We start from the raw sequence: 259,021 nt of genomic DNA on the forward strand, positions 1-259,021 counted from the left end.
TGGCAGCAGTTGTATCAGACTCCAGACCACACTAAGGTCTCCAAAGTTAGAGTGCTGTCTGATCTTTCTGGCTGGGTGATCTGGGCCCACACTGAAGCCTTGTCCGGCTCCTCCACCATTTCCATGGGCATCCCGGACTGGCCAGACTCAATATCACAGGGCAAGACAAGATCATGAACAGTGAAGTTCTGTTACATCACCAGTCTCCTAGCATCAGAATCTGTGTTCATGTTACAACAGCTCCCCTGGGTGGGATGGATGCAGAGAATGGGCAATAGCCAGAAACCCAAACAGCAGCTGTTTGGAGAGCTGAGATTGGGAAGCTGAAAAACAGGATAGAAGAGGAAGGACCCAGGAAAACAAAACCTCAAACAATGGTAGGTCCCCAAATGAAAAATGAGAGCCAGTTGCTGAGAACAGACCAGCCTGTCTGTCTTACTCGTGTGTGTGTGTGTGTGTGTGTGTGTGTGTGTGTGTGTGTGTGTGTGTGTCCAGGTAGAAGCACGGCACCCGACTCTCACCTGTCTCACGGGGCTTGTACACAGGCTTTTCCAGCTGGATGAAGGTTCCTGTCGGAGCTCGTCGGATCAGCACCTGTTGGCTTTGCTCATGAGAGTATGTGGCACCCAGATGCTTGACCCAAACTTGGGCGACTTCCTCCCGGCCATCGGCTGGAGCTGGAACCTGGGAAGAGTCAAATGCTGATGTGACCCCCAAGGTGTTGGAGGAGGGGATGGGTGGGGAGAGGACCAGTCTGCCGGATCATCTCGGAGTCCAGGGGTGTATGCTAGCAGCTCTGGCCCCCCCAGGCCTGACCATGGTTTGGGCTCTTATAATAATAATAATAATAATAATAATAATAATAATAATAATAATAATGGTATTTATTAAGCACTCACTCTGTGACAGACACTGTCATAAGTGCATAAGTGCTGGGGTAGGTACAAGGTAATCAGGTTGGACATAGTTCCTGTCCCACACAGGACTCACAGTCTAAATTGGAGGAAGTAGGATTTAATTCCCATTTTACAGATGAGATAACTGAGGCACAGAGAAGTTAAGTGACTTGTCCAGGGTCACATGGCAGACAGCAGTGGTGGAGCTGGGATTAGAATCCAGGCCTGTGCTCCTTCCACTAGGTCATGCTGCTTCTCACTGCTTCCTCTTGTGTTCCTGGGCATTTTGGCATGTCCCAGCTCACTGGCTTTCTGGTCTGAGAGAGGAGGTGACTCTGGGCTGCTCCTCCTCCTCTGTGCCCAGGAACACCATTCTGCCATGGCCCAGTTTGCCAGCCCTCCAGCCTGCGAAAGGAATGAAAGGGAGACTTGGGCAGACAGTCCTCTTCCTTAGTGGCTCTGCTCAGGCTCCTGGAAGAGAAGGGTGAAAGGATGGCCTAAAATAATGATTTTAGGTAATCTGTGGCGCTAACTATCCACTCATCTTTATCCCTCCTAAGCAGGGATAATTGCCAGTGGGATGCTTGCAATCAGCGGTCGCTGCCTGGTGAGCCACAGGTAAGGAGTTCAATTCTTGGGGTTGCCCACGTGGCAGCCTGTGTAGTGTCTGAACCAGGAGTGCCTCGGAGTTACTCAGTGCACTGTGCCTAGCCAGGATTCCCCTAGGTGAGGGCATCAGTGGACACATCAAGGTTTGCTCCTTTCCCCATTGGCCCAGGCCCCTGCCCAGCCAATCAGGCTCTTATCGGGACTGTGACAAGCTGTTGGGGCAGGCTGGGACAGGCTGGGTGCAATTTGGCACCAAGCAGAAGCAAAGTGGGGGTAGTTTGGGACAGAGCAGGGCTAAGCTAGGAACAGGCTGAGGGTAGGGCAGGGGCAGGCTGAGAGTGGGATGGGTGGCAGGATGGGACAAGTTAGGAAGGATGGAGATAGAGGACCTCAGGCTTGGTGCTAAGGACACCCAGTCCATTATTCCTTCTGGAAAGGAAGGAGTTAACTTTCTCAACAAAACCAAGGTTATTCCAGGAATAAGAAGAGAAAATCCCCTTAGGCCCAAGAACCACCATTGGGCCAAGGAACAACAACCACACGTGGGAATGACAATTGGCAACTGGGAATGACTACTGGGTCTGAAACATCAACTGGACCTGGGAATGACAACTGGGTCTGGGAATGACTACCAGAAACTGGGAACAACGATTTTGACACCTGTCTACATGTTTTGTTTTGTTGTCTGTCTCCCCCTTCTAGACTGTGAGCCCATTGTTGGGTAGGGACCATCTCTATATGTTGCCGACTTGTACTTCCCAAGCGCTTAGTACAGTGCTCTGCACACTGTAAGCACTCAATAAATACAATTGAATGAATGAATGAATGAATGAATGAATGAATGAATGAATGACAAAAACATTGACAGTGACAACAAGAAGCAGCACAGTTTAGTGGAAAGATCCCAGGCCTGGGAGTAAGAAGGTTGTGGGTTCTAATCCCAGCTCCACCACTTGTCTGCTGTATGACCTTGGGTGACCCATTTAACTTCTCTGTGCTTGTTACCTCACCTGTAAAATGAGGATTGCTGCATGGCTCAGTGGAAAGAGCCTGGGCTTGGGAGTCAGAGGTCATGGGTTCTAATCCCAGCTCCGCCACTTATCAGCTATGTGACTTTGGGCAAGTCACTTAACTTCTCTGAGCCTGTTACCTCATCTGTAAAATGGGGATTAAGACTGTGAGCCCCACATGAGACAACCTGATTACCTTGTATCCCCCAGCACTTGGAACAGTGCATCACACATAGTAAGCACTTAAATGCCATCATTATCATTATTATTATTATCTATGAGCCCCTTGTGGGACATGAGCTGTGTCTAACTTGATTAGCTTGTATGTAGCATTTAGTACAGTGCCTGGCACATAGAACGCGCTTAACAAATGCCAAAAAGACCCCAAAAACAGAAGTCAGGAATGACAACTGGGAACTGGGAATAACAAATGGGAACTGGAAGTGACAACAAAGAATTGGGAATGACTATCCAGAACTGTGAACTTCTACCAAGTTGAGAATAACAACCAGACCCAGGAACAACAACCAGGCTTGAGTAATGACAATCGGGAATCGGGAATGACAACAGGGAACTGGGAATGACTACCGAAGTTGGGAATGACAACTGGGCCCAGGAAGGATACTAGGCTTGGGAAAGACAACTGGGAACTGGGAATGACAAACGGGACTAGGAATGACTACAAGGCTCGGGAACAACAACCAGGAACTGCGAATGACTTCCTGCCCTGGGAATAAGCACCTTCAGGAGGATGAGTTGTTGAAACCCCTTCCAGGCAGTAGGCAAGAGGGCAGGTGGAGGAGGAGGATTTGTCCCTCAGCACCAGGAAATGTGGTGACCCGTCAGGTCAGTGTCTCTGGTGGAGAAGCAGAACTGAGTCTGTCCTGTCAGAACTATTTCCAGGGAATCTGTGAGATCCTGGTCCTCTCCTCCTGCATGGCCTTGGATAGGTTTTGGGACAAAAGAAGGGGGATGGTCTGGAGCCTGTACCCTGTCCCATTCATGTAATCACAGCAAGTGAATTAGAACCCAATATGTGCTCCTGCCCATGAGGGCTTCCACCGGGACATCTGAATCAGGGCCTGGGGAGCAGAAGACCCGTGAGAGTTGGGTCTGGGAGTTGGAGGCAAGGGAGAGTGAGGCCATGGAGTGGGGGGTCTGGGAAGAATGAGGTCAGGAAGTGGGGGACAGGGGGGCAGGGGGCCAGGGAGCAGGGGGCCAAGGAGCAGAAGACCAGAGAGAGTGAGACCTGGGAGGGGGAGGCTGAGGAGAATGGGGTTGGAGACTGGGGGACCAGGAAGAAGGGAGCCAAGCAGTGGGGCACTGGGGAGCACACCAGAAGGCCACTGGATCAACCTCCACAGCTGACCACAGGCTGTGTGCCACAGCTGATCAGCTCCTCAGGGAACAAGCTATGAGGAAAGGATCCTTCAGCCCTTAGGGAAAGTCTGCCCAGAGAGCCCCATTGTGGACTCAGAAGGTCTTGGGGGGAAGCAAGGTAAGGGGCACAGGGGGTGGAAGAGGACAGGTGGCCCAGGGGAGAGGTTGGAGAAGGGAAGAAGGGAGGAAGATGGGGTGTCTGAGGGACCTGGGGAATGGGCAGTAGTCATGGGAAGGGAGAGAAAATATGTTTCTTCGCCCTTGATTCCGCTACTCTACATGTGCCCACTTCTGAGTGACAGCATGCATCTCTCTCCCTGGGTCTCTGTGTTTCTGGGGGATCTGAGTCTCTGGGTCTCTTGAAGTGTGCCTCTCTCAGTGTCTCTGTGTTTCTGGGGTCTGCTTCCCCATGTCCCTGGAGGTCTGCCTCTCTCTGAGTCTCTAGGGGTCTGCCTCTCTCTTGGTATCTGGAGATCTGGGTCTCTGTCTCTGGAGGGAGGTCTGCCTCTCTCTTGGTGGTTTTGGTCTCTGGGGATCTGACTCTCTCTGTGTATTTCTGGGGGTCTGTGTCTCTATGCCTCTGGAAGTCTGCCTCTTTCTGTGTCTCTGGGTCTCTGTGTCTCCGGGGTCTGTGTCTCCATGTCTCTGTGTCCGGTATAAAAAATCAATCTCACTGAGTACACCACCCATGTCCAGGCCTTGCTCTCTTCTATCCTTCCCCTGACTCCTCCCTCACACCTTAACCCTACCCAGAAATCCCTCCCACTTCCTGTCCTACAGACCACTGCTCTTCCCTTCCTCAAGGCCCCTCTGATATCCCATCTCTTCCAGAAAGCCTTCATTGATTCTTTTCGTTTATTCAGTTCAGTAGTATTTATTGAGCACTTACTGTGTGCAGAGCACTGCACTAAGTGCTTGGAAAGTACAATTCAACAATAAAGAGAGACAATAATAATATGATGATGATGGTATTTGTTAAATGCTTACTACGTGCAAAGCACTGTCCTAAACGCAGGGGGGATACAAGGTAATCAGGTTGCCCCATGGGGGCCTCACAGTCTTAATCCCCATTTTACAGATGAGGTAACTGAAGCACAGAGAAGTTAAGTGAGTTGCCCACAATCACACAGCTGACAAGTGGCAGAGCCGGGATTAGAACCCATGATCTCTGACTCCCAAGCCCAGGCTCTTTCCACTGAGCCACGCTGCTTCCATCCATGCCCACCACAGACTTACCATCTTGTTTGGATGAAGAGTTGGGGGAAGGGCCTTTAAGGGTTGAAGAGGTGAGAGTTGGAGGGATGAGGGGGAATGGAGGGTCAGAAGAGTAGAGGGAATCAGGGGGATAGGGGATCAAACTGTCAGAGATATGGAATGATTGGGTCCAAGGGGTGGAGGTCAGGGAATCAGAGGTTTGTGGGCTGGGAATCAGAGGGTCAGCGGTGTGTGATGGTTGGGGGTGGGAGGGCCGGAGGAGTGCAGGGCTGAGGGGCAGACTGTCAGAGGCATGAAGGTCAGAGGGTCAGAGGTTGTGAGGGGTTGTGGGTCAGAAGTTGGAAGATGTGTGGGGCTGCAGGGTCAGAGATGTGGAGTCAGAGGGTTGAAGGAGGGGCTGGGGATCAGAGGGTCAGAGGTGTGAAGGCTGGGGGGTCAGAAGGTTGGAGTTGTGAGGGGGTGAGGGTCAGAGGTGTGAGGAGCTGAGGGTCTGAGGTTGGGGGTGTGAGGGGCTGGAGGTCAGAGGGTGAGAGATGTGGAGATCAGATGGTCAGAGGTGTGTGGGGCTGGGGGCATCAGAGGGTCAAAGGTGTGAGGGACTGGGGGCCTGAGGGTTAGAAATGTGAAGGGCTGGGGTTCAGAGGGTCAGAGATGTGATGATCAGAAGATTGGAGGTGTGAAGGGCTGGGGATTAGCAGGATTGGAGGCTTGAGTGGTGGAATGGGGGAAGGGTGGGGGGGTCAGGGGGTTGTGGCAGATGGATCAGAGGGGTGGGAGGGTTAGAGAGAGGGAGTGGAGGGATGGGGTTGCATGGCTGGAACTTTGGGGTGCTTGGAGGGGAGCAGGGCTAGACAGGAGTTCTGGGCTGAAAGGATCGAGGCGGGTATTCACCAGACCTGCTGACTACAAGTGCTGACACAGCAGAGCTGTGGCGGGGGTGGCGGGAAGCCCTGAAGTGGGGTGAAGGATGGAGGGCGCAGAAGATGGATCAGTGGCTGGAGGGAGGGAGGGCTGGGGCACCTGCACCCCCTCACCCTGCTCCCCGTGACTCACTCACCCAGAAAGCCTGGCAGTGGAAGAAGCTGTCGGAGTTGGAGAAGGCTTTCTCCCAGAGCCTGAGGCTCCCATTGCTGGCCTGCAGGGTGATGCTCAGCTGCCAGGGCCGGTCCAGCCCTCGGGCCTGCACACAGAAGGTCTCAGCCGAGGGGTATGACAGCTGGGCCGGCATCAGCACCGTGAAGTGTCTGCGAACGGAGTGGGGAGCTGAGGTAGGGGGCAGGGTTGTGGGGGTGGCTCTGGTGTCTGAAGCCCAGGGGAAGGCTAGGGTTGTCAGCAGAAGACCGCGGAGCAGGGGAACTGGAAGGGATGTCTCGCCCCTCGCTACTGTCAGCTGATGAGCTGTCACAGCGAGACCCCAGGGGGCCTGAGCTTTTCTCTTCCTCCAGCAGGGAGCCTGGGTCTGTGACCTAAGGGGCTCTCCCAGCCGCCACCGTCCACCCCAAAACCCACCTCTGAGGATGGTACTGGGGAGGGAGGCATGAGAGGAAAGATCTGTGAAGGTCTCACTCCTTGCTCCCCTCACTGCCACACCACTCCTTGGGCTCCCTGCCCCCTTCCTGACACCTCAAACATCCCCAGCCCCACACATTGAAACCCTCTGACTCTACACCTCAGACCCTCACCACCTCCAGGCTCCCTACCTCCCCCATAAGAATACTAATAATGATGATGACATAGATTATAACATTAGTGTAACAAATATGAAGCTAAGCACAGGGGTAATAATAATAATGATGGCATTTGCTAAGCGCTTACTATGTGCAGAGCACTGTTCTAAGTGCTGGGGGGGGGGGATAGAAGGTGATCAAATTGTCCCACTTGGGTCTCACAGTCTTAATCCCCATTTTACAGATGAGGGAACTGAGGCTCAGAGAAGTTAAGTGACTTGCCCAAGGTCAGACAGCATACATGTGGTGGAGCCAGGATTCGAACCCATGACCTTTGACTCCAAAGCCCGTGCTCTTTCCACTGAGCCATGTACAAGATGGTCAGATTGGACACAGATCCAGTTACCACACAGTCTAAGAGGAGGGGAGAATAGTTATTTTATGTCCATTTTCAGGTGAGGAGACTGAGGCCCAGGGGTTGAGATGGCTAGGCCGTGATGACCTGGCAGGACATTTGTAGAGCGGGGACCAAACCCCTTTGTGTGGACTCCCAGTGGGGCCTCCACCTCTCACTTCCGCCTCCCCTCCGGTCCCTCTCATTTCCCTTTCCCAACCTCCCCTCGCACCTCTCCAGTTACCTCAACCCCATCTGCTGCTCCATGCTCCCTGGCCCCCAGTCCAAGGGGCAGGGGCTCTATCCAGCACCCACCCAGCAGTCAGCACGGTGCTTGGCACACTGTTGGTGCTGCCTCCGTCTCACAGCCCCCACAACTGTCATCATCACCACCTCCCAGTCTCCCCACCTCTATCACCCAGTCCTTATCTCCCAGTCCTTAACGTTCAGGACATGTTTCCCCACTTCTCAAGAATCTCCAGTGGCTGCCCATCCACCTCTGCATAAAACAGAAACTCCTCACCATTGACTTTAAAGCACTCAGACATCTTATCCCTACTAGCTCACCTTGTTATTCTCCCGCACAATTCACTCCTCTAAAGCCAACCTACTCACCGTACCTTAATCTTGTCTATCTCACCACCAACCTCTAGCCCACATCCTGTCTCTGTCCTGGAATGCTTTCCCTCCTCAGAGCCAACAAACAATTACTTTCCCCAACTTCAAAGCCTTATTGAGGACACAACTCCTCCAAGAGGCCTTCCCTGATTAAGTCCTCTTTTCCTTTTCTTCAACTCCCTTCTGCATCACCTTAACTTGCTCTCTTTAGTCATTCCTTTCTTCTGGCCCCACAACACTAATGTACATATCCATAATTTATTTATATGAATGTCCGTCTCCCCCTCCAGACTGTACGCTCACTGCGAGCAGGGAACTTGCCTGTTATATTATTATATTGTATCCTAGCTCTTACTAGAGTGCTCTACACATGGTAAGCGCTCAATAAAAAGGATGGATTGACTGACTTATCTGCCCTCTTCCTCCTCCTGCTCCTCCGCAGCACCTGATGCCACACTGGCCAGCTTGACCCTCCCGGCTGCCAGTAGCCCCCGCTTTGGCCAGGGTGGGTAGGCCCAGAAGGGCCTCTCTGGGTTTCCCAAGGAAAATCTCTTACGGTTCTAAGGATCTTCCGGCAGCCACCGCCACGGTCACAACCAGCAATGCCATGGCTGTCCACAATGCCATGGCCGGCCACCGATTTTGGGCTTCCCAGCTGCTTGCAGTCCTGTGAAGGGTGGGGGGCGTTCCTGTGGGGTCCGGTGTGAAGGTGGGGCGTGTGGCTGACCACTGGCAGCAGTTGTCCGGTCCCACAGCTGGCCCTCTGACTCCTTGCTCCCCTTCCACAGCGTGGTCCGCTCCTGTCCGGCGAGTGTCTCCGGGCCGCCCCGGATATCATCCCTAGTGACGGAGCAGACACTCCCTCTGACCCGCCCACTGAGCTGTGAGTTGTCAGCTGGCCCATTACCCCATGCTGAATGAACTTTCCATTTAACTATATTTAATTTAATGATTTTCCTCCTGGGATATGGCACGTCAGAGCTTCAGACCGCACACCTGTGCCAAGGCCCTTCCCCCTGCTGTGTGCCCAGCTCCAGCCATTGGCCAACTGGGCCTCCACAGAGTGGGCACCTCTGTCTACTCTGTGGCCACGGGGCGGCATGCCCACCTCACTGGGCTTTGGCCTGACCCCCAGCAATCCTAATCACAATAGCAGTATTTGTTAAGCATTTACTATGTGTCAAGCACTGTACTAATTGCTTGTGGAGATACAAGATAATCATATCAGATACAGTCCCTTTCCCACAAGAGGCTCACAATCTGAGTAGGAGGATGAATAATAATGCCCATTTAACAGATGAGGCCCAGAGAAGATAAGTGAGTTGCTCACACAGCAGGCAAGTGGTGGAGTGGATTAGAACCCAGATCCTCTGACCTCCAGGACTGGGCTCTTTCCATTAGGCCATACTGCTGCTCAGCAGGGAGGGGGGCCTTTGTGGTTCTGATGGGACAGAGGCCTGCTTGTGGGTATTTCATGCTCTAAACTTCTTTACTTGCCATGTACGTCCGTGAATCCATGTACGCCTGTGGGCTTATCCTGGCTCCAATGATAATAATAATAATAATAATAATAATAATAATAATAATAATAAAAGGCCATGTACGTCCGTGAGTCCATGTACGTCTGTGGGCTTATCCTGGCTCCAATGATAATAATAATAATAATAATAATAATAATAATAATAAAAGTAATAATAATAATAATAATAAAAGTGGCATTTGTTAAGCACTGACTACGTGCCAGACGCTGTACTTAGCGCTGGGGTGGATGCAAGCAGGATTGCCAGGTCCTGGAGAAGAGGGACTGGGGTTCTCTCCTGCCTTGATGCACCCAATTTGAGTCGTGCCCTTGGTGGGGTGCAGAGACTCTTCTGAATGGGCCTGCGGTAATAACCAGGCATTCTTCTCCATGCTCGTTGCTTTGCACAGCGTAAGCACTTAGTAAATGTGACTGATTGTTGACTCTGGAATTGGTTAGGTTTGGAACCCAGTGAATCCAAGTCATCTAATTAGCCTTTTTTCCTGAAATTTTAAACAGTCTTTCCCATCTGGAGCAGGCCCTGGGGCACAAATTTGGCTAACCAAGCTAGCCAAACTGCACAGGGCATGCAGCAAAAGGTTGGTGGGGAGCAGGACTGGGCCTGAGTCACAGCCACAGCACAGTTGACAAAAAGACCATTATCGGGGCTCTCTAGACCCGCCTACCCACCCTCCCCTGCCGGGCACCGGGCACAGCCCAAACGGCTGGTAATTAGAAGGGGAGAGGGAAGAGGGGCCATCAGAGGGAGAAAAGTCCTCAGCTTCTGGAAGGGAAGCATTCCCCACTCCCCTTCTAGCTTTCCGCACCCATTCTCACAGCTCCCTTCCCCCCCATCCCATTCCCCCTAACTTCTCCCCATTCTCCCTACCTCCCTCCATGCCCACTTTTCTTTATTTCCCCCATTTCTCCCCATTCCCCTGTTCCCTGTTTCCCTCTTCTTCTCCCCTTTGCCCCTTCCCCTTCATTCCCTCCCAGTTCCCCTCTCCACACTCTCAACCACCCTCTTCATTCCCCATCTCCACTGGCCCCCACCCGCCCTACCTGCCTTGTTCAGGGCTGAACCTTGTGGGTTCCTGGGCCTCAAGCTGCATTATCCCCCTCCACATCCAGAGAGACCACTGGTATGGACTCATGCCCCTCAGTCAGTCCAGAGAAGGCCCCAGGCTCAGGCTGGTGTCAGTAATTCTGTCCCTCCCTCAGCCAGTCCAGATAAGGCTCTGGGTAATCACCGGTCTGTGTGGTACTCTGATGGCCAGAGCCCAGTCTCGGTCCTAGCCCGGAGTCTCGGAAGCGGTGCCTGCGTGACAGCACTGTAGTGTGACAACTGTGGAGTGTGTCAGCCCTGGAGTGTGATGACAGCCCTGGAGCATGACAAGAGCCTCAGGGCGAGCCGGGGGTCTGGCTCTGCATTCTGTGGATTTCCCCGAAGGGTCTGAGTGTTCTCCTTCAGCTTGGAGATGGTACTGCCACTGGTGAGACTGCACCTGTGATGTGAGTGTCTCTGACGGATGACCCCTTGCAACCCTGTCCCCTTCTCCCTGCCCCCAGAGATACAGCTGGGCACCTTTCCAGACCCCTTGTTGTTCGGGGAAGCCATTCGGGGCACCAGTGGTGAAGAGGAGAAAGGTCTGCCTCCTGCCATGAGGACCTGGGCAGAGTCATTCTGCGGGAGTGGTGATGGTCTGTACTGAGCCATCCACACTCTCTGGCCTGTCTGACCCCACCCACCGCTGACCCCCAGGGACAGGGCCATTCGGGAGATTGGCCCAGACACTTGGCAACCCCAGAAATGCTGATGGAGTCAAGGCAGAGTTGAGGCAGACTTTACTTCTTCCTCCTGAGTTCCATGAGGTCTAAGTAGGTCATAGGCTTGGATGATTTTGGCGAAACACTTGGGGAAGCCTTGGGGCTTCCTTCTCAGTTCCAGTGGAGCCTGGTGGAAAGGGCATAGAGCTGGAAGGCAGGACACTTGTGTATCCTCTGGCTCAGAGAAGCAGCGTGGCTCAGTGGAAAAGAGCGCAGGCTTTGGAGTCAGAGGTCATGGGTTCAAATCCCAGCTCCGCCACTTGTCAGCTGTGTGACTTTGGGCAAGCCACTTGACTTCTCTGTGCCTCAGTTCCCTCATCTGTAAAATTGGGGATGAAGACTGTGAGCCCCCCACGGGACAACCTGATCACCTTGTAACCTCCCCAGTGCTTAGAACAGTGCTTTGCACATAGTAAGTGCTTAATAAATGCCATCATTATTATTATTATCATCTCCACCAAAGGAAACCAGGGCAGAGGTGGTAGGTGGGGAGGGGAAGGGGAGAGGGCCAGGCCTGTGCTCTGAGGGAGAGATCTGGATCCACACTGCTTCTCACTGCAGCTATGGCTAAGCCACATCTAATCTCGGGGCCTCAATTTTCCTGTCTGGAAAATGGGACCAATGATTCCTCCCAGCAGCCCCTCCTCGTTCCCCCACCACCTAATTCCCTGCCAGGAATGTTGAAGAAGTATAAAAAGGGGGGACAGCAAAATCATATTGAAAAACACAAGAGCCACAGTATAGGTGACAAAAAAGAGCAAAATACTTGAGAAAGTGTGGCTTAGTAGACACGGGACCTGGAGTCAAGAGACTACATCCTAATCCCAGCTCTGCTACCAGACTGCTGTGTGACCTTGGGCAAACCCCATAACCTCTCTGAGCATCTGTTTCCTTAACTGTAAAGTGGAAATAAAGTGCCTCCTCTCCCTCTTGGGTTGTGAGCTCTAAATGGGACACGCAGGCAGGAACTGCACCCCCAGTGCTGGCCCCAAGAGCAGTCTCAACCCGACCCCCCCAGGCTTGATCCCACCACAGGTTGGCCTGGCCTTCCCCTTCCCATGGGCATACCAGTTGCCTGTTTTGGGAGGTGAGAGATATGATGCCCCAGGCAGCAGGGGACTCAAGACCTGATGCAAAGTGCAAAGTCCACTGGGTGGGAGGGGTCATCCCAGCCGACTCTCCTGATCCAGGCTCTACCTGGGGCAGCTATAGGAGTGGGCCTCTCCCCATGGCCAGGGTGATCCTGCGAGGGGTGCTGAAATATCAGGAGCCTCTCCTGAGGCGGACCCAAGCCCAGCCCGAGCCCCGGAATGGGCCCTGTCTGTGTGTCCGTGGTTGCTGGGGCGGTGTTCCCTGCATCGAGGCCCCAGGTCCTGCCCAGTCCACGTGGACAGGCTAGCCACTCCTGGGGGACAGGAGGGGGTGCCTGAGTCCTGGGCGAGTGTGCCTGAGGCCAGATTTTCTCAGGACCAGGTCCACTCTGGGTGAATTGAGCCCCCAACCCCAGCGGATCCCGTGCAGTGGGGGCCAGTGCCCCCTAGGCGAGCGAAGACAGACCTGTCTCAGAAATCTCCCCTGGACTCCGCTGATGGGCCCATCTGTCTGGCCAATGAGCAGCACCCGGTGGCTCAGGGCCACCCCAGGCTCGGCCAGGCCCAGTGACGGAGCTGCTTGGAGCTGCTTGGAGTCTCTGGCATTCATAGGCAGGAGCTGGCAGAACCCGGAGGAGCCACAAGCAATCAATCAATCAATCAATCGTATTTATTGAGCGCTTACTGTGTGCAGAGCACTGTACTAAGCACTTGGGAAGTACAAGTTGGCAACATATAGAGACGGTCCCTACCCAACAGTGGGCTTACAGTCTAGAAGGGGGAGACAGAGAACAAAACCAAACATATTAACAAAATAAAATAAATAGAATAGATATGTACAAGTAAAATAAATAGAGTAATAAATATGTACAAACATATATAGATATATACAGGTGCTGTGGGGAAGGGAAGGAGGTAAGGCGGGGGAGATGGAGAGGGGGAGGAGGGGGAGATGAAGTAGAGGGCTCAGTCTGGGAAGGCCTCCTGGAGGAGGTGAGCTCTCAGTAGGGCCTTGAAGGGAGGAAAAGAGCTAGCTTGGCGGATGTGGGGAGGGATGGCATTCCAGGCCAGGGGGATGACGTGGGCTGGGGGTAGATGGTGGGACAGGCGAGAACGAGGCATGGTGAGGAGATTAGCAGAAGAGGAGCGGAGGGTGCGGGCTGGGCTGTAGAAGGAGAGAAGGGAGGTGAGGTAGGAGGGGGCGAAGTGATGGAGAGCCTTGAAGCCAAAGGTGAGGAGTTTCTGCCTGATGCGTAGGTTGATTGGTAGCCACTGGAGATTTTTGAGGAGGGGAGTAACATGCCCAGAGCTTTTCTGGACAAAGACAATTCGGGCAGCTGTGTGAAGTATGGATTGAAGTGGGGAGAGACAAGAGGTTGGGAGATCGGAGAGGAAGCTGATACAGTAGTCCAGATGGGATATGATGAGAGCTTGAACGAGCAGGTTAGCGGTTTGGATGGAGAGGAAAGGGCGGATCTTGGCAATGTTGCTGAGCTGAGACCAGCAGGTTTTGGTGACGGTTTGGATGTGAAGAGTGAACGAGAGAGCAGAGTCGAGGATGACAGCAAGGTTGCGGGCTTGAGAGACGGGAAGGATGGTAGTGCCGTCAACAGTGATGGAAAGTCAGAGAGAGGGCAGGGTTTGGGAGGGAAGACAAGGAGTTCAGTCTTGGACATGTTGCGTTTTAGGTGGCAGGCAGACATCCAGATGGAGATGTCCTGAAGGCAGGAGGAGATGCGAGCCTGGAGGGAGGGGGAGAGAGCAGGGGCAGAGATGTAGATCTGGGTGTCATCAGTGTAGAGATGATAGTTGAAGCCGTGGGAGTGAATGAGGTCACCAAGGGAGTGAGTGTAGATTGAGAACAGAAGGGGACCAAGAACTGAACCTTGGGGAACCCCCACCGTAAGGGGATGGGAGGGGAAGGAGGAGCCTGCAAAAGAGACTGCGAATGAACGACCGGAGAGATAAAAGGAGAACCAGGAGGGGACGGAGTCTGTGAAGCCAAGGTTGGATAGTGTGTTGAGGAGAAGGGGGTAGTCCACAGTGTGGAAGGCAGCAGGGGCCTATGGGACTAGTTCCCTAGGGTGCTTCCTGTTACACTGATAAAATTAGAATTGTGGTATTGGTTAAGCGCTTACTGGATGCCACGCATTATGCTAAGTGCTAGCACAGAAACAAGATAATCAGACCGGTCACATTCCCTATCTCACATGGGGTTCACAGTTTAATGGGGAGGGACAACAGGTATTTAATCCTCATTTAAAGATGAGGAAACTGAAGCAGAAGGATATGAAGTGACTTGCCAAAGGTCACAGAGCACTCAAGTGGCATTCCCCCGGGCCTGGAATGCCCTCCCTCTGCCCATCCGCCAAGCTAGCTCTCTTCCTCCCTTCAAGGCCCTACTGAGAGCTCACCTCCTCCAGGAGGCCTTCCCAGACTGAGCCCCTTCCTTCCTCTCCCCCTCGTCCCACTCTCCATCCCCCGCACCTTACCTCCTTCCCTTCCCCACAGCACCTGTATATATGTATATATGTTTGTACATATTTATTACTCTATTTATTTATTTTCCTTGTACCTATCTATTCTATATATTTTATTTTGTTAGTATATTTGGTTTTGTTCTCTGTCTCCCCCTTCTAGACTGTGAGCCCACTGTTGGGTAGGGACTGTCTCTATATGTTGACAGCTTGTACCTCCCAAGCGCTTAGTACAGTGCTCTGCACACAGTAAGCGCTCAATAAATACGATTGATTGATTGAAGTGGCCGATCCAGATCTCCTGCCTCCCAGTCCTTCACTCTCTCCACTAGCCCACACTGCCTCTCCCATTGATTGATTAGGGTACTGACCCCACGATCCCTGAGAAATGGTGATAACCTAGGGAGAAGCAGGAAGGACACATTGACGGGAAGCCCCTGGGTAGGAGGGGTCTACGTTTGGTAGGGGGGAACCTGCCCCTGGGGGCAATGGCAGCACTGTTGGGGTTACATAGACTAGGCAAGGGACCAAATGGCTGGGCCACTGCCTTTCTCTCCTCTAGACTGTAAGCTCTTTTTGGGCAGGGAACATGTCTACCAACTTGTCATCTTTTATTTTCCCAAGCACTTAGTACAGTGCTCTGTGCACAGTAAGCACTCAATGAATAAGATTGACTGATCTCGTGAAAATCCCCTTCCTGGGTCCCCCATCTTTTGCCCCTATTGACCTGGCCACATACTTTATTGGGAAAATTGAAACCATCGGGCATGATCTCCCAAAAGTCTCCCCTGCTCCTCTCCAGTGCATCCCTCAGGGTGCCTAGTGGATAGAACATGGCCTGAGAGTCAAAAGGACTCGAATTCTAATCTCAGCTCCACCACTTGTCAGCTGTGTGAACTTGGGCATATTACTTAACTGCTTTGTGCCTTAGTTCCCTCATCTATAAATTGGGAATTAAGACAGTGAGCCCTCTGTGGGACAGGGGCTATGTCCAACCCAATTATCTTGCATCTACACCAGTGCTTAGAACAGTGCCTGACACATAGTAAGTGCTTAACAAATACCATTACTATTATTATTATTATCCCTTCTCCTGCCCCTTCTTCAATTCTCCCATCTTTCCCAACAGTATCTCAAGAAGAGATCTCTTACCTTCTCTCAAATTCCACCACCTCCACTGAATCTCTGACTATATCCCTTATCAAAGTACTTGCCCCCTCCCTTTTACAGATGAGGTAACTGGCACAGAGAATTGAGGTGACTTTCCCAAGGTCACACAGCAGGAAAGTGGTAGAGCTGGGATTAGAACCCAAGTCCTTCTGGTCCCCCAGCCCATGCTCTACCTACTAGCCCAAATCACTTCTCAAGATCTCCAGTTTCTCTCCTCTAGTTCTCTCCTTGACCTTGACCTCCAATCCAGTTTCTCTCCTCTAGTTCTCTCCTTGACCTTGACCTCCAATCCAGAGAAGCAGCTCAGTTGAAAGAGCACGGGCTTTGGAGTCAGAGGTCATGGGTTCAAACCCCGGCCCTGCCAATTGTCAGCTGTGTGACTTTGGGCAAGTCACTTAACTTCTCTGTGCCTCAGTTACCTCATCTGTAAAGTGGGGATTAAGACTGTGAGCCCCCGTGGGACAACCTGATCACCTTGTAACCTCCCCAGCGCTTAGAACAGTGCTTTGCACATAGTAAGCGCTTAATAAATGCCATTATTATTATTATTATTATTATTTATCTGTATTTTGCCCCTTCACTCCACAGAAATTGCCCCCTCAAAGGTCACAGATTGCCTTCTTGCCAAATCCAGTGACCTCTACTCCATCCTAATCTCCCTCAGCCTCTCAGCTACCTTTGACACTGTCAACCACCACCTTCTCCTGGAAACATATTCCAACCTCTGCTTCATTGGCACTGTCCTCTCATGATTCTCCTCCTACTTCTCTGGCCTCTCCTTCTCAGTCTCTTTCGAGTGCTTCTCCTCTGCTTCCCACCCTCTAACTGTGGGAGTCCCTCAAATTCAGTTCTGGTTCCATCCACACCCACGCCCTTGGAGAACTCATTTGATCCCTTGGCTTCAACTACCATCTCTATGCTAATTATTCTCAAATCTACCTCTCCAGCCCTGATCTCTCTCCTTTCCTGCAGTCTCACATTTCCTCTTGCCTTGAGGATATCTCTACTTGGTGGATGTCCAGCTGATACTTCAAATTTGACATGTTCAAAATGGAGCTCCTCATGTTCCCACCCAAGCCCTGTCCTCCCCAAGACTTTCTTGTCACTGTAGACAGCAACGCTATCATTTCTGTCTCACAAACCCGTAATCTTGGGGCTCATCGCATCTCTCTCATTCAACCCACATATTCAGTCTATCACCACATCCTGTCAGTTCAACTTTCACAACATCCCTGAAATCCACCCTTTCCTCTCCATCCAAACTGCTACCACGCTAATCCTAGCACTTATCCTATCGCGCCTTGATTACTGCATCAGCCTCCTTGCTGACCTCCCTGCCTCCTGTTTCTCCCCACTCAAGGCCATACTTCACTCTGCTGCCTGGAGCCTTATTGAAGGTACATCTCCTCCAGGAAGCCTTCCCTGACTAGACCCTCATTTCCTCCTCTCCCACTCCTTTCTGCATCATCCCTGCACTTGGATTTGCACCCTTTATTCATCCGTCCCTCAGTCCCATGGCACTCGTGTACATATCCATAATCTATTTATATTAATGTATGTCTCCCCTTCTAGACTGTAAGCTTGTTGTAGACAGGGAACATGTCTAACTACTTTTTTTAATGGTATTTGTTAAGTGCTTTCTATGGGCCAGGCTCTGTACTAAATGCTAGGGGAAATACAAGGTAAGCACGTTGGAGACAGTCCAGGTCCCAAATTTAGCTCACAGTCTTACTCCCTACATTAGAGATGAGGTAACTAAGGGACACAGAAGTTAAGTGCCTAAGATCACTCAGCAGGTAAGTGGCGGAGCCAGGATTAGAACCCTGGTCTTCTGTTCTTTGCACTAGGCCACGCTACTTCCCAAGAGCCTCCAATGTTGCCCATCTATCTCTGCAAACAGAAACTCCGCACTCACTGATTTTAAAGCGCTCTATCAGCTCTTTCTCTCCCACTTATTCTCATTCTTCCCCCACTACAACCCAGCCTACCACTTGACTGTTCTAATGCCAACCTACTCACTGTGCCTTAATCTCTTCTCCCTTGTTGTTGTCCCCTTGCCCACATCCTCCCTTCTGTCTAGGACACCCTCCCTGCTTTATATCCAACAGACTACCACTCTCCTCATTTTCAAAGCCCTATTAAAATCACACCTACTCCTAGAAGCCTTCCTTTTCTAACCTCTCACTTCTTCAGTCTCACTTAGGTACCCTAAGCACTTTGATGCTCATCCCCATAGCACTTATGTACAGAACCTTATTCTCAGTTCCTTCTCCTACCTGTAGTTAATTTTCCAGCCTGTCTCTCTGGCAAGACAGTAAGCTACTTGAGGCCAGGGGTTGTGTCTACAAACTCTTTAGTACTTTCCCAATCACTTAGTACAGTGCTATGCACAGAGTAGTGCTCCATAAAAAGTAATGACTGACAGGGAAGCAGTCAAGCGCTCCAGCCCTCGTCTTCCTCGGACAGTCTGACCTCTCCTTTTACTACTACTAATAATAATGGTATTTGTTAAGTGCTGGAGTAGATACAAGATAATCAGATAGTACACAGTCCCACACGGTCCCTTTCCACATGGGGCTCACAATTTTATTCCCCATTTTACAGATGAGGCAGCTGAGGAACAGAGAAGTTACATGATTTGCCCAAGGTCACACAACAGACAAGTGGTGGAGCTGGAATTAGAATCCATGGCCTCTGACTCCTAGACCTGTGGTCTCGCCAATTGGCCATGCTGCTTCTCTGCTGCCTAGCCTGTAGGAAGGATGATTACTACAGTGCTCTGCACACAGTAAATACTCAAGAAGTTCATTCATTCATTCAGTCAGTCAATCGTATTTATTGAGCATTTACTTTGTGCAGAGCACTGTACTAAGTGCTAAGTTCCATTGATTGATGGAGAAAGGCAAATGGAGGCTGTCCCCAGGGGCCAACCATGTGCAGGGAGGGGAGCTGAAGGTAAGGTGATTCTTGTCAGGGGGCAGGCGGGCGAGCATGGGCAGGCCCTGCATGCAGTCCAAGCCCTCTCCGCCCCTCCCCACCCCCAGGCCTGGCAGCTGCAGTCACAGGACTTTATTCACCTGGAACTTTCTGGCTCTTGTGTGACTAAACATTCCTTAATGGCTGTCTGTCATGCAACTCTGGGACAGCACCCAGCCAGGCCCAGCTCAGCCCAGCCCGACCCTACCCAGACAGTGGCCTTACCACCCCCCAGCATTAGCTGTGGCCTCAGTCTGGCCCTGGGCCTGGACCTGGACTGGCCCTGGGCCCGGACCTGGACTGGCCCTGGGCCCAGGGCTTGGGGAGCGGGAGGGGCCTGGGAAGGGAGTCTGAAGGCCCTGGGTCTTGGAGGGTGGAGGGAGGAAGTCGGTACCCAGGGCTAAGGCGGTGCTGCCCACATCTTCGCCCTAATCCCTAAATGTATGCTTACCCCAAATGGCGTCATTGAGGAGCGCTCCCAAAACCATTAGGTGACAGAGCTACCTGGCCCAACTCCCCGCCCTGGGGACTGCCCTGCCAGCCTCCACACACTCGGCCTGTACGGGCGGGTCCTGAACCGCCCAACCAGACATTCCAAAGTATCAATCAATCAATTGCATTTATTTAGCACTTACTATGTGCAGAAAAATATACTAAGCCAGTCAGCAGCGTGGTGTAATGAAAAGAGCCCGGGCTTGGGAGTCAGAGGTTGTGGGTTCTAATCCCGGCTCTACCACTTGTCTGCTGGGTGACTTTGGGCAAGTCAATTCTCTATGCCTCTATTGTCTCATCTGTAAAATGGGGATTAAGACTGTGAGCCCCACGTGGGATAACCTGCTTACTTGTATCTCCCCCAGTGCTTAGAACTGTGAGTGGCACATAGTAAGCGCTTAACAAATACCATTATTATTATTATTATTATCATTAATTACATTTATTGAGCGCTTACTGTGTGCAGAGTACGGCCCTAAGTGCTTGGGAAAGTATAATATTACAGACACAGTCACTGACAGCAATGAGCTTACAGTCTAGAGAGGGAGTCAGATATGGATATATAGAATTAATTTACAGATTTGTACATAATTAATTAATTCAATTGTATTTATTGAGCACTTACTGAGTGCGAAGCACTGTACTAAGCACTCACGAGAGTACAGTAAAACAACAGACACATTTCCTGCCCAAAGCGAGCTCACAGTCTAGAGGGAGAGACAGACATTAATATACATTACAGATATGGACATAAGTGCTGTGAGGCTGGGGAAGGAGGGTGAATAAAGGTAGCAAGTCAGGGTTACACAGAAGGGAGTGGGAGAAAAGAAAAGGAGGGCTTAGCCAGGGAGAAGGCCTCTTGGAAGAGATGTGCCTTCAGTAAGGCTTAGAAGGTGGGGAGAGCAATTGTTTGTCAGATATGAAGAGGGAGGGTATTCCAGGCCAGAGGCAGGATGAGGGGGAGAGGTAGGCAGCGAGTTAGATAAGATCGAGACACAGTGAGGAGGTTAACATTAGAGGAGCGAAGTTTGTGAGCTGAGTTGTAGTAGGAGAGTAGCGAGGTGAGGTAGGAGGGGACAGGGTGATTGAATGCTTTAAAATGGATGGTAAGGAGTTTCTGTTTGATGCTGACGTGAATGGGCAACCACTGGAGGTTCTTGAGGAGTAGGGAAACATGGTCTGATCATTTTTATAGAAGAATGATCCAGGCAGCAGGGTTGAAGTATGGATTAGAGTAGGTTGAGACAGAGGCAGGGAGTTCAACAAGAAGGTTGGTGCAGGAACCAAGGTGGGATAGGATAAATCATTGGATTAACATGGTAGCAGTTTGGATGGAGAGGACAGGGTGGATTTTAGCAATGTTATGGAGGTCAAACCAACAAGATTTAGTGTGCAGGCTGTGTTTATTCAATAGTATTTATTGAGTGCTTACTGTGTGCAGAGCACTGTACAAAGCGCTTGTTGTAGTCGGTGAGGTAGGAGAGGGCAAGGAGGCTGTTAACAGAAACTAAGATAGGATAGGATGAGCACTAGAAAGGAGAGGCATGGCATATTCCAGTTCCTTTAGCCTGCCACCTGGTTTCATCGAAGACCTGAGCCAGGGTGTGTGCTTACTTACTCTCATCAATCATCAGCTGTATTTATCAAGTGCTTACTGTGCGCAAAGCATTGTACTAAACTCTTGGGAGAGTACAATACTACAGTGTTCGTAGACACATTCCTTGCCCACAAAGAGCTAAGAGTCCACAGGGGGAAACAGGCATTAATATAAATAAATTATGGATATAGACCGAAGTGTCATGGGGCTGAGGGGGTGGTGAGTCCAAGTGCAAGGGCGATGCAGAAGGAAGTGGGACGCAGACTGAAGTGAGAGCAGAGGAAATGAGGGCCTAGTTGGGGAAGGCCTCTAGGTCGTGCTCTGCTTTCTGCAAAAGGTCATGGTGTTTCCGGGGCCCATTGTCTGCAGGCCCTGCCCTCCCTCCTTCCTCCTTCTTCCTCCACTCCTCCCTCCCCCGCCCTCACCCCCACCTCCACCCAGCACAGCTTGTCCTCTCCTGAGGAGGGGGCTGGCAGGGTCCGGGGATTGCGTGTCCCTCTTTGGGATCCCATCACTCACTCATTCATTCATTCAATCGTATTTATTGAGTGCTTTCTGTGTGCAGAGCACTTGTACTAAGCCCTTGGAAAGTGGAATACAGTAATAAAGAGAGACAATCCCTACCCACAATGGGCTCAAAGTCTAGATGAGGTGAGACAGACATGTAACAATAATAATAATAATAATAATTATGGTATTTGTTAAGTGCTTACTATGTGCCACACACTGTTCTATGCATTGGGGTAGATACTAGATAATCAGGTTGTCCCATGTGGGGCTCACAGTCTTAAACCCCATTTTACAGATGAGGTCACTGAGGCCCAAGAAGTTAAGCGGCTTACCCAAGGTCACACAGCAGACAAGCACATCACTCCCCTCCTCAAAAATCTCCAGTGGTTTTCAATCAACCTTCGCATGAAGCAAAAACTCCTCACTATTGGCTTCAAAGCTCTCCAACACGTTCCCCCCTCCAAACTCACCTTCCTTCTCTCCTTCTACAGCCCAGCCCACACACTCCAATCCTCTGCCACTAACCTCACTGTGCCTTGTTCTCACCTGCCCTGCCATCAATCCCTGGCCCAGGTCCTACCTCTGGCCTGGAATGCCCTCCCTCCACAGATCTGCCAAACTAGCTCTCTTCCTCCCTTCAAAGCCCTACTGAGAGCTCACCTCCTCCAGGAGGCCTTCCCAGACTAAGCCCCCCCCTTATCCTCTGCTCCTCCTCCCTCTGCCCTACCCCCTTCCCCTCCCCACAGCATTTGTGTATATTTGCACATATTTATTACTCTATTTTATTAAAGATATGTATATGTCTAGAATTGTATTTATTTTGATGGTATTGACACCTGTCTACTTGTTATGTTTAGCTATCAGTTAGCTATCAGTCTCCCCCTTCTATAATAATAATAATGGCATTTGTTAAGCACTTACTTTGTGCAAAGCACTGTTCTAAGCGCCGGGGGGGCGGGGGGGGGGGGAAATACAAGGTGATCAGGTTGTCCCATGTGGGGCTCACAGTCTTAATCCCCATTTTACAGATGAGGTAACTGAGGCTCAGAGAAGTTAAGTGACTTGCCCAATGTCACACAGCAGACATGTGAAGGAGCCAGAATTAGAATCCATGACCCCTGACTCCCAAGGCCGGGCTCTTTCCACTGACCCACGCTGCTTCTCACTGTCTGCCGCTAACCTCCTCAATGTGCCTCGCTCTCGCTTGTCCCACCGTCGACCCCCTGCCCACGTCCTCCCCGTGGCCTGGAATACCCTCCCTCCACACATCTGCCAAGCTAGCTCTCATCGTCCCTTCAAAGCCCTACTGAGAGCTCACCTCCTCCAGGAGGCCTTCTCAGACTGAGCCCCCTCCTTCGTCTTCCCCCGCTACCCCTCCCCATCCCCCGCCTTACCTCCTTCCCCTCCCCACAGCACCTGTATATATGTATATGTGTTTGTACATATTTATTATTCTATTTATTTATTTATTTATTTTACCTGTACACATTTATTCTATTTATTTTATTTTGTTAATATGCTTTGTTTTGTCGTCTGTCTCCCCCTTCTAGACTGTGAACCCGCTGTTGGGTAGGGACTGTCTCTATATGTTGCCAACTTGTACTTCCCAAGGGCTTAGTACAGTGCTCTGCACACAGTAAGCGCTCAATAAATACGATTGAATGAATGAATGTGACCCTGTTGTTGGATAGGGATTTTCTCTATATTGTGCCGAATTGTTCTTTCCAAGCACTTAGTACAGTGCTCTGCACACAGTAAGCGCTCAATAAATATGATTGAATGAATGAATAAGTGGCAGAGCCGGGATGAGAACCCATGTCGTCTGACTCCCAAACCCGTGCTCTTTCCACTAAACCCGCACCCTCCGCTCCTCTGCCGCTAATCTCCTCCCTGTGCCTCGTTCTTGCCTGTCCCGCCATCGACCCCTGGCCCACGTCATCCCCCGGGCCTGGAATGCCCTCCCTCTGCCCATCCGTCAAGCTAGCTCTCTTCCTCCCTTCAAGGCCCTACTGAGAGCTCACCTCCTCCAGGAGGCCTTCCCAGACTGAGCCCCTTCCTTCCTCTCCCCCTCGTTCCCCTCTCCATCCCCCCATCTTATCTCCTTCCCTTCCCCACAGCACCTGTATATATGTATATATATTTGTACATATTTATTACTCTATTTATTTATTTTACTTGTACATATCTATTCTACTTATTTTATTTTGTTAGTATGTTTGGTTTTGTTCTCTGTCTCCCCCTTTTAGACTGTGAGCCCACTGTTGGGTAGGGACTGTCTCTATATGTTGCCAACTTGTACTTCCCAAGCGCTTAGTACAGTGCTCTGCACCCAGTAAGCACTCAATAAATACAATTGATTGATTGATTAGTACAGTGTTCTGCACACAGTAAGCGCTCAATAAATACGATTGGATGAATGAATGAATAAGTGGCAGAGCCGGGATGAGAACCCACGTCGTCTGACTCCCAAACCCGTGCTCTTTCCACTAAGCCACCCTGCTTCATACTAACAGGCATCAATCTAAATAGGTAGAATTATAGTATGTTTGGTTTTATTCTCTGTCTCCCCCTTTTAGACTGAGCCCACTGTTGGGTAGGGACTGTCTCTATATGTTGCCAACTTGTACTTCCCAAGCGCTTAGTAGTAATAATAATAATAATAATAATAATAATGGCATTATTAAGCACTTACTATGTGCAAAGCACTGTTCTAAGCGCTGGGGAGGTTACAAGGTGATCAGGTTGTCCCTCATGGGGCTCACAGTCTCAATCCCCATTTTACAGATGAGGTAACTGAGGCCCAGAGAGGTGAAGTGATTTGCCCAAAGGCACACGGCTGACAATTGTCGGAGCCGGGATTTGAACCCATGGCCTCTGACTCCAAAGCCCGGGCTCCTTCCTACTGAGCCACGCTGCTCTGCACACAGTAAGTGCTCAATAAATACAATTGATTGATTGATTGATTGATTAAGCCACCCTGCTTCATACTAACAGGCATCAATCTAAATAAATAGAATTATAGATATATACTTAAAGGCTGCGGGGGAGAGCAAAGGGAGCAAGTCGCGGTGAGGCGGAAGGGAGGGGGAGCTGAGGAAAATTGGGGCTTAGTGTGGGAAGGCCTCCTGGAGGAGGCCTGTGAGCCCCCTGTTGGGTAGGGACCGTCTCTCTATGTTGCCAACTTGTACTTCCCAAGCGCTTAGTACAGTGCTCTGCACATAGTAAGCGCTCAATAAATACGATTGATTGATTGATTGGAGGACGCCTGTGAGCCCACTGTTGGGTAGGGACTGTCTCTCTATGTTGCCAACTTGTACTTCCCAAGCGCTCAGTACAGTGCTCTGCACACAGTAAGCGCTCAATAAATACGATTGATTGATTGATTAAGCCACCCTGCTTCATACTAACAGACATCAATCTAAATGAATAGAATTATAGATATATACATATATACTTAAAGGCTGCGGGGGAGAGCAAAGGGAGCAAGTCGCGGTGAGGCGGAAGGGAGGGGGAGCCGAGGAAGAGCGGGGCTTAGGGTGGGAAGGCCTCCTGGAGGAGGCCTGTGAGCCCACTGTTGGGTAGGGACCGTCTCTCTATGTTGCCAACTTGTACTTCCCAAGCGCTTAGTACAGTGCTCTGCACACAGTAAGCGCTCAATAAATACGATTGATTGATTGATTAAGCCACCCTGCTTCATACTAACAGGCATCAATCTAAGTAAATAGAATTCTAGATATATACTTAAAGGCTGCGGGGGAGAGCAAAGGGAGCAAGTCGCGGAGAGGCGGAAGGGAGGGGGAGCTGAGGAAGAGCGGGGCTTCGTGCGGGAAGGCCTCCTGGAGGAGGGGCGCCGCTCCTCCCTCTCCCCCCTCCCCGCCCCCGCGCGGCGGGCCCGCGGCGGGACCGAAACCCCATCTGCGCGCGTGGGCCCTCTCCGCGGCCAATCAGAAGGGGGGAAGGGGGGCCGGGCCGAGGGGGCCGTCCAATCGGGGCGCAATCGGGGCGCGCCGGGCCGGGCCGGGCCGGGCCGGGCCGGACCGGGGCGGACGGGCGGCCGGCCGGCCGGCGGACCCAGCAGGAGGCGGCCCAGCCCCGGACCCCGATGGAGCGTCCGGAGGAGGCGGTCCGGGGGCCGGCGGAGGAGGAGGAGGGAGCGGCGGCGGAGGGGCCGGCGGAGGGGCCCCCGCAGCCCCCCGTCCAGCTCCCGGCGCCCGGCCCTCCGCGGCCCCCTTTCCTCCGGGTGCCCCCGCCCAGCCTGGGCTACGGCTCGTTCCGCGGGCGCGGCTCCCCCAGCCCGGACCCGGCCCCGGCCCCGGCCCCGGCGTCCGAGCTGTCCCGGCGGGAGGGGCCCGCCCCCGCCCCGGGCGGGGAGCTGATCCTGCCCCTGTCCCCCGGGCTGGTGAGGGAGCTGTCCGAGCCGGGGCCCGGGGCCCGGGGCCCCCTGGAGCTGCGGGTGGACGTGCGGGTCAGGCCGGCGGCCGGGCCCCCGTCCCCGGCCCCTTCCCCGTCCCCGTCCCCCACCCCCACCACCCGCTTCTTCTCCGTGCCGGTCCCGGTCCCGGGGCCGGACTCGCCCACCTTCTCCTCCCGGGGCGCGTCGACGCCCACGCCTTCCCCGGGCAGCACGTGGGGCCGCGGCCCGCACCCCCTGGCCGGGCTCGAGGGGCGGGGGGCCGCCCGGGAGGGCCCGGGGGGCTGCCGGTGCCGGGAGCTGGGCCCGGAGGACAAGGACGGGGCCAAGGCGCTACCCCCCGCCTGGGCCCACGAGGAGAAACTGAGCAAAGCCATTGCGCTCATAGGTGAGGCCGGGAGCGGGGCAAGGCCACAGGGGCACGGCCCGTGCGGGGGGACGGGGATGAGGATAGTAAGGGCCCCCGTGGTCTCTGTTAAAGTCTTAGGCACTCATTCATTCAATCGTATTTACCGAGCCCTTTCTTTGTGCAGAGCATAGGGAAGCAGCGTGGCTCAGTAAGAAAGAGCCCGGGCTTTGGAGTCAGCAGTCATCATCAATCGTATTTATTGAGTGCTGACCGTGTGCAGAGCACTGCACTAAGCGCTTGGGAAGTACAAGTTGGCAACATATAGAGGCGGTCCCTACCCAACAGTGGGCTCACAGTCTAAAAGAGTCAGAGATCGTGGGTTCAAATCCCGGCTCCACCAGTTATCAGCTGGGCGACTTTGGGCAAGTCACTTAACTTCTCTGTGTCTCAGTTACCTCATCTGTAAAATGGGGATTGAGACTGTGAGCCCCATGAGGGACAACCCGATAATCTTGTAACCTCCCCAGCGCTTAGAACAGTGCTCTGCACATAGTAAGCGCTTAATAAATGACATTATTTATTTATTTTATTTATTTACCAAGCGCTTGGGAAGTGCAAGTTGGCAACGTATAGAGACGGTCCCTACCCAACAACGGGCTCACGGTCTAGAAGAGAGATAGGGGGCCGGGGGGCCGGAAGAAAGATAGACGGGATGGAGAGCAGGAAAAAAGGGGGGGGGGGGGAAGGGGCACGAAGAAACTGATAGGGGGTGGGGTCAGGAATAAACAGAGAGGGGATGGGGGCCAGAAGGGGGGGGGGGCGGTGGGAAGAGATAGAGGGGATGGGGGCCAGAAGGGGGGGGCGGTGGGAAGAGATAGAGGGGATGGGGGCACAAAGAGGTGGGAGGGGAGCACTAAGAAAAAGATGGGATGGGGCAAAGAAGAAAGAGAGGGGGTGGAGGGCAGGAAAAAAGAGAGAAAGGTAGGGGGGCAGGAAGAAACAGAGATGGGGAGGTGGGGAAAGAAGCGACAGAGAGGGGATGGGGGCAGGAAGCAAGAGAGAGGGAGGGGGGACAGGAAGAAACAGAGGAGGTGGGGGAAGAAGAAACAGACGGGAAGGGTGGGCTGGAATAAACAGATGGGGAGGGGGGCAAGAAAAACATTCAATCATTCATTCATTCGTACTTATTGAACACCTACTGGGTGCAGAGCGCTGTACTAAGCACTTGGTAAGTACCAATCAGCAACATAGAGAGACGCTCCTTTATTCCATGCCTTGCGAGTCTCGGAAGGAGCAGAGGTATTGATTACCCATTTTACAGATGAGGAAGCACAGAGAAATGGTGTGACTTGCCCAAAGTCATATAGCAGACAAGTAGAGGAGTCAGGATGTGAACTCAAGTCCTCCCAGTTCCGTGCTCTTTCCACTAAACTATGCTGATTCCAATGGGCGAGGCCTTCCCTTCCCCCATAGGCACTACTGATGTGAAACTTCCTGCACCCGGAACTTCAGAGCTGGTGGAAGCAACAGGGCATAGTGGAAAGAGAAGCAGCGTGACTCAGTGGAAAGAGCCCGGGCTTTGGAGTCAGAGGTCATGGATTCAAATCCCCACTCCGCCGCTTGTCAGCTGTGTGACTTTGGGCAAGTCACTTAACTTCTCTGGGCCTCAGTTCCCTCATCTGTAAAATGGGGATGAAGACTGTGAGCCCCCCGTGGGAGAACCTGATCACCTTGTAACTTCCCCAGTGCTTAGAACAGTGCTTTGCACATAGCAAGTGCTTAATAAGTGCCATCATTATTAAAGAGCCCGGGCTTCGGACTCAGAGGTCATGGGTTCAAATTCCTGCTCTGCCATTTGTCAGCTATTATTATATTATTATTATTATTATCATCACCTGGCCCTAGCCCTTCTGGAGGCTGGCAGGTACTACATGATCTCTCAAGGTCAGTCTAAGATTCTCTGAGTTTGGTTCTCTCCATGGGGCCTCCCATCCACAGGAAGCCACCCAGGGGGGTGTCTGCTGAGGCCTGTGGGGGCCTCAGTTTACCCCTCTTCCTTCTTTGCACCTGAATGGCATTAGGATCGGGGTCTGGTTAGCGAAGGTCAGATTGGCTGGGAGTTATAATAATAATAATTATGGTATCTGTTGGGTGCTTGTGGCTGTTCATTTTCTCAATGCCATGAGCGCAGTAAGCGCTCAATAAATACAATTGAATGAATGAATGAATCTGGGACTCCTGCGGGGAGGGGCCTGGGGTTTGAAGAACAAAGTTTCCAGGCGTCTTGGGGTTGTGGGGTGGGATGGGGGTGGGATCTGGGGACCTCGCTTCCAGTGATGTGATTACCCAAACTGTTGGGTTCAGCCATCGTGGGGCAGGTTGAGATGGGCTGGGGCTCTGGAGGGGGGCTCACCCTGCCCTACCCCTCCCCTGAAGGCCCCACTCTCCGCCACCTCACTCTGGCCTCTCCCATTAGGGCTGCCCATGTACATGAAGTCCCTCCGCTGGGCTCTGGCCCTCATGGCCCTGCTTTTTGCTGTGGCTGTGATCACCATCACTGCCCTGGCTTCCCGAGCCCCCCAATCAGGTAGATGCCTCCTCCCTCCCTCTCTTCCTTCTCGTCCCTTCCCCCATCCCACGCCTACTCCCTTCCCCCATCCCTCTCCTACTCCCTTCCCCCATCCCTCTCCTACTCCCTTCCCTCATCCCTCTCCTCCCTTCCCCCATCCCTCTCCTTCTCCTTTCCCCGACTCTCCGCGCCCTTCCAACCCCCCCACCCTTGGAGTTTCCTCTGGGTGGCCCCTGAACCGAGCTGACGGGCTTACATCTCTGTGCCCTGCAGGGAAGGGCTGCAGGCCATGCTCGGCCGGCTGGCTGTGGGCAGAGGACCGGTGCTACTTCTACTCCAGCGATGCCCAGGATTGGGCAGCCAGCCACGAATTTTGCTCTGCCCATGGTGCAGCCCTGGCAGTGCTCACCCGGCCTAAGGTGAGCGGGTGGCAAGGGGTGGGGCTTTCCCTGTCTACACCTGCTCCCTTCACTTCTAGGTCCTCGCCCGGCCCTCTGCGCTCTTTCTGAGCGTCAGAGTTGGGGCAACCAGAATGCCCAGGCTGCCCTTCCCAGACTGCCAGGGTGCAGAGGATGTAGGTTCCACCGCTGATTCCCCACCCAGCCCTTTGCTTTCCCTCGTCCCCAGGTCTGGGGCGACCAGTCCCCCCAAGCTGCCCCCTAGACTTCAAGGGGTGTAGAGAGGGATTTTGGCTCCTCTGCTGGGTCCTCATCCAGTCATTCATTCATTCAATTGTATTTATTGAGCGCTTACTGTGTGCAGAGCACTGTACTAAGCGCTTGGGAAGTACAAGTTGGCAAGTTGACGGTCCCTACCCAACAGTGGGCTCACAGTCTAGAAGGGGGAGACAGAGAACAAAACAAAACATATTAACAAAATAAAATAAATAGAATAAATATGTACAAATAAAATAAATAAATGCAGTAGTAAATATGTACAAATATATATACAGGTGCTGTGGGGAGGGGAAGGCGGTAAGGCGGGGGGGATGGGGAGGAGGGGGAGAGGAAGGATGGGGCTTAGTCTGGGAAGGCCTCCTGGAGAAGTTGAGCTCTCAGTAGGGCTTTGAAGGGAGGAAGAGAGCTAGCTTGGCGGATGTGTGGAGGGAGGGCATTCCAGGCCAAGGGGATGACGTGGGCCAGGGGTCGACAGCGGTACAGGCGAGAACGAGGCACAGTGAGGAGATTAGCGGCAGAGGAGCGGAGGGTGCGGGCTGGGCTGGAGAAGGAGAGAAGGGAGGTGAGGTAGGAGGGGGCGAGGTGATGGAGAGCCTTGAAGCCCAGGGTGAGGAGTTTTAGCCTGATGCGTAGGTTGATTGGTAGCCACTGGAGATTTCTGAGGAGGGGAGTAACATGCCCAGAGCGTTTCTGGACAGAGACAATCCGGGCAGCTGTGTGAAGTATGGATTGAAGTGGGGAGAGACAGGAGGATGGGAGATCGGAGAGGAGGCAGATGCAGTAATCCAGGCGGGATAGGATGAGAGCTTGAATGAGCAGGGTAGCGGTTTGGATGGAGAGGAAAGGGCGGATCTTGGCAATGTTGCGGAGGTGAGACCGGCAGGTTTTGGTGACGGATAGGATATGAGGGGTGAACGAGAGAGCGGAGTCGAGGATGACACCAAGGTTGTGGGCTTGTGAGATGGGAAGGATGGTAGTGCCGTCAACAGAGATGGGAAAGTCAGGGAGAGGGCAGGGTTTGGGAGGGAAGACAAGCAGTTCGGTCTTGGACATGTTGAGTTTTAGGTGGCGGGCAGACATCCAGATGGAGATGTCCTGAAGGCAGGAGGAGATGCGAGCCTGGAGGGAGGGAGAGAGAGCAGGGGCAGAGATGTAGATTTGGGTGTTATCAGCGTAGAGATGATAGTTGAAGCTGTGGGAGTGAATGAGGTCACCAAGGGAGTGAGTGTATATCCTCTACTTGCCCCGGAGCTGGGGTGACCAGTCCTCCCAGTGGTGAGCCCACATGCACCTCTGCACCGCTGGGCCCCGAGGCTGGGATGAACAGCCCCCCAAGACTGCCTCCCTTGCCTACCAGGGGAGTTGGGGTATGGGGGAGAGGTGCTTCACTGCTGCCAGCTGGGGACCAGCGTCCAAACCTAGCATCCACTTTTATATACGCCCCAGCTAGACCCCCTCACCCGGCCCTGGCCCCCTTCACCCTACAATCCCATCCCACTGTGACAGCCCCGACCCAATCTCCTGTTCTTGCTGCTATGGGAGTGGGAGCTTCCCAGAGCCACAGAATGAGGTCATGAATGGAGGCTGTGGGTTTGAGCGGAGAGAGAAGAAAAGCGCCTGGGACCACAGCTGGCAGTGCCGGTGCCCAGTTCTCAGCCCCAGGGGAAGCGGGAGGCTCAGAAAGCCACATCGGGTGCTCGGATTGACAAACAGATAGACGAACTAGTTCAGATGCAGGGGCAAGGAGGTCAGGTGACTGGTTGGGTGGGGGGGCCTTTCTCCCCACATTCAGTCTCATCCCCCTCACATCTAGCACACACACGTGCAGCACAAACCCAAGGGACAATTTTAGGCTAGCTACCTGGCTGCTGCTGCTGCCCATGATCCTCTCTCCATTACCTGGAGAGTTCAGGCCACCAGGTGACATGCAGGGTGTGGTGGGCAGATAGATGAGACGGAATGGGCAGCAGAACTCCCAGGCAGACCTGAGCAGGGGTGCCCAGTGGCGGCCAGGCCCAGGACCACTGGAGAGAAAGGGAATGACTGTCTGGCATGGGTGGGGCTGGTGGCTGGGGACCAGGCAAGTCGACGGCTGGCAAGTAGGCTGTGCCTGCAGTTGGTCCAGAAGGTAGAATTGGCAAGGGAGGCCTGGGGACTGAAGGAGAGGTGGGTCACCGGGCCAACAGCTTCTTTTCCCAAGAAACTCAGGACCCAGACAGAGCTGCCGACTGCCTCAGTGTCCGGTCTCTTGAGCCCTTTCCTTCCTGAATCCAGGCTGCCTTCACACCTGAGAGGCAGGGACAGGACACACAATCTACCTCATGTTGAGAAGCATAGAGAGATCAGACCCAGCTGCCTCTTGAAGAAGATGGCTGGGCAGGGGGAAGGGAGGAGTGAGGGTGGGGTGGTTGGGGGAGAGGCATCCCCAGTTAATAATAATAATTGTAGTATTTAAGCACTTACTCTGTGCCAAACACTTTAGTGGGTACAAAATAATAATCACATTGGATACAGTCCCTGTCCTGGGTGGAGCTCCCAGTCTAGCAGCGTGGGTGAGAAGTACTGTGGTTTAGTGGAAAGAGCACGGGCTTGGGAGTCAGAGGTCGTGGGTTCTAATCCCAGCTTCACTACTTGTCAGCTGTGTGACTTTGGGCGAGTTACTTAGCTTCTCTTTGCCTCAGTTACCTCATCTGTAAAATGGGGGTTAAGGCTGTGAGCCCTACGTGGGACAACCTGCTTACCTTGTATCTACCCCAGTGCTTAGAACAGTGCTTGGCACACAGTAAGCGCTTAACAAATACCATTATTATTATTAGAAGGGAAAACCCCATTTTACATGAAAAGCAGCGTAGCTTAGTGGAAAGAGCATGGGCTTGGGAGTCAGAGGTTGTGGGTTCTAATCCTGGCTCTGCCACTGATCAGCTGTATGACTTGGGGCAAGTCACTTAACTTCTCTGCCTCAGTTCCCTTATAGGTAAAATGGGGATTATGACTGTGAGCCTCATGTGGGACACCCTGATTACCTTGTATCTACCCCAGTGCTTAGAACAGTGCTTGGCACATAGTAAGTGCTTAATAAATACCATACTTATTATTATTATTATTATTGCTATTTTACAGATGAGCAAACTGAGACCCAGATAAATTAAGTAACTTGCCCAAGGTCACAAGCGTACAAGTGATGGTGGGGATTAATATCCAGGTCCTTTCACTCCCAAGCACATCTTTTTTTTTTTAACGGTATTGAACGTTCTCTGTGTGCCGGGCACTTATTAAACTCTGGAGTGGATACAAGCTAATCAGGTTGGACACAGTCCGTGTTCCACAGGAGGTTTTACCTGATGAGGTAACTGAGCCACAGTAAAGTGAAGTGATTTGCCAAGGTTACATAGCAGATACGTGGCAAAGCTGGGATTAGAACATAGAACTCAGGTCCTTCTGACTCCTGGGCCTGTATCTGATGAACAATGACTCTTCCCCACTTTCAAAGCCCTATTGAAGGCACATCTCTTTCAAGAGGCCTTCCCTGACAGCCCTTCATTTCCAGTTCATTCTTTCATTCATTCATTCAGTCTTATTTATTGAGCACTTACTGTGTGCAGAGCACTGTACTAAGCACTTGGGAAGTACAAATCGGCAACATGTAGAGACGGTCCCTACCCAACAACGGGCTCACAGTCTAGAAAGGGGAGACAGACAACAAAACAAGTAGACAGGTGTCAATACCATCAGAATAAATAGAATTATAGCTATATGCACATCATTAATAAAATAGAGTAATAAATATGTACAAATATATACATGTGCAGTGGACAGGGGAAGGGTAGGGCAGAGGGATGGAGGGGGGTGATGAGGAGGAGAGGAAAAGGGCTCAGTCTGGGAAGGTGTCCTGGAGGAGGTGAGCTCTCAAAAGGGCTTTGAAGGGAGGAAGAGAGCTAGTTTGGCAGATGTGTGGAGGGAGGACATTCCAAGCCAGAGGTAGGACATAGGGCCAGGGGTTGACGGCAGGACAGGCGAGAACGAGGCACATTGAGGAGGTTAGCATCAGAGGAGCAGAGTGCGGGCTGGGCTATAGAAGGAGAGAAGGGAGGTGAGGTAGGAGGTGCCGAGGTGATGGACAGCCTTAAAGCCGACAGGAGTTTTTGCTTGATTCGTAGGTTGACAGACCTGCATTTCTGTACAAAGATAATTCGGGCAGCAGAGTGAAGTATAGACCGAACCGGGAAGAGAAAGGAGGATGGGAGATCAGAAAGGAGGCTGATGCAGTAATCCAGTCGGGATACGATGACAGATTGAACCATCAAGGTAGTGGTTAGGATGGAGAGGAAAGGGTGGATCTTGGCAATGTTGTGGAGGTGAGATGGGCAGGTTTTGGTGACGGATTGGATGTGTGGGGTGAATGAGAGAGCGGAGTCAAGGATGACACCAAGGTTGCGGGCTTGTGAGACAGGAAGGATGGTAGTGCTGTCTACAGTGAAAGGAAAGTCAGGGAGAGGGCAGGGTTTGGGAGGGAAGATAAGGAGCTCAGTCTTGGACATGTTGAGTTTTAGATGGCGGATAGACATCCAGATGGAGATGTCCTGAAGGTGGGAGGAGATACGAGCCTGGAGGGAGAGAGAGAGAACTGGAGTGGAGATGTAGATTTGGGTGTCATAATAATAATAATAATGGCATTTATTAAGCGCTTACTATGTGCAAAGCACTGTTTTAAGCGCTGCGGAGGTTACAAGGTGATCGGGTTGTCCCACGTGAGGCTCACAGTCTTAAGCGCCATTTTACAGATGAGGTAACTGAGGCCCAGAGAAGTTAAGTGACTTGCCCAAAATCACACAGCTGACAATCGGCGGAGTCAGGATTTGAACTCATGACCACTGACTCCAAAGCCTGTTCTCTTTCCACTGGGCTGCGTAGAGATGATAGTTGATGCCGTGGGAATGAATGAGTTCTCCAAGGGAGTGAGTATAGATGGAAAACCCTCCTTTCTGTGTTACCCTGACTCACTCCCTTTATTCATTCATTCATTCAATCGTATATATTGAGCGCTTACTGTGTGCAGAGCACTGTACTAAATACTTGGAAAGTACAGTTCGGCAACAGAAGGAGACAATCCCTACCCAACAATGGGTCACAGTCTAGAAGTGGGAGACAGACAACAAAACAAAACAAGTAGACAGGCATCAATACCATCAAAATAGATAAATAGAATTATAGATATATACACATATTCACAACTACCCTAAGCCCCACAGCACTTACAACATATCTGTAATTTATTCATTTTAACGTTTGTTTCCCCCTCTAGACTGTAAGCATGTTGTGGGCAGGGAATGTGTCTGTTATTGTGTTGTGTTGTCCTCAAGTGTTTAGTAATAATAATAATAATAATAATGATAATGACATTTATTAAGCTCTTACTATGTGCAAAGCACTGTTCTAAGCGCTGGGGAATTTACAAAGTGATCAGGTTGTCCCACGAGGGGCTCACAGTCTTCATCCCCATTTTAGTACAGGATCTTGCACACAGTAAGTGCTCAATAAATACAATTGATTAATTGAATGAGTAGCAGGATGTGTGGTGTGTCTGGTTGGGGGTGGAGGGAATGGGCTCAGTCAATCGATCAATAGCTTTTTTTTGTTTGTAGAGCACCATAATAAGTGCATGGGAGAGAACAATACAGCCGAGTTAATAATAATTATGGTATTTGTTAAGCGTTTAACATGTGCCCAGCACTGTTCAAAGCACTGGGGTAGATATGAGGTCAGCAGGTTGTCCCACATGGGAGTTTACCATTAACCAGTTTTAATCCCCATTTTACAGAAGAAGTAACTGAGACACAGGGAAGCTAAGTGACTTGCCCAAAGTCACACAGCTGACAAGTGGCAGAGCTGGGTTTAGAACCCACGACCTCTGACTCCTAGGCCTGTGCTCTTTCCGCTAAGCCATGTTGATATATTCCCTGCCCATGACAAATTTACAGCCTAGAGGGGGAGACAAATGAAACAAATTACGGTTGTGGACATGAGTTCTCTGGGGCTGAGGGTGGGGTCAGCACCAAATGCTTAAAGGGTTCAGATCCATGTGCAGTCTCGAGCCTGTAGTCCCAGCCCCATCCTGACCCTGCTGGAGGGGAGAGCAGCAGGTGGGGGAGGGCAGGGTCAAGGATTTCATTCATTCTTTTATTCAATCATATTTTTGAGCACTTACTATGAGCAGAGCACTGTACTAAGCACTTGGGAGAGTACAATACAACAATAAACAGACACATTCCCTGCCCACAGAGAGCTTACTGTCTAGAGTGGGGGAGACAGACATTAATACAAATGAGTAAATTACAGATATGTATATAAGTGCTGTGGGGCTGGGATGGGATAAGAGCAAAGGGAGCAAGTCTGATTGACGCAGAAGGGAGTGGGAGAAGAGGAAAGGGGGGGCCTTAGCCTGGGAAGGCCTCTTGGAGGATATGTGCTTTCAATAAGGCTGTGAGTGTGGGGTGGGAGGGGAGAGTAAATGTCAGATTTGAGGAGGAAGGGCACTCCAGTCCAGAGACAGGATGTGGGCTAGGGATCAGTGGCAAAACTGAGGTACAGTGAGAAGGTTAGCACTAGAAGAGCGAAATGTGCAGGCTAGGTTGTAGAAGGAGAGCAGCAAGGGGAAGCGACGGGGCAAGGTGATGGAATGTTTTAAAACCAATGATGAGTTTTTGTTTGATGTGGAGGTGGTTGGCAACTGTTGGAGGTTTTTGAGGAGCAGGGTGACGTCCTGAATGATTTTGTAGTAAAATGATCTGGACAATAGAGTGAAGAAAACCTACGCATCAGGCAAAAACTCCTCACTCTAAGCTTCAAGGCTCTCCATCACCTCACCCCTTCCTACCTCACCTCCCTTCTTTCCTTCTACAGCCCAGCCCACACACTCCACTCCTCTGCCGCTAACCTCCTCACTGTGCTTCGTTCTCGCCTGTCCCGCCGTCGACCCCTGGCTCACGTCCTCCCCCTGGCCCGGAATGCCCTCCCTCCACACATCCGCCATGCTAGCTCTCTTCCTCCCTTCAAAGCCCTACTGAGAGCTCACCTCCTGCAGGAGGCCTTCCCAAACTGAGCCCCCTCCTTCCTCTCCCCCTCCTCCCCCTCCCCATCCCCTGCCTTACCTCCTTCCCCTCCCCACAGCACCTGTATATATATTTGTACATATTTATTACTCTATTTTACTTGTACGTATTTATTCTATTTCTTTTATTTTGTTAATATGTTTTGTTTTGTTGTCTGTCGTCTCCCCTTTCTAGACTGTGAGCCCGCTGTTGGGTAGGGACCGTCTTCATATGTTGCCAACTTGTACTTCCCAAGCGCTTAGTACAGTGCTGTGCACACAGTAAGCGCTCAATAAATATGATTGAATGAATGAAAGTATGGACTGTAGTGGGGAGAGACAGGTGGCTGGGAGGTTAGCAAGGTGACTGCTAAAGTAATCCGAACAGGGTAGGATGAGTGATTGTATTAATTGTCGTAGAGAGGAAAAGGCAGACTTTAACTATATTGTGAAGGTAGGACTGACAGGATTTAGTGATGGATTGAATATGTGGGTTGAATGAGAGAGAGGAGTCAAGGATAATGCCAAGGTTATGGGCTCATGAGACAGGAAGGATGGTGGTACAGTCTACAGTAGCATGGCTCAGTGGAAAGAGCATGGGCTTTGGAGTCAGAGGTCAGGGGTTCAAATCCTGGCTCCACCAATTGTCAGCTGTGTGACTTTGAGTAAGTCACTTAACTTCTCTATGCCTCAGTTACCTCATCTGTAAAATGGGGATTAAGACTGTGAGCCCCCCATGGGGCAATCTGATAACCTTGTAACCTCCCCAGCGCTTAGAACAGTGCTTGGCACATAGTAAGCACTTAATAAATGCCATTATTATTATTATTATTATTATTATTATTATTATTACAGTGATGGTAAAGTCAGGGGGAGGACAGGGTTTAGGTGGGAAGATTAAGGAGTTCCGTTTTGGACATGCTAAGTTTGAGGTAACAGGAGGACATCCAAATAGAGATGTCTCAAAGGCAGGAGGGAAAGCGAGACTGGAGTGAAGGGAGATAGATGAGGTCTGGAGATGTAGTTTGGGGTATAATCTACCCAAGGGAGTGGGTGTACATGAAGAATAGGAGGGAACCCAGAACTGAATCTTGAGGGACCCCCACAGTTAGGGGGTGGGAGGAGGAGGAGGAGCCAGCAAAGAAGATTGAAAATTCCCAGCTACCTTGAGTTGGCTTCCGCAAAAGGGCCTCGGGGGTACCCTGGTGATAAGCAGGGGGGCTCTGTAAGGCCAGTTTTCCCTCCATGGCTTGCCTGATCAATCAATCAATCAATCGTATTTATTGAGCACTTACTGTGTGCAGAGCACTGTACTAAGCGCTTGGGAAGTACAAGTTGGCAACGTATAGAGACAGTCCCTACCCAACAGTGGGCTCACAGTCTAAAAGCGTGTCACACAGCCTGATCCCGGGCTGGGGACCCTTTGGAAGCAGCAGGGGATGCTGTGCTGCCAGCTTCCCCTCTTTGACCTGGGGGTGCTCTGGGTTTGTAGGGGAAGCTGTGTGGCCAACTTCCCCTCCTTGGCCTGCCTGTTCCCTGGGCCTCCATACTCTCCCTATGTCACTGGGGAGGAAGAGCTAGGAACAGGGGGGCCCAGGTCTTGCTTCTCTGCCCCCTCCTTTCACCATTCCCCTCTCCTGCATGGGACAGAGAAGCCAATTCCCCAGCCCCGGGATGCTGCAGAGTATGCATTTCCTCTCTCAGGACTTCCTCGGGCAGTTCCAAGCCTTTGGGGGGCCCTACTGGTTGGGGCTCCGACGCAGCCCGACCGGGTGGCGATGGGAGGATGGTTCTCCGCTTCCTCCTGACCTGTGAGTAAACTGATGGTTCCTGCTCTGCTTCAACATAGTCCATGGGGGAGCGAGCTGGGCATTTGCTGTGTGCAGAGTTCTGTGCCAAGAGTCTGTCGTGTGAAGAGTGAGGTACATATAATGATATAGATACTCTTCATATTAGAAGACAGCACGAACAGTGAACTAAGTGCTTGGGAAAGGTGGGTTTTCACTTGTGACCTTTAATTTCCATGGGCACCATCACCTCCCCAGAGCCCCAGTCAGCCTCCCCCTGTCCAGCCATCCCCCTGTCTGTCCTCTGCCCTGCCCACAGTAGCATCCCCCAGGTGGTGGCCATCCTCAGACCTGCCCCCAACAGAGATGGGGAAAGAAGGAGCGGGCCAGCTCAGGCGTAGGTGTGGGATAGGGGGGAGAGGTCCTCCCTATCAGTCTGTCTTCCTCCATCCTTCCTTGTCTCTCTCCTTTCCTCTCTGCCCCCCTCCCTCATCATTGTCTCCCTCCCTCCTAGCCTCCCAGAGATGGGTGGAGATGATGAGCCTCAAGGGCTAGGCTGTGGCGGCCTGGAGGATGGGAAGATTGTGGCGCTGGACTGCGCATCCCCCACACGCTGGATCTGTGTCAGGACTTCTCAGTGACCCTGACTCAGGGCCCGGGCTAAAGTCCGAGTGAGTCATGTCCAGGCTGCGGTATGGGCCGGGGTCCGGGCTGAGATCCAGGCTCGGTGGGGTGGGGGGGTTGCGGGGGAGAGGCCAGGGTTCCGGGCTGGGGACCTGGCAGGGGTGAACCTCCAGCTCCAGGGCTGTTCTGAGGCTTGAAGGAGGGAAGAAAGGAAGGCTGTAGTATGACAGCAGCAGCCGTTCCCCAGAAACCCATCTGACCTCAACCCCTGAGACTGAGACACCCCCTCCTCCAGGTTCCCTGAGCAGCCGAGCAGCCAGCATCAGCACTTGTGGACTGTTGACTTTAGCCTTGCTTCTACCCCCAGTGTACATAAGCGTCATCAGTGAGACACTCCATTATTCAGTCCCATGCCACTACTTGTAAGTATCTCTATGTCTTCCTTGTGGGCAGGGAATGTGCCTCTGTGCTTCTGGTGTACTTTTCCAAGTGCGTACTACAGTGCATTGCACCCGGTGGGTGCTCAATAAATTACTGCTACTGCTACTGTATGGTGTAGTGGATAGAACACAGGCCTGGGAGTCAGAAGGTCAAGGGTTCTAATCCTGGTTCTGTCACTGTCTGCCGTGTGACTCTAGGCAAGTCATTTAACTTCTCTGGTCTTCAATTTCAAGTGGGACCGGGACTGCATCCAACCTGATTCACTTGTGTACAATGCCTGGCATATAGTAACCACGTAATAAATCCTTTTTTTTTTCTTAACTGCTGCTGCTCCTATTTCCCGGAGGAGCATAGGATACAAAACACCCGAACAGCAGCTCATTCCAGTCGAAGCATCTTAATTCCCAACTCTCCCAGGAGGTCCAAGCACATGTCCCTGGTTTCAGGTGCTTACCACTTGTTGCGTACAAAACTGTTCTTTTGTGGCTCTTGTCCATTTACTCAATCCCTCCCCCAGCCAGTCGTGCTGGCCCAAATCCTCCTGTTCTTCCACTGGTTGCTGGGTTATGCCAATCAGTGATCATCGCATCAGTGTTTGTTCACTCCTCCTGGTAGGGCATGCTGGGACCTGCCAGCCTGGGTTCCCTGCTACTGTGTGGTCAGGGTCTGGGACTTGAGCTCTGGCCATCGAGGAGGCACTGAGTTTGGATCCCTGACGGATTCTAGAGTATGGGGGCGGAGCCTGGGTCCCCTCACCACAGGGCTTAATGCTGAGGAGCAAGAGGGGAAGGAGGTGCCAAGGAAGGTCAGACCCCTGCCAGATTCCAGAGTGCAGGGGACAGAGCCCGGGTCCCCCTGTTTTGGGGACTGAGCGCTGGGGGTTGGGAAAGGAAGGAGGCTCCACAGAGGGTAGGACCCCGCTTGACTCTAGAGGTCAGGGGGCAGTTAGTCATCCGTCATCATCATCAATCGTATTTATTGAGCGCTTACTGTGTGCAGAGCACTGTACTAAGCGCTCGGGAAGTACAAATTGGCAACATATAGAGACAGTCCCTACCCAACAGTGGGCTCACAGTCTAAAAGGGGGAGACAGAGATCAAAACCAACCATACAAAATAAAATAAATAGAATAGATATGTACAAGTAAAATAAATAAAGAGTAATAAATATGTACAACCATATATACATATATACAGGTGCTGTGGGGAAGGGAAGGAGGTAAGATGAGGGGGATGGAGAGGGGAACGAGGGGGAGAGGAAGGAAGGGGCTCAGTCTGGGAAGGCCTCCTGGAGGAGGTGAGCTCTCAGTAGGGCCTTGAAGGGAGGAGGAGAGCTAGCTTGGCGGATGGGCAGAGGGAGGGCATTCCAGGCCCGGGGGATGACTTGGGCCGGGGGTCAATGGCGGGACAGGCGAGAACGAGGTACGGTGAGGAGATTAGCGGCGGAGGAGCGGAGGGTGCGGGGTGGGCTGTAGAAGGAGAGAAGGGAGGTGAGGTAGGAGGGGGCGAGGTGATGGACAGCCTTGAAGCCCAGGGTGAGGAGTTTCTGCCTGATACTTGAGCCTTACTGTGTGCAGAACATTGTACTAAGTGCTTGGGAGAGTACAATATAACAATAAACAGACACATTCCCTGCCCACAATGAGCTTACAGTCTAGGGTCGAGCTCACAGTCTAGAGCCTGGGTCCCCCCCACTGTGGGACTGAATGCTGGGAGCGGGAGGGGAAGGAGGCATTGGGGAGGGTCAGAACCCCGCCGGATTCCAGAGCTCAGGAGGCAGAGCCTGGGTTCTCCTGTTGTGGAGTTGGAGCACTGGGGTATGGGAGGGGAAGGAGGCTCCAGGAAGGGTTGAACTCTGCTGGACTCCAGAGTGCAGTGGGAAAAGACCCACAGCAGCTTGAGCGCTCAGCACAGTGCATGCACCTGTCCTTGCTCCTGCCCACGCACAAGCCCCAAGGTCACCTCCCCAGGGTCACCTCCCCCACTGCGTTCCTGCCTGCGCCCCAGTGTCACCTCCCCCACTCTCTCCTGCCCATGCCCCAGGCCCACCTCCCTAACCCCATTCCAGTCTGCGCCCCAGTCCCACGCTGGTCACCGACCCAGCTTGCCCGCATCCCAGGAATGCCAAAACACCCCACTCCACAAACTGCAGGCACGCTCCCAGTTGGGATCCTGGGCTCTGCCCAGCAGTGAGACCAGCACGGCTCAGGTAGGCGGCCCCCACCACCCTCAATATCAGACAAGGGGGTCACCCAGGCAGAAACTCCTTGCCTGGCTAACATTCTCTCACCTTTTATTCTGATAAATAGTGGGGCGAATATGGTCAGTTTAATTTCCTCCTATGGTTCCCTTTTTAATTGTGATAAACTTGCAAGGCTGGTTTTCTGCTCAGCTCCCTGGGACCCACTGACTCTGGGGCTGGGCAGCCCAGCACATAACCAGGTGGGAGCCCTCCCTAAGCGGGTGGACCAGGAAACCCCCCTCTAACAGGTCCCGAATACCTTAACTTATGCACTGTTTAAGTCAAGGCTGTCATGGTGCTGCTGTCGAGGGTCACCTTGTATTTCGCCGGGCCTCTGTCCTCCGCATTTCCTGATTTCCAGAGCAAGCGGTCTGTTCCTGAGAAGGGTAGGTCCAGGCCGCAGCAAGTTCTTCCCGCTTTAGGTCTGGTGAGAGCAGAAGCAACCATTCCCATCTGACCCCCCGCTGTCCAATGGCACAGGAAAAGTCTGGTACTTCCAGGGGCCCTCATCGCTCTGGGTCTGGTTTACGGCACGCCTTTGCCAGTTGTGCCCCAGGCCAATTCCTTCAAGCCCCAACTGGTCGTGTTGTGTGCTGGGATCTCAGCTGTAGCTTCGTGCCATCCTTGGCCCAAGTTCACAGTGCACTTCTGCCGGGAGGCATGAGCCAGAGACTTCCTGTCTGGTTCCATCCAAGCATGGATCGTCCACCACCCCGGTCACCTGCTCAGCCCCAAGTAGACAGAGTCAGAAGGCCAACTCGATGGGGAAGAGGTTGCATTGAGATAGCTGCTTTGGCCTTCACAGCTTCCTGTGTCCAAGTCCAAAGGTCAGCGTATGTCTGTTTCTGCACTAGGCCCATAATACTGACCTCAACTCCATTTTGACCCCATGATCCTTCAGAGAGCCACAGCAGGGCTCCAACTGCCCAGACTTCTGCCCTTCTAGCCTCCACCAAGAGGGGCCACTCCACACACCGACCATACTAGGTTCCCACTGTGGACAATCATCATAAAGGTCACACAGTGTGCACACATGTACCGGGACAATTATCCTCAACCTTAATTTGGGAAGCTGCCACCCCTAGTGTATCCTCCTCCTCTCCATGCTACAGATTCTCTCTAAAATCTCCAGTCGGCCCCTCTTGCTTCCCCTTCTTTGAGGCTCCCATCTGTCCAAGCAGTATCTCAAGAGGAGATCTCCATCCTCCTCTCAAAATCCACCCATTCACCTGCCACTTTGACCCATACCATTAATCTTATAATCAAACCATTTGCCCCCTGCCTTATTTTCTCCCTGAATACCATCTTCAACTGCTCACTTTACAATGGCTTCTTTCACAGTGTTTCCAAACATGCTCATGTCTTTCCACCCCACAAAAAAACCCTCCCTTGACAACACAGCTAACTTATCACCCCATCTCCCTCCTACCATTACTCTCCAAACTTCTTGAATGAATTACAAATACTAACTGCCTCCACTTCCTCTACTTCATCACCTCCAATTATCTCCTTGACCCCCATCAATATGGCTTATGGTCCCTTCACACCACCGAAACTCCCCCCTCACAGGTTTCCAATGATCTCCTTCATGCCAAATCCAAAGGCCTCTACTCCATCCTAATCCTCCTTGACCTCTAGCTGCCTTCAACACTGTTCACCCCCTTCTCCTGGAACCATTATCCAACCTCGGCTGCACTGACACTGTCCTCTCCTGGTTCTCCTTCTATCTCCATAGCTGCTCATTCTCAGTCGCTTTCATGGGATCCTCCTCTGTTTCCCATCCTAGGTTTGGGAGTCACTCAAGGCTCAGTCCTGGATCCCCTTCCATTCTCCATCTATACCCACTCCCTGGGAGAAGTCATTTGCTCCCACAGCTTCAACTACCATCTCATTGTAGAAGATTCCCAAATTTACATCTCCAACCCTGATCTCTTTGCTTTCTGCTGCCTCATTCATTCATTCATTCAATTGTATTTATTAAGCGCTTACTGTGTGCAGAGCACTGTACTAAGCGCTTGGGAGGTACAAGTTGACATATAGAGATGGTCCCTACCCAACAGCAGGCTCCATATCTGTAATTTATTTTCATGTCTGTCTCCCCCTCTATGCTGTAAGTTCCTTGCAGGCAGGGAACATGCTTACCAACTTCATTGTATTGTACTCTCCCAAGGGCTTACTGCAGTGCTTTCTACACAGTAAGCACTTAATATCATTCATTGTATGAAGTGCTATAGTGGGTGCCTAACTTGTGCAGAATGCTGTACTAGATGCTTAATCTGTGCAGGGTGCTGTACTGAAAAGTTGCAAAATGCAGGGATGGGAACTGAGTCACAGCCCTGGGCCTCCAGTGCATCCCAATCTGAGAGTAATGACAAAAGAAGGAAGGAAAGCAATCAATTGTATTTGAATGCTTGCCTTGTGCGGAGCATTGTGCTAAGTGCCTGGTTCGGTACAATACAACAGAGTTGGTAGACGTGTTCCCTGCCCACAAGGAGCTTATACTTTAAAGAGGGAAACAGTGTCCTGGTGGAAAGAGCACAGGCCTGGGGCATCAGAGGACCTAGATTCTAATCCTGGCTCTTCCACTTGTCTGCTGAGTGACCTTGGGCAAGTCACTTAGCTTTTCTGTACCTCAGTTTCCTTGTCTGTCTAATGGAATTAAATCCTCCTCCCTCCTGCTTAGACCGTGAGCCCCATGTGGGACAAGGCCCTTGTCCAACTTGATTATCTTGAATCTACCCCAGCACTTAATTTACTGCATCTCACAGAGAAAGTGCTTAATAAATACCATTGTTATTATTATTATTAGGAGACAGGAATTAAAATGAGTTACAGATACCAACATTAGTACTGTGGGGCCGAAGGTGGGACAAATATCAAGAAAGAATGTGAGCGGCTGAGACCTTTCCATCTGACAGGACAAGGGGTGGGGAAGGGAGAGGGAGGTGATCGCTGCCACTGTCCAGAGAGCACCGTTGCAGGTGTTCAGTGTGCTTGGGGTGGGGAGGAAGGTGCCAAAGTCACTTTAGGGTTGAAAGTGGTTAAGGGGTGAAGGACACACAGAGAGAAATAGAGAGGGAGAGAGGGACGTGGAGAGATGTGTAATCTAAGGGTTTTAGTCCCTTTGCACCTGGACTGCAAAATGGTTGTGAGCTGGGAATGTGTCTTTATACTACTGTGTTGAGCTCTTCCAAGCATTTGGTACAGTGCCCTGCACACAGTATACACTCAATAAATAGGATTGACTGAGAGTAAATTCATAAAGATCTGCTCCTGAGGCTTCTGCCAAGTCTTTTATATTGTACTCCCAGTGTGGCTCAGTGGAAAGAGCACGGGCTTTGGAGTCAGAGGTCATGGGTTCAAATCCCGGCTCCGCCAAATGTCAGCTGTGTGACTTTGGGCAAGTCACTGAGCCTCAGTTCCCTCATCTGTAAAATGGGGATTGACAGTGAGCTTCCCATGGGACAACCTGATCACCCTGTAACCTTCCCAGTGCTTAGAACAGTGCTTTGCACATAGTAAGCGCTTAATAAGTGCCATTATTATTATTATTGTTATTATTATAAGCGCTCAATAAATACTACTGATTGATCGATTAAGACATTTTTTGCTATTTGGCAACGTTGCAGTGCTCGGTAAACCCAGTAGAGGGAGTGCTCTCCATGCAGTTTTTTCTCTGCTCCCTCGCGGCGCCTCCTTTCATTCATTCATTCATTCATTCATTCAATCGTATTTATTGAGCGCTTACTGTGTGCTGAGCACTGTACTAAGCGCTTGGGAAGTACAAGTTGGCAACATATAGAGACGGTCCCTACCCAACAACAGGCTCACAATCTAGAAGGGGGAGACAGACAACAAAACAAAACATGTGGACAGGTGTCAAGTCATCAGAATAAATACAAATAAAGCTAGAGGCACATCATTAACAGTAAATAGAATAGTAAATATGTACAAGTAAAATAAATAGAGTAATAAATCTGTACAAACATATATACAGGTACTGTGGGGAGGGGAAGGGGGGGAAATGGGGAGGAGAAGAGGAAAAAGGGGGCTCAGTCTTGGAAGGCCTCCTGGAGGAGGTGAGCTCTCAGTAGGGACACAATCCCTACCCAACAACAGGCTCACAGTCTAGAATGGGAAGGCAGGTAACAAAACAATAACATCAATAACATCAAAATAGGTAAATAGAATTAGAAATATGTATATATAATCATTGGTAAAATAAATAGGATAATAAATATGTACAAATATATGCAAATGCTGTGGGGCGGAGAAGGGGGTAGAGCAGAGGGAGGGAGTAGGGATGATGAGGAGGGGAGGAGGAGCAGAGGAAAAAGGGGGCTCAGTCTGGGAAGGCCTCCTGGAGGAGGTGAGCTCTTAGTAGGGCTTTGGAGAGGGGAAGAGAGCCAGTTTGGCGGATGTGAGGAGGGAGGGTATTCCAGGCCAGAGGTAGGACGTGGGCCAGGGGTCGACGGCGGGACAGGAGAGAACGAGGCACAGTGAGGAGGTGAGTGGCAGAGGAGCGGAGTGTGCAGGCTGGGCTGGGCTCCGTGAATCCAGGCCTGGGGTTCCCTTGCAGGGGGAAGGGGTTGTGCTCATCTTTCTGCCCCTCCAGTGAACACCATTCCCCAGTGTGACAATCAGCTTTCAAGTCCTGGAGGGACACTCTCTGCACCTAGTGGGTGGCTGAACCCAACAGAGCCTCCCAGATACTGGTTTGAGAGAGTGTATATCAATCCATCGGTGTTGCTTACCAAGTCCTGTGTGCAGAGCACTGTACTAAGGGCTTGGGAGAGTTCAGTACAGCAGCGTTGGTAGACATATTCCCTGGCTACAGGAGCTTACAGTCTACAGTGTATCAGCAGGAGGAAGTCAGATGTGTTGAACCCTGCATTCTGAACAGCTGGGCCTTTGGATCAACCCCCAGAGAAAGTGTCCTGTGGGGCCTTGGAGTGAATTCAACACCCCCCTTCCTCCTCCGACCCCACCATCCCTTCACACCTGCTAAAAACACTCGCCCCTCCCTTCTTCCCTCACTGTCCATCATCTTCAACTGTTCTCTCTCTCTCTCTCTTATGGCCCAACCCCTCTGCCATAAGACAATTTCTCCCCTCTCTCCCTATTCTAAAAAGCCTCCCTTGACTCCATGACACCATCAAGCTATCGCCCCACCTCCCTCTTACCATTCCTGTCCAAACTCCTCAACTGGGTGTTTACATCGGCTGCCTCCACTTCCTCTCCTCCCACTCCATCCTTGGCCTTCTACAGTCTGGCTTGGGCTCCCTTCACTCCACTGAGACATCTCTCCCCAGAGTCACGGATGACTTCCTTACTGCCAAACCTAACAAACTACTCTATTCAATCCTCCTTTTTCCCCCCACCTGTAAATTATTTTGTACTTCAATTGATCACTTAATCAATCAGTGGTATTTATTGAGCACTTATGGCATAGTAGTTACAGCACGGACCTGGGAGCCAGAAGGTCATGGGTTCTAATCCCTGCTCCATCCCTTGTCTGCTGTGTGACCTTAAGCAAGTCACTTTCCTTCTCTGTGCCTCGGTTACCTCATCTGGAAAATGGGAATTGAGATTGTGAGCCCCACATGGGGCAAGGACTGTGCCCAACCCGATTTGCTAGTATCCACCCCAGTGTTTAGCACAGTGCCTGGTGCAGAGTAAGTGCTTAATAAATGCCATAAGTATTATTATTAGAGCACTATATTAAGTGCTTGCAAGAGTACAGTGCATTGGTAGACATGATCACCTCCTCCAGGAGGCCTTCCCAGACTGAGCCCCTTCCTTCCACTCCCCCTCGTCCCCCCATCTTACCTCCTTCCCTTCCCCACAGCACCTGTATATATGTATATATGTTTGTACATATTTATTACTCTATTTATTTATTTATTTATTTATTTTACTTGTACATATCTATTCTATTTATTTTATTTTGTTAGTATGTTTGGTTTTGTTCTCTGTCTCCCCCTTTTAGGCTGTGAGCCCACTGTTGGGTAGGGACTGTCTCTATATGTTGCCAGCTTGTACTTCCCAAGCACTTAGTACAGTGCTCTGCACACAGTAAACGCTCAATAAATACGATTGATTGATTGATTATCGTTGCTCTCAAGGAACTTAAAGTCTAGTGGGGGGAATGAAAATTACAGGTAAGGGATGCCAACCAGTATAAGGATATAATAGTAGTAGTCATGGTATTTAAGTGCTTACTGTGCATCAAACAGTGTTTTATATACTGGGGTAGATACAGGTTAATCAGGTTGGACCCAATTCCTGTCCCACGTGGGGCTCACAGTCTATGGGGGAGGGAGAACAGGTACTGAATCCACTTTTTACAATTGAGGAAACTGAGAGATGGTTAAGACATAGCTGGTAGGAGGGAGGACCTTTGGCAGGCCACTAATGGTCACCACTAGGGGAGTTTGGCTGGCCTGACTGCTATTGTGGGACAGTTAGTTCTTTCTGTAAAGTTGTCTGGGGGCTTTTTAACTTCCAGAGTGACTTCTCACTGTCAGGAAACTGGTAGCAAAGCCTAAAACATGGTCTCTGGAGCAGTAGTCCCTGATGATAGTCTCTCTCTTTGTGTATCCGTCTCCAGTCTCCTTTCTCCCAACCTTACATTTTTAGATTGTGAGCTCCCCGAGGACCAGGGACGAATTGTCACCTGTGTATTCTTTCCTGGCACTTAATACAGTGCTGTGTGCTATTACTACTACTTGTTTACCTGCCAGCCATTGTGTCCTTGGAGCAGGTGGCCCTCTCTGTCCCATAACCGATGATCCTGGTTTCTGGGGCTATGAAACAGTAGCATTAGGCAGCTACAAGTTCCAGAAACGTTTGCTGGGAACCACAAAGACCAGAGATGGCACAGTCTTGGCCTTCTCTCTCTCCCTGCCATTCTCCCCACTGCCAGAAATATCGCAGACTCCACCTGGACCATAGCTCTCAACTCCCCTGTTGTACCCTCTGTAATGTAAGCTTGTTGTGGGCAGGTAATGTGTCTGTTTGTTGTTATATTATACTCTCCCAAGCACTTAGTACAGTACTCTGCACACAGTAAGTGCTCAATAAATATAACTGACTAAGTGACTTACCCAAGGTTACATTACAGGAAAATAGCAGAGTCAGGATTAGAACCAAGGTCCTCTGTCTCCCCGCTGCATGCCCTTTCCATTGAGCCACATTTCCAGTATTCCATAAATATTGGTTGTGTGGGATGAAGACCTAAATGCTCTTGGGGAGGGACTAAGTGCATGGGAGAGGCAGGAGGGAGGGAAAATTGTGTCGGGGGATGAGAGCTTAGTCTGGGAAGGCTTCCCGGAGGAGATGTGATTTCAGTAGGGCACTTAGGTCAGTCGATCAATCAACTATATTCATTCATTCATTCATCCATTCATTCAATCATATTTATTAAGTGCTTACTGTGGGCAGAGCACTGTACTAAACGCTTGAGAAGTATAAATCGGTAACATTTGGAAATGGTCCCTCCCCAACAATGGGTTCACAGTCTAGAAGGGGGAGACAGACAACAAAACAAAGCAACTAGGTGTCAATACCATCAGAATAAATAAAATTATAGCTATTTACACATCATTAATAAAATAAATATAGTAAATATGTACAAATAAAATAGAGTAATAAATATGTACAAATATATACAAGTGCTGTGAGGTGGGGAAGGGGTGGGGGTGGGGCAATGGGGAGGGGAGGAGGAGGAGGAGAGGAGAAAGAGGGGCTCAGTCTGGGAAGGCCTTCTGGAGGAGGTGAGCTCTCAGTAGGTCTTTGAAGGGAGGATGAGAGCTAGCTTGGCAGATATTTTATTTTGTTAGTATGTTTGGTTTTGTTCTCTGTCTCCCCCTTTTAGACTGTGAGCCCACTGTTGGGTAGGGACTGTCTCTAGATGTTGCCAATTAGTACTTCCCAAGTGCTTAGTACAGTGCTCTGCACATAGTAAGTGCTCAATAAATATGATTGATGATGATGATGGTGATGATGTTGGAGGGAGGGCATTCCAGGCCAGAGGAAGGACGTGGGCCAGGGGTCGAAGGTGGGACAGGTGAGAATGAGGCACAGTGAGGAATGCTTACTCAACGCTTTATTGAATGCTTACTGTGTGCAGAGCACTGTACTAAGTGCTTGGGAATGTACAATACAACAGAGTTGGTAGACAAGTTCCCTGCCCACAATGACCTTACAGTCTAGAGAAGGTGTGGAGAGTGGGGAGAGTGCTAGTGTGCCAGATATGTAGTGGGAGTTCCAGGCAGGAGGGATGACATGAACAAGAGGTAAATGGTGGGTGAGGTGAGGGCAAGGGACGGTGAGGAGGGTCATAGTGGAGGGGCGAAGAGTATAGGCAGGATTGAAGTGGGAGAGGAGGAAGGTTAAGTAGCGGGGAGAGAGCTGATTGAGTGATATGAATCTGGTGGTGAGGAGCTTCTGCTTGATGAGATGACTGGGCAGCCACAAGAGGCCTTGAGGAGTGGGGAGATGAGTGCAGAGCAGTATTTTAGTAAAATGATCTAGGCAGCAGAATGAAGTATGGCCTGGAGTGGGGAGAGACAGGAGACATGGAGGTCAGCAAGGAGGCTGATACATAGTCAAGGTGGGATAGGAGAATTGCTTGGATTAACATGATAGCAGTTGGATGGGATGATGATGATGGTATTTGTTAAGCACTTACTGTGTGCCAGGCACTGTTCTAAGCGCTGAGAGGAAGAAGCAAATTCTGGGGATGTTATAGAGATGGAATTGACAAGACTTAGGGACTGACTGAATATGTAGGATGAAAGAGAGAGGTGAATCTAGGATAGTGCCCAGGTTTTGGGCTCGTGAGACAGGCAGGATAGAAGAGTTGTCAACAGTGAAGGGAAAGTTGGAGGAAAGAGTTTGGGAGGGAAGATGAAAAGTTCAGTTTTGGGCATGTTGAAATTGAGGTGGTGGTGGACTATCCAGGTAGAGATATTCTGAAGGCAGGAGGAAATGTGAGATTGCAGAGTGGGGAAGAGGTCAGGCCTGGAGACGTAGATTTAGAAGTTATCCATGTAGCAGTGGTAGTTGAAGCCATGGGAACGAATGAGTTCTCCGAGGGAGTGGATGTAGGTGGAGAATAGAAGGGGACCCAGAACTGAGTCCTGAGGGACTCCCACAGTTAGGGGGTGGGAAGCAAAGGAGAAGCCCATGGAAGAAGACTGAGACTAAGCAGCCAGAGAGATGAGAGGAAAACCAGGGAATTGCTTAACAAACATCACTATTCTTATTTTTATTAATATATATTATTGATTGATTAATAATAATAATGATATTTGTTAAGCACTTACTACATGCCAAGAACTGTTCTAAGTGCTGGGGTAGATACAAGATAATCAGGTTGTCCCACGTGGGGCTCAGAGTCTTAATCCCTATTTTACAGATTAGGTAACTGAGATTCATTCATTCATTCAATTGTATTAATTGAGCGCTTACTGTGCGCAGAGCACTGTACTAAGAACTTGGGAAGTACAAGTTGGCAACATATAGAGACGGTCCCTACCCAACAACGGGCTCACAGTCTAGAGGGGGGAGGTACAGAGTCTAGAGGTACAGAGAAGTCACAGAGAAGTTAAGTGACTTGCCCAAAGTCACACAGCTGATTAGTGGCAGAGCTGGAATTAGAATCCACAGCCTTTGACTCCCAAGCTTGTGCTAGCCATGCTACTTCTCTGATTAAAATGGGTAGGTGGGTGGGTAGAAGGACAGGTAGGTGGGAGTAGTAGGAAGTAGCTGACCTCTGAGGGCGGGGGCTTTCAGATCTATGAGAGCAAGACCCCATCTCTTCCCCCACTGCTCCCAGACAGACAGATCCCCCTGTACAACAGGCCTGAGCTTTGTAGCTGAGGCACATCGGAGGCCAACTCCCTCTCCCAGAAACATCATTGACTGACCTCTGTTTGGCCCAGGCCCCCACCTCCGGCAGGTATCCATGACCTCCTGCCTAACTAGCCTTAACTAGTTCTACCCAAAGGGACCTCTCCTAACCTCCTTCAGGTGCCCAGGCTGGGCCCTCCCCATAATGGCTGTTGGGTTCATTTTTAAATGGTATTTGTTAAGTGCTTATTATGTGTCAAACACAGTTCTAGGGGTAGATACAAGTTAATTAGTTTGGACCCAGATCCTGTCCCTCATGGGGCTCAAAGTCTAAATAGGAGGAAGAAGAGGAGAACTGAGGCACTGAAAGAAATGAAGGGACTTGTCCAAGGTGATACAGGAAGCAATTGGCAGAGCCAGAAGTAAAACCCAGTTCCTCTGACTCCCGGTCCTGTGCTTTTTCCACTAAGCCATCCATTGGCTGGGATCCAACCCTCTTGACTGTAAGCTCATTATGGGCAGGAAATGTGTCTGTTATATTGCCATGTTGTACTCCCAAGCTCTTAGTACAGTGCTTTGCCCACAGTAAGTGCTCAATAAATACAATTGATTGATTCATTGATTGATCCCTTTTCCGGAGGGTGGCTCCAGGCCAGGAAGATTCTTCCCGCTGCTGCTGCTTTCTGAGCTCGGCCCCTCTCCCTCAATCCTGGGGAAAAGCAGGGGAGAGTGGCTTGGCCTGGCCCCTGGCCTGTGGTCCTGGTTCCTGCCCTGCATGAAAGCAACCCTTCCGCCACATGCCTCCCTCAAGGCCTGGGATCCTATTTAGGTGTTGATCATACACAGTCAGAAACATTTATTCTCCAGAATACCTCACTTCCCTTTGTGTCCCTGAAGCTGAAAGCTGAAGCATATGTTCCTGGAATCTAGGTATTTTGTTGCTCTTTGGTTCTCCCCCGCCTCTAGATTCCAAGATAGTCCATTACTTTCCTGCTTTAGATATCCAGCTAATTCTTTCTTTTTCTGCTTCCAACCACTCTAGATCCTTAGATACTGACTCATTGCTCCCCTGTTCCCACCTGATCTCGATCCCTGGAAGAATCAGTCAACCAATCAATGGTATTTATTGGGCACTCACAATGGGCAGAGCACTCTACTAAGCACTTGAGTGAGTACAATGCAACAGAATTAGCAGACACATTCCCCGTCCATAATGAGCTTTCAGTCTAGAGGGGAAGACAGATGTTAACAAAAATAGATAATGTATAATATATAATTTAAAGATGTGTACATAAGTGCTATGGGGATGTGGGTGGGGTGAAGATCAAGTATCCAAAGGTTACCTATCCAAGTGCATAGACAATGCAGAAGGGAGAGTGAGCCGGGGAAAAGAGGGCATAATCAGGGAAGGCCTCTTGGAGGAGATGTGACCTTAATAATGCTCTGAAAGTGGAGAGAGTGGTGGTCTAGCATTTATGGAGGAGGAGCGAGTTCCAAGTAGGGGGAGAATGTGGGAAAGGGGTTGGTGATAAGATAGATGAGATTGGAGCATAGTGAGTTAGCCGACATAGAGAGTGGAGTGTGTGGACTGGGCTGTAGTAGGAGATCAGTGAAGTGTTGTTGTTGGGTAGGGACCCTCTCTATGTGCTGCCGACCTGTACTTCCCAAGCGCTTAGTACAGTGCTCTGCACACAGTAAGCACTCAATAAATACAATTGAATGAATGAATGAATGAATGAATAATGTAGGATGAGACGAGCTGACTGAGTGCTTTAAAGCCAGTGGTAAGGAAGTTTTTTATTTTTGATGCAGAGGTGAATGGGCATCCATTGGAGGTTCTTGAGGAGTGGGGAGACATGGACTGAGCGTTTTTGTTGATAAATGATCCGGGGAACAAAGTGAAGTATGGCCTGGAGTGAAAGTCCCAGGAGGTCAGCAAGGAGGCTGATGCAGTATTCAAGGCGGAATAGGATAAATGTTTGGATCAGCATGGTAGCTTGCTCTCCTGTTCTACATCCCTAGACAATTCACTCCTCTCCTGATCCCACCTGCTCTACGTCCCTAGATAATTCATTGTTCTCCTGTTCTCTTCTGCTCTAAATCCCTAAATGAAGTATTGCTTTCTTGTTCTCATTTGCTCAAGATCCCTAGATGAAGCATTGCTCTCCCATTCTCATCTGCTATGAATCCCTAGTTGGAGCATTGCTCTCCTGTTCTCATCTGCTCCAGATCCCTTGTAGATCCCTAGATGAAGCATTGCTGTCTGGTTCATGCCTGCTGTAGATCCCTCGGTGGCTCATTGCTTTACCCCAACGCCCCCAGATCTCTTGATGAAGTATTGCTCTCTGGTTTCTGCCCACTCCAGATCACCAGCTGATGCATCAATCCGGTGCTTTCGCCCACTCTCGATCCCTAGGAGATGCTCCGGTCTGTGGTCCACACCTGCTCGGGCTTCCCACATCACTGGGCGGGCTTCTCGCAGACCCAGCGGTGGGCATTGTCACACAGTGTGGGGCTCAGTGTTCTGCCAAATCCCACTGTGGCACAGTCGAAATCCGGCCGCCGGGTTATAGCTCTGGGGAAGGAGGGAGGGAGGGAGGGGGAGAAAGAGACAGTGAACACGAACATAAGTGGAGGTCTCCCGGCCCCACTTCTTTCTCCAGGATGGGTGCCCAGAGCTCTCCTCAACACTGACAGCTCCTTGTTGTGCAGAGGAACGTGTCTCACCCAAGGGCTTACCACAGTGCATTGGTCCTTAGGACCACCGCTGCCACCACTGACTGCCCCTGCATTCTGAACAACCCCATTCTCCCCAAACACCACTGGCAGTCAAGGTGTCCTCTCAGGCCTTGATGGCTGAGGATCTTGGACAAGGCCTGGGAGCTCTCTTGTGGCTAAATTTCCTCCTTGCTCCACTCCCACCCCCACCCCAGCCTCACCCCAGCCCTAGTCAGAGGAGATCTCGTCTGGGAATCGGAACCTGATCATTCTGATTCTGATTGACCAAAAGACCTTGGTGGTGCCACCGTATACCAATCATGTTCTCACTCCGTGTCCACCTTGCACTCATCACGTGCCTATCACATGCCCACAAGGTACCCACTACATACCCACCATCCATTCGCTATGTGCCCACCATATGCTCATTCCAAATCCACCTTGTGTCTATCATGTGCCTACTAGGTGCTTACCACTTACCTATCATGAGCTCACTACATACCCACCATGAGTCCACCATGCGCTTGCCACATGTTCACCATGCACTCACCACATCCCCACCACATGCTTATCACGAGCCCACCACATGTAAACCACGTGCTCACATGCCCAGTGTGCCTGTGATCCACCCATAATATACCCACTGAGACCACCACACATCCACCATGGATCCACTCACCACATTCCTGTGTGCCCACCAGATGCTCATCACATACCCATCAGTCTTCCACCACATGCCCAATAAATGCACCACGTGCCCAACCACCCATCCAGCTTTGGGTCACCCGGCTTTCTGTGCTCCACCCTACTGTCCCTGGTGCTGGTGCCAGCCCCAAAAGTACCAGGTTCACCCAAATAATTATTGGTGCACGTACATGTCAGCACTGAGCTCCATGCCATCCACCCATCTCCACTTGCTATCGGAGTGGTGGTAACGCAGGCCGACAAAGTATGATTCGAATTTCGTGTTTGAGTTGAGGAAATCCTGGAAGAGAACAAAGTCCTGTTTCCTGACCAGCTCCAAGTCCCCTGGGGTTGATTCCCAACTCTCTTCTCTCCTGAGCCTTGCCCCCAAATCTCTTCAGCCCATCCTCCTCCTCCCCACATCTTTCACCATGGTTGTCCCAGCCCTCGCCTGGAGCCCTTCATCCCGCCAATGTCCAGTGTGTGTGGTACCGAGTCTGGGGAGGGCTGCCGGTAGGCTGGGTTTCACTCATGAGAGCGGGATGAACTGAAGTCCAGTGCCAAGCCAGAGAGTCCTGAAGCCCCTCCCTGTCTGCTCTCCCCCTGCCCTCCAGGTTCTTCTTGTCTAAGGATGGCTGTCCGCCACACTGCCTGGGAAATCCCAGGGGTCCATTGCCAGCTGGTGTGGGCCGATCTGAATCAGCCAGGAACAGCCCAAGGCGGCTAGGAGTGGCATAGAGCCAGCTGGGGGCTGCCTGGAACTATCTAGGGGCTGTGGGAGTGATCCAAAACTGACTGGGAGTGGCCAGGAGCCAGCTAGGAGCAGTCCAGAGCCAACAAGGGGAAGCAGTGTGGCTCAGTGGAAAGAGTACAGGCTTTGGAGTCAGAGGTCTTGGGTTCAAATCCTGGCTCCGGGAATTGTCAGCTGTGTTACTTTGGGCAAGTCACTTAACTTCTCTGGGCCTCAGTTACCTCATCTGTAAAATGGGGATTAAGACTGTGAGCCCCCCGTGGGACAAGCTGATCACCTTGTAACCTCCCCAGCGCTTAGAACAGTGCTTTGCACATAGTAAGCACTTAATAAATGCCATCATTATTATTATTATTAACAAAGAGCAGACTGGAGCCAGCTGGGATTAGTCCGGAGCCAATCAGAAGTTCATTCATTCAATCATATTTATTGAGCGCTTATTGTGTGCAGAGCACTGTACTAAGCACTTGGGAAGTACAAGTTGGCAACATATAGAGACGGTCCCTACTCAACAACAGGCTCACAGTCTAGAAGTGCTCCAGAGCCAGCTAGAAAATGTCCTGAGTCAGCTGGGAGCTTCCCATAGTCAGCTGGGACTACAGGGGAAGGAAGGTAGAGACTTTTACCTCCTCCAAACTCAGCTCCTGTCCTCACCTGCCTCTTGCTGCTCACAAGCATTCCCTCTGTAGAGGTCTCTGCCTGACCCTGCCTTTGTCCTGCAGTCCTGCCCAGGAAGGACAAGAGCTGCGAGCCACACCATCCTCTTAGAGAAGCAGCATGGTGTAGTGGATAGAGCACGGACCTGAAGTCAGAAGGACATGGGTTCTAATCCTGGCTCCACCACTTGTTTGCTGTGTGACCTCAGGCAAGTCATTTCACTTCTCTGTGCCTCAGTTACTTTATCTGTAAAATGGGGATTGAGACTGAGCCCCACCTGGGATAGGGACTATATCCAACCTGATTGTCTTACACCTACCCCAGCACTTAAAACAGCTCCTGGAACATAGTAAGCACTTAACAAATGCCACAAATATTATTATTAGTATCTAACTGACCCCAGGGTTCCTGGGGAGGGCAAGCCAAGGAGAGAGGGTGAATGGATGGGGAGGGAGAAGGGGAAGAACCAGTCTAGGGATGCCCAAGTTCCATGACCTCAGGGCTTGCCCACATCTGGGTCTGCACCCCCAACCCCTGCCCCCTCGCTTCCGGTGCCGGGGTCACAGGCAGGCCTTCCACTACAGCCCCAGGGATATTCATCACCAATCCTTCTGGGCCTGACTGAGTTCTCACCAGTTTTGCTCTGCTTGTACCAACAGCCAGAGAGGCGTCCTCTTGGGTGCAAGTATCCCAGCTCTGGTTCCAGGCCTTCTCTTGGGTGGAAAAGAAATAGCATCTCCCCCCATGAAATTGCCACAGAATGGGGCAAGCTGTGAAAGCAGGGACAGGCCCGGGGTGTGAGAGGTGGGCTGGAATAGTGGAGTACCCCTTACCCTCCACCACCTCCATCAACCAAACTTCCCATCAATCCATCTCCCAGGACAGATGTTTGTCAGGTGGAGCCCAGCCATGGCTGTGGCCTTTGGGAGCTGGGCAGTTTTGTGGAAAAGGGAGCTTTCTTCAGTAGAAATGCACTGGGAACATAGTAGGAAACCGGAAACCTTCCAGCATGAACTGGAAAGACACCAGGAATGCTATGCCAATTCTGTGCTCTTCCCCTTCACTGTGCCTCACTCTATCACTTGTTCTCCAGCAGCCCCTCTCATGCTAAGGTACACATGTGTGGGGGGAGGGGATGGGGGTGGGGGTGCATCAGAGGAGCCTGGCAAAGATAAGTTGGGAATGGGAGGTTTCTAGAGAGGAGGTTGGGTTGAGGAGGTAGCTAGGGGCTGGGAACTGGGAGACCTGGATCGTATTCCCCAGTTGGGTCCTGGCCTGCTGCATTTCCACTCTGGGCCTCCATTTCCTTATCTGCAAGATGGGTATATGTCTCCCGCCCCATCACTTCCTCCCCAGAGGGTTGGGAAAGAAAGGGCTTTCAAGAGGTAGAAGGGATGATGGTGGAGTGGGTGTCGTCTGTTGTCTCCATCACCCCCGATGCTAAGGTTACCTGTCCCGCTGCTCCTGGTGGTGGCGTTGGGTGGGTCACTGAAGGTCTCAGGTGGAAAGATCTCTGAAACTGGAATCAATCCACATATTGACCTTGACCTCGGAAGGCACAGTTAATCTCAGCCTTTCATTAGCTCGGCTGAACCTCAATCTCCCTGGTGGATTTCACGGGCCTAGTCATTCGTGCACCCCAAGTTCTCCAGCCCTAGGGTAGACAGACGGCCGCCATCTGTCCCATGACATCAGAGATTCCTGTTCCCCTTAGGAGCAGGGAAGAGCATAAGCATGCTCCAAGCCCCCCCGCCACCACCACCACACACACACACACACACAGAGGAAAGGGCATGGTGTCTGTACTCCAAAGAGACAGGCCAGCCTTCTGGAGAGATGGAGATATGGGCCAGGTCCCCAGGCAAAGGGACTGACCAGTTTCCTAATGGAGGAACAGCCAGACACCCTTGGAGAAGGAGGTTCCTGAGCTCTAGCTGAAGCTGAAGCTGGGTAGTTGTTGTAGGCTACAGGCTGCAGGCTGGCCCAGACTTCGCTGGGGCAAAGGAGGGAGGCCCCCGGATTTGGGATGTGGAACCAGTTACACGTGGAGAAGTGAGCCAGTTTGAGTGGGATTAACAGGGAGGTCGGCCCTCAGGGGTCTTTGTGGACCAGGGTCGGGCACAGCTGAGACCTAGTCCCCACCATTGACACGACTCCTCTTCCTTCCCATTTGCCCCATTTCCCTTTGAGCCCCGTGTGACATAAGAACCTGCTGCCACTCATCTTGAGCAACAGGGAAGAGGTCATGGGTGCTGGCCTGCCCAGCCTCTTGGCCTCTTGGTGACTCCAACCCTGCTCTCAGGGCCAAGTCTCCTAGCCCCGGCCAGGGATGTGTGGGGCATGGGCTGCTGGGCTCCACATCCTCCCAGGTATGGCTGTGGGATAATTCAGGGGAGGAAAGCCCACTGACCATAGATTCCCCGGGGGCTGAGGGAAAGGTTGACCTGAATGGGCCCCAGGGGCCGTCTCCACCATCTCTGTTTCCAGATCCTCCTTTGCCCCTCCCACACACCCCTACCCAACCCATCCTTTGCCCCATCCTCTTCCACCTTCCTCCTCCCCGAGCCCCGTCATTCCCCATCCCTGGGCCCCAGGACAGGCTGGCAAGTGGTAGGAGATAGGAGTTGAGCAGGTGCAGACTTACAGTACTGGAGGAACAGCGTTGATCCAATCACTTTCAAAACCAGGACGATGAGCCCAGGTATCACTGCAGCCCAGTTCATGGTGGGATCTGTGGTGGGTGGAGAGACTCAGCCAGGGACACTCAAAGCCACTGAAGCTATTTAGCCAAAATTCTGCGTCAGCTCCGCAAATTGACCTGGATCCCAGGTCCAGTTCTGTGTGGCCCCAAAACCCCCTGGTGGTGGTCATGCTCCCAGAGGATCCAAAGAAGCAGCATGAAGAGAAGCAGAGAAGCAGCATGGCTCAGTGGAAAGAACATGGGCTTTGGAGTCAGAGGTCATGGGTTCGAATCCCAGATCCACCACATGTCTGCTGTGTGACCATGGGCAAGTCACTTAACTTCTCTGAGCCTCAGTTCCCTCATCTGTAAAATGGGGATTAATAATAATAATAATGGCATTTGTTAAGCACTTACTATGTGCAAAGCACTGTTATAAGCACTGGGGGGATACAAGGTGATCAGGTTGTCCCACGTGGGGCTCACAGTCTTAATCCCCATTTTACTGATGAGGTAACTGAGGCCTAGAGAAGTGAAGTGACTTGCCCAAAGTCACACAGCTAAGTGGCAGAGCCAGGGTTTGAACCCATGACCTCTGACTCCAAAGCCCGTGCTCTTTCCACTGAGCCATGCTGCTTCTCTGAGCCACGGACTGTGAGCCCCCCTTGGGACAACCTGATCACCTTGTATCCCCCTCAGCACTTAGAACAGTTCTTTGCACATAGTAAGTGCTTAACAAATACTATTATTATTATTATTATTATTATTATTATTATTATTATTATTATTATTATTATTATTATTACCCAGGTGGCTTGCCAGCCCCCTGCTGGCCTGGCCGAAGACTTGTGCTGGGGCTGCAGCCAGTAAAGCAGTTTTGCTGAGTGGCGGGTGGGAGGACAGAGGAAGGAGGGCAGGAGATGAGAGGAGGTATGAGGGCAGGCCCAGTGGGAGGGGCAAGGACAGATGAAGGGATGGGGGTAGGGCCAAGGGCTGGGGCACAACTTGTCCTGGGAAGAGTTAAAACAATAATAAAAATTGTGATATCTGTTGAACACTTACTGTGTTCCAAGCAGTGTACTAAGTACTGGGGTGGATACAAGCAAATTGGGTCAGACACAGTCCCTGTCCTACATAGGGCTCGCAGTTTTAATCCCTATTTTACAGATGAGGTAACTGAGGCCCAGAGAAGTGAAGTGACTTGCACAAGGTCACAGCACATAAGTGGCGGAGCCAGGATTAGAACCCAGTTCCTTCTGACTTCCAGGCCTGGGCTCTTTCCACAAGCCCGTGCTGCTTCTCGCCACTGGGAACAGCCCCTCCATGGGCTGAACGTATGGCCAGGCTCCTGGGCTCTCCCCAGACCGACTACTGAAGGCAAGGAGCAGAGTCCAACGTGACTGACCTCTGATCTCTGGGGGTGAGGAGCAGAGACAGATGTATCTGGCTTCTGGGATGGGCCTAATCTATCAGAGTGAGAAGCAGAGGCAAAAGCGTCTAACCTCTGACCTCTGGGATTAAGGAGCAGAGGTGTATGTGATTGACCTCTGACCTCTGGGGATGAGGAGCAGAGGTCCACATTTCTGCCCCTCAGACTTACTGCTCTCCATTTGCATCATGGTCCTTTCTCCCCTTCCTTGAGCCTCCAATATGGTCTACTGAGCTCTGCTGCCTTTTTGTCCCCAAGACTTCCATTTCTGGCAGGTCAGCCGCTTCTGACCATGAGGAGCACTAACCCAGAGAACACCTACCATGGGGAGCATGAACTGCCGGGAGCACTGGCCAAAGGGAGCACCAGCCGTGGGAAGTACTGACTGTGGGGAGCACCAGCATGTAACATCATTCTTGACAGGTGGGCATGTGGCCTAACATGGCTATGGCATGCCTGCCATTTGGTGGCAGTAGGCTGATTTGGACTATTTGTCATATTCCGCTGACACCCCCTTCCCCCCACCACTGCTCCCCTACCCCCAACCGCCACTGCATAGACATCCTCCTGACCCGCAGTGTCCCCTCCCTGGTCCCAATGTACACTGGTGCCGCGTCCAAGGCAGATGAAGGCCGATGCCAACCATAAAAACATGGGACACTTAGCTGCCAGATCTGGATCCAGACTTGATGGGGGTCAGGCTAGTTGGAAACTGGATGGTCTTGGCTGAGGAAAACTGGACAGATGGAAGCTGTCATCTCCAACCTCGGAATCTGCCCCCACTGTCTCCACCCTCAGGATCCAGGGCTGCTGACCATGGAAGGGAACTGGTCCACGAATGGTCCATTGGCACAGTGGGCACAGCTGGTACAGCACATGTGGCAGGTACAGTGGGCACAGCTGGCATGGGTGTAGTGTGTGGGAAGAAGCATGGCCTAGTGGATCAATCAATCAATCAATCAATCATATTTATTGAGTGCTTACTGTGTGCAGAGCACTGTTCTAAGCGCTTGGAAAGTACAAGTTGGCAACATATAGAGACGGTCCCTACCCAAGAGTGGGCTCACAGTCTAGAAGGGGGAGACAGAGAACAAAACCAAACATCTTAACAAAATAAAATGAATAGATATGTACAAGTAAAATAAATAAATAGAGTAATAAATATGTACAAACATATATACATATATACAGGTGCTGTGGGGAAGGGAAGGAGGTAAGACGGGGGGGATGGAGAGGGGGCCGAGGGGGAGAGGAAGGAGGGGGCTCAGTCTGGGAAGGCCTCCTGGAGGAGGTGAGCTCTCAGTAGGCCCTTGAAGGGAGGAAGCGAGCTAGCTTGGAGGATGTTGGGAGGGAGGGCATTCCAGGCCAGGGGGATGACGTGGGCTGGGGGTCGATGGCGGGACAGGCGAGAACGACACACAGTGAGGAGATTAGCAGCAGAGGAGCGGAGGGTGCGGGGTGCGGGGTAGAGTGTGGGCCTGGGAATCAGAGGATGTGGGCTCTAATCCTGCCCCTCCACTTGTCTGCTGTGTAACCTTGGGTAAGTCATTTCATCTCTCTTTGTCTCAATTTCCTCAACTATAAAATGGGAATTCAAAACCTCTAACTGTGCACCCTATTTGGGGCAGGTACTGGGTCTGACCCAAGTAACTGGTACCTACCCTACCCAAGCTTTTAGAGCTGTGCTTGACACATAACAAGTGTTTAACAAATGTCATAGTTATTCATTATTCATTCAGTCGTACTTACTGAGCGCTTACTGTGTGCAGAGCACTGTACCAAGTGCTTGGGAAGTACAAGTTGGCAACATATACAGATGGTCCCTACGCAACAGCGGGCTCACAATCTAGACAAGTGAAAAGTACAGGGGACACAGTGGGCACAGCTGGCATAGGGGACATTGTGGACACAACTATCTCAGCTAGCGTAGTGGGCCCAGCAGGCAGAGTGGACCCAGCCAGTACTGTGGGCACAATACTCTTTCATTCAGTCATATTTGTTGAGCACTTACTGTTTGCAGAGCACTGTACTAAGTGTTTGGGGGAGTACAATGTAACAATGTACAGACACATTCCCTAGCCACAAAGAGCTCACAGTAAGCGAGGGTGGCAGGGATTAATGGTCTGTGTTCTGGGCAGTGAGCAAATCCTCTAGTGCTAACCTCACTGTGCCTCAATTTCCCTATCTCACCACCAACCCCTAGCCCACATCCTGCCTTTGGCTTAGAACACTCTCCTTCCTCAAGTCCACCAGACAATTACTCTCCCCCGCTTTAAAGCCATACTGAAGACATATCTCCTCTAAGAGGCTTTCCCAGACTGTGCCCAACTCTTCCTCATCTCCCATTTTCTTCTGCATCACCTTGACTTGCTCTTCTCTCCTCCCAGTGCCACAGCACTTATGTACATATCCGTAATTTTATTTCTTTGTATTGATGTCTGTCTCCCCCATCTAGACTGTAAGCTCGTCATGGGCAGAAAATGTCATTGTTTCCCAAGCGCTTAGTATAGTGCACTGCAGACAGTAAGTGCTCAATAAATACAAGTGAAGGAATGAATCTGAAGCTGGGGGTGGGAGGGAGAAACTCCTCACCCTCGGTTTCAAGGCTGTCCATCACCTCGCCCCCTCCTACCCCACTTCCCTTCTCTCCTTCTACAGCCCAGCCTGCACCCTCCGCTCCTCTGCTGCTAATCTCCTTACCATGCCTCGTTCTCGCCTGTCCCACTGTCGACCACCAGCCCACGTCATCCCCCTGGCCTGGAATGCCCTCCCTCCCCACATCCGCCAAGCTAGCTCTCTTCCACTTCCTTCTCTTCCTCCCTTCAAGGCCCTACTGAGAGCTCACCTCCTCCAGAAGGCCTTCCCACACTGAGCCCCCTCCTTCCTCTCCCCCTTGTCCCCCTCTACACCCCCCTGGCCTTACCCCCTTCCCTTCCCCACAGCACCTGTATATATGTATATATGTTTGTACGTATTTATTACTATATTTATTTATTTATTTTACTTGTACATATTTATTCTACTTATTTTATTTTGTCAATATGTTTTGTTTTGTTCTCTGTCTCCCCCTTCTAGACTGTGAGCCCTCTGTTGGGTAGGGACCGTCTCTATTTGTTGCCAACTTGTACTTCCCTGCGTCTCCCTTGTACTGCGTGGCTCAGTGGAAAGAGCCTGGGCTTTGGAGTCAGAGGTCATGGGTTCAAATCCCGGCTCCGCCAACTGTCAGCTGTGTGACTTTGGGCAAGTCACTTCACTTCTCTGTGCCTCAGTTTCCTCATCTGTAAAATGGGGATTAAGACTGTGAACCCCCCGTGGGACAACCTGATCACCTTGTAATCGCCCCAGCGCTTAGAACAGTGCTTTGCACATAGTAAGCGCTTAATAAATGCCATTATTATTATTATTATTCCCAAGCGCTTAGTACAGTGCTCTGCACACAGTAAGCACTCAATAAATATGATTGAATGAATGAATGAATGAAAGGGAGAGCTCAGGTCTTGGAGTAATAATAGTTGTGGTATTTGTTAAGCTCTTTCAATGTGTCAGACACTGTACTTAGATCAAAAACTGTCTATGGGGGAAGGGCAGCAGATATTTTATCCCCATTTTGCCAATGAGGAAACTGAGGCACAGAAAAACTAAGTGATTTGCCCAAGGTCACACAGCAGACAAGTGGTAAAGTCAGGACTCGGGCTCAGGTCTCCTGACTCCCAAGCCGCAGGCTCTTTTCCTTAGGCCCCACTGCTTCTTACCAGGCCACGCTGTTCGACTGGCTCTCCCAGTGGGCCTGCAGGTTGCTATGGGGCAGAAGGTGCCCGTCTCTGGGAGCAAGAGTCCTGGACAGCACCACAGCTCAGCCCAGCAGCAGCCTGGGAGGGTGGGGTCAGACAGCAGCCAGGCAGGTGTGGGCCCTGGAGTGGAGGGGACGTAGGAACCATCCCTGGATTGGACATATTGGCAGATCTGTGGCAGCAAGGGAAGGGTCAATCAATCAATCAATCAATTGTATTTATTGAGCACTTACTGTGTGCAGAGCACTGTACTAAGCACTTGGGAAGTACAAGTTGGCAACATATAGAGACAGTCCCTACCCAACAGTGGGCTCACAGTCTAAAAGGGGTCCTCTCACTGCCTCACCTCCTTCTGCTTCTGTGCTCTGTGGCCATTTCCCAAACCTCCCCATGCCTGCCCCTCAGCTGGCCCCTGGAAAAGCAGCCATCTCTGTCCCTACATTGTGCCATTTGCTCTTGCCTGGGGTCACAGTCCAGCTTACCCCATTTCCCTAACCAAAGGGGCACACGAGCAAGAGAGGGCAAAGGTGTCCAGAGGGTAAGTGTGTTCCTTGTTGCCCCCCCCACCCCAGCCTCTCCACACTCAGAGACCGGCGACTCCCTATGAGAAACAAGTGTCTAAGGGGACAAAGAGAGAGACTCACCGGTAGGGGCCTTGCTGTGCTGGGGTGGGCTTGGATTCCTGCCCTCTGAAGCCAGGCACGGTCCTGTCGGTCAGTTCAACAGAGAGGGGCCCCTGCAGGAGCCCCTCAGTTTCATGGAGCCTTCAATGCAGAGCCTGGAGCCCGGAGCCCAGGGGTCAGAGCGCAGAACACAGGGGACAGAGCCTGGAACTCTGGGGTCCAGAGCCCAGAGCCCAGCATGCAGAGCCCTGAGGGGGCGTCTTTCTTTGGCCTTGTCTGCGGGGGCAGAAACCAGACTCTGACAGCCACCACCTTCTCCGTGCTGCTGGCAGCATGCCTGGATGACTGGCACTCTGTCGTAAGAGGACACTTGCAAGGGGAATTTCCTGTGGTGTCAAGGGATTGGCCAAGCAGAATCTGGAGCCAGCTGTGTTTCAAGACTCATTCATTCATTCATTCAATCGTATTTATTGAGCGCTTACTGTGTGCAGAGCACTGTACTAAGCGCTTGGGAAGTACAACTTGGCAACATATAGAGACGGTCCCTACCCAACAGTGGGCTCATGGTCTAGAAGGGGGAGAGAGAGAGCAAAACAAAGCATATTAACAAAATAAAATAAATAGAATAAATATGTACAAATAAAATAAATAAATAGAATAATAAATATGTACAAACATATATACATATATACAGGTGCTGTGGGTAGGGGAAGGAGGTAAGGCGGGAGGGATGGGGAGAGGAAGGAGGGAGCTCAATCTGGGAAGGCCTCCTGGAGGAGGTGAGCTCTCAGTAGGGCTTTGAAGGGAGGAAGAGAGCTAGCTTGGCGGATGTGTGGAGGGAGGACATTCCAGGCCAGGGGGATGACGTGGGCCAGGCCCGTTGCCCTGTGCACCTCATGAGACCCCTTAGATGGTCCTTTGATCAAACTCATTCACCACTGACTGCATATCGTGAGGGCAGAGACATAGGAGGATTCCTGAACTGGCCTCTTTTCCTGGGACCAGGGAGAGACTAGAACCCAGGCTCTTTCCACTAGGCCATCCCACTCTTGAAGGTCACACTTGCATGCTGTGTGACCTTGGGCAAGTCACAACTTCTCTGTTCTTCAATTGCCGCATCTGTCAATGCCTGTTCTCCCGCCCTCTTACACTGAGAACCTCATGTGGGACAGGGACTGTGTCTGTGCTTAACAAATACTACAACTAATTAACAAACACCACAATTTTTATCATTATTATTATTATCAAATCCTGGAGGTGGGAATAAATGTGCAATTGTAGAGAAGGGGATGTCAGAGCTGGAGAGATAGATTTGGGAGTCATCATGTAAAGATGATAGCTGAAGCTATGGGAATGGATAGAATCCCCAAAGGAGTGCATGTAAAGGGAGAATGCTCTGCACACAGTAAGTGCTCAATAAATACGATTGATGAGAATAAAAGAGGACTCAAAACTGAGCCTTGGGGGACTCCCACAGTCTGGGGATGGGAGGCAGAGGAGGACCCCATGAAAGAGACCGAGAATGAGCAGCCAGAGCAATAGGAGGAGAACCAGGAGAAGACAGTTTCAGTGAAGCCAAGGTTGTTTCCAGGAGAAGGGGGTGGTCGACAGTGTCAAAGGCAGCTGAGAAGTCGAGGAGAATTAGGGTGGAGTACAGGCCATTAGATTTGGTGAGGAGGAGTTCATTGGTGACCTTGGAGAGAGCGGTTTCCATGAAGTAGATTGGGCAAAAACTAGATTGTAGAGGGTTCGAGGAGAGAGTTAAAGGAGAGGAAGTGAAGGTGGTGGGTGTCGACAATCTGTTCAAGGAGTTGGACAGAAATAGTAAGGGGGAGATGGGGCAATAGCAGGGTGGTGTAGTGGGTTGAGAGATGGTTTTCTTAGGCTAGAAGACCTTTGGATGTGTTTGAAAGCACAGGGGAAGGAGCCATCAGAGTGAGCGGTTAAATAGGGCATTCAGGGAAGAAGGGTGGACACAAATGTTTTTAAAAGGTGTGAAGAGATGTCATTGGAAGAGCAAGGTGGAAGGGGTGGATTTCAAAACCTGATCGGAGTTATCTTGATAGACAGCCGGGAATGATAAGAGAGAGTGTATATGAGGGGAGGAGGGAGCAGGGTCTGGGGAAGATTTGGGTGTATCCTCCCTGTTGGTTTCAGGTTTGTCAGTGAAGGATATGGCAATTCATCAGAGCAGAGAGCAGGAGCTGGGGAATAATAATAATAATAATAATAATGGTATTTGTTAATTGCTTACTATGTGCCAGGAACTGCACTAAGCGCTGGAGTGGATACAAGTAAATTGGGTTGGACACAGTCCCTGTCCCACAAAGGGCTCACAGTTTCTCTCCCCATTTTACAGATGAGGTAACTGAGGCATAGAGAAGTGAAATGACTTGCCCAAGGTTACATAGCAGACAAGTGGCGGAGTCAAAATTAGAACCCATAACCTTCTGACTCCCAGGCCCATGCTCTTTCCAATAAGCCATACTGCTTCTTAATCGGAGAAGACCTCCTGGAGGAGATGTGACCTTCATAATGCTTTGAAGGAGAGGAGAGTGGTGGCCTGGGACATGTGGAGCAGGAGGGAATTCCAGGCTAGTGGAAGGATGTGGAAGAGGGGTCAGCAGTGAGACAGAAAGGATCAGGGCCCAGTGGGTAAGCCGGTGCTAGAGGAGCAAAGTGTGCGGGCTAGGCTGTAGTAGATCAGTGAGATGAGGTAGGCTGGGGCAAGCTAGCTGAGTGCTCTAAAGCCAATGGTAAGGAGTCTCTAACCATTGATGCTGGACAGCCATTGGAGGTTCCTGAGGAGTGGAAAGATGCGGACTGAATGGTTTTGTAGAAAAATGATCCATGCAGCAGAGTGAAGTATTGACCCGAGTGAGGAGAGACAGGAGGTCAGTGAGGACGCTGATGCAGTAGTCAGGTACCTCACCTCTCTTCTCTCCTTCATCAGCCCAGCCTGCACCCTCCGGTCCTCTGCCGCTAACCTCCTCACTGTACCTCGTTCTCGCCTGTCCCGCCATTGACCCCCAGCCCACATCCTTCCCCTGGTCTGGAATACCCTCCCTCTACACATCCGCCAAGCTAGCCTTCTTCCTCCCTTCAAAGCCCTACTGAGAGCTCACCTCCTCCAGGAGGCCTTCCCAGACGAACCCCTTCCTTCCTCTACCCCTCCCCCCCTCCCCTCCGCCTTACCTCCTTCCCCTCCCCACAGCACCTGTATATACATTTGTACATATTTATTACTCTATTTTACTTGTACATATTTACTATTTATTTGTTAATGATGTGCGTATAGCTTTAATTCTATTTTTTCTGACTATTTTGACACCTGTTTACATGTTTTGTTCTGTTGTCTGTCTCCCCCTTCTAGACTGTGAGCCTGTTGTTGGGTAGGGACCGTCTCTATATGTTGCCAACTTGCACATCCCAAGCGCTTAGTACAGTGCTCTGCACACAGTAAGTGCTCAATAAATACAATTGAATGAATGAATGAATGAATAGGATAAGTGGTTGGATCAGTGTGGTAGCAGTTTGAATGGAGAGGAAAGGATGGATTTTAGCAATGTTGGGAAAGTTGAACCAAAAAGATTTGGTTATAGATTGAATTTGTGACTGTAATGAGAGAGATGAGATAAGGACAATACCAAGGTATGGGCTTGGGAGATATGGAGGAGAATGGTATTGTCTACAGTGATGAGAAAGATAGTGGAAGGAGAGGGTTTAAGTGGGAAGATAAGGAGTTCAGTTTTGGGCATCTTTAGTTTGAGGTATTGGCAGGACATCCAAGTAGAGATGTCCCAGAGGCAGAAGGAAATGTGAGATTGCAGAAAAGAAGAGATCAGGGTTGCAGGCGTAGATTTGGGAATCAACTGCATAGAGATGGTAGTGGAAACCATGGGAGTGAATGAGTAATCAGAGGGAGTGGGTGTACGGAACCGATTCTTGAGAGAGACCTCCACCCCAACCTCGTCAAAGGGTGGGAGGCAAAGGAGGAGTCCAGCAAAAGAAACTGAGAAGGAGTTGTCAGATGATGATAATGATTGTATTTGTTAAGCTCCTTCTATGTGCCAAGCACTGTTCTAAGTGCTGGGGTAGATACAAGGTTATCAGTTTGTTCCACATGGGGCTCACATTCTTAATCTCCATTTTACAGGTGAGGTAACTGAGGCACTGAGAAGTTAAGTGACTTGCCTAAAGTCACACAGCTGACAAGTGGTGGAGCTGAGATTAGAGAGATAGGAGGAGAACCAAGCGAGAGCAGAGTCAATGAAGCCATGGGTTGGATAAAGTTTCAAGGAGAAGTGGGTTGTCTACAGTGTTGAAGGCAGCTGAGCGGTCTAAAAGGATTAGGATGGATTAGAAACCATCAGATTTGACCAGAAGAAGGTCATTGGTTACCTTAGAGAAGGATGTTTCTGTGGGGTGAAGGGAATAGGAGCCAGATTGGAGGGGATCAAAGAGGCAATTGGAGAGGAAGTGGAGACAGCAGGGGGAGTAAACAACTCTTTCAAGAGGTTTAGAGGGAAATGGTAGGAGGGAGATGGGGCAATAACTCAAGGAAGCCATAGCATCAAGGGAGGGGGGGTTTTGGTTTAGAATAGCAAGATCATGGGCTTGTGAGACAGAATGGCTGTGTTGTTTAGAGTGATAGGAAAATCAGTGAGGAGGACAGGGTTTGGGTGTGAAGATGTGATCTGCTTTGGACATGATAAGTGTGTGGTGCTGGTGGGACATCCAGGTAGAGATGTCTGGAAGTCAGGAGGAATGTGAGCCTGTAGAGGAGAGAAAATCAGGGCTGGAGATGTAGATGTGGGAATCATCTGCCTTTGAGATGGTAGTTGAAGTCATGAGAGCAGTTGAGTTTTCTGAGGGAGTGGGTTTAGATGGAGAGTAGAAGGGGACCCAGAACTGAACCTCGAGGGACTCCAGCAGAAGGTCATGGCCAGATCAGCAAGTACACGTTCGGGCTTGGAAGGAACCACTATCTATCATCTATCATCTATCATGTATCTATCTACCATCTGTCTTCTAGACTGTGAGCCCACTGTTGGGTAGGGACTGTCTCTATATGTTGCCAACTTGTACTTCCTAAGCGCTTAGTACAGTGCTCTGCACACAGTAAGCGCTCAATAAATATGATTGATTGATTGGCTGATTGATGTAGAGAAAGGGGGCAGTTTTTCTGACCCCACTACAAAACTACTCTCTTGCTGTGGAAAGAGCCCAGGCCTACAAGTCAGAGTACCTGGATTTTAATTCTGGCTCCACCACTTGAGTGCTGTGTGACCTTAGGCAAATCACTTAACTTCTCTTTCTTACTTCATCTGTAAAATCCGGATTAAGACTGAGTCCTATATGGGAAAAGGACTTGTATCTACTCAAGTGCTTTAGTATAGTGCCTGGCACATAGTAAGAGTTTAACAAATATCAAAAAATGATGGGATTATCTGGTCTTGTTGCAGCTCTCTTCTCCTCGTCCATTGTACCAGTAAGTGCCCTGAGCCCATGATCCTTTTGTTTTATTTATTGCTGTGCTGCTCCTGGGAACTGCTCTTCTCCCACCACCCTGCCCTTGGCTCATTATTTCCCTCTGGGCTTCTGCCAGGAACTGCCCCACCTAATCCTCCTGCACCTTCCAGGATCCCCCCCCATATTCATTCAGTTTGAGTAACCCAAACAGTGCTTTGCACACAGTAAGTGCTCAGTAAATACGATTGAATGAATGAATGAATGAATGAATGAATATTGACTCCCATAGCTCATACACACATCAGCCGTTTCAGATATAACTCCCTCCTTGACCCTGTTTTCCCACCTCCTCTATCTCTTGACCCTAATGAGCTTGCCAACTATTTCCTCAATAAAATTTAAACCATCAGGCTTGACCTCCCTAAAATCTCCCCTGAACGGCTCTGTCCCATGAACCTACAGCTGGGTTGGATCAGGAGATGTTGGTGGGTTGGTCATCTATGGGGCTGAACCAGGGGCCTTTGCCCCTAGTGGTTTCAGTGAAAGTCAAACAAAAAAGCTTCATTGTGAACCTGACTGTAAGCCCCAAGTGGGACAGGGACCATTTCTGATCTATTTACCATCTATCTATCCCACTGCTTAGAATGGTATTTGGCACATAAAAAGCTTTTAATAAAACAGTGTGGCCTAGTGGAAATAGCTTGGGCCTGGGAATCAGAGGACCTGGTTCTAACCCCAGCTCGGCCACTTGTCTGCTTGTGACCTCAGGCACGTCACTTCACTTCTCTAGGCCTCAGTCACCTCACGTGCAAAATGGGGATTAAGACTGTGGGCCCCATGTAGGTCATGGACTATGTCCAACCTGATTAGCTTGTATCTTCCCCAGTGCTTAGTACAGTGCCTGTCACATAGAAAGTGCTTAACAAATACCATAGAAAAAATACTCTAACTGGAAGGAAAATTATTTTTATTCAAAACTGGCAAAATTTTGACTTGGTCAACTTTGTAAGGAGATTCTTTTGCACACGCACGTGCGTGCATGCACACACACACACACACACACACACAATTACATATACACACATGTAAACACCCAATACAATTACACACATATGCACTCCCTCCCACACACCCACAATTAAATGCACAATCATATAAACATACACACAATTACATGCACACCCGTATAAACACCCATACACAATTACACACACTTATATGACCTCCTACACACCTACAATTATATGCACAATCATATAAACACCCATGCACAATTACACACACACAAATGCACAGCACCTTGTCTCTTTTTGTGTTGACATAAACAGAGATATATTGATTTGCACCTGAAGGACCATTTCCAATGGTGAGAGGAGGGATGGAATTCATCTTCTGGAACCAGCAAACATCCCTTGGCAGGGAATTCCAACAGTGTCTGGCCATGTACAGATCCCAGCCAGGCTTACTTGGATCTTAGAGTGCTGCTGTGACCTGCCCATGAATTTCAAGAAGAAACCTCTGGATCTGGAGTTTTTGGGAATCGTGATAACAGATATTTGAAAACAACACATCTGGATATGTGTTACCACCTCCATCAGGTGGTTTACAGTTGAACTTTGCTTTTTTCTCTTGCACTGTAACAGATTCCAGGGGCATCTCTTGCCCTCATCCTCACACTGTCTGGCCGAGATAGTCAGGGCAAAATTGTCGAGTTGGGTAAAGAGAAGAAAGAAGTGCTTAGAGCCCATCTCGCTCCAACCACACAAGGTGAAAAAGTTGAGGGGGGCAGCCCTCCTGCCCTCTTCAGCAGAGAAGTCCACTCGGTGTAGTTGAGATGAATCATTGAGACCCAGAACTTGGTCCATCGGAAAGTCCGGTCTGTGGAGAGGCTGGGATATGGGGAGTCCGGTCTGTGGAAAGCTTGAGCCTGGGGAGAGCCTGGGCCACAGGGATCCAGTCCAGCTGGGAACTTGGTCTGATGGACAGTCCAGTCCAGTCAGTGGAGAGCTTGGTCCAGCAGAGAGCCTGGATCATGGGGAGTCCTGCCCAGCAGAGAACCTTAGTCCATAGGAAGTCCAGTCCTTGGAGAGCTTTGTCCGGGCGAGAGTCTGGGCCATGGGCAATCTGGTCGGTGGAGAGTTTGGTCTGGCAGAGAGCCTAGTTCATGGAAGTCTGATCTGGATGAGAGCTTGGTCTGGCAGGGAGCCTGATCCATGGGGAGTCTGTTCTGGCCAAGAGCTCGGTCCGGCAGAGAGCCCAGGTCATGGGGAGTCCGTCCATGGACAGCTAAATCTGTGGGGATCCCAGTCTGTTGGCATCCTTACGGGACCCTCCCAGCTGCAAGCCTCTGGCTCCCTTCAGGCAGCAGATGGAGCTGCTGCCACTGCCACCCCAAAGGATCTCTGCAGGGTCCTGGTGGCCCATGTGACCAGCGCCTCTGCTGCCTTCCTCAGCTTGCTGTTACCCAGGACCAGGAAAATTCCGTTTCCCGAGGCGCAGGCACCCATGAGCACCAGGCCTGTGGAGAATGCCCCTGAGCTGCTGGGGCAGTCCAGAGTGACCACAAGGAAGTTGGCAATCACAAACAGAAGGTAGAAGAAGAGGAAGGCCACCAGAGTCTTGGTGGCGGTGATGTGGGCCTTGGGGCTGGGGTCCCCATGGCCGGTGGCGAGGTGGCCCATGTGCCTGACATGTCTTAGCAGGGAGCTGACCAGCAGGGAAATGGAGACCAGAAAGATGGACAGGGGTGGGAGGGACTCCAGGCTCAGGAGCAGAGGGAGGTAGAAGTCCAATATCCTTCTGCTGTCTGGTAGGTCCGAGCAGTTCCTGACCTCTCCGTAGAAGGCTCCCCAGGGTGCTGCCTTGGAGGCCCCCAGCAGCAGGGTTAGGGTGGAGATGGCAGAAACCAGCAAGGTGCCCAGCAGCAGCTGCAGCCCCAGCCTGGGCACCCTGCATTTCAGCCACAAGAAGCCAGGGTGAGTGAAGGTGCCGATCTTCAGGAAATAGAGGAGGCTGAGACAGGTGGCGAACCAGAGGCTGGCCTGGCTCGTAAGCTGCCAGAGCACGGTGGTGGCCCAAACCTGCAGTGGGGACATGGTCAGGTACCCAGAGGCAATGAAGGCATCCAGCATCAGAAACCACTGCCGGCACAGCTGGGAGCCGCTAAGGCCACTCAGCATCAGGTCATAGGAGGTCACCTGGCCTCCCCTCACCCAGTCCAGGATGTTCACTGCCAGTATGAAGCCATTTATCCCCAGGGTGGACACCAGCTCGGCTACAGCCACAGCCATGACCAGTCTCTCTGCCACAACAGAGGGCATCATTCCTCCCTGACTCCTGGCTCCCAAGGCTGCAAGTTTCTGGGACTCCGGAAGAAAATCGTGGCTTCCTGCTCCTTCTTGAGTCCCTTTTCTCTCAAGTGCCTTGGGAGCTCAGAGCAAGCAGAAAGCAGGCTTGGAACAGCCAGGGAGTGGGATGGGACTGGGATCAGATAGGGTGGTAGACAATCCCCCTCCTGGAGCAAGTTTGCATATCTCCCCTAGTTTGCCTTGGCCCAGACCCAGATGGAAGGACCTGGTGTAGCAGAGAAATCTGAGCTGGGCCCTGTCCCCAGCCCCGGGCCCAGCAGTTCAGAGACCAGTGAGGCAGAGATGGGGGCACAGAGACTGGTGGCCCAGAGACAGGCAGAGCGGAATCCAGTGGTGCAGAGATGGTGGTGTAGAGACTGACGATTCAGAGACTGGCAGAGAAGAGACCAGTGGTACAGAGATAGTGGCACAGAGACTGGTGACCCAATGACTGCCAGAGCAGAGACAAGTGGTTCAGAAATAGTGGCACAGAGACTAGTGACCCAGAAACAGCCAGAGTAGAGATGTAGTGATGGTAGCACAGAGACCTGAAGGACCAGAGGCAGGCAGCCAAGGGCCTAGTGGTCCAGAAAGTGATGTTCCAGAGAAGGGCAGCATGACAGCCAAGCTTAGCATTTCTCTGTGAGGACCTGGGGCCTTCTCTGAGCCTCTCTTGAAACTTCTCCAGGGGCACCCGGGGGAGGTAGATTACCATCCATCCACTGAGGGATAGAAGACTGACCTAACATGTCCAGGGCTCCCCCCTGGAGACAGTCAGTTGTATTATTGAACACGTACTGTGTGCAGAGCACTGCACCAGGCATTTGAGAGAGTACAATATAACGGACACATTCCCTGCCCACTATGAGTTTACAGTCTAGAAGGATTGGCACCTCCTTCTGGAAACATTTTCCAACCTTAGCTTCATTAACATTGTCCTCTCCTGGTTCTCTTCCTATCTCTCTGACTGCTCCTTCTCAGGCTATTTTGCTAGCTTCTTCTCTGCTTCCCACCCCTTAACTGTGGATGTCCCTTAAGGCTCAGTTTGGGGTCCCCTTCTATTCTCTAATCCTGGCTCTGCCACTTGTCAGCTGTGTGACTTTGGGTAAGTCACTTCACTTCTCTGGGCCTCAGTTACCTTATCTTTTAAAATGGGGATTAAGGCTGTGAGCGCCATGTGGGACAACCTGATTACTTTTTATCTCCCCCAGCATTTAGAACAGTGCTTAGCACATAGTAAGCACTTAACAAATACCACCATCATCATCGTCATGTCCATATCCTTATACTCTGCCATTTCCTCTCTCTGTAATTTATTTCAATGCATGTCTCCAAATCTAGAATATCAGTTCCCTACGGGCAGTGATCATATCTACCTACTCTATTGAATTCTACTCACTAAGCACTTAATACAGTGCTCTGCACTATGCACATACCAAATGCTCAGTAAATGCCATTGAATGATTGAGAAGCAGTGTGGCTTAGTGGAAAGAGCATGGGTCTCCGATCAGAAGATCTGGGTTCTAATTTTGACTCTGTGACGTCTGCTGTGTGACATTAGACAAGGCACTTCTCTTGTTTCAGTTCCCTCATCTGCAGATTAGGGATTAAATACATGTTCTCCCTCCTACGTAAGACAGTGAGTCCCATCTGGGATCTGATTTTCTTGTACCCACCCCAGCACTTAGTACAGTGCTTGGCACACAGTAAGTGCTTAACAAGCATGGCTCAGGGGAAAGAGCACGGCCTTTGGAGTCGGAGGTCTTGGGTTTAAATCCTGGCTCTGGGAATTGTCAGCTGTGTGACTTTGGGCAAGTCACTTAACTTCTCTGTGCCTCAGTTACCTCATCTGTAAAATGGGGATTAAGACTGTGAGCCCCCCGTGGGACAACCTGATCACCTTGTAACCTCCCCAGTGCTTAGAACAGTGCTTTGCACGTAATAATAATAATAATAACAATAATTTGGGTATTGGTTAAGCGCTTACTATGTGCAAAGCACTGTTCTAATCTCTGGGGAGGATACAAGGTGATCAGGTTGTCCCATGTGGGGCTCACAATCTTAATCTTCTAGACTGTGAGCCCACTGTTGGGTAGGGACCGTCTCTATATGTTGCCAACTTGTACTTCCCAAGCGCTTAGTACAGTGCACTGCACACAGTAAGCGCTCAATAAATATGATTGAATGAATGAATGGATGAATCCCCATTTTACGGATGAGGTAACAGACACAGAGAAGTTAAGTGACTTGCCCAAAGTCACACAGCTGACAAGCGGCAGAGCAGGGATTGAACCCATGACCTCTGACTCCCAAGCTTGTGCTCTTTCCACTGATCCACACTGCTTCTCTAGTAAGTGCCTCACATAGGAAGCGCTCAATAAATGCCATCATCATCATCAACAAATATCTCAGCTATTATTATTATTACTATTACTGTCTGCTGTCCAGATGATTTTTATTACAGTGTTTGCATTCAACTCCCTACCCTACAAAAACCTTCAGGTGTTGCCCATTCACAACTATATCATAGAGAAACTCTTCACCACCATAGAGACACCTCCCTCCCACTACACTCAGAGCTCACACTTCACTTCTCGAAATCCAACCTGCTCACCGTGAGTTGCTCTGGTCACTCCTGGCTCTGGCCTCTCACCCCCCCACCACCACCCCGCTGCCCCCATCAACCCTCCGGCCTTGACCCCCCAAGGGTTTCCCTGACAGCTCTCAGGATATGAGGGGAACGAGCAGAGATGCAGTTCTAATTCCCAGGCTTGGGCTCTCTCCCTGACCCAGAAGGTTAGCTTTGGCCTCAGGCTCCATCCTCTTCCTGCCTGCTCCCCCAAACCGGGGCCATGAGAATCACTTCAAAATCATAGCCCTCTCTGGTCCTTCCTCCTCTCTGTGCTGCCTTGCTCTTAACCCGACCCCTAGCTCCTTCCTGTTTGTCCTGCACCACCTCCCTCTTGAGCAATGCGGTGGCGAGATTCTGGGCTGGAGGCCAGGGGGTGGGGGGGGTCCTCTGCTGTCGGGCCTGAGGACCCTGACCTTTCCCTTCTCCTCCACCCCTGCCGCCTGGCACGAGAGCAAGTTTGGCCAGCTGTGCCAGGAAGGGGAAGAGCAGACAAGGCTGAGTGGTGGCGATCCATACCTCCCCGATCCCCCACTCCAGCCAGCTGTCTCCACCTCCTCCCCACACTCCTGGCTGCCACTGTCTCTACCGCCACCTCAAAGGGACCCCGGGGACGTCACTATGTATAAAACCAGGGGGGTGAGTCCTTTCCAGGAATATATATAGAATTGTCCTTCATATTCGAAGAAGAGACAATTCAGTGAAATTCACCTATGAATACATGTGTGACCAAGTAGGTCGATCAGGGACCCACAATTCCAGCTGCATGGTGGAAACAGAAAGATTCATTCATTCATTTGATCATATTTATTGAGTACTTACTGTGTGCACCCCACTGTACTAAGTGCTTAGAAGAGTGCAATACAACAATAAAAAGACACTTCCCTGCCCACAACGAGCTTACAGTCTAGAGGGAGGAGGCAGACATTAATGAGGGCCTTTGTTGCATTGTCATGCTTAATATTTGCAACACCTGGCGCTCTTTTCTCTTCTGCCTCCTTTCCTCTCATTCCTTATGAAGTTTTGTTCACAAGGAGCCACTGCTTGACAACAGTGTGCCAGGCTGGTCTGTCTTCAGCCATTAATGCTCAGTTTTCAACAGGGATGCAGCATGGTTTGAGGCCTGGTTTATCCTTTAAATGCTTTCTCTGCCCTCCTGGCTTTATTATTACTATCAAGTGCCATCAAGTAGTTTCTGACTCTATATTTTCTCCAGAACGGCCTGTCTTCTGCCATAATCTGCAACGTTTCTAATGGTTCTTCTGTTGTCATTGTTACGGTCTCTATCCATCTAGCTGCTAGTCTGCCTCTTCCATGTTTTCTCTGGACTTTTCCTAGCATTAATCTCTTCTCCAGAGGATTAGTCCTCCTGATTATGTGTCCAAAATATGCTAATCTGAGTCGAGTCAAAAACCACTTTGGCTTAATTTGCTCCAAAATCCATTTGTTTGTTTCTCAGGCAGCCATGGTATTTAATAATAATAATAATAATGGCATTATTAAGCTCTTACTATGTGCAAAGAACTGTTCTAAGCGCTGAAGCACTGTTGCAAAAGCCTTCTCCAACACATCTCAAAAAAATCGATGTTCTTTTTATCTTGTTTTTTCACTGTCCAGCTTTCAGATCCATACACTCTCACTAGAAACACCATAGAATTTACAATTTATATATTTGTGGCAAATTGTTTCATCAGCACATTTCATGACCTTTGCAATAGCAAGTCTTCCTAACATTAATCTTCGGCGTATTTCTTGACTACTAGTTCCTTTCTTCTTGATTACCCACCTCAGGAGAGAGAAATTGTCAACTATTTCAATCTTCTCTCCATCCACTACAAATGTGTTAAAACTTCCAGTTGTCATGTTCTTTGTTTTCTTGACATTCAAATGTAGGCCCTTCTTTTTGCTCTTTTCCTTAACTTTCAATGGTAAGCCCTTCTAATCTTTTTCACTTTCTGCTAGTAGGATTGTATCATCAGCACCATGATGATCTGGACATTTGACATCGAGTCTGGCCTATCAGTGATGGCAGTGGAAGTGGTAAGGAGCCAGATGTGGGGTCTGTTTGGGGTCCAGGTCTCCCAGCAGAGAGAAGTTTGGATGACACTCCAGCACTTAGAAAAGTGTTCGACACATAGTAAGCGCTTAACAAATACCATCATTACGGTGTTGTGGATAGAGCACGGGCCTGGGTGTCAGAAGGTCATAGATTATGAGAAGCAGCGTGGCTTAGTGGAAAGAGCCCGGCCTTGTGAATCAGAGGTTGTGGGCTCTAATCCCTGCTCTGCCACTTCATTCATTGATTCAATCATATTTATTGAGTGCTTACTGTGTGCAGAGCACTGTACTAAATGCTTGGGAAGTATAAGTTGGCAACATATAGAGACTGCCCCTACCCAACAACAGGCTCACAGTCTAGAAGGGGGAGACAAACAACAAAACAAAACAAGTAGACAGGTGTCAATACCATCAGAATAAATAGAATTATAGCTATATACACATAATTATTAAAATAAATAGAATAGTAAATATGTACAAGTAAAATAAATAGAGCAATTAATCTGTACAAACATATATACAGGAGCTGTGGGGAGGGAAAGGAGGTAGGGCGGGAGGATGGCGAGGAAGAGAGGAAAAAGGGGGCTCACTTGGCAGCTGTGTGACTTTGGGCAAGTCACTTCACTTCTCTGGGCCTCAGTGACCTCATCTGTAAAATGGGGATTAAGACTGTGAACCCCATGTCGGACAACCTGTTAACCTTGTATCTATCCCAGCGCTTAGAACAGTGTTTGGCACATAGTAAGCACTTAACAAATACCATCATTATTATCATTATTATTATTATTATTCTAATCCTGGCTCTGCCACTTGTCTGGTATGGCCTTGGGCAAGCCACTTCACTTCTCTGTGTCTGTTACCTCATCTGTAAAATGGGGATGAAGACTGTAAACTCTGTGCAGGGCAGGAACTTCACCCAACCTGATTTGCTTGTATCCACCGCAGCATTTACTATAGTGCATGGCACATAGTAAGTGCTTAACAAATACCGTTATTATTAATATTATTATTACTATTACCTTAAGTTAGGTCTGGAGCCTGATCAATCAATCAATCAATCAATCGTATTTATTGAGCGCTTACTATGTGCAGAGCACTGTACTAAGCGCTTGGGAAGTACAAATTGGCAACACATAGAGACAGTCCCTACCCAACAGTGGGCTCACAGTCTAAAAGGGGGAGACAGAGAACAGAACCAAACATACCAACAAAATAAAATAAATAGGATGGAAATGTACAAGTAAAATAAATAAATAAATAAATAGAGTAATAAATATGTACAACCATATATACATATATACAGGTGCTGTGGGGAAGGGAAGGAGGTAAGATGGGGGGATGGAGAGGGGGACGAGGGGGAGAGGAAGGAAGGGGCTCAGCCTGATACCGTGCCATCATCACACTCTGTCTGACCATCTCCCAAAGGATGTGCTGGCCTTCTTGATTCTGTTTCCTACTTCCTTGCCTATCATTATATCATCACTCAATGTGCTGCTTAGATAACAAATTTCTATCACAGTATTTGCCTTTCTTTTCCCTGTATGAGTTTTTGGTTGTATGTATGGCTTCCCTGGTACAGACTTATACATTTCTTTACATTACATTATTATTATTTAGACTTATCGTCCATCCTTAATTCTTGACTGATTCAGTGAAACAGTTCACAGTCATATGCAGAATAATGATGGCATTTATTAAGTGCTTACTATGTGCAAAGCACTGTTCTTAGTACTGGGGAGGTTACAAGGTGATCAGGTTGTCCCACGGGGGGCTCACAGTCTTAATCCCTATTTTACAGATGAGGTAACTGAGGCACAGAGAAGTTAAGTGACTTGCCCAAAGGCACGCAGCTGGCAATTGCTAGAGCTGAGATTTGAACCCAAGACCTCTGAGTCCAAAGCCTGTGCTCTTTCCATTGAGGCACACTGCTTCTCATGTCTTCTTGAGTGTGGGTCCGTTGGATGTAATCTTTTCCAAAGAGCAAGCCTGGAAGACTGCCTCCTGGGAATAGTGATGGATCTGAAGGTCTGGGCTGGGGTCATTTGTAAACAGGTCCTCCTGGAGACAGAGAGGTATTCAATGATGAAGTGGATCTGAAGCAGAGGGCTCTTGGTGTTCAGAGATGACTAGGAATTTGAGGCATGGGACTGCTGGGTTTTGTTCTTTTGGGTTGTTTTAATGGTATTTGTTAAGCATTTACTCTGTGTCAGGCACTGTACTTAAACACTGGTCCCTATTTTACAGATGGGGAAACTGAGATCCAGAGAAGTGAAGTGAATTGCCGAAGGTTGCACTAAGGACACATGGCAGAGCCCGGATTAGGTTTGTGCTAGCTGTTGCCTGGGTGACCTGTCTGATTACCCCCTGTCTGATCTTGAGGGAGGTGGGAACTATTCATTCATGCATTCATTCATTCAGACATCAATCTCTGCCCACAATGAGCTCACAGTCTAGAGGTGGGGAGATACACATCACTACAAGTAAACAGACGTCTATATAAATAAATAAAATTACCGGTACATACATGAGTGCTGTGGGGCGGGGAGACCAAAGGGAACGAGTCAGGGTGATGCAGAAAGGAGTGGGAGTTGAGGAAATGTGGGGTTTAGTTTGGGAAAGTCTCTTGGAGAAGATGGGCCTTCAGTAAGGCTTTGAGGAATTGGTGGATTTGAGGAGGGAGGGCGTTCCAGGCCAGAGGTAGGACGGGGGCCCACCTAAGTGGGGTTTTCTGGTGTTCCTGGGATGTGGTGACAGTGCCAGGGCTGGGGAGGGCAGGTGCAGGAGACGTCCCAGGGTTGGGTGTTGGCGGGACCTGGGTTGCAGGAGGTGCCATGGGGCTGGGGTGGGAGGGAGTGAGGGTGCGGGAGGCGGCCCGGGCCTAGGTAGGGACAGGGGCAAATGTGAATGAGAAACAGCATGGTTTAGTGGATAGAGCAAGGGCCTGGGAGTCAGAAGGTCATAGGTTCTAATCCTGGCTCTGCCAAATATCTGCCGTGTGACCTTGGGCAAGTCACTTCACTTCTCTGGGCCTCAGTTACCTCATCTGTAAAATGGAGATTAAGAGTCTAAGCCATATGAGGTCTATTAGGAGGCCTTCCCAGACTGAGCGCCATTTTTCCTCTCCTCCTCCCCTCCCCATCGCTCCCCCCCCGCCCTACCCCCTTCCCCTCCCAACAGCACTTGTATATATTTGTACATATTTATTACTTTATTCATTTTCCTTGTACATATTTACTATATTTATTTTATTAATGATGTGTATAGAACTATAATTCTATTTATTCTGACGGTTTTGAAACCTTTCTACTTGTTTTGTTTTGTTGTTTGTCTCCCTTTTCTAGACTGTGAGCCCGTTGTTGGGTAGGGACTATCTCTATATGTTGCCAACTTGTACTTCCCAAGTGCTTACTACAGTGCTCTGCACACAGTAAGTGCTCAATAAATACGATTGAATGAATGAATGAATGAATGTGGAACAGGGACTGTGTCCAACCTGACTAACTTGTATCTACCCTAATGCTTAGAACAGTGCTTGGCACATAGTAAGCACTTAACAAATACTGTAATTATTGTTATTATTATAATAATAATGAAGGCATTTGTTAAGTGCTTACTATGTGCAAAGCACTGTTCTAAGCATGCGGGAGGCAGTCCTGGCACTGGGTCTGAGCAGGGGCCAGGATGGGCATGCGCATCGGTCTGAGAGTTATAATCATTAATAGCACTTTTTGAGCACTTACTGTGTGCAGACCACTGTATTAAGTGCTTGGGAGAGTAAAATTCAGTGGAGTTGGTAAACATGTTTCCTACCCACATTGAGCTTTTAGAGGGAGACAGACATTGATATAAATAATTTATGACATAAAATTGACAGATATTTCCATAAATCCTGTGGGGCCGAGGGAGAGATGAATAGCAAATGTCCACAGGTCATACATCCAAGTGCACAGTCAACACAGAAGGATGAGGGAGTCGGGAATAAGAGGACTTAACCAGAGAGGTCTGGCAGCGGTGGGGCTGTCATCCCCCTACCCATGTCCTGGAGCAGCTGGCAGAGCTCTGTCCGACCCTCCCTGTTGCTCCCTTCCCCTCCTGCTCTGCGACACTCAGCCCCTCGGCAGGGGAACCTGTGGACTTGTGCTGGGACCTCCTGGGAAGGAGTAGAAATAGAGATGCTTGGATCCAGAGAGCCATTGTTTGGGTGTTTTCTGGACTAAGACTGTGAGCCCTATGTAGACTGAAGCAGCATGGTACAGTGGGTAGAGCACAGGCCCGAGAGTCAGGAGGTCATTCGTTCTAATCCTGGCTCTGCCACTTGTCGGCTGTGTGACCTTGGGCAAGTCACTTCACTTCTTTGGGCCTCAGTTACCTCATCTGTAAAATGGGGAGCGAGACTGTGAGCCCCACGTGGGATAAGGACTGTGTCCAACCTAATTTGCTTGTATCTGCCCCAGCACTTAGTACAGTGCCTGGCACAGAGTAAGCTCTTAACAAATACCATAATTATTATTATTATTACATTTTGAGGAGTGTAAGCACCTCTGTTCAGGGATGCGCATGAGTCTGAGACAGGGGACTGCCAGTGTTTAGAAATGAGCATGGATCAAAGGCAGGGGACTGCCAATGTTCAGAGATAAGCATGGGTCTGAGGCAGGGGGCTGCTGATATTCTGAGATGAGTGTGGGTCTGAGGCACGGGGCTGCCAGCTTTGAGGGCAATGGTAACGGTACATCTGAAGGTGTGCGCCGAGTGACTGACGTAGAGTTCAGAGCGGACCCCCGACAACCGAGGTTGATGTGTGTGTGTGTGTGTGTGTGTGTGTATGTGTGTGTGTGTGTGTGTGTGTGTTGGGGGGATGGGTGTAAGGGGGTGCAGGGTGTGTGGCGGCGCTGATCTGGGCCTCTAAACCGTATGGGTGGGTGGGATGCAAAGCAGCAGAAAAGATGTCCGGAGTGAGGTAACCTGATCCTCCCCGGTTTGCATTTCCTCCAGCACAAAATTGCTCTGATTTGGTTCATTCATTCATTCATTCATTCAATCGTATTTATTGAGCACTTACTGTGTGCAGAGCACTGTACTAAGCGCTTGGGAAGTACAAGTTGGCAACATATACAGTCCCTACCCAACAGTGGGCTCACAGTCTAGAAGGGGGAGACAGAGAACAAAACCAAACATATTAACAAAATAAAATAAATAGAATAGATATGTACAAGTAAAATAAATAAATAGAGTAATGAATATGTACAAACAAATATACATATATACAGGTGCTGTGGGGAAGGGAAGGAGGTAAGACGGTGGGGATGGAGAGGGGGATGAGGGGGACAGGAAGGAGGGAGCTCAGTCTGGGAAGGCCTCCTGGGAAGTCTCTACCCAACAGTGGGCTCACAGTCTAGAAGGGGGAGACAGAGAACAAAACAAAACATGTTAACAAAATAAAATAAATTGAATAAATATGTATAAATAAAATAGAGTAATAAATACTTACAAACATATGTACATATATGCAGGTGCTGTGGGGACGGGAAGGAGGTAAGGTGGGGGGATGGGGAGGGGGAGGGGGGGGAGAGGAAGCGCTCTGCCCCTTCCTCTCCTCTACCCCCTCTTCCTCACCCTCACTCATCATTAAATCATTGAGAGGTATTTACTGGGTGCCTACTTGTGCAGAGGACTCTCCTAGGTGCTTGGAATTCACGTAGCCTAGTGGAAAGAGCACGGATTCTAATAGCAGCTCTACCATTTATCTGCTATGGGTACTTGGGCAAACTGCTTCACTTCTCTGAGCCTCAGTTTCCTCATTTGTAAAATGGAGATTAAACACCTGTTCTTCCTCCCCTCTAAACTGTGAGCCCCATGTGGGACAGGGACTTTATCTGACCTGACTGGCTTGTATTCAGTTGTATTTACTGAATACCCTAGATTGTATCTACCCAATGGCTTAGTACTGTGCTTGGCACATAATAATAAAAGTAATAATTGCGGTATTTGTAAAGCACTTACTCTGTGCTAGGCACTGTACTAAGAGCTGGGTTGGATACAAGCAAATCGGGTTGGACACAGTCTCTGTCCCTCATGAGGCTCACAATCTTAATCCCCATTTTACAGATGAGGTAATTGATGCACAGAGAAGTGAAGTGAATTGTTCAAGGTCACAGAGCAGACAAATGGTGGAATCAGGGTTAGAACTCAGGTCTTTCTGACTCCCAGTCCAGTGCTCTATCCACTAGGTGATGCTGCTTCTCCATATCAAGTCCTTACAGATGCAATTACTACTAGAACAACAGAGTCAGTAGACATGATCCGTGTCCACTAGGAGCTTACTGTCTACAGGGGGAGACAGACATTAAAATAAACTATGGATGGAAATGAAAGGGTAACTATATCAGTCAATCAATCAATCGTATTTATTGAGCGATTACTGTGTGCAGAGCACTGTACTAAGCACTTGGGAAGTACAAGTTGGCAATATATAGAGACGGCCCTTACCCAACAGTGGGATCACAGTCTAGAAGGGGGAGACAGAGAACAAAACATATTAACAAAATAAAATAAATAGAATAGATACGTACAAGTAAAATAAATAAATAAATAGAGTAATAAATACATACAAACATGTATACATATATACAGGTGCTGTGGGGAAGAGAAGGAGGTAAGGCAGGGGGAATGGAGAGGGGGAGGAGGGGTAGAGGAAGGAGGGGGCTCAGTCTGGGAAGGCCTCCTGGAGGAGGTGAGCTCTCAGTAGGGCCTTGAAGGGAGGAAGAGAGCTAGCTTGGCAGATGTGGGGAGGGAGGGCACTCCAGGCCAGGGGAATGACGTGGGCCAGGGGTCGACGGCGGAACAGGCGAGAACGAAGCATGGTGAGGAGATTAGCGGCAGAGGAGCAGAGGGTGAGGGCTGGGCTGTAGAAGGAGAAAAGGAAGGTGAGGTAGGAGGGGGCGAGGTGATGGAGAGCCTTGAAGCCGAGCGTGAGGAGTTTCTGCCTGATGCAGTATATGAACCTAAGTGCTGTGGGACTGGGGATGGGGTGGGTATCAAAGTGTTTAGTGAGTACAGATCCTATTGATGCCTGTTTACTTGTTTTGATGTCTGTCTCCCCACATCTAGACTGTGAGTCCATTGTGGACAGGGATTGTCTGTATTTGTTGCTGAATTGTACTTTCCAAGAGCTTGGTATTGAGAGCTCACCTCCTCCTAATAAGAGCTCACCTCCTCCAGGAGGCCTTCCCAGATTGAGCCCCCCTTTTCCACTCCTCCTCCCCATCCCCTCCACCCTACCTCCTTCCCCTCCCCACAGCACCTGTGTATATGTTTGTACCAATTTACTATTCCATTTATTTTACTTGTACATATTTACTATTCTATTTATTTTGTTAATGATGTGCCTCTAGCTTTATTTCTATTTACTGTGATGACTTGACACCTGTCCACATGTTTTGTTTTGTTGTCTCTCTCCTCCTTCTAGACAATGAGCCTGTTGTTGGGTAGGGACCGTCCCTATATGTTGCCAACTTGTACTTCCCAAGCACTTAGTGCAGTGCTCTGCACACAGTAAGCACTCAATAAATACAATTGAATGAATGAATGAATAAAATTTGCCTTAGGAGAACCCATCAGTCATGGCTTACCCGCTGATCAGATCAGCCCCCTCCCTCCTGCCCATTCCCCCCTCCCACTTTCCTCTGGCCAGGTTCAGCCCAGGCCCACCTACCATTCATTCATTCAGACAACAAAACAAAACATGTGGACAGGTGTCAAGTCATCAGAATAAATAGAAATAAAGCTAGATGCACATCATTAAGAAAATAAATACAATAGTAAATATGTACAAGTAAAATAAATAGAGTAATAAATCTGTACAAACATATATACCGGTGCTGTGGGAAGGGGAAGGAGGTAGGGCAGGGGGGATGGGGAGGAGGAGAGGGAAAAGGGGGCTCAGTCTGGGAAGGCCTCCTGGAGGAGGTGAGCTCTCAGTAGGGCTTGGAAGGGAGGAAGAGAGCTAGCTTGGCTGATGTGCAGAGGGAGGGCATTCCAGGCCAGGGGGAGGACGTGGGCTGGGGGTTGACGGTGGGACAGGCGAGAACGTGGTACAGTGCAGAGGTTAGCGGCAGAGGAGCGGAGGGTGCAGGCTGGGCTGTAGGAGAGAAGGGAGGTGAGATTGAGGGGGCGAGGTAATGGAGAGCCTTGAAGCCGAGAGTGAGGAGTTTTTGCTTGATGCGTAGGTTGACTGGTAGCCACTGAAGATTTTTGAGGAGGGGAGTAACATGCCCAGAGCGTTTCTGCACAAAGAGGCCTATGATCGCCTTTAAAACCCATCTCGGGAGCCCTCATTTCAGACCTTTCTGCCATGGTTAAACACTCACTTTAATATAATCACCCGAATCTGGTTCAAACTGGGCTTTGCAGAGATTAAGGACATCTTCATGACGGTATTGACTAAACACCTAAGGTTTTCATCTTTAAATAGTACTGGTGGAAAAACTTTACGCCTTTCTTTTGGAAAATAGGGCTGTATCATCCTGTTCAAAAAGGGTGTGGAATCCCATAGCGGGGTGTGGCCGAAGGAAATCCCATCACAACCTGGGGCGGGGGACGGGACGACGAGGGGGCGCCTCTCTCTCTCTCTCTCTCTCTCTCTCTGTCTTTCCCTCTCTCCCTCTCTCCCCCCCTTTTCTCTCTCTTCCTCTTTCTCTCTCCTTTTCTCTCCCCCCCTTCCTCTTTCTCTCTCTCCCTCCTCTCTTCCTCTTTCTCTCTCTCCCTCTCTCTCCCCCCTCCTTCCTTCTCTTTCTCCTTTCTCTGTCTCTCCCCATCTTTTCCCCTCTTTCCCCTTCTCCTTTCTCCCTCTCCCCTCTCTCTCTCTAGCTGCCTCTCCCTCTCTCTCCTCTCTTTCCTTGTTGTCTCCTTTCCTTTCTCTGTCTCTCCTCTCTCCTTTCTCTCTCTCTCCCCTCCCCACACCCCTAGATTTTACTGATAACTCTGCTGCTGATGATTTACATAGAGTTTCCTCTCTCCCCCCAACCTCTGCCCCCCACCAGATCCCCTCTCCCCATCCCTATCCGCTGCTGATGGCTCCTCTAACGACCTGCCCTTTGTTCAGGACCTTCTCAGTTCACATACCTTGCACTCTCCTTCCCAGATGCATACTACCAGTAGACATAGGAGAAGCAGCGTGGCCTAGTGGAAAGAACATGGCATGGGTTCTAATCACGTTTCTGTCACAAGTCTGCTGTGTGACCTGTGGCAAGTCACTTCATTTCTCTGTGCTTTGATTAACTCATCTGTGAAGTGGGGATTAAAATCCTACCCTCACCTACTTAGACTAGGAGCTCCATCTAGAATGGGGATTCTGTCCTACCTGTGGAACTTGTATCTACTCCACTGTTTAGAACAATGCTTGGCACATAGAAAGCATTTAAAAAGGATTATAATTATAATTATTATTGATAATACTTATAACTACAATTAAAAAAAACAACCTGTGGTATCCTAAAGCCCATGAACAGCACGACTGGGTGTCAGAAGAGCAGAGTTCCAGTCTCATCTCTGCCACTGGCCTGCTGTTTGATCTTTGCAAGTTGCTAAACTTCTCTGTACCTCAGTTTCCTCATCTGAAAGTGAGAGTAAAATACCAGTGCTCCATTCTTCTTAGACTGTGAGCCCTGGTGTGGGATAGAGACTGCATCCTACCAGATTGTCATTCAATCACTGGTATTACTCTGTGCAGAACATTGTACTAAGTGCCTTGGAGAGTACAATATGACAGAGTTGGTAGACGTGTTCCCTGCCCACACTGAGGTTACAGTCTAGAGGGGAAAGGCTGATATTCTCAGACTGAGCCCCCTTTTTCCTCTCCTCCTCCCCATCCCCCCCACCCTACCTCCTTCCCCTCCCCACAGCACCTGTATATATGTTTGTACAGATTTATTACTCTATTTATTTTACTTGTACATGTTTACTATTCTATTTATTTTGTTAATGATGTGCATTTAGCTTTAATTCTATTCGTTCTGACGACTTGACACCTCTCCACATGTTTTGTTTTGTTGTCTGTCTCCCCCTTCTAGACTGTGAGCCTGTTTTTGGGTAGGGAGCATCTCTATATGTTGCCAACTTGTACTTCCCAAGCACTTAGTACAGTGCTCTGCACACAGCACTCAATAAATACGATTGAATGAATGAATGAATATTAATGTAAGTAAATTACAGATATGTACATAAGTGCTGTGGGGCTGAAGGAGGAGTGAATAACAGGGGCTTAAAGGATCTAAGTCTCAGGGAATGGAGTAGGGGAAATGAGAGCTTAGTTGGGGAAAGCCTCTTAGAGGAGATGTGTTTTTAATAAGGCTTTGAAGGTGGGGAAAGCATATGTTGAATATGAAGGGGGAGGGACATTGCATTGTATCTAGAGTGTAACCCAGGACTTGCATAAAATAAGTACTTAAGAAATATCAACTTTGAGCAGAAAACCATCCCCAGAAGTGTTCACATGAGCTTCAGTTACCTTCCCTATTGATATCACCTCTTCTCTGACCTGTAAATCCACATCTCCTCTTTCCTCCAGGACATCTCCACTTGGATGGCTCTCAGCACCTGAAACTCAACATGCCCAAAACAGACCTTCATCTTTCCCCCAAACCCACTCTTTTTCCTAAGTTTCCTATCTAAGTTGCCAAGACCACCATCCTTTCTGTGCCGTAAACCCCCTAATCTCAGTCTTTTTACTCCAATAACAGCAATAATCATAACAGTAGTAATAATAATAGTGATATACTGTTAAGCGCTGTGTAAGCACCGGGGCAGATACAAGATAATCAGGCCAGACACAGATTCTGTCCCATGTGGAACTCACAGTCTAAATAGAAGGAACAGGGATTGTATCCAACCCGATTTGCTTGTATCCACCCCAGTACTTAGTACAGTGCCTGGCACATAGTAAGTGCTTAACAAATACTACAATTATTATTAAATTGTAGGATCCTTAAGGGCAGGGATTATATCTACCAATTCTATTGTATTATACTCTCCCAAGTGCTTAAAACAGGGCTGTACACACAGTAAGCTCTCAGTAAATCATGTGGCATTTATTGAGCACTTACTGTGTGCAGAGCACTGTACTAAGACCTTGGGAGATTACAGCACAACAGATTTGGTAGACACTGCCCCCAAGGAGTTTACAGCCTGAGGAGGTGGAGATAAACATTAATATAAATAAATCATTTATAATATATAAATTATAGGTATGTACAGATGTGCAAGAGGCTGAAGGTGGGGCAAATATCAAATGGCCAAAGGTCAAAGGTACAAATATAAGTAAATACCATTGATTGATTGAAAGGGAGAACTGGCATTTATTCCCCATTTTATAGATAAGGAAATAGACACAGGGAAGTTAAGTGGCTTGCCCTAAGTCACACAGCAAGCACATGCAGAGCCAGGGTTAGAATCTAGGTCCCCTGACTCTCACCCTCAATCCACTGACAAATCCTCTCAGTTCTTCCTAAATCACCTCTTCCTCTCCATCCAAACTAGTACAAGGCTTGTTATTTGCCTTGGTTAGTCTATTGCATCAGCTTCCAGCTTCCTTGCTCGTTTCCCAGTCTCTAATCTCTACTCCATGGGGCTGCTGCACAGATCATCTTCTTGAAGTATTTCTCTGTCCACGTCCCTCCTCTCCTCAAACACTCCACTGGCTTCCTGGGGAAGCAGTGAGGAGTAGTGGAAAGAGCCGAGGCCTGTGAGTCAGAGGATTTGGCTTCTAATCCTGTTTGCCACTTAACTGCTGTGTGTGACCTTGGACTGCTACCACTTAAATCCACTCGCTTATCCTATCCTGCCTTGATTACTGTATTGGCCTCCTTGTTGACCTCCCTGCCTCTTGTCCCTCCCCACTCTAGTCCGTACTTCACTCTGCTTCCCGGATCATTTTTCTACAAAAACATTCAGGTCATGTTTCCCCACTCCTCAAAAAACTCGGGTGGTTGCCCAACAAAAATGCCTCACCATTGGCTTTAAAGCACTCAATGACCTGGCCCCCTCCTACCTCACCTCGCTACTCTACTACTACGTCCCAATGCTCACATCTCGCTCCTCTAATTATTATTATTACTATTATGGTACTTGTTAAGCACTTACTTAGTGCCAGTGCCAGCACTGCTCTAAAGCACTGGGGTAGGTGCAAGTTATTCAGTTTGGACACAGTCCTTGCCCCGCATTGGCTCACATTCTTAATCCCTATGTTATGGATGAGGTAACTGAGGCCCAGAAAAGTTAAATGTCTTGCCCAAGCTCACACAGAAGACATGTGGTGGAGCCAGGATTAGAGCCCAGATTTTTCTGACTTCCAGGCCAGTGCTTTATCCATTAAGCATTCTGCTTCTCAACCTCATTTCTCTGAGTTCTGTCAACTGACAGGGATGGTATAAAGACACAGAATATACAGTGGTATGTGTTTTTCTAATCAATGACCCACAGCTGACCCAAAATAAAATGAAAATCTTTCACTATCATCTTATTGGACAATAAACATATACAGCTCATATCTTATTTCCTGAAACTTGCAGCAGCATACTGCAGGGACTGAGAGCAGAAAGCAAAAATTAAGCTATAATGCCACCTGGAGATAGGAGATTTTGTACACAGAGAAATTTCTCTCTGGAAATTAAATGGTAAAAATATACTAGGCATATCCTGTAAGAAGTATAAAGAGATCAATTGTATGATCTTCTCATAAAAGCCCACCATCTTAAATTTGAAAGATCCTTAAACCAACAATAAAGTCTTTGACTTTTAAGGATGTTGGGAATATTCCAGACATAAAACCCAGTATCTTGCCATCCAGCTCCAATCCAGGACCATTTCATCTGTTTATCAGCCAATGGAGTGCCTACTCTGTGCAGAGCACTGGACCAAGTGCTTGGGAGACTATGATACAACAGAATTAGCAAACGCATTCCCAGCCCAATAACGAGCTTATTTCATTTCCAATTTTCTTTCCTATGTCTTACCCTGTTTTTCCTCTAAATTACCAAATATACTATTTCTCCTAAACAAATCATGAAAATGAAAAAAAAAAACCCAACAACCAATGAATGGTTTGAAAGCTGGCCTGGGCTAAAAGTCTACAGACTTTCTCACTGTGCCTCCATTTTGTCTATCCTATCACCAACCGCTCACCCACGTCCTGCCTCTGGCTTGAAACACCCTCCCTCCTCATATCCGACAGACTCTTCCCAGCTTCTAGGCCTTATTGAAGGCACATCTCCTCCATGAGGCCTTCTCTGATTTAACCCTCCTTTGCTCTTCTCCCACTCCCTTCTGCGTCACCCTGCCTCACCCTCCCTTTATTCATACCTCCCAGCCCTATAGCACTTATGTACATATCCGTAATTTATTTATATTAATGTCTGTCTCCCCCTCTAGAATGTAAACTCACTGTGGGCAGGGAATGTGTCTGCTGTTATATTGTACTCTCCCTAGCACTTAGTACAGTGTTCTACCTATAGTAAGAGCTCAATAAATGCAATTGATTGACTGACTGACAAGTCACTTTACTTGTGTGTGCGTCAGTTCCCTCATCTGCAAAATGGGGATCCAATATCCATTCTACCTCCTTCTTAGACTGTGAGGCCAATTTGGGACCTGATTATCTTGTATCTGCCCCAGTGCTTAGTTCAATGCTTGGCACAAAGTAAGCACTTAAAAATTTAATTATCATTATTATTATTATTATTCCTGTGTCTGCATTAATCCCAAACTCAGCTTCAAGACTCTCCATCATCTGGCTCCACCTCAACTCTCTGCTCTCCTCTCCCACTCTTCCTCAGCTCTCTGTCTTTGTTCCTCTCAAGTCAATCTTCTTGCTCTGCTTCTCTCTTCTCTCTCCCACATCCACTGCATTCATGCTGTTCTCCTGGTTTGAAGTCCCCTCTCTCCCACATCAAACAGACTCCATTGCTCTCCACATTCAAGTCCTTCTTAAAATCTCAACTCCTACAACAAGCCTTCCCTGCCGAATGTTCCCATTTCTGAGCCTGTCATCGCTTCAGCCAACTCTAGCACTTTGCACCTACCTGCTCTAATCCTTGGAGAATTAGCATGGTGTAGTGGACAGAGCATGGTCCTGGGAGTCAGAAGGTCAAGGATTCTAAACCCGCCTGTGCCTCTTGTCTGCTGGGCAAGTCACTTCACTTCTCAGCGTACCTTAGTGGCAAGACCGTGGGCTTGGGAGTCAGAGGTTGTGGGTTCTAATCCTAGCTCTGCCACTTATCAGCTTTATGACTTTGAGCAAGTCACTTAACTTCTCTGTGCCTCAGTTCCCTCAACTGTAAAATGGGGATTAAGACTGTGAGCCCCACTTGGGACAACCTGATTACCTTATTGAGCCTCATGTGGGACAGGGACTGTATCCAACCCAATTTACTTGTATCTATCACAGCACTTAGTACAGTACCTGGCACATACTAAGCGCTTACCAAATAATAATAATAATAATGATGGTATTTGTTAAGTGCTTACTATGTGCAAAGCACTGTTCTAAACACTAAATATCACTATTATTATTAATCCTCAGCACCTATGTAGATAAGGTTGCTAAATTATTTATTTTGACTTTTCACTTAAGTGGTCTAACCCTCCCCCGTGACACCCTACAACCCCATTCTGAACAGCTTACAACTATGCCATTGTCTGTCCCTCAAGGGACAACCAGAAAGGAGACTTTGAGGAGAAGGAGGATGAGCAGAAGTAGCAGTATTTCCTGAACACCCATTTGGCATAGTGCACTGTATTTGGCACCTGGAAGTACAGGATAAAAAAGTGACCTATTCCATGCCCACAACAAGCTTACCATCTAGTAGGGGAGACAGATATTAAAATAAAGTACGCGTGGGAAGGAATAGAGTGTAAATACCTGTACATTAGTGCTGTAGGTGGAGAAGGTGGGGGGATGGAGGGGATTTCTCAGAAGTGGGATATATGCACCAATAGTGTTTTAGGAAAACAGTGCTTAGGAGATGTGTAACTCTGTTTTATTGTACTCTCCCAAGCACTTAGTACAGTGCCCTACACAGTAAGCACTCAATAAATACCATTGAATGATTGATTAATGTGGAAGTACTGAAGTGGCAATAAATGAGGGAACTAGAGTGGGGAAATGGAAAATTAACTAGGGAAAGGTTCCTGGAGGAAGTACAATTTTGTAGGACATTGAGAGATGGGGAGAACTGTGGTCGGTAGGATGTGAAGTGGAGAGAGAGTTCCATTTAGGAGGAAGGGCATGAGCAAGAACATTTGTTTTTGCTTTTTAATAGTATTTGTTAAGCACTTACTATGTGCCGAGTACTGTACTAAGTGCTAGGTTAGATACAAGATAGTTGGTTGGACACAGTTCATGTTCTTCATGGGGCTCATAGTCTTAATCCCAATTTTATAGATGAGGTAACTGAAGCATAGATAAATTAAGTGACTTGCTGAAGGTCACACCAGTCAAGTGGTGGAAATGGGATTAGAACTCAGGTCCCCTAACTCCCAACTCCAAGGTCTTTTCACCAAGCCATTTGCTTCTTGTGGTTGATGGTGAGAGTCAAAAATGAGCCATGGGGAATAGATTGGCTTGAAAGGAACAAAACCTGGGTGTAGTGGGAGGGGAGCAGGGGTAAGTGGGGGCGAGAACTGTTGAAGGGCTTCAAAGAGTTTCTCCTTCATGTGGGGAGGAATAAGCAACCACTGGGGATTCCTCAGGAGTGGGATATATGCATAGAATAGTGATTTAGGAAAACAGTTTGATCAGCAGAGTGAAGTGTGAGTGGAGAGTGGAGAGACTGTGAGCCCACTGTTGAGTAGGGACAGTCTCTATATGTTGCCAACTTGTACTTACCAAGCGCTTAGTACAGTGCTCTGCACACAGTAAGCACTCAATAACGACGATTGAATGAATGAATGAATGAGACAGGAGGCAAGGAAATCATCAAAGAAGCTGATGCAGTAGTCAGGACAGGATATTGCAAGTGCTTGGACCAGCATGGTGGAAATTGGATAGAAATGAAGAGGCAGATTCTGGAGAACTGTGAAGGAAGAACTGCTAGGGCAGGACTCAATCTGGGGGTTGAAAGACAGAGGGAGAGAGAGAGAGAGGAGTCAAAGGTGATGACAAGGTTGCAAACCTAAGATGCAGAAAGAATGGAGAGATTGTCAACAGTAATGGGCAAGTCATGGGGAGGAGAGGGGTTGAGAGGAAAGAAGATGAGGTGTTCAGCTTTGGATGTGGTGGTTGAGGTGCTGGTGGGGCATCCATTTGGTAGTCCAGGAGATAAGATGAGTTGTGAGATTGCAAAGGAGACAAGTCAGGGCTGGAGAGTGATATAGAGAAGCAGCGTGGCTCAGTGGGAAGAGCACATGCTTTGGAGTCCGAGGTCAGGGGCTCAAATCCTGGCTCTGCCAATTGCCAGCTGTGTGACTTTGGGCAAGTCACTTCACTTCTCTGGGCCTCAGTTCCCTCATCTGTAAAATGGGGATAAAGACTGTGAGCTCCCCATGGGACAACCTGATCACCTTGGAACCTCTCCAGCGCTTGCACACAATAAGCGCTTAATAAACGCTATCATTATTATTATTATTATATAGGGAGTCATCTGGGTAGAGGTGGTAGTTGAAGCTGTGAAAATATATGTCTCCCAAAAGAGTGGAAGTGGAGATTAGAAGGGGACCTGGAACTGAGCCTTAAGGGACCCCCACAGGTTGTGGGGGAGGCAGAGGAGGACACTCCCATTCTTCCCAGCAGTATCACAGGAAGAGTTCTCTTGCCTCTTCTTAAAATCTTATCCCTTCACCTGCACCTCCAACCCCACCCCTTCACCTTCCCTTCACACCTTATTAAAACCCTTGCCCAGGCTCTTTTCCCACCTTCAACTGTTCACTCTCCAATGGCTTCTTCCCCACTGATTTCAAGCATGCTCTTGTCTCCCCTATCCTAAAAAAAAAACCCTTCCCTTGACCCCATGGGTTCCTCCAGTTATCACTCCAACTCCCACCTATGATTCATCTTCAAACTTCTTCAACAAGTCCTCCACACCTGCTGCCTCCACTTTTCTCCAGTTTTCTCCTTGACCCTTCCAATCTGGCTTCTACCCCATCCACTCCAGAGAAATGTATTCTCTAAGGTCATAAATGATCTCCTTCTGGACAAATCCAAAGGACTCCACTCGATCCTAATTCATTCTTTCATTCATTCAATTGTATTTATTGAGCACTTACTGTGTGCAGAGCACTGTACTAAGTGCTTGGGAAGTGCAAGTCGGCAACATATAGAGATGGTTCCTACCCAACAACGGGCTCACAGTCTAGAAGGGGGAGACAGACAACAAAACAAAACATGTAGACAGGTGTCAAAACCGTCAGAATAAATTGAATTACAGTTATATGCACATCATAAACAATAGAGTAATAAATCTGTACAAATATATACAAGTGCTGTGAGGAGAGGAAGGGGGTAGGGTGGGAGGGGATGGGGAGGAGGAGAGGAAAAAGGGGGCTAAGTCTGGGAAGGCCTCCTGGAGGAGGTGAGCTCTCAATAGGGCTTTAAGGGGAGGAAGAGAGCTAGTTTGGCGGATGTGTGAAGGGAGGGCGTTCCAAGCCAGGGGCAGGACGTGCGCCAGGGTTCGACGGCGCGACTGATGAGAATGAGGTACAGTGAGGAGGTTAGCGGCAGAGGAGCAGAGGTTGTGGGCTGGGCTGTAGATGGAGAGAAGGGAGTTGAGATAGGAGGGGGCGAGGTGATGGAGAGCCTTGAAGCCGAGAGTGAGGAGTTTTTGCTTGATAGATATTAAGGACCAGTCTGAGTGAGCAAGTTTGACAAAGGGAAGATTAAATGGAATGAGATGGATCTGCTGAAAATGGAAAATTCAGATGGCTCCCCTAGGCAAAGTTAATGAAAGCGATTTATTAGAGGGAGGGTCATAAAGCCCATGACCTAGGGATTGTAGTGGACCCCGCTGTAGGCCCAAAGAATAAGGGAAAAATGAGGTAGTTTTGTGTTCGACTGAAATGTAAGTTTTCCATACAGGTGTATGGAGTATGATTGTCTTTTTGGATCTATGTTTTAGTGGCATTTATGCCTATTAGGAAAATAAAACACAGAGCAGGCCTACAGGTTCTGTTTAGGACCTGGGATGAATTGAATGTTTGGAATTTCACACTCAGATTTCTGCAGGGAAGCAGTGTGCCTAGTGCAAAAAGCCTGAGAGCTGGGAGTCAGAGGACCTGAATTCTAAGCCCAGTTCTGCCATTTATCTTCTGGGTGACCTTGGGCAAATCACTTAATTTATCTATGCCTCAGTTTCCACAACTGTAACATGGGGATTCAATATCTGTTCTCCCTCCTACTTATGAGCCTGTGAGCTTTATATGGGATTAGGACTGGGTCCAACCTGACTACCCTGTATCTATTCCAGTGCTTAGTGCAGTGCTAGCCACATGGCATTTGGTTAACAGATATTATTATTATTGTTATTATTATTAGGCCAAGACCTCTCAATCCCTCCTTTTTTCCCCAGCCTAATCATAGGCCCGCCCTTGCTACCTATTACCTATTCAGCTGAGCCCAGGCTAACATTTGGTATTTATTATGGTACTTGTTATGTGCTTACTATTTTCCAGGCACTGTACTAAGCACTGTGGTAGATACAAGATAATCTGGTTGGACACAGTCCCTGTCCCAAATGGGCCTTACAATATAAGTTGGAGGGAGGAATATTGAATCTCCATTTTAAGATGAGGTAACTGAGGCAGAGAGAAGTTAAGTAACTTGCCCTCAGAAAAAGCACGGGCCTGGGATTCAACTTGGCCACCCTGCTTCTCAACCTACGGCATAATCTGGGCAGTGCCAAATATTGTCCAGATTTGGGACAAACCAAGCTCTTTTGAGAATCAGTCAGAGACGCTGTGGAAAAAGGGTTGGTCCAGGAAAAATCCTTGTTTCTTGGGGAAAATTATTAGATGCCACTGAGCAAATGAAACATACATGCAGGAAATAGCATGGCATAGTGGAAAGAGTATGGGTTGGGAGTCAGAGGACCTGGGTTGTAACCCCGACTCTACCTCGTGCCTGCAGGATGACCCCGGGCAAATCACTGATCTACTCTGGGCAGCAGTTTCCTCATTTGTGAAATGGGGATTTAAAAGTTGTTCTCACTCTTACTTAGTCTGTGAGCCCCAACTGGGACAGGGAGTATGTCTGACCTGATTGTTTTGTAGCTAACCCAGTGCTTAGTATTGTGCTTGGCACATAGTAAGTGCTAAACAAATGTTATCATCATTATCATCATCATTATTGGCATTCAGCTATTTCTTTGTGACTTTCTCCCTTAATTACTACAGGCAATTGGCCAAGTGGATTCCAGGTTCTGTTCCTGGTAGGACACTTTTCTACCAAAAAAAAAGAAAGAAGTAAGACGGAGAGAGCTGACTGAGTGCCTTGAAACTAATAGAGATTTCCACTTGATGTGGAGAGGAAGGGGAAACTATAGGAGATAATAATAATAGTAATTATGGTATTTGTTTCAGGCACTGTTCTAAGAGCAGGGCTGGGGTGGATACAAGATAATTAGGTTAGACACAGTCCTCCTCAACCTTACTACAACCCAACCAGAACAGTTCACTTCTCTAACAAATCTTCTTGCTTGTCTATCTTGCCACTGAACTTTTCTTTATGGTCTCCCTCGGGCCTGGATCTCCTTCCCCCTTCATATCCATCAGTCCACCACTCTCCCTAATTTCAAAACCCTCCTAAAATCATATCTCCTCCAAGAGGCCTTTCCTAGCTAAGCCCTCACTTCACTGTCTTAGCTCTTCCTTCTATGTCACTTTTGCACTTTGGTCTGTTTTTCTGAGCATTTTGATATTCGCCCATCCCCCAGCCCCTAGCACTTATGTACATATTCTCCAGGAGGCCTTTCCTAAGTCCTCATTTCCCCTACCCACAAATCTGTCACCAAATCATGTCAGTTCAACCTTTCACGACATCGCTAAAATCTGCCAACCTTCTCATCCAAACTTCTACAGAGTTGATCCAAGCACTTATCCTATCCTGCTTTGACTACTGCATCAGCCTCCTTGCTAACATCTCTGCCTTCCATCTCTCAATCAATTAATCAATCATGTTTATTGAGGACTTACTGTGTGCAGAGCACAGTTGGTAGACGTGTTCCATGGCTACAAGGAGTTTACAGTCTAGAAGGGAAGACAGACATTAAAATAAATTATAGATATGCAGCGTGGCTCAGTGGAAAGAGCCCGGGCTTTGGAGTTAGAGGTCATGGGTTCAAATCCTGGCTCTGCCACTTGTCAGCTGTGTGACTTTGGGCAAGTCACTTCACTTCTCTGTGCCTCAGTTGCCTCAAATGGAAAATGGGGATTTTAAGACTGTGAGCCCCCTGTGGGACAACCTGATCACCTTGTAACCTCCCCAGTGGTTAGAACAGTGCTTTGCACATAGTAAACACTTAACAAATGCCATCATTATTATTATTATTATATGGATATAAGTGCTGTTATGGTACGGGGAGGTGAAAAAAGGGAAGAAATCTAAGTGCAGTGGTGACCCAGAAGGCAACACAGTCCACTCCAGTTCATACTTCACTTTACTCCCTGGAACATTTTTCTACAAAAATGTTCAGTCTGTATTTATCCATTCCTCAAGAAGTTCCACCCTGCAGCTTGCCCAGGAACCCTGCCATCTTGGGACAGGGATTAATGGATACCATTGATTTATTGAGAGTGATTGATTCAATAGGGCGGTCAATTCTGCCGCCACTTGGGTGAGAGGCTGGGCCGTAGGGTCAGGCTGGGAGTTGGGGCATAGGGAATGACTCAGAAAGGTAAAAAGGAAGAGGAAGAACCCGCATTTGACTCTTGTGGAGATTGTGAAATGTGCCATCCCCACAGTGCAAACTCTGCCAGCCTGCAGGAGGACTTTGTCAGCCCCTTCTGAACAGCTGTCCTGGAGGCTATGAGGCACTGAGGAGCTCAGGGTTAGTAGCCTGCATTGCCACAACCATCTGTCTGCCTGCCTGCCTGTCTACCTGTCTGTCTCACTGAAGTTCTTTCTGACTGTCTACCTAACTTTGTGACAGCCCACCTGCTGTACTGTTGGTCTGCCTGTATGCCAGCCTGTGTGACTGATGTTCTGTCTCTGCCTGTCTGTCTGTCTGTCTGCAGCACTGGTAATCCCATCCAACCCTGCTGACTGGTGGTTGTAATTGTATTAGTGTGGGGCTGGGGGCCTTTCAGGATTAACTCTTCAGATAGAGTTGGAAGTTACAATCTGATACCTGATATCTGATATCTGAAATTTCCAGATTTGGTCTCCATGATGGATTAATCAAATCAGAGCATTGGAAGAGATACTGACAATTTGTTTAATCCATCCCTTGCTTCCCAGCAGGCTTCCAATTAATCTATTTCAGACTCATTTTGGGCAGGGAATGTATCTGTTATGGTGTACTCTCACAAGTGCTTAGTACAGTGCTTCACACACAGTAAATGTGCAGTAAATATGATTGACTGACTGACAAATGGGAAACAATGTGACCTTGTGGACACAAGCCTGAGCCTGGGAGTCAGAAAGACCTGGGTTCTAATCCTGGCTCTGCCACTTGTTTGCTGTGTAGGCAAGTCACTTCATTTCTCTGTGCTTCAGAGAAGTTTATCTCATCTATAAAATGGGGATTAAGACTTGTAGGGCTTGTGGGGCTTGGACTGCAATCAACTTGATTAGCTTTTATCTACCCCAGCACTTGGTGCAGTGCCTTGCGCATAGTAAAACACTGAACAGATATTGTTAAAAAATAATAATAGCATTTGTTAAGCGATTACTATGTGCCAGGCACTGTACTAAGCTCTGGGGTGGATACAAGCTAATCAGGTTGGACACAGCCCATGTCCCACATGGGGCTCACAGTCTCAATCCCCATTTTACAGAGGAGGTAACTAAAGCCCAGAGAAGTGGAGTGATTTGCCCAAGGTCACACAGCAGACAAGCAGTAGAGCCAGAATCAGAACCCATGACTTTCTGAGTCCCAGCCCTGTGCTCTACCCACTACATCATGCTGCTTCTCCTAATAATAATAATAATAAAAATAAAAATGATGATGGTATTTAGTAAGTGCTTACTATGTGACAAGCCCTGTTCTAAGCACTGGGGTAGATACGACGTCCCCTGTGGGGCTCAGAGTCTTAATCCCCATTTTACAGATGAGGTAACTCTGATGTGAGCCTCATGTGGCTCACATGGAGAAGCAGCGTGGCTCAGTGGAAAGAGCCCGGTCTTTGGAGTCAGAGGTTATGCGTTCATATCCCAGCTCCTCCAATTGTCAGCTGTGTGACTTTGGGCAAGTCACTTAACTTCTCTGGGCCTCAGTTACCTCATCTGTAAAATGGGGATGAAGACTGGAAGCCCCCGTGGGGCAACCTGATCACCTTGTAAACTCCCCAGCACTTAGAACAGTGCTTTGCACATAGTAAGTGCTTAATAAATGCCATTATTAATTAACTGAAGCACAGAGAAGTGATGTGATTTGCCCAAGGTCACTCAGCAGACGGTTTGTGGAGCTAGGATTAGAACCCACGTATTCTGACTCCCAAGTTCGTGCTCTTGCCACCAGGCCACGCTGCTTCTCACAGGGGCCTCCGCAGGCAGTGTCTGAGCCCGAATGGCCACTACCCCTCCCCTGGGCGAGGACGATGTTGCCCACAGCAACATCCTAGAGCCCTGCACCAGGAGGCCAGGAATCCAGCCGCCGGGATTTTCCAGCGGCTGAGAGAGGAAAGTCTGGAGGTGCAGGGAAGTTACTGATTAACCTGCCGGGGTCCAGCCCCAGGTCCACCCTGGCCGCCGTGGGCATATTTGCGCCGTCTTAGGGCTGGCGGGTTTGCGCGCAGCCATCCACACCTGCCCAGGTTTATAGGTGGCTGCGGCCCCGCACTCTCCACTGAAGCTGTGGTGGCCAGGGTGAGGGTGGCCGCCGGGAGTGCAGGCAGCGCAGTGGCCAGGAGGTAGGGACTGGCTGCACGCCGGCCAGAGGGACGGGGCAGGGGGAAGGGTCAAGGTCCGCAGGCGCGCAGGGGAGGAGGATGGACACAACGGGGGGATTTTGAAGCCATTCGGGGAACATACATTCAATTCAATCGTATTTATTGAGCTCTTACTGCGTGCAGAGCACTGTACTAAGAGCCTGGGAGAGTACAGTACAGCAATAAAGAGAGAAAATCCCTGCCCATAATGAGCTCACAGTCTAGAGGGTGGGACACAGACATCAATACAGGTAAACAGGCATCAGTACCAAAAAAATAAAATTATAGATAGATATGAACAGAAGTGCTGCGGGGCAGGGAGAGGGGGAAAGAGAAAAGGGAGCGAGTCAGGGGGATGCAGAAGGGAGTGGGAGATGAGGAAAAGTGGGGCTTAGTCTGGGAAGGCATCTTGGAGGAGGTGAGCCTTCAGTAAGGATTTGAAGGTGGGGAGAGTGATTGTCTGGTGGATTTGAGGAGAGAGGGCATTCCAGGCCAGAGGTAGGACATGGGCCTTTCCAGGCGAGATGGAGGCCCAGTGAGACGGTTAGCAGCACCAGGGGAGCAGAGTGTGCGGCCTGGGATGGAGAAGGAGAGACAGGGAGGTGAGGTAGGATAGGGCAAGCTGATGGAGGGCTTTGAAGCCAATAGTGAGGAGTTTTTGTTTGATACGGAACAGGCAGGAGGGTGGAGCCAGAGGCCAAACGAATCTTCTGGGACGCCCAACGGAGAGAGCCCTGGCCTGGAAGTCAGAACCGTGTCTCTGCTCCTTCCCCTAATACCTGGAGAGCTGTTCAGGAAATTTTGGGCGAAAGCAGGGGTCTGAGGGTGGAGGGGTGATGGGCGCGGTGGGGGCCAGAAGCCGGAGGCAGGAGTGACCAGAGTGACTCACGGTGAGCAGGTTGGCGTTAGAGGAGTGTAGTGGGAGGGAAGCGAGGTTGGGTAGCAAGGGCAGAGCTGACAGTGTCCTAAAAGTTGATGGTGGTGAGGAGTTTCTCTATGACATAGTTGTGAATGGGCAACCCCTGGAGGTTTTTGTGAAGTTTGGAGAGTGCAAAAACTTTTATAAAAATCATCCGGACAGCAGGCAATTATAATAATAATAATAATTGTGGTATTTGTAAAGTGCTTACTGTGTGACAAGCAGGACAGCAGGCAATTATAATAATAATAATAATTGTGGTATTTGTAAAGTGCTTACTATGTGACAAGCACTGTACTGAGCACTGGAGTGGATACAAGATAATCAGGTCCCACATGGAAATCCCAGTCTAAGTAGGAGGGAGCACAGGTATTTAATCTCCATTCTGCAGATGAGGGAACTGAAACACAGAGAAGTGAAGCGACTTGCCCAAGGTCACACAGCAGACAAGTTGCAGAGCCAGGATTAGAACCCAGGTCTTCTGATTCCAGGCCCATGCTCTTTCCACTAAGCCATGCTGTTTCTCAATCATTCAATGGCATTTATTGAGCACTTAGTGTGTGCAGAGCACTGCGCTAAGTGCTTTGTGAGTACAATTCAATCAAGTAGGTAGACATGATCCCTGCCCACAGGGAACTGACAGTCTAGATTTGGAGACAGGCATTAAATATATTATAGATCGATGCCTGGGCGTCTTCACGGCCGAGGGCTTCGGTGTGGGGTAGACCAGGGCCGGTCTGGCCGGGGAGCTTCAGTGGTGGCCCCCTTTCTGCGTGGGCCACAGGCACAGAGATCCCTGGTGGCCTTGGGCAAGCGACCCAGTGAAGACAGATCGGATGTGGCCACACCCTAGGCGTGGCAGCTTGCTGGCCATCCTATTGCTGCAAGAAGATTGACCCAAAATTGAGCAATGCATTGTGGCCTAATGGAAAGAGCCCGGGCTTGGGAGTCAGAGGTCATGGGTTCTAATTCTGCCTCTGCCACTTGTCAGCTGTGTGACTTTGGGCCAGTCCCTTAACTTCTCTGTGCCTCAGTTACCTCATGTGTAAAATGGAGATTAAGACTGTGAGCCCCGCGGGGGACAACCTGATTACCTTGTATCTACCCCAGCGCTTTGAAGAGTGCTTGGCACATAGTAAACGCTTAACAAATACCATGATTATCCCAGACTGAGCCCTCATTTTCCTTTCCTCTTCCCCTCCCCATCCCCCTTCTCTCCCTCTGCCCTACCCTCTTCCCCTCCCCACAGCACTTGTATATATTTGTACGTATTTCCTACCCTCTTTCCCTCCCTACATCACTTGTATATATTTGTACATATCTATTACTCAATTTTATTTGTACATATTTACTACTCTTTATTTTATTAATGATGTGCATATAGCTAGAGTTCTGTTCTGATGGTTTTGACACCTGTCTACTGTTTTGTTTTGTTGACTGTCTCCCCCTTCTAGACTGTGAGCCCATTGCTGGGTAGGAACCATCTCTATATATTGCCGACTTGTACTTCCCAAGCGCTTTGTACAGTGCTCTGCACACAGTAAGTGCTCAATAAATACGATTGAGTGAATGAATGAGCAGTTCTAGAGGAAAGTGAAGGCAGTGATGGACCTTGGAGAACTGCATCAAAGCCTGGAAAATGGGGAATTATGAGTTTTTTTAAGGGAGATCAGCTTGTGCTCTGTGAAGCCCTTCCCTGATTAAACCCTCTTTTCCCCATCTCTTTTTTTTAATGGCATTTGGCATCCCCCGCATCTTACCTCCTTCCCTTCCCCACAGCACCTGTATATATGTATATATGTTTGGACATATTTATTACTCTATTTATTTATTTATTTATTTTACTTGTACATATCTATTCTATTTATTTTATTTTGTTAATATGTTTGTTTTTGTTCTCTGTCTCCCCCTTTTAGACTGTGAGCCCACTGTTGGGTAGGGACTGTCTCTATGTGTTGCCAACTTGTACTTCCCAAGCAGTTAGTACAGTGCTCTGCACACAGTAAGCGCTCAATAAATACGATTGATGATGATGATGATTTGTTAAGCGCTTCATATGTGCCAGACACTGTTCTAAGCTCTGGGGTAGATACAAGGTAATCAGGTTGGACACGGTCCATGTCTCACATGGGGCTCACAGTCACAAGCCCATTTTATAGATGAGGTATCTGAGGCACAGAGAAGTTAAATGACTTGCCCAAGGTCACACAGCAGACAATGGTGGAGCCGGGCTAGAACTGAGGTCCTTCTGACTCCCAGGCCCAGGCTATATCCACTAGGCCATGCTCCCTCTCCCTCTTTATCATCCTTGCACTTGGGTCCGTGACCTTTGAGCATTTGGCATTCACGTCTCCCTCAATCCCACAGCACTCAGGTACATGTCTTTAAATTATTTATTATAAATTATTTATTTGTGTCAAATCCTGTCTCTCCCTCTAGACTGTAAACTCCTTGTGGGTAGGGAACATGTCTAACCAACTCTGTTATATTCTACTCTCCCAAGCTCTTAGTACAGTGGTCTGCACACAGTTAAGTGCTCAAAAAATATGATTGATTGATTTATTGACTTGAAAAGTTGGGGACTGCAGGGATCTTTTCCCCCATTGTACAGCTGATGAAACTGAAGCCCCAAGAGGTGAAGTGACCAAGGAAGGTCATTGCACTAGCTCCATGCAGCCCTGCATTCATGACACTTTTGCCCCATGGAGAACCATAGGTTAGCAGAAATTTTGCTGGGAGACTGTGGTGGTGATCGCACTTCCACTAGCAGGTTCAGGGAGGGCCCTGAGTTTGAAACGACTCTCCCCCAGCTGCTGCAGCTCTATGCTAACCCGGGAATCAAGCAGCTCCTGTCAGCACGACCCATCCTGGGCCTAGGAGCCATGAGTTCTGCTTCTAGTCCTGGTGCTGCCACTTGCTTGCTGGGTGACCATGGGCAAGGCACTCCCCCAGCACTGAGCACAGTGCTTGGCACACAGCGATCCCTGTGTGGGGTAAGGGCTATGACTGATCTGTTTGTATCCTTCCCAGTTTAACACAGTGACTGGCACAGAGTAAGCACCTAATAAAACCTTAAGGGCTCTGGTTGCTGAAGTCACACTGGGCTCCCACCCCACCCTGAGCTCAAAATCTCAGAGGGAGGGAGGGAGAGCAGGGATAATAATAATTATTATTATTATGGTATTTGTTAAGTGCTTACTATGTGCCAAGCACTGTTCTAAGCCCTAAAGAAGATACAAGGTAATCAGGTTGTCCCTTGTGGGGTTCTTAATCTTAATCCCCATTTTACAGATGAGGTAACTGAGGTACACAGAAGTTAAGTGGCTTGCCTAAAGTGACACACCTGACAAGGGGTGGAGCTCGGATTAGAACCCACGTCCTCTGATTTCTAAGCCTGTGCTTTTTCTGCTAAGCCATGCTGCTGTTGTACAGATGAGGAGACTGAGGCCCAGAGAGATTAGCATACTCCGTGTCCTACAGGCTCACAGTTGAATAATAAAATAATAATAATAATAATAATAATAATAATGGAATTTGTTAAATGCTTACTGTGTGCCAGACACGGTACTAAGCAGTAGAGTGGATACAAGCAAATCGGGTTGAACACAGTCCCTATCCCTATCGCATGTGGGGCTCACAGTTTAAATCCCCATTTTACAGATGAGGTAACTGAGGCACAGAGAAGTGAAGTGACTTGCCTAAGGTCACACAGCAATGTGTTAGAGCCAGGATTAGACCCTGGGCCCATGCTCTCTCCACTATGCTATGCTTCTTCTCAGTGTACAGATGAGAATACTAAGGCCCAAAGAGAGAAACCACATTTCTGGTACTACACTGGGCTCATAGTGTAAGAGGAATCTCACAGCACAGCACAACACAGCAGGAATCTCACCCCTTTTTCCAGATGAGGGGACTGCAGCCCAGAGATTGGATACAGTCTCCATCCTACCCCAGACTCACAGTCTTAAGAGGGATGGACAGAGAGCAGGGCTCTGCAGATAAGTAATAACAATAATGATAATAATAATGATGGCATTTATTAAGCGCTTACTATGTGCAAAGCACTGTTCTAGGTGCTGGGGAGCCTACAAGGAGATCAGGTTGTCCCACAGGGGGCTCACCTCACAGCCTTAATCTCCAGGTAACTGAGGCACAGAGAAGTTAAGTGACTTGCCCAAAGTCACACAGCTGACAATTGGCAGAGGTGGGATTTGAACCTATGACCCCTGACTCCAAAGCCCGGGCTCTTTCCACTGAGCCACGAGTAATCTGAGACTGAGAGATTAAATGACTTTCCCCAGGTCCCCCAGTAGGCCAGTGGCAGGGCTGGCATAGAACCGGTCTCCCAAGTGCTTAGTACAGTGCTCTGCACCCAGTAAGCACTCTATAAATACCAATGAATGGTTGATAAATAGAATTAAATGTTGCAGTTCAGCAGACTGGGCCCAGGCATCCAGAGGGATTGCCTGTCTGGAAATCAGTCAATCAATGGTATTTATTGAGCGCTTTCTATGTGCAGAGCACTGTACTGAGCACTTGGGAGAGTACAGTGTAACAGAATGAGCAGACAATGTCCCCTGCCCATAATGAGCTTACAGTCTAGAGGGAAGGGAAGACAGGGAGTTATCTGCTGAGCAGACAGTGGTAGAGGACCAGAGAGAGAGTTTCCCCCTTCAAATTTGGTGCTTAGCTGAGTGTCTGGAGACTGTGTATGAGTGGTCTCTTGAGGGTGGGCATGGGGGTGATGTATGGTGTCAAGAGCTGCTCTTGGAGGGGATGGGCCCCAGGGGTGGGGATGAGGCATGGGGGCAGGGGATGATCTGGGGAGGAGATGAAGACATTCATTCATTCATTCAATTCATTCAGTCATATTAATTGAGCGCTTTATTAAGTGCTTACTATATGCCAAGCACTGTTCTAAGTGCTGGGGTAGGTACAAGGTAGTCAAGTTGACCCACGTGGGGCTCACAGAGTTAATTCCCATTTTATAGATGAGGTAACTAAGGCACAGAGAAGTTGTGACTTGCCCACAGCTGTGTGACTTTGGGCAAGTCACTTAACTTCTCTGTGTCTAAGTTACCTCATCTGTAAAATGGGGATTAAGACTGTGAGCCCCACATGGGACAACCTGATTACCTTGTATCTACCTCAGTGCTTAGAACAGTGCTTGGCACATAGTAAGTGCTTAACAAATACCATCATTATTATTACTAAGCTTTTGGGAGGGTAAAATACAACAATAAGAAGGCACATTCCCTGCCCACAATGAGCTTCAGTCTAGAGGGGGCAAGTCAGACATTAATATAAATAAATAAATAAGTTACAGATACACACATAGGTGCTGTGGGGCTGGGACGGGGGAGTGGGGCGGAGAGAACAAAAGGAATGCCACGCAGAAGATAGTGGCAGAAGATTGAAGAGGGGCTGAGTCAGGGAAGGCTTCTTAGAGGAGATGTGACTTCAATAAGGCTTTGAAGGGGGGGTCCTTGAGAGTGGGGATGGAGTGTGGAGTCAGGGGATGATCTGGGGAGGGGGTGCACTCTGAGAATAGGGACTGAGTGTGTGGTCATGAGATGATCTGTGGCAGGGGTGGTGTGTGGGGGCTGGGGATGGTACAGGAAGAGGGTGGACCCCTGGGGTGTAAACAGGGCTTGGGGGCAGGGTTCATTCTGGGGAAAGGATTGGCTCCAGGTGGTGTGTGAGGTCAGGGGTCAGTTTGGGAAGGGAATGGGTCCTGGGGGTGGGGACTGGGCTTGGGTGGAAGTGGTGGTGTGTGTGAGCAGGGGACAGCTTGGGGAGAGGATGGGCACTGGGGGAAGGAATGGTTCAGATCCCCACCCTCCTTCCTCCTTTCCTCCAATTTTCCCATGTCCACTTGGCCCTGTTTCAGGGTCTTGGTCTCCCGACTGACCACTGGGTCTGGGGGATGTGGTGGCCTAGCTCTGCCCCTGGGCAGGGGCTGGGTCTCTGTCATTTTTCTCCATGTTTGCGGTCAGCCGCTCTGGGTCAGTGTAACCGCCCACGGGCCCTGCAGCTGGGCTCCTGGGCTCGGCCCCACGGTCTGCGGGTGGCAGGTGGCCGGCTGTGTCCCTGAGGCCATGTCTCTGTGTTTTGTGTAGATGGCGAGGAAGAAATTCACCAACTTGGAAATCACCCTCATCATCCTCTTGGTTATCCTGTTTGCCATCTCCGTGGCCCTGATCGTCCTTCTGGCCACCAAGACATCGGGCGTTCAAGGTAACAGTCTGGAGGGGCTGCGCTGACCACCCCCTGGCCATGCTGGCCAAGGAACAGTCTGGTGGTCAGCCCCTATCCTGCTAGTACAGATGGCTGGCTGCAAATGGTCCCCCTTGGGCGGCTCATAGGAAGGCAGAGAGAACCAGTCCCAGTGGGTAATGATGATGGAGAGGAAGCCCTGGGGCCATGGCTCAGATGGGTGGAGGGGGAGGGGTGACAGGAGTTAATGATGGCAGGAAATGTGTCCCCACAGCCCCTCCGCCAACTTCCATGACTCAAGCTTCCTTGTGGCATCATACTCTTTCCTTCTCAGGTCTAGGCTGCTTCACAAATCTATGGTTGGCTAATCAATTAACTGGCTAATCAGCTGAACACCTACTGTGTGCACAAAGCTCTGTACTGTACACATGAGAGAGTACACATGATCCCTGCCCTCATGAAGCTGGCAGTCTACTGTGGCAGAGCACTAGACTTGCACCTGGGAGTGAACAGTAGATTTGGAGGCCTGGTCCCTGTTCTGGAGGAGCTTGCAGCGTAGCATGGCTTAAAAAAAAATTATGGTATTGGTTAAGCCCTTAACTATGTGCCAGACATTGTACTAAGCGCTGGGGTGGATACAGGCAGATTGGGTTGGACACAATCTCTGTCCCATGGGGGCGCACAGTCTCAATCCTCATTTTGCAGAAAAGGGAACTGAGGGCCAGAGAAGTGAAGTGACTTACCCAAGTTCACACAGCAGATAAGTGGCAGAGGTGGGATTAGAACCCATGACTTTCTGACTCCCAGCTCTGTGTTCTATCCAGCATGCCATGCTGCTTCTCATACCTACTTTATGCTCCAGGCAGGGAGATTGCACTACAGCTCTCTGACCAAGGCACCCATTCTCTGGCCTAACATAATAAACAATGATAATAATAAGGGTACTTGTTAAGTGCTTACTATGTGCCAAGCTCTGTTCTAAGCATTGGGGTAGATACAAGTTAATCAGGTCCCTGTCTCACATGGGGCTAACACTCTTAATCCCCATTTTGCAGATGAGGTAACTGAGAGGCCCAGAAAAGTGAAGTGACTTGCCCAAAGCCACCCAGCAGACATGTGGCGGAGCTGGGATTAAAACCCAGGTCCTTCAGAATCTTAGCCTCACACTCTATCCACTAAGCCATGCTGCTTTTGTATCTGCATTGCCTGGCCTGGAACCAATCAATCAATCAATCAATCATGGAACGACCTCATTGTACCGCCTCTTCACCCGTTCCTTCGAGGCCTCTGCGGATGGGAGGGCTGGGGCTGCCCACCACACCCTCTCCCCCTCCCTCCCACCTCCCCGGCTCCAGCCCATCATGCCCGTTCCCTCTCCCCTGTCACTTGCATGACGTCCTCTGGCCCACTGTTACTGGGGGCAGGAGAACCCCCATCCCATGTACCCACCCAAATCACCCCATGAGGCCCAAGGAGCCATGGGTTTGTGGACTTTCTGTTGAGCTTGGCACCTAGGTGGGCTGAGCTCGGTGTCAGCTAATGGGCAGTCCTTGCTGTAAACCACAGAAGGCTGGGGGAGGGCCAAGCCCTGGGGCTCAGAAAGGTAACCTCCTCCTTCTGCTCCTGCTCCTGCTCCTCCACCTCCTCCACTGCTTTTTTCTATAGACAACCCCAGCTCCACGGTGCCACCTACGCACCCTGGCTTCACCAGCACCACACCTGCACTGCCCCCGGACTGCCCCGCTGGAAGCCCGCTGGAACGGATAGACTGCATCCCCGACCAAGAGGCCACTCAGGTCTGAGAGAGTGATCAATCAATCAATGTCAGGGGTATTTATTGAACACTTATCAAGTGCTTAGGAGAGCTAACAGTGTGCTGTATGCAGAGCACTGGATTAAGTGCTTGGGTGAGTTTACAGTCTCTTATGGGCAGAGAACTGTACTGAGCGCTTGGGAGAGTCCAATAGCATTAGTATACCTGATCCTTGTCCTCAAGGAGCTCACAGTCTACTGTGTGCAGAGCACAGTACTAAGGGCTTGGAATTGATCCCTGCCATCAAGAGGCTTATGGGCTTCAAGGGTGGGACAGGGGGAAGAAGCAGGCACTAAAGTCTGTTATAGTTAGGAGGAAGGAATTGAGTGCATAAGAAGCTCAGATAGAAGTGTTAGAGCGGGTGAGGGCTGGGGAGAGAGGACCCAAGTACAGTGGTGAAATGACCTCAGTCTTTCTGGAAGAAGAACCATGCACTCTGCTAGGACTCCTAGCTCTGTCTGAGGAAGGACTGCCCTCCCCTCCATCCCCCACCCTCTGGCTACTGTAAAGTAATAGTCATAATCATCATAACCATAATGGTGGAATTTCTTAAGCACTTACTATGTGCTAACAACTGTGATGACCCCTGGAGCAGATGCAGGGTCATTAGACAGCTCCTGTCCCACATGGGGCTCACAGTCTAAGTGGGAGGGGGATGGGGAAACTGAGGGGCAGAAAAGAGAAGCGTTGTGCCCGACGTCATCCTGCAGGCAAATAGCAGAGCCAGGATTAGAATCGAGGTCCTCTGACTCCAAGGCCCATGCTCTTTCCTCTAGGCTGCGCTATTTCTGAGTCGTGGGTCCTTGGGCTGGACAGTTGCTATTGTCCTGCCAGAATTCCCAGAGCGGAAGGCAGCTGGGGAAGAGAGAGAGGGAGCATCAGCCTTTCCTCGTGGTGAATAGAACTGAGTGGGGAATCTCAAGTCTTGGCTTCCCTTCTTCCCTGACTTGGCCACCCTGAGGCTTGAAACTGCATGAGAAAAAGTCCAGTAGTATCTTGATTTGCCATAAAACGTGTCCCAGAATATCTCCTTATCAGGTTGTCAGGTTGTTTCCAGGCTGAACAGATTCTGTGACCGAGCTGACCCCTCACCATGACTGAAGGTCACACAGCCCAGTCAGCATCTGATAGACAATGAGCTGACATGGGATTCATTCATTCATTCAATTGTATTTATGCATTCATTCATTCAATCTTATTTATTGAGCACTTACTATGTGCAGAGCACTGTACTAAGTGCTTGGAAAGTACACTATAATCGTATTTGTTAAGCACTTACAATGTGCCAAGCACTGTTCTAAGCACTGAGGTAGGTACAAGTTAATCAGGTTGCACAGAGTCCCTGTCCCACATGTGGCTCAGAGTCTTAATCCCCATTTTACAGATGAGGTAACTGAGGCATAGAGAAATGAAGTGACTTGCCTAAGGTCACTGAGCAGACATGTGGCAGAGTGGGATTAGAACCCAGATCCTTCTGACTCCCAGGCCTGTGCTCTATCCACTAAGCCACTCTGAGATGGCAGGGACTGGGTCCCATCTGATGGTCTGCAGCCACCCTAGTAATTAGAGCAGTGCTTGGCACATACTAAGCACTCAGTGAATACCATCACCATTATTATTACCTCCCCAGTGCTTAGCACAGCACTTTGTACATAGGAAATGCTTAATCAATAATACTTTAATTATGAATATGTAATTTATATAGTTGGCCTTTGTGGGGTCCAGTTCTCCCAGCCATAGAGAAGGTTGGACAACCCTGCCTCTCTGGAAACCTTTAGTTTGGTCCGGAGCCTATGCCATGCTTCTGCCAGGCCTCGGAAGTCCAGGTGATCAGGGATCAGCCCACTGGGCTTGGCCATACGCTGCCCTTGTGCTGCCCAACCCAACAGCCTGGCATTTGAGCGGGTGAACTTCGACATAACCAAATCTCTCTGATAACAGGGTGTTTTATCACTGCTCTGTGAACCCTTAATAATTGTCTCCAATTGGGTGGTGACCCTGGAGGCTGACCTTTGAGTGCTTATCTTCCTGTTGCAAATTAATTGGGCTACAACCTTGACATTCCCGTAGGCTCTGGATGTTCCCATTTTCCTCATACTCCTTGAGTGCTGGAGTCTGGGAAGCTTGGGTCCTGACTTGGCATGTTCTTCAGAGGGACTGGGGTGAGCACAGGGCAGTGTAGTGGAGAGGGATTGGGAGCAAGAGACTCTGTGAGAGTGTGACTGAGGCACAGGCATGCTTTCAGTCCTCAGGGTACTTACAGTATAGAGACTCCCCTGAATGTGTGCAGTGCCCACTGACCCTGCCCCCTCTATCATGAACTCATCATCATCATCATCATCATCAATCGTATTTATTGAGCGCTTACTATGTGCAGAGCACTGTACTAAGTGCTTGGGAAGTACAAAATGGCAACATATAGAGACAGTCCCTACCCAACAGTGGGCTCACTGTCTAAAAGGGGGAGACAGAGAACAAAACCAAACATACTAACAAAATAAAATAAATAGAATAGATATGTACAAATAAAATAAATAAATAAATAAATAGAGTAAAAAATATGTACAAACATATATACATATATACAGGTGCTGTGGGGAAGGGAAGGAGGTAAGATGGTGGGATGGAGAGGGGGACAAGGGGGAGAGGAAGGAAGGGGCTCAGTCTGGGAAGGCCTCCTGGAGGAGGTGAGCTCTCACCTTGAAGGGAGGAAGAGAGCTAGCTTGGCAGATGGGCAGAGGGAGGGCATTCCAGTCCCGGGGGATGACGTGGGCCGGGGGTCGATGGCGGGACAGGCGAGAATGAGGTACGGTGAGGAGATCAGCGGTGGAGGAGCGGAGGGTGCGGACTGGGCTGTAGAAGGAGAGAAGGGAGGTGAGGTAGGAGGGGGCGAGGTGATGGACAGCCTTGAAGCCCAGGGTGAGGAGTTTCTGCCTGATGCGCAGATTGATTGGTAGCCACTGGAGACTGCCCATGACACCCCAGTCCACTCTGCCATGAGCTGAATGTGATGCCAGTGTCCTCTCTGCTGTGAACTACCCATGATGCCCTGTCCCCTCTGCAGCAGGCTACCAGCTATGTCCCCATCTTCTCCACAATGAGTTTCTTGTGATGCCCTGGCCCTTCTGCCATGAGCTGCCTGCAGTGGGCTCAGCCTTAGTCGCAGAGGTGCCACTCCCTGGTGGCGGGGGGGTCTGGCTGGGTTTCAGGCCCACGAGCACTTGGCATCATCAGTGGCAGCTGTGACCCCCGCCCCTCCCCCCATACAGAGCCCCGCTAATTCTTAGCCTTTTCCAGTAGCGATAACACCCAGAGGGAGCCCAGAGTGGTGGAGGCTAGTGGAATGGGTGGGCTCCTCTCTGGTCTATCCATCCATCTGTCTGTCCGTCTGCCTAATGCAGCTTCTCTACTGATGTTCTAGGCGAAGTGTAATCAGCGAGGCTGTTGCTGGAGTCCACAGGGGGGCCCCAAAGTGCCTCCATGTTTCTTCTCCAGGAATCACGGCTACAGGGTGGACGGAGGCCTGACTAACAACACCGCAGGTGTGGACATTGGCTGGCGAATTGGGGGGTTGGGCACTGAGGGATCCTGGAGTGTGTCTTGGGGTGTGATCGATCCCAGGACGGGTCTGGGTCAGTACTCACCATTTCTGGAAGGGGTCTAGGTGGGTACTGACCGATTCCCAGAGTGGGCCAGGGGGCCGTGTTTGATCCTGGGCCACACTGGGTGGGCACTGACCAAATCCAGGATGGGTCTGGGTGGGTGCTGACTCTCCCTGAGTGGATCTGAGTGGACACTGACTAGTCCCAGGGCGGGTATGGGTGGGCACTGACTGTTCCTGTGGCAGGTAGAGGCACTGATTGGTTCCAAGGAAGGTTTTGGGGGCACTGACCAGTCCTGAGTAGGGCCTGGGGATGCACTGACTGGTCCCAGGAAAATCTGTGGGTGCTGATCATTCCCTGAGTGGGTCTGGGAGTCATTGACCAGTCCTGTGGCAGGCTTGGAGGTCATTGCCTGTTCCCGGGATGGGTGTGAGGGACACTGACTGTTCTCAGGGCAGATGAGGGAGCTGATCAGTCCCAGGGAAGGTTCAAGGGGCACTGACCAGTCTTGGGGGCCACTGCCTTTTCCCGGGGTGTGTCTGGAGCGCCCTGACTATTCTCGGGGCATGTGGGGACACTCATTCGTCCCAGGAAAAGTCTGGAGGACACTGACTGGTCCTGGGGTGGGTATAGTGAACACTGCCTTTTCCTGGGGTGAGTCTGTGGGCCACTGACCATTCCCTGGGTGGGTCTGGGGAACACTGTTCTCAGGATACTAGGGGCACTGATTGATCCCGGGGAAGGTTCTGGGGGCTCAGGCCAGTCCTGGGACATGTCTGGAGACTACTACCTGCTCCCAGGACAGGTCTGGAGGGCATTGACTGTTCTCAGGGTGGGTGGCAGTGCCGATCAATCCCAGGAAAGCATGGGCCAGGCCTAGGGCATTGCTGGAGGCACGGACCTGCCCTCGGGCATTGATGGTGGGGGATGAGCAGTCCCATTGTGGATTGAGGCTCTGCACCATGGAACTTTAGTCCCCAGTGGCCCAGAGTGTAATATGCTGATGGCTTGGGCCTGATGCTGGGATGACTTGGACGTGGTGCTAGCTCAGCCTCAGCCTGATTTTGTTCACCCCGACCTGCCTTCACGGCGTTGTACCTGGCTACTCTTCTGAATCCCTTTGGAGGAAGGTGCTAACTGGTCCTCGTCCACAGTGCTCTTGGGGACTCATCCACAGTGTTCATCATGGATCTATGAGCGGGAATAATAATAATGATGGCATTTCTTAAGTGCTTACTATGTGCGAATCACTGTTCTAAACGCTGGGGAGGTTACAAGGTGATCAGATTGTCCCACATGGGGCTCGCAGTCTTAATCCCCATTTTACAGATGAGGTACCTGAGGCCCAGAGAAGTTAAGTAACTTGCCCAAAGTCACACAGCTGACAAGTGGCAGAGCCGGGATTAGAACCCATGACCTCTGGCTCCCAAGCCCGTGCTCTTTCCACTGAGCCACACTGCTTCTCAGTGATGGGGAATGATGTACCCCACCCCTATCGCCACAATCAAAGTGAAGGCTCTACCTTCCTGGAAGTACCAATTTTATTATTTGCTTTTGTGTGTCGATTCCCCTTGAGAATTTTTCACACTTCAAACAATAGTGAAGGAAGAGATCTTGGAAATGAATGTTCCAGGGCCTGCTTCCCAATGTGAGTGGCCAGCAGGAAGCAGCCAGGTATGGGAATGAACAATCCAGGGTCCGTACCCTGCGGGGAGTGGCTAGCAGAAAGCAGCCGGGCACAAGGAACCTGGTTGGTTGTTTCTCCCACCCAGGGTTTTCTGCGAGGCTCAGGCGGCTGCCATCGCCATCCCTGTTCGGAAATGACGTCAGCATTGTCCTCCTCACAGCCGAGAAGCAGACAGCGAATCGATTCCACTTCAAGGTTTGTTTGGGCATCCGGGTCCACGCCCTGCACTTCCCACGAACCCAGAGACAGATCATGTACAGTTACGCCTGAAGCTGGAGGGTTCGGAAGAGAGTGGGCCCAAAGCGAGGACCAGGATGATCTGTTCTGAAATGTGCCCTGTGCCCTGTGCCCTGTGCCCTGTTCCTGCTTGGGTCCTGAGCCATGAGGGTCCCCATCTGGATCTTTGCCTGGATTCAGTTCTTTGGAGACGTGGGTTGTATGGGGCCTTAGCCCTGGGGTCCTGGGCCATGCAAAACAACCAACTCCAGACAAGGTTTGCCCATGTGGCTTTGCTCATCCTTGCTGTCTCCTGAGCTGCCTGCTCAGTGGCCTTCCTCATGGCCCTGTGACCCTATTATCCAATAGCAGTGTTCTTGGGGGAGGGCCAACAGGCTCTTTAGACTGCTGAGCACTTTTGGGCTGCTTGGCACTGGCTTCTCCATCTTTCTCTCCAATCAATCAGTTAATCAATAACCAATCCAGGCCAATGTCTGCCTGCCTCCACATGCCTCCCATGGCTTGGCCAGGATGGCTGTCCCTCAGGGACTCCCCTGTGATCCTGGTTCTAGGCTGCCTCTTGTTTGCCACTTTAGGAGCCCAGGTGTCCCCCTCCCTTGCTCACCCCTGCCCCATCCTTCCCGGTCCCCAGTGACAAGCAGCTGGGAGGAGCCCATCGAGGAGGCACTGGCCAAAGCAAGAGGGAACCTGAGCGACTGCTCCATTCTTTTCCATATGCATGTCTGAAGTGGTGGGGACTGCCCTCTGCAGTGTGGGCACCGAGTGGCTGACCCCTAGACACACCCCCAGCAGTCTCCCGCCACGTGCCTGACAAAGCTGTGGACGTGGGTCAGGCACTGTGCTTCCCCTGGCCTCCACCGCGGTAGGGCCACCTGCCTTTCAGGCTACCATCTCCTGGAGGTGGCAAGTGCCTGTGCATGTGGCTCTCCCCCCAGCTCCTCCCCAACCCCCACCTGGAGTTCCCTCTCTCTGCACAATGGGCAACCACTATTCTCCCCATCTTCAAAGGCCTTCTGAGATCACATCTCCACCTGGAGGCTTTCTCTGATTGACCTCTCCACTTCCCACTTTATATTCCTGCTCCCAGCTCTTTGGCCATGCTTCCCCGCTCAAGCTTGTATCACCACAGCCCTTGCTGCAGTCCCCACCTCAGTCCCGGCCACAGCACACAGGCCCCACTGCAGTCCACAGCCCCCTACTGCAGGTGCAGGCCCTGCTGCAGCTCCCACCGCAGCATGCAGGCCCTGTGTCCTTGGCCTCAGGGGTCTCACCGGTGGTGGCCCTGGTGAAATCCCCCACTCTCTTCTCCTTCCCCCGGGCAGATCACAGACCCCAGTGCGATGAGGTTTGAAGTCCCCCATGAGCGCATCAGACTGTCTGATGGAAATGCCACTTCCGCCGCGAACTATGTCGTCGAGGTCACGGAGTGGCCGTTCAGCCTCCGACTGAAGAGGAGGAGCAACGACCGTGTGTTGTAAGCCTGCTTTCCTCTGCCATCTGCACCCTGCCAGGGTGGGGAGGGGTGCGGGGGAGATGTGGCCCCGGACCTGGCCCCATACCTGGCCCTGTATCTGGCCTCATATCTGGCCCTGTAAGTGCCTTCTATCTGGCCACCCTGAGAGCTCACTCACCCAGGGGGCAAGAAGAAAACAGAGCAGTTTTCCACCCAATGAGGGTGGCAAAGCAGAGCCCCTACTGAGCATTCATTCATTCATTCATTCATTCAGTCGTATTTATTCATCATCATCAATCGTATTTATTGAGTGCTTACTATGTGCAGAGCACTGTACTAAGCGCTTGGGAAGTACAAATTGGCAACATATAGAGACAGTCCCTACCCATCAGTGGGCTCACAGTCTAAAAGGGGGAGACAGAGAACAAAACCAAACATACTAACAAAATAAAATAAATAGAATAGATATGTACAAATAAATTAAATAAATAAATAGAGTAAAAAAAATATGTACAAACATATATACATATATACAGGTGCTGTGGGGAAGGGAGGGAGGTAAGATGGGGGGATGGAGGGGGGACGAGGGGGAGAGGAAGGAAGGGGCTCAGTCTGGGAAGGCCTCCTGGAGGAGGTGAGCTCTCAGCAGGGCCTTGAAGGGAGGAAGAGAGCTAGCTTGGCAGATGGGCAGAGGGAGGGCATTCCAGGCCCGGGGGATGACGTGGGCCGGGGGTCGATGGCGGGACAGGCGAGAGCGAGGTACGGTGAGGAGATCAACGGTGAGGAGCGGAGGGTGCGAACTGGGCTGTAGAAGGAGAGAAGGGAGGTGAGGTAGGAGGGGGCGAGGTGATGGAGAGCCTTGAAGCCCAGGGTGAGGAGTTTCTGCCTGATGCGCAGATTGATTGGTAGCCACTGGAGATTTTTGAAGAGGGGAGTGATATGCCCAGAGTGTTTCTGGACAAAGATAATCCGGGCAGCAGCATGAAGTATGGATTGAAGTGGAGAGAGACACGAGGATGGGAGATCAGAGAGAAGGTTGATGCAGTAGTCCAGACGGGATCGCTTACTGTGTGCAGAGCACTGTACTAAGCGCTTGGGAAGTACAAGTTGGCAACATATAGAGACAGTCCCTACCCAACAGTGGGCTCACAGTCTAAAAGGGGGAGATAGAGAACAAAACAAAACATATTAACAAAATAAAATGAATAGAATAAATATGTACAAATAAAATAAATAAATAGAGTAATAAATACGTACAAACATATATACATATATACAGGTGCTGTGGGGAGGGGAAGGAGGTAAGTTGGAGGGGGAGAGGAAGGAAGGGGCTCAGTCTGGGAAGGCCTCCTGGAGGAGGTGAGCTCTCAGTAGGGCCTTGAAGGGAGGAAGAGAGCTAGCTTGGTGGATGTGCGGAGGGAAGGCAACTGAGAAACCTCTCCTGCAGCTTTGAGAGGTTGTTCCCCATAGCTCTTCTGCAGTTCTGAGACACTGTTCCGTGTGTGTGTTTGCGTGTGCGCAGGCTGGACACAAGCATTGGGCCTCTGCAGTACGCCAACCAGTTCCTGCAGCTGTCCACCCGCCTTCCCAGTCCCAATATATATGGCTTTGGGGAGCACGTGCACCGGCAATACCGGCATGACCTGGACTGGAAGACGTGGCCCATCTTTCCCCGTGACACCTTTCCCACTGGGGTATGTATCTAGCTCAGGGTGGGCAGCAGCCCCAAGCTTAGCTCGGCATGGACAGTGGCCCTAGGTCTAGTTCGGCATGGACAGTGACCCTAAAGCTCCCTGGTCACCACCCCTGCCCACACACTTTCTCTCTCTGTCTCTCTCTCTCTCCCCCCACCCCCACATCCCCCCGTCCAGAGGAAGGGCAAGTTGCTGCTCCAGTTCCCCTGACATCCTCGAGCCTCAGGGTCAGGGGGAGCCTGGAAGACTTTATCTTGCTTCCACAGCAAAGCTCTGCATGTCTGCTCTCAGACTTCACGAGCAGCTGAGGTTGATGATAGTAATAATGATAATAGTAGAGAAGAAGCAGCAGCATAGCTCAGTGGAAAGAGCACGGGCTTTGGAGTCAGAGGACATGGGTTCAAATACTGGCTCCGCCAACTGTCAGCTGTGTGACTTTGGGCAAGTCACTTAACTTCTCTGTGCCTCAGTTACCTCATCTGTAAAATGGGGATTAAAAAATGTAAGCCCCCCGTGGGACAACCTGATCACCTTGTAACTTCCCCAGTGCTTAGAGCAGTGCTTTGCACATAGTAAGCACTTAACAAATACTATCATCATTATTATTAGTATTAGTATTAAAAATATTTGTACGTGCATGCTTACTGTGTACCATGATGCTCCAGGAGCAGTTGAGTTTGTTGATAATAGTGGTAGAGCCGGGATTAGAACGCAGCTGACCGCATTTCCCCAGGCCTAGCCAGTGGGAAGGAGGAAACCCCTTTAATGCCCTCCATCCAAGTGGTCCGATGTTTGTGGTCCTTCAGAACCTTGAGGAAACAGGCAAATTTGGACCGCTGAAGGGAAATGAGATGTCTTGGGCCCCTGGCCGGTGTGGTGTCCCAGTGTTCTCTGGATTCCAATGGATTGTCTGGGGCTGCCAGGCCCTGGGAGGGGCTGCCTCATGCGGGCCTTTCTAGGGCTGGAGAGGGGGCTTCCTGCAGGGATGATGGGGACGGGGGTGGGGTGGGGTTGCAAGTGACTGTTATTATAACAGAGGGAGCAGCCTGGTTTAGAGGCCTGAAGGTCAGTGTTTTCAGAGTCTTCAGAGTGAAGGAGTAGACTTGGAGAGGAAGCTAGGATCTGGAGTGTGAGTTCTGGATCTTAGGCAGAGGCGATTTGAATGGGCCTAGCCACCCTGCAGATGGAGTCCCCTCACATCACTGAGCCTCACTAATGATCTCTGCCCATGTAGAGCTGGCACAGTTCTCATTTCTCTCTTCCTTCCCTGGTCCCAGCACAGGACCAACATGTATGGGGCTCATACATCCCTTCTCTGCCAGACAGTGTCTCCTCGGCAGTGATTCCTGGGCAGTGGTTCACAGGCAATGGCTCCCGGACATTGACTCTCGAGCAGTAGCTCCCGGACAATGGTTCCCAGGCAGTGGTTCCCAGGCACTAGCTCCCAAGGTTTGGCTCCCAGGCAGTGGCTACAATAATAATAATAATAATGAGGGTATTTGTTAAGCGCTTACTATGTGCCAAACTCTGTTCCAAGCACTGAGGTAGATACAAGGTTATCAGGTTGTCCCACATGGGCTCACAGTCTTAGTCCCCATTTTACAGATGAGGTAATTGAGGCACAGAGAAGTGAAGTGACTTGGCCAAAGTCACACAACTGACAAGTGGCAGAGCCCAGATTCAAACACATTCTCTCTGACTCCCAAGCCCATGCTCTATCCACTAAGCCACACTGCTTCTCTTAAATAATGGTATTCGTTAAGTGCTTGCTATGTGCCAAGTACTGTTATAAGTGCTGGGGTAGATACAAGGTAATCAGGTTGTCCCACAAGGGACTCCCAGTCTTAATCCCCATTTTCCAGATGAGGTAACTGAGGCACAGAGAAATTAAGTAACTTGCCCAGAGTCAGACAGCTGACAAGTGGCAGAGCTGGGATTAGAACCCACGACCTCTGACCCCCACACTCAGGCTCTTTCCATTAAGCCTTCATTAAGTCTTCTAGACTGTGAGCCCGTTGTTGGGTAAGGACCGTCTCTATATGTTGCCAACTTGTACTTCCCAAGTGCTTAGTACAGTGCTTTGCACACAGTAAGTGCTCAGTAAATGCGATTGAATGAATGAATGAATTAAGCCACACTGCTTCTTGGGCAGTGGCTCCTTGGCAGTGTTGTTGTTTTTTTAATGGAACTTATTATGCGCTTATTATGTGCCAGACACTGGACTAAGCTCTGGGATAGATACAAGATAATAGGGATGGACACTGTCCTTGTCCCACACGGGGCTCACAGTCTAAATCCCCATTTTACAGATGATAGAACTGAAGTATCGTGAAGTGACTTGCCCAGGGTCACACAGCAGACAAGTGGTGAAGCTGCGATTAGAACCCAGGTCCTTTTGACTTCCAGGCCGGTGCTCTCTCCACTAGGCCACAGCCTGAGTTCTATCCACTGGGTGACACTCCTTCCCAGGCAGTGGTTGCCAGGCAGTAGCTCCTTCACCAGCCCTGCCAGGGCCCAGAGCTCCAGGACTCTCAAGAAGGTGCGAACTGGAAACTCACTGGTTTTGTTTCCCAATACCAGGATGTGAAGAACCTATATGGGGCTCACACGTTCTTCCTGTGCCTGGAAGATAACACTGGAAATTCCTTCGGGGTGTTCCTCCTCAACAGCAATGCCATGGGTGAGATGCTCCTCCCTCCTTCCTCCTCCCCATGCACTCCTCCATCCCTCCCATTCCCCTCTTCTCCTGCTCTCCCTTCTCCCTCTCATGCTCCTCCCCTTCTTCCTCCCCTTTTTCCTCCCCACACTCTCCTTCTCCCCCTTCATTCTCCCCCATTCTCCTCCACCACTTTATCCTCCTTCTCCTCCCCCTTTTCCTTCTCCTCCTTCCCCTCCCCCCTTCCCTTGTCCTCCTCCTCCTCCTCCTTCTCCTTCTCTCTAATAATTCTAATTGCAGTATTTGTTAAGAGCTCTGAGCCAAGCCTGGTACTAAGCACTGGGGTAGACACAAGATTATCAGGTCTGACACAGCCCCTTACCCACACGGGGCTCATAGTCTAGGCTGGAAGGAGAACGGATATTTTATCCCCATTTTATCAATCAATCAATGGTATTCATTTATTTTTTATTGTTATGTGATTAAGCGCTTACTGTGGGCAGAGTAAGTGCTAGGGAAAGTAGTACACACAGTTAGTAGATGCAATACCTACCCATGAGAATACTTAGAGTCAAAAAGGGAGACAGGCATTAAAATAGATTAGGAATGGGGAAATAGTAGAGTAGAAGGATATTTGCATAAGTATTGTGGGGCTGGGGTGAATATCAAAGTGCCAAAGTGCTATGCATCCATATGCATAGTTGACCCAGAGGGGAGGGCAGATAGGGGAAATGCAGGGCATACTCTGGGAAGGCCTATTGAAGGAAGTGTGACTTTAGGAGGGTTTATAGGTGGGGAGAGAGTGGAGGACTTTTGTAGATGACTTTTGTATATATAATTGAGGCACAGAGATGTTAAGTGGTTAACCTAAGATCACACACCAGACTAGTGGCAGAAATGAGATTAGAAACCAGGTCCTGTGATCAATCAGTTAATCAGATGTATTCATTGAGCACTTGTGTCAGAGCACTGGACTAAGCACTTGGGAGAATACAGTATAACACAGTTGGTAGACACATTTGCTATCCACAGCAAGCTTTGTCAGTCAGTCAATTAATCATATTTATTGAGCACATCTAGCAGCGTGGCTCAGTGGAAAGAGCACGGGCTTGGGAGTCAGAGGTCATGGGTTCTAATCCCGACTCTGCCACATGTCTGCTGTTGGACCTTGGGCAAGTCACTTAACTTCTCTGAGCTTCAGTTACCTCATCTGTAAAATGGGGATGAAGACTGAGCCCCACGCGGGACAACCTGATCACCTGGTATCCCCCCAGCACTTAGAACAGTACTTCACACTTAGTAAGCACTTAACAAATGCCATCATTATTACTGTAATTACTAAGTGCTTGGAAGAGTAGAATATAACAATAAACAGACACACCCCCTGCCCACAATGAGCTTACCAGTGCTCTGCACACAGTAAGTGCTCAATAAATATGATTGATTGATTAATATAAAAAAATAAATTATAGATATGTACATCAGTGCTATGGGGCTGTGAGGGGGGATGAATAAAGGGAGCAAGTCAGGGTGATGCAGAAGGGAGTGAGAGAAGATGAAAAGAGGATTTAGGGAAGATCTCTTAGAGGAGATATGCCTTCAGTAAGGCTTTGAAGTGGGGTAGAGTAAATTTTCTGTCAGATTTGAGGAGGGAGGACATTCCAAGCCAGAGGCAGGATGTGGGCAGAGGTCCACGAGATAGACAACCTTACAGTCTAGATGGGGCGACAGAAATTAATGTAAATAAATTCATTCATTCAGTCAGTCATATTTATTGAGCACTTACTTTGTGCAGAGCACTGTACTAAGCGCTGGAAAGTACAATTCAGCAACAGATAGAGACAATCCCTACCCAACAGCGGGCTCACAGTCTAGAAGGGAGAAACAGACAACAAAACTAAACAAGTAGACAGGCATCAATACCATCAAAACATGACTCGTGGCTCAGTGGAAAGAGCACAGGCTTTGGAGTCAGAGGTCACGGGTTCAAATCCTGGCTCCGCCAATTGTCAGCTGTGTGACTTTGGGCAAGTCACTGCACTTCTCTGGGCCTCAGTTCCCTCATCTGTAAAATGGGGGTTAAAACTGTGAGCCCCCCGTGGGACAACCTGATCACCCTGTAACCTCCCCAGCGCTTAGAGCAGTGCTTGGCACATAGTAAGCACTTAATAAATGCCATTATTATTATGACAGCAGAGACACACTGAGGCTCATGAGGGACAAATAAGAAAAAAGAACATCGAGGCTTACACATCATTCAGTGTGGCTACTCTCCCCAGAAATTCCTCGTAAGTGAGGGAACCGCTTTCCCAGAACAAAGACACGTGTTTTGCGACTTTTTCAGGGAGTTTGCCCATCACCACCTGGGTCTGGTCAGAGATCTGCTGGCCCGTATGGCTGTGTATTTAAGTGCTGCAGGACTGAAGAAGGGGTGAATAAAGAGTGCAAGATACAAGTGCAAGAGTGACATAGAAGGGAGTGGGTAAGAGAAAAATGAGGGCATAGTAGGCAAAGGCCTACTGGCAGAGATGTGCTTTTAATAAATATTTGAAAGTGGAGAGAGTGATCATCTGTTGGATATGAAGAAGGAAGGCATTCCAGAGGCAGGGCATGGACAAGGTGTTGGCGTCGAGAGAGGCGAGGTCGAGGTACAGTGAGTAGGTTGGCATTAGAGTGAAGTGTGTGGACTGGGCTGTAGTAGGAGAATAGCAAGGTACAGTAGGAGGGGACAAGGTGATTGAATGCCTTAAAGCTGATGGTAAGGAATTTCTGTTTGATATGGATGTGGATGAGCAACCACTGGAGGTTCTTGAGGAGTGGGGAAACATGGCCTGAACATTTTTGCAGAAGAATGATGTGGGCAGCAGAGTGAAGTATGGACTGGAGTGGGGAGAGACAGGAAGCTGAGAGGTCAGCAAGGAGGATGGTGCAGTAGTCAAGGTGGGAGAGGATAAGTTCTCAAATTTACATGGTAGCAATTCGAATGGAGAGGATGTTGTGAATGTTGAATCTCCAGGATTTGTTGACAGGTTGAATATGTAGGTCAAATGAAAGAAATGAGTCAAGAAAAATGTCAAGTTTGTGGGCTTGTCAGACAGGGAGGATGCTGGTGCTGTCTACAGTGAGACAGCTTGGCTCAGTGGAAAGAGTGTGGGCTTTGGAGTCAGAGGTCATGGGTTCAAATCCTAACTCCGCCAATTGTCAGCTGTGTGGCTTTGGGCAACTCACTTAACTTCTCTGGGCCTCAATTCACTCATCTGTAAAATAGGGATTAAGACTGTAAGCCCCCCGTGGGACAACCGGATCACTTTATAACCTCCCCAGTGCTTAGAACAGTGCTTTGCACATAGTAAGCACTAATACATGCCATTATTATTATTATTATTATTATTATTATTATCATTACAGTGACAGAAAAGTCATGGGGAGGGCAGGGTTTGGGTATAGATATGATGAGTTCTATTTTGGACATGGTAAGTTTGAGGTGTCAGTAGAACATTCAAGTAGAGATATTCTGGAGGAAGGAGGAAATAAGAGACTGCAGGGAAGGAGAGAGATCAGAGCTGGTGATGTAGATTTGAAGCCATAGGAGCAAATGAGTTCTCCATGGGCGTGAGTGTAGATGGAAAATAGATGATGACTTAGAACTGAGTCTTGAGGGACTCCTACATTTAGGGAATGGAAGGAAGAGGAGGAGCCCACGAAAGAAACTGAGGAAAAAAACAACATGGAATGAATGACCAGATAGATAGGCAGAGAACCTGGAGAGGAGAGTGTCAGTGAAGCCAAGGTTGGAGAAGGGGGTGGTTGACACTGTCAAAGGCAGCTGAGGAAGTCATGGAGGGTTAGGATGGAATGGAGGCCATTGAATTTGGCAAGGTCATTGGTGACTTTTGAGAGGCAGTTTTGGTGGAGTGAAGTGGGTGTAATCCAGTTTGGAGGAGTAAAGGATACAATTGGAGGAGAGGATGTGGAAGCAGCCAGCGTAGACAACTTGCTCAAGGAGTTTGGAGAGAAATGGTAAGGGAAAACTCCCAGGCCTCTGCTTTTTGCAGTAGGCCACAATGCTTCCCTCTTCCTCTTTGCTTCTTCCACCTCCTCTCTGCCTTTTATGAATCCTGTGCCTCCTCAATCAGTCAGACAATAGTTTTTATTGAGTGCTTACTGTCCTAAGGGCTTGGGAAAGAACAACAGAGTTGGGAGAAGCAATCCCTGCTCACAAGGAATTTTCAGTCTTCAGGGGGTGGCAGACATCAAAATAAATTGCAGATAGGGGAAATAGTAGAGTATAAGTATATGGACATAAATGTTGCGGGGCTGGGTGAGTATCCAAGCGCTTAAGAGGTTCACAGCCAAGTACATTGGTGATGCAGAAGGGAGGGTGGGTAGGGGAAATGAGGTCTTAGGGAACGCCTCTTAGAGGAGATGAGATTTTAGGAAGATTTTGAAGGTGGTAAGCATGATTGACTGTCAGATATGAAGGGGGAGGGAGTTCCAGGTCCAGGGGAGAATATGGGCAAGGCTCAGTGGTGAGATAGATGAGATCAAGGTATAGAGAGTAGGTGGTGTTTCTGGAATGGGGTGTGTTAGGTGGGTTGTACTAGGAAATCAGTGAGGTATGGTAGGAGCTGGGCAAAGTAAATGAGTAAATGAGAGTTTGATGTGGAGGGTGATGGGCAACCATTGGAGGTTCTTGAGTGAGGAAACATGGACTGAACACTTTTGAAGAAAAATGGTGTGGGAGTAGAGTGTAATATGAACTGAAGTGGAGAGAGACTGCAGGCAGGGAGGTCAACAGTCTGTTTCAGTATTCAAGTAGTCCTGCTCAATGGCAATGTGAGGAGTGGCCCGTCTTCCTTCTGTTCTTCCTACCTCCTTCTTCTTCCTCCCTCTTTCTCCCCATCTGCCGCAACCTTCCTCCTTTCTGTGCTCCCTTTCTCTCTCTCTGTCTTTCTACCGCTTCCATCCTCCTCTTTCTTCCTGCTCATCAGAGAGGTGGCCCGGGAGGAAGCTCCTCTGGCAGACTGGGGACTCCACTCCTACTTGGGCATCCCCCGGGCCTGGAATGCCCTCCCTCTGCCCATCCGCCAAGCTAGCTCTCTTCCTCCCTTCAAGGCCCTGCTGAGAGCTCACCTCCTCCAGGAGGCCTTCCCAGACTGAGCCCCTTCTTTCCTCTCCCCCTCGTCCCCCTCTCCATCCCCCCGTCTTACCTCCTTCCCTTCCCCACAGCACCTGTATATATGTATATATGGTTGTACATATTTATTACTCTATTTATTTATTTTACTTGTACATTTCTATCCTACTTATTTTATTTTGTTGGTATGTTTGGTTCTGTTCTCTGTCTCCCCCTTTTAGACTGTGAGCCCACTGTTGGGTAGGGACTGTCTCTATGTGATGCCAATTTGTACTTCCCAAGCGCTTAGTACAGTGCTCTGCACATAGTAAGCGCTCAATAAATACGATTGATTGATTGATTGATTGGGGACCAGCCTTCAACACATATACATTTTAGCCCCTTCATTGGTACATTGGGACAATAATAATGATCAGTGTGGTACTTGTGAAATGTGCACTATATGCTGAGCACTGGGCTGAGTGCTGGCATAGACACAATACAAGCAGTGCAAACACAGTTCCTGTCCCACATGGGGCTCAGAGTCTTAGCTAGAGGGAGAATAAGTATTGCAGCCCCACTTTACAGATGAGGAGAGTGAGGCACAGACAAGTTAAGTAACTTGCCCAAGGTCACACAGCATTATTTATATTATTATTATATGATTTATTTTTATTATATACTATATTATGTATTATATATGATTTATTATTATTTATATAATAATGGTGCTTGTTCAGCACTTACTATGTACAAAGCACTGTTCTGAGTACTTACCTCCTTACCTCCTTCCCCTCCCCACACCACCTGTATATACGTATATATGTTTGTACGTATTTATTACTCTATTTATTTATTTATTTGTACATATTTATTCCATTCATTTTATTTTGTTAATATGTTTTGTTTTGTTGTCTGTCACCCCTTTCTAGACTGTGAGCCCCCTGTTGGGTAGGGACCATCTCTATAATGTTGCCAACTTGTACTTCCCAAGTGCTTAGTACAGTGCTCTGCACACAGTAAGCGCTCAATAAATATGATTGAATGAATGAAAGGAGGTAAGGTGGGGGGGATGGAGAGGGGGAGGAGGGGGAGAGGAAGGAGGCGGCTCAGTCTTGGAAGGCCTCCTGGAGGAGTTGAGCTCTCAGTAGGGCCTTGAAGGGAGGAAGAGAGCTAGCTTGGTGGATGTGGGGAGGGAGGGCATTCCAGGCCAGGGGGATGACATGGGTTGGGGGTCGACGGCGGGACAGGTGAGAACGAGGCACGGTGAGGAGATTAGTGGCAGAGGATCGGAGGGTGCGGGCTGCGCTGTAGAAGGAGAGAAGGGTGGTGAGTTAGGAGGGGGCGAGGTTATGGACAGCCTTGAAGCCGAGGGTGAGGAGTTTCTGCCTGATGTGTAGGTTGATTGGTAGCCACTGGAAATTTTTGAGGAGGGGAGTAACATGCCCAGAGTGTTTCTGGACAAAGACAATCCGGGCAGCAGTGTGAAGTATGGATTGAAGTGGGGAGAGACAGGAGGTTGGGAGATCGGAGAGGAGGCTGATGCAGTAATCCAGACAGGATAGGCTGAGAGCTTGAACGAGCAGGGTAATGGTTTGGATGGAGAGGAAAGGGCGGATCTTGGCAAATGTTGTGGAGGTGAGAGTGGCAGGTTTTGGTGATGGCTTCGATGTGAGGGGTGAACGAGAGAGCGGAGTCGAGGATGACACCAAGGTTGCGGGCTTGTGAGACGGGAAGGATGGTAGTGCCGTCAACAGTGATGGGAAAGTCAGGGAGAGGGCAGGGTTTGGGAGGGAAGACAAGGAGTTCAGTCTTGGACATGTTGAGTTTTAGGTGGCGGGCAGACATCCAGATGGAGATGTCCTGAAGGCAGGAGGAGATGCGAGCCTGGAGGGAGGGAGAGAGAGCAGGGGCAGAGATGTAGATTTGGGTGTCATCAGTGTAGAGATGATAGTTGAAGCTGTGGGAGCGAATGAGGTCACCAAGAGAGTGAGTGAAGTGCCTTGCCCAAAAATGCTGGTCTCACCTCCACAACATCGCCAAGACCCGCCCTTTCCTCTCCATCCAAACCGCTACCCTGCTGGTTCAATCTCTCATCCTGTCCCAACTGGATTGCTGCATCAGCCTAGTCTCTGATCTCCCATCCTTCTGTCACTCCCCACCTCAGTCTGTTCTTCACGCTGCCGCCTGGATCATCTTTGTGCAGAAATGCTCTGGGCATGTTACTCCCCTCCTCAAAAATCTCCAGTGGCTACCAGTCAAACCTACACATCAGGGAAAAACTCCTCACTCCTGGCTTCAGGGCTCTCCATCACCTCACCCCATTCTACCTCACCTCCCTTCTTTCCTTCTACAGCCCAGCCCGCCCCTTCCACTCCTCTGCCACTAACCTTCTCACTGTGCCTCGTTCTCACCTGTCCCACCGTTGCCCCCCGGCCCACGTCCTCCCCCTGGCCTGGAATGCCCTTCCTCCGCAAATCCGCCAAGCTAGCTCTCTTCCTCCCTTCAAAGCCCTACTGAGAGCTCACCTCCTCCAGGAGGCCTTCCCAGACTGAGCCCCCTCCTTCCTCTCCCCCTCCCCATCCCCCCCACCTCCTTCCCCTCCCCACAGCACCTGTATATATATTTGTACAGATTTATTACTCTATTTTACTTGTACATATTTACTATTCTTTTTATTTTATTTTGTCAATATGTTTTGTTTTGTTGTCTCTCCCCCTTCTAGACTGTGAGCCCATTGTTGGGTAGGGAGCGTCTCTATATGTTGCCACCTTGTACTTCCCAAGTGCTTAGTACAGTGCTCTGCACACAGTCAGCGCTTAGTACAGTGCTCTGCACACAGTCAGCGCTTAATAAATATGATTAAATGAATGAATGAATGAAAGTGGCAGAGCTATCCAGCGCTTAGTACAGTGCCTGGCACATAATAAGCACTCAACAAATACCACAATTATTATTTGTTATTACCACTGATGGATTGATCGATCTGGGATTCGAACCCAGTTCTCCAGACTCCCAGTTCTGTTGGGCATGCTACCTCTCAGAAAAGTTTAGTGCTTCAGTTTCTGCTATATTTGAGGTGGTGGTGGGGATCCTCCCCTCAATGTGGAGTGCAGCCGGAGTGCAGGAGACAGTTGGAGAGATGGGCCCTCCATACTCTGAAGTGAACAGCCCCCTCTGCCCCGCTTCCAGACCCCGCATGCTCCTGAATGCTCTGCCTGTTTTATTGTTCATTTCACATTTTCTTCCTGCAGAGGTGGCCCTCCAGCCTACCCCTGCGGTCACCTACCGGACGATCGGAGGCATCCTCGACTTCTACGTGTTCCTGGGCAGCTCACCAGAGGAAGTGGTTCGGGAGTATCTGGAGGTAAGTGGCCTTCAGCATTGCTGCCGGAGGTTATCAGCCCGCTGGGAGGGACCCTGTCCCTTGAGATAAGGTTTAATCTCTTGGACCTACAGCCAACATTTTTATACCTTTCTGTTTCCCCGGTAGACAGAGTTGTCAGCAGGTGAAAGGTCCATTCCCTCATTGCCCACACGAGGGCCATGGGAGTGAAGGGACAAGTGTGCGAATATGATAAAGGCCCACAAAGGAGTTTCATGTGCAGGAGCTATAGATGGCCTCAGTGACTACGGGGCAGTGTTGATGCCAGCCCTGCTGCTGTGACCCGTTGGGTAGCCACATCGGTAGCCACTGTGGCCTTCTATTGTTCGATTAACCCTCCTGGTGGCTCTGTTGGTCAAGGAGCCAGCCACACCTTCCCACTACAGAAGGGGCTCCATCTGTCTTCAGAAAATCGCATTTTCACAGAATGATTTCTCTGACAGACAGTCCCTAGCTCCTCTTTCCTACAACCCAGCCCCTCCCTGCAGAAATTATCCGCTCAGCTGGTTCTGGGATCTGGGGTCACTGTGTGCCTGGGTTCCTTTGTGTGTCTCTGTGTGTGCACATGTGTATGTGTGTATGTGTGTGTATGTATGTGTATGTATGTGTGTATGTGTATGCTCAGCTGCACATGCAGCATGAATGTCCTAGCGACCTGCGAAGGGAGTTGCTTATCAGTCATATGACACAATCTGGTGCCGTCCTGGCTCCCACCACCTGCAGCCATACCTGGTGTATGGTTCACTCCAGCAGCTCCATCCTTCCGCTGGAGAGGCCGATCTGTCCGCCTCCATCCACATAACCTCTCCCTGATGAGTGCCCTCTGGTTCGCTCTGGGGGAAGCTGCACTCATCCTGAGAACAGTCCCTCCTGGATCTGGAGCGTCCCCCAGTCCCTGTGTTGGTACTGAGCAGTAGCAACACTGAGCATCAGGATCAGTGAGTTGGTGGTGATCACTCAGATTAAAGGATGGGGCTGCTTTAGGGTGCCCACAAGTAAATTAGGTTCCACAATGGATTGGTGCATTTTGCACTTCGACACTTTAATCCAGGGGCAGTTCTTCAAGATGATTTGATAAACGAGTGATTCATAGCAGCTCCCCTTGGGATGTTTTCCTAGTTTAAGTCATGAGGTCGCCCAATCTTCTGAGCTGGGGGCAGCACAAGAAAGAGGGAGGCGGGGTTTCCTGTGACCCTTCAGAGGAGAGCAGCTAGGCCGACTGTGGGCACGCGGACTGGGGGATGCTTCATGTCTGGGATGCTCTGTTCTCTGAGGATGTGCACAGTTCCTCCCAGAGTGGACCGGGGAACACTCATCTGGGAGGGCTTTTATGGTGAAAATGGGCAGCCTGGCCTCTCTGTCAGGGGTCGGAATCTTTGGATCCGCTAGGGATGGACTATTTGCCGGGGATGTCAGATTGTTTCATATGACTGGTCCCATGTCAAGCGCTTAGTACAGTGCTCTGTACATAGTAAGCACTCAATAAATATGATTGAATGAATGAATGAATGTTGGGTTCGTTTTACTTGGGATTGGTAAATTTGTTAGGAGGCCCAGATGTATTTGTAAGTCAAACTAACACCTCTTAGGCAAATCATACCCCTGGTGCAGACTGTTAATTTGTCTCTCTCCCAGCTTTCCGTCTTTGCTGTCTGTTCCCTTGGCCCCGGGGGCCGCCCCTGCCACCCATCTGGCGGCAGCTGGAGAGCAGGTGGTCATTTGGACGTGGTTCAGCCGTGGTGAGCTGCCATTAACGCCTTAGCCTCCCCTTTCCCCATTCCAGCTGATAGGGAGACCGTTCCTGCCTGCCTACTGGAGCCTGGGATTCCACCTGAGCCGCTGGGAGTACGGTGGCCTGGAGGGATTGAAAACAGTCGTAGACAGGACCCGGGATGCTGGCATCCCCTACGTGAGTGTGTCCTCCTGGGCATGGGGATGGCGGGGATGGGTTGACCCAGGCTAACCGGACATAGGGGATGAGAGCAGTGGTGGCCAGGACCCGGGAGACTGGCATCGCTTACATGAGTTTGTTCTCCTGGGCATGGGGATGGGGATGGGATCAGGTTGGCCCGGATTGACCAGCTGGGGGACAGGGAGAGGGGTTCACAGTTGCTTGCTGAGCTGCCCTCATGGGACCATGGGCCACGTCCCAGGCCACACTTCTCATGACCGGTTATTGGGAAAAACCCTTGGGGAAATTCAAGGCAGGCCAGCAGGAGTGACACTGAGGGGCGTCCACCTTGAGATACTTGGGTCATTTTGCAGTGCGACAGTGGGAACCCTAACAGTGTCCAACCTGATTCTGTCACCAAATCCTGTTGATTCTACCTTCTCTAGAATCCACCCCTTCCCCTCCAGCCAAACTGCTACTGTGCTGACCCAAGCACTCATCAATGTCCACTTTGACTACTGCACCGGCCTCCTTGCACCTCTCTGCCTTTCATCTCTTCCCACCCCTGCCATACTTCACTCTGCTGCCCAGATCATTTTTCTACAATACTGTTTAGTCCATGTTTCCCCACTTCTTAGGAATCTCCAGTGGTTACATATCCCCTTCCTCCCCAAACAGAAATTCCTTACTATTGGCTTTAAAGCACTCAATCAGCTCTCCCTTTCCCAATCTTGCCTCACTGATTTCCTGCTACAATCCAGACTGCACATTTTGCTCCTCTAATGCCAACCTATTTACTGTACCTCAATCTCGTCTATCTTGCTGCTGACACGTGGCCCTCATCCTCCCTGTGGCCTGGAACTCCCTCCCCATCCATATACCACAGACCACCACTTTCCCCACCCACGAAGCCTTATTCAAATCATATCTCTTCCAAGAAGCCTTCCCTGACTAAGCCCTCATCTCCTCTACTCCTCTATTTAGAGAAGCAGCGTGGCTCAGTGGAAAGAGCCCGGGCTTTGGAGTCAGAGGTCATGGGTTCAAATCCTGGCTCCAGCTGTGTGACTTTGGGCAAGTCACTTAACTTCTCTGGGCCTCAGTTACTTCATCTGGAAAATGGGGATGAAGACTGTGAGCCCCATATGGGACAACCTGATCACCTTGTAACCCCCCCAGAGCTTAGAACAGTGCTTTGCACATAGTAAGTGCTTAATAAATGCCATCATTATTATTATTAATACTCCCTCTCCCTTCTGCATTGCCTATCTACTTGGATTTCTATCCTTAAAGCACTTGATATTCACCCCATCCTCAGCCTCACAGCATTTATGTACATATCCATAATCTATTTTAATGTCTGTCTCTCCCTTTAGGCTTTTAGCTCCTTGTGGTCCAGGAACATGTCTACCAACTCTGTTGTACTTTACTCTTCCAAGTGCAGTACTCTGCACACAGTAAGCCCTCAGTATTTACTGAGGGCTTTCTGTGTACAGAGCACTGAACTAAGCACTGGTAGAGAATGCGCAGGTGGAAATTAGGCCCAGTCCCTGTCCTTTGGGAGGCTCACAATCTAAGAAGCTTCAGGGAGCTCCAGCTAAACATCCCCAATTTAGCCCTCCTTGCATCTCATTCTCCTGCTAGTAACTCATATAATTCTCTTCTAGATTTACCACCTTACAGGAAAATCAGTGATATTGACTGAGCACCACTAGTGCAGAGCACTGTACCAGCTGCCTCATGAGGGCAGAGCACTGTTTCAGATGCCCCCTGGAGCACAGAGTACTGTCCATTTAGACTGTGAGCCCACTGTCTTTTAGACTGTAAGCCCACTGTTGGGTAGGGACTGTCTCTATATGTTGCCAACTTGTACTTTCCAAGCGCTTAGTACAGTGCTCAGCACACAGTAAGTGCTCAATAAATATGATTGATGATGTCCCAGTTGGCTCCTGGAGTGTAGATCACTGTATGAGTTATCTCCTAAATACAGAGTACTGTACCAGCCATCTCTTGAATGCAGAGCACTGTACTGGCCATCTCTTCTCTGAGGAGCACTGTACCAGTGGCCTCCTGAGTGCATGGCACTCAGAAACTGTCTGCCTTCTAAGGCAGAGCATTGCCGCTCATTGTGGGCAGGGATTGTCTCTCTTTATTGCTGCATTGTACTTTCCCAAGAGCTTAGTACAGTGCTCTGCACACAGTAAGTGCTCAATAAATGAATGAATAAGAAAGTTCAACAGGCACAATCCCTACTCTCAAAAGAGTTAACAATCTAACCGGAGAGTCAGATACAAAAGAGCACGGGCCTGGAAGCCGTAGGACCTGGGTTCTAATCCCTGCACTTTCACTTGTCTGCTGTGTGATGTTGGGCAAATCAGTTCACCTCTGTGCTTCAGTTTCCTCAACTGCAAAATGGGGATTCAGTGTCTATTGTCCCTTCTACTTAGACTGTTAGCCCCAAATGGAACAGGGACTGTCTCTGGCCTGATAAACTTGTATCTACCCCCATGCTTAAAACAGTGCTTGACACATAGAAAGCACTTAGCAAATACCATAAAAAAAAAGACTTAGAATCAGCAGGAGCTGGCAGAAAAAACAGGATACTACAGAAAGTAGCAGGAGAGGGTCAGAATGAACTGGATGGGAAAATTGGAGAGTTACAAGCAGCCAAGATTGGTTGGAACACACGGGATAAATATTGGTGACTGTTGTTAGGAACATTAATTAAATGCTGATGGCCTTACTATGCCACCAGCACTAAGTAAGCACTAAGGCAGGTCCAAGGTCACGATATCAAGCACGGCCCTGGGTGCGGCCTTGGGCTGTGGTCATGTGTGTTCTTTCCTCCACTTGTGATATCCCTGGCCTCCTTGCAGGATGTGCAGCATTCTGACATCGACTACATGGACCAGAAGAAGGACTTCACTTTCGACCCTGTGGCGTATAAAGGCCTGCCTGAGTTTGCCAGAGAGCTGCATAACCTCAACCTGAAATATGTCATTATAATGGTATGGGGGCCCTCTGGGTGTCATTGCCCACTCGGTGCTCTGTCGGCTGCCTGGCTGGTGCCGGCATTCACTTAGTGTCCACTGAAACAGCCCCTGGCCCACTGTGCCATCAGTGGGAGGTGTGTGGTGGCCTCCCTTCTCCCCAGTGATTGTCTCTGTTCTCACAGGACCCAGGCATCCCCACGCATTCCTATGGCCCCTACGAACGGGGGTCTGACGTGAATGTTTGGGTCAACTCATCAGACGGGGTGACCCCCCTCATCGGAGAGGTGAGTATCCATGGTGATGGGAATGGGGACAGGCCTGGACGTTGGGTCAGGTGAGCTGTTTTTGCTCCCTTAGTCCTACCGCCCTGCAGAAAGTCTCCACAAAGCCACTCGGTCAAACCACATCACAGCAGCTGGCTGGCCATCTCCCAGCACACCCCACACTTCCCAAGATCTTGGGGCTATCTCTGACCCTCTGACCCCAAGGATCAGAACTCGGGTTCTCCACGGATTTGCTGTGGCTCAAACTGTCGAATCTGGGGTTCTGGTTCAGCAGGCACGGGTGGCTGGACTGGGAGCCACGTGGCCCAGTTTCCCTCAGCAACCTCATTTAGGTTTTTACCCTCCTGGAATGGGCTCATTCTCCATCGTGTTCACGGCTGGTCTTGCTGACAGGGATTCCATCCCATCCCCCAGGTGTGGCCAGGACCCACTGTGTTCCCCGACTACAGCAACCCAGCATGTGCGCAGTGGTGGGCCCAAGAGTTTCGCCTCTTCCACCAACAGCTGGCCTTCGACGGCATCTGGATTGTGAGTCAATCAACCAGTCGGTCAATGGTGTTGACCGATTGCCTACTGCATGCAGAGCTCTGTTCTGAGCACTTGGGAGAGTATCATAGAGTTAGTAGCTGTGATCCCTGACATCAAGGAGCTTATAGTCTTTGCACTGAGCAGTTGGAGGAGTACAGTAGAGACAAGTAGATATATTTCTGTCCTCTAGGAGATTACAGTGTAGTTGGGGCTCCAGACACTAACATAAATTTCAGGTAGGGGAGGCCACCAAATATAAAGATGTGGACATAAATGCTGAGGGTGGTGGTGGGGCATTATATGGGGAAATGTCATTCTGGGACAGTGAAGGGGGCTAGCCACCTTTGGAGTTTAGAAGCAGATTCCTCCTCTTCGGCCCTTGGGCAGCTGCTAGCTAGGTACCATTGGTCAGTCAACTAATTGGTGACCCTGGCTGACACCTCTGAGTGTGGGATGCTGCACCGGGCACCTGAGAGAGGCCTCCAGAAGGAAGGCACATGTTTCCACTCCCATGCAGGGCAGGTCTGATGGATGGGTGTGCAGTTTGGAAAACACATCGATAAAACACCGGAAGATCTCACCTGGAGTCAGCAGAGACAGGGAAAGTGGGGAAGGGGACGAGGAAGTAGGAGAGGGAGAGAAAAGAGGGAAGGGAGAGGAGCAGCAGAGATACACTACAGACCCCAGGGCGGAGCCTTGGGAAATAGCCTGGTTTGGGCAGCTTAACTGAGGGCACTTATTAAGCACTCACTGTGTGCAGAGCACTGTATTAAGCACTAGGACAGAATGCACAGTTGGGAATTTGACACAGTCCATTCACAGTCTGTCAGATGAGTATGAACAGGGCTGCTGTTATCAACCTCAGAGATTTACGATCAATGAGCCTAAACAATTTTATCTCATAAGAGACCTATGCGAATATTTCAGGTGTCATGGAAGTTCACTTTCCATTCATTTTAAGTTTTATCTCAGGTGATCTCTGACTCAATGCTCTATTACATGTTTTGGAGAAACCATTTCAATATGCAATCAAAACATTAATAAAAATGGAAAGAAAGTTACTTTCTATAGCTTAACTAGTTGACATGAAATGTAAATCACCAGAGATAGTGTGAAAGAACTTTTCTTCCAAATTCAGTATAGGCGCCCCTGAATCTATGGTGCTAACTGGTATAGTTTATCCATTTTAAAGGAATGTAGGAGGAGAAAATAAAAATATATAAACAAAGGGGATCCTTTAACAATATATTTTTCCCCATCTTGCATCATCCCAGGATATGAATGAAGTCTCAAACTTGGCTCATGGTTCCAATAAAGGATGTGCCAATAACACGCTGAACTACCCACCTTTTACTCCAGGTCAGTCTTACCCATTGTGTCTTTGATTCTTTCTATTATTCATTCATTCATTCATTCATTCAATCGCATTTATTGAACGCTTACTGTGTGCAGAGCACTGTACTAAGCGCTTGGGAAGTACAAGTCGGCAACATATAGGGACAGTCCCTACCCAACAATGGGCTCACAGGCTAGAAGAGGGAGACAGACAAAAAAACACTTACGAGAGCGCTCAGTAAATAGGATGATTTGACGGATTTATGAAAGCGTTCAGTAAATAGGCTGATTTTAGGGATTTACGAGACCGCTCAGTAAATGGGCTGATTTTAAAAAGTTACGAAAATTCTCAGTCATTACGGTTTTAGGGATTTACGAGCGCTCAGTAAATAGGATGATTTGACAGATTTCCGAAAGCGGTCAGTAAACAGGAGGATCTTACGGATTTAGGAGCGCTCAGTAAATAGCTGACTTTACAGGTTTACGAAAGCACTCAGGAAATAGGCTGATTTTAAGGAGTTCAGTCATGACGATTTCTCAGCGCTTACAACAATGCTCAGCACCTAGTAAGCGTTTAACAAATACCACCGTTGACAAATTGCCGAAAGCGCTCAGTAAATAGGAGGATCTGACGGATTTAGGGACACTCAGTAAATAGGCTGATTTCATTCAATCGTTAAATCCGTGATTTGACGGATTTCCGAGCATGCTCAGTAAATGGACTGATTTTAAGGAGTTATGAAAGCACTCAGCAAGAGATCATGGGTTCTAATCCTGCTTCCGGGGCGGGGGGGGCGGGCGGGGAGAGAAGGGAAAGGAGGTTAAGGTTAGCGAGGTGGGTGGGGGCCCCGCCCCTCCCTCCCTCCCTCCCTCCCTCGCTGGCTCACTGGTGGGGACGGTGGCCATGTCGGCTCCACAGTAAGCGCTCAAAAATACGATTGATTGATTGATTGATTGACTGGGGGCTCCTCCGGGCGGGGTGAGCGGGCGGCAGGCGCGGCGCTCCTCTTATGGCAAAAGGTGGGCCAGGAGCTAAAGACTCGTGAAAGCTTGTCCCAGCCCCTACCCAAAGGGGTACTGATTACATGGAAAACTGTTTTTACGGCGCTGCGGGCGCTGCATCCCGCTGAATGGGATTATTACAGTGGTGGTCTTGGTTGTTCCAGCTGCACCATTTGTTTATGCGTTAGTACGTTGTTGCTTCATTTCTCCCCGGACATATATGAACACTAGTATTAAGGGATTGTGTGTGCATGCACAAACACACACACACACACACACACTCACACATTCACAGGCTCACCAGAAAGACAATTGTTGTTTTATAGTTATATAAAAAGAAAAGATGAAATTGCACCTTTCCCAGCCATGTGTCCCATTGAAAATATCCCCAAATACCAATTTCCTCTCAGCTGTTTTTCCAGCTGACAGAGCACTGGCTTGGGCACGGGTTCTGTGGACCAGGCCAGCATCCCAGGGTAGCCAGTGGTGATGATCAAAGGTTGGGCAGGATGAGCAACAGTTGAGCAGAAGTTTTGGTTGCTAAAAAGCCACCCCATTGACCCTCTAAATGCCTTGAGATTAAAATCTGGACAAGGACTAGCCACATTAACCCCTTAGTTCCTCTTTCTCCCCTACTGGATATTGGTGGAGCTATGCTGGGCTTTGATTTTGTCCTTGGGACAGTCCCATATGAGGCTGCTTGGTGATGTCAAGGCTCTGATTGGACGATTCATCCCCTGCTCCCTCTCCGGGATCCCAAGTGCAGAAGCCGGGCATCCTTCCGGCTGGTCCTACCCGACATGGGTGCAGCATCAGGCCTTTGAGCCTCTTGTTGCTGAGAAAGCCTCTGCTGCAGATATTGGTGAGGGAAGAGCAAGGTGGGCCGGGGCTATTTTATCCACAGCCACCCCAGCCCCAGGCCTGGCTCCTGGATGCAGAAACATTCCATCACGCCCCTCTCCCAACCATCCCTCACCTTTCTGTGCCTGGGAGGACATGGGTCACATCTCTCTGGCAGGCATCGTGGACCGGCTGCTGTTCTCCGGGACGCTGTGCATGGACGCGGTGCAGCACGGTGGCTTCCACTATGACCTCCACGGGCTGTATGGCCTCACCATGGCGGCCGCCACTCAGGAGTAAGTCATTCCAGTGCCACTCCCCGAAGCAGGGGCCTCTGTTTTCTGCCCCACCTCACTCGCGGCCCCTGGCCTGGAGCTGGATGGAGGCCACGGGGGCCACCCGCATCCCTCCATAGGGTTTAGGAATAATAATAATAATTATGGAACTTGTTAAGCACTTACTATGTGCCAAGCACTGTTCTAAGCACTGGGTTAGACACTGGTTGTCGGGTTGGACACAGTTCCTGTCCCACATGGGGCTCACAGTCTTAATCCCTATTTTACAGATGAGGTAATGAGGCCCAGAGAAGTTAAATCATCATCATCATCATCAATCGTATTTATTGAACGCTTACTATGTGCAGAGCACTGTACTAAGCGCTTGGGAAGTACAAATTGGCAACATATAGAGACAGTCCCTACCCAACAGTGGGCTCACAGTCTAGAAGGGGGAGACAGAGAACAAAACCAAGCATACTAACAAAATAAAATAAAAAGAATAGATATGTACAGGCAAAATAAATAAATAAATAAATGCAGTAATAAATATGTACAAACATATATATATATACAGGTGCTGTGGGGAAGGGAAGGAGGTAAGATGGGGGGGATGGAGAGGGGGAAAGTTAAATGACTTGCCCAAGGTCATACAGCAGACATGGGGCAGAGCCAGGATTAGAACCCAAGTCCTTCTGACTCCCAGGACCTTGTTCTATCACTAAGTCATGCTCCTTCTCAGCTCTGTGTAGAGCCTGTACTGAAAAGCTTGGGAGGTGACAATAGGTTTCGTAGACAGAATCCCTGCCCTCAAGGAAGTTACAGTCTACTGTGAGTGGAGCACTGTACTAAGTGGTTGGGAGAACATAAGAGTTAGAAGACACAATCCCTACCCTCAAGGAGCTTACAATCTGTGTTTAGAGCATGTGCTGAATGCTTGGGAGAGTCCAATAAAGTTAGTAGACATGAACCCTGTCTTCATTCATTCATTCATTCAATCATATTTATTGAACGCTTACTGTGTGCAGAGCACTGTACTAAGCATTTGGGAAATACAAGTTGGCAACATATATAGACGGTCCCTACCAAGCAACGGGCTCACAGTCTAGAAGGAGGAGGATCTTCCAGTCTAACAGGGGCAAACTGTAGCTCATTGCATTAATTTCTCCCTCCGGGTTGTGGATAAGGTTGTGGATCTCCCCAAATGGCCTCCGGGGTTCTGTTCTCATCAACCATAAGCAACCCAGTGATTCCTCAGAAAAGTGTTTGAGTGTGTTCTCACCCTGGTGTGGGTCAGGAGAGCCAGAACCGCTGGGGGGCCTGGCCCTTTTTACATCACTTCCTGCTTCTTTGAGCCCCATTGCAACGGTGGACCAAACAATCCTTGATGACATCGGTAACTCAGAGGGAACAGGTGGTTCCCCTGGGTGCCCTGCTCCAGGCCACCAGAAGCCCCTCACTGGGTATCCTACTGTGGGTGGCCCTTTGCTGAGTGTCCTGCTCCAGGTGGTCACTGGTCCTTTGCTGGGTATCCTGCTCCAGTGGCCTCTCTAATAATAAGAATAATAATAACAATAATAATAATGGTATTTGTTAAGCATTTACTATATGCCAAGCACTTTTCTAAATTCTGGGGTAGATAATAATAATAATAATAATGGTATTTGTTAAATGCTTACTGTGTGCCAGGCACTGTACTAAGTGCTGGGGAGGATACAAGTTAATCATGTTGGACCCAATCCCTGTCCCAAATGGGGCTCCCCCTCTTAATCCCTATTTTACAGATGAGGTAACTGAGGTACAGAGGAGTGAAGTGACTTGCCCAAGGCCAAATAGCAGACAAGTGGCAGAGTCAGCATTAGAACCCAGGTCCTTCTGATTCCCAGGCCTGTGTTCTATCCACTCTAAGCTATGCTGCTTCTCTCTCTCGGTGGCCAGCTCCAGGTGGCCAGTGACCCCTCACCAGATGTCCTGCTCTGGGTGGCCAGCGGCCCTTCACTGAGTGTCCTGCTCCAGGTGGTCAGTTGCCCTCACTGGATGTCCAGCTCCAGCCAGCTGGGTGACTTTCATAGGACACTTGGTGACCCCTCATTCTCCCTGGGGGCTGGGGGAACGACAGCTTATCCATAGAGAAACCCAAGTTCATCCCTACCCCAGACAGCAAGCAGAGTAGGGGCATCTTCTCTCCATCTCTCTGAGGCCTGTGGGAAATAAACGGGAGAGCAGATGGCACACCCAGGACAATGGGGTCAGTGAGTGGGGCTCTGCCCACTGCAGGCAGGGTCAACGGGTCAGCAGGTATGCCCCTGCAGATCCCGTGCACCCCTGCCAAGCTTCCCCCTCATCCCAGATGTCTTTCCCACCAGGGCTGCCCAAGGCATCTACTCTACTAACAGAAGCTTCATCCTGACACGGTCCACCTTTGCTGGCTCGGGGAAGTTTGCAGCCCACTGGCTGGGGGACAACGCAGCCACCTGGGATGACCTGCGCTGGTCCATCCCTGGGATGCTTGAGTTCAATCTGTTTGGGATCCCCCTGGTGAGTGCCATGACTCTGTTCCACTAATATCAGCAGAGCCCGGTGTGGGGGCCTAGAGATCCTCCCCAGCCTGGCATGGAAGCCTAGAGATCCTCCCCAACCCCTGTATGAGTGGCCCTCACCCCAGCCTGCCCAGAAACCCTCCTCCACCCCAATAAGGGGAGCCCTTACCACAGCCCTGATACCGTGGCTCAGAGACCCTCTACCACTCCCATATGCTCTGGCCTCATCCCAGCCCCACATGGGCTCCTCACCACCCAAAAATGGGCAGCCCTCACCCCAGCTCTGGCACAGGTGTCCAGAGACCCTCTACCACCCCCATATGGACTGCCTTAATCCTGACCCTCCCAACTCCTGCATGGGTGGCCCTCACCCTAGCCCTGGGGCAGGGGCCTAGAGAGTCTTCCTCACCTCTGCTTGGGCAGCCCTCACCCCAGCTCTGATACAGGGACTCAGAGACCCTCATGGGCTTCCCTCACCCCATTCCCAGTGCTGGTGCCCAGAGACCTTCCCTACTCCTACGTGAGCAGCCCTCACTCCAACCCCATATCACTGGATTGGTCTGCAAATGCTGCCAACCTAGCCGTGACCAGAGGGCAGGTGGAAAAGGAGGCCTGTGTGGGCAAAATTTGGGAAGTAGAGGACACATTTGGGACTGTTTATGCCTGGTCTGTAAGAATGAGAGCTGGAATGTGGAATGCTGGGAAGCAGGAAGGATTTGGGTCTGTCTGAATCTGGCAGAAGTGAGAGTGGCCTGTGCAATTAAAACTATGCCTCCTACAGGTGGGTCCAGACATTTGTGGATATTCGGGGAATGTCACTGAAGAACTGTGTGCACGGTGGATGCAGCTCGGAGCCTTTTATCCCTTTTCTCGGAATCACAATGGTCGAGGTTTTCGGGTAAGCCCGGCGGTCCCATGAGACTTCTCACACCCATTGTGCCTCTCCCATCAGTCATTCAAGCGTATTTATAGAGCACTTACTGTATGCAAATCACTGTACTAAGCACTTGGGAGAGTACAATATAACAAGAGTACTTACTGTATGCAAATCACTGTACTAAGCACTTGGGAGAGTACAATATAACAATAAACTAACATTCCCTGCCCACAATGAGCTCACAATACAGAGTGGGAGCTGTTCCTCTCTCTGGGACCTCGTCTTCGGGTCCTAAGTCAGTTTATGCTGGGAGAAACTTGTCCAGGGCTCCCAAGCCCAGTCAGGGGCTGCAGAGCCCTCTGTGGGGTCCAGGCAACCTGGACTCATTCTGCTGATCGAGGGGATCCTGTGGCAGTCCCCAAGAACAGCAGATTCCTGGAATATGAAGGTGCAGCCTGTCTCCTGTGGGAACATTTTAATTTTGATTCGATTTTGATTTGTGGAAAGATTGGTTTCACCTGCAATTCATTGTTAGTTTCAGACAAGGCCAGTGAAGAGTAAGTGAAGGACTGAAGGAATTAATGCATTAATGGTATTTATTGCCTGCCTATTGCATGCAGAGCACTGCCCCAGGCACTTGAGCCAGGACACCAGAAGCCAAAGATGAGGTCTCTACCCTCAAACTGCTTTCAATCTACTGGGGATGACAGAAAGACATTATTTACAAACAGTGGGGATTGATCGCTATAAATTTGGTGGTCAGGAGTTTCTGCTTGAGTCTTGGAGAGAGATGGGCAATGATTGAAGATTTTTAATGTGTGGGGAGATATATGTAGCCCCAGAGAAGCAGCATGGCTTGGTGGAAAGAGCACAGGTTTGGGAGACCGAGGACATGAGTTCTAATCCCGACTTTGCCATTTGTCTGCTGTGTGACCTTGGGCAAGCCACTTCATTTCTCTGTTCCTCAGTTACCTTATCTGCAAAAATGGGGATTAAGACTGTGAGCCCCATGTGGGACAACCTGATTATCTTGTATCTACCTCAGTGCTTAGAACAGTGCTTGGCACATAGTAAACACTTAGCAACTATGTTATTATTATGTAGAACAGTACTGCAGAAAAATGAGCTGGAAAGCTGAGTGAAATACAGATTGGAGAGGGGAGAGACTGGAGGCAGGGAAGTCGGTGATAGATTTGGGAGAGAGAGATAGAATTAGAGATTTCAGTCTAACAGTGATATTTATATAGCATTTACTCTGTGCAGAGCACTATACTATGCACTTGGGAGAACAGAATACAACAGAGTCCATAGTCACGTTCTCTGCCCACAAGGAGCCTGCGGTCTAGAGTCATCTGGATTGGGGTGGAAGCTGAAGCTGTGAGAGCAGATGAGTTCCCCCAGACAGTGAGTGTAGAGCAGAAGGCCTAGAGCAGAGCCTTGGGGGTTGCCCCCGCTGAGAGGGTGAGAGGCAGTGGAGGAGCCATTTGTATCTTGTCGCTATCCCAGCAGTTAGTACAGTGCTTGGCACATAGTAAGTGCTTAATAAACACCAAAATAAATGAATAAAAAGATAGCAGGAAGGAACAATTGGGTTGAGAGATAATATTTTTAAATGGGAGAGTTGTGTGTGGGTTTGAAGGCTGAGGGTGAGGGGCCATTAGAGAATGAGAAGCTGAAGATATTAGGTAGTGAGGGAGGGGAGGAGTCTGTGTCTGCTAGGCCCATGAGTGGAGCTTGCTACCAGTTCTGTTGGTGCAGTGTGGCCCCTGGGACCTTGTCACCTTCCCTTCCAGGACCAGGATCCCGCTGCCTTTGGACGCGACTCTCTCCTGGCCAACTCCTCACGGCACTACCTGAACATCCGCTACAGTCTGCTGCCATACCTCTACACCCTGTTTTACCGAGCACACACTGAGGGGAGCACCGTGGCCAGGCCCCTGATGCACGAGTGAGTTTGGGGGGCCCACCTTCAGGGGGCCAAAGACTCCTACAGCCGAGGTTACGGCTCTAGGAGAGATTGGAGTCCTTGGCCCGAAGCTACAGTTCTTGGGGAGATCAAAGTCCCCAGGCCGATGTTACAGTTTTAGGGGAGCAAAGATTTCCAAGCTGAGACTGAAGTTTTGGGGAATTCAGATTCCAACAAACTGGAGTGGGACACCAGGCCCAGGTCTCTGGCACCACAAGTCCATTTCCCCATCCAGAACCTCTTCCCGGCCCTGGAATGCAGCCAGTGTGATGTTGCTGTCCTCTGTATTAGCCGGGACATTCCCCCAGAGCATTTGCAGTTGACCCTTTGCCCCTTCCCAAAAAGCCCCTCTTCCTGCAGAGATCTCCACCTATGCTTCTAGTCTCCTGGAGGAAGGAATCCCAGTCCTGTCCCTTTGACCCCAGCCTCTCTGCTGGGTTGGCCTCCAAACCAGTGCAGAATGGCCTGGAGCAGGGACTGGGGCAGCGTTCTGATTCTCTTGGCTTTAGGTTCTACAGTGATTCAGAAACCTGGGGCATCTCCCAGCAGTTCCTGTGGGGTCCAGGACTCCTTATCACACCAGTCCTGGAGCAAGTAAGTTTGCACATGTGCTCTGCCATTTACAGGTGTGCGCATACCCTCTCTCTCTCTCTCTCTCTCTCTCTCACACACACACACACACACACACACACACACACACACACACACACACACACACACACACACACACACACACACACACACACACACACACACACACACACACACACACACACACACACACACACACACCCCCCTTGGGATATGGCCACCTCCCCAACTCCCAAGTGTGCTGTTTTGTGAATGTGAGAACTGGTCAGTGGCCCCACGGGTAGCCAGTGGTCCATCCAGCCCAAGGTCCTGTCCCTGGCAGGGCACCACAGGGTGACAGACACTCTTCTCCATAACCATCCTCTGATCGGCTGGGCTTCTGTTGTCTAAAGACCCACCCAAGGCTGTGGGAGCCTTCTGGCTGCCTGCGTGACTATCACTGTGGACTGACATGTCTGCCCACTCCTCATTGGTGCTCTCTCCCTCTGCACTGCCTCCATTCCCCACCGCCACTCTCCAGCTCCTCCCTCCTTCTCCCTCTCACCCTTCTCCTTTCTCCTCCCCTTCTTCCCTCTGTTCCTCCTTCTCTTCTCCCTCTCCCTCCTCCTTCTTCTCATCCTCCTTCCCTGATGGCAAATAGATCCAGGCCCCATACACACCCAGAACTCTGTTCAGGGAGGTGACAGATGACAATGGAGTCTCCTGTCTAATAGCAGAGAGGGTTGGGTCAGGGAGGGGCCACCACTCTAACCAGGTTCCGATGACAGAGAGACTGTTCTCATCCTCCGTGAAGCCTCCCAGAAACCCTTAGGGCCATTGGTGGCTAGAAGGAGGAAAACCAGCACTGACAATCCTCCCAGAACCCCTTCAGGCTGCTGCATAAGCAGCTTGAGGAAGGAAAGGCAACACTGACCATCCTCCTGGAAAGTGTCTACGGTGGCCACACTCCCCGTGGCAATGAGACTGGGTGTCCTGTATTGCCAAGAGCTCTGTCCGTGAACACTGATGCTTTTCTCTTGTCTCAGGGGGCAGAGAACATCACTGCTTACATGCCTGATGCCATCTGGTATGACTATGAAACTGTAAGTGCATTCTGCTGATTTATCCTTTGAGCCCTAATTTTCCCCCGTGTAGCCAGAGACCAGGGTGAGGTAATCGATCAATTAGTAGCATTTCCTGTTTACTTTGTGCAGAGCACTGTACCAGGCATTAAGAAGAATGCAATAAAGTTAGTAGACTTGATCCCTGCCATCCATCAATTCTAGTATTGATTGAGTGCTTACTGTTTGGGAAGCACCATACTAAGCACTTTGGAGAATACAATATAACAGAGGTGGTTGACGCATTTCCTGCCCACAAGGAGCTTACAGTCTAGAGGGAGAAACAGACATTAAAATAATTTATGGATATGTACATACATGCTGGTGGGCTAAGGGTGGAGTGAGTAGTAAATGTATAATATAATATTAAATGTAAATGCCTAGATGATGCAGAAGGGAGAGAGAAAAGAAAACTTAGTTGGGGTAGGCCTCCTGAAGGAAATCAATCAATCAATCAATCGTATTTATTGAGCGCTTACTGTGTGCAGAGCACTGTACTAAGCACTTGGGAAGTACACATTGGCAGCATATAGAGACGGTCCTTACCCAACAGTGGGCCCACAGTCTAGAAGGGGGAGACAGAGAACAAAACAAAGCATATTAAATGCAATTTTAATAAGGCTCTGAAGGAATTCCAGACAAGAAGCAGGACCTGGGCAAGGATTTTGGCAGTAAGATAGAAAGGATTGAGGAACAGTAAGTAGGTGGGCATTAGAGGAGCAGACTGTGCCAACTGGAGTGTAGTACGAAATCAGCAAGGTAAGGTAGCAGAGATTCAGCCACTAAGAAAAATTACAGGTAAATAAATGGACATAAGTGGTGGGCATGTCCAGAGAGGCTGACCTCTCTCTGGTTTGTGTGATCATAGGGCTCCTTTCCCCACCTTGGGACCCACTCCCTCACCCTGCCTCTGGTACATGGCCTTCAAAGCCTTATCGAAGGCACATCTCCTCCAACAGGCCTTTCTAGATTAAGCCCCACATTTCCTCATCTCCCACTCCCTTTTGTGTTGCCTTGACTTGTTCCCTCTGCACTTCCCCACTCCCAGCCCCAAAGCACTTATGTACATATCTGTAATTGTATCTTCTAGACTGTGAGCCCACTGTTGGGTAGGGACTGTCTCAATATGTTGCCAACTTGCACTTCCCAAGCACTTAGTACAGTGCTCTGCACACAGTAAGCGCTCAATAAATACGATAGATTGATTGATTGATTTGTATTGATGTCTTTCTCCCCCACTCTAGACTATAAGCATGTTGTAGGCAGGGAATGTGACTGTTTATTGTTGTATTGTACTCTCCCAAGCGCTTAGTACAGTGTTCTGCACACAGTGAGTGCTCAATAAATACTATTGAATGAATGAATGAATGAATACACCTGCCCGGAGTGTCAACCTTGGGCCAGAGGGCCCCATGACTATGAGGAGGATCAGGGACAGGCCAACTGCTAGGCTTAGGTGACCACATGCCCACCTTCTGCCATCTCTGCCTCCGCAACCTACACTGTGCAGGACCTAGTGGGGGGGTGGGGGTGGGGGTGGCCAGAGGGCAACAACTTGTGTTGGTGCTGGCTGAAATTCTCTAATGATAAGGGCTTGTTTAACCCTCACTGGCCACCCTGGGCATAGAGTTGCCTTGTCAGTGGTCACAGGATGTGGCTGTTGCCTTAATGAGTCCATCAATCAGTGCTGACTGTACTAAGTGCTTGGGAGAATAGAGTTCTCCCAAGTTGATAGGCTCTATCCATGCCTACAAGGAGCTTATGGTCTAGAGGAAGAGACAGGCATTAATATAAATAAATTAATTATCTATGGGTACATAAGTGTTGTGGAGCTAAGGTGAAGTGGATATCAAGTAAGCTCGTGGGCAGGGAATGTGTCTCTTTATTATTGTATTGTACTCTCCCTAGCACTTAATACAGTGTTCTGCACAAAGTCAGTGCTCAATAAATGTGATTGAATGAATGAATTAATCAGGTGCTTAAGGGGTAAAGATTCAAGTGCATGGGTGACACAGAAGGGAGGGGAGTATGAGAAATGAGGGCTTAAGTCAGGGAAGGCCTCTTGGAGGAGATGTGGAAGGGTTTTATGGTTGGCTTCTGGGTGCCTTGGGAACTGAGACCAGAAGCTGTTCCCTAGAGGTGCGGGCCAGGGTGTCAGGTGGCTGGGGTAGGTGGGGAGGTTGTCCTGGGCAGGCTGAGGAGGACAGACTCTGGGAAGACTTTTGGGGAGAAGGACAGTAGCCATGGAGGACTCAGCTGGGAGCCTGCAGGCCGATGGGTGGGTAGACAGGTGGGAACAGGGCAGGCAGACTGGCAGGGATGGATGGAGGTGGTTGTTGAAAATCACCTGGGCAAATGTCTTGGTTTCTCTGGACCCTTAGGGTGTGCGGAGCCAGTGGCAAAGGCAGAAGGTGGTGATGCATCTTCCAGTAGACAGACTGGGGCTCCACCTGCGAGGGGGTCACATCCTCCCCACCCAGAAACCAGCCATGACCACGACCACCAGGTATTGGGGGAAGGCCCAGATCCTCTGCCTTCACCTCACTGCTCCGAACCTCCCCTTCCAGGTTCAGGCAGGTTCAACCCACTCACCTTCCAATGCTTTGGGTGGGGGCGAGAGTGGGGCTTCCTGCCAGGAAAGTAACAAGGCTCCAAACTGCCCCTCCTGGCCTATTCCACTCCTGCATGTTTCCCCTTCCACCCACTTCCCTTCCTGCGTGCTTTCCCTTCCACCCACTTCCCCTCTGGCATGCTTCGCTTCCTGACTGCTTCTCCTTTGCCTGCTTCCCCTCCTGCCCTGCTTTCTCTTGAACCTACTTCCCCTCCTGCCTGCTTCTCCTTCTGCCTTGCCTCCTCTTCTGCCTTGCTTCCCTCCTGCCCTGCTTCCTCTTCCCCTCCCACCTGCTTCTCCTCTGGCCCTGCTTCCCCTCCCTCCTACTTTTCTACTTCCTTTTCTCACAATGGGAGGGTGCCCAGATGGGCAGAACTGCTGGCAGATAAGCCCTCTTTCCTGGGTTTCACTGACATTTCCTGTTTCTCCTGCTGGTTTGCATGTGGGTGAGGGATGTTGTCACACTCAGAGGCCTGAAACAGCCCTCTGCTGCTAGTGGACTGGTCATTGGTCCCCAGAGTCATCTGCCCTTGGGGGCCGGACTCTGCTCCAGGCAGGGCCCCTCAGGGGCCTAATTCCACTTTCGCTCCCTGCAGTCGAACAAAGCCCTTGGGGCTCATCATCTCACTAGACGAGCACAACGAAGCCAGAGGGGAGCTTTTCTGGGATGACGGCACAACTAAAGGTGTGTTCTATCTCCATGAGTGGATGCAGAAACCCCCCCATGCTCCTGCTCATTGCAATGCCCCCCCCAGCCCCACTCCCCAGCCCCACTGGTGCCAAGCACAAAACAGGGTCTGCTGCCAATGGATGAGGCCCAGCCACTGCCTAGAGACTCTCAGAGTCCGGTGGGAAAGAAACTGAGAAACAGATGGCCAGATGAAGCCCATGGCCACGTTGGATATTTAATGCTTCCAGACCCAGCGGGGTGACGACATCCCCCTGTTCCATCTTGGGGTGGGGCGGGCGGTTGCATGGTGGAGAGCTGGGGAGGAAGGACTCAGCCTTGCCTACCGGATAGAGCATGGGCCTGGGTTCTAATGCCGGCTTTGCAACTTGTCGGCTGTGTGACCTTGGGCAAGTCACTTCACTTGCCCAGGCCTCGGTTACCTCATCTGTAAAATGGGAATAGCACTGTGAGGCCCATGTGGGACATGGATTATGTCCTATCTGATTATATGGTATCTACTCCAACACTTAGTTTGGTGCTTGGCATACAGTAAGTGCTTAACAAGTACTATTATCATTATTATTATTATTATGACAGTGAGTGGGGAGATGGGGTCCCAGGGCGAGGGCCAAATTGGGATGAGGCAGGAAGAGACTGTTAGATGAGCGGAGTGGCCAGTGGCAATTGGGTTGAAGGACTGGAAGCTGATGATCCACAATTTCAGGTGGATCTGAATAGCAACTGCCATCCTCTGTGATCTTTTTTAATTTTTAAATGGTTTTTGATAAGCACTTACTATGTGTTAAGCACTGTTCTAAGCACTGAGTGGATACAAGATAATGAGGTTGGACACAGTCCCTGTCCCACATGAGTTTCAAAGTCAAATAGGAGGGAGAACAGGCTTTGAATGTCCATTTTGCAGTTGAGGAACCTGAGGTACAGAGAAGTTAAGTGGCATGCTCAGTTTCAAGTCAGAGGGAGAAGATTTCCAGGTCAGAAGCCACTTGGCCTAATGGAAGAAGCATGGACCTGGGAGGCAGAGGACCTGGGTTCTAATGCCACCTTCACCACTTGTCTGCTGTGTGATCTTGGGCAAATCACTTCACTTCTCTGGGCTTCAGTTACCTCAACTGTGAAACTGGGATTAGACTGTGAGCTCCATGTGGTACATGGACAGTGTCCAACTTGATTAGCTTGTATCATCATCATCATCAATCGTATTTATTGAGCGCTTACTGAGTGCAGAGCACTGTACTAAGCCCTTGGGAAGTACAAATTGGCAACATATAGAGACAGTCCCTACCCAACAGTGGGCTCACAGTCTAAAAGGGGGAGACAGAGAACAAAACCAAACATACTAACAAAATAAAATAAATAGAATAGGTATGTACAAGTAAAATAAATAAATAAATAGAGTAATAAATATGTACAAACTTATATACATATGTACAGGCGGTGTGGAGAAGGGAAGGAGGTAAGATGGGGGGATGGAGAGGGGGACGAGGGGGAGAGGAAGGAAGGGGCTCAGTCTGGGAAGGCCTCCTGGAGGAGGTGAGCTCTCAGTAGGGCCTTGAAGGGAGGAAGAGAGCTAGCTTGGCGGATGGGCAGAGGGAGGGCATTCCAGGCCAAGGGAATGACATGGGCCGGGGGTCGATGGCGGGACAGGTGAGAACGAGGTACGGTGAGGAGATTAGCGGCGGAGGAGCGGAGGGTGCGGGCTGGGCTGTAGAAGGAGAGAAGGGAGGTGAGGTAGGAGGGGGCGAGGTGATGGACAGCCTTGAAGCCCAGGGTGAGGAGTTTCTGCCTGATGCGCAGATTGATTGGTAGCCACTGAAGATTTTTGAGGAGGGGAGTAATATGCCCAGAGCGTTTCTACCCCAGCACTTGGTACAGTGCCTGGAATAGAAACAGCACTTAACAAATAACATTTTTAAAAAAGTGGCTGAGCCAGCATTAGAACCCAGGTCCTCTGGCTTCCAGGTCTGTGCCTTTTCCATTAGGCCATGCTGGCGGGAATCCTGGGTGAGAGAGAAGATCCAACCCCAGTGCCCGGCAGATTCCCTGCCTCCAGTGCCTGGCAGACAGTCTACCTATGATGCCCGGTGGATTGGGTCTCAAGGAGCCAGAGGCAGGGAGCCCAGACAGGGGATCGGGGCGGGGGCTTGGGCAGATCCTGGCTGTGGGCTGGGCTGAGGGAGGAGTGGTGGTGGTAGTGAATGGAAGGTCTTGGGGAAATCTGGGAAACCTCAGTGATACGCTGGGATTAGGAATGGGAAGAAAGGGCAGGAAGCACTGGTTGCAGGAGGGAAAGGGTGGGGCTGGAGGAGCAGTGGGCCAAAGCAGCAGTGACTCGCTGTTGCTTCACTGGGACATTGGGAGACCAGCAGGACAGAGCTTGGTGCTGTAGGTGCAGATCAACCATTGATTGATTGATAGACTGATGGGGGGGGGGGGGGGGGGGGGCAGGGATCTGAAGAGAAGCCATTGTTAGAACCAAACAGAGAATGAGGGCAAAGAAAGAAAAGCAAATTAATCAATGTTGTTTATTGCGAGCTTACTGTGTGCAGAGCACTGTACTAAGCACTTGGTGGAGTACAATGTACCAGAGTTGGTAGACACATTCCTTGCCCACGGAACACGAGACATTCCTTTTTGGAAATGTTTTGATTCCTCCCATGTTCTGGAGCCAGGTTGACCACTTTATCTTATTTTTTCAGACACCGTGGCCTCCCAAGCCTATGTGTTGCTTGAGTTTTCATTCATCAAGGTGAGAGTATTTCATTTTCACCAGGACAATGGCCCCTCCTCCCCTGGGCCACATGGAGGATGTTTCCCTTCTTCTGGTGGAAAAAGTCCAGGCCTGGGAGTCAGGGGTCCTGGGTTTTAATTCCGACTCTACCACTTACTTGCTATGTGGCATTGGGCAAATCACTTCACTTCTCTGTGCCTCAGTTTCCTCCACTTCAAAAATAGGAATCCAGTGCCCATTTAGTTTTAGTTTTATGGTACTTGTTAAGCGCTTACTATGTGTCAAACACTGTTATCCCTCCTACTTAGACTATGAGCCCCATTTAGGTCAGGGACTGTGTCTGACCTGATTCACTTGTACCTATCCTAGTGCTTAGAATAATGTTTGACATGTAGTAAGTGCTGAACAGATACCATAATGATGATGATGATTATTCTCTCTCCCTCTGTCCCCTTTTCCACCCAATCTCCCTGTTCCCTACTGCATTTTCTCTCTGTCTCTCTCTGTCTTTCTCTCTGTCTCTCTCCCACATCTCTTCTTACCTCTAGCTCTTTCCTTCTGCATCTCTCCTGCCCTCTGCAACTCTCTATCTAATCTCTCCAATCTCTCTGTATCCCCCATGGTTATCCTTTTTCATTTTGCACCTTAAGCTCTCTCCTTCTCCATGTTTTCTGCTTCCCCTTCCCTATTACTTCTTCTGTTCCTACCCCTGATCTCCCCTCTTTTCTCCTCAACCCTTGTCCACACCTTCTCTCTCTGTCTCCCATCTCCTCCTCCCCACCACCTGTCTACTTTACAGAGATGGGGTTGGGAAAGGTTCATAATTCTGTGTTCCCTGAGGCTCCCTTCCTTCCTCTTTCTCCACTTCTAACTCTGCCACAAAGGGGCTGTGGGCACTGGGGGCTTTGACCTCGGAACTGTGGGAATAAGAGTCATGGACCTTGGGACTGTGGCCATTGGTGCTTTGGATCTTGGGACTGTGGGCTCCAGGGCTGTGGACCCCAGGACACTGCGCACCTTATTCATTCATTCAATCATATTTATTGAGTGCTTACTGTGTGCAATGCACTGTACTAAGTGCTTGGGAGAATGCAGTGTAACAACACACAGACACATTGCCTGCCCATAACAAGCTCAAAGTCTAGAGGGGGAGACAAACATTAATATAAAAATAATAGATAAATTACAGATATATGCAAAGATATACATATGTGCTGTGGGGGTGGGAGGGAGGGTGAATGAAGGGAGCAAGTCAGGGTGATGCAGAAAGGAGTGGGAGAAGAGGAGAGGAGGGCTTAATCAGGGAAGTCTTCTTGGAGGAGATGTTCTTTCAATAAGGCTGTGAAGTGGGGAAGAGCAAATATCTGTTATGAAGGCACCAGGGCTGTGGACCTTCGAACTGTGGGAACAAGGGCTGTGGACCGTGGGATTTTAGGCCCAAGCTGTGTGCACACAGGCTCTCTGCACTCTGATTGGCCAGCATGGTGGGCAGGGAAAATAAGGAAGACATTACCTGGTCCTGACTCCCTCCCCATCAATCAGTAGATCAATCAATAATATTTATTGACTGTTGACTGTGTGTAGAGCACTCTACTTGGGAGAGTACTATATGACAGAGTTGGTAGACATGAGTCCTGTCCTCAAGGTAGATACAAAGTAAGGATTGAAAAAAACCATAAATCATGGTGATGAAGCCCATGTTGTTGTGTCTCTGTCTTCCAGAATCACTTAGACGTGAAGGTATCACACAGTGGCTACACAGACCCTAACGGCTTGGCGTTTGAGGAGATTAAAATCCTCGGTACTCAAAACATCAGCAACATCGTGGTCAAACACAATGGCACCGAAATTCCATCCTCCCCCACAGTCCACTACGACCCGGCGGCCAAGGTACGATACTCTCAGCGAACGGAGCAAGGGCAGCTTTTGACCCAGAATCCTCTCTCCTCCCCGACATGGTTCTCTGAGTGATCGGATGGCGGCCCCTCTCAAAACCTATCTAGAAGTTGGATGGTTTGGCCTTTGCTCTGCCCAAGGCTCACAGATCTGCTTTATTATTGTTATTGCATGTTAATTGTTAACTGCTCGCTGTGCTGCCATTTACCTCGCTGATCTCACCATGAACTATCAATTCCCCTGCTCCCATTTGCCCTTCCCAGTCCTCACCTTCCCCTTCCCCTCCCCGATCCAGCTCTTTCCCTCCATTTCCCCCTCCCCCACCCCACCTCCCCATCCCCTCCTCATAATCCCTCTGTACCAGCGCCAACCCCCCTTCTCCAACCCCCCGGCTTTCAACCCTCTCTGCTACTCTCCCATCCTTCCCAGCAGTATCCTCAGATGAGATCTCCTCCCTCCTCTCAAGTGCTACTCCGGCCACCTGTGCTTCTGACCCCATTCCCTCTCATTTTATGAAATCTCTCACTCCGTCCCTTCTCCCCTCCTTAACTTCCATCTTCAACCGCTCACTCTCCACTGGTTCCTTCCTCTCTGCCTTCAAAAATGCCCATGTCTCTCCCATCCTAAAAGAACCCTCTCTTGGCCCCAGCTCACCTTCTAGTTATCACCGTATCTCCCTCCTACCATTCCTTTCCAAACTCCTTGAATGGGTCATCTACACGCCCTGCCTCGAATTCCTCAACGCCAACTGTCTCCTCGACCCCCTCCAATCTGGCTTCTGTCCCCTACATTCCATGGAAACCTCCCTCTCAAAGGTCACCAATGACCTCCTGCTTGCCAAATCCAGTGGCTCCTACTCTATCCTAATCCTCCTCGACCTCTCAGCTGCCTTTGACACTGTTTACCACCCCTTCTCCTCAACACACTATCCAACCTTGGCTTCACAGACTCTGTCCTCTCCTGGTTCTCCTCTTATCTCTCCGGCCACTCATTCTCAGTCTCTTTTGTGGGCTCTTCCTCCCCGCACCAATCCCCTTACTGTAGAGGTTCCTCAAGGGTCAGTTCTTGGTCCCCTTCTGTCCTCTACCTACACTCACTCCCTTGGTGAACTTATTCACTCCCACGGCTTCAACTATCATCTACGCTGATGACACCCAAATCTACATCTCCTCCCCTGCTCTCTCTCCCTTCCTCCAGGCTTGTATCTCCTCCTGCCTTCAGGACATCTCCATCTGGATGTCTGTCCGCCATCTAAAACTCAACATGTCCAAGACTGAACTCCTTATCTTCCCTCCCAAACCCTGCCCTATCCCTGAATTTCCCATCACTGTTGACGGCACTACCATCCTTCCTGTCTCACAAGCCCGCAACCTTGGTGTCATCCTCGACTCCTCTGTCTCGTTCACCCCTCACATCCAATCTGTCACCAAAACCTGCTGGTCTCACATCCACAACATCGCCAAGATCCACCACTTCCTCTTCATCCAAACCGCTACCCTGCCGGTTCAATCTCTCATCCTATCCCGACTGGATTACTGCATCAGCCTCCTCTCTGATCTCCCATCCTCCTGTCTCTCCCCACTTCAGTCCATACTTCACACCGCTGCCCAGATCGTCTTTGTGCAGAAACGCTCTGGGCATGTTACTCCCCTCCTCAAAAATCTCCAGTCTTTGTGCAGAAACGCTCTGGGCATGTTACTCCCCTCCTCAAAAATCTCCAGTGGCTACCAATCAACCTACGCATCAGGCAAAAACTCCTCACCCTCGGCTTCAAGGCTCTCCATCACCTTCCCCCTCCTACCTCACCTCCCTTCTCTCCTTCTATGGCCCAGCCTGCACCCTCCACTCCTCTGCTGCTAATCTCCTCAATGTGCCTCGTTCTCGCCTATCCCGCCATCAAGCCCCGGCCCACGTCCTCCCCCTGGCCTGGAATGCCCTCCCTCTGCACATCTGCCAAGCAAGCTCTCTTCCTCCCTTCAAAGCTCTACTGAAAGCTCACCTCCTCCAGGAGGGCTTCCCAGACTGAGCCCCCTTCTTCCTCTCCCCATCCTCCCCCTTCCCATCCCCCCACCTTACCTCATTCCCCTCCCCACCGCACCTATATATACGTATATATGTTTGCACATATTTATTACTCTATTTATTTTACTTGTACATATTTATTCTGTTTATTTTATTTTGTGAATATGTCTTGTTTTGTTCTCTGTCTCCCCATTCTAGACTGTGAGCCCGCTGGTGGGTAGGGACTGTCTCTATATGTTGCCAACTTGTACTTCCCAAGTGCTTAGTACAGTGCTCTACACACAGTAAGCACTCAATAAATACGATTGAATGAATGAATGAATGAACCATCAACCCCTCCCTTCCAACCCCCTCCCTCCCCACCTCCACCCCTGCCCCATCCCAGTTCTCCTTTCTCATCTCCACCCCTCTTCACCCTCTCCCCACCCAGGCCCCCGCCAACTCATTCCCTTCCAAACCCTCCCCACCCCTCACACCCTTCCACATCCGTCCCCTTCCTCCACAGTGGCTGCCAAGTGTGGCCTATGGAACCCCTGCTCCATTATAGGTAACCTCCTTTTCATCCTTGACCTATTTCTTTCCTGCCCGTTCCTCCTCCTCCTCCTCCTTCTCCCACTCCCCCAGACTCACCGGAAAAGGAGGAGGTGTCGTCTTCCTTCTTGCACCCCAATGTTGCTTTCGCACTATCCCTCCTCCCCCTTTCCTTTCCTTCCCCTCCTTTGAAGCCCATATTATTTGTCTCTACTACCCCCTCCAGATTCGTCCTCTCTTCCTCCCCTCCCCATCGCCCCCCTCCCTCCCCACAGCACTTGTATATATTTGAACATATTTATTACTCTGTTTATTTTATTTGTACATATTTACTATACTTTATTAATGATGTGTATATAGCTATAATTTGACTTATTCTGATTCATTCATTTAATCATATTTATTGAGCACTTACTGTGTGCAGAGCACTGTACTAAGTGCTTGGGAAGCACAAGTCGGCAACATATAGAGACAGTCCCTACCCAACAATGGGCTCACAGTCTAGAAGGGGGAGACAGACAACAAAACAAAATGTGTAGACAGGTGTCAAAATCATCAGAACAAATAGAATTAACCCTATATGCACATCATTAACAAAATAAACAGAATAGTAAATATGCACAAGTAAAATAAATAGAGTAATAAATCTGTACAAATATATACAAGTGCTGTGGGGAGGGGAAGGAGGTACGGCAGAGGGGGAGGATGGGGAGGAGGAGAGGAAAAAGGGGGCTCAGTCTGGGAAGGCCTCCTGGAGGAGGTGAGTTCTCCGTAGGGCTTTGAAGGGAGGAAGAGAGCTAGTTTGACGGATGAGTAGAGGGAGGGCATTCTAGGCCAGGGGAAGGACGTGGGCCAGGGGTCGACGGTGGGACAGGTGAGAATGAGGCACAGTGAGGAGGTTAGCGGCAGAGGAGTGGAGGGTGAGGGCTGGGCTGTAGAAGGAGAGAAGGGAGATGAGGTAGGAGGGGGCAAGGTGATGGAGAGCCCTGAAGCCGAGAGTGAGGAGTTTTTGCTTGATTCATACATTGACAAGCAAACACTGGAGATTTTTGAGGGGGGGAGTGACATGTCCAGAGCATTTCTGTACAGAGATAATCTGGGCAGAGAGTGAAGTATAGACTGAAGTGGGGAGAGACAGAAGGACAGGAGATCAGAAAGGAGGCTGATGCAGTAATCTAGTCGAGATAGGATGAGAGATTTAACCAGCAAGGTAGCGGTTTGGATGGAGAGGAAAGGGCAGATCTTGGCGATGTTGTGGAGGTGAGACCCGCAGGTTTTGGTGACAGATTGGATGTGTGGGGTGAACGAGAGATTGGAGTCGAGGATGACACCAAGGTTGCGGGCTAGTGAGATGGGAAGGATGGCAGTGCCATCTACAGTGACGGCAAAGTCAGGGAGAGGACAGGGTTTGGGAGGGAAGATAAGGAGCTCAGTCTTGGGCCTGGCTCAGTTGGAAGAGCACGGGCTTTGGGTCAGAGGTCATGGGTTCAAATCCCGGCTTTGCCACTTAGCTGTGTGACTTTGGGCAAGTCACTTAACTTCTCTGTGCCTCAGTTACCTCATCTGTAAAATAGGGATTAAGACTGTGAGCCCCATGTGGGACAACCTGATCACCTTGTAACCTTTCCAGCGCTTAGAACAGTGCTTTGCACATAGTAAGCGCTTAACAAATGCCATTATTATTATTATTATTATATTGAGTTTTAGATGGTGGGCAGACATCCAGATGGAGATGTCCTGAAGGCAGGAGGAGATATGAGCTTGGAAGGAGGAAGAGAGAGCAGGGGCGGAGATGTAGATTTGGGTGTCATCAGCATGGAGATGATAGTTGAAGCCATGGGAGCGAATGAGTTCACCAAGGGAGTGAGTATAGATAGAGAACAGAAGGGGACCAAGAACTGAACCTTGAGGAACCCCTACAATAAGGGGATGGGAAAGAGAGGAGGAGCCCACAAAGGAGACTTGAGAATAAACGGCCCGAGAGATAAGGGAGAACCAGGAGAGGACGGAGTCTGTGAAGCCAAGGTTGGATAGCGTTTTGAGGAGAAGGGAGTGATCTACAGTGTCAAAGACAGCTGAGAGGTTGAGGAGGATTAGGATGGAGTAGGAGCTTTGGATTTGGCAAGAACGAGGTCATTGGTGACCTTTGAGAGGGCAGTTTTGGTGAAGTGAAAGGGACGGAAGCCAGATTGGAGGGGGTCAAGGTGAGAGTTGGCGTTGAGGAATTAGAGGCAGCGAGTGTAGATGACTCATTATAGGAGTTTGGAAAGAAAGGGTAGGAGGGAAATAGGGCGAGTGTAGATGACTCATTCTAGGAGTTTGGAAAGGAAGGGTAGGAGGGAAATAGGGCGATAACTAGAAGGGGCAGTGGGGCCAAGAGTGTATTGACACCTGTCTACTTGTTTTGTTTTGTTGTCTGTCTCCCTCTTCTAGACTGTGAGCTCGTTGTTGGGTAGGGACCGTCTCTATATGTTGCCGATTTGTACTTCCCAAGCGCTTAGTACAGTGCTCTGCACACAGTACATGCTCAATAAATACGATTGAATGAATGAATGAAGATAGGGGAGGCTGCTGCCGGACAGAGGCTGAGGGCAGTGGGGATAGCTGTGTTGATCTGAGTTGTGTCCTCCCCCTCTGCTGACTTCTTCCCCCTCTGTGGACTTCCTCCCCCTTTGCCCACTTTTTCCCCCTCTGCCCACTTCCTCCCTCTCCACCGTATTCCTCCCCTTCTTTCCACTTCCTCAGCACCCAATTTTGCCTCAGTTTCCTGACTGTTCCACCTTATGTAAGGTTCCATTTCATGAAATGCAATTTGAGAGTTGTGGGCTTAGGGTGTCTGGACATAGGGACAAACCTGGGTGGGGGAAGCACCTGGGGAAGGGGGCAACCTGGACATGGGACAGAACTTGGGATTGATGAGGGAGACTGGAGGAGACACCTAAACATGGGGGGAACTTGGGGCTGGAGAGCACCTGGGGATGGTGGCAGCCTGGACATCAGGGAGAGCCTGGTATTGATGGGGAAGAGGCTGATCATTGGGGGACCTGGGGACTGGGGAGGGAGGCTGGGGAAGACCCCTAGATTTGGGGGGAACATGGGTTGGGAGATCACCTGGGGGCAGAGAGGAGCTTGGACATATGGGAGAGGAATCTGAATGGGGGATGACATGGAATGTGGCTGAAAGGCTGGAGGCCAGTTTGAAGAGTTTCCTGCAGCCACACAGCCACTGCCCAGGCCAGACTGGAGACCCTCTGGGGGCGTTTGTCCCAGGACCCCAGGAAAGTTTCTGGGAGCCTTGACTTTAGTCTCGTCCTTAACATGCCCCTCTAGACTGTAAGCTCTTTAATAATGGTATTGGTTAATTGCTCCAGTCTTTCATTCATTCAGTTGTATTTATTCAGCATTTACTGTGTGCAAAGTACTGTACTAAGCATTTGGAGAGTACAATATAACAATGAACAGACACATTCCCTGCACATAATGGCTTACAGTCTAGGAGGGGGAGACAGACATTAATATAAATAAATAGATTACAGAGATGTACATAAGTGCTATGGGGGTGTGGGATGGAGGCGGGAGGGGCAGAATGAATAAAGGGAGCAAGTCAGGGTGATGCAGAAGAGAGTGGGAGAAAAGGAAAGGAGAGCTTAGTCAGGGAAGGCCTCTTGGAGGAGATATGCCTTCAAAAAGGCTTTGAAGGTAGGAAGAATAAGTGGTCTGACATATATGAGGAGGGAGGGCATTCCAGGCCAGAGATGGAACATGGGCAAGAGGTAGGCGATAAGATAGATGAGGTCAAGGTACAGTGAGAAGGTTAGCATTAGAGGAGAGAAATGTGTGGGTTGGATTGTATTAGGAGAGTAGTGAGGTGAGGTAGGAGGGGGCAAGGTGACTGAGTGATTTAAAACCAATGGAGAGGAGTTTTTGTTTGATGCATAAGTGGATGGGCAACCACTGGAATTTCTTGAGGAGTGGGGGAACATGGCCTGAACATTTTTGTAGGAAAATGATCCGGGCAGCAGAGTGAAGTATGGACTGAAGTGTGGAGAGAGGCAGGGAGGTCAGTAAATATGTTGATAAAGTAATCAAGACGGGATATGGTATGGTATGGATTAATGCGATTAAGTCTTACTCAGTGCCAACCACTGTAATAAGTACTAAATTGGATTCAAGATAATCAGGTTGGACATAGTCCCTATGCCAAATGAGACTGACAGTCTAATAGGAGAAGACTGGATATTGAATCCCTATTTTACAGATGAAAAAACCTTTTTTTTGAAGTATTTGTTTAGGCACTGTGGTTAATCGCTGACATAGATGCAAGATACAGTCTATATCCCACATTCATTCATTCATTCATTCAATCTTATTTATTGAGCACTTACTCTATGCAAGGCACTGTACTAAGTGCTTGGGAGTGTACAATATAACAACAAAAAGATACATTCCCTGCCCATAATGAGCTCACAGTCTAGGTCTTGTTAAGCGCTTATTATGTGTCAGGCACTGTTCTAAGCACTGGGGTACATGCAAGTTAATCAGGTTGGACACAGTCCCAGTCTGACATGGGGCTCAAAATCTTAATCCCCATTTTACAGATGAGGTAACTGAGGCACAGTGAAGTGACTTGCCTGAGGTCATACAGCAGGCAAGTGGCAGATCTGGGATTCAAATCCATGTCTTCTGACTCCCAGGCCATTGCTCTTTCCATAAGGTCACACTGTTTCCTCTTTATCCTAGTGGGCAGGGATCATGCCTATCAACTCTATTATATTGTACTCTCCCAAGCATTTAGTAGAGCACTCTGCACACAGTGATCGCTCAGTAAATACTGTTGATTGATGGATTGATTATTTGATTCACTTCCCAGGTGGCTCTAATCACTGGCCTCCAACTCGATCTGGGAAAAGCTTATTCTGTGCACTGGAACCTGGAGTTCAGTGACCTGGAAAGGATTGACTGCTTACCTGACCTCGAGCACCCCTCTGAGGAGAACTGTACAGTCCGTGGCTGTGTGTGGGAGGTGAGAATGTCCACAACCACCTTTGGCTACTGGATGCAGTGGCCAATCCCACCCCACAGCCAGACACAGCAGCCTTTCCCATTCCCAGCCACTGGCCTCTCTCACCATGGGCATGGGCTGCTGGACACGGCGACCACACTTCCCCCCAGCTGCTGCCTGCAATGGTCACTCCTGCCCCAGTTAATCGGAGAAGTTAAGGCAGGAACCCCTGTGAGATTCTGTGGGGACAGTCCACATTACAGTGAGAACCAGAACTTTGCTCAAACCTGCTCCTAGATTGGCTCCATCCTGCTCTCCCTGGCCCTCTTGGTTTACTGGGGCTGGGGCCTGGAGTTGCAGAGTGGGCAACTGCCAACCTATGGGGGCTAGGGCAGGGGCTGGGGAGGAGGCTGGGCAGGGACTGGAGCAGGGCATGGGGTAGGGGCTAGACCAGAGGTTGGGCAGGGGCTGAGGTAGGGTCTGGACACCCAGCCACAGGGGCTGAGAAGGGGCTGGAACAGGAGCAGGGCCTGGGAAAAGGGCTGGTTGTACGTAACGCTGGGGCAGGGGTTGCGGCAGGAGCTGGAGCTGGGAGAGAGAATTGGGGTTAGGGACCCTATGAACACCAAGGACCCTTCCTCAACAAAGAGGACCTTCAAGACAAGGTGATCACAAACAAGTGTCTGTGATGTTTCCTCCAGAATGAATGAAATAACACAAGCACCTGTTAGTAAAGACCCAACATTCAGATCTCAGCAAATACACTCAACTTCAGCGGGGAAGTTACTAAGGCAGGCTGGGTCTAGTCCCTTTCTTAAAGCCAGCCCCTCTGTGGGCCGGGATGAAGGGGAGATATGGTTTGGAATACTTTGAACATAATCATCTCATCATCTCCTCTTCTGACCCTTGAGACTTGGGGTTCCCTGGTAGCATTATCCCCAGTTTACTGATGAGGACATGGAGGCCCTGCAAGGTGAAGTGACTTATCCAAGGTCATGCAACAGGACGGAGGTAGGTCTGGGACTGGAACCTGGGTCTCTTGCCTTTTGGCTGTGTGCTCCTTCTACTGGGTGGCACTGTCTCTCTGGGAGACTGGCAATCAGTGAGAGCCCCCCAGCTCCCTCAGGACTAGTTACAGTTCTCCATCGACCAGACTGGCCTTAATGCAAATGTGTGACATTGGCCTGTCTTCTAGCCTACGAACTCATCCGTCCCATCATGCTACACCGTTAGTGATGCATATTCCGTCAGCAACATCCAGTATGAGCCTACGGGACTGTCGGCTGACCTCACACTGACCACAACTCGCTCCGGTCTGCCTTCGACCCCTGTACACACTCTGCGCCTGGATGTGACCTATCACAAGAATGACTTGTTGCAGTTTAAGGTAAACCTGACTCCAGGACAATCAGACATCAAAACAACGGTATAACCAGACAACAGCACACACAGACAGCCAGACACCACTAAACACAGACACCCCAGGAGCATCATTCATTCATTCATTAAACCGTATTTATTTACTTACTGTGTGCAGAGCACTTTACTAAGTGCTTGGAAAGTGCAATTCAGCAATAAAGAGAGATAGTCCCTGCCCACGCCAGGCTTACATTCTAGAAGCAGGGAGACAGATATCAAAACAAATAAATAGGCATCAATATAAATAAATAATATTATATATATTTACATAAATACATAAGTGCCGTGGGTCGGGGAGAGGGGGGTATAGTAAAGGGAGAGAGTCAAGGCAACGCAGAGGGGAGACGGAGCTGAGGAAAAGGGGGGCTCCATCTAGGAAGGCCTCTTGGAGGAGGTGAGCCTTCAGTAGGTCTTTGAGAGGGGAGGAGTAATTGTTTGGCAGATTTGAGAAGGGAGGGCATTCCAGGCCAGAGGTAGGAGGTGGGCCAGGGGTCAACGGTGGAACAGGCGAGAACGAGACACATTGAGAAGGTTATCCCCAGAGGAGCGGAATGTGTGGAATGGGATGTAGAAGGAGAGAAGGGAGGTGAGGTAAGAAGGGGCAAGGTGATGGAGAGCTTTGAAGCCATTAGTGAGAAGTTTTTGTTTGATCCTTCTCTCCTCAAAATGGTCAAGGGCTTTTCCTGCACTCCCTTACCCCCTGCACCTCCTTTCCAAGTCTTCCCCTGGAATTTGCTGTGTTCCTGGCGGCAACATTTGATAGGTGCTCTGGGAGCCCTCAGGGTGATGTCCTAAGGAGATTCTCTTGCCCCACCTCCGGAGCATGGGGCTAGTATGTGTGACTGCCATGAGGTGCATGCAGGACAGCCGAGTGGAGATGGCTTGGTGGCATGAGAAGGTCAGGATTGCAGGGCAGAGGAGAGGTCAGGGCTGGAGAGAAGTGCTCTGCACACAGTAAGCGCTTAATAAATACGATTGATTGATTGGATTGCTGATGTCAGAGGAGGGAAGGAGAGGAGGAGTAAGCAGTTTTAGGAGGTCTCACCCTCCCTCCTCAAATCGGCCAATCACTGTCCCCTCCTTTAAAGACCTACTGAAGGCATACCTCCTCCAAAAGGCCTTCCCAGACTAAGCCCGACTTTTCCTCATCTCCCACTCCCTTCCGAGTCACCTGGACTCACTCCCTTTGCTCACGCCCCCTCTCCCCAACCCACAGCACTTATAAGGTATATAGCTATAATTTTTGTAATTTACATTGATGCCTGTTTCCATGTATTGATGTCTGTCTCCCCGCCTCTAGAGTGTGAGCTTGTTATAGGCAGGGCTTGTCTCTCCTTACTGCTGTATTGTACTTTCCAAGTGCTTAGAATAGTGCTCTGCACACAGTAACCACTCAATTATTATTATGATTCAATGAATGAATGGAGGTGAGAGGAGATGGCGTAGGAGACCCAGGTAGGGATTGGAAGAGCTGGTGGCAGGCAGTGTAGGTGTGTTGTGGCTATGATGCACAGCTAAAACACCATTTTCTATGCTAGATCTTTGACCCCAACAACCGGAGGTATGAAGTGCCAGTGCCCCTGAACACCCCCCACCCTTCAGCCAGCACCGCCGAAGCCCGGATGTATGACGTCGCTGTTAAGCGGAACCCGTTTGGCATCGAGATCAGACGCAGAAGCACCGGCACGGTGATGTGAGTGATTGTGGGGGATTGGGGTGGGTTTGGAGGGGCAGGGCTGCCTGGGCACCGAGCAGGGTTGGGAAGACAGAGTGGAGAGGAACCCAGGATGCAGGGGTGGGCCTGGGGCAGGTACTAACTGAAGGTGATGTCTGTGCCTGGAGGGATGGAGCCAGAAACTGGAGGTCATTACCGAGTTACAGTAGTGGGTAAAGGGCAGAGACAGGGGGTGAGTGGTCCCGAGGGAGACGGAAGGGCAGAGACTGGGCGAGAGTATTGCAGATTTTCCACATTGTTCACCTGAACCCTCAGTAATCTCTCTGCAGTAGCTGTTGTATGACTCCCTGGAGTTTGATTCCCCCAGAGTTTATTAGACACACATGCTTTTTGAGATAGGAGCCTCAAAGAATTGCTAAAGAACTTGGAATGAGAAGTCAGTAGGGGCCTTTCATGAACTAGCCGTCCAATAGGAATAAAGGAGAGGTGGAAACTGGCCAGAATGCAAATGGAACTCTGAATCCTTTGAAGAATGACACAAATCTGATTAAACGTAATAATAATCCACCCACAGCCCCTTGGTGAATCCAGTCTGGGACTGAGGTGAGGGCAGAGCAGGGAACTGACATTAGGACTGTCTGCTAATTTCTGTTGTATTGTGCTCTCCCAAGCACTTACTGCAGTGTTCTGTACGTAGTGAGGGCTCTGTTAATATAATAAATTGACTGATTGAGGGCTGAGGCGGGGGAAGATTAGGAGGCTGAGGTCAGTGCTGAGGCAGGGTTGAGGTGGAGCTGAGGCTGAGATGAAGTCAAGGCCGAGGCGGGGTTTTGGCCAATTTTCAGCAGGAAGCAGTGTTACCTAGTGGACAGAGCATAGGACTGGGAGTCAGAAAGACCTGGGTTCCAATCCCAGCTCTGCCACTTGTCTGCTCTGTGATCTCGGTCAAGTCACTTCACTTCTCTGAGCCACAGTCGCCTCATCTGTAAAATGCGGATTAATAATAATAATAATAATAATAATAATAATAATAATGGTGGTATTTGTTAAGCGCTTACTGTTTGCGAAGCACTGCTCTAAGCGCTGAGGAGGATACAAGGTGATCAGGTTGTCCCATGTGGGGCTCACAGTCTTAATCACCATTTTACAGATGAGGTAACTGAGGCACAGAGAAGTTAAGTGGGTTGCCCAAGGTCACACAGCTGACAAGTGGCAGAGCCAGGATTCAAACCCATGACCTCTGACTCCCAAGCCCGCGCTCTTTCCATTAAGCCACACTGCTACTGTGTCCCTTGTGGGACACAGACTGTGTCCAAAGTGATTAGCTTGTTTCTGTCCCAGTGCCTAGAACAGTGCCTGGCACACAGTAAGTGCTTAACAAATACCATTAAAAAAAGGCTGAGTACAGGGCTGAGGCAAGGGCTAAGGTCAGGACTGAAGCAGGGGCTGAGGGGGGAACCGATGGGAAGGCTGATTTGGGTTATGAGGCTGCTGCTGGTCTTGTGTGGCAGTTGGGACTCGCAGCTCCCCGGCTTCACATTCAACGACCTGTTCCTGCGCATCTCCACCCGCCTGCCCTCCCGCCACATCTACGGCTTTGGGGAGACGGAGCACCGGACCTTCCGCCAGGACCTGGACTGGCACACCTGGGGGATGTTCACGCGGGACCAGCCTCCGGGGGTGAGAACGGAGGGACTTGGGCCTGGCTTCCTGGACTAGATCTTTCAGCCTGGTCCTCCCACCCTGGGTGCCCTCTCCCCTCCCTCTCTTGGGTTCCCTGGGCCCCTGGTTCCCAGGCAGGATAGAGGGTGATGAACTAAGCCCGCCAGCTTACAGAAGGAGGGACCATTTCCCCCTCAGCCCACAGGGCCCTCCAGAGTTGGGTAGGGGGTTCTATCCGTGCTCCCCTTGCTCCCAGCGCATCAATAGATGCTCATGATGATTCTGCTGTACCAGGCGGTCAGGTTTCCAGGGGAGCCACGTTTTAGTGTCCGGGGGTTGGACACAAGTGAGATGTGAGAGGTGCCCATTTGGGTGCCGTTCTGCTTAGGGCCGCAAGGTGTTGGAGCGGCCATCATCCAGCGTGCTGCTCTCTGTCTGTCCCCAGTACAAGCTGAACTCGTACGGCGTTCACCCCTACTACATGGCGCTGGAGGTGGATGGCTGCGCCCATGGTGTGCTCCTGCTCAACAGCAACGCCATGGGTGAGACACCTGGCCTCGGGCAAATATCCCTTGGCATCATTGCTCATGGCTTCTCTCTGTGGGTACAAAGGCATCTATGCACATGTTTCTGTGTTTGTGTACCATGGTGTGATCATTAGTACCTTCTCATGTGTGCATGCCTTGGCACAACTACTCATGGCTTCTCAAATGGGTGCTGTGGCCACAAGACACATGGCTTCACATTTGTTTGCCATGGCACGTGAATTCTCCTGCCAGTTACTTGACATCATAAGTGTGTGTTCTGCAGCCTGCTGGTTCATGGTTTCTTAAGTATGCACCACAAGGCACAGGGTTTCTTGTAGTTCTGTCATAGTGCAATCCCTCGAGTTTCCTGCATCTGTGTCACAGTGTGCTTTCACATGACCCTTCTAGACTGTGAGCCCACTGTTGGGTAGGGACTGTCTCTATATGTTGCCAACTTGTACTTCCCAAGTACTTAGTACAGTGCTCTGCACACAGTAAGCACTCAATAAATACAATTGATTGATTGATTCATTCATTTATTGACCCCTTGGCTTCTCACAAATGTACTGTGGTCCCGCGATGTTGCTGACATTTTGCCCTATATCCCAGATGTCACATTCCAGCCAACACCAGCTCTGACCTACCGCACGACTGGGGGGATTCTGGACTTTTTTGTGGTCTTGGGCCCAACTCCGGAGCTAGTGACCCAGCAGTATACTGAGGTATGTTTCCTGTCGCTGTTACCATTTTGATGGTTCTGCCACCCAGTCCCCATAACTGTTCCTCCCTGAGGGGCTTGTGGATAATGTGCTCTCCTTTCCCACTCCTAGCTGATCGGACGGCCAGCTATGCCACCGTACTGGGCTCTGGGCTTCCAGCTGTGTCGTTATGGATACCAGAACGATTCGGAGATTGCAGATCTGTACGACGCGATGATGGCAGCAAACATTCCTTATGTATGTGACCCGAGGCTGCGGGTGCTTTCTTCTCTCTGGCTGATATTCCATCCCTCCGTGTCCTGGTTATAAGCCCTGCAACAGGACAGTGGGCCATGCACCCAGGCATACCCATGCACACTCAGGGGGCCTCATTCTCAACTGCTCTTAGTCATGTCCAATGCGGCCGAGCTTTTCTTTCAGGCGGGCACTGACCACAGTGTGGTAGGTTTTACCCCTGTGGGAGCTCAGTGTAGAGACAGGATGGTAAGGGTCAGTGAAGCTGGTCTGGCAGACTGGTTTGTCAGACCTCAAACATGAGAGTCTCCCTCCCTCCGCCGGTGCAGGACGTGCAGTACTCGGACATCGATTACATGGAGCGGCAGCTGGACTTCACGCTCAGCCCCGACTTTTCCGGCTTCCCCGCCTTGATTGACCGCATGAAGACAGCAGGGATGAGAGTCATCCTCATCCTGGTGAGTGATGGTGATCAGGGAAACCAAGGCCCAGGGCGGCCCCCACCTCAGACCCTCTCCTCCGACCCTAGGATCCCGCCATCTCAGGCAATGAGACGAAGCCATATCCAGCATTCACCCGGGGGAAGCAGGACGATGTCTTCATCCAGTGGCCGGATGGCAGTGACATTGCCTGGGGAAAGGTACATATCTGTATTCATTTATACTAATGTCTGTCTACCCCTCTAGACTGTAAACTAATTGTAGGCAGGGAATGTGTCTGTTTATGTGTCTGTCCTCAAAAACCTCCAATGGCTACCGATCAATCTGCGCATCAGGCAGAAACTCCTCACCCTGGGCTTCAAGGCTGTCCATCACCTCGCCCCCTCCTACCTCACCTCCCTTCTCTCCTTCTCCAGCCCAGCCCGCACCCTCCGCTCCTCCACCACTAATCTCCTCACTGTACCTCGCTCTCGCCTGTCCCGCCATCGACCCCCGGCCCACGTCATCCCCCGGGCCTGGAATGCCCTCCCTCTGCCCATCCGCCAAGCTAGCTCTCTTCCTCCCTTCAAGGCCCTGCTGAGAGCTCACCTCCTCCAGGAGGCCTTCCCAGACTGAGCCCCTTCTTTCCTCTTCCCCTCGTCCCCCTCTCCATCCCCCCGTCTTACCTCCTTCCCTTCCCCACAGCACCTGTATATATGTATATATGGTTGTACATATTTATTACTCTATTTATTTATTCATTTATTTATTTTACTTGTACATTTCTATCCTACTTATTTTATTTTGTTGGTATGTTTGGTTCTGTTCTCTGTCTCCCCCTTTTAGACTGTGAGCCCACTGTTGGGTAGGGACTGTCTCTATGTGATGACAATTTGTACTTCCCAAGCGCTTAGTACAGTGCTCTGCACATAGTAAGCGCTCAATAAATACAATTGATTGATTGATTGATTGATTTTTGTGTTGTACTCTCCCAAGCACGTAGTACAGTGCTCCGCAAACAGTAAGTGTTCCATAAATATGATTGAATGATTGAATAAATGTGAGGGCGGGAACCCCACTGGACTGGGAGAGGCCATCTGGATGGAGGACAGGTGGTAATTTGGCTTGACTATCCAGGGGTGACCAGAAGCCAAACCCAGGCCAATTGTGATGATGGAAAGTGGAAGCCACATGTATGTGTAGAGAGATATACGGAAGGGGAGGAGACAACATTTGACAGACAGAGGGAGAGCAGGAGATACAGCTGGGTCTGATGACCTTTCCTGTTCCGGACCTGGAAGCAGAATGTTCCATTTCTCTGGATGTCATGGAATTTCTCTCTCTCTCTCTCCCCTCACTGCAGGTGTGGCCCGATTATCCCAACGTCGTAGTAAACGAATCCCTAGACTGGGAGACCCAAGTGGAGGTAACTGTGGGGTTGTGGATCTTGTGTTGGGCCTTGGGTAGTGGTTTGGGAATGGTGGGTGGCAGACAGAGGGCAGCATTCAGTGGGCTCTGTTTGCTGGGGGACAGCTGAGGGCTCTGGTTTGCTTCCCTTGCCATGTCCAGCCAGTCCGCACTGGGCATGGGCAGGACTGCACCTGCAGTAGATACGTCGTCATCACTGCCCCCTGCCCTGCTGATGCTGAAGAGAGCAATGTTCAGGGACCAGTGGCTCCAAACCAGCTCAAGAGGCAGAATCCCAGCTGTCCATGAGCCAGACAGACTCCAGTTCTGATGGTCCTGTCTCTTGGCAGCTATACCGGGCTCACGTGGCCTTCCCAGACTTTTTCCGCAACTCGACAGCGGTCTGGTGGAAAAGAGAAATCCTGGAACTGCACACCAACCCGCAGGAGCCCCACAAGAGCCTCAAGTTTGATGGCTTGTGGATTGTAAGTGTGTTTGTTCACTTGTCTGTTGTGTGAGAGCTTGGGTGTGGGTGCATGGGTATGATTCTGTTGGAGGTGTGTGAGCATGTAGGTGTATGCACATGCTCAGAGGTGTTGATCGGTCTGACCGTTGTTATGGGGTTGGTTTGAATCCAAGTAATAATAATAATGAAAATAATGATTATGGTACTTATTGAGTACTTACTAGTTGCCAGGCACTGTTTTAAGCTCTGGGGTAGAGCCGTGCCCTACGTGGAGCTCACAGTCTTAATCCCCATTTTACAGATGAGGGAACCGAGGCCCAGAGAAGTGAAGTGACTTGCCCAAGGTCACACAGTGGACAAGTGGCAGAGCTTAGAATCCATGACCTTTTGACTCCTGGGCCTGTGCTGTATCCACTAAGCCATACTGCTTCTCTGTAAAATAGAAGAGATGAGATTCAGTGTGGTTTAGTGGATAGATGATGATGATGGTGGTATTTGTTAAGCGCTTACTATGTGCCAAGCACTGTTCTAAGCACTGGGATAGATACAAGGTCATCAGGTTGTCCCACGTGGGGCTCACAGTCTTAATGCCCATTTTACAGATGAGATAACTGAGGCACAGAGAAGTAAAGTGACTTGCCCAAGGCCACACAGCAGACAAGTGGTGGCTCTTGCCACTGAGCCATGCTGCTTCTCCAAGAAGAAGCAGCATTTAAGAAGAAGCAGGATAGAGCACAGGTTTGGGAGTCAGAAGGATGTGGGTTCTAATCTGGGCTCCTCCACTTGTCTGTTGTGTGACGTTGGACAAGTCACTTCACTTCCCTGTGTCTGTTACCTCATCTGTAAAATGGGGACTAAGAGTGGGAGACCCATGTGGGACTGTGTCCAACCCAATCAAATCGTATCTACCTCAGGTCTTAGAACAGGGCTTAGCACATAGTAAACGCTAAACAAATGCCATTATTACTATATAACTCTCACTCTTGGTTCTTCTCCGGTTGACCTTCTCCCCATGCATTATTTCCAACTCTCCCATCTCTGGCCCCCTTCTCACAGCCTGGAACTCCCTCCCCCTTCTCATCTGACAGTCCCATTGTCTCTTCTCAACGTCCAAGCCCTTCTGAAATCCCCACTCCTCCAAGAGGCCTTCCCCAATGAAAGTTTCCCTTTCCGGGGTCCCTTCCCACTAGACCACCCCTCAGCCCTTCTGCACCAGCAATGTTCTTAGGCCTCTGTGGTACCTCTGTCCACATTAACTCTCAGACCTGCTCTCACCCCCCCATCAATTCTTCCTTTCCCTTCTACCCATAAATTATTTCAGTGTCTGTCATCCCTCTGTCATCCCACTCTTCCCACGGGAAGCTGCTAGAGGGCAAGGACTGTCTCTTCTAACTCCACTGTTCTCTCCCAAGGGCTTAGATCAGTGCTCGGACCCAGCGGGCACTCAGCCGATGCCATTGATGGGTGGATTCGTAGCTGGGTAGAATGACATGAGGAATTGTCTGTCCTGGGCTGGGGAATTGTCTGTGTTGTAGAATGCGCTTGGGAGCGATTCATTCGTTCATTCATTCAATCCTATTTATTGAGCACTTACTGTATGCAGAGCACTGTACTAAGCACTTTTCCTTTGTTCCCCTCCATTTTGGATGCTTCCTAGGTAGAACATGAACCCTGGCCTCCAAAGAGCTTCAGGCTCACCTTGGGAGGCCCCCCAATCTCCCTGCACACTAGGCAGTCAGTTAGTAAATTGTGTTTATTGAGCACTTACTGTGTACAGAGCATTCTACTAAGCGCTTGGGAGACTACAATGTAACAATGTAACATACACCTTCCCTGCCCACATGAGCATAGAATCTAGATGGGGAGACAGACATTGGTATAAATAAATAAATTATAGATATTTATGTAAGTGCTGAGGGGTCTCACCAGTGTTCTCTGTGCCAACATCATTCTAAGCTTACCCAAGAGCTTATTGGGCACCACACTTCAATCAATCAATCAATCAATCAATCATATTTATTGAGCGCTTACTGTGTGCAGCGCTTGGGAAGTACAAGTTGGCAACATATAGAGACAGTCCCTACCCAACAGTGGGCTCACAGTCTAGAAGGGGGAGACAAAGAACAAAACCAAACATATTAACAAAATAAAATAAATAGAATAGATATGTACAAGTAAAATAAATAAATAAATAAATAAATAAATAAATAGAGTAATAAATATGTACAAACATATATACATATATATAGGTGCTGTGGGGAAGGGAAGGAGGTAAGACAGGGGAGATGGAGAGGAGGACAAGGGGGAGAGGAAGGAGGGGGCTCAGTCTGGGAAGGCCTTCTGGAGGAGGTGAGCTCTCAGTAGGGCCTTGAAGGGAGGAAGAGAGCTAGCTTGGTGGATGGACAGAGAGAGGGCATTCCAGGCCAGGGGGATGACGTGGGCCAGGGGTCGATGGCGGGACAGGCGAGAACGAGGCACGATGAGGAGATTAGCAGCAGAGGAGCGGAGGGTGCAGGCTGGGCTGTAGAAGGAGAGAAGGGAGGTGAGGTAGGAGGGGGCGAGGGAATGGACAGCCTTGAAGCTGAGGGTGAGGAGTTTCTGCCTGAAACTTCCACACTTCTCTTTCTAGGACATGAATGAGCCAGCCAGCTTTGTCAATGGTGCCGTCGGCGGCTGCCGAAATGAGTCCCTGAACCACCCACCATATATGCCGCGTAAGGATCAGGCTCGTCCGCTTGGGGACCTGTGGAGGGGTGGGAGGTGCCAGGGGCTCTGCCTGGGGCCCCCTTTGGCCAGTGCTGGATTGAGTTGGGGCTCCTGGTCCTGGTCTAAAGGGAGGAAGAGTCCTTAACCAGTTCCATCTGTGTCTCCATGTTGGGAATGAAATTTCCAGTCATCTCTCTGGGATCCCACACACCCAGTGTAGTGCAGGTCATCCAGCCCATGTCCAGCCTTGTGGGTCTGGACTGGGGACAATTGCCTAGGCCCTGAATCCGGGAGTGCCATCATGTAGCTGGTGGGATGGTGGGGACATGCAGAGACCCCAACATGTGAGCAATATGGTGCTGCCCATCCATGCAGACTGTGCTCCACCTGGGACCAAGTCATGGGACTCCATGGCCACGGCGATGGTGAAACTCTCTTGTGGTCTGGCGTGTTTGCACCCTGTTGTTGGGTAGGGACCATCTCTATATGTTGCAGATTTGTACTTCCCAAGCGTTCAGTACAGTGCTCTGCACAGAGTAAGCACCCAATAAATTCAATCAAATGAATGAATGGCTATTAGATGACCACTGGATCTGTGTCCTGGACTATGGTCCAGGGGTAGTTGGGGAATATCACTGCCCTGTCCTGTGCTTTCTCTGTCAGAGTCAGTGGATGTGATCAGCATTCAGACTGCACACCTCCAAGCCACTCACACCCAAATTCTTGGTGAAGAATTCTACACCAAGGCACATTTATCCCATCCAGTCCCGTATGCTCAGTACAGTGCTCTGGGCCCAGGAAGTCCTCAGTAAATCCTGATAGTCCTTTGACAGATGGACAGATCACAAGCTGGGGAGAGACTGGGGACCGTGGGGTCACTGGCTGTCCCTATCCATCCCCCAGACCTGGCTTCCCGGGAGCGAGGCCTGAGCAGCAAGACCCTGTGCATGGAGAGTCAGCAGTTCCTGGCCGACGGCTCCCCAGTGCGGCACTATGATGTGCACAACCTGTACGGTTGGTCCCAGATGAAACCCACCTATGAGTAAGTTGAATCTGGCAGCCCGTCAGGGCATCCACAGCCTGATAGAACTCCCTCCTCCTGGAGCCCTGGAACCCACAGGGAGAGCCTCTCCATCCCTCTGTCACTGTTCTCTTGGGGCCCCCTCTCCATGCACCAGCTCAGATGCTCCCACACCTGCCCCAGCAAGACTCACTGTCTCGGTGGAATCCCCATCTGGATGCTCCACACCGAGCAAGACTAACTTGTTCCTTCTGGTTTTCCCCACCCGTATCAGCGCTGTTCAAGAGGCCACAGGGCAGCGGGCCCTGGTCATCAGCCGCTCAACATTCCCCTCAGCAGGGCGCTGGGGTGGACACTGGCTTGGGGACAACACGGCAGCGTGGGACCAGCTGGGGAAGTCTATCATCGGTGCGTGGGCCCTGTCCATGGAGAGAGCAGCGACTATGTCTGTGCCCTGGGTCAAGCAGCCCTGTCTCAACACTGGGCTCGCTAGGCAGGAATTGCATGTGGGAAGTTGGCCATGCTGGGTCCTGTCATTGTACCTCCAGTTCCCAAGTATAATGGCTGGGCTGGGCAGAGATGAGGTGGACTGGCTAGGGCTGTGAGGGGGCTGGGACAGGGCCAGGGTCGGGACGAGGCCGAGCCAGAGCTGGGAATTGGGCACTGTCCATCAAACTTGGATGAGGTGTTCTGCCTGATGAAACCTCCCGGGAGCAAGGTCTGAGCCAGGTGTGTGTTCTCGTTTCAGGCATGATGGAGTTCAGCCTATTCGGGATTTCCTATGTAAGCCTCGTCCTCTCCTTACGTAACAGTTTTAAGCCTCCTGCACCCAGTGAAGGGTCTGGTAACGCAAACTTAGCCTTAAATCCCGCTGTCCATATCACGTGCAGACAGGAGCCGACATCTGCGGGTTCTTCAATGACGCGGACTACGAGATGTGTGCCCGCTGGATGCAGCTGGGGGCCTTCTACCCATTCGCCCGCAACCACAACACCATCGGCACCAAGGTGGGGTCTTTCCATCCTCCCACTCTCTCCCTGGCTGCCCCTCCTAGGCTCTGGACCGGCTCGGTTTCCCCTCTTCCACCCTCCCCTGAGTACCCTCTCCCAGAGTCAGATACCACTACCCAAACCAACCCAACATTGGAGCCCTGGAGATGGAGGGTCGGGGCTAGGTTCTGGCCTGTGATTGGCTGGTGGGCACAGTTTCAGGCTGGGCCCAGTTTTCTTCTCTCCTGGACAGGACCAGTCCTCCCGGCTCATGTCCCCTGGCTGGTCTCTGCTTCCCTGGGGGGGCATTGGGGTGGCTCAGTGGTCTGAGCCCCGTGCTCCCCTCGTCCCCTCAGAGACAAGACCCAGTGGCCTGGAACAAGACCTTTGAGGATCTCTCCAGAAAAGTGCTCAACACCAGATACACCCTGCTGCCCTACCTGTACACGCTCATGCACGATGCCCATGTGAACGGCAGCACCGTCGTCCGTCCGCTGTTCCACGAGTGTGTACCGCAACCCCCTGCTGTCTCTACCACTCCCTCTGTGTCCCCAGCCTAGCCCCCATATCCTCCCTGTACCATCAATTTCTTCCAATATACCATCCCATGCTCCCACCCAATTCTTCCCACCTTCTTCACGAAGGTCTACCATGCTCCATTCCCACTCATGACCCAACATCACACAGACCATGTCCTCATGCCAGCCTTCAACCCTCCCCCCCGAGTAGGTCCACTGCCGCCGGCTCCACAAATGCATACTGCACCCTCTGCCCGTGGCCCCCATCGCAGTCTCATAGTGCCCTCAAGAATTTCATTGTTGAAGGGTACTCTGGGTATTGGCACATCCGAATGGGTACAGGATAGGGGATCGGGACCCTTGACCTGGGTCTGTCTGGGTTCCCAGAGCCAGAAAGTCCCTTCCTGTGATCAGTGTGGACCCATCCCGCACCCATTTCAGTCGCTCTCTGACCTGCTCCTGCAGGCAGGGAGGGTAGCATCCGGGAAAGAAGCAGAAGGAACCACTTCCCCCAATCCCTAGAGCAAAATGGACCCAGGCCGGCGCTGAGTAAAGCTACAGAGTGACTGGATAACAGGGCTTCTTCTCAAGGAAGGGGACAGATGGAGCCCCCAGCGGGGAGAAGTGCCAGTGGGCTTGAAGGTCAAGGACATAACAATCCAGGCTGAGTCACATCCGGTTCAATCTCTCCCTCAAAGGTGCCCGCTGGGTGCAGAGTACTCTACTGTGCACTTGACAGAGTCCAGTAGAGTTAGGAGATACAATCTCTGCGCTTAATGAGCTTGGAGTCTACTGTGTGCCGAGGACTGGACTGAGCATTTGATGGAGTCCAATAAAGTGAGGGGATACTATTCCTGACTTCAAAGCCTTCCTGGTCTCATGGGTTTGCTGGTCCTGGTAGATGCTTGACAAGCAGGGGTAGGTGGGGCTTGTCCCTGTGTCAGATGGACCGGCTTCCCAGGGGAGGAGTCCTGGCATGTTGGAGCCCTGGCTTTAAGTGCTTCTTCCTCCTGCAGGTTTGTGGAGGACCCTGTGTCCTGGGACGTCTTTGAGCAGTTTCTGCTGGGCCCTGCCTTCTTGGTCAGCCCTGTTCTCAAGGCCGTAAGTACAGGGGATTCATCTGTATGTCCAGAAGACCTGTGTTTTCTCAGTGCTAAACACACAGGTTGCCACTGTACAGTGCAGTCCATGACATGCACCCTTCTCTGGGTTTCAGAATGCAGTCCACGTCTCAGCTTATTTCCCCGAAGCTCGCTGGTACAGCTATCACACGGTGAGTGCCTGAGAAGTGCAGCGGCTGGTGTCCATTAACTTTGGTAGTAAACTTGTACCCAGCAGGGATCCAGAAGGGCTCAGAAGTCACGGGTGATGCATTCCGGGCCCGAAGTAGGCTGGGCCTTGTGTCACTGACACAAGCCGAGGTTCCATGCGGTGGGCATTCGGGTTCCACCACTATCCGTTAATGCCTTCTGTACTCACCTGGCCCACTGGCCTTGGGAAGGAGCAGAGGTGGCACAGCCGAACCTTCTGGTTTTGGGGCAGGTGGGGTGAATCGAGTTCTGCGCACCCCCTGAACCAGACTCCCCCTGCAGGGAACAGAGGTGGGAGTGAGGGGACAGTGGAGGAACCTGTCAGCACCCCTGAACCACATCAACCTGCATATCCGTGGAGGCCACATCCTGCCGTACCAGGAACCGGCCAACAACACCCACTACAGGTGCGTGTTCTGCCAGATCAGGTGGCGGCCCTGCCCGCCCCAGGATGGTGGCAGGTTTCCCGGTCCCTTTTCAGTTTGCTCACACTGTCTGCGGCCTGGGGGGAAGCCCAGCAGACTGGTGGGTCAGTCCGTACTGTGGCAGCTGGTGGCACTGAGACTGGGCAGTGCTGAGATTGGGTCTGGATGGTGTTGTGAATGGATGTCATAAGAACTGTGTTTTCTGGTCTATGCAGTCGACACAACGCCCTGGGACTCCTCGTGGCTTTGAATGAGGACGGACTGGCCACAGGGCGGCTTTTCTGGGATGATGGGCAAAGCATCGGTAAGCGACATCCAGAGGCTCAGCCAGAAGACAGACCCCCAGAACGATTTAGTATATTTCGTCATCCTGGCTGTTGCTTGACCACCACTCCCCTTCCCTCCAGTCGCAGCCTCCTGCTCCACATCCCTCCACTCTATGTATTCACTCGGGACCTTCGGCAGCAACCCTCCCTGGGCCTCCCAGGGTCACCCCAGCTGCTGAGAAACCTGCTTAAAGCCAATCAGTGGCTTATCATCCAGGCTATGGGGCTTCAGAAGGGTCAATCACCCATCCCTGCCCTCCGAGACTGGTCCTCCCTGGAGTCTGACCAGATTGCCTTAGAACAGTGCTTTGCACATAGTAAGGGCTTAATAAATGCTATCATTATTATTATTATTATTATTGCCAAACCAGGCAGCCAGTGGCCTGCCCTTCCCCCTCTCTCCCATCTACACTGGCACCAACACAGTCAACCATGCTTGCATTCCACCACTGTTCCACCTCCACTAGCACCCTCAACCCTCCCCCTGCACCCCACCCCATCTCCATGCCATTCCCACCAATGCCACTCCCCTGGCTTAACCCCACACAGAATGGACCCCTTTCTCTGGGACAGAAGTGGTTCCACTCTGTGGTGTGGGGTAGGAATCCACTTCTCTTCCTGATCTTTTTCAGACACATATGAAAGCGGGAATTACCATTTATCAGCCTTCTCTGCCAGCCGGGTGAGTGGGTTCTATGACCACATGGAATATTCATTCATTCATTCAGTTGTATTTATTGAGTGCTTACTGTGTGCAGAGCACTGTACTAAGCGCTTGGGAAGTACAAATCAGCAACATATAGAGATGGTCCCTACTCAGCAACGGGTTCATGGTCTAGAAGGGGGAGACAGAAAACAAAACAAAACAAGTAGACATGTGCCCCTCCAGTTTGTCAGGATGCTTGGTGCCCAGGGGCATCACGGGAGGTCTGTAGTTTCCCAGTATCCTCCTTGTCTCCACAGAGACCCTTGTCAACCCTGGTAATGTCTCAAAGCCCTGATGTTTCACCTAGATTCCCCCAGCCAGGGAGGAGAGTTCTGCTGAGCTCTGTCTCCCTGCTGACTGGGCAGCCAATCCCTTTCTCTGAAGATTCCCACTTCATTCATTCATTCATTCAATCGAATTTATTGAGTGCTTACTATATGCAGAGCACTGTACTAAGCGCTTGGGAAGTACAAGTTGGCAACATATAGAGACGGTCCCTACCTAACAGCGGGCTCACAGTCTAGAAGGGGAAGAGAGACAACAAAACAAAACATATTAACAAAATAAAATAAATAGAATAAATATGTACAAGTAAAATAAATAAATAGAGTAATAAATATGTACAAACATATATACATATATACAGGTGCTGTGGGGAGGGGAAATAGGTAAGATGGGGGGATGGGGAAGGGGAGGAGGGGGAGAGGAAGGAGGGGGTTCAGTCTGGGAAGGCCTCCTGGAGGAGGTGAGCTCTCAGTAGGGCTTTGAAGGGAGGAAGAGAGCTAGCTTGGCAGATGTGCGGATGGAGGGCATTCCAGGCCAGGGGGAGGACATGGGCTGGGGGTCGACGGGACAGGCAAGAACGAGGCACAGTGAGGAGGTTAGCGGCAGAGGAGTGGAGAGTGTGGTCTGGGTTGTAGAAGGAGGGAAGGGAGGTGAGGTAGGAGGGGGCGAGGTGATGGACAGCCTTGAAGCCGAGGGTGAGGAGTTTTTGCCTGATGCGTAGGTTGATTGGTAGCCATTGGAGATTTTTGAGGAGTGGAGTAAAATGCCCAGAGCGTTTCTGCACAAAGACGATCTGGGCACTTGTGGGATCACGAATGGAAAGAGCTTTTCCCACTAGGTCAGGGCCAAACAGATAGCCCAGAGGGGGAACGGGAGACTCAGGGCCTGAGCTGAGCTCGTGGCTGTCCCTGGGCCCAGTCATTGCATGTCTTCACCACAGGTGGGTGGGAGGAATGGCCAGAGCAGGATAAAGGGGTTATTCTGAAGAAATCCAGTCCCCAGCAAAGAATACTCCCACAGACACGGGAGAGCAGCTGAGGAACTGGAGGCCCATGAAGAGCAGAAGGAACTGCCGAGCTGGCCACTGCCAGCTCTAGTACCAGGAGAAGATGCTTTGTGTCTCCATCAGGCTCCTCATGGAGAAACTCTGCAGGGGCTGATGAAGGCAGCCAATTTCCAGATTAGCAGCCGGCCATCTCTCTCCAGATTTGGCAGAGATTAGCAACCAATCATCTCGCCCCAGATGGGGCAGAGACTTCCACAACCATCCCCCTCCTCCAGTTCCCTCTCTTCCCATTCCCTCCCACTCCCTATCCATTCACCAGGCCCCAGTCTGAACTGTGGGAACACAATAGCCTCCCAGGTGGGTCCAAACCATTCAGCTGCCCAGGTCACTGCAGCATGAACTTGGTTCTGGGGAGGGATGCCATCTCCTTCAGCCCAGCCAGAGATGTAGGTCTGGCCCAATATGCACCCACTTGCCTCATGGTGGATGGGGGCTCAGCTGAGGAAGCCGGGCCCTCAGGCGTCATCTGCAACTTTGGGAAAGTCCTTAGGGTGTGGTTTGGCCAAATGTGGGCTTCTATATGCTGTACTGGACTGGGCTGGGCTGGCCTAGGCTGGGCTGGACTAGATCGGGCTGGTTTTCTCTAGGCTGAGGCAGGACTGGACTGGACTGGGCTGGGTTGGGCTGGACTGGACCGAGCTGGATTTCTCTAGGCTGGTCTGGGCTGGCCTAGGCTGGTGTCCTTGGAATTTTCCTTCGCTGCTCTTGGAGCAGCTTCCCCACTTCCATGGGGAGAATTGGCAGCAGGAAAGCACAGACAGCCCTTTGACCAAGGGAGAGAGAATTAGGTTTAGTGTTGAGGAAATATCAGAGAGGCTGGAGTGGGGATGGAGGTGGGAGCTGGGTGAGGGTCAAGGAGAGGGAGATCAGTGGGCGAGGATTTTGGTGGAGAGTCAGGGAGAGAGGACATCGGTGGGTTGGGGAGGTTCAGCGGTGGAGGGTGCCAGGAGGCAGGGGAGGTTCAGGGAGGAAGGATGCAGGGCCTGTGGGGAGGCAGGAGGACAGGCTGGCCTCAGGATCAGTGAGAACCAACAGGAGACTGGCTGGGTCACCACCTGTGGGTGGGCAAGGCAACCCTGACAGATGTCTGGTCCCTGCTTCCATCTCTTTCAGGGTCATGTGGAGGTTCACGTTCTCCACCAGAGATTCTCAGACCCAAACAGTCTCGCCTTTCAGGAGATTAAGATTTTCGGGCTGGACTTGGAGCCAGTCAACATCACAGTGAAGCAGAACGGGGTTCTGCTCTCGACCATGCCTGCCACCAGCTACAATCCTGTGAACCAGGTGACAGAGTCCCCTTCCCCAGGGAGCCAGGAGTCTGGGGTGCCCTGACCCAGATTGTTCCCTCCTCGCCAGTGATTCATAGTTCCTCTGGGCAACGAGCTGCCCTGTGGTTGGGCCACGTCCCTGGGGAGACCATCCGTACCAGGGCCCAGGGAGAGCAGCTGTTTGTGTGTGCTTATCCCTGTCTGTGCTTATCCCTGTCCATTCTCCCGTCCATCTGTTTCCAGGTCGCCCACATCACAGGCCTGCGTCTGGAGCTGGGAAAGGCTTATAGGGTGGAATGGAGCTTGAAGGTCAGTGACCTGACAAAGATCGACTGCTACCCCGACCAGCACGGTGCCTCAGAGAGCAGTTGCCAGCAGCGGGGCTGTGTCTGGGAGGTAATGCTCTGTGGCGCTTACAAACCTGGGACCTCCCCGGCACCTGGATCACTGTCCCTCCAGTCTCCAGCTCCCAGGCCCCCTGCTCCCTGGCTCCCAGTCCTCCAGCCCCTGCCTCCCCGAGCCCTCCCTGGTCCTTGGGCTTCAAGGCCTCTCCCTGAACTTAGTACAGAAGTCACTGCCACATAGAGTAGCAGTGTAGATTAGTGGAAAAAGGCGGGCTTGGAAGCTGAAGGACATGGGTTCTAATCCTGGCTCTGCCACTTGTCTGCTGTGTGACTTTGGGCAATCCACTTAACTTATCTGTGCCTCAGTTACCTCATCTGTAAAATGGTGAGTAAGACTGTGAGCCCCATGTAGGACAACCTGATTACCCTGTGTCTACCCCAGCACATAGAACAGTACTTGGCACATAGTAAGCGCTTAACAAATACCATAATAATAATTATTATTATTTTCCTTCAGACCCCTAGGCCCTTTTGGAAACTAGAAATATACTTTTCTAATTTCTCCTTTCCCAGAGACAATTGCTTCTTCCTAGGGGAGTGGTGTTTGCCTCCAGAATACTCATGACATCCGTCTTCCCCAGGTCTAATAGATGCTTGAGCATGCACAAGGGAGCGTGCATGCACATGTGCACGTGCATGCACATGTGCACGTGCACACACACACACACACACGCACACACGCGCACGCGCACACACACGCACACACACACACACACACACAACCCCCCCACCCCAAATCGCACCACAGCTGTAGCAATCTCCAGACCACCAGTGCTTTTGCCTGGTATCCTGGCTCCCCCAGTGACCTTAGAGGGAGTAGTGGTCCCATTGATTTCTGGGGCCAGCTCCCTTGGCTAAGGATGAGCCTCCTATAACGTCTGCCCCAGTCGCAGGGTCCTGGCCCTGGATAAGGAATTTAAGCCAAGGTCTAGGGCCAAGCCTGACTGTGCAGAGCTTTTAACCTGATTCAGATGTCTGTTGAAGTGATCTGAAAGCCACATCGTCATTTGGTCTGGGGAGAGGATGGCTGTGGAGGGATGGTCTAGAAGCCCCCTCCTGGCTCAGTCCCACTGAGAGGTCCCTGGAGTTCCAACATCTGGTGTCAGAGGATCAATCAATCAATCAATCGTATTTATTGAGCACTTACTTTGTGCAGAGCACTGTACTAAGCGCTTGGGAAGTATAAGTTGGCAACATATAGAGACAGTCCCCACCCAACAGTGGGCCCACAGTCTAAAATGGGGAGACAGAGAACAAAACCAAACATACTAACAAAATAAATAGAATAGAAATGTACAAGTAAAATAAATAAATAAATAGAGTAATAAATATGTACAAACATATATACATATATACAGGTGCTGTGTGGAAAGGAAGGAGGTACGATGGGGGGATGGAGAGGGGGACGAGGGGGAGAGGAGGGAAGAGGCTCAGTATGGGAAGGCTTCCTGGATGATGTGAGCTCTCAGTAGGGCCTTGAAGGAAGGAAGAGAGCTAGCTTGGCGGATGGGCAGAGGGAGGGCATTCCAGGCCCGGGGGATGACGTGGGCCGGGGGTCGATGGCGGGACAGGTGAGAACAAGGTACGGTGAGGAGATTAGCAGCAGAGGAGCGGAGGGTGTGAGGTGGGCTGTAGAAGGAGAGAAGGGAGGTGAGGTAGGACGGGGCGAGGTGATGGAGAGCCTTGAAGCCCAGGGTGAGGAGTTTCTGCCCTGATGCGCAGATTGATTGGTAGCCACTGGAGATTTTTGAGGATAACAGTGGCTCTGTGTTTCAGCCAACCAGCACCCCAAGGGTCCCTTTCTGCTACATCACCAAGAACTACTACACTGCCCGGAACATCCAGTACAGCATGACCGGCATCACTGCTGACCTCTCCCGAAGTGCCGAGCCCAATCACCTGCCCTCTACTCCCATAAGCGCCCTCCGCCTAGACGTAGCCTTCCATCAGGACCACCTACTGCAGTTTAAGGTAGCCCGTGGCCCCAGGGTCCCACTAACACCAGCCTTAACACTCCTCCTGTACCGCTCACCCCAGACTTAATGCTCCTCCTGTAAAAGACAGACCTACAGCCTGGCATGTCTGGGGCCACAGGAAGTGCTGGGAGATCCCATCCACATCATGACCGTATGGGAAGGGTTGCGGGCAAAGACTTGTCAGCATGAACAGGAGTATCTGAGCCCCTCCCACAAGCTGCACGCTGGGTGCTGATGGTTTTGCCTCCTGCCTAGATCTTCGACCCCAACAGCCGGAGGTATGAAGTGCCCATACCTGTGAACATTCCTCACTCTCCGGCCAGAATCCCTGAGGCCCGGCTGTATGATGTCATCGTTAAAGCCAACCCCTTCGGGATCGAAATCAGACGCAGGAGCACCGGCACAGTGATGTGAGTGTCTCTAAGGGGAGGACAGAGGAGGGGGTGGTGGGGGCTGTTTTGGGATCTGAATGTTCCATATTGTAAAGAGAGATGATTCTGTGGGCCATGGTGGGGTCAGGAGAATCCTTGGGCACCACCCTCTACAGCCCCCCACCCACCCATGGTGGGCTCTGAGGGCTGATGCAGAGGCTGGGAGGATGCTGAGGTGAGGTGGGGGCTGACAGGACCGAGGTGAGGGCCGAGGAGGGGGCTGATGTCAGGACTGAAGTGGAGGATGAGGAGTGAATTGATGTTGGGGCTGAGAAGGAGCTGAGGTCTGGGCTGAGGTGGGGGCTGAAGTCAGAGGTGGCAGGGAGAGCAAGGTGGGGCCTGAGACTGCTGCTGGTCTTTTGTGGCAGCTGGGACTCGCAGCTCCCCGGCTTCACATTCAACGACCTATTCCTGCGCATCTCCACCCGTCTGCCCTCCCGCCACATCTACGGCTTCGGGGAGATGGAGCACCAGACCTTCCGCCAGGACCTGGACTGGCACACCTGGGGGATGTTCTCGCGGGACCAGCCCCCAGGGGTGAGGAAGAAAGGACATGGGCCCAGCCCCCAGCCCTGGATCTCTCAGCACTGGCCTCCCACCCCAGGCACCCTCTCGCCTCCCTCTCTTGGGTTCCCTGGGCCCTGGGTTCCCAGGCAGGACCGAGGGCGATGAGCTAACCTGCCACTTTACAGAAGGAGGGGCCTTGGTTCCTCCGGCCCATGGGGCCCTCCAAGGTGGGGTGGGGGATTCTGCCCATGCTCCCCCCATGCCCGGCTCGCCAATAGATGCGGGTGAGGATACCACTGCACCTGCGGTGAGGTCTCTGGGGGAGCCCTGTTCTCATGGACAGGGGTCAGACAGGGGTGAGACACAGGAGGCTCCCATTTCCACTGAGGGCCGCGAGGTGTCGGGGTGGCCAACGTCCAATATGCTGCTCTCTGTCTATCCCCAGTACAAGCTGAACTCGTACGGCGTTCACCCCTACTACATGGCGCTAGAGGAGGATGGCCACGCCCACGGTGTGCTCCTGCTCAACAGCAACGCCATGGGTGAGACACCTGATCTTGGGCACCTGGGACCGCCGGTTTCTCAGTCAGTCAGTCAGTCAGTCAATCGTATTTATTGAGCACTTACTGTGTGGAGAGCACTGTAATAAGCACTTGGGAGAGTACAAATAACATTATAACAAGCACACTCCAGTCCCACAAGCACCTTATGGTTAGAGGGGAAGTTGGAAATTAATATAAATAAAATTAATCAATCAATCAATCATATTTATTGAGCGCTTACTGTGTGCAGAGCACTGTACTAAGCTCTTGGGAAGTACAAATTGGCAACATATAGAGACAGTCCCTACCCAACAGTGGGCTCACAGTCTAGAAGGGGGAGACAGAGAACAAAACCAAACATATTAACAAAATAAAATAAATAGAATAGATATGTACAAGTAAAATGGAGTAATAAATATGTACAAACATATATACATATGTTACATAAATGTTACATAACGTTAATTTATACATAAATTACAGATAAGTGCTGTGGGTCTGAGAAGAGGGGATGGATAAAGGGAGCAAGTCATGGTGACGCAGAAGAGAGTGGGAGAAGAGGAAAAGAGGGCTTTGTCAGTGAATAAGCCTTCAATAAGCCTTTAAAGTCGGGGAGAGTAATTGTCAGATATGAAGAGGGAGGGCGTTCTGAGCCAAAGACAGGACATGGGCAAGGGGTCGGCAGCTAGATAGATTAATTCATTCAAACATTCATTCAGTCATATTTGTTGAGCGCTTATTGTGTGCAGAGCATTGTACTAGGCACTTGGTAAAGTGCCTGGCACATAAGGTTTTAACAAATATCATCATTATTATTACAATATAAAATGAACAAATACATTCCTGCCCACAACAAGCTTACAGTCTAGAGGCAGGGAGACAGACATCAGGACAAATAAATTAATTACAGATATATACGTAAGTGCAGTGGGGCTGGGAGGGGGGAAGAACAAAGGGAGCAAGTCATTCATTCATTCAATCGTATTCATTGAGCACTTACTGTGTGCAGAGCACTGTACTAAGCACTTGGGAAATACAAGTCGGCAAATATAGAGATGGTCCCTACCCAACAATGGGCTCACAGTCGAGAGGGGGGAGACAGACAACAAAACAAAACAAAACATATAGACAGGTGTCAAAACATGTAGACAGGTGATAAATAATAATGATGGCATTTGTTAAGCGCTTACTATGTGCGAAGCACTGTTCTAAGCTCTGGGGGGGGGGCGGGTACAAGGGGATCAGGATGTCCCATATGGGGCTCACAGTCTTCATCCCCATTTTACCGATGAGGTAATTGGGGCCCATAGAAGTGAAGTGACTTGCCCAAAGTCACACGCAGACATGTGGGGGAGCTGGGATTAGAACCCATGACCTCTGGCTCCCAAGCCCATGCTCTTTCCACTGAGCCACGCTGCTTCTCACAGGGTGAAAAGTCAGGGTGATGCAGGAGAGACTGGGAGAAGAGGAAAGGGATTCTTAGTCTGGGAAGGTGTCTTGGAGGAGATGTGTCTTATATAAGGCTTTGAAGGTGGGAAGAGTAATTATCTGTCGGATTTGAGGAGGGAGGGTGTTTCACACTCGAGGCAGGACATGTGCCAGGGGTCAGTGGCATGACAGGAGAGATCGAGACATAGTGAGAAGATTAGCACTAGAGGAGCAAAGTGCATGGTCTGGGTTGTAGAAGGAGAATAACGAGTTGAAATAGAAGGGGGCAAGGTAGCAGAGTGCTTTAAAGCCAGTGGTGAGGAGTTTTTGTTTGATGTGGAGGTGGATGGATAACCACTGGAGTTTTTTGAGGAGTGGGGTCATTTGTCATGAAGGGTTTTGTAGAAAAATGATCCAGGCAGCAGAGATACAGTGAGAAAATTAGCATGAGAGGAGCAAAGTGTGCAGGCTGGGTTGTAGGACAGTAGTAAAGTGAGGTAGGAGGGGCAAGGTGATTGACTGATTTAAAGCTGGTGGTAATGAATTTCTGTTTGATATGGAGGTGGATGGGCAACCACTGGTGGTTCTTGAGGAGTGAGAAAACATGGCCTGAACGTTTTTATAGGAAAATAATCTGGGCAGCAGAGTGAAGTTTGGACTGGAGTAGGGAGAGACAGGAGGCAGGGCAGTCAGTGAGGAAGCTAATACAGTAATCAAGTTGGCATAAGATAAGTGCTTAGACTAATGTGGAAGCAGTTTGAATGGAGATGAAAGGGCAGATTTTGCATGATGTGAAGGATGAACTGACAGGACTAAGTGATGGATCAAGTATATCGGTTGAATGAGAGAGAGGAATCAAGGGTTACACCAAGATTATGGGCTTGTGAGACAAGAAGAATGGTGGTGCTGTCTACAGTGATGGAAATGTCTGAAAGGACAGGATTTGTGTGGGAAGTTGAGTTCTGATTTAGATATGTGAAGTTTGAGGTGATGGTCGGACATTTTAATTCGAGATGTCTTAAACGCAGGATAACTGTAAGACTGCAAAGAGGGAGAGAGATCAAAGTTGGATGTGTACATTTAGGAATCATCTGTATAGAAGTGGTAATTTAAGGCACGTGAGTGAATTACTTCTCCAAGGGAGTGGGTGTATATGGAGAATAGAAGGGGATCCAGAACTGAATTTTGAGGGACACCCACAGTTAAAAAGTGGGAGGTAGAGGAGGAGCCCATGAAAGAGACTGAGAATGAGCAGCCAGAGAGATAGGAGGAGAACCAGGAGAGGACGGTGTCAATGAAGGTGAAGTTGAACGAGGTTTCTGGGAGAAGGGGGTGGTCGATAGTTTCAAAGGCATTTGAGAGATTGAGGAGGATTAGGATGAAATATAATAGGCTGTTGGATTTGGCAAGAAGGAGATCGTTTGTCGCCTTTGAGAAGGTGGTTTCTGGGTAGTAAAGGGACAGAAGCTAGATTGGAAGGGTTAAAGGAGACAATTGGAGGAGATGAACTGGAGACAGCCGGCGTAGACAACTCACTCAAGGAGTTTGAAGAGGACTGGTAGGAGGGAGATGGGCTGATAACTGGAGGGAACTGTAGGGTCACAGGAAGGTTTTTTTTAGATAGAGGAGATATTTGTATGTTTGAAAACAATGGGTAAGAAACCACTGGAGAGGGAATAGTTGAACATGGTATTTAGGGAGGGAAGAAGGAAGGGGGCAAGTGTTTTGATAAAGTGTAAAGGAATGGGGGTCAGTCAGTCAGTCAGTCAATCCTATTTATTGAGTGCTTACTGTGAGCAGAGCACTGTACACAGTACTTGAGAGAATACAATACAACAATAAACAGACACATTGCTTGCCCACAATGAGCTCACGCTCTAGAGGGGAGACAGATGTTAATATAAATATAATATACTATGTTATAGTATGATATAATGTAAGTGGAGGCACAGGTGAAGGAGGGGATGAGAAGCATTGTGGCTTAGTGGAAAGAGCAAAGGTTTGGGAGTCGGAAGTCGTGGGTTCTAATCCCGGCTCCGCCACTTGTCAACTGCGTGACTTTGGGCAAGTCGCTTAACTTCTCTAAGCCTCAGTTACCTTGTCTGTAAAATGGGGATTAGGACTGTGAGCCCCATTTGGGACAACCTGATTACCTTGTATCTACCCCAGTGCTTAGAACAGTGCTTGGCAGATAGTAAGTGCTTAACAAATGCCATCATTATTAATATTATTATTATATTTATTATTTTGAGAAATGGCAGGAGATCTCTTCAGATACTTCTAGGAAAGATGACAGTTGAAGAAGGAGCAGGGCTTTGGAAGGATTGTAGCTTGTGGCTTCTTGTGTCTGTGTGCCTTGGTATCATTGCTTGTGGCTTCCCTCTGTGGGTGCAATGTCATCCGTGCACACAGGAATCAGTGTGGTCATGTGCCTTGGAATGATTATTAGTAGCTTCTCTTGTGTGCATGCCTTGGTACCATCACTCATGGCTTCTTGAATGGGTCCTGTGGCCACAGGACATATGACTTCACATTTGTATGTTGCTGTATGTAAATTCATCTGCATTCTATTTGATATGTACCTGTTCCATAGCCTGCTGATTCATGGCTTCAGAAATACGTGGCTACATGCCACAGGGCGACTTGTGATTATGTCATTGTGTGAACCCTCAAGATTCCTGTGTCTTTGTCATGGTGTGCTTTCACATGACACCTTATATGTGCCATAACAAACTGGCAGGTGGCTTCTCACATGTGTATGGTGGCCCCATGCTGTTGCTGACCCTTTGTCCTGTATCCCAGATGTCACACTCCAGCCAACACCAGTGCTGACCTACCGCACAACAGGAGGCATTCTGGACTTTTTTGTGGTCTTGGGCCCAACTCCAGAGCTGGTGACCCAGCAGTACACCGAGGTATATTTCCTTTCACTACCACCATTTTGATGCCACTGCCATCCAGTCCCTACAACCATCCTCCCCTTGTGGATAATGTACTTGCCATTCCCTCTCCTAGCTGATCGGACGGCCAGCGATGCCACCATATTGGGCTCTGGGCTTCCAGCTGTGTCGCTATGGATACCAGAATGACTCGGAGATCTCAGACCTGTACGATGAGATGGTGGCAGCAAAGATCCCCTATGTACGTGACCTGGGGATGTGGGTACTTTCTCTCTCTGGCTGATTTTTCTTCTCTCTGTGTCCTGGTTGTGAGCCCTGCTACCGGACAGTGGGACGTACACATGCACACAGTGGGGGGCCTCATTCTCAACTGCTCTTAGCCAGGTCCAGTGTGACCTACTTTTCTTCCAGGCTGGTGCTGACCACACCATGGTCAGTTCTGCCCCTTCAGGGGACCAGGGTGAAGACAGGATGGCCAGGTTCAGGGGACCTGACCAGTGTGTGGGGCTGGTGCAGTAGGCTGGGTTGTCAAGCCTTGAGCATGAAAGTCTCCCTCACTCTGCTGGCGCAGGATGTGCAGTACTCAGATATTGATTACATGGAGCGGCAACTGGACTTCACACTCAGCCCCCACTTTGCTGGCTTCCCCGCCTTGATCGACCGCATGAAGGCTGAAGGGATGAGAGTCATCCTCATCCTGGTGAGTGATGATGACCGAGGAAACCAAGCCCAGCCTCACTGGGGCCCGACCTGGGGCAGTCCCAACCTCAGACTCTCTTCTCTGACCCCAGGATCCCGCCATCTCAGGCAACGAGACAAAGCCATATCCCGCATTCACCCGGGGGCAGCAGGATGATGTCTTCATCCGGTGGCCGGATGGCAGTGACATCGCCTGGGGAAAGGTATGGCCAGAGGTGATGGAGGGAAAACTATTGGCCCAGGTGGGGCTCTCCAGCCGGAGGACGGGTGGTAATTCGGCTCAGCTATGAGGGAATAACAAAAAACCAAACGCAGGCCGATAGTGACAATGAAAAGTGGAATCCACGTGAATGCTGAGAGAGATATATGGAGCAAGGGAGGGGATGTTGAGGGCCAGATGGAGGGAGGGCAGGAGATAAAGCAGGATCCTGTAACCTTTCCTGTTCTGGATCCAGGTAGCTTCATTTCTCATGATATCATGGAAGTTTTTTCTTTCTCTTCTCCGCCTGCCTCTCTTTCTCTCACTCTCACTCTCCTTCTCTCTCTTTCCCCCCTCACTGCAGGTGTGGCCGGATTATCCCAATGTTGTGGTAAATGAGACTCTTGACTGGGAGACCCAAGTGGAGGTAAATTTTAGGTTGAGACCCTGTGCTGTACCATGGGTGGTGGTTTGGATGTGTTGGGCAGTGGGCACAGGGCAGAATTCAATGGGCTCTGGTGCTGGGGGACAGCTGAGGGCTCTGGGTCACTTCCCTCGCCATGTTCAGGCAATTGGCTCTGGTCACGACAGGACCGCCCCCTCAGCAAATACCCCCTCATCAATGCCCCCTGCCATAGTGATGCTGAAAGGAGCGATGTTCAGGAACCTGGCAGTTCCGAATCAGCTAAAGGGGCAGAATCCTAGTTACCCGTGAGCCAAACGGATTCCAGTTCTGACAGTTCCAATGTCTCTCGGCAGCTATACCGGGCTCACGTGGCCTTCCCTGATTTTTTCCGCAACTCGACTGCGGCATGGTGGAAAAGAGAAATCCTGGAACTGCACACCAACCCCCGGGAGCCCCATAAGAGCCTTAAGTTCGACGGCTTGTGGATTGTAAGTGTGCTTATCTGTTTGTCTTGTCTATGTGTGAGTTTGTGGGTGTGTGTACATGGGTATGTTTTTGTTGGGGAGGGGTGTGCACGTAGGTCTATGCACATGCTCAGGGAAGTGGATCGGTCTGACTGTTGTTAGGGAGATCGTTTGAATCCTGTAAAATGGAAGGGATGGGAATTATATCATTTGCACTCTTGATTCCTCTCCAGTTGACCTTCTCCCCATGCATCATTTCCAACTCTCCCATCTTTGACCCCCACCTCCTGCCATCCTCCCTGCCCAGAACTCCCATTCTCTTCTCATCTGCCAGGACCAGTCTTCTCTCTTCTCATCATCCAAGTCCTTCTGAAATCCCCCCTCTACCAGGACGCCTTCCCCAATGAACCTTTCCCTTCCCCACATCCCATCCCCCTTCAAGTGCCCCTCAGCCCTTCTGTGCCAGCAATGTCTTCAGGCTTCCATGGCACCTGTGTCCACTTCGACACTCAGACCTGCCCTCACCGCCTCATCCGCTCTTTCTTTCACTTCTGCCCTTAAATAGTTTGTGTCCGTCATCCCACCTTTCCCACAGGAAGCTGCTAGAGGGAAGGTACTGTGTCTTCTAACTCCATTGTTCTCTCCCAAGGGCTTAGAACAGTGTTCTGAACCAGCAGGTGCTCAGCCAATGCCATTGGTGGATAGATTGGTAGCTGGGGAGAATGGCATGAGAAACTGCCCATCCTGGCCTGGGGAAATGTCCGTGGCCATAAAATGCACTTGTTCCCCTCCTTTTAGAACACTCCCTAGGTAGACCATGAATGCTGGCCCCTGACTGACCCCAGGCTCATCTTGGCTGGACCACTGTTCTCCCTGAACCCCAGAAGTTCCCCCACAGTGCTCTCTATGCCAACGTCATTCTGAGCTTTCCTGAGAGCTTATTGGACACCCACTTCTTTCTCCAGGACATGAACGAGCCAGCCAGCTTTGTCAACGGTGCTGTAGGCGGCTGCCGAAATAACTCTCTGAACCACCCCCCGTATATGCCACGTAAGGATCTGGCTCATCGAACTGGGGACCCGCAGAGGGGCAGGAGGTGCCAGGGGCGGTGCCAGGGGCCCCCTATGGCTGGTGCTGGATCGGGATGGGGCTCCTGGTTCTGCTCAATAAATACGATTGAATGAATGAAAATGAATGAATGAAGCAAAAGTCCCAGCCAGTTCTATCTGTGTCTCAGTGTTAAGGTTGAAGTTGCCACTCACCCTCCTGTGGTTCCACAAAACCACTATGGTGCAGGTCATCCAGTCTTTGTTTAGCCATGTGAGCCTGTACTGGGAAGGATCACTTAGGCCCTCAATCCAGTGGTGCTATCATGTGACTCGAGGTTCCAGGTGTGGTGGAGACATGCAGGGAACTCAGGCATGTGACAGGGAGCTGCCAGTCCTTGCAGACTGTGCCCCACCCAGGACATCATCATCATCATCATCAATCATATTTATTGAGCGCTTACTATGTGCAGAGCACTGTACTAAGCGCTTGGGAAGTACAAATTGGCAACATATAGAGACAGTCCCTACCCAACAGTGGGCTCACAGTCTAAAAGGGACAAAGTCACAGGACCCTGACCATGGCAGTGCAGGAACTTTCTCAGTGTCTGGCGTGTGTGCACCATATAGTGATTGCCACTAGATGACCTTTGGATCTGGACACTAGACCCTGGTCCAGGGGTAGTTGGGTGAGACACTGTCCCGCTCTGAGCTTTCTCTGTTGAAGTCTGTGGATTTGATAAGCTTTCAGATCGCACACTCCCCAGCCACCCAAACCTGACTTCAGAAGAATTCTGCTCCAAACCACATTTATCCCATCCAGACTCTGAGTCCAGGAGGTGCTCAGTAAATTCTGTTGGTCAGTGGATGGATGGACTGACTGCAAGCTGGGGGCAGACGGGGGGTTGTGGGGTCACTGACTGTCCTGATCCATCCCCCAGACTTGGCTTCCTGGGAGCGGGGTCTGAGCAGTAAGACCCTGTGCATGGAGAGTCAGCAGTTCCTGGCCGACGGCTCCCCTGTGCGGCACTATGACGTGCATAACCTGTATGGGTGGTCCCAGATGAAACCCACCTATGAGTAAGTGTCTCCATTGCCCGTTGGAACCCAGCTTCCCATCAGGGTCTCCACGGCCTGATGGAATCATCCTTCTGGATCCTGGACCCCACAGCGAGAGCCCCTGCCATTCATCTATCCATTAGTCCCTGCTTCCCATCTGGATGTCCGCCCGCCACCTAAAGCTCAACATGTCGAAGACTGAGCTCCTTGTCTTCCCTCCCAAACCTTGTCCTCTCCCTGACTTTCCCATCTCTGTTGACGGCACTACCATCCTTCCCGTCTCACAAGCCCGCAACCTTGGTGTCATCCTCGACTCCGCTCTCTCATTCACCCCTCACATCCAAGCCGTCACCAAAACCTGCCGGTCTCAGCTCCGCAACATTGCCAAGATCCGCCCTTTCCTCTCCATCCAAACCGCTACCCTGCTCATTCAAGCTCTCATCCTATCCCGTCTGGACTACTGCACCAGCCTTCTCTCTGATCTCCCATCCTCGTGTCTCTCTCCACTTCAATCCATACTTCATGCTGCTGCCCGGATTATCTTTGTCCAGAAATGCTCTGGGCATATCACTCCCCTCCTCAAAAATCTCCAGTGGCTACCAATCAATCTGCGCATCAGGCAGAAACTCCTCACCCTGGGCTTCAAGGCTCTCTATCACCTCGCCCCCTCCTACCTCACCTCCCTTCTCTCCTTCTACTGCCCAGCCCGCAACCTCCGCTCCTCCACCGCTAATCTCCTCACTGTACCTCGTTCTCGCCTGTCCCGCCATCGACCCCCGGCCCACGTCATCCCCCGGGCCTGGAATGCCCTCCCTCTGCCCATCCGCCAAGCTAGCTCTCTTCCTCCCTTCAAGGCCCTGCTGAGAGCTCACCTCCTCCAGGAGGCCTTCCCAGACTGAGCCCCTTCCTTCCTCTCCCCCTCGTCCCCCTCTCCATCCCCCCATCTTACCTCCTTCCCTTCCCCACAGCACCTGTATATATGTATATATGGTTGTACATATTTATTACTCTATTTATTTATTTTACTTGTACATTTCTATCCTATTTATTTTATTTTGTTGGTATGTTTGGTTCTGTTCTCTGTCTCCCCCTTTTAGACTGTGAGGCCACTGTTGGGTAGGGACTGTCTCTATGTGTTGCCAATTTGTACTTCCCAAGCGCTTAGTACAGTGCTCTGCACATAGTAAGTGCTCAATAAATACGATTGATTGATTGATTGCTTCCTCTGGGCCCCTTCATCATGCACCAGCTCAGACCCTCCCTCACCTGCCCCAGTGAGATTCACTGTGTCCGAGTGGGAACCCCTTCTGGATGCTCTGCTGCCAGAGATACTGACGTGTTCCTTCTGATTTCCCCACCTGGATCAGCGCCGCTCAGGAGGCCACAGGGCAGCGGGCCCTGATCATCAGCCGCTCTACTTTTCCCTCAGCGGGGCGCTGGGGTGGGCACTGGCTTGGAGACAACACAGCAGCGTGGGACCAGCTGGGGAAGTCCATCATTGGTGCGTGGGCCCTGTCAAAGGGGAGGGTGGTGGCTGTTTCCGTGTCCCAGGCTGGGAAGCTCTGTGTCAACGTTGGGCGTGCACAGAAGGGAATCGGGCTTGGGAGGGCAGCCACTTTGGGTCCCGTAAATGTACCCCTGGTTCCCAAATGTAATGGCTGGGCTGATCGGGGGCCAGGTCGGGGTTGGGTTAGGGTTGTGAGGGGCTGGGCCAGAGCTGGAAATTGGGTTCCATCCATCAGACACAGACGAGACGTTCCTGTTGATAAATCCCCCCGGGAGCAGGGACTGACCAGCTGTGTGCTCTCGTTTCAGGCATGATGGAATTCAGCCTCTTCGGGATCTCCTATGTAAGCCCATCCTCTTCTCACTTAAGAGTTTTATACATCCTGTACTCAGTGCAGTGTCCAGTAATGCACACTCCTCCTAAAATCCCGCTCTCTGTGTCATGTGCAGACGGGAGCGGACATCTGCGGGTTCTTCAATGATGCAGACTACGAGATGTGTGCTCGCTGGATGCAGCTGGGGGCCTTCTATCCATTCTCCCGCAACCACAACACCATCGGCACCAAGGTTGAGCCCTCCTACCCTCCCACAGCCTGCCTCTGCTTCCCCTTTTTCACCCTTCCCAGAAGACCACCTCAGAGTCAGATGATGCTTCACACATCAATCTGGGAGCAGAACCCCGGGGTCATAGGGTCTGAGCCAGTTTCTGCCCTGAGTTTGGCTGCCTGTCAGTTGGTTCCAGTTGGTCCCTGTTCTTCCCTTTCCTGGGATGGACTGACCCTCCCACCTCATCTCCCCTAGCCGGTCTCTATATCCTTGAGGGACAGTGGGGCAGTCCAGTGGTCTTAGCCCCTTGCTTTCTTTGCCCCTTCAGAGACAAGACCCGGTGGCCTGGAACAAGACCTTCGAAGATCTCTCCAGAAACGTCCTTAACACCAGATACACCCTGATGCCCTATCTGTACACGCTCATGCACGAGGCCCACGTGAATGGCAGCACTGTTGTCCGCCCACTGCTCCATGAGTGTGTACTCCTGCTGTCCCAACTATGTCCTCTGTGTACCCAGCCCAGCCCCCATATCCTCCCCATGCATTGCTACCAAACTCCTGTACTTGCAACTGCTTCCCACAAACCATCCTATATTCTCACCCAATTCCCCTCATCTTCCTTTCTAAAGTCTACCATGCTCCATCCCCACTCCTGGCCCCACAGCACCACACATACCTTGTACCTGCACCAACCCTCGACCTTCCCCACCAATAGATCTTCTGCTGCTGGCTCCAAGAATGGGTGCAGCACACTCTGGCTAGTGGCTTCCAGTTATTTCCTTTCCTGTGAAGTCTACCCATTGCCCCCACCCTGGTTACAAAGTGCCCTCAAGAACCCGATCATTGATAAGGGGTTCTCTGGGCATCGGCACATCTGAATGGATAGAGGATTGGGGATTAGGAATCTTGACAAGTGTCTGCCTGGGTCCCCAGAGCCAGAAAGTCTTGTCATGTAACCAGTGTGGGCCCAGCCCTCACCCATTTCATCACCCCCTGACCTGTCCCTGCACACAGGCAGGGTAGCTTCCGGGAAAGAGCCAGATGGAACCACTTCCCCTGGTCTCTAGAGCAAAATGGACCTAGGCTGGCATTAAGTAAAGTTACATAGTGACAGGATCACAGGGCTTGATCTCCAAGAAGTGGCAGATCGAGCCCCCAGAGGGGAGAATAATAATAATAATAATGGCATTCATTAAGCGCTTACTATGTGCAGAGCACTGTTCTAAGCGCTGGGGAATTTACAAGGTGATCAGGTTGTCCCATGTGGGGCTCACAGTCTTAATCCCCATTTTACAGATGAGGTAACTGAGGCCCAGAGAAGTTAAGTGACTTGCCCAAAGTCACACAGCTGATGAGTGGTGGAGCTGGGATTTGAACCCATGAGCTCTGACTCCAAAGCCCGGGCTCTTTCCACTGATCCACACTGCTTCTCTAAGTGCCAGTGGGCTTGAAGGTCTAGGCCATAACAATCTGGGCTGAGCTACAAAGGTGCCCACTGGGAGCAGAGACTTACCAGAGTCCAGTAGAGTTAGGAGACACAATTCCCGCCCTTAAGGCACTTTGAGTCTCCTAGGTACAGAGGACTGTGCTGAACACTTGATCGAGTCCAGTAGAGTGAGGGGATACTATTCCTAACCTAAAAGCCCTCCTGGTCTCGTGGATCTACTGGTCCTAGTTGATGCTTGACAAGTGAGGGAGGCCGGGCTTTTCCCTCTGCTGGACGGACCACCTCTCTGGGGAGGGGGTTCAGCACAATAGGGCCCTGACTTTGAGTTCCTCTTCCTCCTGCAGGTTTGTGGAGGACCCCGTGTCCTGGGACATCTTTGAGCAGTTTCTACTGGGCCCAGCCTTCCTGGTCAGCCCTGTTCTGAAGGCTGTAAGTATAGAGGATCCATCCATATGTCCAAAAGGCCCGTATTTTCTCATTGCAGTTGCACAGTGCAGTCCATAACATGCACCTTTCTCTGGGTTTCAGAATGCAGTCCACGTTTTGGCTTATTTTCCCAAAGCTCGCTGGTACAGCTATCACACGGTGAGTGCCTGAGGAGAGCAGCAGTTGGCATCCATTAACTCAGACAGTAAACTCTTCAAAGGAAGGGGCAATGGTGTCTATTTCTTCCACTGTACGATCTCAGATGCCCACTACAGAGCTGAGTGCCCAGCAGGGATCCAATGAAGGCTGAGGCGGTGAGGGTCCTTTATTCCAGGTCCAGAGTAGCCTGGGCCTTATGCCATGGGCATGAAGCAGGGCACCATGGGGTGGGCATTCTGGTTCCCCACTGACTCCTTCTATACCTAACTAAGCCACCAGGCTTGGGAGGAAGTGGAGCCGAGCCAGCGCAGCAGCCTCCTGGTATTGGGAGGGCTCAGGAATTCGAGTTCTGCAAGCCCCCTTAACCAGTCTCTCCCTGCAGGGATCTGAGGTGGGAGTGAGGGGGCAGTGGAGGAACCTGTCAGCGCCCCTAGATCACATCAACCTACATGTCCGCGGGGGCCACATCCTACCGTGCCAGGAGCCGGCCAACAATACCCACTACAGGTGCGTGTTCTTCCAGACTAAGCAGTGGTCCCAGGATGGTAGCATGTTTCCTTGTCACTTTGCAGTTTGCCCACACCGCTAAGGCAGGGGGGAAGCCTGACAGGGTGGTGGGTCAGTGCATGCTATGGCAGCCAGATGGGACTGGGCCCTGGCAATGCTGACCCTGGGCCCTAGAGGCACTGAGACCATGTAGTGCTATGAATGGTCATTGTGGTAACTGTGTTTTCTGGTCTTTGCAGTCGGCGCAATGCCCTGGCACTCCTTGTGGCGTTGGATGAGGATGGGCAGGCCACAGGGCAGCTGTTCTGGGATGATGGGCAGAGCATAGGTGAGAAACATCCAGAGGCTCTGCCCGGAGTGGGCCCCCAGAATGATCTAGTGGATTTGGTGGTCCCAGCTGGTGCTTGACCACCACACACCACTCCTCCCCAGCCCCAGATCTTTTGCTCTGTATTCACTCAGAACCTTCTGCAGTGACCCCCTCAGGGGCCCCCCAGGGTCACTTCAGCTCTGAGAAACCTGCTTAGAGCCAATCCATGGCTGGCTGTCCGAGCTGTGGGGCTTCAGAAGGGCCAATCACCCATCCCAGCCCCCGAGCCAGGTCCTCCCTGGAGTCTGCCCAGGTCACTAATCCAGGCAGCCAACGGCCTGCCCTTCCCCCCCAACCACCCCGCCCTTCATCTACACTGTCACTCACATGGTCAACCATGTTTGCATTCTGCCACTGTCCACTGACACCCCCTAGCCCTCCCCTGCATCCCACCCCATCCCCATGCCACCCTCCCCAACGCCTGTACCACTTCCCTAGCTTACTCCCACACAGAATAGACCCTTTTTCTGGGTCAGAAGTGGTTCCACTCTGTGGTGTAGAGAAGGGATCCACTCCTCTTCCTGATCTTTTTCAGACACATATGAAAGCAAGAATTACCATTTATCGGCCTTCTCTGCCAGCTGGGTGAGTGGGTTCGTTGACCACATGGGATGTTTGCTTTGCCTCTACAATTCGTAGGGGTGCTGGGTACCCAGGGGCCTCACAGGAGGTCTGTAGTTTGCCAGTATCCTCCCCATCTTCACAGAGACCAGTCAATCCATCGATTGTGTTTATTGGGCACTTACTGTGTGCAAAGCTTTGTATTAAGCACGTGGGAGAGTACAATACAACAATATAACAGAGTTTTAACAGTATAACAGACAACCTAGAGGGGAACAGGTGACTCAGCTAAAATTGTGGCCGGCCCCAGGCCTAGTCACTGCATGTCTTCAACCTGAGGGCTTCCTCTACCCAAGGGGAGGGGGGGAGGAATGTCCTTGGGAGGGATAGTGGGGTTGGCATGAAATCCAGGCCCCTGCCAGGAATACTCCCGCAGATGTGGGAGAACAGCTGAGGAGCCGGAAGCCCCGTGAAGAGCAGAAGGAACTACTGAGCTGGTCACCACCAATTCTGGTAGCAGGGGAAGATGCTTTGTGTCGCTCTCAGGCTCCCCATGGGAAATTTTGTAGGGACTGATCGAGGCAACCAATTCCCAAATTAGCAACCAGCCATCTCTCTCCAAATGTGGCAGAGACTACCGCAACCGTCCCCTTCCTCCCTCTTTATCCACCCTGCCCCAGTCTGAACTGTAGGGAACACAATAATCTTCTGGATGGGTTCAAGCCATTCAGCTGCCCGGGTCACTGTAGTACATACTTCGCTCTGAGGAGGGTTTCCATCACCTTCCTGCCCGAGCAGACTTGAGTCTGGCCCAATAAATGCCCAAATGCCTCAGCGAGGAAGGGGCTGGGTGGGGGAAACTTGGCCCTCGGGTGTTATCTGAAACGTTGAAAAAGGTCCTTTGGGTGTGGGGTGGCCAAAAATGGGCTTCTTTATGTTGGACAGACTGGACTGCGCTGTGCTTCTCTAAGCTGGACTGGACTGGTTTGGGCTGGACTGGTCAGGGTTGGGCTTCTCTAAATTAGGTTGGTCTGGGCTGGACTGGATAGTATGTGTGGAGAAGTAACATGGTGTAGTGGATAGACCACGGGCCTGGGAGTCAGAAGGTCATGAGTTCTAATCTCAGCTTGGCCACTTGTCTGCTGTGTGACCTTGGGCAAGTCACTTCACTTCTCTGGGCCTCAGTTACCTCATCTGTAAAATGGGGATTGAGACCTTGAGCCCCACGTGGGACAGGGACTGTGTCCAACCCGATTTGCTTGTATCAACCCCAGAACTTCGTACAGTGCCAGGCACATAGTTAAGCACTTAACAAATACCATTATTATTATTATTATTATTATTATTATTATTGTTGTTGTTGTTGTTGTTATTACAGTAGTGGACCAGGCTGGGCTGGTTTAGGCTGAACTGGTCTAGGCTGGCTTGGGCTAGTATTCTTGGAACTTTTCTGCCCTGTTTTTGGGGTAGCTTCCTCACTGCCTTGGGGAGAATTGGCTTCAGGAAAGCATAGACGGGCTATTGACTGAGGGAGTGAGAATTGGATTTAATGTCAAGGAAATCTGAGAGAGGCTGGGGCTAGGGATCGTGAATAGGTCAGAGTTGGAGGATGTTGGTGGGCAGATGAGGTTTAGGGAGAAAGGACAAGGGGCTTTGGGGCAGGCAGGAGGACAGGCTGACCATGGGTTCAGTGAAAACCGAAGGGAGCCAGGCTGGGTCCAACGCCTGTGGAGGGCAAGACAGCCCTAACAGATCCCCGGTCCCCACTTCCGTCTCTTTCAGGGTCACTTGGAGGTGCACGTTGTCCACCAGGGATTCTCGGATCCAAACAGGCTCACCTTTCAAGAAATTAAGATCTTCGGGCTGGACTTGGAACCGGTCAATGTCACGGTGAAGCAGAATGGGGTCCCGCTGAAGATGGTGCCCGCCACCAGTTACGATCCTGTGAACAAGGTGACGGAGTCCTCCTCCCTGGGGAGCCAGGAACCCAGGGTGCCCTGACCAAGAGTGATCCCTCTTCAGAATTTTGCCATTGCTCATGTTTCACAGTTCTTCTGGGCAGGGAACTGCCCTGTGGCCGGGCCACATCCCTGGGGAGACCCGCCGTGCTGGGGCCCAGGGAGAGTGGGTGTCCATGTGCACTCATCTCCGTCCATCCACCCTCTGCTGTCCCCAGGTTGCCCGCATTGCAGGGCTGCGTCTGGAGCTGGGTGAGGGCTACAGGGTGGAATGGGGCTTGAAGGTCAATGACGTGATGAAGATCGACTGCTACCCCGACCAGCATGGTGCCTCTGAGAGCAACTGCCAGCAGCGGGGCTGCATCTGGGAGGTAAGGCTCAGTGACCCCCAGGATCCCAGCTCCCCAGCATCTGGAACCCTGTCCATCCAGCTGCCAGCTCCCAGGCCCCCTGAACCCCGGCCCCCAGTCCTCCAGCCCCTGCCTCCCCGAGCCCTCCCATGTCCCCAGGCTTCACAACTTCTCCTTGAAGCAGAAGTCATTGCCACATGGTTTTCTGATAGAACCACAGAACCTATCAGAAGCGAGAAGCAGCGTGGCTTAGTGGCAAGAGCATGGGCTTGGGAGTCAGAGATCATGGGTTCTAGTCCCGGCTCTGCTACTTATCAGCCGTCTGACTTTGGGCAAGTCACTTAACTTCTCTGTGCCTCAGTTACCTCATCTGTAAAATCAGAATTAAGACTGTGAGCCCCATGTGGGACAACCTGATTGCCTTGTATCTACCCCAGCGCTTAGAACAGTGCTTTGCACATAATAAGCACTTAACAAATACTATTATTATTATTAAACGACAATAAAATCCACATTTCCAGCTTCTCCTTTCCCAGAGATCATTGCTTTTTCCTAGGGGAGGGACATGTACCCCAGAATACTCATGACACCCCCCCCTTCCCAAGTATAACAGACTCTCAATAATGCCCATGTGTGTGCACGCATTTACAAACGAACACACACACACACACACACACACACACACACACACACACACACACACACACACACACACACTCTCTCTCTCTCTCTTATCCCTTCCCCTCCCATCTATGAATTTCACCACAGAGGAGGTAATCCCCAGGCGACTAATCCTTACACCCAGTATCCTGTCTCCCACGGTGATGCCTGAAGGTCAGAGGGGTAGTGGCCCTGTTACCTTCTGGGGCCAGCACCCTTGGCTAGGGATGGACCTACTATAACACCTGTCCCAGTCGCAAGGCTCCTGGGTCCCTTCAGGATAGGGAATTTAAGCCGAGACCTAGGGCTGGGCCTGACCACACAAGGCCTTTAACAGGCCTCAGATGACTGTTTGAGTGCTCTGAAAGCCAGATGACCCGACATGATGTCAACTGGCCCAGGGATAGGACAGGTACTAGCTCTCCATCACCTTGCCCCCTCACACCTTACCTCTCTTCTCTCCTTCTACAGCCCAGCCCGCACCCTCCGCTCCTCTGCCGCAAACCTCCTCACTGTACCTCATTCTCGACTGTCCCGCCATTGACCCCCGGCCCACGTCCTCCCCCTGGCCTGGAATGCCCTCCCTCTGCACATCCACCAAGCTAGCTCTGTTCCTCCCTTCAAAGTCCTACTGAAAGCTCACTTCCTCCACGAGGCCTTCCCAGACTGAGCCTTCTTTTCCCTCTTCTCCTCCCCATCCCCCCCAGCCCTACCTCCTTCCCCTCGCCACAGCACCTGTATATATGTTTGTATAGATTTATTACTCTGTTTATTGTACTTGTACATATTTACTGTTCTATTTATTTTATTAATGATGTGCATCTAGCTTTATTTCTATTTATTCTGATGACTTGACACCTGTCCACATGTTTTGTTTTGTTGTCTGTCTCCCCCTTCTAGACTGTGAGCCCGTTTTTGGGTAGGGACCGTCTCTATATGTTGCCAACTTGTACTTCCCAAGCGGTTAGTCCAGTGCTCTGCACACAGTAAGCGCTTAATAAATACAATTGAGTGAATGAATGAATGAATGAACGATGGCCTGGAAGAAGGGTTGTCCACACTCGTTCCCACCCAGGTGTCCCTGGGGTCCCAAGATCCAGCGTTAGAAGTCACCAGTGGCTCTGTCTTTCAGCCAACCAGCATTCCAGGGGTTCCGTACTGCTACATCACGAAGAACTACTACACTGCCCGGAACATCCAGTACAGCGCGACTGGCATCACCGCTGACCTCACCCGGAGTGCTGAGGCCAATTTCCTGCCCTCCACTCCCATAAGCCCCCTCCGCCTGGACATAACGTTCCATCAGGACCACCTCCTACAGTTTAAGGTAGCTCCACAGCTCCAGGCTGCCCAACGCTAGGTTTTCCTCTTTTTGTAACCCTAACGCCAACCCTAAATCTCCTTCTATAAAAGACAGACCTGCAATCTGGCACATCTGGTGCCACAGGAAGAGCTGTGAGATCCCATCTGTGCTATAGCCATATGGGAGGGATTGTAGACAAAGACTTGTCAGCATGAATAGAAGCATCTGAGCCCCTCTTATGAGCCTCATGCTGGGTCCTGATGGTTTTGTCTCCTGCTTAGATCTTTGACCCCAACAGCCAGAGGTACGAAGTGCCAGTGCCTCTGAACATCCCCCACCGTCTAGCTGGGACCACCAATGCCCAGCTGTATGATGTCATTGTTAAGGAGAACCCCTTTGGAATAGAAATCAGACGCAGAAGCACCGGCACCGTGATGTGAGTGTCTCCGTGGGGAGGACAGAGTGGAGAGTGGCGGAGGCTGTTTTGGGTTCTGAATTTTCCATATTGTCTTGAGAGGCAGTTCCCTGGGCCATGGTGGGGTAAAGAGAACCCTCCGGAGACCACCCTCTAAGCCCCCCTACCCATGGTGTGTTCTGGGGGCTGATGCAGAGGCTGGGAGGGTCCTGAGTTGGTGGCTGAGGTGAGAGCTGAAGAAGGGGATGAGGAGTGAACTGTTGTCAGGGCTGAGGTGGGGGCTGAAGTCAGGGATGATGGGGGGTCCGAGGCAGGGGCTGATGTGAGGACTGGTCTTGTGTGGCAGCTGGGACTCACAGCTCCCTGGCTTCACTTTCAACGACCTGTTCCTGCGCATCTCCACCCGCCTGCCCTCCCGCTACATCTACGGCTTTGGGGAGATGGAGCACCGGACCTTCCGTCAGGACCTGGACTGGCACACCTGGGGGATGTTCTCACGAGACCAGCCCCCGGGGGTGAGGATGGAGGGAGATGGGCCTGGCTCCTTGGACCAGATCTGTCAGCACAGGCCTCCCACCCTGGATGTCCTCTCCCCTCCCTCTCGTGGGTTCCCTGGGCCCCAGTTTCCCCAGCAAGATCGAGGGTGATGAGCTAAGCCCACCAGCTTACAGAGGGAGGGGCCTTGGCTCCTCCAGCCTGTGGAAGGGTGGGGCGATGGGGTTCTGCCCTTGCTCCCTGTGCCTGATGCCAATAACGATGCCACCGTGCTGGCAGTGATATCTCTGGGGGAGTTGCATTCTTGTGGCTGTGGGTTGGACTTGGGTGTGACACTGGAGTTGTCTGTTGGGCCAGAGACATCCAGCAGCCACTGGGCTCTTCCGGTGCGGTTTCCTACAGGGCTGTAAGGTGGCAGAGCCACTGGATAGATCGTGGACCTGGGAGTCAGAAGGACCTGGATTCTAATCCTGGCTCCACCACTTGTGTGCTTTGTGACCTTGGGCAACTCACTTAACTTCTCTGAGCCTCAGTTACCTCATCTGTAAAATGGCTATTGGACTGTAAACCCCATGTGGAACAGGGACTGTGTCCAACTCAATGATAATTATAATGATGATGGCATTTATTAAGTGCTTACTATGTGCAAAGCACTGTTCCAAGCGCTAGGGAGGTTACAAGGTGATCAGGTTGTCCCACAGGGGGCTCACAGTCTTAATCCCCATTTTACAGATGAGGTAACTGAGGCCCAGAGAAGTTAAGTGACTTGTCCAAAGTCACCCAGCTGACAATTGGCAGAGCTGGGATTTGAACCCATGACCTCTGACTCCAAAGCCCGTGCTCTTTCCACTGAGCCACGCTGCTTCTCTATCCAATGATCTTGGATGTACCCTAGAGCTTAGAATAATACTTGACACATAGTAAAAACTTAACTAATATCGTCATTATTATTATTCTTTCCCAGTACAAGCTGAACTCCTATGGCGTCCACCCCTACTACATGGCCCTGGAGGAGGATGGCCATGCCCACGGCGTGCTCCTGCTTAACAGCAATGCCATGGGTGAGACAGCTGGCCTCGGGTGCCCGGGACAGCAAGCTCTTGGCTTCTCAAGTGTACCTTGGCACCGTTGCTCGTGGCTTCTCTCTGTGGGTGCAGTGGCATCCGTGCACATGTGTGTCTGTGTGTTCATGGAGCATGGCACAATAGTAGCTTCTTGTGTGTGCATGCCTTGGCACAACACTTGTGGCTTCTCAAATTTGTGCAGCAGCCACAGGAAACATGGCTTTGCATGTGTTTCCTGTGGCATGTGAATTCTCCTACAAGTCTCATGGCATGGTATGTTCCATAGCTTGCTGATTCATGCCTTCTCAAGTATGTGCCGTGGTCACATGGCACAAATTTTCTTATGGTTCTGTAATGGTGTGATCCCTTGAGATTCCCATGTCTGTGTCACAGTGTGCTTTCTCATGACCCCTTGTGTGTGCCATAGCTCACCCGCACATGGCTTCTCACATGTGTATTGTGGTCCCTTGATGTTGCTGACATTTTGCCCTGTATCCCAGATGTCACACTCCAGCCGATGCCAGCACTGACCTACCGCACAACTGGGGGGATTCTGGACTTTTTTGTGGTCTTGGGCCCAACCCCAGAGCTTGTGACCCAGCAGTATACTGAGGTACATTTCCTGTTGCTCCTGTCCGGTCCCTGAAACCGTCTGTTGTCTAGAGGCTTGTGGGTAATGTGCTCTCCATTCTTGCTCCTAGCTGATCGGACGGCCAGTGATGCCACCGTACTGGGCTCTGGGCTTCCAGCTGTGTCGTTATGGATACCAAAATGACTCGGAGATCGCAGATCTGTACGATGCAATGGTGGCAGCAAACATTCCCTATGTATGTGACCTGAGGCTATGGGTGCTTTCTTCTCTCTGGCTGATATTCTGTCCCTTGGTATCCTGGCTATGAGCCCTGCAACAGGACAGTGGGCCATGCACCAAGGCACACACATGCACACTCAGGGGGCCTCGTCCTCAACTGCTCTTAGCTATGTCCAGTGAGGCCGAGCTTTCCTTCCAGGCTGGTGCTGACCACAACATGGTCAGTTCTGCCCCTTCAGGGGACCAGAGTGGAGACAGAGACCATATGTGGGGCTGGTCCAGTGGGCTGGGTTGTCAGGCCTTGAGCGTGAGAGTCGCCCTTGCTCCACCGGTACAGGATGTGCAGTACTCAGATATCGATTACATGGAGCGGCAGCTGGACTTCACGCTCAGCCCCAAATTTGCCAGCTTCCCCGCCTTGATTGATCGCATGAAGGCCGCGGGAATGAGAGTCATCCTCATCCTGGTGAGTGACAGTGACTGGGGAAACCAAGGCCCAGCCTCACTGGGGCCCAGCATAAAGCCACCCTGACCTCAGACTCTCCTCTCCGACCTCAGGATCCCGCCATCTCGGGCAATGAGACGAAGCCATATCCCGCATTCACCCGGGGGCAGCAGGATGACGTCTTCATCCGGTGGCCAGATGGCAGCGACATTGCTTGGGGAAAGGTATGGCCGGAGGCAAGGGTGGGAACCCCACTGGACCAGAAGGGGCCATCCAAGCCAGAGAACAGGTGGTAATCCAGCTCGGCTTCGAGGAAAGAACAAAAAAAATCAAGCCTAGGCCAATTGCACTGATGGAAAATGGAATCCATGAGAATGCGGAGAGGGTTATTTAGAGTGGGGGAGGGGATGGTAGGGGCCAGATGGATGGATGGCAGGGGATACAGAATAATCCAATAACCTTTCCTGCTCTGGACCCAGAAGAAGTTTGGTCCATTTCTTAGGCCATCACACAGAAGTTCTCTCTCTGTCTCTGTCCCTGTCTCTGTCTCTCTCTCTCTCTCCCTCTGTCTCTGTCTCTGTCTCTGTCTCTCTCTCTCTCTCTCTCTCTCTCTCTCCCCCTCCTCCCCCCGCACCCTGCAGGTGTGGCCGGACTATCCCAATGTCGTGGTAAACGAGTCTCTTGACTGGGAGACCCAAGTGGAGGTAACTGTGGGTTTGAGACCTTATTCTGGGTCATGGGTGGTGGTTTGGGTGTGGTGGGCAGTGGGCTCTGGTGCTGGGGGACAGCTGAGTGGTCTGGGTAGCTTTCCTCACCAAGTCCACCTGGTCAGCACTGGGCATGAGCAGGAGTGCACCTACAGCAGATAAACCTTCATCACTGGGTATGCTGGCAATGCTGAATGGAGTCACATTAGGTGGCTCGGTGGTTCCAAAATAGCACTATGGCCAGAATCCCAACTTCACACAAGCCAGACACATTCCGGTTTTGATGTTTCCGATGTCCTTTGACAGCTATACCGGGCTCACGTGGCCTTCCCAGACTTTTTCCGCAACTCGACAGCTACCTGGTGGAAAAGAGAAATCCTGGAATTGCACACCAACCCCCGGGAGCCCCACAAGAGCCTCAAGTTTGACGGCTTGTGGATTGTAAGTGTGCTTGTTTGTTTGTCTGTGTGTGAGCATGTGGGTATTATTAATCATATTTATTGAGCACTTACTGTGTGCAAAGCACTGTACTAAGTGCTGGGGAGAGTACAATATAACAATGAACAGACACATTCTTGCCCACAACAAGCTCACAGTCTGGAGGATATTATTATTATTATTGTGGTATTTGTTAAGTGCTTACTCTGTGCCAAGCACTCTTCTGAGAACTAGGGTAGATACAAGATAGTCGGGTTGTCCCACGTGGGGCTTATAGCCATACCCCATTTTACAGATGAGGTAACTATGGCATAGAAAATTAAGAGGCTCGCCCAAGGTCACACAGCAGACAAGTGGTAGACAAGTGGGATTAGAACCTATGTCCTCTGACTCCGAAGACCTTGCTCTTGCCACTAAGGCACATACACGGGTATTTTTCTGTTGGTGGTTTGTGTGCATGTAGGTATATGTGTGTGCTCAGGGATGTGAATCAGTCTGACTGTTCTTATCGGGTCAGGATTGAATCCTGTAAAATAGAAGGGGTGAGATTCATTATCCCATAAAACTCACAGTTTTAGTTCCTCTACATTTGACCTTCTCCCCATGCACCATTCCCAACTCTCCCATCTTTGACCCCCACATCCTGCCATCCTCCCGGCCTGGAACTCCCTCTTCCTTCTCATCTGCCAGAAGCAGTCTTCTCTCTTTTCATCATCCAAAACCTTCTGAAATCCCCTCTCCTCCAGAAGACCTTCCCCAGTGAATCTTTCCCTTGCCCAGGTCCCACCCCCGCCCAGACAACCCCTCAGCCCTTCTGCACCAGCGACATCCTTAGGTTTCTGTGGCACCTCTGTCCACATCAACACTCAAACCTGCTCTCACCCACTCATCTGTTCTTCTTTTCACTTTTACCCTTAAATTATTTCAGTGTGTGTCTCCCCAGTCTTCCCACAGGAAGCTGCTAGGGGACAAGGACTGTGTCTTCTAACTCCATTGTTCTCTTCCAAGGGCTTAGAACAGTGCTCTGACCCAGCAGATCCTCAGCCGATGCCACTGATGGATGGATTGGTATCTGGGTAGAATGGCATTAGGAACTGTTCGTCCTGGGCTGGGGAATTGTCCACTGTCACAGAATGCGCTTGAGAGCAATTTCTCCATTCCCCTCCTTTTAGAACACTCCCTAGGTAGAACATGAATGCTGGCCCCTGGCTCAGCTTGGAGTGACCCCGATCTCCTTGCACCCCAGAAGTCCCCCTAGAGCTCTCTGTGCCAACATCATTCTGAGTTATCCAAGAGCTTATTGGGAACTGACTTCTTTCTCCAGGACATGAACGAGCCATCCAGCTTTGTCAATGGTGCCGTCGGTGGCTGCCAAAATGACTCCCTGAACCACCCACCATATATGCCACGTAAGGATCCAGCTTATCCAACTGGGACTCGAGGGGTGGGAGGTGCCAGGGGCTGTGCCCAGGACCCCCTTTGACTGGTGCTGGATCAGGATGGGTCTCCTGGTCCCAGTCCACAGGGACGAAGAGTTCTAGCAGGTTCTGTCCATGCCTCAGTGTTGGTGATGAAGTCTCCCATCACCCCTCTGGAGTCCCACACACCCACTTTGGTGCAGGTCATCTGGCCCACATCCATACTCATGGGCATGAACCTGAGACAGTTGCCTAGGCCCTGAATCCGGGAGTGCCATCATGTGTCTAGAGGTTCCTGGGGTGGTGAGGACACACAGAGACCCCCACATGTAAGCGATATGGTGCTACCGGTCCAGGCAGACTGCCCTACCAGGGACCAAGCCATGGGATCTCATGGCCATGGTGAGACAGGACCTCTCCCAGGGTCTCATGGGATCCGATATGTGCACATTATCAGGATGGCTGCTAGATGGCCACTGGATCTTGGCGCTGGATTCTGGTCCATGGGTAGTTGGGGGAGAACACTGCACCATTGTGAGCTTTGTCAGAGTCAGTGGATTTGATCAGCATTCAGATTGCACACTTCCCTGGCCTCTACACCTGGCTTCTGAAAGATTCTACTCCAAGCCAATCAATCAATCAATCAATCGTATTTATTGAGCACCTACTGTGTGCAGAGCACTGTAGTAAGCGCTTGGGAAGTACAAGTTGGCAACATATAGAGACAGTCCCTACCCAACAGTGGGCTCACAGTCTAAAAGGGGGAGACAGAGAACAAAACCAAACATACTAACAAAATAAAATAAATAGAATAGATATGTCCAAGTAAAATAGAGTAATAAATATGTACAAACACATATACATGTATACAGGTGCTGTGGGGAAAGGAAGGAGGTAAGATGGTGGGGATGGAGAGGGGGACGAGGGGGAGAGGAAGGAAGGGGCTCAGTGTGGAAAGGCCTCCTGGAGGAGGTAGCTCTCAGTAGGGCCTTGAAGGGAGGAAGAGAGCCAGCTTGGCGGATGGGCAGAGGGAGGGCATTCCAGGCCCGGGGGTCGATGGCGGGACAGGCGAGAACGAGGTGCTTTATTAAGCACCTACTATGTGCAAAGCACTGTTCTAAGCGCTGGGGAGGTTACCAGGTGGTCCCACGGTCCCATTTTCCAGATGAGGGAACTGAGGCCCAGAGAGGCAAAGTGACTCACCCCAAGTCACCCAGCTGGCAGTCGGCAGGGCCGGGATTTGAACCCGTGACCTCTGCCTCCGAGGCCCCGGCAGGGCCCCACCCGGGGTCCGTCCCCCTCCCTCGATCCGGTCCGGCTCACCGGGCGGCTGGGCGGGTGAGGGGGCGGAAGGGCACGGGCCGCTGCTGTTGATGATGTAGTGTAAGTCATACTCAAGTGCTCAGCACAGTGCTCTGGACCAAGGGAGTCCTCAGTAATTCCTGATAGTCCATTGATGGATGGACTGACCGCAAGTTGGGGAGAGACTGGGGATCATGGGATCACTGGCTGTCCCCATCTGTCCTCCAGACCTGGCTTCCCGGGAGGGGGGCCTGAGCAGCAAGACCCTGTGCATGGAGAGTCAGCAGTTCCTGGCCGACGGCTCCCCGGTGCAGCACTATGACGTGCACAACCTGTATGGGTGGTCCCAGATGAAACCTACCTATGAGTAAGTGGAACCCATCTGCCCATCACAGTCTCCACAGCCCATTAGAATCCCCTCCTCTTGGAGCCCTGGATCCCACAGAGACAGCCCCTCCAACTCGATGTCCCTGTTCATTCTGGGCCCCTTCTCCATGGATCGGCTCAGACCCTTCCCTACCTGCCTAGGGAGGCTTGCTGTCTCCAGGCAGAATCCTCATCTGGTCACTTTGTTCCAAATGAGACTAACTTGTTCCTCTGGTTTTCCCTCCTGTATCAGCGCCATCCAGGAGGCCACTGGGCAGCGAGCCCTGGTCATCAGCCGCTCGACATTCCCCTCAGCAGGGCGCTGGGGTGGACACTGGCTCGGGGACAACACGGCGGCATGGGACCAGCTGGGAAAGTCTATCATTGGTGCGTGAGCCCCGTCCATGGGGAGGGCAGCGGCTGTGTTTCTGCCCCAGGCCGGGCAGCCCCATCACAGTGTGCTAGGGATGGTGGCCACACTGGGTCCTTTCGATGTACCTCTGGTTCCCAAATGTAATGGCTTGGCTAGGCTGGGGCTAGGTCGGGGTTAGGCTAGGGCTGTGAGGGTGCTGGGTCAGGGACAGGGTCAGGACAGGCCTGTGCAAGAGCTGGGAAGTGGACACCGTCCAATCAATCAAACAATCAGTCAATCAATCGTATTTATTTAGTGCTTACTGTGTGCAGAGCACTGTACTAAGTGCTTGGGAAGTACAAGTTGGCAACATATAGAGACAGTCCCTACCCAACAATGGGCTCACAGTCTAGAAAGGGGAGACAGAGAACAAAACCAAACGTATTAACAAAATAAAATAAATAGAATAGATATGTACAAGTAAAATAAACAAATAAATAGAGTAATAAATATGTACAAACATATATACATATATACAGGTGCTGTGGGGAAGGGAAGGAGGTAAGACAGTAGGGATGGAGAGGGGGGCGAGGGGGAGAGGAAGGAGGGGGCTCAGTCTGGGAAGGCCTCCTGGAGGAGGTGAGCTCTCAGTAGGGCCTTGAAGGGAGGAAGAGAGCTAGCTTGACGGATGTGGGGAGGGAGGGCATTCCAGGTCAGGGGGATGACGTGGGCCGGGGGTCGACGGCGGGACAGGCGAGAACAAGGCGCGGTGAGGAGATTAGCAGCAGAGGAGCGGAGGGTGTGGGCTGGGCTGTAGAAGGAGAGAAGGGAGGTGAGGTAGGAGGGGGCTAGGTATGTCCAACAAACATAGATGAGATGTCCTGGCAGATGAAACCCCTCGGAGCAGGGTCTGAACCAGCTGTGTGCTCTCATTTCAGGCATGATGGAGTTCAGCCTATTCGGGATCTCCTATGTAAGCCCCATCCTTTCTTACTTGAGAGTTTTATGCATCCTGCACTCAGTGTAGTGTCCGATAATGCCCATTTCCTCACTAAATCCCACTGTCCATGTCACGTGCAGACGGGAGCGGACATCTGTGGGTTCTTCAACGACGCAGACTATGAGATGTGTGCCCGCTGGACACAGCTGGGGGCCTTTTACCCCTTCTCCCGCAATCACAATGCCATCGGCACCAAGGTGGGGCCCACCTGCCCTCCAACCCTCCCCACCCCCCCACCCCAGCTGCCCCTCCCAGGCCCCTGGCCTGGCTCTTCCTACCTTCTTCTGCCCTCTCCCGAGGACCCACCCTGGAATTAGATGCTTCTTTTCATGCCAACCTTGGCCAGAGGGTTGGAGACACCTTTTTCCTACTATTGGCTGCCGGGCACGGTTCCAGTCAGATGCAGTTGTCTTCACTCTTGGGCAGGGCTGGTCCTCCCGTCCCATCTCCCCCGGCCGGTCTCTTGATTCCTGGGGGCGGTGTGGCGGTCCCGTGGTCTGAACTCCATGCTCCCCTCACCCTTTCAGAGACAAGATCCAGTGGCCTGGAACAAGACCTTTGAGGATCTCTCCAGGAACGTACTCAACACCAGATACACCCTGCTGCCCTACCTGTACACGCTTATGCACGATGCCCATGTGAACGGCAGCACTGTCATCCGTCCACTGCTTCATGAGTATATACCGCAACACCCTGCTGTTCCTTCCGTGCTCTTTGTGTCGCCAGTCCAGCCCCAGGTCCTCCCCATGCATGGATACCACACCACAACATGGTGTGGTATCCAACGAAGTATCCCATGGTCCCACCCCTTTCCCCCCACCTTCTTCATGGTCTACCATGCTCCATCCCCATTGTTACCCTCACAACACCTCACATACCGTGTCCCCTTTCCAGCCCTTGGCCCTCCCCACCAATAGGTACTCTGTTGCCAGCTCAATGGAAGGGTACCACACCCTCTGGCCAGTAGCTCCCTACTTATTTTGTTCCCTGGTGAACCCTTCCTGTGATTCCCCAACCCCAGTCCCAAAGTATCCTCCAGAACTAGATCATTGTTGAAGGGTCCTCTGGGCATTGGCATGTCTGAATGGGTACAGGATTGGGAATCAGGAACCTTAACCTGGGTCTTTCTGGGTCCCCAGAGCTGCAAAGTCTCATTCCGTGATCAGTGTGGGCCCATCCCTCACCCATTTCAACCGTTCTCTGAGCTGCCCCTGCACATAGGCAGGGTAGCTTCTGGGAAAGAGCCAGATTGAACCCCTTCCCCCGATCCCTGGAGCAAAATGGACCCAGGCTGGCACTAAGTAAAGCTACCTAGTGACTGGATCACCGGGCTTCATCTCAAAGACGGGGGCAGACTGAGCCCCCTGAGGGGAGAAGTGCCAATGGGCTTGAAAGTCAAGGCCAAAACAATCCTGGCTGAGCCCATATCTGCTTTAATCTCTCCCTCAAAGATGATCGCTGGGTACGGAGCACTGTGCTGTGCACTTGGCAGACTCCAATAGAAATAGGTGCCACAATCCCTGCCCTTAAGGAGCTTTGAGTCTACTGAGTGCAGAGTACTGGACTAAGCACTTGGCAAAGTCCAATAAAGTGAAGGGATACTATTCCTAATTACAAAACCCTCCCAGTCTCATGGGTTTGGTGGTCCTGGTAGGTGCTTGACAAACAGGGGGAGTCAGGGTTTGTTCCTATGTCGGATATCGGATGGACCAATTTACTTGGAGAGGAGGCCCAGCGTGTTGGGGGCCCAGCTTTGAGTGCCTCTTCCTCCTGCAGGTTTGTGGAGGACCAGGTGTCCTGGGACGTCTTCGAGCAGTTTCTGCTGGGCCCCGCCTTCCTGGTCAGCCCCGTTCTCAAGGCCGTAAGTACAGGGGATCCATCTGCATGTCCAAAAGACATTTGTCTTTGATGCTAAACAAACATGTTGCCTTTGCACAGTGCAGCCCATGACACATACCCTTCTCTGGATTTCAGAAAGCAGTCCACGTCTCGGCTTATTTCCCCAAAGCTCGCTGGTACAGCTTTCACACGGTGAGTGCCTGAGGAGTGCAGCAGCTGTTGCCCATTAACATTGGCAGTAAACTCCTCAAGGGTAGGGGAAGTGGGGTCCACTTCTTTCACCAAATGATCTCAGATGCCTGCTAAAGAGCTATGTGCCCAACAGGGATCCAATCATCACTGAGGAAGTGATGGTGATTCATTCCAGGCCCAGAGTAAGCCAGGCCTTATGCCACGGGATGCCATGCAGTTGGCATTCTGATTCTGCCATTACCTGCCAACACCTTCTGTACTAAGCTAACCCATTGGGCTTGGGAGGGAGCAGAGGCAGCACAGCAGAACCTCCTGATATCCGGGCGGGTGGGATGAGTTGAATTCTGCGAACCCTCTGAACCAGACTCCCCCTACAGGGAACCGAGGTGGGAGCAAGGGGGCAGTGGAGGAACCTGTCAGCGCCCCTGGAGCACATCAACCTGCACGTCCGCGGGGGCCACATCCTGCCATGCCAGGAGCCGGCCAACAACACCCATTACAGGTGCATGTTCTGCTAGACCAAGCGACAGGCCCACCCACTCCAGGATGGTGGTAGGGTTCCCTGTCCCTTTGCAGATTGCTGTCACTGTCTGTTGCCCAGGGTCAGCACAGTAGGCTGGTGGGTCAGTGCGTGCTGTGGCAGCCAGGTGGGACAGGGCCCTGGTGGCACTGAGACCTGCTAGTGCCGAGACTGGTTCTAGATGGTGCTGTGAATGGGCATCATAGCAACTGGGTCTCCTTTTAGTCTCCATCTACACTCATTCCCTTGGAAAACTCCTTCATGCCCATGGCTTTAACTACCATTTCAATACAGATGGTGCCCAAATCTACATCATCATCATCATCATCAATCATATTTATTGAGCGCTTACTATGTGCAGAGCACTGTACTAAGCGCTTGGGAAGTACAAATTGGCAACATATAGAGACAGTCCCTACCCAACAGTGGGCTCACAGTCTAAAAGGGGGACACAGAGAACAAAACCAAACATACTAACAAAATAAAATAAATAGAATAGATATGTACAAGTAAAATAAATAAATAAATAAATAAATAGAGTAATAAATATGTACAAACATATATACATATATACAGGTGCTGTGGGGAAGGGAAGGAGGTAAGATGGGGGGATGGAGAGGGGGACGAGGGGGAGAGGAAGGAAGGGGCTCAGTCTGGGAAGGCCTCCTGGAGGAGGTGAGCTCTCAGTAGGGCCTTGAAGGGAGAAAGAGAGCTATCTTGGCGGAGGGGCAGAGGGAGGGCATTTCAGGCCCGGGGGATGACGTGGGCCGGGGGTCGATGGCGGGACAGGTGAGAACGAGGTACGGTGAGGAGATTAGCGGCGGAGGAGTGGAGGGTGCGGGCTGGGCTGTAGAAGGAGAGAAGGGAGGTGAGGTAGGAGGGGGCGAGGTGATGGACAGCCTTGAAGCCGAGGGTGAGGAGTTTCTGCCTGATGCGCAGATTGATTGGTAGCCACTGGAGATTTTTGAGGAGGGGAGTAATATGCCCAGATCGTTTCTGGACAAAGATAATCTGGGCAGCAGCATGAAGTATGGATTGAAGTGGAGAGAGACACGAGGATGGGAGATCAGAGAGAAGGCTGATGCAGTAGTCCAGACGGGATAGGATGAGAGCTTAAATGAACAGGGTAGCGGTATGGATGGAGAGGAAAGGGCGGATCTTGGCAATGTTGCGGAGCTGAGACCGGCAGGTTTTGGTGACGGCTCTCCCCTGATGGTGACGACTACATCTCCCCTGATCTCTTGCCCTCTCTCCAGGCTCACATCTCCTGCCTTCAAGACATCTCTACTTGGATGTCCTCCCATCATTTCAAACTTAACATGACCAAAACAGAGCTCCTTATCTTCCCACCTAAACCCTGTCTTCTCCCTGACTTTTCTGTCACTGCAGATGGCACCACCATCCTTTCTATCTCACAAGCCCATAAACTTGGCATTATTCTTGACTCCGCTCTCTCATTCAACCCACATATTCAATCCACCAGTAAATCCTGGCAGTTCCACCTTCACAACATCACTAAAATCTACCCTTTCCTTATCATCTAAACTGCTACCATGTTAATCTCAGCATTTATCCTCACCTGCTTTGATTATTGTATCAGCCTCCTTGCTGATCTCCCAACCTCCTGTCTCTCATTCGTTCATTCGTTCATTCAATCATATTTATTGAGCACTTACTGTGTTCAAAGCACTGTACTAAGCTCTTGGAAAGTACAGTTCGGCAACAGATACATTCCCTATCCAACAACGGGCTCACAGTCTAGAAGGGGGAGACAGACAACAAACCAAAACAAGTAGAAAGGTGTCAATACAGTCCATACCTCACTCTGCTGCCCAGATCATCTTTCTACAAAAATGATCAGGACATATAATAATAATAATAATAATAATAATAATAATAATAATAATAATAATTGCATTTATTAAGTGCTTACTATATGCAAAGCACTGTTCTAAGCGTTGGGGAGATTACAAGGTGATCAGGTTGTCCCACGGGGTCTCACAGTCTTAATCCCCATTTTATAGGTGGGGTAACTGAGGTAAGTGACTTGCCCAAAGTCATACAGCTGACAATTGGCAGTTGGGATTTGAACCCATGACCTCTGACTCCAAAGCCTCTGCTCTTTCCACTGAGCCACGCCCCTCCTCAAAAATCTCCAGTAGTTGCCTATCCACCTCTGTATCAAATAAAAACTCCTCACCATTGGCTTTAAAGCACCCTATCGCCTTGCCCCTTTCTACCTCACCTCACTTCTCTCCTTCTACAATCCAGCTCGCATAATTCAGTCCTCTGGTACTAACCTTATTGTGCCTCGATCTCTCCTATCTCACCACCGACCCCTGGCCCGCATCCTGCCTCTGGCCTGGAACACTGTCCCTCCTCAAATCTGTTCTCCCCACCTTCAAAGCCTTATTGAAGGCACATCTCCTCCAAGAGGCCTTCCCAGACTATACCCCACTTTCCCTCTTCTCCCACTCCTTTCTGCATTGCCTTGACTTGCTCCCTTTGCTCTCCCCACAACCCAGTCCCATAGCACTTATGTATATATCTGAAATTGTATTTATTTGTATTAATGTCTGTCTCCCCACCCCTAGACTATAAATTCGTTGTGGAAAGGGATTGTCATTGTTAATTGTTGTATTGTACTTTCCCAAAGGCTTAGTATAGTGTTCTGCACACAGTAAGCACTTAATAATTATGATTGAATGAATGAATGACTGTGTTTTCTGGTCCATGCAGTCGGCGCAATGCCCTGGGACTCCTTGTTGCTTTGGATGAGGATGGGCAGGCCAAAGGGCGGCTGTTCTGGGACGATGGGCAAAGCATCGGTAAGCAACATTCATTCATTCAGTCATATTTATTGAGCTCTTACTGTGTGCAGAGCACTGGAGGCTCAGCCTGGAGTGGGCCCCCAGGTCGGTCCAGTGGATTTGTTGGTCGTGGGTGATGGTTGACCACTATGCCCCTTCCCTCCAGCTGCTCCCTGAACCCACCCCAGGCCCTTCCACTCTGTGTATTCACTCAGGACCTGCTGAAGCAACATCCCCTCCCACCGCACCAGGTTGCCCAGGGCCACCCCAACTTCTGGGAAACCTGATTAAAGTCAGTCAGTAACTGACTTCCCAGCTTCAGAAGGGCCAGTCACCCAACCCTGCCCTCTGAGACCGATCTGCACCAGAGTCTACCCAGACTGTCAAGCCAGGCAGCCAATCGCCAGCCTCCTCCTTCCCCGCCATCTACCCCAGCACCCACACACTCCACCATGCTTGCATTCCACCCCTCATCCACCTCCACCAGCACGCCCCAGCCCTCCCCTGCACCCACACCACCCCATTCCCATCAACACCTGCTCCACTCCCCCAGCCTATCCCTACACACAATAGACCCTTTTCTCTGGCTCAGAAATGGTTCCACTCTGTGGTGTGGGGGAGGGATCCACTTCACTTCCTGATCTTTTTCAGACACATATGAAAATGGGAATTACCATTTATCAGCCTTCTCTGCCAGCCGGGTGAGTGGGTTCTATGGCCACATGGGATATTTGTTTTGCCCCTCCAGTCTGTGGGGGTGCTGGGTGTGCAGGACCCTCACAAAACGCCTGTGGTTTTCCAGTATCCTCCCTGTCTCCACAGAGACCTAGTTGACCCCAGTAATGTTTCAAAGCCCTGAGGTTTCACCCCTGACTTGGAAGGAGGGTTCTGCTGAGCTCTGTATCCCTGCTGACAGGGCAGCCAATCCCATTCTCCAAAGAGTCCCTCTTGCGGGTTAATGAGTAGGAAGAGCTTTCTCACCAGCTCAGGGCCAAGCAGACTGCCCAGAGGGAGAACAGGAGACTCAGAGCCTGGGCTCTGGGCCAGGTCATTGCAAGTCTTCAACTTGGGGCCTTCCTCCACCCAAGAGGTGGGTAGGAGGAATGGCCAGGGGAGGAATAGTGGAGTATTCTGAAGTAGTTCAGTCCCTGGCCAGGAATACTCCCACAGATGTGGGAGAAAAACTGAGGAGCCAGCGGCCAGTGAGGAGAGAGGGAATTGCCAAGCCCGTCACCCCCAACTCTGGTAGCAGGAGAAGATGCTCTGTATCTCTGTCAGACTCCCCACAGAGAACTGCAGGGGCTGATAAAGGGCAGCCAATCCCCAAAATAGCAACCAACTGTCTCTCTCCAGAAGTGTGAGAGATTAGCAACCGTTGTTGCTCTCCAGAAGTACCAGAGATTAGCAACCAGCTGTCTCTCTCTGGAAGTGCCAGAGATTAGCAACCAGCCATCCCCCTCCGGATGTGGCATAGACTTCCTCAATCACCCCCCTCCTTCACCTTTCACCCCACTCCCTCCCTCTCTCTCTGTTTACCATGCTCCATCCTGAACTCTGGGAACATAATAGCCTCCCAGAGGGTCCAGACTATTCAGCTGCCCAGGTCACAGCAGCATGGATTTGGCTCTGGGATGGGTTTCCATCCCCTTCCAGCCTGAGCAGAGACCAGTATCTGGTTCAGTACATGTCCACATGCTTCATGTGGGGCTCAGCTGCGGAAGTCAAGCCCTCAGATATTGTCTGAAACTTTGAGAAAGTCCTTTGGATGCAGATTGGCCTAACATGGGCTTCTTCATGCTAGACTGAACTGTATCGGGCTGGACTGGCCTAGGCTGGGCTGGACTGAATCCAGCTGGTTTTCTCTAGGCTGTGCCGGACTAGACTGCAGTGGATTGAGCTGGGCTGGACTGTGCTGAACTTCTCTAGGCTGGTCTGGGCTGCTCTTGACTGATGTCCTTGGAAGTTTCCTGCCCTTTTTTGGGGCATCTTCTCCAGTGCCATGGGGAGAATTGGCTGCAGGAAGGCACAGACAGCCCATTGACTGAGGCAGAGAGAACTAGGTTTAACATTGAGGAAATCTGAGAGATGCTGTGGCTGGGGGTGGGGGTGGCTGCTGGGCGAAGGTCAGTGAGGAAAAGGTCAGTGGGGAAGGAAGCTGGGGGAGGGTCAAAGAGGGAGGACATCGGTGGGTGGGGGAGATTCAGCGGTGGAGGGTGTTGGGGGTAGGGAAAGGAAGCCGAGGGGCTTGGGGGAAAGCAGGAGGGCAGGCCAACCATGGAGTCAGTGAGAACTGATGGGAGGCTGGGTGGGTCGCAGCCTGCGAGCAGGCAATACAGCCTTGACTGAAGCCCGGTCCCCGCTTCCATCTCTTTCAGGCTCACATGGAGGTGCACGTTCTCCACCAGGGTTTCTCGGACCCGAACGGGCTCGCCTTTCAGGAGATTAAGATCTTTGGGCTGGACTTGGAACCAGTCAACATCATAGTGAAGCAGAACGGGGTCCCACTCTCAACAGTGCCCACCACCAGCTATGACCCTGTGAACCAGGTAACAGAGTCTACCTCCCCAGGGAGCCAGGAGTCTGGGGTGCATTGACCAAGAGTGATCCCTCCTCGAGATCCTGCCATCACCAATCCTTCACAGTTCCTCTGGGCAGCGAACTGCCTTGTGGCCAGGCCATAACCCTTGGGAGACCAACCATGCTGGGGCCTCAGGGAGACCAGACATCTGTGTGCACTCATCTCCATCCTCCCATCTGTCTGTCCCCAGGTCGCCCGCATCACAGGGCTGCGTCTGGAGCTGGGAGAGGCCTACAGGGTGGAATGGAGTTTGAAGGTCAGTGATCTGACAAAGATCGACTGCTACCCCGACCAGCATGGTGCCTCTGAGAGAAACTGCCAGCAGCGGGGCTGTGTCTGGGAGGTAATTCACTCAGTTATATTTATTGAGCACTTTCTGTGTGCAGAGCACTGTACTAAGTGCTTGGGAGAGTCAAATACAATAATAGACATAATCCCTGCCCACAACGAATTTACAGTCTAAAGGAGGGGAGACAGATATTAATATAAATAAATAAATTACAGATTTCCGCATAAGTGCTGTGGGGCTGGGATGGGGAAAGAACAAAGGGAGCAAGTCAAAGCGACAAACAAGGGATTGGGGGAAGAGGAAAGGGGGACATGGTCAGGAAAAGCCTTCTGGAGGAGATGTGTCTTCAATAAGGTTTTGAGAGGGGGAGAGTAATTGTCTGTCAGATTTAATAATGGCATTTATTAAGCGCTTACTATGTGCAAAGCACTTTGAAGCAGGAGGGCTTTCCTGGCCAGAGACAGAACCTGGGTGAGGGTTTGGCAGCATTCATTCATTCATTCAATCGTATGTATTGAGCATTTACTGTGTGCAGAGCACTGTACTAAGCACTTGGGAAAATACAATATAGCAGTAAAGGAGAGAAAATCCCTGCCCACAGCGAGCTCATAGTCTGGGGGTCGACGGTGGGGAGACAGACATCAATACAAGTAAACAGACATCAATATAAATAAGTAAAATTACAGATATATACATAAATGCTGTGAGGCAGGGGGAGGGGGGCAGAGCAAAGGGAGCCAGCCAGGGTGATGCAGAAGGGAGTGGGAGATGAGGAAAAGTGGGCCTTAGTCTGGGAAAGCCTCTTGGAGGAGATTTGCCTTCAGTAAGGCTTTGAAGTAGGGGAGAGTACTTGTCTGGCAGATCTGAGGAGGGAGGATGTTCCAGGCCAGATGATAGGACATGGGCAGGGTCAGTGGCAAGATAGGTGAGATCAAGGCACAATGAGAAGGTTAGTACCAGAGAAGTGAAGTGTGAGGACTGGGTTGTAGAAGGAGAGAAGCAAGGTGAGGTAGGAGGGGGCAAGGTGATGGAGAGCTTTAAAGCCAATAGTGGGGAGTTTTTGTTTAATACAGAGGTGGATAGGCAACCACTGGAGATTTTTTAGGAGGCGGGTGACATGCCCTGAACGTTTTGATAGAAAGATAATCCGGGCAGCAGAGTGAAGTATGGACTGGAGTGGGGAGAGGCAGGAGGTTGGAAGGTCAGAAAGGAGGCTGATGCAGTAACCTACGCAGGATAGGATGAATGACTGTACTAATATGGTAGCGGTTTGGGTGGAGAGGAAAGGGATTTTAACGATGTTGTGAAAATGAGACCGACAAGATTTGGTGAAGGATTGGACATGTGGGTTGAATGAGAGAGCTCAGTCAAGGAGAACACCAAGGTTATGGGTTTGTGAGACGGGAAGGATGGTGGTGCCATCTACAGTGATGGAAAAGTGTAGGAGAGTACAGGGTTTGGGAGTGAAGGTAAGGAGCTCTGTTTTGAACGAGATCAAGGCACATTGAGAAGGTTAGCACTAGAGGAGCAAAGGGTACGGGCTGGGTTGTAGTAGGAGAGTAGTAAGGTGAGGTAGGAGGGGGCAAAGTGATTGACTGCTTTAAAACCAATGGTGAGTAGTTTTTGTTTGATGCGGAGGTGGATGGGAACCACTGGAGTCTTTTGACAAGTGGGGAAATGGGTCATGAACGTTTTTGTAGAAAAATGATCTGGGCAGCAGAGTGAAGTATGGACTGGAGTCAGGAGAGACAGGAGGCTGGGAGGTCAGCAAGGAGGCTGATACAGTAATCAAGACAGGGTAGGATAAGTGATTGGAGACCCCTGAGTCCCAAGGTGTGGCATCAGAGGATAGCTGTGGCTCTGTCTTTCAGCCAACCAGCATCCCTGGGGTCCCTTTCTGCTACATCACCAAGAACTACTACACCGCCCGGAACATCCAGTATAGCACGACTGGCATCACAGCTGACCTCACCCGGAGTGCTGAGCCCAATCACCTGCCCTCCACTCCCATAAGCCCCCTCCGCCTGGACGTGACATTCCATCAGAACCACCTGCTGCAGTTTAAGGTAGCCTGTGGCCCTGGGCTGCCAAATGCTAGGTTTTCCTCCTCCTGTAACCCTAACCCCAGCCCTAACCTTCCTCATGTAAAAGACGGACCTGCAGCCTGGCCTGTCTGGTGCTGCAGGAAGCGTTGGGAGATCCCATCTGCACTATGGCCCTATGGGAGGGGTTGTGGGCAAAGACTTATCAGCACCAACAGTAGCATCTGAGTCCCTCCCTTGAGCTGCATGCTGGCACTGACGATTTTGTCTCTTGCCTAGATCTTTGACCCCAACAGCCGCAGGTATGAAGTTCCGGTGCCCCTGAATGTTCCCCACCCTCCAGCCGGGACCGCCGAGGCCCAACTGTATGATGTCATCATTAAGGATGACCCCTTTGGGATCGAAATCAGACGCAGGAGCACCGGCACGGTGATGTGAGAGTCTCTGTGGAGAAGACAAAGTAGGGGGTGGTAGAGGCCGTTTTGGGATCTGATTGCTCTCCGCTGTGATGGGAGATGGTTCTGTGGGCCTTGGTGGGATAAAGAGAATCCTCTGGGGACCATCCTCCACAGCCCCCCAGCCCATGGTGGGCTCTGAGGGCTGATGCAGGAGCTGACAGAGTGCTGAGGTGGGGGCTGACGTCGGGGCTGAGGTGAGGAGTGTAGGGGGGCTGATGTCAGGGCTGAGAAGGGAGATGAGGAGTGAACTGATGTTGAAGTTGAGGTAGAGCTGAGGTCTAAACAGAGGCTTGGGCTGAGGCTGCTACTGGTCTTGTGTGGCAGCTGGGACTCACAACTCCCCGGCTTCACATTCAATGACCTGTTCCTGCGCATCTCCACCCACCTGCCCTCCCGCTACATCTACGGCTTTGGGGAGATGGAGCACCAGACGTTCCGCCAGAACCTGGATTGGCACACCTGGGGGATGTTCTCACGGGACCAGCCCCCAGGGGTGAGGATGGAGGGACATGGGCCTGGCCCCCCAGCCCGGTTTTCTCAGCACGAGCCTCCCACACTGGTCACCCTTTCTGCTCCCTCTCTTGGGTTCTCTGGGCCCCAGGTTCCCTGGCAGGACCAAGGGTGATAAGCTAAAGCCCATCAGCTTACAGAGGGAAAGACCATGTCTTCTCCAGCCCGGGGGCCCTGTCCATGCTCCCCCCACACCTAGCGCATCAGTAGATGTGGGTGACAATGCTGCTGCACTGAGTGAGGTCTCCCGGGGAGCCATGTTTTTGTGGCTGGGGGTCGGGCACGAGCAAGACGTGGGAGACATCCTTTCGGGTGAGGTTCTACCGAGGGCCGCAAGGTGCCAGCGGGGCTGTCGTCCAGTGTGCCACTCTCTGTCTGTCCCCAGTACAAGCTGAACTCGTATGGCGTTCACCCCTACTACATGGCACTGGAGGAGGATGGCCGTGCCCACGGCGTGCTCCTGCTCAACAGCAATGCCATGGGTGAGACACTTGGCCTCGGGCACTCGGGAGCCCCGGCTTTTCAGTCAGCCTGTCAATCAGTCGTGTTTATTCATTCATTCATTCAATCGTATTTATTGAGCACTTACTGTGTGGTGAGCAATGTACTAAGCGCGTGGGAGGGTATAAATAATGATATATCAGGCACAATCCTGCCCACAGTGAACTTTCAGTTAGTGGGGGAGACAGATATTAATATGAATAATAAGAATAATAATGATGGCATTTGTTAAGCGCTTATTATGTGCAAAGCACTGTTCTAAGCACTGGGGAGGTTACAAGGTGGTCAGATTGTCCCACAGGGGACTCACAGTCTTCATCCCCATTTTACAGATGAGGTAACTGAAGCACAGAGAAGTTAAGTGGCTCGCCCAAAGTCACATGGCTGAAAATTGGCAGAGCCGTGATTTGAACGCATGACCTCTGACTCCAAAGCCCGTGCTCTTTCCACTGAGCCACGCTGCTTCTATAAATAAAATTAAATAAGTTTAAATAAAATAAATTAAATTACAGCTATGTACATAAGTGCTGTGGGGCTGGGAGGGGAGGTGAATAAACGAAGCAAGTCAGGGTGATGCAGAAGGGAGTGGGAGAAGAGGAAAAGAGGATTTAGTCAGGGACACCTCTTGAAGGAGACATGCCTTCAATAAGGCTTTGAAGATGGGGAGAATAATTGTCATTTATGAAGAGGTAGGGCATGCCACGACAGAGACAGGGCATGAGTGAGAGGTCATCAGCAAAATAGATGTGATTGAAGTACAGTGAGAAGGTTAATATTAGAGGAGCAAAGTATGCAGGTTGGGTTGTAGGAGAGTAGCAGGGTGAGGTAGAAGTGGCAAGGTGATTGAGAACTTTAAAGCTAGTGGTAAGGAATTTCTGTTTGATGTGGAGGTGGATGGACAACCACCAGTGGTTCTTGAGGAGTGGGGAAACATGACCTAAACGTTTTTATAGAAAAATGATGTGAGCAGCAGAGTGAAGTATGGACTGGTGTGGGGAGAGACAGAAGGCAGGGAGGTCAGTGAGGAGGCTAATACAGAAATCAAGTTGGGATAAGATAAGTGCTTAGACTAATGTGGTAGCAGTTTAGATGGAGATGAAAGGGCCAATTTTGGCAATGCTGTGAAGGCTAAACTGATAGGATTAAGATATGGGGTGAGAAAGAGGAATCAAGGTTATGGGCTTGTGAGATAGGAAGAATGCTGGTGCTGTCTACTGTGATGGAAATGTCAGGAAGGACAGGGTTTGTGGGGAAAGTTAAGGAGTTCTGTTTTAGATATGTGAAGTTTGAGATGATGGTGGGACATCCTTAATTAGAGATGTCTTAAACGCAGGGGGAAATGTGAGATTGCAGAGAGGGAGAGAGATCAAAGCTGGATATGTAGATTTGGGAATCATCCTCATAGAGGTGGTAATTTAAGCCACATAAGTGAATTACTTCTCCAAGGGAGTGGGCATATATGGAGAATAGAAGGGGATCCAGAACTGAATCTTGAGGGACACCCACAGTTAAGAAGTGGGAGGTAGAGGAGGAGCCCATGAAAGAGACTGAGAATGAGCAACCAGAGAGATAGGAGAAGAACCAGGAGAGGACAGTGTCTCTGAAGCTGAAGTTGGGTAAGGTTTCCAGGAGAAGGGGATGGTTGGCAGTGTCAAATGCAGTGAGAGATCGGGGAGGATTAGGATGAAATATAGGCTGTTGGATTTGGCAAGGAGGAGATCATTTGTCACCTTTGAGAAGGCAGTTTCTGTGGAGTAAACAACAACAATAACAACGATGGCATTTGTTAAGCGCTTACTATGTGCAAAGCACTGTTCTAAGCGCTTGGGGGGGATACAATGTGATCAAGTTGTCCCACGTGGGGCTCACAGTCTCAATCCCCATTTTTACAGATGAGGGAACTGAGGCTCAGAGAAGTTAAGTGACTTGCCCAAGGTCACACAGCAGACTTGTGGTGGAGTCGGCATTCGAACCCACGACCTCTGACTCCAAAGCCCGGGCTCTTTCCACTGAGCCACGCTGCTTCTCGCTGATTTGCACATCATTTCTACACTGATGACACCCAAATCTACATCTCCTCCCCTGTCCTCTCCCTCCCTCCCTCCAGGCTCCTTCTGTCTTTGGGACATCTCCATCTGGATGTCTGCCCGCCATCTAAAACTCAACATGTCCAAGCCTGAACTCCTTATCTTCCCTCCCAAACCCTGCCCTCTCCCTGACTTTCCCGTCACTGTAGGCGGCACTACCGTCCTTCCCATCTCACAAGTCCGCAACCTTGGTGTCATCCTCAATTAATGCACATTGAGAAGCAGCGTGGCTCGGTGGAAAGAGCCCGGGCTTGGGAGTCAGGTCGTTGGTTCTAATCCTGGATCTGCCACTTGTCAGCTGTGTGACCTTGGGCAAGTCACTTCACTTCTCTGGGCCTCAGTTCCCTCATCCGGAAAATGGGGATTAAGACTGTGAGCCCCATTTGGGACAACCTGAAAAGGGGGTAGAAGCTAGATTGGAGGGGATCAAGGAGAGAATTGGAGGAGTTGAACTTGAGACAACTCACTCAAGGAGTTTGGAGAGGAATGGTAGGAGGGAGATGGGACAATAACAGGAGGGAGCTGTGGGGTCAAGGGAGGGTTTTTTTAGGCTAGGGGAGACATGGGTATGTTTGAAAACAGTGGGGAAGAAGCCATTGGAGAAGGAACAGTTGAACATGGTAATTAGGGAGGTGAGGAGGAAGGGGGCAAGTGTTTCGATAAAGTTTGAAGTGATAGGGGTTATTCATTCATTCATTCTGTCATATTGAGCGCTTACTGTGTGCAGAGCACTGTACTAAATGCTTGGAAAGTACAATTCAGCAATAAAGAGAGACAATCCCTGCCCATACCGGGATTACAGTCGAGAAATATATAAATAATATTATAATATAGTTATAATATTCATAATATGATTATAATATAATAATTATAATCAGGCTAATTATACTATATTATCGTGTGATGTAATTGGAGGCACAGGTGGAGGGGGTGGATTTTGAAAGGAGGCAGGAGATCTCATGAGATACTGCTGGGAATTAGGGGAGAGTTGAAGAAGGGGCAGGAGTTGGGAGGGACTGAAGGTTGTGGCTTCTCATGTCTGTGTGCCTTGATATCATCACTTGTGGCTTCTCTTTGTGGGTGCAGTGGCATCCATGCAAGCATCCCGGCTTCGCCAATTGTCAGCTGTGTGACTTTGGGCAAGTCACTTAACTTCTCTGAGCCTCAGTTACCTCATCTGTAAAATGGGGATTAAGACTGTGAGCCCCCCGTGGGACAACCTGATCACCTTGTTACCTCCCCAGTGCTTAGAACAGTGCTTTGCACATAGTAAGCACTTAATAAATGCCATTATTATCACTATTATTATTATATATATTATTATCAGTGTGTTCATATGCCTTGGCATAATCATTATTAGCTTCTCATGTGTGCATGCCTTGGTGCAATCACTCATGGCTACTTAAATGGGTGCTGTGGCCACAGGACGCGTCTTCACGTTTGTTTGCTGTGGTATGTGAATTCACCTGCATGTTGCATGACATGATATTTGTTCTATAGCCTGCTGGTTCATGGCTTCTCAAGTACATGCCTTAGGCTGCATGCCATGGGGCTTCTTATGGTTTTGTCATCGTGTGATCCCTCAAGATTCCTGTGTCTGTGTCATGGTGTGCTTTCACATGACCCCTTGTGTGTACCATAGCAAACTGGCAGGTGGCTTCTTACACATGTACTGTGACCCCATGATATTGCTAACCCTTTGCCCTGTGTCCCAGATGTCACGCTACAGCCTACACCAGCCCTGACCTACCGCACAACTGGAGGGATTCTGGACTTTTTTGTGGTCTTGGGCCCAACTCCGGAGCTGGTGGCCCAGCAGTACACCGAAGTATGTTTCCTGTCACTGAGACCATTGATGGCACTGCCTTCCATTCCCCACAACCATCCCTCCCCAAGGTTGTTGTGGGTAACACACTCCCCATTTCCTCTCCTAGCTGATTGGACGGCCAGCAATGCCACCATACTGGGCTTTGGGCTTCCAGCTGTGTCGCTATGGATACCAAAACGATTCTGAGATCGCAGACCTGTATGACAAGATGGTGGCAGCAAAGATCCCCTATGTACGTGACCTGGGGCTGTGGGAGTTTTCTCTCTCTGGCTGGTTTTCTTCTCTCCTTGTCCTGATTGTGAGCCCTGAAGCTCACAGGGCTTCAGAAGCCCTGAATTGGAGGACAGTGGGACATACCTCCAGGCACACATATTCACACACAGGGGGCCTCATTCTCAATTGCACTTAGCTACTTCCAGTGAAGCCGAGCTTTTCTTCCATGTGGGCCCTGACCACAATATGGTCAGTTCTGCCCCTTCAGGGAAACATGGTGGAGACAGGATGTCCAGGGTCAGGGAAGTTGACCGGTATGTGGGGCTGGTCTGGTGGGCTGGGCTGTCGGGCCTTGAGCGTGAGAGTCTCCCTGACTCCACTGGTGCAGGATGTGCAGTACTCAGACATCGATTACATGGAGCGGCAGCTGGACTTCACACTCAGCCCCCACTTTGCCGGATTCCCCGCCTTGATCAACCGCATGAAGGCTGCGGGTATGAGAGTCATCCTCATCCTGGTGAGTGACTGTGGTGGGGGAAACTGAGGCCCAGCCTCACCAGGGCTCAGCTTGGGGCGGCCTCGACCTCAGATGCTCTCCTCCAGGATCCTGCCATCTCGGGCAACGAGACAAAGCCATATCCCGCATTCACCCGGGGACAGCAGGACGATGTCTTCATCCGGTGGCCGGATGGCAGTGACATCGCTTGGGGAAAGGTATGGCCGGAGACGAGGGTGGGAACCCCACCAGACCGGGAGGCGCCGTCCAGCCAGAGGACTGGGGGTGATCTGGCTCAGGTACCCAGGGACAATCAGAAACCAAGCCCAGGCCGATTGCGATGATGGAAAGTGGAATCTACTTGAATGCAGCGAGAGATATATAGAGTGGGGGAGGGAATAGCGAGAGCTGGACAGAAGGAGTGCAGGGGATACAGCATGATCCTGTGTCCTTTCCTGTTTCGGTTCTGGAAGTAGATCACTTCATTTCTCAGGATACCATGGAAGTTCTTCCTCTGTCTCTGTCTCTCTGTCTCTTTCTCTCTATCCCCCACCCTTCACTGCAGGTGTGGCCAGATTATCCCAACGTCGTGATAAATGGGTCTCTTGACTGGGAGACCCAGGTGGAGGTAACTGTGGGATTTTGAGACCCTGTGCTGGGCCATGGGTGGTGGTTTGAATTTGGTGGGCAGTGGGCTCAGGGCTGCATTCAGTGGATTCTGGTGCAGTGGGACAGTTAAAGGCTCTGGGTCACTTCCCTCACCATGTCCAGCCAGTCATCATTGGGCCAGAGCAGATCTGCACCCTCAGCAGATATGCCCTTGTCACTGCCTCCTGCCCTGGAGATGTCAAGTGTAGAGACATTCGGGGGCCCAGAGGGTCTGAACTAGTACTAGGGGCTGAATCCCAGCTTCACGTGAGCCAGTTGGTCTTCAGTTCTGACATTAATGATGTCTCTCGGCAGCTGTACCGGGCTTATGTGGCCTTCCCAGACTTTTTCCGCAACTCGACAGCTGCCTGGTGGAAAAGAGAAATCTTGGAACTGCACGCCAACCCTCTGGAACCCCACAAGAGCCTCAAGTTTGATGGCTTGTGGATTGTATGTGTGCTTGTTTTCATTTGTCTATGTGTATGTGCTTGTGGGTGTGTGTACATAGGTGTTTTGCTTTTGGGGATGTGTGTGCATGTAGCTCTATGCTCGTGCTCAGGAATGTGGATCAGTCTGATTGTTGTTATGGATTGGTTTGAATCCTGTGAAATAGAAGGAATGGGAATCATCATTGCATAAAACTCTCATCATTCCCAACTCTCCTATCTCTGACCCCTGGCTCCCTCCTTCCTCCCTCCCTCCCTCCCTCCCTGGAACACCCTCCCCCTTCTCATCTGCCAGAACTAGTCTTCTCTTCTCATCCTCCAAACCCTCCTTAAATTCCTCCTCCTCCAGGAGGCCCTCCTCAGTAAACCTTTCCCTTACCGGAATCCCATCCCTCTGCCGACCATCCCTCAAACCTTCTCCACCAGCGACATCCTTAGGCCTCTATGGCACCTCTATCATCCATTCATTTATTCAATCATATTTATTGGAGCACTTACTGTGTGCAAAGCACTGTATTAAATGCTTGGGAGAGTACAATATAAAAATGGAGTTCACATCAACACTCACACCTGCTCTTGTCTCTTCATCTATTCTTCCTTTCACTTCTACCCTTAAGTTATTTCATTTTCTGTCTCCACACTCTTCCCACGGGAAGCTGCTAGAGGGCAGGGACTGTGTCTTCTAACTCCATTGTTCTCTTCCAAGGGCTTAGAAGAGTGCTCTGACCCAGCAGGTGCTCAGCCGATGCCATTGGTGGATGGGTTGGTAGCTGGGAAGAATGGCTTGAGAAACTGTTCATCCCCGGGTGGGGAATTGTCCATGGCCACAGAACTTGCTTGTGAGCGATTCCTCTCTTCCCCTCCATTTTGAATGCTCCCTAGGTAGTAAATGAATGCTGGGTTCAAAGCAGCCCCAGACTCACTTTGGAAGTACCTCTGGTCTCCCTCAACCACAGAGGTCCTCCCAGTGCTCTCTGTGCTGACATCATTCTCAGCTTCTCCCAGAGCTCATTGGGCACCGACTTCTCTCCCCAGGACATGAACGAGCCAGCCAGCTTTGTCAATGGTGCAGTCGGTGGCTGCCGAAACAGCTCCCTGAACCACCCACCATATATGCCATGTAAGGATTCAGCTCATCCTCCTGGGGACCTTTGAAGGGGCCCCCTATTCATTCATTCATTCATTCATTCATTCAATTGTATTTATTGAGTGCTGGATTGGGCTGGGGACCCTGGTCCCGCTCCCCAGTGGGGGAGTGACCCAAACAGTTCCATCATCAATCGTATTTATTGAGCGCTTACTATGTGCAGAGCACTGTACTAAGCGCTTGGGAAGTACAAATTGGCAACATATAGAGACAGTCCCTACCCAACAGTGGGCTCACAGTCTAAAAGGGGGAGACAGAGAACAAAACCAAACATACTAACAAAATAAAATAAATAGGATAGATGTGTACAAGTAAAATAAATAAATAAATAAATAAATAAATAGAGTAATAAATATGTACAACCATGTGTACATCTGTGCCTCAGTGTTGAGGATGAAGTTGCTTCTCGATCCCCTGTGGTCCTACATACCCATTTTGCTGTCAGCCAGCCAGCCCACGTCTAGCCTTGTGGGCCTGGATTGGGGGTGATCACTTAGGCCCTCTATCTGGTGGTGCCATCATGTGGCTGGGGGTTCCAGGGGTGGCAGGGACATGCAGGGACTCAGGGCATGAGGGTGACAGCATTCTCCCAGTTGGTTTGGATCATGCACTGCCTGGGACTAAGCCATGGGACACATGGTCATAGTAATTAAGGAATTCTTGTGGGGCTTGGTGGGCATGCACCATATCAGGATGGCCACTGGATCAGGACATTTTGATGTCTGTTGTTCCCCCCTCCCCCCCACCCCGCCCTTCTAGACTGTAAGCCCGCTGTGGTCAGGGATTATCTCTATTGCTGAATTGTACTTTCCAAGCACTTAGTACAGTGCTCTGCACACAGTAAGCACTCAATAAATATGATTGAATGAATGAATGGACACTGGTCAAGAGGTAGTTGGGGGAGGACACTGCCCTGTCCGGAGCATTCTCTGACAGAGGCAGTGGATTTGATCAGCTTTCATATTGCACACTCCCCAGCTTCCCACCCCTGACTTCTGAAGAATTCTGCTTCAAGCCATATTTATCCCATCCAGACCCAAGCACTCAGCATAATGCTCTGCGCCCAGGAAGTACTCAGTTGAATCCTGATGTTCGGTGGATGGATGGACTGACCCTGAGCTGGGATGGACTGGGGTTTGCGGGGTAATTGACTGTCGCTGTCCATCCCCCAGACCTGGCTTCTAGGGAGCGGGGCCTGAGCAGCAAGACCCTGTGCATGGAGAGTCAGCAGTTCCTGGCCGATGGCTCCCCGGTGCGGCACTACGATGTGCACAACCTGTACGGGTGGTCCCAGATGAAACCCACCTATGAGTAAGTAGAACCCGGATGCCCATCAGGGTCTCCACAGCCCAGTGGAACCAACTCCTCTTGGATCCCTGGTCCCCAAAGAGAGAGCACCTCCATCCATCCACCTGTCCACCCACCCATCCATCCATCCATCCATCCATCCATCCATCCATCCATCCACCCCTGCGCCCTGCGGGCCTCCTCTACATCCACTGGCTGGGGCCTTCCCTTTCCTGCCCCAGTGGGATTCCCATCCTGACACTCCATTCCAAATGACACTGATGTGTTCCTTCCTATTTCCCCACCCGGATCAGTGCTGTCCAGGAGGCCACAGGGCAGCGGGCCCTGGTCATCAGCCGCTCAACCTTCCCCTCAGCTGGGCGCTGGGGTGGACACTGGCTTGGGGACAACACGGCGGCATGGGACCAGCTGGGGAAGTCCATCATCGGTACGTGGGCCCTGTCCAAGGAGAGGGCAGTAGCTGTGTCTGTGCTCCAGGCCAGGCAGCCCCATCTCAACACTGGGTGTGCACAGAAGGAAATCGTGCTCGGGAGGGTGGCTGTGTTGGGACCTGTTGATGTACCTCTTATTCCCGAGTGTACTGGCTTGGGCTGGCCATGCCAGGGCTGGGATGGAGCTGGGCTGGGGCTGGGCGTGGTAGGGGCAGGGTGGGGCTAGACTGGGACTGAACTGGGACAGGGCTTGGCTGGATCTGGGCTACCACTGAGAAATGGGCTCTGTTCATGAGACATCCAGGCTGATGAAAGCCTTCAGGGAGTAAGGCCTGAGTCAGGTGTGTACTCTCGTTTCAGGTATGATGGAGTTCAGCCTCTTCGGGATCCCCTATGTAAGCCCCATTTCTCCTCACGTAAGAGTTTTATGCCCCCTGCACCCAGTGCAGGGTCTGATAATGTCCACTCGGCTCTAATTCCCGCTGACTGTATTACTGCAGACGGGAGCAGACATCTGTGGGTTCTTCAATGATGCAGACTATGAGATGTGTGCTCGCTGGACGCAGCTTGGGGCCTTCTACCCCTTCTCCCGCAACCACAACACCATCGGCACTAAGGTGGGGCCCACCCGCCCTCCCAGCCCTCCCCCTGGCTGTCCCTCCCAGGCCCGTGGCCTGGCTTTGCCTTCCTTCTTCTGCCCTCCCCAAAGGACCCACCCCGGAATCAGACGCTGATCCTCACACCAACCTAGGACCAGAGCCCTGGTGTCAGAGGGTCAGAGCTGGGTTCTGGCCTATGATTGACTGACAGGCACAGTTTCAGACCAGGCCCAGTTTTCTTCTCTCTTGGGCCTGTCTGGTCCTCCTGCCTAATCTTCCCCAGCTAGTTTCTGCTTCCCCTGGGGGCAGTACAGTAGTCCGGTGGTCTGAGCCCCATGCTCTCCTCGCCCCTTCAGAGACAAGACCCGGTGGCCTGGAACAAGACTTTCGAGGATCTCTCCAGGAACGTGCTCAATGCTAGATACACCCTGCTGCCCTACCTGTACACGCTTATGCATGATGCCCACGTGACCGGCAGCACCGTCGTCCGTCCGCTGCTCCACGAGTGCGTACTATGCTCTCCTGGTGCCCCTTTCTCCCTTCCCTATGCCCCTGCCCATAGTCCCGTGATTCCCCACAAGTGGATAACATATCCTTGCTCCCAGGGTCTCACACCTTCTCCTCAGCTCATAATGCCCCTCTGTCCATACTGCTGCTCCCATAATCGTGTGCCTTCTCCTTGAGGGAATACCATACCTCTGATTCATTCAATCATATTTATTAAGCGCTTACCACCACGATGTTTTCACCCAATCACCTTCTTCCCAGGTGGGTACCATACTTCTTTGCCCCCACCATTGTCTCCACAGCTGCCCCACAGTGGGAATCATGCTGCCACATATCTATTGCTGTCAATGTAGCTTCCCCATGCATGGGTACCAGGGCTCCACGTAGCCCCCAGTATAGATTGGTTCAACATCTATTAATTCCTGAGTCCCCAAGGATACTAGAATGTAAGCTCCTTGAAGGCAGGGATTGTACTTTCTCAGGAGCTTAGGACAGTGCTCTATGCAAAGTAAGAGCTCATTACATACCATTGACTAATGGTGTCTTTGGGTCAAACAGTTCCAAATCCAAGTAATTGTTTAGGTATTTACTGAGCTATGGCAGACAGTGCATGGTACCTGAGCTCTTGGGGAAAATACAACAAGAACACAAAGCTCATTCCCCATCTACAGGGAGCTTTTAGAATCAACAAATGTGTGTACCCATGTTCCTTGTGAGGATTGAAGCGTCCAGACAGACCATGAGGCCTGTCAGGAGGCAGACCACACATTCCCTGTTCAATCCCTTGCACATGGTGTCAGCCTCTCCTAGGAACTTGTGCTGGTCCCAGCCACAGACCAATCAGGAAATAGCCCAGGAATTCGACCCATGGATGCTCTGAGGGTTTCCCTTGGCCTTAAAAAGAATTCCGAGCATTAGCCCCTGAGTGCCTCAGGCTCCAATTCTACTTTGTCTTCTGCCTCCCGCCTCATTCATTCATTCATTCATTCATTCATTCATTCATTCATTTAATCGTATTTATTGAGCGCTTACTGTGTGCAGAGCACTGTACTAAGCATTTGGGAAGTACAAGTTGGCAACATATAGAGACGGTCCCTATTCAACAGCGGGCTCACAGTCTTGAAGGGGGAGACAGACAACAAAACAAAACATATTAACAAAATAAAATAAATTGAATTAAAATGTACAAGTAAAATAAATAGAGTAATAAATATGTACAAGCATATATACATATATACAGGTGCTGTGCGGAGGGGAAGGAGGTAAGGAGTGGGAGGGGGAGGAAGGGCAGAGGAAGGAGGGGGCTCAGTCTGGGAAGGCCTCCTGGAGGAGGTGAGCTTTCAGTAGGGCTTTGAAGGGAGGAAGAAAGCTATCTTGGCGGATGTGCGAGGGAGGGCATTCCAGGCCAGGGCGAGGACATGGGCCGGGGGTCGACGGCGGGACAGGCGAGAATGAAGCACAGTGAGGAGGTTAGCGGCAGAGGAGTGGAGGGTGCGGGCTGGGCTGTAGAAGGAGAGAAGGGAGGTGAGGTAAGAGGGGGTGAGGGGAGCCTCCTGCTGCTGCCCTCAACCCAGACTTGGTCCCCTCCAATCTATAATGCCAAGTTCACCCCAGCCCGTCCAGTGACTTCTGCCTCCCTAACTAGCTTGGTCCCCCCAGTCTACCACACTGAGTACTCCCTGACCTGTCCTGCCAGTTCCCCAGCACCCTTCCTGCCTTGCAGCAGAAGGAGAGAGGAAACAAATTGTTGGATTTTCCTTGTTCTTGGCTGTGGATGAGATCACAAGAGAGACAGCATGGCCTAATGGCAAGAGCACAGGCTTGGGAGTCAGAAGACATGGGTTCTAATCCCTTCTCTGCTACTTGTTTACTGTGTGACCTTGGGCAAATCACTTAACTTCCTTGGGCCTCAGTTACCTCATCTGTAAAATGGGGATTAAGACTGTGGACCCCATGTGAGACAACCTGATTACCTTGTATCTACCCCAGCGCTTAGAACAGTGCTTGTGTATATATGTACATGTCTATAATTCTATTTATCTATACTGATGCCTGTTCACTTGTTTTGATGTCTGTCTCCCTGCTTCTAGACTGTAAGCCCGGTGTGGGCAGGTATTGTCTCTCTTTATTGCTGAATTATACTTTCCAAGCACTTAGTACAGTGCTCTGCACACAGATAAATGCACAGCGCTCGATAAATACGATTGAATGAATGAAAACTTGGCACATAGTAAGCGCTTAACAAATACCATAATTATCATTATTATTATTGTTATGTCTACCTGGGGCCACATGCCTTAACGGACTAACCCATCTGCTTGTGAGCTCGCATCTGTGTGTGGTCACATGTCTGCTTGTGATCAAACATCCGCTTGTGATCTCAAAGCTGCTCATGATCACACACCTGCTTGTGGTCGCATACCTGCTTGTGATCGCACATCTGCTTGTGATCAAACATCTGCTTATGATCCCACTTCTGTCTGTTCCAGGTTTGTGGACGACAAGGTGACCTGGGATGTCTTCAAGCAGTTTCTGCTGGGACCCGCCTTCCTGGTCAGCCCCGTTCTGGAGCCGGTAAGGGCCGAGGCACCAGGTTTTCCAGTGGACGCGGACGGCAGGACCCAGGACTCTGTGGTTCCCGGCTCCAGTGTGGTTGGAGCTGCTGACATGAAATTTCTCCTTCCAGGCACAAGTCGAGGTGGCTGCCTACTTCCCCAGGGCCCGCTGGTATGACTATTACTCGGTGAGCACTGTGGCTGCCCCTCCTTGCTTTCCCACTGTGGCAGCTGTTGCAATGGGAAGGGGTGATGGAGTTGGGTCGGACAGGGGAGGGGTGGGATGGGAAAGAGTGGTGGGACAGGGCAGAGATGGAAAGGGGTGGGACAGGGAGGAGCAGAGGAAGGGTCAGGAAGGGTGGTGGGATAGGGCAGGGACAGGGAGCAGCCCTTTACCCCAGGCAGGATCCTCTGCAGCCTTGCTCCCCTCCTTGACCAGTGAGGCCAGCAGTCCCTGCCTGTTTCTGTGAGCCCCTAGCGGGCCAGGCCATAGACAGCCCCTGGGTCTGCTGCCCCAAGTGCCCACAGCCTCGGCAGCTGTCAGGGTCTGCCCCGGGGCCTGTCCCTTTGGCTGGGGTGGAACCTGCTCTCATGGGAGTGGAGGCCAGGATAGTCAATCATTCAATGGTATTTACTGAGCACTGATTAGGTGCAAAGCCAATCCCTCATTGCCCCGATCCTGGAGAGACAGGCCTGGAATCTGTCCCTCATGGCCTGGGAAGCTGGGAACACTGCCCCAGGGTGGGCAATGGGGACAGTGAGGGGTTTAAGCTAAGGATCTCAGACCCTGCAGAGGGGGTCAGCAAAGGCTGCACCCCTCCCCTCCCCACAGTTCCCTGTGGCCTAGCCCAACACCAAGTGTGCCCACTGGGGCCTGGCACTGGGTGGCTGCTGTCCTGCTGCAACAGGACTGGAGAATCCACTCCTTGCAGACTCACCCTGGACAGGGCAGCAGCCGGAGCACTGTGGGGACAGGGGGTGGACCCCGGGCCCAGGAACAAGGCATAGGCATAGGGTTGCAGGTACAGGACAAAGTCACAGGCAACAGGTCTTAGGCACAAGACATAGGGTGTGGGCACTGGAGAAAAGCACAGGCCCAGGGTGCAGGCACAGGGCATAATGTCATGGGCCTAGGTAGGACAGAGGGACTTTCTGGAGCTGGGAGTTTGGTCCCTGCTGAGAGGCAGAGGTCACTAGGTCAAGCTGAGCTCAGTGGGCTGTCAAGAAGAGACCCCACTCCCCAGTGCCAGTCATAAAAATAATAATAATAATTATGGTATTTGTTAAGCGCTTACTCTGTGTCAAGCACTGTTCTAAGCACTGGTAGATACAAGGTAATTAGATTGTCCCACATTGGGCTCGCAGTCTTAATCCCCATTTTACAAATGTGGTAACTGAGGCATAGAGAATAATAATGATAATAAAGGCATTTATTAAGCACTTACTATGTGCAAAGCACTGTTCTAAGCACTGGGGAGGTTACAAGGTGATCAGGTTGTCCCATGGGGGGCTCACAGTCTTAATCTCCATTTTACAGATGAGGTAACTGAGGCCCAGAGAAGTGAGGTGACTTTCCCAGTCACACAGCTGACAAGGGGCAGAGCCGGGGTTTAAACCCATGACCCCTGACTCCAAAGCCCGTGCTCTTTCCACCGAGCCACACTGAAATGACTTGTCCAAGGTCACACAGCAGACAAGTGTCAAAGCTGGGATTAGAACCCATGTCCTCTGACTCCCAAACTCATTCTCTTGCCACTAAGCCATGCTGCTTCAAAGAATCCTTTCCCTGACCGGGAATCGAACCCAGGCTGCAGAGGTGAGAGTGCAGTATCCTAACCAATAGACCAAAAGGGAAACTGTAGTTTGGCAGTAACATCAGCTGGGCAGTCAGTGAGGGTGCTAAGAGATGCAGACAAGGACACAGATGAGAACAATTGCGAGTGGATGGGAAGGATATGGACAGACAACAAATGCAAGTGGATGGGAAGGATATAGACAGACACAGAAGAGTGTGGACCAGGAGGATGTGGATGTGCACATATAGGTGTAGACAGCGAAGATGTGAATGGGCATAGATGAGAGTGGATGGTGAAGACATGGACAGGCACAGAGGTGGGTATGGACAGTGAAGATATGGATGGGCACAGACTGGTGCTCAAAAATCTCAAGTGGCTACCAATCAACCTACGCATCAGGCAGAAACTCCTCACCCTCGGCTTCAAGGCTGTCCATCACCTCGCCCCCTCCTACCCCACCTCCCTTCTCTCCTTCTACAGCCCAGCCCGCACCCTCCGCTCCTCTGCTGCTAATCTCCTCACCGTGCCTCGTTCTCGCCTGTCCTGCCATCGACCCCCAGCCCACATCATCCCCCTGGCCTGGAATGCCCTCCCTCCCCACATCCGCCAAGCTAGCTCTCTTCCTCCCTTCAAGGCCCTACTGAGAGCTCACCTCCTCCAGCAGGCCTTCCCATACTGAGCCCCCTCCTTCCTCTCCCCCTCCTCCCCCTTTCCATCCCCCCCCCGCCTTACCTCCTTCCCTACCCCACAGCAGCTGTATATATGCATATATGTTTGTACGTATTTATTACTCTATTTATTTATTTATTTTACTTGTACATATTTATTCTATTTATTCTATTCTGTTAACATGTTTTGTTTTGTTCTGTGTCTCCCCCTGCTAGACTGTGAGCCCACTTTTGGGTAGGGACCGTCTCTATATGTTGCCAACTTGTACTTCCCAAGCGCTTAGTACAGTGCTTTGCACACAGTAAGCACTCAATAAATACGAATGAATGAATGAATGAATGGTGTGGATAGCAAAGATGAGTATGGGCACACATGGGTGTGGACAGGCACAGGTGGCGAGGGTGTCGACTGGGTAGATGGACACGATCAGGAAGAATTTGGGTATGGAGGAGGAGACATGGAGGAGTTGAGGGCAGGGAAGATGCAGACAGAGAAGATGCTAGAAGACATTCCTGGGTCTGTAGCTCTCATAACAACTCCAGAGAGAGGTCAGGTCCTGGGAAATACAGGAAACACAACAGTGCCAATTGAAGATCCATGAGTTTCTTCAGCAGCAGCAAAGCCAAAGCCCAGCCTGGCAGGGCCCAAAGGGCAGGGCTTTCCTCTACACTGTGCAGGAGCACATGAAGAGATGAAGAGATGTGCAAAAGACTGGGCAGAGCAGCCTTTCTCAGGGCCCAAGACCACAAAGCCTCTGAGGCAGGGGTCACCCCCAGGCAAGGGACCTCCAGGGTTGGGCAGTGATGGGTTTGCCCATCGGGAACAACAGATGAGCCTCGGTCTGAGACCAGAGGAGTCGATTCTAGCACAGGAGACTTGCTCAGCATCCTTATGCTCTCTTGTCCCTGCCAAGGCTGGAGCACAATGAATGAACAGGTGGGGAAAGTCACAGCACTTGGAGAAGTGCCCGTGGAGGGTTTTGCTGTATGGGACCTGCCGATGGCTGAAGTGACTGTGGCACAAGGCTGACCCCGGGTCAGCAGTTTCCAGGGTAGCTGGCTTGGTAGCCCTGGGACTTTCACCACCTACATTCTTTGGTAGGATTAAAGGGCTAAATGCTGTCTACTTGCCCGGTGATATTCGCATTTGTAACATCCTGTACTCCCTCTCCCCGCAGGGGTCTGAGGTGGGAGCGAGGGGGCAGTGGAAGAACTTGTCAGCACCCCTGGACCACATCAACCTGCACATCCGCGGGGGCCACATCCTGCCGTGCCAGGAGCCAGCCAACAACACCCACTACAGGTGAGGGCCAGGAATGCCTTCCTTGCCACTAGCACAAGGGCCACTAAGACTGGGTTCAGTTGCTCCTGAGAGGCTGCGGGTTCAGTGAATAACAATTGTGGTATTTGTAAGCGCTTACTATGTGCCCGGCACTGTACTAAGCGTGGGGGTAGACACAAGGTAATGGGGTTGGACACAGTCCCTGTCCCATGAAAGGCTCACAGTCTTAATCCCCACTGTACAGATTAGGTAACTGAAGCACAGAGAAATGAAGTGACTTGCCCAAGGTCACATAGCTGACAAGTGGTGGAGCCGGGAATAGAACCCACGACCTTCTGACTCCCCAGCCCGTGCTCTATCCACTAAGCCACGCTGCTTCCCTTTGTGTCCCATGGGGCCTGGCCTAATGCAGGGTCTGGTTGTGTCCCCAGAAGTCTGGCCATGGTCAGGCCGTGGATGGGCTGCAGTGGGCGGCCCACGGGTCTGGCCACTAGCAGATACACATGCCATTGTCCCCGTGGGATTTGGCTGCTCAGACTGAAGTGCTCCCTCTCAGGGGAAATGACTGGCCTTTCTCACCCATCTCCAGCCGCCAGAAGTTCATCCTCCTGATCGTGGCCCTGGATGAGAGTGGGGAGGCACAAGGTCGGCTGTTCTGGGATGACGGCCAGAGCATCGGTCAGTGCCTGGGTGTTGTTTGGGGTGGATTGTCGGGGGGAAGGGGGTCATGGCCAGGCACACTAATCCCATCTTCCTCACCTCCTCACTCTTCCTCCACACAGCTGGGAGGGTCAGTTGACTCCAGCCCCCAGAGTCTGAGCCCTGGGGAGGGAAGTGGGGGCATCATTCTGGTCTCCAGGCAGTGGGGTCCATGAGGGTGGGCAGGGGGTCTCCTGCCGGGCCCAGCACTGGGATCTGGCCAAGTCATCTGCATATGGGACTGAGTCACATCCCAACCCATTTCAGTGGGATGAATCACACTCGTGGGGTTCTGGGAGGGCAGGGGTCATGTCACTCTCTGGTGTGCTTGCAGAAACCTACGAAGCCGGGAATTACTACCTGGCCTCCTTTTCAGCCCGCCAGGTGAGTGCTGAGGCAAGAGCCCACTGAAGCTTGGCTTCTTGCTGTTTCCATTCCACTCCAGGGCTAGAACTTGCCATAGTGGCACCCCTTCTCAAGGTAGGCAGGACAGCGTGCCTATCTGGGTTAGGCCACCAGAAGCTCAACTTACCCCAGGGCCACCCCTTCTTAGGGCTGGCCAGACAGCGAGTCCACCAGGGCTAAGCCAAGAGCACCAGGGCTAGAACTTGCCACAGTGCCACCCCTTCTCAAGGCAGGCAGGGCAGTGTGCCCACCTGGGCTAAGCCACCAGGGCTAGAACTACCCCAATGCCAACGTTTCTCAGAGATGGCCAGATAGCAAGCCCAGCAGGGCTAAGGCTAGGGAATCAAAGCTAGAACCTATCAGAGAAGCAGCGTGACTTAGTGGAAAGAGCACGGGCTTGGGACTCAGAGGTTGTGGGTTCTAATTCCGGCTCTGCTACTTATCAGATGTGTGGCTTTGGGCAAGTCACTTAACTTCTCTCTGTCTCAGTTGCCTCATCTGTAAAATGGGGATTAAGACTGTGAGCCCCACATGGGGCAACCTGATTACCTTGTATCTACCCCAGCGCTTAGAACAGTGTTTAGCACATAGTAAGTGCTTAACAAGTACCATCATCATTATTATCACAATGCCATCCCTTCTCAGGGTCAGCCAGACAATGATCCCACCAGGGCTAGGGCTAAGCCACTAGGTCCAAGCCACCCACAATTCCACCCCTTCTCAGGACCAGAGGGCCAGCAAGCACTTGCAGATCCCAAAGCAGCATCACAGCCCAGCAGGGATAGGTGGCCAGAACAGGGGCCACAAAGCCCAGATTAAGGCATCTGGCCCTGACTGTGGCTTCTGGTGGGACATTAGACAAAGCAGCCCTGACCCAAGTTCCCCATTGGCATTTGGGGCTGATTCTGTCTGCAGCCTCCCTGAGAACAGAGTGAGAACTGGCAGGGTCAGCCCCAACTGACCGGTCCAGGGACCATGGCCAATTACCGTCTGTCTACCCCAGCACTCAGTACAGTGCCCAGCACATAGTAAGTGCTTAACAAATACTACAATTTATTATTATCATTACCTCCTGACCATTTTTGTTCTTCTCAACACGAGCAGAACCACTTGGAGACTCACATTGTGCACAACCAGTTCTTCACTGCAAGAAACCAGCTGGCACTGGGTTTCATCCACATCTGGGGGCTGGCAGAGCCTTCAGTCATCAGTGTTTCTGTCGAGGTTGATGGGGTCACACGGCCACTCAATCACTTCCAGCATGATCCAGCCAAGCAGGTGGGCAGTCAGGGATACTTGAACTTTGGACCCTCTGTGTGGGCTCATTTAAGTCTGCCCTCCTTGGAAGATCTCCTCCCCAGTCCCCAGCCCTGGGCCCACATCTCCAGGGTCAGAGGGTGGTCTCTGGCCCAGTGGCTGACAGCGTCCCTCAGTACCCCAAACTACCGAGAAGCTCCTTTTGGTGAAACAGTGTCCAGGAAGAAATTGTTCTCCCACAGTCCAGGGGGACAGGTCTATGGATCCTGATGGGAACTGAGGGGAAGAGGGAAAACCTGTGGAGTCCTGTTACTGGCCAGAAACAAAATGGGAAAAGATGGAAACAGGGTAGGGAAGGATGCCAGAGTGGATTCATACTGGCTTTCAGGTGTGTTGTCTGAAGAGTTTCACTGGGCCCTGCCCTGTTCTGTGCAGAGACAATAGAAATGACCATAGCAAGGCTCCATCCCCACGGGATCACAGCATCAGTAGTATCCCCTCTGACCCCATAGGGCAGGGCAGGCCCATGCTCCACCCAGTTCTCTGTAACCTACAGAGGAGACCAGCCCTCTTCTGAAGCCCTTGGATCAGGAGGTGGATGATGGGAGGGGAGATGAGCCAAAGGTAGAAGAGTCAGCACTGGGAGAGACCTGGGCACTCAATCCACTTCATGGCCTTCTCTCCTGCCTGCAAGTCTTCTCTGAGGGAACTATTACCCCATTGCTGTCTAGTGTTGGCAGGGGTGATCCTGTCAGGCCCAGACCTCCCAGGATGCTCAGTCCTCCGGGACCTGACTGGGCAAGGCCGGGTCAGGTTTGCTGACCTGAGCCAGCTGGGCCAGTTCAGGCCAGGCTTTGTATGCCCAGTGGGTGCCCCTTCACCTGGGCCAGTCTGAGCCCTGGTGCCGGTGCCTCCTGTGTCTGGAACTCCACCCCTGATGTGAGGCCCCTCCTCTGATGCTCTGTCCCCCGTTCCCTGCAGGTGCTCAGTGTGAATTTGACAAGTCAAGCCTTGACCCTGGAGAAGCCACTACGGCTCACGTGGCAGACGTCCCAGTGACCTCTGACAGATCCCGCGCCCCTCATCCATGACAGGCACTGCAGTGGAAGCTTTAGCTTGATTGGACACATCGCTAGAACCCGTGGGATGGACTGCATACAACCCTGAATCCCTGTCCCATCCCCATCTGAGCCGAGGGAGCTGGTGGCTGTTGTGAGAGGTCCAGGGAATGCCTCTGGAAAGGGGAAGGCCTGCAGGAGAGGGGACCACGAGTTTGGGGAGAAAGAAGGAAGCAAAATGGGTGCAAGAGAAGAGCCGACAGTGGGCCAGGGTGGGGGTAGGGTGGGGCCAGGCTCGGGTGGGAACCTGTGTTGGGGAGGAGAAAGGCAGGGAAAGAAAGTCAGGGAGGTCAGAGAAAGTCTTAGAAAAAGAGGGAAAGTGGAAGTTTCAAATGGTTGGGGGGTGGTCTCCCTGTGGTCCCCGCATGAGGCAGGATGAGGTCTGGGCTGCCAGCACACGCTGACTGATTGGTTGATTGAATGCAGAGGAGGAGGAGAGAAAGGATGCAGTGAGTTGAGGGGCAGATGGGCAAGGGTCCAACAGTGGAAACGGGGATGAGCAGAATGCGTGTGCTGAGATTATTTACTGAAAAAATGTCCTTAACATGCAATTGCCTGGTCCTGCTTTTGAATGAACACAATTGAGCACCCTGAAAATCCCAGAAATAAAAGGAATGAATCAAGCTCAGCCCCATTTTCTGGACAAGTTGTAGTGGGATGCTGGGATTTCCATTGGGGTGTATGTCTGTGGGACTTCATTCTTCTCGTGGCTCAGGCCATAACCCCGTCACATCCAAGCTGTCACCAAAACCTGCCGGTCTCAGCTCCGCAACATTGCCAAGATCCGCCCTTTCCTCTCCATCCATACCGCTACCCTGCTCATTCAAGCTCTCATCCTATCCCATCTGGACTACTGCATCAGCCTTCTCTCTGATCTCCCATCCTCGTGTCTCTCTCCAGTTCAATCCATACTTCATGCTGCTGCCCGGATTATCTTTGTCCAGAAACGATCTGGGCATATTACTCCCCTCCTCAAAAATCTCCAGTGGCTACCAATCAATCTGTGCATCAGGCAGAAACTCCTCACCCTGGGCTTCAAGGCTGTCCATCACCTCGCCCCCTCCTACCTCACCTCCCTTCTCTCCTTCTCCAGCCCAGCCCGCACCCTCCGCTCCTCCGCCGCTAATCTCCTCACCGTACCTCGTTCTCGCCTGTCCCGCCATCGACCCCCGGCCCAAGTCATCCCCCGGGCCTGGAATGCCCTCCCTCTGCCCATCCGCCAAGCTAGCTCTCTTCCTCCCTTCAAGGCCCTACTGAGAGCTCACCTCCTCCAGGAGGCCTTCCCAGACTGAGCCCCTTCCTTCCTCTCCCCCTCGTCCCCCTCTCCATCCCCCCATCTTACCTCCTTCCCTTCCCCACAGCACCTGTATATATGTATATATGTTTGTACATATTTATTATCCTATTTATTTATTTATTTATTTTACTTGTACATATCTATTCTATTTATTTTATTTTGTTAGTATGTTTGGTTTTGTTCTCTGTCTCCCCGTTTTAGACTGTGAGCCCACTGTTGGGTAGGGACTGTCTCTATATGTTGCCAATTTGTACTTCCCAAGCGCTTAGTACAGTGTTCTGCACATAGTAAGCACTCAATAAATACGATTGTTGATGATGATGATAATAAGCACTGGGGGAGATCCGAGGTAATCAGGTTGTCCCATGTAGGGCTCAGTTTCCATCCCCATTTTACAGATGAAGTAACTGAAGCACAGAGAAGTTAAGTGACTTGCCCAAGCTCACACAGCTGACACTGATATTTGCAGTTGGGGGAGGGTGTGCCTTTTGCTCAACCGCTATAATCAAATCCTCAGGACCAGATGACATCCACCCGATTGCTCTAAAGGAACTCAATAGGGAAGTGGCAAAATTCCCAGCAAGAAAGAGTAACCTATCATTACAAATAGCCATGCTACTGGAGAACTGGCAGATGACCAATCTAAACTCAGGTTATAGGAAGGATTCACTTGGCCAAATGGAAGTATCTATAACCAAATTAAGCCATTGGCCCCAGGGGGCCATGGAGATGGTCCTGGAGCAAGCCACCAGGATCCAAGTGCTAGGATGTGTAAACACTGCAGGGGGGGCTGAGAGATCTCCTTTTGGGAAGTGCACCCATCTCGCCAGCTTGTACTGGAGGCAGGGGATTGCCAAAATGGCCTCTAGAGCTCTGCACCTGGCCAAGGTTTGTATGACTCCATCACAGGGTGTGTGGGAGTGGGTGTGGGCGTGGGTGTCATATGTGCACGCACACGCATACGTGCGGTGGAAGAGGGGCACGGTGCCTGTGAGAGCTCCCTCAGACCCTGTTGGGCACACGGTATGTACTGGCCGTCTGTGGCCCCAAGGAACATCCCCAGGTCCGGGTTCTGGGCTCGGGGCCCGAGGGTGAGCTCTGCCCCCTTGGGCACAGGGCGGACACAAATCGGGCCAAGCAGCAGGCAAACCCTCAGCCCCACGGCAGGGGAGAGGGGAGCTCTGCCCTGTACCCATGGTTCTGGGAGGGCCCCAGGCCCGGGCAACGCTCCTGGGTGGGAGGGTGGACATGAATCCTCAGGGCTGGAGGCCAGGGCTGGGCCAGGTCTGGGATCAGGAACCGATACCAGAGACGAGCAGAGGGAGACTCCTGGAGACTCAGGCGAGCTCAGGTGGCCGAGGCTGGGGGTTGAAGCAGATGCCACCAGGGCTGGGGGTTAGGGGCCAGGGGCCAGGGGCCGGGGCCAGGGGCCGAGGTAGAGGAAAGGCTTCCCCTACACCGCCACCTTGTGGCCATCTGCGGAGAGGTCTCGGCCGTCCTGAATCAATCAATCAATCAATCGTATTTATTGAGCGCTTACTGTGTGCAGAGCACTGTACTAAGCGCTTGGAAAGTACAAGTTGACAAGTTGCGGCCTGAAGGCCTCAAGGAGCTTCCCCGTGGCCACGGGCAGGGCCTGGGACAGGGAAGGCAGTGACCAGGGGTGGCCAGGACAGTGGCTTGGAGGAGCAGCGTGACTTAGTGGAAAGAGCACAGGCTTGGGAGTCAGAGGACATGGAGTCTAATCCCGCCCCTGCCACAGGTCTACTGTGTGACCTTGGGTAAGTCACTTAACTTCTCTGTGCCTCAGTTCTCTCATCTGTAAAATGGGGATTAAGACTGTGAGCCCCACGTGGGACAGCCTGGTTACCTTGTATCTACCCTAGCACTTAGTACAGTTCTTGGCTCATAGTAAGCGCTTAACAAATACCATCATTTATTTCTTTTTGATATTTATTGAGCACTTACTGTATGCAGAGCACTGGACTAAGCACTTGGGAGAGGACAACAGAGTTGGAAGACACATTCCCTGCCCACAGTGAGCTTCCCCTCCCTCCCTCCTCCCTTCCCCCGGACTAGGCCCCTTCCTCTTTCCAGTGCCCCCTCCAGAAAAACAGGCTTTCTGCGGAATGCTGCAGCCACCCAGGGCATAAACATTTGTTGAGCATTTGCTGAAACATTCTGTCCTCTGGCCACGGACACCCTCCAGCCCCAGCCCGCCACCTCACAGGGTAAGCCCCTGGACACTGGGCCACTGGGCAAGAGCACATGACCCAAGCTCAGCACACACCCTTCTCCCACAGCTGTTCCTTCCTGCAGGTCCCCAGGCCTGAGGTCTTAATGGCCATTGGTCTTTGTGATGGGAAAATCCACCCTCATCCCTATAGTCATCCCTCTCCCCATCACCCACTCCTCCCAGCCAGTGTCCCCTGAAAGTTGTTTTCTCTAAGGACACTTCCCACAAAACATATATTTATATTAATGTCTGTCTCCCCCTCTAGAATGTAAACTCCTTGTGGGCAGGTTAATGTCTCCCAACTCTGTTGTTTTGTACACTCCCAAGTGTTTAGCACAATGCTTAGCACACAGTGAGCTCTCAGTAAGTACCATTGATAAAAATAGGAAGGAGAAGGAGTGTAGAGTAGTGAATGGGAATGGGAGCTAAAGAGAGCAGACACAGTTGGGGTCATGAGTTGTTATCAGTTCCTTGGTGTTTCTCCTGGCCAGATTCCAGGAAAAATACAGATCTGGGGCCTGGCCAATCCCAGGGCCCGGCTAATCCTAGAGTCCGACCAATCCCAGGACCAATCAGCTAATCCCAAGGCCAGACTGATTCCAAGTGCTATCTCTCTCGGGCTGGCTGCATGGGGATGAGTTGGTTCTGCTCTGGACTGAAGACCTCGCTGTCAGGAGCAGGAGCGAAGGGTCATGGCTCTCCAGAGCAATTAGCTGATAGCAGCCACTTGAGGCTGCTGGGCTGGGACTCAGCCCACACCTCACTGTTGCCACTGCTCCCTGCTGAGCCTGAGCCCAAGCCCAAGCCCGAGGGAGGCCACCAAGGAGGAGGGAAAGGACAAGGAGCAGGAGCCGCGAAGGCCAAGGGGGCTGTGCCAGTGGCTATGTGGTAAGTGTCCTATGCCCTTCTCTCTCTCTAGGCCCATCTCTCGCTGCCTCCTTCTCTGTCTCACTTTCTATGTCTCATTCTCTCTGTCTCTTGCTCCCTTGATGGGAGACTCACTGTGCTATTATTGGCTTCAGTTGCGTCTTTTTCAGGACAGAGGGATCCTACTTATGTCCACTCCATGGCCAGAGCTTGGCTTTCCAGCAAGCCCTGAAGAATGTAGGGGCAAGGGACTCCTGTCTCCCCCTGGTCTGAAGCGTGGTCCTGGTATGGAGGGGAGGGGTTCTGTCCCCTTCCAGTTTGGACTATGATTCTGGTGCGGAGGGGGAGAAGTCCTGCCTCTCTCCATCCCGGTCTGTGGTCCTTATGTGAAGCGGGAGTGGTCTCTGTCTTTGTCCAGCCTGTACCGTGATCCTGGTATGGGGGGGGAAGGGGTCCTGACTTGGTCCGGCCTGGACCATTTTCCTGGTGTGGAAAGGTGGGTTCCTGACTCCATCTGGCTTGGACCGTGGTCCTGGTGTGGAAGGAGAGGAGTCCTGTCTCTCTCTTTAGCCTGGTTCATGGTCCTGGTGTGAAGGGGGAGGGGTTTCTGTTTCTGCCCAGCTGTGCCATGGTCCCTGTGTGGTGGGGGAGGGGGTCTTGTCTCTAACCGGCCTGGACTACGGTCCTGATGTGGAGGGGAGGGGTCTTATCTCAGTCTGGTCTGGACCATGGTTTTGATGTGGAAGAATGGGGTTCTGTCTCCACCTGGCTTGGACCATGGTCCTCTTGTGAAAGGGGAGAGGTCCCATCTCTCTCCTGCCTGACTATGGTCTTGGTGTGAAGGGGGTGGTGTTTCTGTCTCTGTCCGACCAATCCCATGGTGGGGGGGGAGGGGTCCTGTCTCTGTCTTGCCTGGACTATGGCCTTGATGTGGAGGGGAGAGGACCTGTCTCTGTCCGGCCTGGAACCTGGTGCTGGTGTGGAGAGGTGGAGTTCTGTCTCTGCCCAGCCTAGAATCCTCCCTCCCAGAATGTTTTTTTCAGTATTTTCCCTCTTCATGTCCAACAATTACTCTCCCCATCTTCAAAGCCTTATAGAAGCCACGTCTCCTCCAAGAAGCCTTCCCAGACTAAACCCTCAGTTCCTGTTCTGATTCATTCATTCATTCAATCGTATTTATTGAGTGCTTACTGTGTGCAGAGCACTGTACTAAATGTTTGGGAAGTACAAGTCGGCAACATATAGAGACGGTCCCTACCCAACAACAGGCTCACAGTCTAGAAGGGGGAGACAGAAAACAAAACAAAACATGTACACAGGTGTCAAAATCATCAGAACAAATAGAATTAAAGCTATATGCACATCATTAACAAAATAAATAGAATAGTAAATATATACAAGTAAAATAAATAGAGTAATAAATCTGTACATATATATACAAGTGCTGTGAGGAGAGGAAGGAGGTAGGGCGGGAGGGTGGGGAGGAGGAGAGGAAAAAGGGGGCTCAGTCTGGGAAGGCCTCCTGAAGTAGGTGAGCTCTCAGTAGGGCTTTGAAGGGAGTAAGAGAGTTAGCTTGGCAGATGTGTGGAGGGAAGGCATTCCAGGCCAGGGGAAGGACGTGGGCCGGGGTCGACGGTGGGATAGGCGAGAACGAGGTACAGTGAAGAGGTTAGCAGCAGAGGAGCAGAGGGTGCGGGCTGGGCTGTAGAAGGAGAGAAGGGAGGTGAGGTAGGAGGGGGCGAGAGCCTTGAAGCCGAGAGTGAGGAGTTTTTGCTTCTCCCACACCCTTCTGTCACCCTCACACTTGGAGTTGCTCCCTTTTTCTCATCCCTTCCTCAGTCCCACAACATTTATGTATGTATCTGTAATGTGTTTATTTATAGTAATGTTTGTCTCCCCTTCTAGACTGCAAGCTCGAGGTGGTCAGGGAGCAAGTCTGCCAACTCTATTATTATATTGTACACTGCTCTGCACACGGTAAGTGCTCAATAAATATGATTGATTGATTGATTGATTTTCATGAATCTCTCCTCAGAGACTGCTGAAAGAGGGAGGATAGGTTCCGGTCATTTCAGTTTGGCTTGACTCTTTCTCCTCCTCCTTCTTCTGCTCCTCCCCTTCTTGGTCTCTGGCATCTGTGTATACTACTGTCCCTATCCCCTTTCTCTCCTTCCTCATATGTCTAAATTATTTTAGGGTCTCTCTCCCCCTCTATCAGTCAATCAGTCATTCAATGGTATTTATTCATCAATCGTATTTATCATCAATCGTATTTACTGAGCGCTTACTATGTGCAGAGCACTGTACTAAGCGCTTGGGAAGTACAAATTGGCAACATATAGAGACAGTCCCTACCCAACAGTGGGCTCACAGTCTAAAAGACTGTGTATTTATTGAGTGCTTAGTTTGTGCAGAGTGCTGTACTAAGCAGTTGGGAGAGTACAATACCGCAGAGTTGGGAGATATGACTGTCAGCTAGTTGTAGGCAGGGAATGTGTCTGTTCATAGTTGTATTGTACTCTCCCAAGCACTTAGTAGAGTACTTTGCACACAGTAAACACTCAATAAATACCATTGAATGAATGAATGAATATGATTCCTGCCCACAAGGAGCTTACAGTCTAGATGGGGAGACAGACATTAAAATAAATTACTGATAGGGGAAAATGGTAGAATGTAAGGATATGTACATAAGTGCTGTGGGGCTGAGGGTGGAATAAATATCAAGTGCTTAAGGGGTTTAGTTCCAAATGCCTAGGTGACACAGAAAGAAGGGGAGTAGGAGGAATGGAACATCATGGCCTAGTGGAGAGAGCACGGGCCTGGGAGTTGGAAGTGCCTGACTCTAATCCCGGCTCCACCATTTGTCTGCTGGGTGATCTTGGTCAATCACTTCACTTCTCTGGGCCTCAGTTCCCTCATCTGTACAATAGGAATTAAGACTGTGAGCTCCATATAGGATGGGGACTGTGTACAACCTAATTTCCTTGTACCCATCCTAGCGCTCAGTACAGTGCCTGGCACATAGTAAGTGCTTAAAGAAAAGCACTATTATTATTATTATATGAAGGCTTAGGCAAAGGCCTCTTTTTTAACAGAACATCACTCCCTCCCACTTCATATGTGACAGACCACTACACTCCCCATCTTTGAAACCTTATTAAAATCCCATCTCCTTCAAGAGGTCTTCCCTGACTAAGCCCTCATTTCCCCTACTCCCTCTCCCTTCTGCCTCACCCTTGAACTTAGATTTGTACCCTTTATTCACCCCATCCTCAGCCCCACAGTACTTATGTACATACCTGTAATTCACCTCAATGTCTAGCTCTCCCTGTAGTCAGGCAGTGGACAGGAAGACAAGTCAGTGGACCAGCTGACAGGATACTGTGCGGAGGGCAAGGGCAGCAGACAAAGGGAAGGGCCATTGGATGGTGTGGTCGGCAGAGAAACAGGGGCCGGGGACGCAATGACACTAAGTTTTTGCTGAGACCAGGGGCTGGTTCACTGAGCCATTAACACAGGGAACCAGAGAAGCTGAGAGGGAGCTGGTAGCGGGCACCAAGCACGGACACAGTGCACAGGATAGCAGCAGGGTGAGAACCATCCCCAGGCACTGTGTACGGACTGGCAGCAGGGTGAGGGCCATCCCCAGGCACAGTGCACAGGCTGGCAGCAGGGTGAGGGCCATCCTGGGACACAGTGCACCGAGTGACATCAGGGTGAGGACCATTCCTGGGCACATTGCAAGGGCTGGTAGCAGGGGGGCATCCCTTAGGTCCTGGGTCCAGACTCAACCTGCGTGCTGCCCTCTGCACCACTCCCCATCTCCATGGAGTGTCGACCAGCCACCTCCCCATAGGCCCTTCTGCCCAGGGCAGTGGGGCGAATCCCAGGGCACCTCAGCCAACTCTAGCTGGCAAAAGATGAACCAGTCAGGAAGAACACCTGAAACCACTGTGGCCAAGGGAGCCAGGGTGGCAGGCCCAGGGCCGGGGTCTCGGACCAGAGGAATGAATCCAAGCCTCACATCCATTCCCAGCAGGAATCGGGACTAGAACCCAGGACTCCTTTGCTCTATACACCATGGTTACCCCCTTTGATTAATTTGCTTATTGTGTTTGAATTTTTTTTAGATTTAAAAACTATATCCTTCCACATGGAGACCACAGGTCCAGGAACGATAAATGTTCACCACTGTTTACATAAATCAACAACTCCAGTCTTCTGCTTTAAATGAGCTTCTCCATGCCATTTCCGTGCAAATACTGTGACTCAAATTTTCCTTGGAGCCTTAATATTCCACCACATAGTAGGAGGACCAGTGGGCATAGTCCTTACTGAGTGCTCCCTGGGGGCAGCCCTGAACTAGGAGCTAGGGAAATAGAGAATAATGAAGTATCAGGTTCCCTGTCCATGAGAAGCTTCTACTCCTACGAGGGAGACAAACACGAACATATTTACAACTTGAGAGGTCAAATCTAAACTGAACAGACACACACACACACACACACACACACACACACACACACACACACACATATGCACAAGAAGCAGATGAGAAGCAGAATGGCCTAGTGGAAAAAGCACAGGCCTAGGAGTCAGAAGGTCATGGGTTCTAATCCAAGATCTGCCACTTGTCTGCTGTGCTCGGGCAAGTCACTTCACTTCTCTGGGCCCCAGTTACCTCATCTGGAAAATGGGAATTGAAACTGCAAGCCCCACGTGAGACAGGGACTGTGTCCTACCCGATTTCCTTGTATTAGACCAGTACTTAGTACAGTGCCTGACACATAGTAAGTGCTTAACAAATACCATTATTATTAAAAAGCAGCATGGCATTGTGGATAGAGCATGGGTTTGGGAGTCAGAAGGTTATAGGTTCTAATCCCAGCTCTGCCACTTGTCTGCTGTGTGACCTTGGGCATGTCACTTCACTTCTCTGGGCCTCAGTTTCCTGGTCTGTAAAAATGGGGGTTGAGACTGTGAGCTCCATGTGGGATAGGGACTGTGTCCAACTCAATTTGCTTGTATCCACCCCAGCGCTTATTACAGTGTCTGGCACATAGTGAGCACTTAACAAATACCATAATAATAATTATTATTATTATTATTAAAAAGCAGCGTGGCCTAGTGTATAGAGTACAGGGCCTCCCGCCTCTGCCACTCATCTGCTGTGTGACCTTGAGCAAGTCACTTCACTTCTCTGTGCCTCAGTTACCTCTTCTGTAAAATGGAGAGTAAGACATGGACATTAATCATCATAATAATTATAAATAATGATGGCATTTGTTAAGCACATACTATGTGCTTAACATAGTACTTCTAGACTTCTAGTACTTCTAGACATACTTCTTCTAGACTGTGAGCCCACTGTTGGGTAGGGACCATCTCTATATGTTGCCAACTTGTACTTTCCAAGCGCTTAGTACAGTGCTCTGCACACAGTAAGTGCTCAATAAATATGATTGAATGAATGAATGAATGTGTCAAGCACTGTTCTAAGCACTGGGGTAGATACAAGGTAATCATGTAGTCCCACATGGGGCTCACAAGACTGTGTCCAACCTAATTAACTTGTATCTACTATGGCACTTAGAGTAGTGCTTGACACTAAGTGCTTAACAAGTACCATTATAATAATAATAATAATTATTATTATTATTACATCCAACCTGACTAACTTGCATGTACCCCAGCACTTAGTACAGTGCCTGGCACATAATATGTGCTTAACAAATACCTTTTTTTTTTTTAATGAGTGAAAGGAAGAGGGAAGTGCTAGGTTTGGCTAAAGGGTGCAGGAGTTTGGGAAAGCCGTTTTATCCAGCTGGAAAGATTAGTTGAGTGGATATTCAGTGGATATTCAGTGCTCTGCACATAGTAAGCGCTCAATAAATACGATTGATGATATTCTCATCTGTAGTAAGTGCTTAACAGGTAACAGTAAAGAACAGTAAGAATGCAGGCCTTGGAAGCAGGAAACCTGTATTCTTATCCCAGTTCAACCCCTCACCTGCTGAGTCACCTGGCTTAACTCACTAGTCTTCTCTGCTTCTCGGGTTGCCCATCATTCATTCATTCATTCATTCAATCGTATTTATTGAGCACTTACTGTGTGCAGAGCACTGTAATAAGTGCTTGTGAAGTACAAATTGTCAACATATTCATTCATTCATTCAATTGTATTTATTGAGTGCTTACTGTGTGCAGAGCACTGTACTAAGTGCTTGGGAAGTAAAAGTTGGCAACATATAGAGACGGTTCTTACCCAACAACCGGCTCACAGTGTAGAAGGGGGAGACAAACAACAAAACAAAACAGAACAAGTAGACAGGGGTCAATACCATCAGAATATATAGAATTATAGCTATGTACACATCATTAATAAAATAGAGTAATAAATGTACAAATACACACAAGTGCCGTGGGGAGGGGAAGGAGGTAGGGCAGAGGGAGGGGGAGTGATGGGGAGGTGAGGAGGAGGAGGAGAGAAAAAGGGGAGCTCAGTCTGGGAAGGCTTCCTGAAGGAGATGAGCTCTCAGTAGGGCTTTGAAGTGGAAGAAGGGAGCTAGTTTGGCAGATGTATGGATGTGCAGATGTGTCTCTCCGGCCGTTCATTCTCAGTCTCCTTTGCAGGCTCCTCCTCCCCCTCCCATCCCCTTACTGTAGGGGTTCCTCAAGGGTCAGTTCTTGGTCCCCTTCTGTTCTCGATCTACACTCACTCCCTTGGTGAACTCATTCACTCCCACGGCTTCAACTATCATCTCTACACTGATGACACCCCAAATCTACATCTCTGCCCCTGCTCTCTCTCCCTCCTTTTAGGCTCGGGTCTCCTCTTGCCTTCAGGACATCTCCATCGGGATGTCTGCCAGACATCTAAAACTCAATACGTCCAAGACTGAACTCCTTGTCTTCCCTCCCAAACCCTGCCCTCTCCCTGACTTTCCCATCATTGTAGACTGCATTACCATCCTTCCCATCACACAAGCCCGCAACGTTGGTGTTATCCTCGACTCTGCTCTCTCGTTCACCCCTCATCCAATCGGTCATCAAAAACTGCCAATCTCACCTCCGCATCATCGCCAAGATCCGCCCTTTCCTCTCCATCCAAACCACTACCCTGCTGGTTCAATCTCTCATCCTATCCCGACTAGATTACTGCATCAGCCTCCTCTCTGATCTCCCATCCTCCTGTCTCTCCCCACTTCAGTCTATACTTCATGCTGCTGCCCGGATCATCTTTGTGCAAAAATGCTCTGGGCATGTTAGTTCTCTCCTCAAAAATCTCCAGTGGCTACCAATCAACCTACGCATCAGGCAAAAACTCCTCACTCTCGGCTTCAAGGCTCTCCATCACCTCGCCCCCTCCTACCTCACCTCCCTTCTCTCCTTCTACAGCCCAGCCCGCACCCTCCGCTCCTCTGCTGCTAACCTCCTCTCTGTGCCTCGTTCTCACCTGTCCCGCCCATCGACCCCCGGCCCACGTCCTCCCCCTGGCCTGGAATGCCCTCCTTCCACACATCCGCCAAGCTAGCTCTCTTCCTTCCTTAAAGGCCCTACTGAGAGCTCACCTCCTCCAGGAGGCCTTCCTAGACTGAGTCCCCATTTTCCTCTCCCCTTCCCCGTCCCCCCGCCCTACCTCCTTCCCCTCCCCACAGCACCTGAATATATGTTTTTACAGATTTATTACACTATTTATTTTACTTGTACATATTTACTATTCTATTTATTTTGTCAATGATATGCATCTAGCTTTACCTCTGTTTATTCTGATGACTTGACACCTGACCACATATTTTGTTTTGTTGTCTGTCTCCCCCTTCTAGACTGTGAGCCAGTTGTTGGGTAGGGACCATCTCTATATGTTGCCAACTTGTACTTCCCAAGCGCTTAGTACAGTGCTCTGCACACAGTAAGTGCTCAATAAATACGATTGAATGAATGAATGAATGACAAGTAGCTGAGCTGGAATTCGAACCCATGACCTCTGACTCCCAAGCCCATGCTCTTCCCACTAAGAGACATTGCTTCAAAACAGAAGTAAAACTTTGAGGTGAGATAGGAGGGGGCAAGGGGATTAAATGCTTTAAAGTCAGTGGTAAGGAGTTTCTGCGGAAGTGGGTGGGCAACCATTGGACGTTCTTGAGGAGTGGTGAGACATGGACTGAAAGTTTTTATAGAAAAAGTACCCAGGAAGCAGGGTGAAGTTTGGACTGGAGTGATGAGAGACAGGAGGCAGGGAGATCAGCAAGAAGGCTGGCACAGTAATCAAGATGGGATAGGATAAGTACAACAGCCTCCTTTCTGACCTCCCAACCTCCTGTCTCTCCCCACTTCAGTCTATACTTCACTCTGCTGCCCATATAATCTTTCTACAGAAACGTTCTGGGCATGTCTTCTCCCTCCTCTAAAATCTCCAGTGGTTGCCTATCAACCTCCGTATCAAGCAAAAACTCCTCACTATTTGCTTCAAAGCTCTCCATCACTTTGCCCCCTCCTACCTCACCTCCCTTCTTTCCTTCTACATCCCACCCAGCACACTCTGCTCCTCAGGTGCTAACCTTCTCAATGGGTCTCCTTCTCGCCCATCCCATTGTCGACCCCTGGCCCATGTCCTACCGCTGGCCTAGAATTAATTCATTCATTCATTCAATCATATTTATTGAGTGCTTACTGTGTGCAGAGCACTGTACTAAGTGCTTGGGAAGTACAAGTTGGCAACATATAGAGATGGTCCCTGCCCAGCAGTGGGCTCACAGTCTAGAAGGGGGAGACAGAGAACAAAACAAAACATATTAACAAAATAAAATAAATAGAATAAACATGTACAAATAAAATGAATAGAGTAATAAATATGTACAAACACATATACATATATACAGGTGCTCTGGGGAGGGGAAGAAGGTAAGGCGGGGGGGGATGGGGATGGGGAGGAGGGGGGGAGGAAGGAGGGGGCTCAGTCTGGGAAGGCCTCCTGGAGGAGGTGAGCTCTCAGAAGGGCCTTGAAGGGAGGAAGAGAGCTAGCTTGGCGGATGTGTGGAGGGAGGGCTTTCCAGGCCAGGGTGATGACAGGGGCGGGGGTAGATGGTGGGACAGGCGAGAACGAGGCATGGTGAGGAGATTAGCGGCAGAGGAACAGAGGGTGTGGGCTGGGCTGTAGAAGGAGAGAAGGGAGGTGAGGTAGGAGGGGGCGAGGTGATGGACAGCCTTGAAGCCGAGGGTGAGGAGTTTCTTCCTGATGCATAGGTTGATTGGTAGCCACTGGAGATTTTTGAGGAGGGCAGTAACATGCCCAGAGCGTTTCTGGACAAAGATGATCCGGGCCGTGGCGTGAAGTATGGATTGAAGTGGGGAGAAACAGGAGGATGGGAGATCGTAGAGGAGTGCTCTCCCTCCTCAAATCCACCAATCACACTTCCCTCCTTCAGGGCCCTATTGAAGGCTCACCTCCTCCAAGAGGCCTTTCCAGACTAAGCTCCCCTTTTCTTCAACTTCCCATCACCCGAACTCTCTCCCTTCGCTCTACACCCCTTCCCACCTCACAGCATTTGTGTATATGTATACATATCTATAATTCTATTTCTTTACATTAATGCCTGTTTACTTGTTTTGATATGTATATATCTATAATCATAATTATTTACATTGATGCCATTGATGGCTGTTTACTTGTTTTGATGTCTGTCTCCCCTCTCCTAGACTGTGAGCCCATTGTGGGCAGGGATTGTCTCTATTGCTGAATTTATAGTTTCCAAGTCTTAAGTACAGTGCTCTGCTCACAGTAAGTGCTCAATAAATATGATTTAATGAATGAACAAATAAGTGCTTGGATTAATGTAGTAACAGTTTGGATGGAGAGAAAAGTGTGGATTTTAGTGATGTTGTGAGCGTTGAACTGACAGGATTTAGTGACAGATTAAATATGTGGGTTGAATGAGAGAGTAGTATTGAGTATAACACCAAGGTTATTCCATGAAACAGCCATTTGGATTGAAGCCCCCAGTAATCAATTTAGGGATAGAGAAAGAGATAAGTAAAGTTAGATAGGAATCAAAATGGTTATAAAATTTAGAGGTGGGGCCCGGCGAGTGATAGATGGCCATAACTAGTAACCGGAGTGGGTGGTAGAAGCAGTTGACACAGGCTTCAAAGGAAGGATAAGAGAGGGATGGGGGGGAAGCAGAATGGGGAGCAATAATAATAATGATAGCATTTATTAAGCACTTACTCTGTGCAAAGCACTGTTCTAAGCACTGGGGAGATTACAAGATGATCAGATTGTCCCACGGGGGGGTCACAGCCTTAATCCCCATTTTACAGATGAGGGAACTGAGGCACAGAGAATTTAAGTGACTTGCCCAAAGTCACACAGCTAACAAGTGGCAGAGCTGGGATTTGAACCCCTGACCTCTGACTCCAAAGCCTGTGTTCTTTCCACTGAGCCACGTTGCTTCTCTTGGAAGCCCACTCTTCTTCCTTTCCCTGGAGGAATGGGAGATTAGGCCTCCTCTAGAGAGAGCAGCAGGGGAGACCGTGACATCTGGGTAGAGCCAGATTTCAGAGATGGCAGGAGGAGCTGTGACAGGGTCAGGAACATGTCAATGATGACTGGAAGCTTTCCCATAATGGAACAGGGGTTCGACAAGCAGCACTTGGCTGAGGCTGCGGAGGTGGGGAGGGTTCGGGAGGGGTGGGTGCTGCGGGGAGAGTGGGGACAGTGTAAGGTGTCGGGAGGGTTTGGATGGTAGTCAGCAGACGGTTAGCATGGGGACAGGATAACAGGGATAGGGTTGGGAAAGGCAGGGGTAGTGCAGGGAAGGGAGGACAGGGATGGGCTGATTCGAGGGAAGGGATTGAGGGATGTGATGGTGTCAGAGAAGTTTGAGGGTTGTAGATTGTTGTTGTCAACAGCAATAACTGCTTGATTAACTTACTGGCTTGTGTGGTCCTTGAGAGTGAAGAGGTAAGAGTATAAGAGTAAAGGGAGGGCTGGGTTCATGTAAAAGGCAGGCAGCTGTTGACCTGTAAAAATTGGGGTTGTTGTCCCCAGGGTGTGAGACAGCCACACCTGTTTTGTGTTCTCCACTGTTTTCAGGCTGGGCTGCAGGGAGAGGAAAGGTGAAGAAATGGTTGCTTCTTGGCACAGCAGTTTGGGAGTGAAATCTATATGTCCTGGCGGGCAGACAGTAGGTAGTGGATTATCACTGGGAGCCCAATGTGGGACGTGGACAGTGTCCAAACTGATTAACTTGTACCTATCCCAGAGCTTAGTACAGTGCCTGCGACACAGTAAGTGCTTTACAAATACTATAAAAGAAATCAACTAGAGCACCAGAGCCTCTAATCTTTTCCTGTTCCTCTATCTGTGTCTCTCTCTCTCTGTCTCTCAAACTACACATCTCCTCCATTTGCAGGTGGGCCAGTCTCTGCACCAGTATCCCAGGACCTGGAACCACAGCTGGTGGATTTGGATCTGACACAGGCAAAATGGAAGGTAAAAAGGGAAAGGCAAAAGAGAAGCCCTCATTGAATAGGGGCAGTGGGAGCAGGGGAGGGGGAGTTCCTGAACCCTCACCCCACCCCCACCGGACACTGTTGCCCTTCCCAGGGTGGGCCCTGGGAAGGGAGGGAGAAGGAGGGTGGTTGTCAGTGCTCTGCAGGACCCCTTAAGCCCCCTCACTTCCTGTTCCGTGGTCTTT

General features: G+C 50.6%; 4 protein-coding genes across 4 annotated transcripts; 2 read left to right on the forward strand and 2 right to left on the reverse strand.

Annotated features, from left to right (window-relative positions):
• The first annotated feature begins 12,363 nt into the window (after window positions 1–12,363).
• On the forward strand, window positions 12,364–39,465 carry KLRG2 (killer cell lectin like receptor G2). The gene is made up of 9 exons (XM_038765501.1): window positions 12,364–12,505; window positions 12,643–12,793; window positions 25,397–25,571; window positions 25,650–26,247; window positions 28,685–28,795; window positions 29,051–29,196; window positions 38,246–38,352; window positions 38,843–38,999; window positions 39,248–39,465. Exons 1-8 carry the CDS (start codon window positions 12,364–12,366, stop codon window positions 38,967–38,969), a joined length of 1,557 nt encoding a protein of 518 aa, XP_038621429.1. The 3' UTR covers window positions 38,970–38,999; window positions 39,248–39,465.
• Window positions 39,466–53,949: 14,484 nt separating this feature from the next.
• On the reverse strand, window positions 53,950–64,920 carry LOC119944540 (C-type lectin domain family 5 member A-like). Its single transcript, XM_038765512.1, has 6 exons — window positions 64,844–64,920; window positions 58,944–59,030; window positions 57,750–57,818; window positions 56,933–57,069; window positions 55,083–55,192; window positions 53,950–54,064 (listed from the first exon to the last, which is right to left on the reverse strand). Exons 2-6 carry the CDS (start codon window positions 59,020–59,022, stop codon window positions 53,950–53,952), a joined length of 510 nt encoding a protein of 169 aa, XP_038621440.1. The 5' UTR covers window positions 59,023–59,030; window positions 64,844–64,920.
• Window positions 64,921–72,651: 7,731 nt separating this feature from the next.
• Window positions 72,652–73,584, reverse strand: LOC119944545 (taste receptor type 2 member 7-like). Its single transcript, XM_038765526.1, has one exon. It carries the CDS (start codon window positions 73,582–73,584, stop codon window positions 72,652–72,654), a length of 933 nt encoding a protein of 310 aa, XP_038621454.1.
• Window positions 73,585–108,433: 34,849 nt separating this feature from the next.
• MGAM (maltase-glucoamylase) lies at window positions 108,434–243,542 on the forward strand. The gene is made up of 116 exons (XM_038760646.1): window positions 108,434–108,551; window positions 110,196–110,326; window positions 113,765–113,885; window positions 115,718–115,827; window positions 117,192–117,343; window positions 118,845–119,016; window positions 121,597–121,696; window positions 130,043–130,155; window positions 131,957–132,082; window positions 134,938–135,069; window positions 135,237–135,338; window positions 135,753–135,866; window positions 137,141–137,225; window positions 139,222–139,339; window positions 141,685–141,856; window positions 142,640–142,756; window positions 144,529–144,683; window positions 145,211–145,295; window positions 146,318–146,374; window positions 148,774–148,898; window positions 149,600–149,688; window positions 152,391–152,440; window positions 154,145–154,312; window positions 161,742–161,894; window positions 163,069–163,260; window positions 164,831–164,985; window positions 166,479–166,647; window positions 167,075–167,171; window positions 167,766–167,878; window positions 167,987–168,112; window positions 168,439–168,567; window positions 168,639–168,749; window positions 169,892–169,954; window positions 170,286–170,420; window positions 173,031–173,115; window positions 174,011–174,149; window positions 174,403–174,536; window positions 174,877–174,911; window positions 175,019–175,135; window positions 175,474–175,622; window positions 176,652–176,736; window positions 176,852–176,908; window positions 177,228–177,352; window positions 177,586–177,674; window positions 178,329–178,378; window positions 180,867–181,037; window positions 181,265–181,417; window positions 183,202–183,396; window positions 183,657–183,811; window positions 184,201–184,369; window positions 184,785–184,881; window positions 189,112–189,224; window positions 189,325–189,450; window positions 189,781–189,909; window positions 190,001–190,111; window positions 190,472–190,534; window positions 190,867–191,001; window positions 191,943–192,027; window positions 192,965–193,103; window positions 194,450–194,583; window positions 194,898–194,932; window positions 195,039–195,155; window positions 195,463–195,611; window positions 196,928–197,012; window positions 197,112–197,168; window positions 197,551–197,675; window positions 197,915–198,003; window positions 198,581–198,630; window positions 200,389–200,559; window positions 200,783–200,935; window positions 202,707–202,901; window positions 203,159–203,313; window positions 203,639–203,807; window positions 204,752–204,848; window positions 205,352–205,464; window positions 205,553–205,678; window positions 206,000–206,128; window positions 206,221–206,331; window positions 206,749–206,811; window positions 207,121–207,255; window positions 208,577–208,661; window positions 210,201–210,339; window positions 210,592–210,725; window positions 211,629–211,663; window positions 211,771–211,887; window positions 212,218–212,366; window positions 213,467–213,551; window positions 213,665–213,721; window positions 214,099–214,223; window positions 216,981–217,069; window positions 217,703–217,752; window positions 219,427–219,597; window positions 219,820–219,972; window positions 221,790–221,984; window positions 222,240–222,394; window positions 222,743–222,911; window positions 223,314–223,410; window positions 227,232–227,344; window positions 227,451–227,576; window positions 227,946–228,074; window positions 228,161–228,271; window positions 228,619–228,681; window positions 229,017–229,151; window positions 230,183–230,267; window positions 231,467–231,605; window positions 231,896–232,029; window positions 232,394–232,428; window positions 232,534–232,650; window positions 232,989–233,137; window positions 235,629–235,713; window positions 235,826–235,882; window positions 239,337–239,461; window positions 240,030–240,118; window positions 240,474–240,523; window positions 241,649–241,822; window positions 242,783–243,542. Exons 1-116 carry the CDS (start codon window positions 108,434–108,436, stop codon window positions 242,858–242,860), a joined length of 13,518 nt encoding a protein of 4,505 aa, XP_038616574.1. The 3' UTR covers window positions 242,861–243,542.
• Window positions 243,543–259,021: the final 15,479 nt, after the last annotated feature.

The sequence above is a fragment of the Tachyglossus aculeatus genome, chromosome 2 (genome assembly GCF_015852505.1).
Source record: "Tachyglossus aculeatus isolate mTacAcu1 chromosome 2, mTacAcu1.pri, whole genome shotgun sequence".
NCBI lineage: Eukaryota > Metazoa > Chordata > Mammalia > Monotremata > Tachyglossidae > Tachyglossus > Tachyglossus aculeatus.

Excerpts from the sequence above, each read along its gene's own strand:
- KLRG2 (XM_038765501.1), top strand. The coding sequence starts at position 12,364 with ATGGCCAGGGTGATCCTGCGAGGGGTGCTGAAATATCAGGAGCCTCTC. Across the intron at positions 12,506-12,642 it reads TCCCTGCATCGAGGCCCCAG|CGGATCCCGTGCAGTGGGGG; the intron begins GTCCTGCCCAGT and ends CCCCAACCCCAG. Across the intron at positions 25,572-25,649 it reads TGGAGCGTCCGGAGGAGGCG|CTCCCGGCGCCCGGCCCTCC; the intron begins GTCCGGGGGCCG and ends CCCCCCGTCCAG.
- LOC119944540 (XM_038765512.1), bottom strand. The coding sequence starts at position 59,022 with ATGAACTGGGCTGCAGTGATACCTGGGCTCATCGTCCTGGTTTTGAAA. Across the intron at positions 57,070-57,749 it reads CACCAGGAGCAGCGGGACAG|CTTGCCCCATTCTGTGGCAA; the intron begins GTAACCTTAGCA and ends CTGCTTTCACAG. Across the intron at positions 54,065-55,082 it reads ATGGAGCTCAGTGCTGACAT|AGCTATAACCCGGCGGCCGG; the intron begins GTACGTGCACCA and ends CTCCTTCCCCAG.
- LOC119944545 (XM_038765526.1), bottom strand. The coding sequence starts at position 73,584 with ATGGCTGTGGCTGTAGCCGAGCTGGTGTCCACCCTGGGGATAAATGGC.
- MGAM (XM_038760646.1), top strand. The coding sequence starts at position 108,434 with ATGGCGAGGAAGAAATTCACCAACTTGGAAATCACCCTCATCATCCTC. Across the intron at positions 175,136-175,473 it reads ACAACACCATCGGCACCAAG|AGACAAGACCCAGTGGCCTG; the intron begins GTGGGGTCTTTC and ends TCGTCCCCTCAG. Across the intron at positions 198,631-200,388 it reads CGGCCTTCTCTGCCAGCTGG|GGTCACTTGGAGGTGCACGT; the intron begins GTGAGTGGGTTC and ends CGTCTCTTTCAG.